At 45.1% G+C, this 219,958-nt stretch overlaps 4 protein-coding genes and 1 pseudogene across 24 annotated transcripts; 4 read left to right on the top strand and 1 right to left on the bottom strand.

Moving 5' to 3' along the window:
* Nucleotides 1-3,582: 3,582 nt before the first annotated feature.
* Nucleotides 3,583-61,858, top strand: ZNF10 (zinc finger protein 10). Of its 17 annotated transcripts, none has more exons than XM_082417713.1 (9): nt 3,583-5,347; nt 5,638-5,690; nt 5,849-6,211; nt 7,273-7,399; nt 7,774-7,869; nt 54,499-54,585; nt 56,100-56,226; nt 56,567-56,734; nt 60,369-61,858. In XM_082417713.1, exons 4-9 carry the CDS (start codon nt 7,379-7,381, stop codon nt 61,829-61,831), a joined length of 1,962 nt encoding a protein of 653 aa, XP_082273839.1. In that variant the 5' UTR covers nt 3,583-5,347; nt 5,638-5,690; nt 5,849-6,211; nt 7,273-7,378; the 3' UTR covers nt 61,832-61,858. The 17 variants fall into 17 exon arrangements, with proteins under 17 accessions (XP_082273839.1, XP_082273840.1, XP_082273841.1 ...); XM_082417714.1 differs by having other exon boundaries at nt 5,854-6,211; XM_082417715.1 differs by having other exon boundaries at nt 5,978-6,211.
* On the bottom strand, nt 23,473-42,914 carry ZNF891 (zinc finger protein 891). The gene is made up of 2 exons (XM_082417721.1): nt 42,733-42,914; nt 23,473-30,908 (listed from the first exon to the last, which is right to left on the bottom strand). Exon 2 carries the CDS (start codon nt 30,791-30,793, stop codon nt 29,150-29,152), a length of 1,644 nt encoding a protein of 547 aa, XP_082273847.1. The 5' UTR covers nt 30,794-30,908; nt 42,733-42,914; the 3' UTR covers nt 23,473-29,149.
* Nucleotides 61,859-61,973: 115 nt separating the features above from the next.
* Nucleotides 61,974-109,645, top strand: ZNF268 (zinc finger protein 268). Of its 4 annotated transcripts, none has more exons than XM_082417685.1 (6): nt 61,974-72,401; nt 72,562-72,643; nt 86,552-86,752; nt 98,559-98,685; nt 98,979-99,065; nt 105,290-109,645. In XM_082417685.1, the coding sequence occupies exons 2-6, from the start codon at nt 72,611-72,613 to the stop codon at nt 107,761-107,763; spliced, it is 2,922 nt and encodes a 973-aa protein (XP_082273811.1). In that variant the 5' UTR covers nt 61,974-72,401; nt 72,562-72,610; the 3' UTR covers nt 107,764-109,645. The 4 variants fall into 4 exon arrangements, with proteins under 4 accessions (XP_082273811.1, XP_082273810.1, XP_082273809.1 ...); XM_082417684.1 differs by having other exon boundaries at nt 61,974-72,397; XM_082417683.1 differs by having other exon boundaries at nt 61,974-72,246.
* Nucleotides 109,646-122,918: 13,273 nt separating this feature from the next.
* Nucleotides 122,919-137,565, top strand: ANHX (anomalous homeobox). The gene is made up of 8 exons (XM_082417043.1): nt 122,919-124,391; nt 126,901-127,028; nt 129,009-129,132; nt 129,966-130,179; nt 130,604-130,721; nt 131,881-132,188; nt 135,361-135,715; nt 137,333-137,565. The coding sequence occupies exons 1-8, from the start codon at nt 124,143-124,145 to the stop codon at nt 137,529-137,531; spliced, it is 1,695 nt and encodes a 564-aa protein (XP_082273169.1). The 5' UTR covers nt 122,919-124,142; the 3' UTR covers nt 137,532-137,565.
* A 10,002-nt stretch (nt 137,566-147,567) lies between these two features.
* Nucleotides 147,568-149,244, top strand: LOC309639633 (annotated as a pseudogene). The gene has a single exon. The product of its transcript is annotated as an uncharacterized misc_RNA (transcript).
* Nucleotides 149,245-219,958: the final 70,714 nt, after the last annotated feature.

Below are 219,958 nucleotides of genomic sequence, written 5' to 3' on the forward strand. Positions count from 1 at the left end.
ACTATAAAATTGTCTTCTGTTACTTGTCTGTAGTTTTATTTTTAACATTTAAGTCTTTTATCTATTTGACTAATTTATGATAAATTGATACAATGCAAGTGTGCATATTTACAAAAAGATACTTACTGAATATATTCAGTTATGCAAAAAATATTTTATGAGCCTATACATACCATGTGCTACCTATCATGTACCACAGTTCTAGGCAATGAGGTAAAGGTCCAAATAATACAGAAAAGGTTTCTGATCTCAGGAGCTTATATTCTAATGAGGGGAGATAGACAATAATCATTAAAAATTTTTTTAAAGAAGAAGATATCTAGTAAAAATAAATACTACGATAAAAACAAAACAGGACAGTATGATGTAGAATAAGTTGAGTGTGAGAGAAGCTGCAATTGGGTGGGTTCTATTTTTTTTTTTTTTTAATTAATTTATTTATTTTTGGCTGTGTTGGGTCTTCGTTTCTGTGCGAGGGCTTCCTCTAGTTGCGGCAAGCGGGGGCCACTCTTCATCGCGGTGCGCGGGCCTCTCACTATCGCGGCCTCTTTTGTTGCGGAGCACGGGCTCCAGACGCGCAGGCTCAGTAGTTGTGGCTCACGGGCCCAGTTGCTCCGCGGCATGTGGGATCTTCCCAGACCAGGGCTCGAACCCGTGTCCGCTGCATTGGCAGGCAGATTCTCAACCACTGCGCCACCAGGGAAGCCCCAATTGGGTGGGTTCTGAAAGGACTTTGTGAGAAGATAATTTGAGTGGAGACCCTACAGAGTGCTGTAGGCAGAGGAAAGAGTAATCGGTGAGAATTTTTAGTATGTTTGTGAAAGAGAAGGAAAAACAGCAAAAAAAATATAGTATAATCACATCTAAATAGGTGTGTGTACTGTTTTTGTACATAAACATACGTTGGGACTTTTAACATTTTTTGTTCCCTGTTTCTCATACCTCTTTTCCATTTTCTTGCTTTTCTGTGGGTTACTTGAACATTTTTTAGAATTCTATTTTTTTTTAATTAATTATTTATTTATTTTTGGCTGAGTTGAGTCTTGGTTGCTGCGTGCGGGCTTTCTCCAGTTGCAGCGGGGGGGGGCACTCCTCATTGCGGTGTGCAGGCTTCTCACTGCGGTGGCCTCTCCCGCTGCGGAGCGTGGGCTCCAGGAGTGTGGGCTTCAGCAGTTGTGGCTCACAGGCTCCCGAGCGCAGGCTCAGCACTTGTGGCACACGGGCCTAGCCGCCCTGCAGCATGTGGGATCCTCCCGGACCAGGGCTTGAACCCGTATCCCCTGCATTGGCAGGCAGACTTCCAACCACTGTGCCACCAGGGAAGCCCAAATTCTATTTTTAATCGTTGAAAGTATTTTTGAGTGTGTCTCTTTATGTATTTTGTGTGTGTGTGTGTGTGTGTGGTTTCACTAGGTATTACAATATATACACCCTACTTAACACAGTCTACGGGTATTGACATTTTACCATTTTGACTGACGTACAGAAACCTTACCTCCATTTAAGTCCGTTTACCCTCCCCATGCATTAATATAACTGTCTTAAGTTCCACATCAGACGGTATTATAATTTTTTGTTTCAACCGTCAAATGTGATTTTGAAAACTCATGAGAAGGACAGTCCATTATGTTTACCCTTATTTCCACTGTTGTTTTTTCTTTTGTTACCAGTTCCTTTATAATTGTAGAACCTCTTTAGCCAGTCTTTTACAGTTAGGTCTTTTGGTGACAAATTCCTAGCTTTCCTTCATCTGAAAGTCTTCATCATCTGGAGGTCTTTATTTTCCCTTCATTTCTGAAGAGTATTTTTGCTAGATAGAGAATTAGGGGTTTACAGTTTTGTTTTTTTTTCAGCACTTGAAAAATGTTGTGCCATCTCTTTCTGGCCACCATGGTTTCAGATGAGAAATCCACCGTCATTCAATTGTCCCCTTATAGGGAATGCATTGTTTCTGTCTTCAGATTGAATAGTCACAACTGAATTTCTAGTGAATTTGCATAGGGAATTAGGCAAGATGATTCTAAAATTTATCCAGAGGCAAACTCATAACACTATCCTAGAAAAATTAAAAAAGAGAAAAAGCGGGTACATGCCCTCCCAGAAAGCTATAGTAATTAAAACCATATGATATGTACAGGAATAGAAGAACAGATCAGTGGGACAAAACAGAGGAAAGAGACGCAGATATAAGGGGATTTAGTATTAGAAGAGTATAGGGTATATTTTAAAATTTGGTATGTGGTTACCCTTTCTAAATGAGAGAAATTCAAAAGTCAGAAGGGAAAAGACTGATAGATTTGACTGCATAAAAATTTCAAAGTACAGCATGTACACACACACACACACACACACAACCCCAAAGGGAAAATACAAGTAATGACTTTTGAGAATATGCTGTATCTGAAACATACATATGAAAGTTATAAAATCCCATCACACTAAGAACTCCTACAAATCAATAATAAAAACACAGGGATCCTAATGGAAAAATAGGCAAAGGACATGAACAGGTATTTCACACAAGATAAATGACCTAGTCAATAAACACAGTTGTTTAGTCTCACAAAAAGTACATTAAAGCAAGATATTTTCACTCACCATGTGACAATATTAAATTTTGATGCTGTCCATTTGTCGTTCAGTGAGCCCTCACTCTGTGGCAAGCAATGTGCTAGTTATGGGCATATCTCATAGTGCTTATAGGCTAGTGAGGAAAATAATTACTAACAAATAATCACAAATACACATAAATAATTACAAATACAATTGCAAATTATTGTAAATGATAAAGAGAATAAGTATAGGATTCAAGGAGAGTTTACAATCAAAGGAACCTTATTTGGAGATCACACTGGGATCAGAGAACACGTCTCTGAGTAAGAGTTGCTTGAGCTGAAATATGAAGGAAAAACTGAAATGTACTAATTATGTTATTGTATGAAGGGATAGATAACCTTTCCAGGGGTAGAGAAAATAAACATGCTCAAAGGTCCTGCGATGTATGGTATATAGGGAAAGAAGGTTAGCACAGTCAGAGAGGAGGGTAATACCATAAGAAGAGCTTGAAAAGACAGGGGTAAGATCATGCAGAGTATTGAGGACCATGTTAAGGACTTTTGCCTTTACTTCAGAGCAATCAAAAGCCATCAAATTATATTAAGCAGAGGAATATATTTGGAATTGCTTTTATAAACATGAGGCTGACTTCTGTATAAAGAAAAGATTTGGAGGAAATTGATGTGAAGTTACAGCAAGATTGCAGGTGAGAAATAATAGTTTGGACAAGATTAGTAGTTAAGATTAAACACGGACACGCCGATCTCAACATGTCCCAAACGAATCCATTTCTTCTATCCTAAATTTGTCTTTTCCTGTGTTTTATCGTCTTAGTGAAATATGATGATTAATCAAAATATCTGGGCAAGTTGTATAAGTGGAAGTTGTAGTCATGAGAGTGGATAACAGTGGTAGAAGCGTTTTTAAAGAATGTACTTCTGGAAGCATTTCACCCAAGCAAGAAACCTAGTTCCTTTCAAAAAAAAAAAAAAAAAGAAACCTAGTTCCTCCATCTATCCAGTTCATTACCAGGTCCTTTACAGTCTTCTTTTAAATTGTTTCCTGAATCAGTCTTCCTTAGCCCCAGCTCCCGGGCCACAGGATACAGAAGCACTGCCTTCAGTGGCCTTCCTGGCTCAAGTCCTTCTTCCTGTTGGTTCACTCTTACCACTCTGCACCACACTGCACATGAGACGTCACAGCCTCTTTAAAACTCTTCATTGTCTTGTCACTTCACAGCATGCACGTTCCTTCACAAGGATGCTTACTTTTTCAGTCTCTTCTCTTTTCAAGCCACCTCTCCTTTGACCTCTTTTCACCAGGCCAGTGAATTTCTTTCTTCCTTTTTTCTCTTCCAGTTTTTATAGTGGACTGTAACCAAGCAGGACCCCATGGGGCCTTCCCAGGACAGACTCTCCCCCAACCTCGTTCTCCACCTGCCTCTTATTTGTAGAGAAACTTTAGCCTCCTAGGTCTTCCCCAAGTTCCAAAGAACAAATTTAATCAGAGAAGTGAGAAAATGAAGAAAGAAAGGAAAATAGTCAAACACGACAAAATAATAATAGTTTAGCCATTAAACAAAGTCAAGGACCTTTAGTTCCTCCTCAAGGGCTGTAGATACTATTCTGAGCCGTGTCCTTTGAGCTGTTTTGCAGCTCTGAAACCCCTACCAGGTGGGAGAAGTAAACTGTAGGCTGCCCGCAAGCACGTAGACCCCAGACCAGCTGGAACCAGAAGGTTGATGATGCCGACTCCCGATTACCTCACCACCAACCAATCAGAAGGTCCACGAGCTGATCACACACCACACAACCCCCCTCCCTCACCCTGTCTTTAAAAACCTTTCCCTGAAAGCCTTCGGGGAGTTCAGGCCTTTTAAGCACTAGTTCCCTGGACTCCTTCTTGGCGCCTGCAATAAACGCTGCGCTTTCCTTCATCACAACCCAGTGTCAGTAGATCGGCTTTACTGCGGGCAGGTGAGTGGACCCAAGTTCTGTTTGATAACACACCATTTTCCTTTGTTGTCTCTAATCTTTTTTTCATAAACTCATAAACTGTTGGCTCCACTTAGAACAATGTTCCCTGATTCAGCGGGCCCACTCTCTCTCCTAACCCTCCCATTTCAATACAAAACTTGCACCCGGCCTCCCATCCCCTGGGCTTGGAGCTCTGTAGGTGCTGATTCCCGAGACCTCCCCACGTGCTCGGGACCGAGCCACCAGCGCAGGGAGAAAGAAGCCCCCAGGAATCGCGGGCTCCCACGGCAGGGCTGCAGGGGGAGCCCGACTGCCTCCTCTGCTCACGCAGACAGGTCGCCAGTCCAGGCTCAGCGTGCGGGCGGTCGCCGTCCAGGCCGCCATGGCTGGACCGCCCCGCGGAGCTCCAGGCTCTGGGAGTAGTGACCCCGCGGGGCTGCGGGTCCTACTACTGCCGTGGTCAGGGCTGGAGGTCCTGAATGGAACGGCTGGGGCCGCAGTCGGTTCTGGGAGTTGTAGTCCGAGCGTGTAAGGCTAGGCCGCAGGCTGAGGCCGCGGTGGACCCTGGGAAGTGTAGTTGTCTGAGACCCCCGTTCTCCCTGTCACGGGCGCGGGGCGTCCTGGGACTTGTAGGGGGGTGAGGCGGGCACTCTGCCCGCGACGCGCCGAGGCCGCGGTGGGTCCTGGGAAGGAGAGCTGTCTGAGGCCCGCGGCCTGGTCGCGGTCGGTCTCTGAGGCTCCGGAAGGCGCAGTTTGCGGGACGCTGGCGCGGGGTCCCCGTCGCAGAGCCGAGAGCCTTGCTTGCGCGGGCCGAGGTAGGGGAAGGGCCCGCCCTGCCCGAGCCTGTCCCCGCCGGGGGCCGGGGGCGGTGGCCCTGCCCCGAGCTCGGGAAGCCTTGGTTGCCCGGCCAGCAGCGCGGAGGAGACGCCCCAGCTGCGGCCCTGTTAAAGGCGGTGGCGCTGGGGGCGCGGGGCGCGCCCAGGCTCGGAGCCCCCGCCGCGGCGGGGAGGGCGCTGTCGCGGGCGTCCCTGACTCTCGTGACGAGGGCGGTGGATGCGGAGCCCGGGCGCCGGCCCGCGCGTCAGCTCGTCGCTCTCCCCGCCAGCTCCGCCTTCCACGCTCGGTTCTCCGCGGGCCCTGCCGTGAGCCATGTCTCAGGTGAGCTGGTGTTTCCTTTCTTCCTCAGCGCGGCTGTGTTTTCCGGACGTGGGACACAGGCTTTTCTCCCCCCGCCGCCTTTCTGGCGCCTAAGAGGACGTGGGAGGGCTGGCGGGGCCGGGCGCGGGGCGGGCGCTGACCGGGCGGCCGGGTCTTAGAGCAGGCTGTCCTGCGCCTCCTTTCCCCGGAATTGGAACGAGGAGGGCTTCACTCTGCCCCTCGCCCCTGCTGCCGTTCATTCGCTGACTCCTGCTTCCGTTGGGCGTCTGCTTCCACGCCTGCATCAGTGGTCTCAGTGCGTGATCCTGGATCAGCTCTGTTGGCATCACCTGGTAACCTGCTGGACTTGGGTATTCGCGAGCCCCACCCCAGCCTTGTGAACCCGAACCTGTGCGTGTGCGGGTTGGCAGTCTGCATGTGAACAGTCCCTCCACGTGATTCTCCTGCATGGCGCTTCCTAGGTCCTGGGGATCAGCGGGGAGCAAAACAAAATCTCCGAACTCACCGAGCTCATTTTTCAGGCAAGACGTAAAGTTTCTCTAGCAAGGAACACTGATTATTGTTGTTTTGGTGGAGGGTAAATGCGTGGCTGACAGTTGTGCTTCACAGAGGTCGGGGATAAGAAGGCCCGCCCTTCCAAATTAGTCCGTCTGGTTTTAGTGTCACTTCTCTGTCCTACTTTCTGTTGTACTTGTCTCCAAAGCCAGAGGCTCTCCAGCTTTTGCTGGAAGTCCAGTTTCCTTCCGTTCTGTAGAGCCCACTGTTTACATTAGGAAACAGCTTCCTTTATTAGTCAATAATCTATAACAGATTATAGGCACTTAAAAATTTTTTTTTAACTAAAATATAACTCTGTCATACTTCTGGGGCTGTTACTAGTTTGGGACTTTTAAAAATCCCTCTTCATGCCTAACAGCTATGTGGGTCACTCAAGTGCTGCAAAACCAGGCTGAAAAGCAGGGGCTTATTACTGCTCCTAACCCTGAGGGAAGAAGCTGCAGGTTCCATCCTGGGAGGCCCTTGTACTGTAGCCTTCATCGTCTTGTTCGGCGACATTGCTAAGTATCACAGCTATTTCTTCAGAAACGGGGTTAGCTGTGGTAAACTTGAGTGTGTGCCCCTTAATCGGGAGCTGCTGCTCTCTGCTACAGCCAGTTGTGCCTACGAAGAAATTCTTGCCAGATCATATTAAAATAGGCTGGTATTAAGGAAAATACACTTTTCCTATTAGACATAAAGGGATTGTCTTCATTATTCATAAAGCATGGTGAGATCTTAAGAATTTTTACAACCAAAGCCAGAAATCCATGTTGTTCACATGTATAGTCCTTTATCGTTCACAAAATTGTAAATTATCTCAGGACAAAGCATGTATTTTTTTTTGTCTTTTCTCCAATTATATAATAAAACAAAACAGCTAGTCTCTTACTTATACTCTTAATAATTACTCAGAATCCTGAAAACTGTCATTGTGCTACTTGTATACAATGTCCACCCTCCACAGTGGGACTCATTTCACTCCTTGATCAGGGCCTTTGGGAGCATGGGTGCTGGTTGTGCAGATGTCTGTGTGTCATTTCAGGGGTCAGTGACATTCAGAGATGTGGCCGTAGACTTCTCCCGGGAGGAGTGGGAATGGCTCCAGCCTGCTCAAAGAGATTTGTACAGACATGTAATGTTGGAGAACTATGGCCACCTGGTCTCACTGGGTAGGTATTTCTTCTCATCTCCCCTCAGTCAGAATTTGACCTTTAGGATGGCTGTTGCGAATCTTGATTACCTGGCTGAACATTCCCAAGGGAGGTAAGTTGTTTTTTTTTTTATAAGCTTTTCTTTTTTTTGGCTGCACTGCATGGCATGGGAACTTCCCTGACCAGGGGATCGAACCTGAGCCCCCTGCAGTGGAAGTGCAGAGTCTTAACCACTGGATAGCCAGGGAAGTCCTTTATTAGTTTTTAAGAGGGGGATTAGAACTTCATCTAATCTTTAGAAATCTTTCATACTTACATCTGGCATTTCTAATAACGGCCCCTCTTTCGTAAGGATTCAGGGACTAATTGTGAATTTATTTCATTTCCGCAAGCAGGTCTTAACATTTCTAAGCCAGATGTGGTTTCCTTACTGGAGCAAGGGAAAGAGCCCTGGCTGGGGAAAGATGCGAGCAGAGGTCTGTTTTCAGGTGAGTGAGTTAGAAGCTGGTGGGGAAGTTTTTAAAAATAACAACCCACCCAGTCAATGAGAAAGCAGTACTTTGTTATATGCTGGATGGAAAGTTTTCCTTTAAAGGTGCCAGAGATACAGGGACTGTGAAGTCTTGCCCACAGCAAGGGGACCACTCACACCCACTTACCTGTCTGCCTTCAGTTCTCATCCTTTCCTCACTTTCTCACAGATAGCTGTGTCCCTTCTTTTCATTATTAGCTCTGTCTGGGCTCTGAATTTTATTTCTCTTTGGTTTCTCTTCCCTTTCTTTTTAAAAATTGACATATATGTTTCCATTGTCTAAGTTAAAAAGTATATATAGTTTTCATTATACTGTTGTTCTAACCCTCTTGAAAGAGTGATTCATTACCCTTTGGTTAATTGATGGGCTTATTCTTTCAGTCATATGTTATTCTAACAATTTTTAAAAAAGGTTTATTTATTTATTTATTTATTTATTTTTGGCTGTGTCGGGTCTTAGTTTCGGCACGTGGGATCTTCGTTGAGGCATGTGAGATCTTTCATTGCAGCGCGTGGGATCTTCATTGTGGTGCGTGGGTTCCAGAGCGCGTGGGCTCCGTAGTTTGCGGCAGGTGGGCTCTAGTTGAGGCGCGTGAGCTCAGTAGCTGTGGCGCGCAGGCTTAGTTGCCCCGCGGCATGTGGGATCTTGGTTCCCTGACCAGGGATCGAACCTCACGTCCCCTGCATTGTAAGGCGGATTCTTTACCACTGGATCACCAGGGAAGTCCCTATTTTAATGATATTTATCGAAGTTTTAATCTTGTTAAGACTTTCTCTTAGGTGGTATGCCTCAGAGAGTAGAAGGCATGGCATAGTGAGATAAATTGGGTCTGTAAATAACTTTGTTAGAGGTCCTCAAGTTGGCAGTTCAACGATGAGAAGAAAGGAATTTCCAGTTGGTGTTATAGACCTGGGTAATGTGAATAGGGATAGTAGTAACAGAAATACGAAAGACAGGAAGAGGGTCAGTTTTAAAGAAAATGTGGTGAATTAGTTTGAGATATGCATGGTGTGAGTAGAGGATGGTATTTCCAAGTGAAGAGGTGCAACAAACTATTGGAATATATCTTAGAAAAAAATTCAAGATAGGGATGTAGATGTGGGAATCTTATATTAAGAAAGAAAAACAGAAGCAATGAGGTTGATTGAGAAGGGCTCTGAAAGCCTTCTTCACCTTAGGTTGAAATAAAATTGCTGGTGAAGCTCTTTAAAAATAAATATGGCCATGCACCGCCCTTGAAGATTCTGACATAGAAGATCTTTGGAGCCTAAATTATATGTGTTTATGACAATTTCCATAAGTTCTATAGTTGATTCTGCAGCAAACCTCTAATGGAAGTATACTGGACTTTAGGGAGTGGTCCTCTTGAGATAACAGGGCGATACTTATGTTTATGGAGAAGCAGCTAATGGAAGGACTAGTGAGGGAACAGAGGATGCCTTGAAAACCAAGCTCTGGCTGTGAGAGCAAGACCTTCAGGAGGAAGGACGTGCGCGGAAAGAGCCCTGTGTGAGCTGAAGTCACGAGGTGGGACAAGTGCCCAGAGACTTCCTCGTGAAAGGATGAGTTGAAGAAAAATGTTCTTTTCTAAATGTTTTGAAAGTAATAAAACCCATAAAACTATGTACAAGGGAAGTGAGGTAAAGGGGAAACATGGAAAAATTGCCTCTAATTCCACTACTTTAATATAGCTCTTAGAATTTTTGTGTGTTTCTTCCAGTACCTTTTTTGAAAAGGGAAATAGCTCACAGACAATGCACAAAACATAAACGTGCAGCTTAAATGATTATAAGACACCCATGTAGCCACCACTGAGGTCAGTAAACACAGCACTGCCGGGTCCCTAAGAGCTCTTTGGGTGCTCGTCCCAGTCACCCCCACCCCCACCCCCACCCCGCCCCCTTAAAGAAGGTAATCTTCTTTAATGGTAGTAACTTCCTTGGTTTTCTTTAGAGCTTTATCAGCTGTTGGTGTCTCTAATCACTAGTTTAGGTTTGTACGCTTGTGAACTTTATATAGAGGGGATCATAATGTATATATTATATTGTAATTTGCTTCTCTCAAAATTATTTTTAATATTTATGCATTTTGCATACTCGTCTAGTAGTCTGTATCCCTTCTGTTATTGATGGCTTCTTGGGTTGTTTGCAGTTTAGGGCTATTGCAAGCAATGTTGCTCTTGTCCTTGGGTCCTGGTACCTCCTGGCACAGGGTTCCTGTGGTTTATATCTAGGACTGGAATTGCTGAGTCAGAGGATAATGTATCTCTTTCACACATTAGATGATGCCAAAATGTTTTCCAAAGTGCTTTTACTGACTTACACTCCCACAGACACAGTAAGTGGGTTCCTCTTGCTCCCCATGTTTACCAGATGCCCTGTACTGCCAGGCATCATACTCTTCACCCATCAGGAGAGTGTGCAGTGGTAGCTTATTCTGGTTTAAACGTGCATTTCTCCAATTACTAATGAGGTTGACCACCTTTTCATATGTTTATTGAGTATTTAGATACCCTCATTTATGAAGTGCTTCTTGAAGGTTTTTGCTCATTTATCTATTGGATTCTCTGTCTTTTTCTTGTTTTGCAGGAGTTGTATATTTTGGATACAAACCATTGTACTTATATTCACTACAAATGTCTCCTCTTACATGTGGCTTACTTTTCCCCTTTAAAACCTCTTTTAATGAACAGAGATTCTTAATTCTAGTATAGTCAGATTTGTCAGTCTTTTCCTTTATGATTAGTATTCCTTTTTTGCGGCTGCGCTGTGCGGCATGCAGTATCTTGGTTCCCTGATCAGGGATCAAACCCTTGCCCGCTCCAGTGGAAGTGCGGAGTCTTAACCACTGGACTGCCAGGGAAGTCCCAGTATTTTTTTTTTTTTTTTTGATGTGTTTAAGAAATCTTTCCCTACCATGAGGTCATGATGACATTTTCCTAGATTTTCTCTTTAAAAAGTCACTTTGCATTCACATTTAGATCCATGGTCCACTTTGGATTTATTTTTGTATGTCATGTGACTTAGTGTGTCAATTTTGGTCTCTTCTGCATGGACATCCAGTTCTCGAGGCACCATTTATTGACATGTCTGTCCTTTCCTTCACTGGTTTGTCATAAGTTAAGTGTCAGTTTTTGCATATGTCTCTGGGTTCTCTATTTTTTGTTTTTCTATTTTTCTATCTTTGCATAAATCTATACAGTCTTAGTTATGGGTTTAATAGTGGATAACATTTTACTGTATTTGCCTCACCTCATCCCTTTTTTTGCTGAATAATGTAATTTACAGATATCTTGATATTTCACTACACAGTACTTCACTATCATGTATAAAGTATAGGGATATTTTCTACATCATTGAAATATTTTCACATCAAAATAATAGTTTCACTTAATTTCATTTTAATGCACTGTCCATGTATAAATACTCCATAAATGTGTTTTATAATTGGATTGTCTTTTCCCTGTGGGATGATGAAATTCCTGTTTCTCTGTATGTCCTAGAGCTTTGACTTGTAACTTTTTTTTTTTTTTTAAATATTAAGACTTTGGGTCTTATTTAAATCCTGTTGAGATGTTAACTTTATTTAAGCAGGCTGTCGATATGCTAAGTTGAAGCCACAGTTCTAACCTGTCTTCTATGCATGTGGTTCCAATGACAGTCCAGATTTCAAAGCCTTCGCAGGTCTCTTATTTGTCCTCATATGCACCTCCTAGTGGTGTTAGGCACTGGGTTCCCCTTAGGCAGCGGGTTCCCCTTTGTTTCAGTTCTCACAGCTTTAGGTGTGCTATTCAGGGTCATATCCATGCATGCACAGCTCAGGGAGGAGCCCAGAATTTCATACACAACTTTATGGGATCACCTTCTTGTGCTCCCTTTTTCACCATCTCCCCTTTCCTTTTTGGCTCCCTGGACCCCCTCTTTCAGGTCTTCTGGATAGAAAGGCAGGCCTGTAGGTTCCCCTCTGCACTTCCTGCAAGTTTGTCTGCCTCTGCAGCCATGCAGCGAGGGGATGGAGAGAAAAAGAAAAAAAGGGGGGTATTACCCCTCTGCTCTTGGGACCATAGATCTTTTTGGTGAGGGAGGAAGGTTACCCTGTCTTAGAGGTTTAATTGCCTGTATGGCCACAGCTGCTGCAACATGCTTTGGGTTTGGGCAGAAGAGAATGGGAAATGAACAAACAATATGATTTCTCTGACCAGTATGGACTCCCCTTTCCCATTCCTAAGACCAGAAATAGAGGCTTCTCATGGAGCTCTTTCTCCTCACACCAGCTGCCCAGTTCTTGCTTTCAGGCTGCATTTGAGTTTAGGCCTGGAGAGACTGGAGCGGGGGAAAAAAACCCAAGAAACTCACCACCAGTTCAGTGTTACTTTGTGTTGTGGCTTCCTTCCGCAAGCAGCTTGCTACTGTTTACTTTTTTTTTAAATAGATTTTTTAAATTTTAAAATTTTATTTATTTATGGCTGCATTGGGTCTTCACTGCTGCGCACAGGCTTTCTCTAGTTGTGGCGAGCGGGGGCTACTCTTCGATGTGGTGCGCGGGCTTCTCATTGCAGTGGCTTTTCTTGTTACAGAGCACGGGCTCTAGGCACGCAGGCTCAGTAGTTGTGGCACATGGGCCCTAGAGCGCGCTGGCTTCAGTAGTTGCAGTGCGCGGGCTCAGTAGTTGTGGCTCATGGGCTTAGTTGCTCCACGGCATGTGGGATCTTCCCGGACCAGGGCTCAAACCCATGTCCCCTGCATTGGCAGGCGGATTCTTAACCACTGCGCCACCAGGGAAGTTCCCCGTTTACTTTTTAGAGTTCTCAGCTAGCTGCTTTATGCATTCTGTTCATGGTTTTCACTTGTATTCAGTGGGAGAGCCAGGTTGGAGTGTACTTACTCCACCTTTACAGGACTGGAGCCATTCATATTTTATAACTGAAACAAAACCCAAAGTTACAGCATGTATAAAGATCATACTAATAAAATGAGAGTATGAGGTTCAGTCTAGATTGAGCAAAAGTATAAAGTGTAAGGAGGAAAATGGTGGGAATTAAGGATGGTTAGGGAAAGCACTGGTCATCATGCAGGTGTTTTATAGGTCATATTAATGAACTTAGAGTTCATCTGTAGGCTAATCAGGAGTCATCCAAAGATTTCAGGCAGGCAGGCGAGCATTTTAGTAAGGTCATTCTAGCTGCAGTTTGGAAAACAGATTTATTGGAAGCGAGACTAGGAAACAGCACAGCCATTTAAGAGTTGTTGCCATAACGTAGGCTAGATGTAATCATCACCTGAACCATGGAGGTGTCCAGGGAATGGAAGAAGGTATACAGACGGTAACAAAGTAAGCAAGTGGACTCAGAAAGACCTGGTGATGACTAGATAAAAGACATTAAAGAAGATTGAGGAATTGTGGTTGACACCACTCTTTTTGCTGGTATTATTATCTCAAAAAAAAAAAAAAAAAGGAAGGATGAGCAAGTTTGAAGGGGAGGGAAAGATTGTATCAATTTGTGACTTACTGAGTTTTGGGTCTCTGGGATAGTCGAGTATATAAATTCAGTAAGCAATTGAGTATCATATTCTGGTGCTTAAGAGAGATATCACAGTGCTTCTCAAAGTTTAGTCCTTTGGATCGTTTTAAAATACATATTCCCAGGCCCCACTCCAGAAATTCTAAGTCATTAGGTTTGGGGTGGAACTCAAGAATTTACATTTTAACAAGCTCCCAGGTGATGCTGATGCTGAGCTAAAGTAGGAGTTAGGAGTTATCTGCACAGCTTCTTAAGATTTTGAAATTTTTTTTGTAAAATCCCTGTACATCTGTTGTTGAATTTATTCTTAAGCAACTTTCTTTAGTTTCTTTTCTAAGAAGTTATATTGCTTTTCTATAGGAATGCTAGTGAATTTGTATATTTATATCTCTCAGTCTTTACTGTAGCAATGAAAATACTCTAAACCTTCCCTGCAAATACTGTAATGATTTTTTTAAATTAATAAACTTTATTTTCTTTCAAGCAGTTTTGGGTTCACAGCAAAATTGAGTGGAAAGTACAGAGAGTTCCTATATATCCCCCTGCCCACCTCCACCCCTGCCCAGTCTTCCCCACTGTCAACATCCCACACCACAGTGGTACATTTTTCACAATTGATGAACCTACCTTGACACATCATTATCACCCAAAGTCCAGAGTTGACCTTAAGTTTCATTCTTAGTGTCATACATTCTATGGGTTTTGACAAATGTGCAATGACATGTATCCATATGTTAGTATGATACAGGATAGTTTTACTGCCCTAAAAATTCTCTGTGCTCTGCCTATTCATCCCCCTCTCCCCACTAACCCCTGGTAACCACTGATCTTTTTACTGTTTCCATAGTTTTTCCTTTTCCAGTATGTCATATAGTTGAATTCATAGGGTATTTACCTTTTTCACATTGGCTTCTTTCACCTCATATTATACATTTGAGGCTCATTCCTTTATATCTTTTCATGGCTTGATAACTCATTTTTTTTTTAGTGCTGAGTAATAGCCCATGCTCTGGATGTACCACAGTTTACTTTTCCATTCTCCTACTGAAGGACATCTTGTTGCTTCTAAGTTTTGGCAGTTATGAAGAAAGCTGCTATAAACTTCCATGTTCAGGTTTTTGTGTGGATGTAAGTTTTAATTCACTTGGGTAAATATCAAGGAATGTGATTGCTGAATTGTATGGTAAGAGGATGTTCAGTTTTATAAGAAACTGACACACTGTTTTCCAAAGTGGCTGCACCATTCTGCGTCCCCACCAGCAATGATGAGAGCTCCTGCTGCTCTACATCCTCACCAGCATGTGTTGTTGTCAGTGAATTGGATTTTGGCCATTTTGATAGGTGTGAAGTGGTGTCTCACTTTAATTTACAGTTCCCTAATGACATGATGTTGAAGGTCTTTTCATATTCTTATTTGGATCTGTATATTTTCTTTGGTGAGGCGTCTGTTCATGTCTTTTGCCTGTTTTTAAATTGAATTGTTCATTTTCTTATTGTTGAGTTTTAAGAGTTCTTTGTATATTTTGGGTAATAACTCTTGTTAGATGTGTCTTTTGCAAATATTTTCTCTCAGTCTTCTCATCCTGTCTTCTCATTCTCTTGACATTGGCTTTTTAAAAAATAATTAATTAATTAATTAATTTTATTTATTTTTGGCTGTGTTGGGTCTTTGTTGCTGCGTGCGGGCTTTCTCTAGTTGTGGCGAGCAGGGGCTACTCTTCGTTGCGGTGTGTGGGCCTCTCGCCGCGGCGGCCTCTCCTGTTGCGGAGCATGGGCTCCAGGCACTCAGGCTTCAGTAGTTGTGGCACACGGGCTTAGTTGCTCCACGGCATGTGGGATCTTCCCTGACCAGGGCTTGAACCCGTGTGCCCTGCATTGGCAGGTGGATTCTCAACTACTGTGCCACCAGGGAAGCCCTTGACATTGGCTTTTGCAGAGCAGAGGTTTTTAATTTTAATCAAGTCCAGCTTATCAATTATTTCTTTCATGGATTGTGCCTTTGGTGTTATACCCAAAAAGTCATCACTCCCTAACATCATCTAGGTTCTCTCCTTTGTTATCTTCTAGGAGTTTTATAGTTTTTTGTTTTACATTTTTGTCTGTGATCCATTTTGAGTTAATTTTTGTTAAGAGTGTGAATCTGTATCTAGATTCACTTTTATGCATGTGGATGTCTAGTTGTTCCAGTACCATTTGTTGAGAAGACTGTATTTGCTCCCTGGTGTTGTCCTTGCTCCTTTGTCAAAGATGAGTTGACTATAATTATGCAGGTCTGTTCTGAGCTCTGTACTCTGTTCCATTGATCTACTTGTCTAGTCTTTCACCAGTGCTGCACTGTCTTGATTACTGTAGTGCTACAGAAGTCTTGAAGTCAAGTGTCAGTCCTCTGACTGTTCTTCTCCTTCAGTGTTGTGTTAGGTATTCTAGGTCATTTTCTGTTTTGTATAAACTTTAGAATCGGTTTGTTGAGATCTGTGAAATAACTTGCTGGGATTTTGATTGGGATTTTGTTGAATCTGTATACCAAGTTGGAAATAATTTTAAACTTCCAGAAAAGTTGTAAGAATAGTGCAAAAATACCCATATGCCCTTTACTCACATTCACCCATGGCTAATATTTTGCCCTGTTTGTTTTGTCATTTGGTATATGATTTTTTTTCCTGAAACATTTGGGAATAAATTGTATACATCATAGTCTTTAACTCCACATATTTCCTAAGAATAAAGATATGTGAGAATATATGTTTTTTAAACCTTTGTATTATTATAAAACTCTGTTCTCCCAAAATGATAAAATCCCTTACTGAAATTTAGCCTGGAGAAAATCCTGTGTTTATCTGTCAAAAGCATCTGATGGAAAGACACTGTTATCCCTAAATTGAGCTTCACATGTCCGTTTAGAAGGTAGAGGTAGAGTGAGGATGCTGGAAGATATTCAGAGAAACCTTTTTATTCATTCATTCAGAATAAGTTACTGTAAGATGTTCCAAAGGCACTAAGTGAACACAATCTCATTTCTTTGTGGGACCTGAGGGACGCTTGTAGTCTATTAGCAGCACTATGAAATTGTCATTTTCAAGTCATTCTGGCAGCAAATAAAGTTTAAATGGAGGTGAGGAAGATTAACCACCTATCCTTTACAATTACTTATCTTTCTGATAGTTCTGTTTTTCCCTCACCTTCAGTCACTTAATTTTAATCTTCTCCTTATTCACCTACAGCTCTCCTCTGTTTGATGTCTTCTGAATTTCTGGATCTACTGCTCAGATTTCAGAGTCATATATGATAACTGTAAAAGCAATGCAATGCTAAGATTTTTGTTTTCAGTGTAATTCTCATTAAAAAATGGAGGAGTGGCTTTTATTTTACTCAACACAGAAAGTAAGAAACATTTGCTTTGTTTTTTCAGCTTCAGAGTCAAATGGTGAGATCAAAGAGCTTTCTCCAAAAAATGTCATATACGAAGATGATTCATCCCAGTATTTGATAATGGAAAGATTTCTAAGCCAAGGCCTTGAGTATTCCAGTTTTAAAGAAGGCTGGAAATGTGAGGGTGATACTGAGATGCTGCAGGGAAATCAGGGATATATCAGGCAAGTGACAGTTTCCCATCAAGAAGCCCTGTCTCAACATATGAATGTTAGTACTGTGGAGAGACCCTATGGATGCCATGAATGTGGAAAAACTTTCAGTCGGCGCTTTTCCCTTGTGTTACATCAGAGAACTCATACTGGAGAGAAACCATATGTATGTAAGGAATGTGGGAAAACCTTTAGCCAGATCTCAAACCTTGTAAAACATCAGATGATACATACGGGAAAGAAACCCCATGAGTGTAAAGACTGTAATAAAACATTCAGTTACCTTTCATTCCTCATTGAACATCAGAGAACACATACTGGGGAGAAACCCTATGAATGTACCGAATGTGGAAAGGCCTTTAGCCGTGCCTCAAACCTCACTCGACATCAGAGAATTCACATAGGAAAGAAACAGTATGTATGTAGGAGATGTGGGAAGGCCTTTAGCAGTGGCTCTGAACTCATTCGCCATCAGATTACACATACTGGAGAGAAACCTTATGAATGTGTTGAGTGTGGGAAGGCATTTCGCCGTTCTTCACACCTTACCCGGCATCAGAGTGTCCATACCTCCAAAACCCCCTATGAATGTAACGAATGCAGTAAAGCCTTCCGTTGCCACTCATTCCTTATTAAACATCAGAGAATTCATGCTGGAGAAAAGCTCTATGAATGTGATGAATGTGGTAAAGTTTTCACATGGCACGCATCCCTTGCACAACATATGAAAATTCATAGTGGAGAAAAGCCCTATGCATGTACTGAATGTGACAAAACCTTTAGTCGGAGCTTTTCCCTCATTCTACATCAGATAACTCATACTGGGGAGAAGCCATATGTATGTAAGGTATGCAATAAATCCTTCAGCTGGAGCTCAAACCTTGCTAAACATCAGAGAACACACTCTCTAGAGAACCCCTATGAATATGAAAATTCATTTAACTACCACTCATTCCTTGCTGAACACCAGGGAATTCACACTGTAGAGAAAACCTAAGAATGTATGGATTAAAAAAAAAAAAAAGCAGCTAATGCCTTACTTTGACTTCAGAGAACTCTTGGAAAGAAGCCTTATGTGAATGTGTTGATTGTGATGAAATGTGGTCTCTGCTCTATTCAGTATTCTGGAGAAAAACCCAAGGAATGTATAGGAAAGCCATTAACACCTGCTCATTCTTTTTGTAATACCAGAAGATGAAATCAAACAATACTGAGAAGACTCTTCACCTGGTAGGATTCCCTTAATCTACATTTGTAAATTCCTGCCAGGAAAGGATACATGTCCAATAAATGTGAGAAAACTTTTAGAGATTAGGTCTCATTCTGCATCTGTCAGCTCAGGACAGGACAGAATGCATGGGTAAGGGTGTACTTTTTCCTGGGCACCAGAAAATTCATAATGAAGGAAAGTCATACAAACAGTGATTTGGGAATGCCTTCATGTACCATGCAATATTTATTAAATTTTTAAATACTCTTCTGAGAAGAAAAAGCAACCCTATAAATGAACTTAACATAGGGTGACTTTCTGCAGTATTTCAAACCTACAGAATTATCCTGGGGAAGAACTACCATTGTAATGAGCGTGGCAAAGTCATAAGAGTTCTGAGAAGTTATACTGGAGAGAATCGGTGTGGGAGGATTTTTTTTACAGGGGGATGTTTGTTTGGGTTTTGTTTTTTGTTGTTTTGTTTTGAAGTAAATTCAGAAAAGCTACGAATAAATCTTTTGATTCATAGTAAATTAATGTAGGTACTGGCTGAATTTTTTTCCTACAGCATGTGTGATTCTGAATATGCAGCTATCACAATATTGACAACAATGAGCATGCTTTTGTAAAAACATAGACATTATTATAGAAACATCTTTAGATATATTATGGTTTTAATTTTGAGACAGAGTTTGGACTTAAGGTTATGCTAACTCATGTTTACCCTTGAATCTGACTAGATGTCTTAGTCTGAAATAAATGTAAATAAGGTACATCACAGGAAAATGTCAAGGTTATTTTCCTCTTTTGTTCCATTTTCAGTAAGAACATTTCTTTTGTAAGCACATATTTGTCCAAATAAATCAGATTGTTTTCGTCTCCATGTACACCTGCCCATCCTTTATTTTCCCATTGTAAAGGTTATCTTTAAAGCGTCTGATTGCCTCCTTTCAAGAACTTCCCTTGCGTTTAGTACATGAAATATGTAATTTAAAACTTGAATGAGTGCCTCATTTAAGCATATTTTTTCATGCATATATAATTGTTCTTTCACAAAGTGAGAGGCTGGCATATTTCTTTTCCATTCAATGTAACAACAAAACACACAGCTGTTGCCTCATATTTACTTTCCTAGAACCATTCAAAGCCTCAAACTGTCACAACTCCACTGTATAAATCCCCTCTTTCCTATAGTGGTGGCCAGTATTATTAATTTCCCTCACACCCTGTGGCAGTCTTTGGTGAACAAGAATGTATTTGTCATCTCAGAGGTGTGTAACATTCAGAGGTGTGGCCATAGACTTCTCCCAGGAAGAATGGGGCTGATCAGACCCTGCCCCCAATTTTTTATATGGGAATGTAATGATGGAGAACTATGGGAATCTGGCCTAAGGAGTTTACCATTCTTCCAAATTCAGAATCTGAATTTAGGTATCTGCCTTCTCCATAGGAAGTATCAGGGGGTGGGCTGTAAGTTGCCTGGCTGAATTTGTACTCCATGTTCTTGAGGGAATGTTTTAAAATAGGCACAAGTAGGAAATGGCATGCATTCTTCTGCTTTGATTCTTCTTGTAATAGCTTCTCTTCCCTAGGGTCTAGGAAAACCATAATATTTTGAATTATCTATTTTCTTCTCGTAAGCAGGACTTTTATTTCTAAAGCAAATGTGACCTCCTTAATGGAGCAAGGGAGAGTGAAGAATGATGGAGAAAAAAGTGGGAAGAGGCCTATGATAAGGTGAGTGAGGGGCACGCAGGAAAGGGAGTGCTTTGCAGGTAGCTCACCACATATGTTGCTTGAATCATTTTTATCAAAAATAAGAAATTTCCCCTAAAATGCATGCAACATCATTCTGAACTATGTAACTCACCCAAAAAGTCCTCTTGTTCATTTGTGGTAAAATATTTCACAAAATAAGAACTATGCTGCTATTTTTAATTTAATTAAAATACAGATAATATATTAAATACATTAAATTAAAATACAGTTAATTCCTAGGCTATACAGTAAAAGATATGTCAAAACACTGTTGCCACTGGAAAAAAGTGAATAGTTTGTGGATGTTTTCATTTATACAGTATGCTTTCTTTGTCATAGCAAGTCAGTGCTGGCAAGGTTCATAGTTGCTTTCAGTCAATTTTAGCACACAAGTCTGTGTTATATCTTTCTGTATTTAACATTTATAAGGTGTGGCACTTTTCAGAGGCAGCAGAAGGCCGAAAGAAAAGCTTCCTGTTTTTCAAGATGAAATTCAGTAGCAATAGCCAGCCAGACACATTAAGGTATAAAAGCAAACAGTGGGAATAAAGTATATGATGTACTTTAAATTACTTGTATAATACATTATTTCAGTTCCAATTTGTTTGACAGAGATAATGGCGATACATAGTGTGACCTTCTCAATACATGTGAAGGGGTAAACATCCAATTTGAACATTTTGACCTAGGAGTTTATAATATAATAAACTTATAAGGAGTTTGTATTACAGACACACAATTGTCTTAGGTTTGCATATTCAAGTTGTGAAAAGTTTGTGTGAAACATAGGAAGGAAACCATTATAGCTCTGAAAGTTATAATATTTTTATTACCCTGTTGTCATGATTATCTAATTATCCATACTAAAACAGAGAAGGGAGAAGGGAAAAAAGATGAGTGTAAGACATAGACATTTAGGACAAACTCAAAAGTTCTAATGTGTGTAGTTAGTCTTTTAAGAAGAGGATGACACAGAAGAAATATTTGAGGAGTTAGTCAAGAACCTTGCAAAGAGATGCAAGATATCAGCCCTCAGATTCAGGAAGCTCAGCAAGTTCCAAGCAGGCTAAAGAGGGACATCACTGCAATTATGCACATTGTAACAAAAGATAAAGGCTGGTTATCAGAAGCTGGTACAGAGTAGGGGAGAGACTACTTTCACAGCAGCAACAGGAAGACTGAAAGTTTCCATCTCAGATGAAACGATGGAAGTCAGAAGATAATGAAACAACACCTTTAAAGTGTTGACAAGGAAAAAAACAACTCGACCAATCTAGATTTCTATACCAAGCTAAAAGTCCTTTAGAGATAAAGCTGAAATAAAGATGTTTCAGATAAACAAAAATGGAGGGAACTTGTGTAGCATTCCTGTGCTAAAAGAAACATTATTTAAGATGAGTTCTTCAGGCAGTATGAACTGGTCCTAGATGGAAACCTGGCAGTGCAGAAGGCAGTAAAGAACACAAGGAGTAAATATAAGTCAAGTATTGGGAAACTAAGGCCCATGGGCTATATCAGGGCCTGAAAGCTAAGAATAGTTTTCACATTTTAAATGGCTGTTAAAAAGATGACTCCACAAGAAATATAAATGAATATTGTCAACACAACAATTATTATAATATCAGCTGGAGTTTAAAATATACATGAAACTAAAGAAGCATGACAGTAACACCTGATAGGAGGGGATGAATGGAGTTGAGTGTAAGAGTCTAGTAGCATCAGTGAAAGTACTCATTTGGTTCTCTCGATCTAGAGGCCGACTAAATAGGTGTATTCTATTTGGGGAAATTCATTAAGCTGTGCACATTTCTCTATGTATTATGCTTCAATAAAAAAAAGGTTTTACAAGTTTCCCGAAAGATTATTACCCTTCAACATTAAAACAAGAAGTTACTATAAATGCAGAAGGATAAGGAGATGGAGCAACAGGTACATTCAGTACTAGTGATGTAAATATTAGTTGTTGCAAGAACAATCAGAATTCTATATTTTCTTAGAAAGCAACAACCGGTGCTTCAGGGGACTTAAAATAAGATACCCACATAGAGTTAAGGCTGGGTCAAGTTTTGTTACTGAGAAATGACCCCAAAGGATTTTCTATTGAATATTATACAATGCATCTCAGGACAGGAAACTTTGTTAAATCCTTCTGAAGAGATGGAAGAAATTTCGAAGCAGAGAGGCAGCAAACCTTGCAGATTGGGTGTGAATGACTTGGAAGAAGAGGCCAAGTTCTCAGTAACACTTTCAAAAAGTCTGCCTTTAAAGGCTGGGAGAGAGAAAAGGTAGTAAAGAAAAGGATAAACAAATTAGTTATCTGATATTTAAAAAAATTTTTTAAGAAATGAATTTTAATTTTTTTTTTTAAGTATTAAGAAATACTGCACCACCAGTACTCTCAATATCACAGAGAACAATATTATGTAGGAAAATGGAAATTGATCAGAAAATAGAAATTTCAGATTCAATGTGAAACTTTGCTGACAGGTAAAAAATATAATTTTATCTGTTTGCTATGCCTTTCTTAAATTACAGGTGAGTTTATGTTGTGACATTTATTAGTCTGTGAATTCCCTGTTCATGTTAAGTAAATATTTTATTTGTTGTCTTAAAAGAACTCTGTATGCTAAGGAAATGACAGTTTTCTGTAATCCAAATTTCATACATGAATTGCTACAGTAGCCTCCTAAACTGGTCTCCGAAGATTTTTCTATACAATAGTGTAATTTTCAAAAAAAGAATAATTTTAATCTCTTATGAAAGATTCTTAAAGAGCTTCTGATGGCTCTTCAAATAAAATATAAACTTGTGCCGGAGCTGGTAAGGTGTTTTCTAAATCCGGCCTACTCTCCAGCCTAGTTTCATATATTCCTCTCTTTACCACCTTGCCTGCCCACGTTCCAGCCACTGGCCTAGGACTTTTTTGTTTTTTTTAAACAAACATGTCAAGATCTCAGTGAGGACTTTTGTTCTTGCTGTTCTACTTATAAAGCTCTGTGTCCCTCCACCTCTCCAATCCTCTGTGGATGACTCCTTCAGATTTCAGCTTGAATGTCACCTTCTCATGGAGGCCTTTCCTGACTGCCTTATCGAACATATGTTCCTCTAATCATAGCACCTTATTTGTTTCCCTCATATTTTGAATTTTGCCTAGAGGTCAATTTAGATGAAGTCTAAAAAGAGCTCAGGGCCTTTAGCAACCTTTTCAAAAAGTGCCTTTAAAAAGCTGTAGATAGAAAAGTTGGCTTAAAAAGTAAAAAAAAATTATCTGATTTTTAAAAATGGCTAGAATCTATATATCTAACAATAGCCTGAGCAAATCTATATAAAACTTTGAAGATATTAAAATCATGCTTTTGAAAATTATTTAAGTAGTTCATGATGGAATTGTTTACTATTTAAAAAAATAGATAACTTAGATCTATTTACTATGTAAACTAGAAAATTTAGCAACAAGTAAAAAAATTACGACTCAGAAATGACCACTCATAACATTTTGGTATATAATCTTCCAGGATATTTCAATGCACACACATACACACACATTTACAATATATATTTTAATAAAAACATGGTTATACTCTGATATTTTATAAATGTATTTAAAAATCACAGTACAGTAAGTCCCCTATGTACAAATGAGTTCCATTCCGAGAGCGCGTTCCTAAGTCCAATTTGTTCGTTAAGTCCAACAAAGTTAGCCTAGGTACCCAACTAACACAATTTTCTATATAGTACTGTACTGTAATACTTTTCACACAAATACATAAAAAACAAACACAAAAAGTAGAAGTTTTTAACATTATAGTACAGTACCTTGAAAAATACAGTAGTACAAGCTACATCACCGCTGCTTTTATGCTTGCTTCCGGACATCCTGGGCTTGAAATAAAGACACTGTTACTGTATTCTATACAGTACTGTACAGTAAAGTACACAAAAGCACAACCACTTGTAGAGGATGCATGCATGTGACAATGTACACTAGACACATGAACTAATGTGACTGGACATGCGAACGTAGGTTCGCATCTTTGAAAGTTCACAACTGGAAGGTTCGTATGTAGGGGACTTACTGTATATTAGATACATCCCCACTTGTCAATAAATACATAATAACATTTTAATGATCACATTATATTCCATTTTATGGTCATACATAATTTTTAAAAACCAATTTATTATTGGGAATTTAGGAATTTTAGTTTTTCACTAGAGTATGAAACTCAGATGACTATTGTTACTTATACATGTTTGAATGAAGGGTTCTTTTATAAAAGCTAAGAAAAAATTGCTAGGTTAAAGGTTTATAATATTCTCGCTTCGGACACATACTGCTTACCTGTCCCCCAGAAAGGTTGTGTGAATTTACGCTTCCATCAGTAGCCTAAAGAACATGGCACCCTCACCAGTACTGGGTCATTTCACTCCTTTTAATGTAATACACACTGTAGCAGCATATGAACAGTGGCCAAACAAGGTATATGAACTTGAGGGTGGTAGAGGCAGGGCAGGGTATATGAATAATTAAACCTCACTTAACAGTCTCAGTTTCTGCGTGCCTGTCAATTATTAGAATATCTTGCTATGCTGAGTGTGACTCCAGCGCTTAGAAAAAAGGAATTTTGATTTTATGCAATTTTTGCCTTATACAATCACTTAAAACCCAATTCTTATTTTAAGTTCAGCCTCCACTGAAATACTAAGTAAACAAAGAAAAGGCACAAAATTTTGGAAAAAACCATAGATCTTTAAATGAGTACCTATTATGGACCAAGTACTAGGAATAAAACAATGAACAATTTAGAGTTCCCACCTTACCAAAGCTTAAAGTTTAGAGGGCAAGACAAATAATTAACCAGGCAATACTGTGAAGGTATGAAAAGCATGTTAAAGCAGATGTAGGATACAATACCTAAAGGATGAACAGGCCAGGTTAAGGTCCAGAGAGAGTGAAGAGATGGAGCAGCAAGGGCTGTGGCCTGAAAAGACAGGTAAGAGTTTAGCATGAAGGATCTTGTAGAACATTTAAGGTAAAAGGAGGGAAGTCCAGTTGAGGATTTAAAAGTGAGATGTAATATAACCAGATTAGTACTTGAGACGAATCACCCTGGGAGCAGTATGGAGAACAGATGAAAGGAAAGCAAAATATATTAACAATATTGCTCATGCAGTGTTGGTTGTTATTATGAAACATCTGGAGGGGAAAATGGATTAAATGTACATTATAGTCCATCCACATAATCAAATACTAAACTATTTCAATGAAATGAATGAAAGAATGAAACAGAACGACATATACTGACATAGATATGATTAAAAAAAGATATGGAATGAAAGTTATGACTCAATTTCTGTACAAAAATCTATATTTGTATGTACATGGAATGTACAGAAAGTGCACTCATCCACAATATTACATTTCTAAGGCAGGAGGATCTGTGAAGGAGGAGGACTTTCTCTTGTGTAGGGCTGATGTTGTTTACATTTTTTCTCATATGCATGTATTACTTTTATAATAAAAAACCACCGAGAGTAATAAATAATAAAAAATAATAGAAGGATACTGAGCTAGCTGCACAGGAAACATACTGGAACAAAGTAAGGTTTGAGTCAGAGAAACCCATAATGAGGCTGCTGCAGTAAAATCCAGGTGAGACGCCGGGTGAGACTGCCTGAGCCCACAGCTGCTGGTGTGCCAAGTCACTGGTGAGTCAAAACTAGTGCATAAATGCCAGCACCCAACCAAGCAGAGCACGCCCCGTTCCTGAATGCCACTCAAGATGATCTTCTCGTGGAAACGCCACACGCATTTGGGATCCTTCTCTAACTGCTGCTTGCTACTGCTGTACCCTGGAGGGCCGCAAACACCTAATGAACAACGGGAATATTTGGTGCCATAGCATGACTGCACGTGCTCCTTTCCAAGCTACGTGTGAATCTTACTAGACTAAGAATCTAGCATCTTAGAACCTCCTGGGATTTAATCCAGGCTCCCTCTAAATTTTGTTTTCACTGGTCACAGCCTAGTCTCAGCCCACCCTCAGCTCTGATCTTATGTTCTCTGTCAGTACTGCCATCGTAACAATGTTCTGTATTCCTCATGCCCCAGCCATAAACCCCATGGAAACTGTTTCCATGGTGCCCTCTGAGATTTCCCTGAGTGACAAACTCCTTTATGTCCTCAACAACTTCCCTAAAAATTCCCTTTATTTCTTTGCACTAACTTAAACTTGGCTACCCCTGGAAAAAACCTACTCGACAATAGTCACATCAAACAAGGGCTGTCTATTCGCATGCACTCCATATCTATAGGTTGGCATGTAGGATCAATGTCCCCCTTGCTTACCAATATTGCCTCTAACCAATTGCAGCCTCTTGTAAAAACAAACAAAAAGCTTCTTTGAGGCTCATACCAGCTAGTTTCGATTTTCCAACTCTCTTCTTTGTTGCTATCTTCTATTCAACTGGACTCTCCTTATTCATTCACTTAGACTTTGCTATTTGCTTTGCTGTCTTCACAGGAGGCCCTACCGGTAACGTGGGGGGACTTTCACATGCATAGAGTCTTCTCCAGTAAAACCTCTGACCAGTCTTTCATCCATCTTACTCTTGGCAGATAATCTTAGCACGAAACCTACAGTCTCATGTCTATATTCTGTTGGCCAAGAACAGGGGGGATGACTAATCTTGGCCATGGAGCCTGCCTGGGATAAAGAGTTTTGTAACTAGACACACTGCTACTCTAAGCAAAACTGAGGTACTATTAGTAAAAGAGAAGGAGGGAACATGTATTAGGTTAGCAACTAGCAGTATCTGCCACACCGGGCCAGAAAGTAGCTCTTAAGAAACCAAACAAGGACTTCCCTAGTGGCTCAGCGGTTAAGAATCCGCCTGCCAATGCAGGGGACACGGGTTTGAGCCCTGGTCCGGGAAGATCCCACATGCCGTGGAGCAACTAAGCCCGTGCACCACAACTACTGAGCCTGCATTCTAGAGCCTGCGAGCCACAACTACTGAAGCCTGCGCACTTACAGCCTGTGCTCTGCAACAAGAGAAGCCACTGCAATGAGAAGCCCTTGCATCGCAACGTAGAGTAGCCCCTGCTCGCCGCAACTAGAGAAAGCCCGCGCGCAGCAACAAAAGACCCAACGCAGCCAAAAATAAATAAATAAATAATTTATATTAAAAAACAAAAGAAACCAAACAATCAGTATTGTATAGCTCAGATACTCTTAGCTCAAGTAACTTAGATATAAGTAAATAAAGAGGTAATTAAAACCAACCCACACAGTCCTCCTTTCCTTCTGAGAGAATGGTGGAAGTATCCCTTCTTGCAGCAAACATCAGTCCTTCTATTTGTGCTCCAGATACCTCCATCCCCTTCTCAGGAACTTTATGGTACTGACTGTCCCTCTTCTTATGCCTGCACATTTAATCTCTCCATACTGGATACATCACGTTAGGATTTAAACATGTTCTAGTTTCTCATTATTTAAAAAATATTTTCCCTTGACCAAATCTTTCTCCAGCTACTTCCCCATCTTTCTCCTACTATTCAAGCTTGTCTGTATTCACTCTTTACTTCCTCGTCCTTTATTATGAAACTCATCCCAACCTACCACCAATCCTCAACATATCATTATCTCCACCTAAGGTCAACAATAACCTTCACGTTGCCATATGTTTGCTTTTGAAGACTTCATCTAATTTGACCTCATAGTAGCATTTAAAACAACCGATTTTACCTTCCTTCTTCAAACACTAGTTTGTCTTGGTTTAGTAAAACTCCATTTTTACTTACTTTAAATATAGGAGGTCTCCATGGTCAGTGGTAGACATTCTCTTTTCACACCATCCATTTTCCCTATACAATCTTACTCACCTCCACAAAACCCAGTACACTCTATCTCCTGATGTTGCCAAAAATTATATCTCTGTCCTAGACACCTCTTCAGGTTCAAAACTACACATCAGCCCGTTCATCTAGATATCTCACAACTCTATAAACTTAACAGGACTAAAACTACGACTATTGCCTCTTTCTTCCATCATAGTTTCCTCCTTCCATGTTTTGTTTCTTAATAAATTAGAGCTAATCTGCTCAGTATCTGTAAAACCAAGTAGCAAAATCTCAAGGGCTTCATTCAGCATTTAAAATTGGTAACTTCCCCTCTACCTGAAGACTCTTTGGTTTTCTCATGCTGAAATGTTGGGATTTCCCTCCTGCTTCTCTGACACCTGCTTTCAATGACCTCAGCTCCATCCTCTCTAGCCTAAGCACAGAAGTTCTATCAATATTCCTCTTCCATTCCTCCCTTTTCCATGTTCTTATCCAAATTTGTACGTCCAACGTAAAATATTTAAGTCTACATACCTTGTGATCTTTTTCTTTTTTAAAACGAGGTTACTGTATTGACTATTTACATACTGTTTTTAAAAAATCAAGAAGCTTATTTTTCTCACATAAAAAGATGCACAGATATAAGCAGTGCAGTGCTGGTACAGTTATTTGAAGATATCTTTGGGAAACCAGGATCTCTTTGACACCATCCTTGTCATCCTCATGGTCACAAGATGGCTCATTCAGCTCTATGAATGCAAAATTCAAAGGGAGAAGACTGGGGAAGGCAGAAAGACTAAGTGCAAAAGGCAAAGAGAAAACACTAGATAGGTCTGTTCCCAGTGATACTGTCTGTTCCCTACAGGGAGGAATGAACTGGATGTTCGATTGGCTACTAACAATACCTGTCACACCAGATCAGAAAGCAACTCTCAAGAAAATAATAGAATAAATTAAGATTCTTACAAATAAATTGTAAAATTGAGTAGCATTTAAAAAAAAAGAAAAAAGAAAATAATAAAGTAATATCATATTGTCCAGATAATGCAATTAACTTAGAAATCAATAAGGTAACTGAAAACGTATTTAAAATAACTCTAAACAGCTATGGATCTGAAAGTCATAAAGTCATAATAAATATTAGACAACACTTAGAGTTAAAACAAAATAAATTATCATACACCAAATGTGTTATATAACTAAAGAGGTGTTTACAGGACTATTTATAGCCTTAAATGCTTATTTTAGAGAACACAGACTGAAATAATGAGCTTGGAATCCACCTTAAGACAATGAAAAAGGCAACTCCACGTTCTTAATAGTTACAAGGTTTCTCTCCCAGTATGAATTCTCTTGTGTATAGTAAGTGAAGAATTCTGACTGAAGGTTTTTCCACATTGAATACAGCCATAGGGTTTCTCTCCAGTGTGAGTTCTCACATGTCTCCTAAGGGAAGAGGAAACACTGAAGGTTTTCCTGCATTCCTTACATTCGTAGGGTTTCTCCCCAGTATGAGTTCTCACATGCATTCTAAGAGATGAGAGACCACTAAAAACCTTCCCACAGTCAGTGCATTCATAAAGGTTCTCTCCAGTGTGTGTTTTCTTGTGAACTTTAAGGTGAGAGCTTGTGTTGAAGGCTTTTCCACAGTCACTGCATTCATAGAGTTTCTCCCCACTGTGTATTCTCTTGTGCACTGTAAGGTAAGAACTTGTGCCAAAGGATTTTCCACAATGATTACACTCATAAGGTTTCTCTCCAGTGTGAGTTCTCATGTGAACCTTAAGAGATGTTTTTTGACTGAAAGCTTTTCCACATTGATTACATTCATAGGGTTTCTCACCAGTGTGAGTTCTTACATGTCTCCTTAGGGTTGAGGAATCATTGAAGACTTTCCTACATTCTTTACATTCATATTGTTTCTCACCCATGTGACTTCTCTTGTGCAAAATAAGATTAGAAATCCTTTTGAAGGCTTTTCCACGCTGATTACATTCATGCTTCTCTTCAGTAGGAGTTTGCTCCTGTTGCTTAAGGGATGAATGATGACAAAAGGTTTTGTTTTTATTACACTCATAGGAATTCTCCCCCATATGATAATTGTTGCATATAGGAAGCATATTATTATGTTTAAAGTGTATGCCATGTTTGGAGCATGTGTACTCTTTTTGTGCTGTTTGAGTTCTTTCAAGATGCCACAGAGCTCTGTCATATTCATGACTTTCACAGACCCTCTCACTTACAGAGTTTTTTTCATAATTGTTTAGGATTGAATTATGCTTCAAACACTCAATATCTAAGTAACACTTATGGCAATGTTTACTGATGGACACTCTCTTTGAAAAAACAAGTTTTGATCTGAGTTTAGAGTCCTCCTCTAATTCATGATAGTCATACAATCTCTCCTGAGATGCTCCCTTCTTTTGAGTAAATGTCACTTGCCTCAAGATCCCCTCTGGGATCTTGTGCTGTTTTCTGATTTTATGGCATTCCCAGTCTGCTCTTAATGTGGGAGACCAATCATCCATTGTGAATCTTATCATTTTCTTGCCACTAGATGATTTTCCCCAAAAAATATTCTGGTTAGAAGTTGATTCTTTGGTTTTCAGTTGAATCTCCCAGTCTGGACAGGTGCCTTGGGGAATTCTAATTCTCCTTTTCACAGTTCTTATGTCTTCTTGACCCGACAGGGAGATCACAGGCTTGCATAATTGATATTCCACTAAGGTGAGATTTACATAGTTTTCCAACATTACATCTCTGTACATACTTCTCTGAGCAGAGTCCAACATCATCCACTCCTCCTGGGTGAACTCCACAGCCACATCCTTAAAGGACACTGGTCCCTGTAACCAGTTTGCTGGGAATCCAGGCACTATCCTTTCCCCCTCAGTATTTCTCACATAGAAACAGGCAGAGTCTTGTGTAGGCAGAGCCCATATCGGGCATAGGTCAATGGCTGCCATCTTGAGAGCCTGAACGTGACATCCGCCTGCACAATAGGGCTGAGAGAGCTGGATACTTCTTTTCTTGTTTTTCTGATCCAATCACGTCAGGGATGCATTTCACTGGGTGTCCTTCCTGTAGCCAAAGAGGCAGGTTCAGGTAAAAGAAGAAAGGTGAAAATAGGGTCCCTTTGGAGGCAAGGTTAAAAAAAAAATTGTAGACCCTCTCTTGTACCTTCCAGCAAGGTCTCACCTGCTTAAAATATTTATTGGGATTTGTACTGACATGCAATATAGTCATCCTTGGCCCTCTACTGTTATCTTGGTTATTTATACTGGCTTCTCCTGTAGACTACTACTCAGCCCTGGGTAGAAAAAGCATGCATTATTTTTAAAAATTAAAGTCAAAGAACCAGTTTAAAAAGGCATAGTTGTTTGAATTTCATGCATACTTTGCTTTTTTAGTTTACTTTTTAGAATAAAAAATTTTTTTCTGCTAATTACAACTGTTTTAGGTAAATTTATTTATTGTATATGTAACTTGGTATTTACCCAAATAACCTCACATATAATTAATAGGACTGATGATTTGCCTGCTACCCTACTTAGGAATTTTATTGGAGTTGTTAAAGGTAAATATGTGACTTTGAAACAAACGTTCATTTGATTACCTCCAATTTAATCTCTATCCTCAAAGTCTGTATTTCCTTATGATGATTCATTCTATCTAAAACTTGAATGGGATCAACAAAGAGGCATGAGCTAAGTTCTAAGCTTTGAGACTGAGGCCTTTACAATTTTAGATGGTATAATACTTTCCTGAATAATTTTCATAATGGCTTTAATATAAATATCAAAACAATTGACACAGTGTGAAACAAAAGAGGAATGCTTGGAGACTTTAAGGACTACAACAAATCATACAATAATGTATTATGCTAATATTTTTACAGATCTCAATTTTTTAAGATTAGTTGATAACCTTCAATATAAGACTTCTATCTCAGTATTATACTTCAATAGAGTTCAGGTTTAATGGACAAAATTAGAGGATTGGCATTCTTTTTTTTTAAATTTCTGGCCTATTTACACATAGCCTTTTTTTTAAAAAGATTTATTGATTGATTGATTGATTGATTGCTATGTTGGGTCTTCGTTTCTGTGCTAGGGCTTTCTCTAGTTGCGGCAAGCGGGGGCCACTCTTCATCGCGGTGCGCAGGCCTCTATCGTGGCCTCTCTTGTTGCAGAGCACAGGCTCCAGACGCGCAGGCTCAGCAGTTGTGGCTCACGGGCCTAATTGCTCCGCGGCATGTGGGATCTTCCCAGACCAGGGCTTGAACCCGTGTCCCCTGCATTAGCAGGCAGATTCTCAACCACTGCGCCACCAGGGAAGCCCCGAGAATTGGCATTTTTATTTACAGAAAGATCTTCAACAGGTACATCTTATGCCCCTAATGCAGAAGTGTATATAAGCCTGCCACTTAGTGTAAATCAGATGGAAATATTTGTCTGATTTGTCCATTGCATGTATTCTGAATACCTAGAACACTCCCCAGCACATGGCAGACACCCAAAAAATGTTTATTGAATAAATTGAATAACTCCACGGCAATTAAGGTTCTGTGGAAGAAGTATTTTTTTCACATCTATACTCTTCTTATAGAAAACAAACCCCCACAAAATCAGAAAGTTAGGCTTCCTCTTCAAAAAAGAACATTAGTTTGCCTTCTGGTTAAAACTGTTAAGCTGAGAATTGTACTCTGGGTTCATTTTTTCATTCCTCATAGTTTTATTTCTTTCCTAGTTACAGAACTAATAAAAAAACTAAACAACTTTACCAAACAACAGGAAAAAGTATCTGAATAAATGGAGAGATTCACTATTTTAATACCATTCAGTATTAAAAGATTTAAATTTTTCTCAAACTAGAATTGCACTAGGATTTTCATTAAATTCATTCCTACATGTTCAATAGGAACTTCTTGAAACATGACAATTTGTTTTATAACTTTTATAGAAAAATTAAGACATGAATAACAAGGCAGTTATTAAAGTAATGCTTTGCTCTACTATATTATTTCAAAATGCATTATAAATCTCTGTTAACTTAAACAGAATGATAATAGGGCAAAAAGAGAAAATAAAACAGAATAACTTCAGGGACTTCCCTGGTGGCGCAGTGGTTAAGACTCCACGCTCCCAATGCAGGGGGCCTGGATTCGATCCCTCGTCAGGGAGCCAGATCCCACATGCATGCCACAACTAAGAGTTCACATGTCACAACTAAAGAGCCCGCATGCCACAACGAAGGAGTCAGAGAGCCACAACTAAGACCCAATGCAAACAAAAAAAAAAACCAGAATAACTTCAGAAACAGATTCATGTGTAGCTAGACATTTAGTGCATGATAAAGGCAGCACTATTAATCAGTGGGGGAAAGGATAAACTAGTCATTAAATGGCATCAGGACAAATGGCTGTTAGGGAAAAGCATAAACCCTACTTCACACATTCACATTCCCAGATGGATGAAAGACATAAATATGTACCTGACAGGAATTCTAGAAGAGGAAGATAGAGAGAATACAAAAAAAAAAAAAAACCAATATTAGAGAAAATGGTTGTTTTTATCCAAAGCTGAAAGATAGAAGTCCTTGATCTGCAAGTGTATACACCACATGCCACACTGAATAAATGTTTTAAATCCACCAGATACACGAGCAAAAGCTGCAGAATACCAGGGATAATGAGTAAATATTTAAAGTTACTGGAAAGAGAAGGCAAATTACCTATAAAGGAATACCAATTATACTGACTACAGACTTCTAAGCGGAAAAGATAGAGGCCAGAAGACCACACAGTAATATATTCAAAGTACTAAAGGAAAACAATATAAACCCAGAATTCAATAGTGTGCTAAAGAGTGAGAACAATAAAAAGACAGACATATTTCAAAGTAACAATAGCATCCTCAAAAGATGCTCATAATAAGAGAAATGCAAACTGAAACACTGAGACATAATCTAAGGCACACTTTAAATTAAAAGAGGTCTAAATTTGCATAAGCCTTATTTGGACCATGATTCAAAGAAATTGTTTTTAAAAAAAGCTTTGTTGAAATAATAGAAAAATTTGAACACTATCTATATATTTGATATTAAGGAATTAATTCTAATTTTGTAGGTGTGATAATGATATCCTGGTTATGATTTTTAAAGAAGTACTTATCATTCAGAAATAAATTCTGAAATATTTACAAATAATGAATCATGTCCTAGATTTACTTCAACATACAGTGACAGGTACAAATGTGGTCATTATACTATTCTGATTTTCTATGTTTTGAAACTTTCATAACATAAATTTTAAAATCACCAGAGAGATATTTCATTTGTAAAACATGATGTTTTAAGATGTTACAGTTTTTTAAATCACAAAATGAGAGGTCTTAGGAAATTTTAGAAAATTTAAAAATTTTTTAATTTATTTTTTTGGTTGCATTGGGTCTCCAGCTGCTGCGTGCAAGCTTTCTCTAGTTGCAGTGAGCGGGGGCTACTCTTCGTTGCAGTGTGCGGGCTTCTCATTGCGGTGGCTTTTCTTGTTGTGGAGCATGGGCTCTAGGTGCGTGGGCTCCAGTCGTTGTGACGCACGGACTCCACGGCACGTGGGATTTTCCCGGACTAGGGATCGAACCCGTGCCCCATGCATTGGCAGGCGGATTCTTAACTACTGTGCCACCAGAGAAGTCCCAGAAATTTAAAATTTTAATAACAAAAACCAAAAAAGGTTGAAGGTTTAAGGATAAAGTTGAAGAACTTTTCCAGAAAGCCGACCTCCCCTCCCAAAAAAAAAAAAGATAAGCAATGAGACAGAAAGGGTAAGAAAATTATATGAACAATTTCAAAGGTTCAACACCAGATTATTCAGAGCTCAAGAAAGAAAAGAGAAAATGGGAAGAAAACAGAATCAAACAAAGAGAAAATTCTTAAAAATAACACTATCCAGGGACTGATCCATCAAATGGGTAATTTCTTAAAAAGACTGGGAGTAAACATATCATCATGAAAAATTTGAATACCAAAGATAAACTGATGAATGTAAAGGTTTCAATGATGATAAACAGGTTACATACAAAAGAACAATGGAATGGGATTTCTCAACAGTAACACTACTCCATTTTCTACCTAGCTTTGCCAGATTTCAAAGTTCTGAGGGAAAATAATTTCTTATCCAGGGAATTATACTAGTCCAAAATACCATGCAAATATGAGGACAAAGTAAAATAATTTCTAGTCATACACAACCTTAATATAGACCCCTTTTCGGGAAGGTAATAAGGTTATCATCCATTAAAAAGGGAAAAAAGAAGTTTCCAGGAAACAAGAGATCCAACACAGAGATGAGATGAGGGAATTGGCGAGGATAAAGGGAAGTCCCAGCCTGCCAGTGTGCTGTAGCCTAGAGAATAACTGATCAGTCTACACTGCAGCATGATGGAGGGCTCCTGGGGATGTGTGTTCAGGAAAAGAGAAAAATGATTAGATTGTGTGACAGGTTTGATCTTGAGGAAAACGGAATTGAGAGACATTTTACATAGGTTTAGGGAAAACAAAGCAAATAAATAAAAAGGCAATTATTCAAAACAGGAAAAGTAAAATTTATACAAGAAAGAAACTTATTATGGCTCAGCAATAAAGAATACTTATATAGTCATCACAATGAAAACACTGAACATGAATTTAGCCAACATTTTTGAGAGGAACTACATTACAATACTTGCAACATAATCACATTGATTTAAGGATGTAGGAAGGAAGGCAGGTATAATAGTCAAGATTCTCATTTAATGCCTAAGGAACTAAAAAATGTCTCAAATTGACAAACTGCTTAAAAATTTTAAACTGTTTGCCACCATAAAATTAATAAACAGAAACATGAATTAAATAGAGTTGGGAGACCAGAAGCGGGAGCTCTCACGTCCTGTGATCATAGCAGAGCCCAACAGGAAGAAGACAGACTCCTCTTCTTTCCTGGTGAGGACTCAGCCAGTGAAAAGCCACAGACTGATTGTTTACTATCACCCTCCCAACTTCCTTTTTCCTCTCTATAAAAGCGCTCTTCTTCCCTTGCTGTGGGGGATTTCTATGGTAGCTGACCTTGAATTGCAATTCTCCGCTGATCCCCAAAAAGCCATTTTTGCTGGAGAAATACATGGCAGTCTATTTATTTCAGGTCAACACTACTGAGAAGAAACACTCCTGTTTTTATTATGAGCCTTTTAATATATGAGACTTTTTAAAATGTATATACACATTTTTCAGAAAGTAAATAAATTACAGAGAAAGTAAAGCAATCAAATCAAGAAGTAGAAAAATAGCAAAAAGGAAAGGAAAATTTAAAAAGAGAGCAAATGTTACTCTAACTGAAAACCAAAAACAAGGAACATAAGACAAAACCAAAACACAGCACAGATTACCAAAACAACCCAAATCTGCTTCTTTGAAAAGATTAATGTAGATGTATATCTTGCAGAGCCAATCAAGAAAAAAGATGGCCCTAATAAATATTAAACTCAAAAAAGAAAAAAATAGCTACAATTAGAGCAGTGATTTTAAAATATCACTAACAAACAGCAATTTAAAGAATCACCAAAAGGGAATTCCCTGGTGGTCCAGTGGTTAAGATTCTCCGCTTCTAATGCAGGGGGCATGGGTTCAATCCCTGGTCGGGGAACTAAGATCCCGCATGCTGCACAGCGAGGCCAAAAAAAGCAAAAACAAAAACAAAACACCAAAAAAAAAAAATCACTAAAAAAGAATAGTATGAACAACTTTGTGTCAACAAACTTGAAAACTTAGATGAGATGAACAATTTTCTAGAAAAACATGTGCCCCAAATTGACTCAATTAAGAACTACAAACTGAAATTAATCACTACCATTTCAAATGGAATCAGAAGTCAAATATCCACCCTGAAAGATTTTGAGCCCAAAACTTTCAAGGGAAAAATTATTTTACCAGGTAGAAGAAAAAAAGTTATGCTTCTCAAATTACTCATGAGACTTGTAAAATCTTGCAAGGATAGTACAAAGAAAGATTAAGGTGCAATCTTAAGTCTGAACACTGAAAAAGTCCTAAGTAAAATATCAGTAAATTGAGTATGGCAGAGTATTAAAGTAATAATACAATGTCACATTCAAGCAAGGTTTAACCAGGAATGCAGGATGGTTAAAAAGCAGAAAAACTATTACTGTTATTATAATGTCATGGTATAATGAACACTCTTGTATCCATCACTCTATTTTGAAGCAGATCTGGGAATGATGTATTAAGGTTTGCCTTAGAGAAATGATATCTCGTTACTGTGATGCAATCCATTAACAGATTAAGGGGTGCAGACCAAGAATGTCGCCTGCCGTATCAGTAAAGGATGTTGTGGCCTTCAAGCCACCAGCCACTGCAGCCACTCCGGACTGTGCACCCTGAGGGGATTCAGGATGGAGAAAAGCAGAATATGGCCCTAGATAGTTAAGATGTGTATCAAAGGAATGATTTCAATGAGCCCAGACTCTTGCATCTTCCCACACATAGAAAAGTGCTAAACTCATTAATCTGAGATGCCTGGTTCTCTTTAATGAACAGTCATCTCTCGATGTTGTGACCACCTGGTCTTTGCTGCAAAAACTCCTGTATATCCTGGCTCCCCCCTTATGGTTTCAGAGCCGTCCCTCAGAGCTATTCAGAAAGTCCACTGAATAAAACATAATTCTCAACTTTCAGGTTGTGCATTTTTTTTTCAGTCGACAGTTTTGGCAAACAATGAAGGGACCCAGAGCTGACTTTGCTCCTTCGCATGAACTCTACAATGAAAGAGCCTTGGTAGAGGCCTCCTGTGTCCGTCTGCCTCCTCAGAGAGTTCAGATGAATTTGGGTGAGTCTCTCCTGGTTCTTGGATCTCCCAACTATTGGTTGATGATCCTGTGTTTTATTTGGTGGTGTATAACAGGTGCTTGGCTCCCCAGGTGACAGATTCTGGGAAAATGAACCCCCTTGCAACAGTTGAAAGACACTGAGCGGTCTGGGCTGAGTGGTTAGGTAGGAGGCTGACCTGGCATTCTTCCTCAAATGGCTATCTTAACAAGAATTTGTCGGGATAAAAGTGAAAATATTACATGAGAGCTTTCAGCACTGAAGAAGGGAATCTCATGGCCAGCAACGGCTTTTTCTCAGGCAACTGAGAAACTTGCAGGACTGGTAAAGGCAAGTCCTCATACCATGCAGACATCCCTATAAGGAAGCCCACTCAATTTAACTTAAAAAAACTTGCTCTGCTTGGGACACAGATAAGAACTGGGCACTCTGATCCAAGCATCCACGATGGTTTTATACTACCAGAGGGAGAACCTAGACACATAAGACGAGCTGAAAAGACTCTAGGGTAAAAACCTAGAGAAGTCAAGCTCACAAGCAGCACACTGGGCCACCATGCAATTTCACTAGTAAATTTTATCTCCAACGAATTCAACTTTAAAATCGGAAATAGATTCTCTCAGATAAACTAGGGGCATCAGAAAGCCAACCTCCGACTAACACCCCAGCCAGATGCATGTACGTATAGAGCTCATACTTGCAAGGATCTACTTAATTGGGAATTAAAGGAAATCTCACCCAGAAAATGACTAAGATGGGGCTCTTTTACTGCATACACAGTTAAGTTAGAGAAAGCTAGCTTGATAAAACATCTTTTCAGAATTCTGATCTCAAAGAAACAAAAGCCCTTCTAGGGGTAACTTGCCTTTCTCTTCCTGTGTCTTTGAAATGTTAATGTTCTATCTGATCTCCTTGGGTATTCTGTGTGTGTGTGTGTGTGTGTGGTTTGAGAACTTGGTCTCTGCCATCCAAAAGGTACACATATTGTGTACATTTGGAGGCAATCGAATAGACTGGGATTCTGAGCAGTCATTTGTCTGACTGTACCAATTCGCAGGGGCTTTTTGCCACCTTAACCTTCATTGTGTCAGCCTGTACAACGAAGGCCTTTACTTTCTTGAACTATTTTTGGGAGTAAACTTTCTGGGTCTTGTTTAGGTGGTATCCTTCACACTGTCTTGTGGGGAATCCTCTTGCATCTTATTGGTTTGAGTCACTATTATGATATATCTCATTAATGGCCAGATGATGGATCCTTCAAATGGGAGAAACTTCTAAATTGGTAAATTTTTAGAGAGCACTCATTATAAACAGCTGTTTTGTTGGTACCTATGGGGGGGGGAAAAACACATTAAACAGTGGAAAATATATATATACAATGGTTAATCTAAGAACTCCTTTAATTTAAAACAAACAAAAAACTGGCTCGGGAAGTCTTATTTGTGGTCTATGCTTCCCCTCAATGGGTCTTACAGATGCTAATAAAAACATTGGAATAATTAATGTTAATTAGGTTGATTAATAGGGAAATTAAAAATAAAACTGAAAGTTTAGAGATTTTTTCCCAACCAGGTGGAAATTTTAAAGTGACTCATCTCCAAAAGATAAAGAAATCTCTAGATGGTTATTAAGAAATGGGATAAATAAAACAGATGTTAATGGGATTAAAACAAAAGGTTTTGGTACAATACTACCTAAGGTTGGATGGGCCAAAGGGACCCATACAAGTCCACCCTATTTACCCCAGTTAAAATATATATGTTTAAAGAGCTCAGCCATCCCTGGTGGTGCAGTGGATAAGAATCTGCCTGACAGTGCAGGAGACATGGGTTCGAACCCTGGTCCAGGAAGATCCCACATGCCGCGGAGCAACTAAGCCCATGTGCCACAACTACTGAGCCTGCACTCTAGAACCCGGAAGCCACAACTACTGAGCCCGTGTGCCACAACTACTGAAGCCCATGTGCCTAGAGCCCATGCTCCGCAACAAGAGAAGCCACCGCAGTGAGAAGCCCGCGCACCGCAATGAAGACTAGCCCCCGCTCACCGCAACTAGAGAAAAGCCCGTGCACAGCAATGAAGACCCAATGCAGCCAAAAACAAATTAATTAATTAAAACAAAACTTGTTTAAAAAAAATAAAGTAAAGGGGTGGAAGAAAATTACACTGAGATAGCTGACCAACAATTACTTGGGGCAACAGTTAGGCCAATTAATCAAGTTAAAAGATCGACAAAAGGGCCTGAGTCCCTTGGTTCAACCCCTCACTGGGGACCCCAGAGCATTTTATACAAAATAGATAAAATGGTTGAGGGATAAATGAAAGGAAAGTTTCTAGGACTCCTTATAAGACCAAAACTTGCTGATAGGGGTCCTTTAATGTTGGTGACCAATGAGTAATGCTTCCCCTGCTTGGTATTGGTATTATAAGACAAGGCATGTAGATGTGCCCCTCAGGAAATATTAATTAAACATACAAAAGGAGGGCTTCCCTGGTGGCACAGTGGTTAAGGGAGCCCTGAAAAAGTAGTTTTGTACATGGTTAGGATTGGATTAGATTAAATTTAATTAGGTAAACAGATTTTGTTATTAAAAGTAGGCTGGTGCGAGACTTGATTTGATTCCTCTCTGTTAAGAGAACAAAGTTTTCTTGGAATAGTGCTTTTGGTAACACATTGCGTGAATTTCTTTGCCTTTAAGTGATCTGTATTTGTTTTTGAAATCTTTTGTCACTTTGGTTAAGTGAATAAGCATTGTTTCACAGTGTCCTATGATCCTATTTGACCAAGTGCTTTGAAACCTTTTTGATATTTTTGACAAACTTCTCAAATATCAAATTCTAACTAAAGTTCTTTGGACCTTCCGCCAACTCTGGGATGCTTCAAAGGAGCCCTGAGACATCTCAGAGAGGAATATTAAACTAATTAGTCTTATTTGGTATGTTAAATTACTTGAGAAGCATTGTCAAGTGTTTGGAGATAAACCTTAGGTTATATTGTATGGGTAAATGTCATTAATATAGATATTCCAAAATTTATATGGAATTCCTAAAAATGTGGTATGTCCTGGTATAATGTTATCAGTCATAATTCTAGTTATTATCTTAAAATGTTGTATGTCACAGAAATATCCAAGTTTCTTGTCAACTGCCTTGGAATCAGATCTTTGACCATGTCATTTTAAGTCTTTTGTCATTTATAGACAATCATTATTTTACACTGATGCTTTTATAAAATGAAGATCTTCAAGAAGATTCATAAAAAGGATTTTTTGACAAATACAAGTATAACTTTTAAATCATACCACTGAAATGGGTAAGAAATTACAAAACTCTAATGGAAAACCTGATGGCTTCATCCAGAATAACAGGAATTAATTACATGGGACTGAATGAACTGATAAATATGATTCATAATTTTATGACATTTTAATGAAATATACTGGCTTTCAATCTTCGTTTTCCAGAAAAAACTTTCCTCTTATGCTATGACCTACAAGTTGATAAAGTATGCCTTTGTAAACAAAGATGAAACATTTATCTTTTTCTTTCTACCTGATCCTTCCAGAATTTGGCTTCTCCAGCTGGCTGCACGGTGGACTTGATGGCCTACTGTGACCAGATTACAACTAGTTATACTAATCATTGTTTTAATTTGCTCTCTCTCGTTTTCAAATTATTTATGCCTTGTGTCTCTCTCCGCTACACTATAACTTTATTAATGTTACCAGCTGTCTTATATTCTGTTTGTTTTCTAAGATTGTTGTCTCTTGAATTACCCAGTGTGTTAGCAGGCCTCCAACAAAATTAATGTCTCAGGAAGTTAACCATATACTTAACTCTACATAGAATAATTGTAATAGTACAACTCTAAATACGGTTAGAAGCAACAAGGGAAAACATCTACTGGATCATATAAACTAGTAAGACAAGCAATCCAGAGAATTTTAGATTCTCAACAGGGCCTAATCCAAAAAACAAACAAAAAACAAACACAAAAAACCCAGCGCATCGAATGGCCTATCAACAGAAACTTTGCCTGATCTAGGAATGAGCCTTCCTAGTGCCATGGGACAAAACTGGTCATGGGGACTTCCCTGGCGGTCCAGTGGTTAAGACTCCGCGCTTCCACTGCATACGGCACGGGTTCAATCCCTGGTTGGGGAACTAAGATCCCGCATGCTGCAGCGCAGCCAAAAAACCCCCCAAAACCAAAAAACTGGTCATGAAATGCCTCCCAAATATTAAACAAATTTATGACCAAGAGGAGGCACTGTGGAAGAATGTCACCTGCCACATCAGCAAACAAAGGATGTTTGCAGCCTTCAAGTCCTCAGCCACTGCAGCCGTCCTGACTACACCCTGAGGGGATTCAGGGTGGAGACAGGCAGGATACTAGGCCCTGGAGAGTTAAGATCCTTATCAAAGGAATGACTTCAATGAGCCCAAGCTCTTGCATCTTCCCACACAGAAAAGTGCTAAGGTCATTAACTTGAGGTGTTTGGTTCTCGTTAATTGACAGAAATCTTCCGAGGTTCTGATTACCTGGCTTCTGTTGCAAGCCTCCTGTATACCCTGCTCCCCCTTTACCTCTGGGGAGCGGTCCCTCAGAGCTCTCGGAGAGGCTGAGCTCGGGCTACGGCCTCAGAAAGTACGCGCAACGTAACGGAATGGTCAACTTCTGGGTTGTGCTTTTTTTTTTTTTTTCAATAGACCGGAGTTAAGACAGATGGAAGAACAGGTCCTGGATAAAGTAAGACGTACAAGCAGGACATCCCTGCTCCTCTCACTCACGGGGTAGAGTCAGATTCCCTACCTGCGCCTGGCCTGCTCACCCCCCGGCGCCCGCTCCGCCCCAGGGAACCCAGGGCCCCAGGAACACAGCCTCCCGCCTCCGCCCGCTAGCCCGGCGCTCCCGGCAGCCCCCGCCCCCCAGCTGGGGAGAACTCCGAGGAGGGCCCACCGCTCGGGTGCACGCGCCCCTCACCCTCCCCCCTCCCGCGTCTCCTCAACGTCCGCGCGCTTGCGCGCTCACCTGTCCTCGGGTTGCCTGCCTCTCGCGTGGGAACGACCGGGCTGCAGTGGGAAGGGAGGCGAGAGCGCGCGGAGCAGGCGGCGGCGCCGTGGGCCCTCAGCTGGAAGGCGAGGAGCGGAGCCGCGCGCTCCCCAGGCCCGCGGAGCCAGGGCCGGGACTCCACTTCCCAGGAGCCCCCGCGCCGCCCCGCGGAGCGATTCTGGGCTTTGCGTCCGGCTGCGCTTCTCGGCGGGTCGTGAGTGGACGTGGAGCGCGTGCGCGTGCGCGAGGGCCCGGGGCGCGGCGTGGGCTGTGGGGGCCGGGCGGGCGCAGGAGGCCGGGCGGGGACCGAGCTGCCGCCGCCCGCCCTGCGGACCCGCGCGGGACGCGGAGGCCCGGATGTGGGCGCGCTCGCCGAGCCGCTACCTTTGTGACGGTGCAGCCCCGCCGGCGACGCTCCCGGTGCTGCGCCTGCAGGTGCCGATCGCAGGTACACGCGAGAGGGCTGGATGTGGTTTCTTCCTAGCGGGAGGCGGCGCCGCCGTTTCCTCGTCTCGTCTCCGAGGCGGACGGTTTTCACCAACAAATGGTTTTTCTTCCCTGTGGTCTCCCGGCCTGTGTGACCCCCGCTGCCACTTGGATTAGCGCGCCTTCGCGTTGGTGGGACGGGACCCTGACGCCCGGACGCGCCGGGCGGTGGTGGGGCGTTTGAACCACATATTCTCAGCGATGCAAAATAAGATTTCGTCTGTTCCTGTTTCTTTTTTTTCTTCCTTCCCAACTGGGGCTAGATGTTTAAAACTTTGCATATGGCCTTTCCAGCATCTGTTAAACGTGATCATGCTCTTTTTTGTTAGAATGGGAAATTTCTTTACAGTAAATGACCTAACGTTCCTAAAAGACATCCAACGTGGTTATACTGGTTTTAAAAAATATATACTTCTGGATTCTATTCGTGGATATTGTAGAAGTTATATGCTGCAAACATTGATGAAGTAGGTCTACTTTTAAGAAGTTTGGTGGCAGAAAGGGCTGGATCGATTTCTATTTCTTGCTCCAGTCTAAAAATATTCATTAAAAAAACTTTTTACTTATTGAGACTTATTTTGGCAGTTATTTTCCTCAGAATTGCCTGTCTTATCACTGTTTAAGATCCAGCAAGTTCGGCATCTCTAGCTCCTGGCTTCCTGATCTTCAGTTGGGTTTTCTTTTTTAATCAAATAGATTAATTGAGGGTGTGTATGTGTTTAACCTAGTTTTACTTTTCAGAGATAGCTCATAATTATTATATTTTTATTTTCCCTTGACAGTTAAACGAATCAAATTTGTACATAAACTAACACCTGGTATGAATGTGAAAGATGAGGTTGACATCAAAATTACATAGATCCCACCCAAAGTATATGGAGAAGGTGAAGAATTTAAGTTCTATCTTTACTTCATATACAGAATATACTGTTAAAAAAAAAAAAAGAAGTAAAAGGGAAGGCAGGTTGTCATCCAAAGTGCTAGCTAAAAAATATTAGTCACCTTAGCGGTGTTGACTAAAGTTAACCTGGGACATAAATAGCACAACCCCTCCCTGCCCCTTTTTAAACTACCTCAACGCTGCAGTAATTTTCTTCGGTGACCTAACTAATCGCCTCTTCTCTTGTTTCATTAAAATTGTCCCTCTCTTACAAAGCCTCCTGGACAGTGGATGGCACACATTCCTGCCCTTCTTGAAAATTGTTCATTTGTTCTTTCATTCCCTCTCTCAACACATATTTCTTGAGCTCTTAGCATGTGCCAGTCACAGGGCCAGTATTTGAGATATATATCATAAGTTAAATTATGAAGTCTGCTTCTCAGTATTTTATATAAACATCTCAAACTTTTGTTTAGGAAAAGATATTAATAGTATTTACATAGATACAAGGTGTACCTTCTGGGAAACAGATGACACAGTATCTTATTAATTAACTACATCCCCAGCATGTACAAGAGATTTAGTTAATATCAATGAGTTTAGTAAAGGGACTGGAAAGAGCATATAAACAGATTGCTTAACTGTCCTCAGTAACAAATTTGCAAATACCTTTGTAAAAGAAAGTCTGTTCACAACAGGAAGAAGATACCTAGTAATTTTAACTAGAAATGTATCTGAATAATAAGAGAAAACTTTAAAATAATCCTAGGAGTCATAAATAAGAATAAAGGATGAGTAGGAATGAGAACAGTTCTGTTCATGGCTTAAATGCACTTGCCAAGAAAATATTACTAGGATTGTTTTTTTAAAGAACCCCATGCAATTTTTTCTTTCTTTTATATCGCAATCTTCTTAAAAATGTTATGAAAGTGACTCATTCCTTTTCCTTTTAATTAGATGAGAAAATGTTTCTGTTAAAGGAAAAATACTCCTAGAAATGATGAGTTCCCTTGGTTTTCATCACATAATTCAAGCACTGAAGGCTTAGTAGCATATAGTTTAAAAAAATTTTAGTTTTTTAAAATTTTTGTTTTAAGGAAAAAGGAGTTTCATTGTGTGATATCTCCGTTTTGCTTACAATAGACTTTCACCTGTACTTTTCCTTATAGCATGACTCAGATCAGCCAGGGTCTTAAATCTTCTGGCTCTGAAGCAAGGTCAGGACTGGTGTGTCACCGGCTGTATATGCATCTCTGGCTTAGAACCAACACCAGGAGCATAATTTTTGCCTCTTTCCACACAATACCTTTCTGCTGTCTTATCCTTACCTTTTCTGGTCAATATTTTATTATGAAAAATTTTGAACATACAGCTAAACTGAAAGAAGTTTACAGTGAATACTTGTAACCTCCCCTCCTAGACTCTACCATTAACATTTTACTATACTAATTTGAACATATATCTGTCTGTCCCTTTCTTCATCAGTCCCTCTTTTTTGGGATGCATTTCAAAGTAAATTGCAGCCATCAGTATGCTTTCCTGAAATACTTCTGAATGCATGTGCATTGTTAACCAGAATTTAATGTTTGTTTCGCTTTTGCTTTTGATGTGAAATTTACATAAAAAGAAATGCACAACCTGAGAGTGTCCATTTGTTGAGTTTTCACAGATGCACAATCTTTGCCTTTTGTATCTTTGAGTATGTCTTTGCTGTCTCTGCTGCTGGGTCCTTTTGCTGATGATCCCTTGTCCTTCACAGATGCCAAATACCAGTGAACTTATTCAGAACCTTAAGAGATGTGTTCTCTTTTATTAAGAATTACATACTCCATATGCCCAAGCGAAACGCTATCCCCGAGAAGGTCTCGCCGGTCCATGGGCGCTGGTCCTCAAGCACTGGGTATTCCAGTCTCCATTGCCTGCCCTGAGGGCAGACATATGTACAAACCACAAGTTATCGCCTAGTGTTTGACAAATGCTGAGTGAACAAATACGAAGCACAAAGCACTGTGCTGGCCTCTTTCCAGGTTTTAGAGTGAGGTTATCCCAGTTCTCAAGTGGTTCTTCATCTTACAGGGAGGTGGACAAATGAGCCAAGTGTTGAAGTGCTAGGAGCGTGGGCAAAAGGCTCCAGGGATTTTCTCTGGGACGATGGGAAGGTTTTTGGAAAAGGTGGCTTGTGAATGAGGCTTAGAGAACATGGGGCAAGTGCAGTAGGATTGAAGGTTGAAAGGTTGTCAGGGCCCAGAATGTGGATGGTTGTGATCAGAGCTGTGCGTGGAACCTCTGTGCCTCAGATCGTAACTTCCATAGCCTTCTTGCTGGTGCTGGAAGCTTCTTTCAGGCCATCTCTGCCCTGGTGGTGGGCAGAATAGCAGCTCTCAAAAGACATCTGCGTCCTAAGTGCCAGAAGCTGTGGCTACATCAGCTTATTGGCAACAGGAACCGTGTAGATGTGATTCAGCTGAGGACCTTGGAACGGGGAGCCTGCCCTGGGTTATGTGGGTAGGACAGGGGGACAGAGGGTGAGGGTCGGAGGACTTGTGACAGCGGAGGCAGCAGGGCACAGAGGGCAGTGACCTTGCTGCTGCGGGCTTCCTGCCTGCAAACCTGGTCCCTCCCTCCCAGCTGTTGAGCCCACCCCTGCCCTGCTTCACGCCCACAGACACTCCCAGGTCCCCATTTGATCCTACCACCTCTTCTAGCTCCGCCCTTTCGTTGCTGTTCTCGCCTCCAAACTTTTCAGCCCTATTGTGGAATTTGTCTGCTGTTCCCGCTTTAGTGAACCCTCATCTAGCCAGTCAGGGCACTAGAATGCCTAATTCATCTGAACTCTGTTAATCCTCCCTCCCTTGAAATTCTCTCTTCTGGGTCCTGATATACATCTCTACAGCTCTTCTATAGATCTGTCTGTAGATCTTCTCATTCTCTGGTGGGTCTTTCTCTGCTTCCTTTTTGGGATTCCTTTTCTCCTCTGTTTTCTTCCTAGATGCTAATTTATCCCACAATTTTTATTCCTTTTAGATCCCCATGATTTTTTTAAATTAATTAATTAATTAATTAATTTTTGGCTGCATTGGGTCTTTGTTGCTGCGTGCGGGCTTTCTCTAGTTGCAGCAAGCGGGGGCTGCTCTTCGTTGTGGTGCGCGGGCTTCTCATTGTGGTGGCTTCTCTTGTTGCGGAGCACAGGCTCTAGGCGCGCGGCCTTCAGTAGTTGTGGCACGCGGGCTTCAGTAGTTGTGGCTCGCAGGCTCTAGAGTACAGGCTCAGTAGTTGTGGTGCATGGGCTTAGTTGCTCCACGGCATGTGAGATCTTCCTGGACCAGGGCTCGAACCCATGTCCCCTGCATTGGCAGGCGGATTCTTAACCACTGCGCCACCAGGGAAGTCCCTATCCCACAATTTTCTGGTCCTACAGTTTATTTTACTCTCCATGGTATCTTTGGTTGATTTTATACACTGCCATGGTGTCATCTGATAATGCCATTACCCAGCTTTACCAGATATTCTGTCTCCTGGTGGGCTTTATAGGAATCATGTCCCAGGGATGTATAATCTCCCTTAGACCCCATCTGTCTCCTTCACCCGCATCAGAGTAGATGAATACATCACCCCCAAATCTGTGACTAAAGATCCACCCCCACTCCCCCTCAAGAAGTTGTCCTGTTTGAGAATATAGCTGTGCAGCTTGAGTAGATCCAGGTAGAACAGAAATGTGGATGGCGGGTGATACAGCTGGATAACCCTCACATCTAAACGTGTCCTTCTCCCTCTTCCTTCTCTGGCTCATGCACCGTGTGCACAGCCAGTCCTACCCCCAGACATTATTGTCCATTCTGTCACCCAGAAACCTGGGGTCACCTTGAACCCTTAACCTGTATTCCCATCCACATCTAATCAATTCCATTGCTGCCCTCCTTTGTGCTCCTGTCTTCTAGATCACAGTTTCCCTCCTGCCTGGTTTTGCAGGTGTTTCATCCCCCTCTAGTCCATCACACAACTACCTCAAAGGCAGACACATCTGTTGTCATTGCCCAGCTGACAGCATGTAGGCAAGAGTCTGTGTTTCTGAGGATGGCACTTTGGGCCTCTGTGACCTCGACCTGGCCTGTTTCTGGCTGCTCCCTGCCCTGCACCACATTCGACGGCCACACGTCGAGCTTCTCCCCCCACGTCACTGTCGAAGGCCCTGCCTTTGTTCATGGTTCCCCACCCTCGCTTATCTGCCTGAACTCAGACGCGCTCTGGACTCAGCCTTAGACCCCCAGCTCGTGCTGGACTCAGCCTTAGACCCCCAGCTCGTGCTCTGGACTCAGCCTTGAGACCCCCAGCTCATGCTGGACTCAGCCTTAGACCCCCAGCTCGTGCTCTGGACTCAGCCTTAGACCCCCAGCTCGTGCTGGACTCAGCCTTGAGACCCCCAGCTCGTGCTGGACTCAGCCTTAGACCCCCAGCTCGTGCTCTGGACTCAGCCTTGAGACCCCCAGCTCGTGCTGGACTCAGCCTTGAGACCCCCAGCTCGTGCTCTGGACTCAGCCTTGAGACCCCCAGCTCGTGCTCTGGACTCAGCCTTGAGACCCCCAGCTCATGCTGGACTCAGCCTTGAGACCCCCAGCTCGTGCTCTGGACTCAGCCTTGAGACCCCCAGCTCGTGCTCTGGACTCAGCCTTGAGACCCCCAGCTCGTGCTGGACTCAGCCTTGAGACCCCCAGCTCGTGCTCTGGACTCAGCCTTGAGACCTCCAGCTCGTGCTCTGGACTCAGCCTTGAGACCCCCAGCTCGTGCTCTGGACTCAGCCTTAGACCCCCAGCTCATGCTGGACTCAGCCTTGAGCCCCCCAGCTCATGCTGGACTCAGCCTTGAGACCCCCAGCTCGTGCTGGACTCAGCCTTGAGACCCCCAGCTCGTGCTCTGGACTCAGCCTTAGACCCCCAGCCCGTGCTGGCTGCCGTCTGTGCTCCATGGGGGTCGGTTTCTTCAGCTCGACTTAGCTGCTGAGGGCAGGGATAAATGCTTCACTCACGTTTTATCCCCTGGGCCTGGGACACAGCCGGGATCATAGTAAAGTGTTCAGGAATGATTTAGAAAAATGACAGAAGATCACAGTAGTTATCAGCTTACCTGCTGTTTCCCTAAATACAAATGAAAACTCATCCCGGTGTCCCTCCCCTGGCAATATCTGTTGTTATGTTAGAGAAGTCAGTTTTGGTCAGTTGCATAAGAAGATCCTTTGTAAATCTGGTGTCTGATGAAAGGATCTGATTACCCCCAAGAAATGGTAGAAACTGAGAATTAAATAGACTCCATGACAGCTTGGATCAGTGGCTCTCAACCATGGTGCACGTCAGAACCACCTGGAGTGCTCCCTCCCCAGAAAATTAAATGAGACTCTCTTGGTGGGGAAGGGTGGCATGGGACCCAAGTATTAATAATTTATTAATATAGGGGGAAAGTCCAGTGTGCAGTCAGGGCTATAAACCGCCACTTTAGATAAAGTTTTAAATAAATTATCTAGAAGTGGGCGTTAAGGGAAATTAGGGTGACATAAGACTATTTGCTTTAAATCATAAAACAGGAGAGTCACTGGAATGAACCTTAGATGTCCATGTAAACTGGAGGCTGTATATAGTTTTTTTTTTTTTCTTTTTAAATAAGAGCCTATTGAAAGTTTATCAGTGACTAGAAATTTCCTGCCTCTTTCCGTGACCTGATCTGTTACCAGGTGTCGTTTGATTAATGGTGTCTTATTATATTGACTTGTAATTGACTTCTTTGTGACTCCACACATTTTTCCAAATTCTGCCCTCTGGAACAACTCATAATAAATATTATCCCTGTGGACTTCCCTGGTGGTGCAGTGGTTAGGAATCTGCCTGCCAATGCAGGGAACATGGGTTCGATCCCTGGTCTGGGAATATCCCACATGCTGCAGAGCAACTAAGCCCATGCACCACAACTACTGAGCCTGAGCTCTAGAGCCCGTGAGCCACAACTACTGAGCCTGCAAGCCACAACTACTGAGCCTGTGCTCTAGAGCCCACGAGCCACAACTACTGAGCCCGCAAGCCACAACTACTGAGCCCGTGTGCAACAACTACTGAAGCCCGTGTGCCTAGAGCCCGTGCTCCACAACAAGAGAAGCCACCGCAATGAGAAGCCTGTGCACCGCAACGAAGAGTAGCCCCTGCTCGCCACAACTAGAGAAAGCCCACACACAGCAACAAAGACCCAACGTACCCAAAAAAATAAAACACAAAATGTTTAAAAATATATATATTATCCCTGTTCCACAGGATCTGTAAATGTGTGAAGACCATTCTCTTGCTTCACCCAAGTAATTTCTTATGCAGGCTGGACGTCCCTGGTTATTTCAGCCTTTACTCATCTGAGCTCAGTGAGGGAGGGGCCTGTCTGAACAGCTGCTGCTCTGGGCTCAGCCCCTGGAATAGTACTTGGCATGTGGTTCGTGAGCCCTTGGTAAACATCTGGAGCAAGAAGGTGTGAACAAGGAACACACGCGTTCATCCCACCTTTCCATCCTGCTGACTGGATTCTGACTCCTGGAAATGAGCCTGTGCTCCTCTGATGATACCCCACAGAGAACACGTGTCCGCTTCTGTGTCTTAACTCCCACAGCTGGTGTGTTCAGCTAAAGTTACTCAAGTTTCTGGGGAAGGGTTAAAAGCAGTAAGGACAGACCTGTGCCTGGCATCAGTGACCTCACCCCAAGCAGACATGACCTTGGGCAGGTAGCTGTGCTCTCTGGCTGTACTTTTGTTCAGTTCATGTTGCTTCCTGTCCTAGGGACTGTGGGAGCACAGAGGCGAAAGAACACTAAACCTTCCTGGAGAAATTAGGGAATGACATAGGAAAGGGTGATGTTTGATCTTGCAGGATGGGTAGGATTTTACCAAGCGGCACGAAAGGGCAGAGCCTTCCTGGCCTAGGACTAGGGCGTGTGAAGAGGTTGGGCAGTTCAGGTGGTGCAGCATGGATGTGGGGGGGTGGGTGGTAGTTTGATGGGACATTTAGGGCTAGTGAGGGAGAAAAGGGCCCGCCACAAAGAACCCTAAATCCTTGCTGAGGACTTGGTCCATTTTCCTGTGAGTACTGGGAGATCAGCAGAGAATTCTAATCAAGAAGCGCAACTTACGTGTTTTACAGAGATGATGCTGATGTGGACACTCATCGGAGTGAGAAAGACCAGAGGCGGGGAAGCCAAGCCTGAGCCAAGGCCGTGGGATCTGGAGGGGTGGGCTAGAGAAACGTCTAGGAGGGGATTTACAGGTTGTAGTAACTGATTGGATGTTAAGAGGACAGAGTCCAGAAAGATACTTGCGTTACTTGTCCCTAGATGTCGTGTATGTTTTTAATTAACAAGCAGATAATCCTTACCGTGTGTCAGGCACTGTTCTCTGTGTTTTACAAATATGGACTCATTTAATTCTCGTAATAACCCTATGGTAGGCACTATTTAGTCCCCACTGTACAGATGAAGAGACCGAGATACTGAAAGGTTAAAAAGCCACCTGTGAGCAGTGGAGTGGGGTCTGAACCCAGGCTGTCTGGCTGCAGAAGCCATGCTGTTAACCACAGTTGGGAATATGCACCTGAGGTTGGGGAAGACATAGGGGCAGAGGACAGAGTGATCTGTTCATTCTAGCCCAACACTGAGACTGTCGTGAGCCAACAATGGGATGGACCATGGGGTAAAACAAGTAGGTGTGCTCCGTGCCCTGGAAGTGCCCAGGGGGCCATTGATACGGCGGAGACTGAGAAAGACGGAGAAGCAACAAAGGGTGACCTACATTTAAGCTAATCATAATTTTTAATTTTTATTAGTATTTTTAATTTTTAAAAATGGATGTATAGTTGATTTACAATGTTGTGTTAATTACTGCTGTACAGGGAATTCCCTGCTGGTCCAGTGGTTAGGACTCTGTGCTTTCATTGCTGAGGATGTGGGTTCAATCCCTGGTCGGGGAACTAAGATCCCGCAAGCCGTGCGATGTGGCTAAAAGAAAAAAAAAAGTTACTCCTGTACAGCAAAGTGATTCAGTTATATGTGTGTGTGTGTGTGTGTGTGTGTGTGTACATTCTCTTTTTTCATATTCTTTTCCTTTATGGTTTATCATAGGCTATTGAGTATAATTCCCTGTGCTATACAGTAGGACCTTGTTGTCTGTCCATTCTATATATAATAGTTTGCATCTGCTAACCCCAAACTCCCAATCCTCCCCTCCCCCTCGGCCACTACAAGTCTGTTTTCTATGTCTGTGGGTCTTTTTCTGTTTCATAGATAAGTTCATTTGTGTCATATTTTAGATTCCATACATAAGTAATATCGTATGGTATTTGTCTTCCTTTTTCTGACTTACTTAGTATGGTAGTCTCTAGTTGCATCTAATCATAATTTTTTAAGTCATTAGAGAAGACTAAGAAGTACCAAGATATATAGAGGAAAACTAGGTGAGGGGCTAGCAAAGTCAATAAAGAGGTTCAAGAACAATTGAGAGGCCAGCAGTGCCTCTATAACAGGTGTCATTGGTGAAAACCAGTTTAACACTGGTGAGGGGTCAGAAACCCTAGTGCTTTTGTTCATGTACAATGAGTATGGGTAGAATTGAAATGGAAATCCTTAAGATCTCCAGAAGACAAAGGGGGCAAACAATGTAAAAGGAAGCAAATACAAAAGAACCATAAACATAAACATATGGAAAATATTCAAACCTAGTATTCAAAGGGTGGAAATTAAAGATACAATCTAAATTTAAAACAAGTTAAAAGTGCAGTGTTTATAGACTTCTACTTCTGTCCAAGATGGAGTAACAGGGAGGGGATTTACCTATCCTCTTGCCCAAACAAACAGCAACAACAACGAAAAGACAAAGTACATGAAACAATCGTTTAAAGACATTCGATATCAGGCCACAAAGGACAGTTATCCCTGAGAGATGGAAAACCAAGCAGGTTAGCCCTCTGACTGCCCTGGTTTATTGCCTTGAGAGGGTTTCCAGGTTACAGCAGAGGAAGGGGAAGCTGAGAGCGACTGAGCAGACCCTGAGTCCAGAATGCAGAGCTGAGGCTGCGAAGGGCAGGGCAGCAGCCTTCACAGAGTGCAGAGGGTGCCCCTGAGTGATCACACAAAGCACACAAGGGGGAGGAAGCTGCAGGGAACAGCATGTGGCGTTCACATGGGGGTTGTGGCCATTAATGCTGGCCAGGCTGGAAAGCTCTTCTGATTCCTGGAGCACTGGGAGTGGAGCTATATGAAGCACTGAAAGGAAAAATACCTGTCTGCTTAGGATTCTATATTTGGCAAAAGTATATTTCAACAACAAGGGCAAGACAACCTCCAGAATGGGAGAAAATATTTGGAAGTTATATTATCTGATAAGGGTTTACTATCCAGAATAGACAAAAAACTACAATTCAACAACTAAAAGACAAATGACCCAATTTAAAAATAGGTAAAGGACTTGAACATACATTTCTCCAAAGAAGATATACAAATGGCCAGTAAGCACACAAAAATAATGCAAATCAAAAGCACAGTGAGATACCACTTCACCCCTACTAAGATGGCTATATAATTTAAAAGATGGCACAACACGTGTTGGCAAGCATGTGGGGAAGTTGGAACCCTTGTACATTACTTGTGTGAAAGTAAAATGGTGCAGCCACTATGGAAAACAGTTTGGTGGGTCCTCAAAAAGCTAAACGTAAAATTACCGGGTGAGCCAGCAATTCCATTCCTAGGTATACCCGTCAGCAGATGAGTGGATAAGCAAAATGTGGTGGGTCCATACAATGGAGTATTATTCAGCCATTAGAGTGAACTACTGATACGGGCTACAACATGCATGAACCTTGAAAGCATGATGCTAAGTGAAATAAGCCTGACATGAAAGGGCAAATATCGTATGATTCCCTTTTCACCTATAAGGGAAAAGAATCTGAAAAAGAATATATATATATATATTATATTTACATATATATATATATATATATATATATATGTAAAACTGAGTCACTTTGCTGTACACCTGGAACTACCACAACATTGTAAATCAGCTATACTTCAGTAATAAAAAGGATTTTTAAAAAATAAGAGGATTTGATGTATTGGAACCATTCAGTTCCAAATGAAATTTAGCATGGAACTGTAGAGATAGCAGGGTGCGGGAGAGGCAGTCTTCGGAGCTCTTTTCTTCCTACTCCTGGGGATTTCGGGCACTATAGGTGTATTTCTGGAACAGTCAGATGTCGTCTGGATGTGTGGATGTATAGGTACAGCAGTTGGTCTGAGGGAATCTAGGCTCGCGATTAATGAGCCCCAGGTCACAGCACCTTTCCTCAAGTTTCTGCCTTTTCCGCAGCTTCACCTGCTCGGGATCTCCTGTTACTCAGGAAGCGTCAGGAACGAGGAGGGCATGGAGGCCGAGTTGCTAACTGCCCGGTCTCACGTAAGTTGGGCTGCCTTCATTCTTCTTTGTTTTCCGGCTGAGAATCCCTTTTTAGTTAAGGGTTCTTAAGGGGTCCGTATCTCAGACACTTCCTCCAATAGACTAGCACTGTTTATTTGCTTTATTTATAGCTGTAGTTTTATTTCCTTTCATATCAAAGAAACACAACTGGAACAGAAACGTGTGAAATATTGAGGACTCTGATGAGATGCTCTTTCGTCCACAGTGAGGAATGACTGGGCACACAGCAAGCTTTCTCCCTTCAAGATGATGACAGAACTGGGATGTTGGTGCCTTTCTGAGGGATTCCCTGGTCCCTGGTGGTCTTGGGTGTGGGTCTGGTGTGTTAATTCCTCCCTGGGGACTGCCTGTGGAGGAGCTTGGGGACAAGTTAGGTAATTATCCAGGAGTAACTGCAACCAAGACAGGAAGAGCCCCGGGGGAGGGTGGGTCTTCTGGGGACAGAGAGATGGGTGGGGGACCCTCCTTCAGACTCACTGAGCTTCGCCCCTAGATGATCCCTCATACTTTACTTCTACGTGTATTCAAAACCCCACCAGAAAGCATAGTCTTTGCTTTTGGCTGTCCTACATATTTTGAAGGATTTAAGAGAAGAAAAGTAGTCTATTGTATTTACCCAGATATTTACTCTTTTTATTGCTCATTCATCATTCCTGAGATTTAAAGTTTCTCTCTTGTATCATTTCCCTTCTGCTTGAAGAATTACCTTTAGCATTCTTTTTAGAGCAGGTCTGCTGGTAACAAATCCTGTTTCTTTAACTTTTTTGAGAATGTATTTTTCATCATTCCTGAAAGATATTTTCACCTGATAATTGAAATTCTAGCATGACAGTTCTTTTCTTTCAGCATTAAAAAATCCCCACTATTCCACTGTCGTTTTACCTTCACAGTCTTTGATGAGAAATGCTCAGTTATTCAAATGGGTTTTTTTCTGTGTGTCATCTATAGATCCTTTTGATGTATCTAATAAAGGCCTTGCTTCTGTATCTATTGTTTTGTTACTATTAAAATATAATCTCTTCTCCATTTTTTAAATGCCTACCGATATTTAGGAAAAATGTTTTGGAAATTTATTTTAGGTCATAAAACATGACTAGGTTGGTCTCTTAAGTGTAAAGTTGCACTTGAGCTCAAGACTGTTTTTCTCTTCTTCTCCTGACTTGTATTAGGTTCTAATTATTTCACAAAAGTGTAGATTAACTGATTCTCCTTGCTTTAGCCATTTACAACATACTTGATTTAAATGAAAGTGTTTCTGACAGTTTCTAAACTGAAAGCATAACATGGAACTGGTTTCTAGACAGTACGTACTTAATACCATTCCTTTTAGGACTTGTCCAGAATTCAACGTAAATACTACTCACTCCTAGAATGAATTCTGTTCTATCCTGTTTCCCTACCCAAGTGCTATCTGCCTAATCTCTCTTTCTGTCAATATTCGGGAAAGGGAGAGCAGAGATATACATCAGGCTCAAATTTGCTTTGTGTTGTAGACACTGGTGACCTTCAAGGACATACTTGTGAACTTCACGAGGGAGGAGTGGAAGCTGCTGGACCCTGCTCAGCAGCTCATGTACAAAGATGTGATGTTGGAGAACTACAGAAATCTGATGTCCTTGGGTGAGATGGACCTCTGTTTGGGGGGTTTGGGTTCCTCATTGATCAAAAGGTATGGAGAGCCTGAAGCATACATTGGAGTGTGAGCTTGGGGCCAGGGACCTAATTTCTTTGGGGCATGGAACAGGGTTTTCGTGCTCCTTCTGCTTTTATGAAAAAAATTGGTTTGTTGAGTTTTAAGAAATGTGTATTTTGCTGCCTCTGTAGCCCTACCTTGTCTACTCTTCAGAGCCTCCCAGGACTATTGAAGGGGCCGGGGGTTGGGGCTGAACTGGGATGCTTCTTTGTGTCCAGCCCAGAGCGCCCAACCCTCGCCCAGTTCTTTATCTTTCACTGGGAACAGGGCATCAGCTTCCCAAGCCAGAGGTGATCCTGCAGTTGGAGAAGGGGGAGGAGCCGTGGCTGGTGGAGAGAGGGATTCACCAAGAGACCCATCCAGGTGAGGACCAGACCGCCCGTTCCGGGCAGGAGTCCCTGGCGAGAGTGGTCACTAGTTCTCCGCATTTCGAAGGTGAGGACTGGGTTTATTTAGCTTCGGTTTCCCCATTGCTAGTCTGCTTTCTACAGTCTTGTCACACTTCCATTTGCATTCATGAAAATTATCTTTCTGTTTCAGTGCTTGGTTCCAGCCCTGTTCATATTGCTTTCCTGATAATTACTACTAACTCAAGCATATGCGTTCTCTTATCTTTCATAGAATTATTCTGTTATCTTTGCCTGTCTTTTCCCTGTCCTGTGTCCCTTCCCACAGCCTTTGATCTGCTGCTCTGTTTAAGCTCTGCCATGGGACCCCATCGCCTGCCCCTGCTCTGAGTTTGTTTTTTGCCGGTTAGCAAATTGCAGCAGAGGCCTCACCAATCCCTGTTGACTTAACCCTCCTTCCTTTCCAGAATTGCTGCTCTCAAAAACACCTGTTTTCTCATTATAATCTAGCTCTTTATTTAATTTTTTTTCATTTTAATCTTAATATCTGTAAAATGCAGACCACTGTGTGCATTCCTAGCATCAGTCCTTTCCCCAGCTTCCCTGTGTAGAGAAGATCATCCTTCTGGGTTAAGAAACGAAGGCAGTGCTTCATCTTCCTCCTGCTCTGTTCTCTCTGAGCAATGCTCTCTCTGACCCCTGTCTCTAAGCTCAGTGCTCTGATGTCTTTCTCCTTAGCCCAGCCATCTGGGGGGTTGCTGTCTGGATCTTGCTGCCGATGGCCGACTCCATGTGCTAGTGACCCACGTGGGCTCCTGGGGACACATGGCCTCCCAGGCCCAGTGCAGTCTAGGCACCTCGTAATCCTCTGGCACTCACGTCCACTCATGTCAGGCATTTCCCTGCACCTCAGGCTGTGAGTGTGATGTGAATGAAGTCGCCAGTGTCTCAATCGTCCTCTGTGTTTCGCCTCCAGTCCTTTTTTGTGAAACCTTTTGGCTTATTAAGTACAGGTTCCTTCTTTTTCTGAGCTTCCACTTTGTTTCTACTTTTAAATGTCATAAATTTTGTTTTTGACTTTTTTTACATTGGGCCTCGTAGGTGACTGTAGCCAGTACCTGTCTCAGGGCAGGTCCCTCAGACACTGGGAAGTACTTGATCAGTCAGCTGCTTTGGGGCCATGGCAGGAAAGACTGTTCTCTGTTTCCTTTCATTTCCCTATTTCTTCCTGTCCTTATTTTTTCCATTCATGTGTTCAGTTTAGCAGGCTTTCCTGGATGTCTGTTGACAAGTATCCAAAAATAACTGACTATAACCAGCAGTTTACATTTTTAATGGGAAATTTGTTGTCAAAAGAAATACTGAAATTCCATGTATGTGCTTAATCGACTGGAATTTAAGGGAATCTACAAGCTATGGGAACTTAATTATCAAAATGAAAAGTATAACGGGTGATGGCCTTAAAAACTCAGATGATGAATTGATTAATGGATGCTGCAGATTTTGAAGATAACACACCTGAGTTATCTTCCACGTTACAGAACACACGGAAGATTTTTAGGACTTTAACGCGTCCGTGTTTTCTGTCGCTTTCTCCAGACTTGTCTTTCCATACCCAGCCCTACCCCTCATCACACATGTTCATTCTAGAATTTTCCAGTTGGCATTAGTAGTTTGAAAAACTTCTCCATGGGATTCTGATGCACTGGGTGGAGGAGAGGGAAAAGGTGGTATACGTCCTGTCAAAACTCATCAAGGTAGAGGTGTGTGTATATGTAATCGAGTATTATTTATCCTTAAAAAGGAAGGAAATACTGCAGTTTGCTACAACGTAGATGAACTTTGAGGACATTATGCTGGGTGAAATAAGCCAGTCTCAGAAGGAGAAATAGTGTATGATTCCACGTATGTAAGGTACTTGAAGTAGCCAAAATTATAAAGACACAAAGTATAATGGTGATTGCTGGGAGCTGGGTTGAGGGGAGATTGGGTCCTTATTGTTTAATAGGTATGGAGTTTCAGTTTTACAAGATGAAAATGGATGGTGGTGATGGCTGTACAACAATGTGAATATACTTAATACTTGAACTGTGCACTTAAAAATGGTTAACATGGTGCATTTTATGTTATATGTATTGTTTTAATCACAATTTTTTAAAAAAGAAATCAGGATGGGGAAGAAACTAGCAACTAACAGAGCTGGGAATGAAAATGAGGACTGGGAAAGGGGTTTGGGTTGTACAAAGGAGGCAGTTAGGAGCCTGGCACAGGGATTGTTTACCAGGGATTGTTTCCTGTGGCAGCCAAAACAGAGTTCCACAAACTGGGTGGCTTAAATCAACACATTTATTGTTTCACAGTTCTAGAGGTCAGAAGTCTCTAGAACTGTGTGGGCAGGCCGTGTGCCCTCTGGGGCTCCAGAGGAGGGTCCTTCCTGCCTCTTCCAGCTCTGGTGCCCCAGGTGCCCCTTGGCTTGTAGACACATCACCTCACCCAGCCTCCATCTTCACATGGCCGCCTCCCCTGTGTGTCTGCCTCTGTATCTTCTCTCCTCTTCTTGTAAGGACACCAGTCAGACTGGATTAGGGCCCTCCTACACCAGTACTACTGCATCTTAACTAATTACATCTGCAATGATCCTATTTCCAAATAAGGTCATAACCTGTGATATTGGGGGTTAAGACTTCAGCATATCTTCTTTGGGGAACACAATTCACCCCATACACCAAGTAAGAGTAGAGTATTGCCCCACTTATGTAGGAAGAGGTGGTATTGGGTAAATAGTGGATTTTTTTCTAGATTTCAGAACCAAACATTTTAGCTGAAAGACATTGAGAAACAAACGCAGGCTTTGAACCAGGGAAAATAATTTGCAGTAATATGCATGCATATAAACAGAAGGGCGAAAAGTCCAGGAGAATGTGAGTTAAGGTTCAGGTTCTGAGTTAGTGTCCTGTGTTAGTCCTGTCAGTTTTAATTAAGTCTTGGTGTCTCAGAACAAAGGAATCAAAGTAGAAGACGGGGATGATGATAACAGTGAGCATATCGGTTATGAGCTCCCACCTTATACGATACTTAGGATAATCTTATAGGTCCTTAGATGACAGAGAAGCAATATGATTTTTGAAAACTTTAGCAACTTGTCTAAATTCACCACTAGTAGTAGCAAAGCGTAGGTTAGAACCTGTATCTGGGTCCCTTCTGTGCAGTCGCCCTGCCAGCCGACCCCATGGCCTTTCTGAGAGGTTTGCTCTGTCAGTCACATGTAATCATTCTGTACTGCTTTGGTGACATAGATAGAAGCCATTTCCTGCCACATGGCTGCTTTCATGGTTTAGGAATGTGAAGAATTCATGTGGGGGAAGGGCCTGGCAGCAAGGAGACATGTCAGGTTCTTGTATCATTAATAGTTGGGTTACATCGTGGCAGTGCAGCGCTTTCTGGGTTTCCTTAATTGCCACCCCAGCACTGAACATCCTGATCCCATGTGTCGTAGCCAGTCCTGTGGCTTCTCTTACCCTCTTTGCTCCTTTTATGTGCATATTATAGCCCGGCCCATTTCCTGTTAATGGGCCTTTCTTCCCTTTCTCACTCTCTGTCAAGCTTACAAAACCATATTTAAAAGCAACTCTGCATGACTTACATACTTTTTTCTACATACATCCTACCATTCTGACCTTAATACTGTTTTTAGTTATGCAAAGTTTTTCCATTTCTTTCAGATTTGGAGACTGCAGTTGAAGTTAAATCATCAACTTCCAGTAAGAGCATTTCTAAAGATAAACACTCCTGTGATGTTAAAATGAAAAGAATGGCAAAGAGTGATCTCTGGTATTTGTCATTGGAAGAAGTCTGGACACGTGAAGGTCAGTTGGACAGGCCCCAGGACAGCCAGGAGAGACATCTGAGGCAAGTGGCATTCACCCAAAAGAAAGCACTTCGTCAGGAGAGAGTCTGTGAAAATGGGAAATATGGGGGAAACTGTCTTCTTCCTTCTCAGCTAGCACTGCGAGAGTATTTCCATAAACATGACTCACATCCTAAAAGTTTAAAACATGATTTGGTTTTCAGTGGTCATCAGGAAAGTTATGCAAGCAACAGTAATGACTCTGGTCAAACCTTCTGTCAAAACATTCACCTTCTTCAATTTGCAAGAACTCAAGCAGGTGATAAATCGTACAGATGCCCTGATAACAACTCTCTTACTCATGGTACATCCCTTGGTATATCAAAGGGTACGCATAGAGAGAAACCCTATGAATGTAAGGAATGTGGAAAATTCTTCAGCTGGCGCTCTAATCTTACCAGGCACCGGCTTATTCATACTGGAGAAAAACCCTATGAATGTAAAGAATGTGGAAAATCTTTCAGCCGGAGTTCTCACCTCATTGGACATCAAAAGACTCATACTGGTGAGGAACCCTATGAATGTAAAGAATGTGGGAAGTCCTTCAGCTGGTTCTCTCACCTTGTTACCCATCAGAGGACTCACACAGGAGACAAACTGTACACATGTAATCAGTGTGGAAAGTCTTTTGTTCACAGCTCCAGGCTTATTCGGCACCAGAGAACTCATACTGGAGAGAAACCATATGAGTGTGCCGAATGTGGGAAGTCTTTCAGACAGAGCACGCATCTCATTCTGCACCAGAGAACCCATGTTAGGGTGCGGCCCTACGAATGCAGTGACTGCGGGAAGTCTTACAGCCAGAGGTCTCACCTTGTTGTCCATCATAGAACTCACACTGGACTGAAACCCTTTGAGTGCAAAGATTGCGGAAAATGCTTCAGTCGAAGCTCTCACCTTTTCTCACATCAGAGAACCCATACTGGGGAGAAACCATATGCATGCCATGACTGTGGAAAATCCTTCAGCCAGAGTTCTGCCCTCATTGTGCACCAGAGAATTCATACTGGAGAGAAACCATATGAATGCTGTCAGTGTGGGAAAGCCTTCATTCGGAAGAATGACCTTATTAAGCACCAGAGGGTTCATGCTGGAGAAGAGACCTATAAATGTAATCAGTGTGGGATCATCTTCAGCCAGAACTCTCCACGTATAGTATATCAAATAGCTCACACCGGAGAGCAGTTCCTAACATGTAATCAGTGTGGGACAGCACTTGTTAATAGCCCTAACCTTATTAGATACCAGACAAATCATATTAGAGAAAATGCATATTAATGTAATAAATATGGAATTCTTCACAAAGAGCAATAACTTTTTTTAGCATTGGAGAACTCCTTCTGGAGAAGAGCTGCTTTCAGTCTTGTTACTACCCTTTCTTGCACTAGAGAATTGGTCCTGGAGGGGGAAAAACACACAAATTTCACCTTAGTATATCAGATTGTCTTCTTTTCCCAAATTCCCGCAAAAGTAGTTGGCCTGGGAGCATTCTTCACCCAGCGTTAAATGCTAAAATCTGAGAAGGAACCATTAAGTAAGTGAGTTATTGATAGATGATCCAGCTTTGTTTCCTTCAAAAAAATAAATGAGAGCGCTACCTTAAAAAGGCAAATAAATGAGAGTTGCTGCTGAGGGGAATAAAAAATGGGTATAGTTATTGTAACAAACAATGGAAAATGATATTGCAGTGAGTTAAGATGCCATTTTTTACTTGATTGTCCCTCTCTCCTGGGACACTTTGTAGTGTTTAGTCTGTTTTATGTGTCTGATATAAACCACATTTTGGCTAGCAGCAGGGAAAATCTTATCATGTGAGGCAGAGAAGGAAGAACACATTTACTACTATTAGTACCCAGTTTAAATATATTTGCATGTGGGTAACAATTGAAAATGTATCTATGGATAAATGAACAGAATTGACTTGTTAGATAAGGGAATTATGAGTGAGTTTTATAGTCTATTAGGTGTCACTGTAATAATTATTTGAAGACGCTTTTAAATATTAAAAAAGGATATCCAGTTTCTCCTATTCTACCATCAAGAAAGCTTGAGAACCTCCTGCTAGCAAACTTTCCCATTAATTCTAAGTTGTTTGGGGTCATAGAGTTGTGCTTCTTGGGACAAGCTGCTAAAGACTCTTGGGAGGTTAAACACAATGATCCTCTGGCTGTTGGGACCTAAAGGAGCATTGGGTACTTGAACACGCCAGGGAGAGGCTCCATTTGAGCGGGAGCAGGTACCCGGGCAATACTTGGAGCAAGTATGCTCCTAAAATAGACACAGCACTGCTGTATCTTTATGAAGAAAACAGTGGTTAAGAGTATACGTCTGAGCTGGGCTCCCCAAGTTGAACTCCCACCTCTGTCCTTCCCTTGCTGGGTGAACTTGGGCATGCTGCCTAGCTGCTCTGTGCCTAACTTACAGATGTCCTCCTCTGCAAATTAGGGATAACATTACTTACCTCATGGGATCGTGGTGAGGAGCAAACAAACACATAAAGAGCTTAGAACATGCCTCATATGTATGAAGTGCTTTATTACATTAGATGTGATTGTTAACATTACATTATTGCCCCACCCTAGTGTCTGTCATTCACTTTAAACTGATCAATTGCCAGTAAGAACTGATGGAGTTCTCACTTCCCTTCCAGTCACACATGTCTTCCCTTTTACCTGCATCAGAACTTACCAACTAAGGAAATCACTGACCCATAGTGGGTATATGGATGCATTCTGAGGATCAGTAAACAGCTTTTAATATTGCATGCAAAAGCATTCTCTTTGTATGGAGGTTTTCCCTTTAAGAGAGAGGAACCTAATCTTCAGATTCTCTGGTAAGTCCATGACCCAAAAAAGATTTAGAAAGAGAATCTGTTTTAATTCTCTGTTTCATTCTGTAAATGGATCTTGTGTGTGTAGGGACTGACCATTATTTGCCACTTTCCAGCAAACAATGTGTATACGTTAGATGCTCACTGATTGTTGAATGATATAAAGATTGTTGAGAATAACAGGACGACGACCTTGCTGTCTCTCCCAGGACTAATCTAGAAATGCTTGTTAGACTCGAGAGACCTGAGAACTGCAGGAGCAAGAGGCCACAGCTCACTCTTCTGGCACAGTTGGGATGAAGGCCTCACGTTTTGAGACCCTCCTGGCGCCTCAGTTATGGCTGAGTAACTCCTCAGTGATTACACACCATTCACGTATGTAACGTACTCCTACCAGAAGTGGTTTTCATTACAAGCAGTGGTTCTCTGTGGGCGTAAAAGAGGAGCCCCGTAGCTGGGCCTCTTAGAATTTCCGATAACCTATGGCTCAGTTTTCCTGAACTGTGTAGTGGAGATACTGCTGGTACCTATGTCCGAGGATAGTTGTGTGGATTAAGTGAGATACTGTGTAAAGTACTTGAAACAGTGCCTGGCACTTAGGAAGTACTGTATGTCTTAGCTATTAATAATAATAATATTACTATTATTAACACCCTAAGGAATGTACGTCTGTGGATGATCACTGAAACAGTACTTATAATACTGCAAAATTTGCAATATTAAAAATGTATAATAGAAAATTTTTTATTTATAGACATTAAGGTTACACAAACAGAAAGCTTGGTAACATGAAAAATGTCCTTGTGGTATACAAAAAAAGCATGATAAATAATTGTCAATACCGAGTAAGCTCAGATATGTATAAATAAATGAATTTCAAAAAACGGAAATGAATCTTGCTCAAAACTCTAAGGAGATTTGTCAAAAGATCAATAGCAATTAACCTGCATATTGGGAGAATTGGTGTTTGCTTTTCTTTTCTTTTCTTTTTTTTTTTTTTTTTTTTTTGTACTTTTCAAAGTCTCTTCAGAGAATATGTATTACTTTTAGGATCAGGAAAACAATCTTTTCAGTGATGGAATATTTTCTCTTCAAAAGTTCTTGTCTACAAATAAGCTACTGGAACTTTAATAAGGGAATTTGGCAAGGTTGCAGGATACAAGATCAATATACAAAAATTGATATGTACAAGCAGTGAACAATTTGTAAATGAAATCAGAAATACAATCTCACAATGATACAAAAATATGAAATACTTAGATATGTTTAATGAATTGAGCAAGATCTGTACAGTGAAAGTATAAAACATTGCTGAAAGAAATTCAAGAACACATAATAGAGAGCATGTAATAAATATTATAAGTGAAGAAATACACCATGGTCAAGGATGGACAAACTCAATATAGTAGGAGAGCAATTCTCCGCAAACTAATCTTTAAGTTCAGGGGCATTTGTGTGGAAACTGACAAGCTAATCAGGAAGTTATATGGAAATGCAAATGACCTAGAATAACTGAAGAAATTTTTTTAAAAGGATAAGGTTGTAGGGCCTACAATACCTAATTTCAAAGTTTACTATAGAACTATACTAATAAAATGCTGGCATGAGGGTGGATATAGATCAATAAAACAGGATAGAGAGTTCAGAAATTGACCTACACATATACTGTCAATTAAATTTTGACATGAGAGCCAAAATAACTCAATGTGGAAAAGACATTCTTTTAAATGAAGGGTGGTGTGACAACTGGATATTTGTATGGAAAAAACCCTCCCCTTATCTCACATCACATCCATAAATAACTCAAAATGCATTGCAAACCTAAATGCAAAAGCTAGAATTTTTCAATATCTGGAAGAAAACATAGGAGAAAATGATTATGATCCTGGGCTAAGCAAAGATAGAACAAAACGCATGAATCATAAAAGAAAAATGATAAATTGGACTTAATAAAAATTTTAAAACTTCTGCTCTTTTGAAAAGAACATGAAAAGGCAATCCATAGACTGGTATATTAACAATATGTATATCTGACAAGGGCTTGTATCCAGAATACAAAGGATGCTCATAACTAACTCATAAATTATACAGTAAGAAGGTGAACAAAAAAATGTGCAAAATGATTTGCCAGATGCTTCACAAAAGAATGTGTATAGATGGCCAGTAAACCCTTGTAAAAATGCTCGACAGCGTCAGTCATAGGGAAATGCAAGTCAAAACCAGGAGGAGATAGGACTTCACATCTAGTAGCATGACTAAGATAAAAAAGATAAGGCTAGTTATTGAAGATTGGAGAGATTGGAACCCTCACACGTTGCTGGTGGGATTACAGAATAGTACAGCCACTTTGGAGAACAGTTTGGCTTGTCTTCAAAAGGCTAAACATACAGTTACCACGTGACCCATCAATTCCATTCCTAGGTAAATAACCAAGAGAAGTGAAAATATGTCCATGCAAAAATGTGTGCCTGAATGTTAAGCACTGTGATCGCCTAAAACCAGAACAAACACAAATACAGTAAACTCAACAGATGTCATGTATAATAATTCACAGCATGTGAGTAGAGAAACACATTGTAATCTAGCCCTGCAAGGCTAAATGGTTAAATCTTAAAAGCATTCTAAGAATTCAGACACAAAGGAGTACATACTATATGACTCCCATGTATAAAATTCTAGAAAGCGTAATAGATAAAGGAGAGAGGTCAGGGGTCACCTGTGGCCCGGGTGGGAGAGCAATTGACTGCAAACAGGACCATAAGGGGACCACTGGGAGTGACCTGTGTCTTGGTTGTGGTAGTGGTTCCATGACTGTCTTCATTTGTTAAATTCATTGAACTGGACACTTTAGCTGGATCCAGGTTGTTGTGTGTAACCTTTAACCGCAATAAAGTTGTTTTTAAAAAATCGGAAAACCAAGGATTTCTGGGAAACAAGAAAACCTGCAGCTCCAAACGAACGCTAATTACGAATGTGTGGTGGTTTTTATTTTTGTAACGCATCTTCATCATAGACAGCTTGATATGAGATAGCCAATCTGTGAAGCCCCTTAATGCGTTTATTTCTCTCTATAGTCCTATGAGGAGCATAATATTATTCCCCTACAGTTAAGGGCACTAGAGTTTGGAAATTTTAAGTAATTTGCCCCAAATCATGTAGCTAGTAAATGGTAGAGCTTCATTTGAAAAACAGCCAACAGGGACTTCCCTGGTGGCACAGTGGTTAAGAATCCACCTGCCAATGCAGGGGACACGGGTTCTAGCCCTGGTCCGGGAAGATCCCACATGCCAGGGAGCAACTAAGCCTGTGCGCCACAACTACTGAGCCTGTGCTCTAGAGCCCGCACTCCACAACTACTGAAGTCCACATTCCTAGAGCCCATGCTCTGCAACAAGAGAAGCCACTGCAATGAGAAGCCCGCACACTGCAACGAAGAGTAGCCCCCACTCACCATAACTAGCGAAAGCCTGCGTGCAGCAACAAAGACCCAATGCAGCCAAAAAACAAAAAAAGAAAGAAAAACAACCAGCAACTGTGGCAGATCTGAAATAAGATAGTCTGACATAGCAGAGGTTTTTATAAAATCAGCTATTCTAATGTAAAACACAAATACGCACGACCATTGTTGTCCTCTCCTGAGACAAATTCACTCAGACCCTGCTCAAACAACGACCTCTAGAGGTCTCCCTCTTTATACTGTCACTGTGTTAGTGACGTGATATCTTAAAATGACACAGCTACTAAGTGGAAACCAGGTCCTAACGGGAAGAAAGTAAACTAATTATGTTAAAGTGTCGTGTGGCACATGAGTTACAGGCACCCTCTCATTTGGTTTTCACACCAGTTCTGTTAATGCGTCTCCTTCCTTCCATCTCGTGAGTTCAGAGTGACTTGTCCCGGTGGCCCAGTAAGAAGTGGAGGCGCCTAGATCACTTGGGTTCCAGCGTCTGCTGGTTTCCTGCCGCTCCTACTGCCTGCACATCTATCTGTCTAAGGGTCCTGGCGCTCTCCTAAGGGTAATGGGAAACCACTGGGGAATCCTAAGAAAGGCCCAGCATCTCAGTCACCAATGCTATAGGCCATGGGGAATCAAAATATTTTCTTTATATTCATCCATGAATTAAGCACATATTGATTAAATCTGTTTTCTTGTTAATGGCAAGAAGTGAAAAAAAATTGACCTAGTTACCTTTGTCCGTAAATAAGTTGCAAGGTGGCCATGTGTCTAGTGTCTCAGCAGCTGTACTGGTTGAAAAGAAAGCAATGGTGTGTATAAACAGCTAGTGGTTGAGGTCGGCAAGACGTTCCAATTATGAGATAAATTTAGGTGACAGATGGAAGGGAACAGAGATTCCAAAGATGTGGGCCTTCAGAGGGCTGGAAAAGCCAACTGCCTTTGGCTCCATATGTTAGGAATTAAGTTTTAGATATTTTTAGTGACAAAGTTCCCTTGTCACACAGCCCTGTGGAAGGAGATTAGATTTAGAGGGTATTGCCTTACAAATTAGTCCTACCTAGACTGCCTGTTATGGATTGAACTGTGTCCTCCCAAAATTCATGTGTTGAAGTCGTAATCCCCAGTATCAGAATGTGACCTTACTTTGAGGAAGTGTCTTTACAGAGGTAGTCAAGTTAAAGTGAGGTCGTTAGGGTGGACCCTGATCCAGTATCACTAGTGTCCTTATTTAGAAAAGGGGGAAATTTGGGCACAGAGATACAGATCGAGGGAAGGTGATGTGAAGAGACACAGGTGGCAGAAGGGTCTACAAGTCCAGGAGTGAGGCCTGCAACAGGTCCTTCCCTCACAGTCCTCAGAAGGAACCGATCCCACCAACACCTTGATTTTGGACTTCTAGGGTCCAGAACTGTGAGACAATAAATTTCTGTGGTTTAAGCCCACACTCTGTGGTGCTTTGTTACAGCAGGCCTAGGAATCTAAGATGCTGCTTTATTTAAACGTGCAGCCACCCCACGGGCACTGCTAATCCCCTTTACCCTGTTCTTTTCATTTTTTCCACAGTGCTTGTAACCTTTCAATCTAGCTACCTACCTACCTGTTTACTATCTGTCTTCCCCACCAGAATGAATGCTTCACTTTAATGAGTGAAGTATGGCTCATAGTGGGCGTTCAGTGAATATTAGTTGAATGAATTGATGAAGAAGCCAACACCCACCCACTGAACCACAAACGTACGGCCAACCAGCACCTGAGCATATACAGTGTTCTTTCAGCAAAGGCGGGAGGAGTGTTGTACAGTGAAGTGGCAGTGCCTGCCCCGTGGAGATACAGCTTGGCACGTATCACCCTTTATTATGAAGGCTTTTACATGGAACTTGGCAAGCAAAGCCTACAATGTACATGCAAGACCAAAGGAGGAAAAATAACCGAGGCCTTTTTGAAGAATGACAATAAAAAAGGGCTTTGACTCACTACTTGTCAAGGCTTGCTGTGATGACATAACAAGACAATGATGGATTCCCATAGTGTGGACCAGGAGGCCAAATCTGGCCTGCTGTCCAAGTTTTACTGGAACACAGCCATGTTCATTTTATGTAATATCTATAGCTGCTTTTGTGCTACAATGGCAGAATTCAGTACTTATGACAGACTATGGCCCAGGAAACCTAAAATATTTACTAACTGATTGTTATGGGCTGAATTATGTCCCCCAAAATTCCTTTGTTGAAGTCCTAATCCCCAGTAACTCAGAATGTCACTGTTTAGGGTCTTTAAAGTTTAAACATTTTAAGTCAAAATGAGAATATTAGGTCAGGCCCTAATCCAATATGACTGCTGGCGTCCTTACAAAGAAGAGGAGATTAGGACACAGACCTGCACAGAGTGATGGCCTGTGAGGACACAGGGAGAAGATGGCCATCTACAAGCCAAGGAGAGAGGCCTCAGCAGAAACCAACTCTGCTGACACATTTATCTCAGACTTTCAGCCTCCAGAACTGTGAGAAAATTAATTCCTGTTGTTTAAGCCACCCTCTGGTACTTTATTATAGCAGCTCTAGAAAACTAATACACCGGCCTTTTACAGAGAAAGTTTGCAGACCCCCATTATAGGCAAATATCAATGGAACAAAATAAAGAGATGAGAAACAGAACAGCAGAATAATGGCTCCTGGAAGACGTCCACATCCCAATCCTGGAACCTATAAATGTATTACCTTGCAGGGCAAAGGGCAACCAAGTTTGCTATCGGCCGACCTTAAAATAGAAAGATTATCCTGGATTGTTGTGTGGGCCTAATGTCATCACACGAGTCCTTAAAGGTGGAAGAGGGAGACAGAAAAGGAGACCAGAGCGACGCAGCACGAGGAGGACTCAGCCCTCTGTTGCTGGTTCTGAAGGTGGAAGACGGGGGCCTGAGCCAAGAAATGCTCGTGGCCTCTAAAATCTGGAAAAGGCAAGGAGAGGGTTTTCCCCAGCAGCCTCCAGAAGGGCATGCAGCCCTGCCAATGCCTTGCTTTAGCCCAGGAAGACCTGTGTCGGACCTTCGACCTTCAGAACTGTAAGATAATAAATGTGTGTGGTTTTAAGCCACCAAGTTTGTGGTGTTTTGTTACAGCAGCACAGAAAACTAACACAACATGAGAACTTAGCAGATAACAGGGATTGGTTAACAAATCAGTGGGCAAAGGATGCTAACTCTACATTTCAACCTAAAACCTGTAGAGCCTTCCTTTCCACGTTTAATATTTAATCTACTTTTTAAAAATAAATTTATTTATTTTTATTTTTGGCTGCATTGGGTCTTTGTTTGTGCACGCGGGCTTTCTCTAGCTGCAGGGAGCTGGGTCTATTCTTTGTTGTGGTGCGCGGGCTTCTCATGCAGTGGCTTCTCTTGTTGCGGAGCACGGGCTCTAGGTGCGCAGGCTTCAGTAGTTGTGGCACACGGGCTCAGTAGTTGTGGTGCACGGGCTTAGTTGCTCCACCGTGTGGGGGATCTTCCTGGACCAGGGCTTGAACTGATGTCCCCTGCATTGGCAGGAGGATTCTTAACCACTGCGCCACCAGGGAAGTCCCATATTTAATCTATTTAGAATTTATTTTAAATATATTGTGAGACAGCAGTTTTTTTTCCTATTCTTGTATAGCTATGTCATTGTTCCTGCACAATTTTTTAAAATTAATTAATTAATTAATTAATTAATTAATTTTTGGCTTGCACAATTTATTGAAAAGTTTGTCTCTTCCACAATATTTTCCTCCAATATTTTATTATGAAAAATTTCAAACATACAGAAAAGTTGAAAGAATTTTACAGCGAGTACTGATATTCCAAACTCAAGATGTTGCCTACTGTGTTGAACTTGCTCTGATGGTGCAAAAGCCATAGGGGTACCACTGTGGGCACTCCCCATGCATCTAGGAAGTGGCACCAAAGACATTTATTAGTCACCATTATGTTCTTCATCATCACATTCACAGTTAAAAAAAGAAGAGAAAAGGACCAATTTCGCTTCTGGATGTCCTTGATGGAGCAGTGAAAACTAATTTTATTAAATCTCAACTCTTGAGTCCGTATCTTTTTAGTATCTATGCAACAAATATTCTGTGCTGCGTCCTGAAGTTCCATAACTGTCTCCAGAAAATGCACTTGTGTGATTGAGTTGGGAGCTGAACTTTGCGTGAAAGTAGGACTGAAAGGTGAGGCAAACGTGGGTGAGGCAGACACATTCTCAACTGCCAACCAAGTGAGCTGTCACACAAGGGGAACAAGTGCCAGCATTGTCTGCCAAAACAAAGCTAGAGTTTTCAAGTGCAAACAATTTTGGAAATCTTGTATCTGCCACTGTGAACTTCACAGATTCCCAGTACTTAAGATCAATGATGATATTGATGAATACGAGCTTTCATGTTGTATAAGGAGAAGTGTCAGTGTTTGGAAGATCTGCATTAGTCAGTGAACCAATATTTTCCAAATGACCAATGCATGTTGTTACAAAATCATGCCTGATAAAACTATGCATTCAAAGTGCAAGACAGACCAATGGGTTTTAATAGAGTAGAAAAAGCTCACCTCTCTGGTTTCAGATCGTACACTGAAACTGACCTATTCCTTGTTCAACTTTTACTACAAAGAATATGCAGTCATCTAAGTATATTAAAATACCCTGTCCTTTTCCAACTATTGACACATACCTATGTGAGGCCAGATTTTTTTATATATTGATACTTCCACATAAGCAACACATGCAACAGAGTGAACGCAGAAGCACATATGAGACTCCAGCTGTTTTATATTAAGCCAGACATTTAAAGGATTCACCCACCCCCATCCCCAAAGGAAGACAATGCCACTCCTAATTTTCCTGGAAAATAAATGTCACTTATACAACGGAACGAATCTTTGCGTTATTAAAGTATAAATTAGGACTTTTACCATTTGGAAAAGCAGGAAACTTAGAACACTTTTAACTGAACTTATACGCCTCCTGCCTTTGCGCTATTCCTGTCAATTATTTTAATCCTCTGTATCACTGAAAGTCTGCGCGCCCGCGCCCAGGGGTGGGGCGGGAAGGGCCTGCGCTTCGCGGCCGCAGCGCCCCGTCCCGGCGGCCCTCGGCTGGAGCCGCCCCGCGCAGGAGGAACGCCCGCAGAGGCTTCCGGGAGTTGTAGTTCGTCCTGCTCTCGGGTCGCCCTGACGCATTTCCTGTGCGTCTCTAGCGGCCGCCGTCGGCTCGGCCCCAGCCGGGAGAGCACTGGTGGGCGGTGTGCGTCCCCTGCTCGTCGTGGGGACCTGAGCTGGAGCGCGCCGACCTTGTCTGCCCGAGGGCCGTCGCCGAAGCACCCGGAGCGGGCGCCGCACAGTCGAGAGCGAGGACCGAGTGGCTCTGGCTGCAGATCCGGGAGGTCGGCTGCGGAGCCGGTCTCCCCCGCATCCCCCGCTGCCGGTTCAGGGCTTGGGGGATCCGCGCGCGCCGAATCCCTCCCGTGTCAGGGCGGCGGACCGTGCAGACTAGTCTGGCCTCCCCCGCGCCTGCCCTGAGCCGATCGCGTGTGTGTAGGTGGGGGCGGAGCTGGGGAACCCCGCCGCTGCGTGAGGGAAGGAGGCCCGGCCGTGGGAAGGGAGGGGCGGGTCCTCGGGGGGGCAGGAGGGTCCCGCGTGGGCGTGGGAGCGGCGGGGAGACCGGTTCCCGGTTCCCTCACGGTTCTCTTCTCCCGCAGCCGTCGGGTCCTGCCACCCCCCGCAGGGCGCACAAAACTGGCCGTGAGGATGGCCACCAGGGTCCGGACGGCTGCCGTCTGGGTGAGTCGGGGGTTTTTCTCTCGTTTCTGAAAAGCGCCCTGAACACCGACGTGTGCTCATCCATCTTTTCCAGGGTCGGAGCTTGCGTGGGGCTTCCAAGCCACTGCACCTCCTTTAGATGACGTTGGGCCGTCCAGAAGTGCTTCTTGTTGTCAGACTGTTACTTTACTCTTTCTTTCAGTCTCTTTTCTGCCAATTCTGTACCTTGAGCCTTGAGTTAAACGAGGGGTCATCATCCATTTTCTAATTTCTTCGACAAATATTTTCTTAGTTTTTTCTTTCCGTGTCTAAGATTTTGGGGCCTCATTTGGGAAGTTATGCATTTGCCCCTTTGGTTATTCAACAGTTTTGTTTATTGTCTTTTGTTTGCTGGACCCTGGGGCAGGTGCTAAAGGTGCGAAGATAGGTCGTTCCTGCTTTGGAAGAGCCATGGTCTGGTGGGAATTGTGGGCAAGAAAATGTATGAGCACAGTGACACGTTAGGGGTCCTCCGAGAGCCGGCCGTGGAAGTGTATGGAGACACACAGCACAGGGCCAGTTTTGGAAGTAAGGACACCCCAAGAAATGCTTCAGGGATTAATAAGGGAGTCTTAAACTGAGATTTGAAAGGTGAATGAGGTGAACAAGGGACTGAAGGTCAGCCTAGGGAAAGGAAGCAACGTGCAAATTTGAGAGGCTTGAAGTGATGTAGTATGTTGGTGACCTTGGAACACTTTACAGTTGCTGAAATGTAGAGTTTATGGTTTTGTAGGTGATGGTGGTGGTGGAGTGTGTATTAAGAAATGAGGCCAGAGCCATAGGCAGAGATTGGATCGTAGAGGCCTTTGAGGATCACATTAAAAACTTGGATTTGGGGACTTCCCTGGTGGTCCAGTGGTTGGGACTCGGTGCTTTCACTGCCATGGCCCCGGGTTCAATCCCTGGTCGGGGAAGTAAAATCCCGCAAGCTGCACGGCATGGCCAAAAAAAAAAAAAAAGAAGAAAAAAAAAAACACTTGGATTTTATCCTCTAGGGAGAAAGACGGTAGGGTCAGAAGCAACTGGACTTGGTAACTAGTTGGGTGCTGGTGGTGAGCAAGCCAGAAGAGGCAGGCATAACTGCTGGAGGTCTGCTCTGTGGACCTGGGTTGGGAGTGGTACCATTCCCTGAGTCAGGGAAGACCATCAGAGTTGTTATGGAGGGCTGGTGGACATTTCCTTTAGATATGGTGGGACCCTGCGGGTGCTGGTGGGCAGGTGGGTAGGCACCTGTCTCGAGAGAAAGGTCTGGACAGGTATCACTGAGTAGGTATAGCCAGATTAGCTCAAGGAGCACATGTTTCCTGGGAAGAGCACTGAGGGCAGTGGTCAGGGGATGGACAAGGGAAGGTGGTGGAGGAGGGGCTGAAGGTTGAGCAGCCCCATAGAAATGAGAGAAATGGAGAGACTTGTGTTTCAGAGTCAAAGAAAAAGAAACCTCAAAAATGGTTGCCATGTGAGATGCCCCAGGGAGGTCAAGTACTGTTATGTCACAGAAGTTCAAATCGGACTTGGTGGTGATGGTAGTGGTGGGTTTCGCTGTGATATTTCCAGAGCAGAGTGTGAGTGTGGGTGTTTGTTGGGCAGGAGAGGAAGGAGTGGGGTAGAGGGAGCAGCGGTTGGTTGCAGAAATGGGAATGAGGCAGGGAGACAGCCATGTGGACTGAATCAGTGTGCCCTGTGGTTGTGGGAAGAGAGTGGTAGCTTGAGGAGAATCCAGTAAGATTCCTTGGTACAAAATCAGTCTAAAAGTCAGTACGTTTCCTGTTTATAAATTGTATCTGTTTAGAAGTTATAATGAGGGAAATTAGCCTATTTGCAATGGCAGTAAAACAGGTGAAAGTACTATAAACCTGAGCAATGCAGAGGACTTGTATAAAGAAAACTTTACAACTTCAGTAATACTAGTTAACATTTCTACAGTGTCTACTCTCCCTAGCCCTGGGTCTCAGCACTTCACAGATACAAACTGATCCTCCCAGCAGCCTCATAGGAAGGTAGGACTCTTAGCCCCATTTAAAGACAAGGAAAGGTGACAAAGAGAGGCAGGCGGTCTGCCAGGATCACTCAGCAGAAGACAGAATTCAAACCCAGGGGCTCACGCTCTCTCCTCTGCGTTCTTTTATTTATTTATTTATAATTTATTTTTGGCTGCGTTGGGTCTTTGTTGCTGCACACGGACTTTCTCTAGTTGTGGTGAGGGGGGGCTACTCTTTGTTGTGGTGCACGGGCTCTAGGCGCGTGGGCTTCAGTAGTTGTGGCACGTGGGCCCAGTAGTTGTGGCTCACGGGCTCTAGAGCTCAGGCTCAGTACTTGCGGCACATGGGCTTAGTTGCTCCGCGGCATGTGGCATCTTCCCGGCCCAGGGCTGGAACCCGTGTCCCCTGCATTGACAGGCAGATTCTTAACCACTGAGTCACCAGGGAAGCCCTCCCTGCTCTGAGTTCTTAACAGGACAGCATACACCCTCTTGGGCGGAAGAGTGAACTGATAGATGCAAATCCCAGGCTTTGGTCTTTGAAGTGTTCATCATGTTTTCAGTCTCCAGGTATTTATTGAGCACCCACTATGTGCCAGGCCCCCTTCCAGGTCCAGGCATGTGGTGGTGAACGAGACTGACAGGATCCATGCTTTGGGGAGTTTGTACTCTGGTGGAGGAAGGCAGATGCCATGTAAATGATGGAGAAACTACTTACAAGTGAACAGGAAACGTCGTTGTCGTGTTGTACATGGAATTAATATTGGTTGATGTGAAAGATTGGGTGTTTGGGGAAGGTCCCATGGAGGAGGTGACGTTTGCAGGTCTGAGTTACCAGAGTAGCCGGCCTTGGGAAGAGCAGGTGCATGAACATGCAGGGTGGGAACAGCCATCGCCAAGGCCCCGAGGTGGGGGAGGGTCCGTGCCTTTGTAGCAGGGAAGGAAGGCCTGTGTGGCCCGGGTTGGCGGGGAGGGGAGGGGAGCAGACAGACACGGAGGGGGCCAGAGGCCCGATCAGGCTGGGAAGCTGCTGTGTTAGGAAAGGGGGTTGGGCTCTTCAGAGACCCTCTGGCTGCTCAGTGGAGAATGGGCGACTGCAGGGGCGCAGACGAGAGGCGGAGGAGGTGTTGCCTGGAGCAGTGGAAACGGAGAGACTAGACAGAATTGGGGGTGTTTGGAAGGTGAGTCCTCTTTTCTGACAGCCAGCTTGTGCTTTTCACCTAGTCCGTGGTCACTGTTTAGATTTTGTGTAAGTAGTCCTGTACTTCTTACCATTCCAGCCCAGCGTGAATGCTCAGCGCTCACGGTGCGTGGGGTTCTGAGCTGCGTCTGCTGTAGGTATTCATCAGTGCCTCTTCTTGGGACCAGGTTACACTGCTGGTTTGTGCAGAGTCAGGATTTGAACCTGGATGGGATGGCCCTACACCTGCTTCCCTAGCCAGTGTACTCTACTGCCTCAGGGTGTAGCCTGAGAATTTCTCAAGAGACAGAGATTCTAGACTCCTGGGCCCTAATAGTAGTTATTGTTTACCCACAATAGGTCACTTATCAGCTGCTCCTTGGACTCAGGAGCAGTTAAGTCCCTTGCCGTGCCCTGGACGCAGTGGGTGTGTGTGGCCCAGTCCCTGGGGAATGATAGGATGTGGATGACCCCACTCAGGGGTGCGCTGAAAGCGGAAAGGATATCATATGCAAGACATTTTAAAACTGTGCAACACAGGAGTCCCTTTCCCGTGGCCGGTGACATCCTCGACCCATATTCTGGGTGTCCCCTCCTGGGTATCCAGAGTGATACCTCGTAATTAGAAGGCTGTAGATGAGTGTGAATTCAGAACAGAGGGAGGTGGTCCTCGGCGGTGACGTAGCACTGAGGCCTGTGAGCCCCTAAGTCTCTGTTTCTTTCCTTGGAGGATGCTGGGCACTTACTGGCAGGTTTTGTTTTTTCAGTTTGGCTACTTTCTGCTGTTGACACTTCCCTCCCTTAAATGTGTCATTACAAATTCACTTCAGGGAGTCTGCATTCCTAGGGGCTTGGAAAGATTTTCCGTGTCCTCCTCTCATGTAGGAGTTGACTTATTTTAAACCAGGGAACCTTGTTTCCCTTTTTCTCCGGCGTTGGGCAGGGCCTCTGCTCCCATGGACCACCGCCAAACACCGTCACCACGGTCACCACCACGACATGCTAATAGCATAGTTTGCAGTGCAGTGAGTTGGGGCTTCAAGACTGACGCGAGGGGGTGTGGGAGAGAGAAGGGAATTCTGCCTGACGGGGCCTTTCAGAGGAAGGTTGGCCAGCGCTCCCGTGCATATCAGGCTGAATGTCTTCAGCTGCGCCCAGACTGACCCTCTTGGCGAATTAAAGGTTAAAATGATAATTCCCAGGTTTTTTTTTATATGTAAATTTTTATTTATTTATTTTTGGCTGCGTTGGGTCTTCGTTGCTGTGCGTGGGCTTTCTCTAGTTGTGGCGAGCGGGGGCTACTCTTTGTTGCGGTGTGCGGGCTTCTCACTGCGGTGGCTTCTCTTGTTGCGGAGCACGGGCTCTAGGCACGCGGGCTTCAGTAGTTGTGGCTCGCGGGCTCAGTAGTTGTGGTGCACGGGCTTAGTTGCTCTGTGGCATGTGGGATACTCCCGGACCAGGGATTGAACCCGTGTCCCCTGCACTGGCAGGCGGATTCTTAACCACGGCACCACCAAGGAAGCCCCGATAATTTCCTGTTAAAATGTGGCAGTGTTCATGAATTACTCTTTCAAAACTAACAATCCTCATGCACCCTTGTTTATATATTCCAGGTACCTGTTAGGCACTGAGGATACACGGGTCAAAGGCAGCCCTGGGAGTTGAGAGAGGGGACAGAGGGCAGGCCAGGTGGCCACGGGATTCGCGCTGGGGCAGAGGGAAGCCCAGGAAGTGACCTTGGCAGCTGCTCTCAAAGGACCTGTGGAATTAGCCGTGCGAAGGCGAGGGAGAAGGAGGCTGCGGGCAGAGGCAGCCCCTGTGCGCTGCCAGCAGTGGGCGGGGAGTGGCCGGCCGCCATCAGGCCTCTGGAGCCGGCTCAGCGCTCAGCTGTCGGGCTAGGTGGCGGCCAGGTAATGCGGCGGCCTGTCACCCGCTTGGCTGTCTTTGAGCAGGCTGCTCACCCCTTCCAGACAAGCTGAAAACTACATTCTCCTTGTGACTCGAGGCTTTGATGATTGTGGAGTCACCTTATGTCCAGGAATCCTTTTTTTGTCTTAAAGTCTGTTTTATATTTTTATAGGTGTAGGAGCCTCCTTTTGGTTAATTGCTTGTCATATATTTTTCTTTAGCTTTTTTTTTTTTTTTCTTCAGCTTTTGACTTTTTTGTATCTTTATCTTTTAGATGTGTCTTTTTTAAAATGCATCATTTTTTAAAATCAGTCTGTCAATCTTTGTACTTAACTTAGACACTGTCCGTTATGATTAACGTAATTACTGTTATATTTGAGTTTAAATCTACCATCTTACTGTGTTTTTTCTATACTGTGTTTGCTGTACCTGATCTGTTTTTTTTTTTTTTTTTTCTCTTGGCTCTTTTTTGACTGATAATTTTTTTTTTTTTTTAATTTTTAAAAAATATTTATTTATTTATTTATGGCTGTGTTGGGTCTTCGTTTCTGTGCGAGGGCTCTCTCCAGTTGCGGCAAGCGGGGACCACTCTTCATTGCGGTGCGCGGGCTTCTCACTATCGCGGTCTCTCTTGTTGCGGAGCACAGGCTCCAGACGCGCAGGCTCAGTAATTGTGGCTCACGGGCCCAGTTGCTCCGTGGCATGTGGGATCTTCCCGGACCAGGGCTCGAACCCGTGCCCCCTGCATTGGCAGGCAGATTCTCAACCACTGCGCCACCAGGGAAGCCCTTGACTGATAATTTTTATTCTTTTTCCTTCTGTAGAGATGTTTGGGCATTATACACATTATTTATGCTGTAAAGTTTTTTTAATTTAAGTTTTTATTTTGACATAATTTTAGATCTTAAAAAAGTTGCAGGAATAATACAAAAGTTCTTCTATACCTTCATCCAGATTCCTCAGTTAGTAATATTTTACTGCACTTGCTTTATCATTTTCTCTCTCACTCTCTGTTCCCAGCTCCTCTCCTCTTTCTCTCTCCTCATACATACACATTTTTTTTTCTTAACTGAAACTAATTTGCAGACATGATGTTCCTTTACCCCTAAATACTGCAGTACATCTCACAAACAAGAACAGTTTTTTACATAACCACTGAATCAGAAAATTGACATCAATACAATGCTGTTATTTCATTTACAGGTCTTATTGCGATTTTGCCAATTGTTTCTTTGTAGAAATTTTGGAAATACTGTCCTTTATGGGGAAAGAGTAACTTGAATCATGTGTTGCGATGGGCTATGCTGGCTCTTTCGTCTAACCTGGAGCAGTTCCTCAGTCTTTTTTGTCATGACGTGTTTCTGGAGTCCAGGGCATCCTGTGGAGTATCCCTCAGTGTGGGGTTGTTTGCTCCTCCTCCTGATGTGTTTCAGAAGTGATGCATTCTTTCCTGCGTCACATCAGGGGCACTCGTGGCTGCTGATGTGAACTTGCCTCACTTGGTGAAGGTGGTGTCTGTGTTCCCTCCCCTGTAGTCACTCTCTCTTCCCTTTGTAAGTCAGTATCTGTTGGGAGATACTGGGATGAAATAAATACCTTTTAGTCCTCAAACTTTCACCCACTCACTTAGCCTGCATGGGTGATTCTTGTGTGCGTTTTTATTATGCTAGTTGACAAATGAGTTTTATCTAATTTCATTATTCTTTCTACGTTCATTAGATACCTGCCTGCTGTCAGAAAGCTGTGCCCCACCCCCCATTTTAAAATTTGCTCTGTTGTTTCCTTTTAGACTCTAGTGCAGCTTATGATAGACCTTCTCAGTCTGTGTGTCACTGCTCTCCTCTCTTGCCCATCTGTCTCTCCATACTACTTTCTAGATAATTTCTTCCGGTTAGTCCTTTCGTTTACTAATTCTTCCTAACCTGCTATTAAAGAGACTTCAGTTGATGTGTTTTTATCATTCCTATAAATTCTTTCTAGTTCTTTTTCAAATGTGCTTGCTAAGTTATTTGTCCAAGTCCTTGCCAAGTCATAAGGCTTGCCTTTCTCTCCTTGAATATAATATTTGATTTATAACCAGTGTCCATCAATTGCACTGTCTGTTGGCTACAAGGTTTTCTTTCTGTTGTTTGTTGATTTTCATTGGTTCTTGTTCATGTTGTCTTGTTTTCTGAAAGCTTTATTTTCTTGTGTGGTGGTCACTGTTCTCGAAAAATTCTTCAAAGGAAAAATTTAAGGCGTAGGATAAAGGTACCTTACTCCAAAATACTCTGAAGTATTTTGAAGCAGGTTCAGTTCTCACGTTATTTCATCCGTACATCACTAGGTATTAAAAGACATACATTTTCTAATATAATTATAATACCACTATTACACCTAACAGAATAATTCCTTGGTATCATGGAATTATTCCATGTTCAGATTTCATTTTCCTTTTTAACGTTGGCAAGTTCAAATCAAAATCCAAACAAGGTACACACTTCTTACTGTTACATACTTTAAGTCTCTTTTAATCCAGAGTAACCCATCCTTCTTTCTTTTTTTTCCCCCATTGACTTTTTAAAGATGCTGGGCCATTTGTCCTTTAGAATGTCCTTCATTTTAGATTTATCTCTGTTTCCTTGTGGTCACATTTAACATGTTTCCTGTCACCAGTATTTCTGGTAAACTGAAATTTATCTTTAGAGACTTTAGATTCATTTATTAATGTTTTTGGCAAGAATACTTGATAGTGCTTTGTCTTGTCACCTCAGGAGGCACGTATGTCTGGTTGACTCGCTCTAGGTGATGCAAAGATCGATTGGCGGGGTCAGGGGTGACGGTGTGGTATTGTTGTTGTGAAGTTTCCCATCAGCCTTTTCTAACGGTTTCATCAATTATGACCTTCCCCTCAGCCAGTTATTTCACAGCATCTACAAAGTGGTGACTTTCTAACTCTATCATTCTTTCCATTTTTGTAGTAGGAATTTTCTGAAAGAATTTACAGAATGCTTCTCTAAAAAAGAACATTTCTTCATCAACAGAACCGTTTGGTTACCCAGAGACACGATTTGTATAGGGATGGCAGATCCATGCTTAACTCTTTCCCTTTAATTGCCAGTTTTCACTAAGGAGATGATGCCCTAGTTACATCCATTGGTGACAGCAGTGAGTTTTTCATTTGATTTTTTTTTCTTTTTGTTAATTTGAGTATGATTAAGAAACTCGTAAATCTTAATACTGTTCACAGTTAGTTTCAATCAGTTGCAGTCAGTATTCTTTTAGAGGGTTTCATTGTCCCAGCCTTAGCCAAAGGGAGCCTTTCAGCTTGGCTCTGAGGCTTTTTGGAAAGACTCTGTTAGTCTTAGCTGGCTTCCTGGCTTCCTCGCTTTTGGGCCCAAGAAGGTATTCTCCGCTCATTTGCGTATTTCCCGTCCCAGATCTGGAATCAACCTTTTCTCCAGGAGCCTGTGTCTTTTCGTAGGGAGTGTGCTCAGGGACCACTGTTGATACTGGAATGTCATTACTTCTGGGCTGTTTCAGTAGGCAGACCTAGGGATCTTTGGAAAGGAAAAAAATTATGATTCATTTTGATATTTCCAATTCAAATTACAGAGTTTAAAAGATTTATTTTTTTGAAATTACTCTTTTTTGGGTGGAAGTAACCCAGTTGTTCACTAAGAGATGAATGGATAAACAAAATGGGGTGTGGGTGTGTATGTGTATATTCAGTCTTAAAAAGAAATGAATTCTGACACATGCCTACAACATGGCTGAACCTTGAGGACATTGTTTTCAGTGAAATAAGCCAGTCACAAAAGGACAAATACTGTAAGATTCTACTTACGTGAGGTTCTGTTACTGAACCAGGTTTGTTCGCCCAACACGCAGCAAGCCAAACGCTGAGGCGCTGCAGTTTGTAGCAGAGAAAGAGTTTGTTCACGAGACAGCCAAGTGAGGAGATGGGAGAACAAATGTCAGATCTGTCTCCTCGCAGGTGAGGGACTTGAGATATTCACGGGATAAAGAAGTAGGGAAGTCTTAGGTGTGGGGAAGTGATTGGAAGTAGGGAAAAGGTGAGGTAATCTGTGTTCTGTGCAGGCGTATCGGGGTACATGCTTCTTTGTGGGATACGTGTTCAAAAATGTAGACACTTAGCATGATCCGAGGGTGGAGGTTTTGGCCCTCTGACATCAGGCGGTCATTCATCAGACGTGTGCAGGCCCGGTTTTTAGGGTCAGCGGTCCCAACCGGTCTTGGCTGCCTTGCACTGGACAAGAGCTGACTCTAGGTTTCTGGAAAACCGCTTAAGTGCCCATTGATATAGTGACCCATACGTCAGAGGTGTTACCTCTAGGGGACAGTTAGTAATTCAGGCAAGCTTAGTCACTGAGGGCGGGTTCAGGTGGGGGGTTTAACAAGCTGCCCCTTGGCTGCTGCTCTGTAAGACGAGCTCGAGAATTTCTGTTAGTCGCCACTGTTTGTTAACCCTGTGGAGCATGGTTTCAGTTCCTAGAGTAGTCAAGAGCATAGAAAGTGTGGTCCACGCTGGTTGTCAGGGAGCCGTGGTAGGAGGAGAATGGGAAGTTACTGCTCAGAGGATACAGAGTTTCAGTTTTGCAAGATGAAGAGTTCTGGAGATGAATGTGACCTGCTGGGAATGGTTACACAGCACTGTGAAGGTACTGAATTCCAATGAACTGTACACTTGAAAATGGTTAAGATGCTAAGTTTATGTTATGTATTTTATGTTTTCACAAGTAAAAATCTTCTAAGAAGATGAGCCGTGACTCTTAGCTCACCCAATACCAGAAGATGACCTCCAGTTGGAGCGTAGACTTCAAGAGCAAAAGCTATAAAATTCCTGGGAGAAATCATAGGGGAAAATATTCATGACCTTCTCTTAGGCTAAAGTTCTTAGAAAGCTCTTTTATAGGTTGTGCTTTTCGAGATAGAAATTGGGCCACGTCAAGATAAAAACTTTTGAACTTCAAAGTTACCATTCAGAAAATGAAAACACAAGTCCCAGACCGGGACTTTAAGTATTTAAAGTCCAGGAGATAGTATTTGCAAATCATGTACCTGATAACAAGGGTATATCCAGAATATATGAAGAATGCTTACAACTCAGTAGGAAGACAGACAACCCAATTTAAAACATGGGCAAAGGATTTGAACAGACACTTCACCAAAGAAGATGTATAGATGGCAAGTAAGCACCGGAAAAGATGTTTAACATCATGAGTCACTAGGGAAATAAGATTAATATCATAATGAAGTCCCACTTTATACCCAATGGCTATAACCAAAAAGGCAGACAGTAAGTGTTGACAAGGATGTAGAGAAATTGGAACCACTGTAGACTGCTGGTGGGAATAAAGTGGTACAGTCGCTTTGTAAAGGTTTTGGCAGTTTCTTTAAAAGGTTAAATATAAACTTACTGTACAGTGCAGCAGTTTTACTTCTAGGAATTTACCCAAGATAAAGGAAGGCATGTTCACACAAAGACTTGTATAGTAGCTCAAAACTAAAAAGAATCTAAATGTGGATTAAGTGGTGAACGTATGGACAAAATGGAACACTATTCAGCAATAAAGGAGCAAACCTCTGGTGTGTGCTGTAACAAGAATAAACCTCCAAAGTATTGTGCTGAGCGGAAGAAGCCAGACGCAGTACCTCGTGTGGTCCCAGTCGTGTGAAATGTCCGGAACAGGCAGATCTGTGCACAGGAGCAGAGCAGTGGTTGTCTGGGCGTCGGGGGTGAGCGTGGGCCTCGGCTCCGGAGGAATGTCTGAGGCAGTAGGAACGCTGTAAACCTGCATGAGCGGACTGTTGCAAAACTTTCAATTTATTAAAAATCATTGAAGTTAAAAAAAATTACTCTTTATATAGAAGCATTATTGAGGTATAATTTATATACCATAAAATTTACCGTTTTAAGGTGTGCCTTCAGTCATTTTTAGTATTCACAGAGTTGCCTAAATATCACCGTATCCAATTTCAGAACATTATCATTACTTCCAGAAGAAACCCTGTCCCCATTCACAAGCCACTCTCCATCCCCTCCTTCCCCTATCCCCTTACAGCCATTTAATCTACTTGGTGTGTTCAAGAATTTCCCTATCCTAGACATTTGTGTAAACAGAATCATGTCAGAGGTGGCCCTGTGTATCTGGCTTCTTTCATTTAGCGTAGTGTTTTCAAGGTAGCTTTGTGTTGGTCTCAGCCTGGCAGGAATGACGCTGTGACGCAGAGCGCCTGGGGCGGGGCTCGCCGGGACCCGTGCTGCTTGTGGCAGCCCCACAGACGCTTCCCTGACTGGAGCCAGCGTCATGGCTGGGCCAGCCCTTGTGGTTCTTACTGTGACTGCAAGGCGCATCTCCTCAGCAACCGTCGGGAACTCTGAAAACTTAAGGTTTATTACTCACAGACCCTGCGGGGTACGTGGCACACGGGGGGCCACACAGCAGAGAGAGGGATTGGACGAGACTGTGGACCTGGGGTTCTGCCTTTACTGGGGTCAAGGGGGGTTGAGGTTCTGCCTTTATTATTGGGGTCAAGGGGGGGTTGCAGGTTCATTATTTATTGGTGAATTTAAAATAAGGCTGAGAATTCAGGCACTGGAAGGGAAGAGCGGGGTCACTCCAGTGAGCAGTTACCTAGGTCACCCAGGGCTTTCTGGGAGGGGAACGTCAGGTGGGGCGGCCTGACTCCTTATCCCGCCGTGTGGCTGGCAGTGCGCTTATCTAAGACGGATGTCTTTGAAGTGGCGCCTCAGAAATCAGAAGCTTTCAGTACGATCAGGCACTTGCATTACAGTCAAAAGAAGCTAATTGTCAGGTACCTATAGTACAAAGGTTCATAATGTAGTAGCATTTTTTGGTGCTTCATTCCTTCTTATGGCTAAATAACGTGCCTTTGTATGTATAGATCACATATGGTTTATCCCTTCATCCGTTGACGGGTATTTGGCTATTAGGAATCAGGCTGTTAGAGCCATTTGTGTGCAAGCGTTTCTGTGATGGAGGCTTTTAATTCTGTTGAGCGGATACCTAGGAATGGGATCGCCGGGTAATACAGTAATTCTGGGTTTAACACTGAGGAACTGCCAAGCTGGGTCCAAAGTGGCTGCTCCATTTTACATTCCCACCAGCTGTGCGTGAGGGTTAAAAACTTTATTCTTGCAACTTTTTGTCATGTGTTAGATATCTTGGTTCTTAAAAAGAGTGATATAACTGTCATGTCCTATAGCATACATAAGACGGTTTTAAAACAACAATTTGTTACCATTAACAAGGGTACTAAATGAGGTTCAGTCTGTCTTTGTAGCCCATTTTATCCAAAGAATACACAGTTAAATACCGCATGTTAAGTCAGTTGGTAAAATGGTTGTCCGTTGTAGTTTTGTTTCCAATTGTATAAATAAATGTATTTGTTGACATTTATTTTCAGTGTTAGGGATTGCCCTCCCTCCTCTTTTAGATCATGTGAAATATTTACATGATTCAAAGTAGAAAGTACGTAGTGTCATTCAGACAAGCCTCCATCCCTCCTGCTCTGTTCCTTCCCTCCCTCCCCTGGAGGGAACCATTTTTACAGTTTCTAGTTCATTCTCTCAGTGATTCTTTTGGAAATATAAGCAAACACACATACATACATATCTGACCTGACTCAATGCTAAGCCTTGTCAGGAAGCCTTATTTCTGCCTCTAGCCCTGTGTTTCCTAGAGTTCAGCATGCCTTGTATCCTAACATGTTTCTCTCAGTTTTACCCCTTGTATTTTGTTGTTATAATAGCTTCTGGAATGAGCATCCTCTGGACCCTTCCCCCTGACTGCCGAGTGCCTTTCTCTCTTCCCTTTTCTCTCCTTCCCCTCTCATTCTCAGAATCTCCTTTCTCTTGTCCCTCTCTTTGCCTGAATCTTTTTTTTCTCACTTGTGCTGATAAATTTGGGCTCCATTTCCAGCAGCTTTCCCTCGCAGTGAAGACCCGTCCTTGTAGAAGGGACGGTTTGCCCATTATTTCTCAGACCTTTGTGTTCCTAGGTGGCCACAGCACTGTTAGGTCACTTAGCGACTTTGGGAACGTCTTTTTTAGTCACCTGCACCTCTGAGCCTGAGAGGCTCAGATTCCCCTCGGGAGGTGCTCTCCTGTCGGGGGTGACTTTGGAGATCGGCAGCATGTGGCCCCCGGTCCCCCGCCCCAGTTCTGCAGTTAGGTCACATCTGCCTGGATCCTAGCTTTGTGAGGAGCCCTGTCACCTGGGTCCATTTGTCTGTCTGTGGACATCTCTGGGCTTCTTCTCTTGCTATTCTGGTAGGCCTCTTTTGTTTTTATTGGGAGATTAAAAGACTACACTGTTCCCCTGATCTCATCCTACTCTCAATGTTTAACAACAAAAATAAGACTCAGTGAGAGAGACGAAGTGAATTGTTCATGGACATCCAGATATTGAGAGAAGAAGCTCTACTGAAACAGACTGTTTCGTCCACAGCCTATTTCTCGTGTACATCGCCTCCAGCAGGGTCGTTCCCTCCTTACCATCTGGCATCATGTTCTTCTTGAGTGTCTGCCCGAAGTTGTTTAAATCTCTGGGTGGTTGCTGCACTTCCAGGGTTCCTGGGGGCCTGTGCAGAGTCTTGGCGGTGGGGGGTGGCTGTGGTCGTGTGCTGGGTTCCCCATTTCCGTTTCCTCTCACTTGTGCCCCCCCCCCCCAGCCGCACTGACCACAGTCTGCAGAGCCCCCAGCCCAGCCTGGGTGAGCGCGTTCACCAGCAAAGGAGACCAAGGTCGGGGCCCAGAGGAAAAGTGCTCGCAAAAGTGAGCTTGCTCTTGGGTCTGCAGGTCCCACCTCTCCAGGAGCGAGACAGCACGCACGATGGCATCAGAAAGCTCCAAGGGGAGGGATCCATCCTGGGTCAAGAGACCCCTGACCAGAGGCCTCTCCCTGGAGGACCCCGGCAGAGGCACAAGAGTCCCGGGACGGAGCAGGTCCTAGAGTGGCTGTTTATTTCCCAGGAGAAGCCGAAAGCGAAGAAGACCTGGGTGAGTTACTGCTTTGTTCATTTCCACTTCTTTTCTTTATTTCTTTTTCATTTTTTTGGAGGGAGAGGGATGGAGGTCCTCAGGTGGGAGGTCGTGTAAGGTCCCTGAGGTCCCTGTTTCCTGGTTTCCCCAGACTCAGTTTTCAGCTCCTTTTCCACGCCCCCCCCCCAAATTTTTTAATGGATATTGTTCTGTTTATATGTGTTTACAAACTGTGTATTGTTTCTGGTGTGAATGCATTTTTAATTTATGTTGGTGGCGTGTACACATGTGTATCCTGCTGTATTGCTTATATTTTTCATTAAGCACCGTCCTCTTGTACGGCCATCAGCAGTGTCTGGGTGTCCACTTGCCTCATGTTCTCTGCCAGCTCTTAATTACTGTTGTTCTTTTTATTTGAGCCATTCTGGTATGGTGGTGTTTCTGTATGGGCTTACTTTGCATTTCCTGCTAGCATGCTTTTTGGACATTTTGTTACCTTTTGTGGGTGTTTTCTGTCTGTTTCTTATTGACTGAAAGGAGTTATTTATTTTCTGGAAGCTTGTTAGAAATGCTGAGTTTCAGGCCGCACCTCAGTCCTGTTATATCAAGACTTCATCTTAACAAGATTCAGTGATTCATGCACATTGAAGTTTAAAGCAAACTTGATACCAAATCCATACTCAGGTTTTACCTGGGGTGCTTCTCTTACCTCCAGTATTTTGTTATGATGGTTTTCAAACGCAGGGCAAAGTCGAAAGGATTTTGCAGTGAACATCTGTATACTCATCACCTTGAATTTACCTTTAACATTTTACTGTACTTGCTTTATCACATGATCCGTCTTTCCATCCCTCTGCATCTCTTACCCCATCTTATTTTTGCTGTATTTCTTAATATATTTTAGACATCAGCATGCTTCCCTCTAAATACTTCTGTATGCACAGCATTAACTGTTGTTCAGTATTTGTTTACAAGCTGGGTTTTTTTTCCTGTCTTGCCTTTTCATTCTGTTAATTAATGCTGCCTTTTGATGAACAGCTATTTCTAATTTTAACTTAATTTAGTTTATAAATTTTTTCTTTTATTACTGGTGTTTTTTGTGTCCAGTCTAAGAACTTTTTTGTTATCCAAAGCTCATGAAGACAGTTTTCATTGTTCACATTTACCTTTCACATGTAGATTCACAATACATCTAGAATTAATATTTATGTTTAGTGTGAGTAGGAGTCAAGCTCTATTTTTTTCATCAAGTTGCCTAATTGCCCCAGTGCCACTGAAGTGATTGACCCTCTACCTATGGCTCTGCGGTGCCACCTTGTCATATATCAGGCGTCCATAAATATAGTTTGGTTTCACAACTCTTTATTCTGTTCCATTGGCCTACTTTTCTATCCTTATGCCAATTTCACGCTATCTTGATTTATAATAAGTCTTGATATCTGGATGCTTCCAGTTTTGGGTGATTATGAATGCTATCAACATTCACATGTGGGTTTTTGTGTGGACATGAGTTTTCAGATCAGTTGGGTAAATACCTAGGAGCATGATTGCTGGATTGTATGGCGATTCTATGTTTAGCTTTTTAAGAGACTGTCTTCCAGAGTGCCTTGCAGTTTTGCATTCCCACTTGCAGTGAATGAGCGTCCCTGTTCCTCATCCTGACCAGTTCTGGGTATTGTCAGGTTGTTAAAAATTTTGCCATTCTAATAGATGTGAGGTGATATTTTACTGTGGTTTTAAGTTGCATTTCCCTAATGGCTAGCTAGTGTTATTGAGTATATTTCTATATGTGTTTTATTCTTTCTGTATCTTTGGTGAAGTATCTGTTTTCTTGTCATTGATTTTTTTTTAATTTAATATTTAAAAAAATTTTTTATTGGAGTATAGTTGATTTACAATGTTGTGTTAGTATCAGGTGTACAGCAAAGTGAATCAGTTATACATATATCTACTCTTTTTAATTTAATTTTTTTTTTAAGATTTTTTTTTGATGTGGACCATTTTTTTTCAAGTCTGTTGAATTTGTTACAATATTGCTTCTGTTTTATGTTTTGGTTTTTTTTTTTTTTTGGCCCTAGGCATGTGGGATCTTAGCTCCCCAACCGGGGATTGAACCCGCACCCCCTGCATTAGAAGGTGAAGTCTTAACCACTGGACCCCCAGGGAAGTCCCTCCATTCTTTTTTAGATTCTTTTCACATATAGGCCACTACAGAGTATTAAGTAGAGTTCCCTGTGCAGTAGGTTCTTATTAGTTATCTATTTTATATATACTAGTGTGTATATGTCAATCCCAATCTCCCAGTTTATCCTTCCTCCCATCCCCTGGTACCATAAGTTTGTTTTCTACATCTGTGACTCTGTCTCTGTTTTGTAGATAAGTTCATTACTACCATTTTTTTAGATTCCACATATAAGCAATATCATATGACATTTGTCTTTCTTGCTTCACTGAGTATGACAATCTCTGGGTCCATCCATGTTGCTGCAAATGGCATTATTTTGTTCTTTTTTATGGCTGAGTAATATTCCATTGTATATATGTACCGCATCATTAAAAAAAAATTTTTTTTATTCTTTAACTTATTTATTTTGTCTTGAGAGGGCAGAAGCCAAACTTACTGAGTTTGATGGGCATGACATTAAGATATTACATACGGCTCTTCAGGATTTGGGGCTACAAAATCATGCTTTCTCATTCTTTTTTTTTTTAATATCTTTATTGAAGTATAATTGCTTTACAATGTTGTGTTAGTTTCTGCTGTATAACAAAGTGAATCAGCTATATGTATACATATATCCCCATATCCCCTCCCTCTTGAGCCTCCCTCCCACCCTCCCTATCCCACCCCTCTAGGTGGTCACAAAGCACCGAGCTGATCTCCCTGTGCTATGTAGCAGCTTCCCACTAGCCATCCATTTTACATTTGGTAGTGTATATATGTCAATGCTACTCTCTCACTTCATCCCAGCTTCCCCTTACCCCCGCTGTGTCCTCAAGTCCGTTCTCTGTCTGCGTCTTTATTCCTGCCCTGCCACTAGGTTCATCGATACCATTTTTTAAGATTCCATATATGTGTGTTAGCATGCGGTATTTGTTTTTCTCTTTCTGACTTACTTAACTCTGTATAACAGTCTCTAGGTCCATCCACCTCACTGCAAATAACTCAATTTGTTCCTTTTTATGGCCAAGTAATATTCCATTGTATATATGTGCCACATCTTCTTTATCCATTCATCTGTCAGTAGACATTTAGGTTGCTTCCATGTCCTGGCTATTGTAAGTAGTGCTGTAGTGAACACTGTGGTACATATGTCTTTTTGAATTATGGTTTTCTCAGGGTATATGCCCAGTAGTGGGATTGCTGGGTCATATGGTAGTTCTGTTTTTAGTTTTTTAAGGAACCTCCATACTGTTCTCCATAGTGGCTGTATCAATTTACATTCCTACCAACAGTGCAGGAGGGTTCCCTTTTCTCCACACCCTCTTGAGCATTTATTGTTTGTAGATTTTTTGATGATGGCCATTCTGACCAGTGTGAGGTGATACGTCATTGTGGTTTTGATTTGCATTTCTCTAATGATTAGTGATGTTGAGTATCTTTTCATGTGTTTGATGGCAATCTGTATGTCTTCTTTGGAGAAATGTCTGTTTAGGTCTTCTGCCCATTTTTGGATTGGGTTGTTTGTTTTTTTGATATTGAGCTGCATGAGCTGCTTGTATATTTTGGAGACTAATCCTTTGTCAGTTGCTTTGTTTGCAGATATTTTCTCCCATTCTGAGGGTTGTCTTTTGGTCTTGTTTATGGTTTCCTTTGCTGTGCAAAAGCTTTTAAGTTTCATTAGGTTCCATTTGTTTATTTTTGTTCTTATTTCCATTACTCTAGGAGGTGGGTCAAAAAGGATCTTGCTGTGATTTATGTCATAGAGGTACCACACCTTCTTTATCCATTCCTCTGTTGATGGACACATAGGTTGCTTCCATGTCCTGGCTATTGTAAATAGTGCTGCAGTGAACATTAGGGTGCGTGTATCTTTTCAAATTGTGGTTTTCTCTGGGTATATGCCTAGGAGTGGGATTGCTGGGTCATATGGTAGTTCTATTTTTAGTTTTTTAAGGAACCTCCATACTGTTCTCCATAGTGGTTGTACCAATTTCCATTCCCACCAACAGTGTAGGAGGGTTCCCTTTTCTCCACATCTTCTCCAGCATTTATTGTTTATAGATTTTTTGATGATGGCCATTCTGTGACTGGTGGGAGGTGATACCTCATTGCAGTTTTGATTTGTATTCTCTAGTAATTAGTGATGTTGAGCATCTTTTCATGTGCTTTTTGGCCATCTGTTGTCATGGATTTTTAAGAATTCTGTGTTATTCTAGATTTAAATCCTTTATAAGAAAAGTGATTTTCAGATATTTTCTCCCAGTCTCTGGTTTGTGTTTTCATTTCCATGACACCAACTTTCACAGAGCAAAATGTTTTAATTTTGATAAAGTTTATTTTCTGAATTTTAATTTTTTAAAATGGGTTGTGCTTTTGGTGTCATATCTAAAATTTCATTGCCCAAACAAAAGTGCACAAATTAAAAATTTTTTTTCTCTGGAATTTGTAAAGTTTTAGCTTTCACATTTAAGTCTGTGATCCATTTTTAGTTAATTTTTGTATAGAGTGTGGGGTATGTGTTGAGGTTCATTTTTTATGTGTATGGATGTGCAAGGGTTCCAGCACCATTTATTGAAAAGGTGATCCTTTCTCCATTGAATTGCTTTTGTGTGTTTATGAAAAAAAGAATTTTTTTTTTCAAGAGACAGTGTTTATGTGGGTCTATTTCTAGGCTCTCTTTTGTGTTCCGTTGATTTTTGTGTCTAATCTTTTACCGGTATCATGCTATCTTGCTTTTATAGGAAGTCTTAAAGTGGGCTAGTGGGAGTGCTGCACCTTTGTTCTTCAGAATTGTTTTGGCTGTTCTAGTTTTTTGCCTTTCCGTATTAATTATAGAAGAGCTTGTGGATAGCTACAAAAAAACTTGTTAGGACTTTGACTGGAATTACAGTGAATCCATGAGTCAAATTAGGGAAAATTTACATCTTAACAATACTGAATTTTCCAATCCATGAACACCCTATATTGTTCCATGTTTTAGATCTTTGATTTTTTAAACCACTGTTTGTATTTTGGAGCATACGTATTTCTGCACACATATTTTCTTTTATCATCTTAACCATTTTAAGTGACAATTCAGTGGTATTAAATACATTCATAACACTGGCAATCATAACCACCATATCTGTCTCCACAATGCTCTTCCTCTTGAAAAACTGAAGCTCTATACCATTAAACAATAACTCCCCCCCCCCATAACCCCTGGCAAGCACCATTCTACTTTCCGTCTCTATGATTTTGACTACGCTAGTTACCTCATATAAGTGGAGTCATACAGTAATTGTCTTTTTGTGACTGGCTTATCTCCCTTGACATAATGTTCACAAGGTTCATCCTTGTTATAGCATACTGCAGAACTTTCTTCCTTTTTAAAGCTGAATAATAATTTGTTGTATGTATATACTTCATTTTGCTTATCCATTCATCCATCCATGGACACTTGGATTGCTTTCACGTTTTAGCTACTGTGAATATTAATGCTGCTGTGAACATGGATGTAGAAATATCTCTTTCAGACCCTGCTTTCACTTCCTTTGGGGATATACCCAGAGATGAAATTGCTGGACCATATGGTAATAATAATTTTTAATTTTTTGAGGAGCCACCAAACTGTTTTTCACAGCAGCTACACCATGTTGTATCCCCACCAGCAGTGTACAAGCATTCCAGTTATTCCACATCCTTGCCAACCCTTGTTATTTTCATGGTTTTTGATAGCCATCCTAATGAGTGTGAGCGGACTCTCATAGGTTTTTTTTAAAAAAATTAATTAATTAATTAATTTGGCTGTGTTGGGTCTTCGCTGCTGCATGGGCTTTCTCTAGTTGTGACGAGCTGGGGCCACTCCTCGTTTCAGTGCATGGGCGTCTCACTGTGGTGGCCTCTCTCGTTGCAGAGCATGGGCTCTAGGCGTGCGGGCTTCAGTAATTGTGGCACACGGGCTCAGTAGTTGTGGTTCCTGGGCTCTAGAGCACAGGCTCAGTAGTTGTGGTGCACAGGCTTAGTTGCTCCGTGGCATGTGGGATCTTCCTGACCCAGGGCTCGAACCTGTGTCCCCTGCATTGGCAGGTGGATTCTTAACCACTGCGCCACCAGGGAAGTCCCTCATTGTAGTTTTGATTTGCATTTTTGTTATGATGAGTGATGTTCAGCATCTTCATGTGCTTATTGGCCATTTGTATATCTTCTTTGGGGAAATGTCTATTCAAATCCTTTGATTACTTTTGAATAGGTTGTTTTTTGTTGTTGAGTTTTAGTTCTTTATATATTCTAGATATTAATCCCTTATAAGATATATGACTTGCAGATATTTCCTCCCATTTTGGGAGTTGCCTTTTTACTATGTTGATGTTGTGTTTTGACACAAAAAATTTTTTAATTTTCATGAAGTCCAATTGGTTGGTTTTTTCTTTTGTTGCTTGTACCTTTTGTGTCATTTTCAAGAAATCATTGCCAAATCTAACATTGTGAAGCTTTTGCCCTATGTTTTCTTCTAAGGGTTTATATAGTTTTAGGTCTTACATTTAGGTCTTTGATCCATTCTGAGTTAATTTTTATATAATGTTAGATGAGGGTCCAACTTCATTTTTTTCATGTGGATATCCAGTTTTCCCAGTAGTATTTGTTGGAAAGACTTTCCCCATAAATGGTCTTGGAACCATTGTCAAAAATCATTTGACCATATATGCAGGGGTTTATTTCTGGACTCTGTTCTATTCCATTGTCACCTTTATGCCAATACCACATTGTTTTGATTAATGTAGCTTTGTAGTAAGTTTTTTAAAAAAATATTTATTTATTTATTTGGCTGCATTGGATCTTAGTTGTGGCATGCAGGATCTTCGTTGTGACATACAGGATCTTTTTGTTGTGGCATGCAGTCTTCTCCAGTTGCGGTGTACAGGCTTCTCTCTAGTTGTGGTGCGTGGGCTCCAGAGTGTGCAGGCTCAGTAGTTGTGGTGTGCTGGCCTTGTTGCCCTGCAGCATGTGGGATCTTAGTTCCCTGACCAGGGATTGAACCCGCATCCCCTGCATTGGAAGGAGTATTCTTAACCACTGCACCGCCAGGGAAGTCCCGTGTAGTAAGTTTTGAAATCAGGAAGTATGAGTCCTCCAGCTTTGTTCTTTTTCAAGATTGTTTTGGCTATTCAGGGTCCCTTGAGCTTCCATATGCATTTTAGGGTGGGTTTTTCTATTTTTGCAAAAAACATCATTGGAATTTTATTAGCAATTGCATTGAATATGTAGATCACTTTGGGTAGTGTTAACATTTTAATATTAAGGAACATAGGGTATGTTTCTATTTATTTATGTGCTCTTTAATTTCTTTCAGCAAGATTTTCAGTTTTCATTCTACAAGTCATTTGTCTCCTAGGTTCAGTTATTACTTTTTGATGATTCTATAAATGGAATCATTTTCATAATTTGTTTTTCAGATTGATCATTGTTAGTGTATAGAAATGCACCTGATTTTGGTGTGTGACTTTGTATCCTGTTATTTGCTGAATTCATTTGTTCTAACTAGGTTTTGTGTGTGTGTGTGTGTGTGTGTGTGTGTGTGTGTGTGTGTGTGTGGAATCTTTAAGATTTTCTATGTAATATAGGAAGATATTGTCCATGAACAGAGATAATTTTACTCCTTTTCTAATTTAGATGCGTTTTATTTCTTTTTCTTGTCCAATGGCTTTGGCAAGAACTTGAAGCACCATGTTGAATAGAAGTGGAGAAAGAAGGCATTCCTTTTTTTAAAAAAAAAATTTATTTATTTATTTGGCTGCATTGGGTCTTAGTTGCAGCACGCGGGATCTTTCATTGTGGCGCGCAGGCTTCTCTCTAGTTGTGGTGCGTGGACTCTAGAGTGCATGGGCTTAGTTGCCTTGTGGCATGCGGGATCTTAGTTCCCTGAACAGGGATTGAACCCATGTCTCCTGCATTGGAAGGCAGATTCTTAACCACTGGACCACCAGGGAAGTCTAGAAAGCAGGCATTCTTGCCTCATTCCTGATCTTAGAAGAAAAGCTTTTAGTCTTTCATCACTGAGTATGATGTTCACTGTGGGTTTTTAAGATGTGGGTTTTATTATGTTGAGGTACTTTGCTTCTATTTCTACTTTGTTGAGTGTTTTTATCATGAAAGAGTGTTGAATTTTGTCACATGCTTCAATTGAGATAATCTGCATTGAGATAATCATTTTTTTAACTTCATTCTGTTAGTGTGATGTATTGCATTGAGCAATTTTCAAATGTTGAACCATCCTTGCATTCCAAGAATAAATCCCATTGGTCATGGTGTATGATCTTTTTAATAAGCTGCTGAATTTGATTTGCTATTATTTTGAAGATTTTTGCATGTATGTTCATGAGGAATATTAGTTTGTAGTTTTCTTACAGTGGCTTTGTCTGGATTTGGTATCAGAGCCTTAGGAAGTGTTCCCTCCTCTTTAGGTTTTTGGAAAAGCTTGAGAAAGATTGATGTTATTACTTCTTTAAATATTTGTTAAAATTCACCAGTGAAGCCTGGGCTTTTCTTCTTTGGGGGGAGATTTTTGATTACAGACCCAATCTCCTTACTAGTTATAGATCTATTCATATTTCCTATTTCTTTGTGATTTGATCTTGATAGAAACACAAATGGAATTCATTCCTTTCAACTAAGTTATCCAATTTGCTGGCATACAGTTGTTTATAGTACTTTCCAATAATCATTTTTATTTTTGTAGAATCAGTACTAATTTCCCCACTTTCATTCTTGATTTTAGTAATTCTAGTCTTCTCTTTTTTTCCCCTCAGTCTAGCTACCTGAAGGTTTATCAAATTTTGTTGATCTTTTCAAAGAACTAAGCTCTGGTTTCACTGATTTTTTTTTCCTATTGTTTTTCTAGTTTCTATTTTATTTGTATTCTAATCTTATTTCCTTCTTTTTGCTACCTTTGTGTTTAATTTGTTCTTTTTCTGTTTCCTTAAGTTTTAAAGTTAGATTATTGATTTGAGATGTTTCTTGTTTTAAATACGTGTTTTTAACTGTAAAATTTCCCCTTAACACTGCTTTTACTGCATCCCAACAACTTTATGCTGTGTTTTGTTTTCATTCATGTCTAAGTATTTACTAATTTCCCTTTTGATTTGTTTGATCCATTGGTTGTTTAAGACCATATTGTTTAATTCCCACAAATTTGTGAATTTTCCTTTTTTTCTGCTGCTTTTAGTGATTTTTAACTTCATCCTGTGTGGTCAGAGAAGATACTTTGTATGATATTTATCTTTTAAATCTATTGAGATTTAATTTGTGGCCTAACATATGGTCTGTCCTGGAAAATGTCTCATGTGTACTTGAGAAGAATGTGTATTTTGTTCTTAGGTAGAATATTCTGTATATGTCTGTTAGAGTTAGTTTATTTAAATTCTGTTTCCTTACTTATTTTCTTTCTGATTGTTCTATCCATTATTGGGAGTGGGATATTGAAGTTTCCAACTATTATTATAAAACTATTTCTCCCTTCAATTATGTCAGTTTTTGTTTCATATATTTTGATGATCTGTTATTAGGTGTAACTGTTTATAATTGTCTATCTTCTAGCTGTACTGAAACTTTAATAATATGTAATTTCCTTCTTTGTCTCTTATAACCTTTTTGATTTGTCTGATGTTAGTATAGCCACCCCTGCTCTACTTCGGTTACTACTTGCATGGAATATCTTTATCCATCTTTTCACTTTTGATCTGTTTGTGTCTTTGGATCTAAAGTGAGTTTCTTATAGACAGCATATTTGAGTCATGTTTCTTAATCCATTTTGCCAAACTGTCTTTTCACTGGAGAGTTTTACTGATATACACTTATAGTAATTACTCATAAGGAGGGATTTATTTCTGTCATTTTGCTATTTTCTATATATCTTATTGCTTTTTGGTCCTTCAGTTCCTGCAGTCACTGTCTTTTGTGATTAGTTGAATTTTTGTAGTGAAATGTCTAAATTCCTTTCTCATTTGCTTTTTGTGTAAGTTTTATAACTATTTTCTTTGTGGTTGTCATGGGATTACATTTAACTTCCTAAAGTTATAGCATTCTGATTTGAATTTATACCAGCTTAACTTCAATAACATACAAACACTATGCTCCTTTACAGCTCTGTCCCACCCCTTTTGATTGCTGACGTCACAGAATTACATCTTTATACATTGTGTGCCCCGAAATGTAAACTAATAATTATTTCAAATGCATTTGTCTCTTATAATTATGTAGAGAATGAAATGTAGAGGCACAAATATACTACCATTATAATTGCCCAGATATTTACCTTTATTCAGATCTTTATTTCTTCAAACAGCTTCAAGATATTGTCTAGTGTTCTTTAATTTCACGTGCATGACTCCCTTGAGCATCTCTTGCCAAGCAGGTCTAGTGGTAGCAAACTACCTTTTGTTCTTCTGGGAATGTCTTCATTTCTACCTCACTTATTTATTTATTTATTTATTTATTTATTTATTTTTGGCTGCATTGGGTCTTCGTTGATACATGTGGGCTTTCTCTAGTTGTGGCGAGTGGGGGCTACTCTTCATTGCAGTGCCCATGCTTCTCATTGCAGTGGCTTCTCTTGTTGCAGGGCATGGGTTCTAGAGCACAGGCTCAGTAGTTGTGGCCCACGGGCTTAGTTGCTCTACGGCATGTGGGATCTTCCCGGGCCAGGGCTCGATCCTGTGCCCCCTGCATTGGCAGGCGGATTCTTAACCACGGCGCCACCAGGGAAGCCCTCTACCTCACTTTTGAAGCACAGTTTTGTCAGATACAGGATTCTTGGCTGGTAGTTTTTTTTTCTTTTAGCTCGTTGAATATATGGGTTTATTGCCTTTTGGTCTCCAAAGGTTCTGGTGAGAAATCTACTTATAATCTTACTGAGGAGCCCTCGTAGGAAACAAGTCATTGCTTTCTTGATGCTTTCAAGGTTCTCTTTGTCTATTGAAAATTTGAGCATGTGTGTTTCTTTGAGTTCATCGTTTTTGGAGTTTGTTCAGATTCTTGGATGTTTATATTCATGGCTTCATCAAATTTGGAATTTCATTTTCAAACTTGGTGTCCATTTTTGAAAATCTTAGCCATTCTAGATGTGTAATGGTGTCTCACTGTTTTAATTTGCAATTCCCTAATGATATATGGTGTTGAGCATCTTTTCATATGCTGATTTACCATCTGTGTATCTTCATGTTCAGATCTGTCGCCCCACAACGTGGCTGCTCCTTACAGCTGTTGCCTTTTTTATTTAACGAAATTTTAACGTCTTCTCTTCAGTGGTAGCTCCTGGTGCATTCAAGCAGCATTGCTTGCTTCCCCCTTTGTGCCCATGTTCTCTGCATGTTCTTTTGTCATAGCATCTTTGACTGCCTGTTACATTTTTATGGGTTTAATCTTTGCTGTTCTCTGCAATGCTGAACACTTCTGTCTTTCATCCATTTTATATTACTTGCACCTAGTTGAATACCTGGCACATGGTGTTCTTATATGTTGCATGAGAGGTTGACTGATTTAATGTATATTGATGGGATATTTTCAGTAAACGTTTGCTTTTCTCCCAAAGTAGAATGTAAATAATGGACACCCTTAGCAGCCTTTTGTTTACTACAAACTCAGTAAAATGATTTGCAATTCAATGGGGATATGCTGTTTCAGGGACCATTGTCATTCATGGATGTGTTTGTGGACTTTACCTGGGAGGAGTGGCAGCTGCTGGACCCAGCTCAGAAGCACCTGTACAGGAGTGTGATGTTGGAGAACTATAGCAACCTGGTGTCCCTGGGTAAGTACCACTTCCCTGAAAGGAGTGTGTGTCATCTCCAGGCTCCCCTTGTTAGTTGCTGAAAGCTGGGGCACTTTTGTAAAATGCTTGGTGATTTCGGGCTTATATTTAGAGGCCAGATTTTCTTATTCCCCCTTTGGCATCAGAATCTGCTGGTTGAATGGTGTTTACTTTGCCAAAGTGCAAAAGGGCAGCTTCATCACGCTGCCTCTAAACCGAGTCTTCCCCATTCTGCTGAATCCCTGGGTCCTAGGCAGTTTTGGGCCAGGTTGTCTGTGATTTTCTATTCACAGGGTATCAACACACCAAACCGAATATCATTTTCCAGTTGGAACAAGAAGAGCTGTGGATGATGCAAATTCCAAGTGAGGGCCATCCGGGTGAGTGGTCAGGACATTTAGATCTTTTCCTTCTTACTCAGAATTGGTGTGAGTTCTGACATGATGTTCCCTTCGTGTTTGTACTTTTGGGTCATTTGTAACCATTGTCTCTTAGTTAATCTCCTCTGTGGCATTCTCAGCTTCCTTCTTACTTTCCCGTGGTGTTAGACTCATTTCATTATGAAATTAAGCAAGCTTTTCCTCTTTACCTCTTTTCATGTGACTTTCACACCCCTTCTACTTTTTTTCTATTTTTAAAAAATTACTTCCATTCATATTCAACAACCACAGTTCCGATTTCCTTCTCCTTGAAACCTATGTGTTAGGAGATTCTACCCTTTCTGCTTCTCCTTCCTAATGGCTTTGTCATCACTGTTCTTTCTGAGTGTATTCCTGCATCATTTGATAATATCAGTTCTCTTGCCTGAAGCCTTTCCCCCACGCCTTACTCAAGTGAACCCCATGGAACCCACTCTCGCACTGCACGACACAGTGCTTATTCTCCTCATGCTTTACTGCCCTCGCATGCTCTTTCCTCTGAGTGCAAAGGGGTCTTTCCTATATTCCCCACTTTCCTCGTATGTTATAAGTTTTAAAAGACTTCCACTCTGAAGATTTAAGCTTTTTCTTTCTGTATTGGTGACTGACAGCCCCATCCCTCTTTAATCTGGCCTTTGGTACTGGGTTTGATTGGTCCACAGGGCATCTTCCCTGCATGGGCCACTCCCTTGTCTCATTTTTCAGAAACTGGAATTGGAATGTCTCTTCTGCTGCCCTGTAGCTGTATGATAACTTCTTCTCACCTTCCTGTTTGTTAGTTCTGCTATGCTCCTGGTTCTTCTTCCTGGCACTGGGGCGTGAGCCTAAATCTCCTTTTTATGCAGTTCTCTTCACTAGTCTTGCTATAATCTGTTAGTATTTTGGTCCTTCAAAAATAACTCTTTTAAGGCCTCCATCTTCTCAATTCCCACCTCCTTCTCATTGGGAATGAGATAATTCCCAATATTATCTTTTTTTTCTTTTTTCTTTTGGATACACCACACGGCTTATGGAATCTTAGTTCCCTGACCAGGGATTGAACCTGGGCCCTTGGCAGTGAAAGCATGGAGTCCTAACCACTGGACCACCAGGGAATTCCATTATTTCATTTCTTGCTTGTTCTACTTATTAGCCAAATTTATATCTTTTACTCTTTTTATACTGTTAGTTCATCCTGATGTTACTGTCAGATATATTTCCCTAAGCAACTATGTATTCCGTCATAAGTGTGGCAGGATAAATCAACAGTTAATCTTTGTATTATTAGGATTGTTTCAGCTGCAATTTTTGATTAATACTAAATCAAACTATTTAGGCAGAAGTGATTTATTACCACACATCACAAAATGTCCTGATGTGGGACTGATTGACTTACTAAATCCCCAAACGTCTATCTCTGCCTTGCCATTCTAACTATGTCAGTATTTCTCAGATTTCCTCCCCTCATGATCATCAGATGGCTCTTACAGTTCCAGCCAACACCTGCAGATATACCAGTGGGCAGTGAAATAAGAAAGACTGTTTCTTCCCACATGGCCCTTTTAATCAGGCATTAAAATCTATTTCAGGAAGCCCCAGCAGACTTACCATGTTGAGCAGGCTAGATTCTTATCACATATCCCTGTGTAAAGAAGACTCTGGTGAGGGAAACGGGGCTATCACTGTTGGCTCAGCTATATCATGCTTCATTCTCGGCAGGGGTATGGAGGTGGGTCCCCATTTTCCTAACTGCAGCACATGGCCTTACAAGTGGAGGTAGGAAATAAAATCAGGTTTCTGCCAGCCACGAAAAGGGCAGCAGAACGGCTTGGTAGGCAGCACTGTTCACCTCCATCTACCTCTTTGGTTAGCCATCATCCAGTCACACCCTTCTTTCCATCCATTCGTCTTCAAAAATATTCTATCACCCCTCTTGTTATTCTTCTAGTATATTAATGCAAGTCTAGGATCTTTGCTTCTAATCAGACGTGGTGGTTCTTCATGGTCTGGTGATCTATAATTAAAGATAAGTTATCCACGTACAACCAGCCAGACAGGTAGAGTGGTAGAGAGAAGTATAGGGTGGGTACAACAGGAATGTCGTTCTGGGAGTGCAGCAGCAGTGGCACCACAGAGAAGCATTGGAACCCGGGTTGGGCAGGCTGTGCTGGGGCTTCCTGCCGTGGCGTGGTGAGCCTGGGTTCTGCTGTCTTAGCATGATTTCCTCTTCCATTGTTTTCTGTGGCTAAACTCAAGATGGGCCACAGCCAGTAATCATGTTTAATACAGTCTTGAATCATGTTTAAATAATCTTTAATCTTGTGAATTCCTGTCTTCTACTCACTGGCTCTGGTATTCTGTCCTTATTTCTTGAATTCTTTGTGCTCTCCCTTGAGATACCAGCAATGATCTAATTTCCCGCAATTATTGTTGTAAAGAAAATGCTCAACAGCAAATACATTAGATTTCCGGGAAATCAAATGAAGGAAGCCAGAGATGTGGGAACCAAGGGAAAATAAGCAGGAGTGTGGTGGCAGCAACAGAAGAATTGGAAGGGTGAAGTACAGAAATTGACAGATTCAGTATCCATGAACTTTCAGAGTCTACAGGGACAACACTGACAGCCAAACATGAGCAAATATGATTTGAGGGCAAAGGTTAATTACTCACTGGCCTGTTGTCTTCTTGATGGAAACACTTCTGACTTTAAGACCATGTATTGGGTTGGCCAAAAGGTTCATTCGGTTTTTTCCGTAAGATGGCTCTAGTAGCACTTAGTTGTCTTTAACTTCATTCGAAACAGTTTTGTTAGATTGTATTGTGAGTTGTCGTATCAGTGTGCACTAAAAAAAAATTATCAAAATTGGTGAATATTTGTGTAGCCATTTTAATATTGAAGATGGAAGAAAGCAACATTTTTGGCCTATTATACTGTATTATTTCAAGGAAGGTAAAAACGCAACTGAAATGCAGAAAAGGATTTGGGCAGTATATGGAGAAAGGGCTGTGACTGATCTAACATGTCAAAAGTGGTTTGCGAAGTTTCATGCTGAAGATTTCTCTCTGGACGATGCTCCACGGTCAGGTAGACCAGTTGAAGTTGATAGCAATCGAATTGAGACATTAATTGAGGACAATTAACATTACATCACAAGGGAGATAGCCGACATATGCAAAATCCAAATCCAAATCAAGCGTTGAAAATCATTTGCACCAGCTTGGTTATGTTAATTGCTTAGATGTTTGGGTTCCATATAAGTTAAGGGAAAAAAACCTTCTTGACCATATTTCCAAATGCGATTCTCTACTTAAACGTAATGAAAACGTTCCGTTTTTAAAACGAATTGTGACGGGCAAATGAAAAGTGGATACTGTACAATAATGTGGAACGGAAGAGATCATGGAGCAAGCGAAATGAACCACTACCAACCACACCAATGGCTGGTCTTCATCCAAAGAAGGTAATGTTGTGTATATGGTGGGATTGGAAGGGAGTCCTCTATTATTAGCTTCTTCTGGAAAACCAAATGGTTACTTCCAACAAGTACTGCTCCCAATTAGACCAACTCTAAGCAGCACTCGAGAATAAACATCCAGAATTAGTCAACGGAAAACACATAATCTTCCATCAGGATAATGCAAGACCACATGTTTTTTTGATGACCAGGCAAAAACCATTACAGCTTGGCTGGGAAGTTCTTATTCATCTGCCATATTCACGAGACAATGCACCTTTGGATTTCCATTTACTTCGGTCTTTACAAAATTCTCTTAATGGAAAAAATTTTAATTCCCTGGAAGATGGTAAAAGGTGCCTGGAACAGTTCTTTGCTCAAAAAGATAAAAAGTTTTGGGAAGATGGAATTATGAAGTTGCCTGAAAAATGGCAGAAGGTAGTGGAACAAAATGGTGAGTATGTTGTTCAGTAAAGTTCTTGGTGAAAATGAAAAATGTATCTTTTATGTTTACTTAAAAACCGAAGGAACTTTTTGGCCTATCCAGTAATAGCCAGTAATACTCCCTCCAGAGCCGCTGTAATAGTCAAACATGCTCATGTTCATTTCTCACTGCATGGGGGTGGGTACTATCCCAGTTGGGAACTGATGTTTGGGAAAATATAATTTGGAGGTTGTGTACAAAATAAATAAGAGGGTTCAGATTTAGGATGTAGGGAAACCTGAAGTGAGGTATTAAGATCCTGTGACGTTGCTGTCTTCAAACCTGACCTGCTTCTGTGTTCTCTTAATACTCTTTTCTGTCCATTGCCTTGGTCAGCATATTACTTTGGGACATCTAGGTCAACTCTACCCATTGTCTCTTCTGTTCAACCTCCAAATATTTGTCATTATGACCGAGGACTTATTCCTGTGTCTAGTTCCCTATCTACTTTGTATTTTTGGAATTTGGTTGGGGGGTGGGAGTTGGGTTGGGTTTATGTTTAAACAGCATTCTGGCCACCCTGCCCCGTCTGTTTTTCATTCCCCTCAGAGAAAAACAATTTCATCTCTTTAGCTCTTTCTTATGGTATTTACCTCCATGTTTTCTAAATAACCAGCTTATTCTCTTGCACCTTGATTTTCTCCTAATTGCTTAGTGTGAAGGATAAAGATTTAATTCTCTTTCATCCTCCTCTCCTCATACTCCCCATGATATACACACTGCCTCTTCCCATACCTCCATCATCCTAATCAAGCTGTTTCATACTTAGATCAGTCTTCAGTTTTTATATCTTTACGACCATGTAATTTCTGTTCACAGGTAAATCATGCAAGTGTACAATGGTTAGTTTTCGTTCATAAATCATTTTTTCTCTTGAGTTGTTTTACTTCCCTGCCCAGTTTTCGGTGTTATCATTAATGTATTTATAATTAATTTAACCCCAGACTCTTCTTCACATGTCTAAATATTCTTTTGGTACATTCAGCTAAATTAGTGATTCTGTCAATTTCACCTTCCTGTTGACATCACTCCCATGTCGTTTGACTTGCTCCAGTGTAACCTGATTTTTCTCAAGACCTGGTTGTACAGTTTTTAACCTGGAATCTCCTTTCAGATTTTCTTTTCTATTTTTTTGTGTCATCTTTTTTCTTGGTTTGTTTGCATAGTAGCTTCCCGTGAAAGGAACACCTTTCATAGTCGCTTCCTGTGAAAGGGTGCATTTGATATAAAATTTGAGACCTGTGCCTCTGAAAATGTTTATACTTTACTCCTGAATGCTCTGTTTTTTCTCTCCTAGTGATGCTAATGAGAAGTCAGATCCATTCTAAATTTTGACCCATTATATGAAACTTTTTTGGTTTCTCTGGAAGCTTTATTAGCTGCTGCTTGTCAGTGTTCTGAAACATCTCGATGATGTTTCTTGTGAGTTTATTTTCATCTATTTGGGTATTCAGTGGAACTTTATTCCCAAGAGGACTGTAAACCAGTCTGCAGTGGTTCTGCTTTCTCCTGAGCTCAGCACAGTGTTTGGCGCATAATAGATATTTAATGATTATTCGTCGAATGAAGCTAATGCTCAGAGATCCTTTCCCACCTCTTTATATATATTTTTTAAAATAAATAAATAAATAATTTTATTTATTTTTGGCGGCATTGCATCTTCGTTGCTGCACGCAGGCTTTCTCTAGTCGTGGCGAGCGGGGGCTACTGTTCCTTATGGTGCGTGGGCTTCTCATTGCAGTAGCTTCTCTTTTTGCGGAGCATGGGCTCTAGGTGCACGGGCTTCAGTAGTTGTGGCACATGGGCTTCAGTAGTTGTGGCTCACAGGCTCTAGAGCGCAGGCTCAGTAGTTGTGGCACATGGGCTTAGTTGCTTTGCAGCATGTGGGATCTTCTTGGACCAGGGCTCGAACCCATGTCCCCTGCATTGTCAGGCGGATTCTTATCCACTGTGCTACCAGGGAAGACCCCACGTCTTCATATTTTGCTCATTTTTCTTTGTGCTTTCTAAAAAGGCATTTTGCAAAATTTTGAAACTCAAGACTACCTTTATTTATTGTCAGTTCCCTTTGCCTATTTTCATGTTTTGATTTGCTTTGTTTTCCCCAGTGCCCAGGAGTTTGGGTACATTTACACTTGAGATTTTCTTTATATTCAGAACTGATATCTGAAACTAAGGAAAACCTCATGATATGGCATTTTTAAGGCAAATTTTATGCTGTACTAGGATCATTTTACTATTTATAACATGAGTATTTTCATTTCTAGACGAAGTCTGGGAAATTGATGGTCGTATGGAATGGCATAAGGAAAATCAAGGCAAGCTAAGAAGTATGTCAAAAGGCTATCAGTGTACTGCATTTGGAAAACTATGTCTTCTTAGTACAGATTATGTTTCTTCAAAACAAAAACTTCATAAATGTGTCACAAATGGAAAGAGTTTGAAATATAATACAGATTTCGGTAATAATTATGCCAGAAAGAATCCTAATGGGTTTCATGCACATAGGGAATCGTCCTTCCATTCTAAACATGAGCAAGCTGTTATTGGGATAAAATACTGTGAAAGTAATGAATCTGGAAAAACTGCCAACAGAAAGTCACAGCTCATATGCCAACAAATACGTATGGGAGGAAAACCCTTTGAATGCAGTTACTGTGGGAGGGCCTTCAGCAGCAAGTCATACCTTGTGGTGCATCAGCGAACTCATGCAAAAGAAAAACCCTACAAATGTAATGGATGTGGGAAAGACTTCAGCAGCAAGTCCTACCTCATTGTTCATCAGAGAACTCACACAGGAGAGAAACTGCATGAATGCAGTGTTTGTCAGAAAACTTTCAGTTTCAATTCACAACTTGTTATACATAAGAGAATTCACACACGGGAGAATCCCTATGAATGCTGTGAATGTGGGAAAGTCTTCAGTAGGAAAGACCAGCTTGTTTCACACCAGAGAATTCATTCAGGACAGAAACCCTATGGGTGTCATGACTGTGGGAAAGCTTTTGGTTTGAAATCACAACTCATTATACATCAAAGAATTCATACAGGGGAGAAACCCTATGAATGCAGTGATTGTCAGAAAGCCTTTAATACAAAGTCTAACCTCATGGTACATCAGAGAACCCACACGGGGGAGAAACCCTATGGTTGTAGTGAATGTGGGAAAGCCTTTACTTTCAAGTCACAGCTCATTGTACATCAGGGAGCACACACTGGGGTAAAACCCTATGGGTGTAATCAGTGTGGAAAAGCGTTCAGTTTGAAGTCACAACTCATTGTACATCAGAGAAGTCACACAGGAGTGAAACCCTATGGATGCATTGAATGTGGGAAAGCTTTTAGGAGCAAGTCCTACCTCATCATACATATGAGGACTCACACAGGAGAGAAACCACATGAATGCAGTGAGTGCGGGAAATCCTTCAGTTTCAATTCACAACTTATTGTACATCAGAGAATTCACACAGGGGAGAATCCCTATGAATGCAGTGAATGTGGGAAAGCCTTCAGTCGGAAATACCAGCTCATTTCACACCAGAGAACTCATGCAGGGGAGAAGCCCTATGAATGCAGTGATTGTGGGAAAACTTTTGGTTTGAAGTCACAGCTCGTGATACATCAGAGAACTCATACAGGAGAGAAACCCTTTGAATGCAGTGAATGTCAGAAAGCCTTTAATACAAAGTCGAATCTTATTGTACATCAGAGAACCCACACAGGAGAGAAACCCTATGGTTGTAGTGACTGTGGGAAATCCTTTACTTTCAAGTCACAGCTTATTGTACATCAGGGAGCACACACTGGGGTGAAACCCTATGGGTGTAATCAGTGTGGAAAAGCCTTCAGTTTGAAGTCACAGCTCATTGTACATCAGAGAAGTCACACAGGATTGAAACCCTATGGATGCATTGAATGTGGGAAAGCTTTTAGGAGCAAGTCCTACCTCATTATACATATGAGGACTCACACAGGAGAGAAACCACATGAATGCAGTGAATGCGGGAAATCCTTCAGTTTCAATTCACAACTTATTGTACATCAGAGAATTCACACAGGGGAGAATCCCTATGAATGCAGTGAATGTGGGAAAGCCTTTAATAGAAAAGATCAGCTCATCTCACATCAGCGAACTCATGCTGGGGAAAAACCTTATGGGTGCAGTGAGTGTGGGAAAGCCTTTAGTAGCAAGTCATACCTCATTATACACATGAGAACTCATTCTGGAGAGAAACCATATGAATGCCACAAATGCGGGAAAGCCTTCATTTGGAAGTCGCTACTCATTGTACACGAGCGCACTCATGCAGGGGAAAACCCTTATAAATGCAGTCAATGTGAGAAGTCCTTCAGTGGAAAATTACGGCTCATTGTACATCAGAGAATGCACACAAGAGAGAAGCCCTATGAATGCAATGAGTGTGAAAAAGCCTTCATTAGGAAGTCTCAGCTCATTGTACATCAGAGGACTCATTCAGGGGAGAAACCCTATGGATGCAGTGAATGTGGAAAAACCTTCTCTCAGAAATCAATTCTTAGTGCACATCAGAGGACTCATACAGGAGAGAAACCCTGTAAGTGCAGTGAATGTGGGAAGGCCTTTTGTTGGAAGTCACAGCTCATTATGCATCAGAGAACTCACGCAGATGAGAACCATGTTGGTGAAGTAAATGTAAGAAACTTTCTCTCAAAAGTCAATTCACAGGAATTCCCAGAATTGTACAAGAGAGAAACTCTGTAAATGGAATCATCTCATTGTACACCATGTATATGTGGCATGTGGAGGGGCATCCACAGAACACTGTTTTTTATACACACAAAAAATATCAGTACTTGTGCACAAGGGACTCTATGAATTCAGTGAACCCTATGAAAGTTCTTAGCAGAAAGTCTTGTAGGTTTGTGCAGGTGAGGAACATTATGAATGAAATGAATGTCAGAAAGTCATTTTTTAATATGCTAACATCCACAAAGAGGAAATTCCATAATGCAAATGAATATAGAATATAGTCCTTTGAAATTCATAATTTATTAAGAATTAGGATTTTAATGAGAGAAAACATAAATGAATGAATTGCAGGTATCATAAGCTCATACCTTGGAGAAACCATGCTATAAGTTAGGGAAATTCTTCATCTAGGAATGACAAACTTCTAGTAAAAAAAAAAAAAGAGAAAAAAAATATTTGAATGAATGAAGATCTATGAATATTTCAGATAGGGTAAAGCCTCAGCAGGAAGGTTTATTTACTATTATTTTGATTCATTTGGAAAAAAATAATTTCCTTTACAAATTAAGGGAAATTATGTTCCAAATGGTCCAAACTTTTAGGAAACGATTGGAGAAAGTATTCAACTATCAATGATAGGCATGTTCATAGTAGAACATAAAGATTTTTTAACCTGTGTAAATAAATGTAATAATCAGGATAACAATAAGGATTACATCATAAGACCTGCAGGGATGTTTAGGTGTTATCTTCCTTTCTATACTATAAAACATGTTTTTTGTAGTTTTGCATATTCTTGTGAATGCCACATTTGATAGATAAATTAGCTAGATAACAATACCATTTTCCAGGGGTTTCTACTCTGCATAGCAACATTCTTATTTAAAAATACAACTTACTAGAACAATATGGCATTAAAAATGCATTTCAATACTTTAAACCTTTTTTATTATTTTGTACCCTTTGTAAATGGTACTGAAAGCTATCTCTTTAGTTATATAATCAATATAGTGCAGGTTTCATGTGATTGTGTATCTGCAATCTGTTCTGCCCTCTCTGGTTAGAACACCTTGATTTCCTTTAAGAGAATTCACAGTGTATGCAGTCATGATGGGATCATCATTCAAGGTGCCCTGCCAGGAGTTGGCTGAGATAGTCCAGAATATAAATTTTTAATGGACTCCTTAGTACAGAAAATCAAACTTAGCTTTTGTTCTCAGGTAGCATCTTACTGTTAGTATTAATTAGTTCCTTCTATATAGATTACCCAGAATAGATTTAGGTGTTGTCCCTTTTTAATCCTAGTTCACTTCTCTGTTAATTTGAACTATCTTGTATCCTCTCAGTACATTTAAGTGATACCTTTAAGTGATGCTGCTGAAGTGTGTATGTATAGCTATAGATTCAGGATGGTGAAAAGTCATTCTACCAGTTGCTTGCTTACAACGTCAGTTTTTTTCACAGCCTCACCAATTACCTTATGTGAATGAGCATTAATCTGAAAATTAGGTTAGGCTATCTTGGAGGAATATGAGGCTTCAAAACTGCAAATATTTCTGAAACACCCACTACTTTGTGCTCTTTACTTCAGTGGGGAATCCCATCTCTTACCCAAAGAAACTGCATCTTCCTTGAAGGACGTAGTCAATGATTTCTGAATCCCAAGTCCTTATGTGTTCAGCTCATTATTATTATCCAATGTCAAGAGACCTGGGGTGAAGAATGATGATTTACAGAAGGGAAGAGAAGGCTTGCATAAGGAAAGAATTTCAGATATCTGCTTCAGTCTATCCCCTAAACCTGGAAAATATCATAAATATGTATTTTGTCATTGATGTTTCAAGGAAGATACATACACAAAATAAAGAATAAACATATATTCTGTTTACCACTATCCAGGGTCAATTAGATTTTAAAGGTGCTGTATTGTGTGACGCAAATCCACATTCAGCCTCTCCCAGTAGAAGCCAGAGATGTCAACATAATGTTGAAGGCATAAATCAAATACTGTGTGAAAGGATAATGCTGGATTGGGTCTGATTTTAAATGAAATGGAAAATTTTCCAGATAAATGAAACAACAAAAATCAATAGATCAGCAACCAGTAAACAAAATAGGAAAGTTAAAATTGAATTTCTGGCTTGAAAATCTACCTAGTTCCTCTAACTCTGCCCCAGCCCCAGAAAAGAAAGACGTTCCAGAGACTTTCAGTAATAGTTGATAATTTTCAGGAAAGTTAAAGGAAAGATAATTCTAACATTTTACAATATTTCACAGGAAGTAGACATTTTGGGGGGAAATGACAAAGTCATTTGTGAACATAGATTTAAAAATCCTAAATGGAATTATAGCAAAAATGCATCTAGTAATGTAGAGTTTTTATTTTTTTAAGTCATGACATTATTAAGTGTAGCAGACTGTTAGTAGTGAACCCAGTATTTCTTCATTACCAACAGTATCACTGTATTTTTCATAATGGTGATGTGCCCGGCTAAAAAGCTGCACTTCTCCATTCTTTTTGTAGCTAAATGTGATCATGCTGCTAATTCTGAGTAATGAAATGGACATAGAAGTTACCGAGAGGGATAATGGGAAGGTTTTTCAAAAGGAAAACAAGTGGGGAAAGCCCCCTAGTGTGCTTTTATCTTTTCTTTTTAATATGCAACACGCTGGATGTCCGGAGACTCAGCAGCCATCTTAGAATCTGAATTCCTCCTGAGGGTGGAAGCTGTCTGCTGGAGTGCAGTAGAGAGATAAGATTGATGTATGGCTCTCTGGTAATGATGGAGCTGCTGTGCCAGCCCTAGACTACCAAGTCTGGGTATATTTTTACACAAAAGAGAGATGGACTGTCTTGTTCACAGCATCTTTTCTTTTTGGGAGGAGAGTTGGTTCTGTTATGTGCACCTGAATCTGATCCTAATTAAAACACATTAGGGTGTTTGGAAGATTTAATATTAGAAAATCTTTTTGTAAAATTAACCACACTACCAGAAAAAAGCCATATGAGTATCTCAGTATGTGTAGATAAATCATTTGATGGACTATAATACCCATAGATGATTTTAAAATGTTATTAGAGATAGAAATTAACTTCTTTAACTTTGCAAGGAGTATGTTCCAAAAACTGACAAATGTCATATTTAATGATAAAACATTAGATGTATACCTTTAAGAAAAAGAATGCGCATCAATTTTATTGAGCAATATAATGGCAGTTCTAGCCAATATGTGAGAACAGAATGTTGTAAGGAATTGGGGTTTGGGGCAGAAACAAAAATCCTATTGTTTGCACATGTGATTGTCTATTTAGAAAAACCAAAATAAACTACAGGCAAATATTTAAACTACAGGCTGTAAGGCAAGGAGTTGTTTTGCACAGCTCTGAGAGCTGGCAGCTTGGCTGTGAGCACAAGCAAATCTCTACAATGTCTCCATGCTCAGATTCCAGGCCCTGCTGAGGGAAACATTCTGATTTGCCCTCAAAATATCTGAAGGCAGTTTTGCACTAACTCAACCAAAAGCTTCAACAAAGCTCAGTCAGCTGAAATACAGATCAGATTGATTCAGCTCCACCTTATCTCCCAGCCTAAGAGCTGACATTAGAAAATATGTACCCTTTTCTGGAAGTAAATATATATTCAAAGAGCAAAGAAAATTATCAGGAATATATAGGTACCTTATATAATGAAAAGCATCATTTTACCAAAAAGACAATCCTAAATGTGCATGTACTTAACAAGAAAGCTTCAAAATCATGCAAAAACAGAGCTGAAATGAGAAATACACTCTACCATTTTAGTTGGACACTTCAACAGTTATTTCTCAGTAACATAACTTGGAGACCAAAAATCAGCAAGGCTATAGAAGCACTGAATAATGCCATCAATAAACTAGACCTGGTAGACATGTCTAGAATATCCAACAGCACAGTATGTATTCTTTTCAATTACCTGTGAAGCATTCATCAATACAGGTCATGTCCTAAGTCATTAATCTTAACATTTTTTAAATAATTGAAACCATTAAAAATTTCTTCCATCTGTAGTGCAGTTTAACAAGAAACCAATTGCAACAAGAACAGAAAAATCTCCAAACACTTGGAAATTAAGCAGCACAATTCTAAGTAATTCATGGCTCCAAGAAATTCCAAGAAAAATATGGGAAATATTTTGAATTATTATATACAACATGTACAAATTAAAATACAACATCGAATTTTTTGAGATGCAGAAAAAGCAGTGTGTAGAGGGAAATTAATGGCACTAAATGCTTACATTAGAAAAGAATAAGGGTCTCACATCAATAATCTAAAGTCCTACCTTAAGGAACTAGGAAAAGAAGAGTAAAGCCCAGTGTAAATAGGAATGAAATAGTAAGGATAAGACCAGAAACCAGTGAAACAAAAACAGTGGAAGGGGTAAGCAACACAAAACGCAAATTTGACAACTTTGATGGACTAAATTCTTGAAAGACACAAACCACCAAAACAATGTGAAATGGGTAACCTGAATAGTGCTACATTTATTAAAGAAATTAAATTCATAGTTAAAATTCTCCCAACAAAGGAAAATCCAGGCTCAGATCATTTCACTGGTGATTTCTATCAAACATTTAAGAAAGAAGTAATAGCCATTCTATATACTAACTCTTCCAGAAAATAGATGACAAATACTTCTTAACCGATTTTATGAAATCAGTGTCACAGTGATTAAAAGAAAAAACTACAAAGTTTTAAAAAACTACAAATGTTCTTCATGAACATAGATGTAAAAAGCCTCAATATTAGTTAATTAAATCCAGTAATATGTAAAAGGGTAATACATGAAGGCAAATTTGAGTTTATCTTGGGTATACAAAGCTGAGGCTGATTCAATATTCAAAATCCAATCACTAATTCATACCTGACCAACTAAAAAATAAAAATCATGTGGTCACATCAACAGGTGTAGTAAAAGCATTTGTTCAAATTCCACAGCACTCATGATAAAAAACCTCAGAAAACTGGGAATAGGAAGTAGCTTCCTCAAACTAATAAAGCACATCTGAAAAATGTCTACAGCAGGGGTCCCCAACCCCCAGGGGGCACCATAGTACTGGTACTGGTCTGCAGCATGTTAGGAACTGGGCCACACAAGAGGTGAGCAGCAGGCGAGTGAGCGTAGCTTCATCTGCTGCTCCCCATCACTCCCCATCAATCACATTACCTCCTGAACCATCCCCCCGCCCCCTGGTCCATGGAAAAATTGTCATCCGTGAAACTGGTCCCTGGTGCCAAAAAGGTTGGGGACTGCTGGTCTACAATTAATGTCATAATGGTGAAAGAGTGAATAGCTTCCCTTAAGATTGAGAACAAGTCAATTATATCCACTCTCACCACTCTTTCAGCATTGTACTGGAAGACTTAGCTGACTGCATAAGGTAAGAAAAAGAAATTAAAAAGATACAGATTGGAAAGGAAGAATGACAACTATTCAGAGATAGCATGACTGCCTTCACTCAAACACCATTTAAAACTTTACACACACACTAAAAAAGCCAACATAACAAGTCAATTTAGCAAGACAGCAAAATGTAAAATCAATATTCAAAAATCAGTTCTATTTTTACATACTTGCAATATACAATGGAAAATTAGGGTTAAAATGCACAGCTATTTATGATAGCACCAAAAACCATGGAATAGTTAAATGTGAGTGACATGAAATGTATGCTGAGAACAACAATGAAGAAGGGAATAATAATGACCTGGACAATGGGAGGAGGTGCCCTGTTAATGGATTGGAAGAGTCAATGTCGTTAAAGTGTCAGTGTTCTCCACACGGATTTTTAGACTCAATCCCATTCCAATAAAATTCCCAGGAAGATTTTCTGTGAAAACTGACAAACTGATTCTAAAATTTATGTGGAATAGCAAAGGAACTAGAATACTCAAAATTTTGAATAGGAAAAACAAAGTTGCAAGACATATACTCTTTGATTTCCAGGCCTGTCATTAAGCTACAGCAGCTATGACTGTGGTATTGTGAAAGGACAGACATATAGATTAGTGAAACAGAAGAGAGTCCTGAATAAAACTACACACTACATAGTGAACTGATTTTTGTCAAAATTACAAAATCAATTCATTGGAAAGAGAATAGTCTTTACAAAGAAAATGGTGCTGAAACACTTGCACATCTGTTTGAGAAAAATATGTGTCTTGGTCTATACTTACACCATATACAAAAATTAATTTTTTGAGGAATATACTAGAGATTGAGCTTCCAGCTAAAGGGCTGATGGTGAGCATTTAATATATTTAATTTTACATCTAAGACTAAAATGAGGGTTGAGCAAAGATGGAAGAATATAAAGATATTTTCTGGTAAAGTAAGAATATGCAGTGAGCATAAGAAGAGGAAAGAGAGCGTTGGGGGAAGTAAGATACTGCCATTGATATTAGGAGGAAAGCAAAGGATACCACTTTAACTGTTAGGCTGATAATAAAAGGTGGAGAAAAGTGGGATTCAGGGCACTATAAGAAGATATAAAAGTAACAACTGGAACAATATGAAGCCTAAATTACAAAAGAAATTATTTGAAAGAACAAAGAACCACACAGAAGAAAAAATAAATATAAATAGGTTGCATTGAAATAATGGAGGGGGCTGGAGAAAAACCATTTATGGCGGGAGAATTCCAACTGATAAATGTAGAAGAAATGATGAAATTAGAAAATTGTCATTAGGCAGCCACTATAGTAAAGATTGTTTCAGGCAGGAATTAATGAATACTGAAACTTGTAAGCAAAAATATTATGAGGAACAAATATTAGTCTCAAAGTATTTTCCTCTCAGATACTTCTTAATTACAAAAATAGTAATGTTAGATTGAGAAATTTCAGAAATTAGGAAATATTTTTACATAAATGATGGTAAAATACAATGGTAAAAAGTGAAGGAAAATGTATAGCTTTAATGTATTAAGAAAAAGGTTGAAAACCAATTATCTAGCCTTCTATTTCAGGAAGCCACAAAAGAAAAGCAAATTAAACTCAGAGAAAGTAGCAGGAAGGCAATAATGAAGAGCAGAAATTGATTAAAGAGGAACCAAATGTACAAAAGAGAAATTGCCACTGAAAGTTGATTCTTTGATTAATAAAATTCACTTCTGATCAAGAAAAAGCAAGACAGGGAAGCAGCCGCATAGCACAGGGAGATCAGCTTGGTGCTTTGTGACCACCTAGAGGGGTGGGATAGGGAGGGTGGGAGGGAGATGAAAGAGGGAGATATGGGGATATATGTATATGTATAGCTGATGCACTTTGATATAAAGCAGAAACTAACACACCATTGTAAAGCAATTTTACTCCAATAAAGATGTTAAAATAAAATACTGGGGAAAAAAAGAAAAAGAAAAAGCAAGAAAGAGGAAAAAAAATACATTGCCAGTATCCAATATGAAATGGGATATCACAACAGATTTTACATGAAAGTAAATAAAGTAAATGTAAAAGAAGGTTATGCAACAGGCAAACACATTTGACAGTTTAGATAGTAAGGACAAATTCCTTAGAAATCACAACTTAAATTGGATATAAGAAGAAATAAAAAACAAATCAGTCCTAAATCTATTGAAGAAATTGAATCCAAAATTAAAAACCTTTCCACAAAGAAAGCTTGAAGTCTAGATGCCTTCCCTAGTGAATTCTTCTGAAATTTAAAGAAGAAATAATTCCAATTCTATAAAATTTTCCAGGGAATAGAAAAAGTGAGAGAATGCTTCCCAATACTTTTTTTGAGACCTGCATAACTTTGGTGCCAAAATTCAACAAACACACTAGAAAAAAATGAAAATGTGGACATTTATTTCTCATGAACAGAGATGCAAAAATCCTAAACAATGAATTAACAGATGGAATCTAGTGATATATAAAAATTATATCATGATCAAGTATGGTTTATTGTATCCATGCAAGGATGGTTTATTGTTAAAAAAACAAACAAACCCAAAAAACGGGATTTCCCTGGTGGTCCAGTGGTTAAGACTCCATGCTTCCAGTGCAGGGGGCACGGGTTTGATCCCTGTTCGGGGAACTAAGATCCCACATGCCGCGTGGTACAGCCAAAATAAACAAACAACCCACACACACTGAGATCCATCACAGTTACAGAATAAGGGAGAAAAACCAACCCGAGACGCAGAAAAAAAGTAAGTGATGAAATTAAACAGGTATTTATAGCAAAAGCTCTTAAATCTAGTAATAGAGAGGAACTTCCTTAATCTGATAAAGCATATTTACAAAAGAAATCTATCACAGACACTTCATGTTGCAAACACATCATTTCATTTCAGGTGAAATACTTAATGCTCTCTCCTTGCATATAAGAATAGAAAAAATTACAACTATTACCTCTTTAATTCAACATTGGAAAGAAAGAAAGAAAACTTAGCCATTCCTATACAATATGTTTATGTACTTAGAAAACCAAAAAAACCCTGAAGATAAACTGTTAGAATTAAGTGAATTTAGCAGAGTGGCTAGGTAGAATGTCAGTATACAAAAGTCAACTGTATTTCTGTATATTATAAAACAATTAGATAATTGAACTAAAAGTACCATGACAATAGTATCAAAAATATTAAATGATTAGAAATAAGTCTAAAGAAAGGTGTGAAAAGCCTCTATACAGGAAACTGCAAACTATTGCTTGAAATTTCATAAACGAGATCTATTTTGTATTTGTGGATTGGGAGACTCAATATTGTTCTCAAATATTTCCCAGGGACTTCCCAGTGCAGTGGTTGAGAATCTGCCTGCCAATGCAGGGGACACGGGTTCGAGCCCTGGTCTGGGGAGATCCCACATGCTGCGGAGCAACTAAGCCCGTGCACCACAACTACTGAGCCTGCGCTCTAGAGCCCGCGAGCCACAACTACTGAGCACGTGTGCCACAACTGCTGAAGCCCACGTGCCTAGAACCCATGCTCCACAAGAGAACCACCACAATGAGAAACCCGCAGAGCACAACGAAGAGTAGCCCACACTCACTGCAACTAGAGAAAGCCCGTGCACAACAACGAAGAACCAAGGCAGCCAAAACTAACTAAATTTATATAAAAAAAAATTTCCCAAATTGATCTATAAATTCAGTGCCATCTCAAAGTCCTAGTAGATGCATTTTTGTCAAAATTAACCAGGTGATTCTGAAATTCCTGTGAAGATGCAAAGCGTGAAGCATAGCAAAGACAAAGAGAAGGAAAACTGAAGGATACACACTGAATATCGACTTATCCCATGATTAAAATAGTATGGTTTTGTGTAAAGTTGGACAAACAGACCAATGGAACAACAGATCAGAGAGCCCAGAAGCAGACCCACACATGTACCATCATCTGATTTAAGACAAAAAGTGCCACTGTAGTGCAATAGTGAAGACTCTTCAATAAATCAGGTAAATTGGATGTCCTATTGAGGGGGGGGGGGAGTTGACACACCCATACCTCGTACCATAAGTTAAAATTATTTCCAGATTAATTGTACACCTGAATGTAAAGGGGAAAAAAACTGACCTTCTAGAAGGTTACATGGGGGAAATTTTGTAGCATTTGAGAAGGCAGATCAAGTGCAAAAACAGGCAAAGCTAACATTTTTTTTTTTTTAACATCTTTATTGAAGTATAATTGCCTTACAATGGTGTGTTAGCTTCTGCTTTATAACAAAGTGAATCAGTTATACATATACAATATGTTCCCATTTCTCTTCCCTCTTGCATCTCCCTCCCTCCCACCCTCCCCATCCCATCCCTCTAGGTGGTCACAAAGCACCGAGCTGATCTCCCTGTGCTATGCGGCTGCTTCCCACTAGTTATCTATTTTACATTTGGTAGTGTATATATGTCCATGACACTCTCTTACCCTGTCACATCTCACCCCACCCCCTCCCCATATCCTCAAGTCCATTCTCTAGTAGGTCTGTGTCTTTATTCCCGTCTTGCCACTAGGTTCTTCATGGCCTTTTTTTTTTTTTCCCCTTAGATTCCGTATATATGTGTTAGCATACTGTATTTGTTTTTCTCTTTCTGACTTACTTCACTCTGTATGACAGACTCTAACTCCATCCACCTCATTACAAATACCTCCATTTCATTTCTTTTTATGGCTGAGTAATATTCCATTGTATATATGTGCCACATCTTCTTTATCCATTCATCTGTCGATGGACATTTAGATTGCTTCCATGTCCTGGCTATTGTAAATAGAGCTGCAATGAACATTTTGGTACATGACTCTTTTTGACCTATGGTTTTCTCAGGGTATATGCCCAGTAGTGGGATTGCTGGGTCGTATGGTAGTTCTATTTGTAGTGCAAAGCTAACATTTGGTGACTTAAGTCCAGGGTGGTCACCGTGGGGGGGTAGTGACTGGAAACCAGCACGAGAGAGCCTTGAAGCGTGCTGGAAATGGTGAGGACACAGTATCTGCACGTATGGAAAAATCAGAGGTAAACCCTGAAGATCTGTGCACTTTATGTAACTTACAAGGATAGAAAATCAAAATCATCAAGAACTTTCACAATGTGCTTTCATTTTCTTGGACTTGAATGTCTGTGCAAGTTTTCACATGTAATATTATGTTAATTTAAAATGCTTTTGGTTAAATATCTATTTAGGCTTTTTTCAACGACAAAAATAGATAGATTGATTTTTTCCAGCTCTGCACAGAGTAGGCAATCAACAGGTCCTGAGAGGATGGATTCCTCAAACGCAGGGACACTCACTCATCTGTGATGTCAGTGTCCAGCCTCGGCCTGGAGTGTAACAAGCACGGTTACTGAGTAACGAGAATGTAGTGCACAGCGAGGCTTCCCTCCTTCTCTCCCACCCTCCGAGTCAGTGTGCTGCTGGGTGACGTGAAAACCAACACTTGGGGGCCAGATGGGAGTGGGCTAACCTCAAACCCACCCCCTACCAGTTCTGTGAGTAGACCAGTGACTTAACCTCTCTGATGGGCATCTTGTCACATGGGAATGATGGCAAAATACCCACCTCACAGAGTCCCGTATGCTCAGGAAATAGACCTTGGGCTCTGAGTCCCTGTCCCCACCCTGCACCTGACCTACCACCAGAGGGAAAGAAGGTTTGTAACAGGTGAAGTGGGCCTTGTTTGGGCACAGCACCACTGCCCAGCCACCTTTGACCCTGAAGCAGAAGGAAAAATCGGTAATACTCATCTCATCTTTAAAAACTTTTTAGGGCTTCCCTGGTGGCACAGTGGTTGAGAATCTGCCTGCTAATGCAGGGGACATGGGTTCGAGCCCTGGTCTGGGAAGATCCCACATGCCGTGGAGCAACTGGGCCCGTGAGCCACAACTGCTGAGCCTGCACGTCTGGAGCCTGTGCCCCGCAACGGGAGGGGCCGCGATAGTGAGAGGCCCCCGCACCGCGATGAAGAGTGGCCCCCGCACCACGATGAAGAGTGGCCCCCGCTTGCCTCAACTAGAGAAAGCTGTCGCACGAAACGAAGACCCAACAAAGCTAAAAATAAATAAATAAATAGAGTAGCTATTAATTAAAAAAAATTTTTTTAAAAAAATATTTTCTCTAGCAAAAAAAAAGAAAAAAAAGAAGCATTCCTAGTGCCTCTGGGTCAGTATGTTGGGAGGGTTTTCCTGTTCCCTACCCACCTGCACCTGCCATCTTCCAAGAAAGGAAGGACAGCTGAGTCACTCTTTCAAGCTCTTGTTTACGTTCCCTCTGTCCTTCTCAGCATTCTACCCAGGACGTCAAACATCCCCTCTCTTTTTCTGTCAGGCATTGGTTTCCCAAGGGTGTTCCCCAGACGGCCTGCTCCCCATAGTTCTGTGAACCCAACGAACGGTCCAAAGGACTGGTCTCCAATGGCTACAAGCACCCCAATATACAGACAGATTAGACAAATCTGACAAATCTGCCAGGGGGTACTTACCCTGGGGCTTCGAGAAGGCTTCATGGGGCAGTGCAGGTGGGCGAGGAACTCCCTCAGGGGGACCTCTGGGAATGAAGGTAATTCCCTGGAGGGAAGAGGGGTTCAGGGTGAAGTAGATGTTCTTAGGAGGCTGTATCTAGATAGGCTTGCAGCTTTCCGTGGATCAGGGATTTTAAAAAATGTGTTCAGCTACTCACTATGGGGGAAAGTACATGAATGGCCAGGACATTTCTGAAAAGGAGAAGTCCTAAGGCGGAAGTTCCCTTACCAGATTTTGAATGTGTTAAAAGTGAACAACACCGGTAAGAAACAAAATGGTAAAGAAGATAGCGCGTGTAGAGTACTGACTCATTTAATGATCTCAAACCAAAGAGAAAAGAGGGCCTGTTATTATTACAAATCATAAACTTTACCAAGAGGAGAGAAGGTACAGGATCAGTACCTTGTCCAAAGTCACACAGCTATTAAGCAATTGAACTGGGAGTCCGCCCCAGGTAGCCTGGGTCCAGAAGAGAATAGAAAATAAGGAAATAGCAGGTAAGTATGCCTTAGGTTGCGTTATGTGGTAATGATTGCATTTCAGACTAGTGAGCATGGAAGAGCGAGGCAGCCTCTATTTACAGTGGGTGTTGGATAATTACCTTTTGGCCTACCTTTTGTTGGAAGATCAGACCTCTTAAAACTGAAGCTTACGAAGAGTTTGCCCTGATTTAGAATACTTGAAATTATTATGTGCTTCAGTTAAGAATGTATGCTTTTGAGTCTGACAGTTAAAGGAGGCCACTTACTGGTTGGAAGTGTTTTAAATGCACTGGGACCTATTTCCTTTTTAGTAACAAGGGAACATAACTCGCTCAGAGGGGGCTTGGGAGGCTCAAATAAGACAATGTTTGTAAACAATAACTTCTCACCTGGCAGCCAAAAAAAGTAACTGATTTTATAACAATGAATTAGAATCATAAAATTTGTTGAATTACATTTAAATTTAATAACGTAGGTACCTGGACATTTTGGTTTCCATTGAGGTTTTAACTTCACTGATGCTTCGCGGGTGGAGCGCAACCAGGAATATCCTCACTGAGCACCAGCCGGTCCTGGAGAAAGGGCCTGTGATCGCGTTCCCACGACAGGAGGGTTTCCTGCAGCAAATCTCCAATTTCCTCTCTGTTCACCCATGTCCGCCTTAGTATATTTGGACGGTGGGGATTGCTTCCCCCAACCCTGCTGTCTATGTTTTTTCTCTCACTTCTTGAAAAGAACCTTAAAACGAGAAAAACAGAAGATTATCTTTTTATAAAAATTAGAAAACATGGATAAGCAAAAGGAGAAAATTTAAAAGCCAAATAAAATAAAACAATAATTTTGTCACCCGGTGGCAACCAGGGTTTAACAATGTGGCATACATCATTTTGTGAATGTACTTTTCAAATGGGCTCGTCTCACTCACACTGCTTTATAACAGCGATTTTTATTGTACAATGTATCACTAGTCGGGTCAGGAAGCATTCTTTCTCCGCGCAACTACTAATTACCCTCCAGGAGCCCATCCTGTTTGTGAAGTGTGATGTGTTTAGCAATAGTCCACCAGGCGCTTGGGTCGTCTCCAGATTTTCAAGTGAACAAACGCTGAAATGTTTCTCTTTCTGCCGAAGTCTTTTGCGTAAGTTTAGGCATGAGCTTTGATGTCAGAGAATTTTTGCCCTGACCACCCTTTAAAAAGCAACTCGAAACCCTCCTGGTCTCCTCTCTTAGAGTGCCTTCCAGCTCGCTGTGTGTGCAACATCTCCCCGAACTAAACTGCACAGGGGAGAGGCCAGACCGTGTCCGAGCCAGGACGGCGGCACTTCAGAGGCTTCCCCTGCATGGCTGACCAGGGTCACCGAGAACTCGGGCCCCCAGGCCCCCACCGTCGTGAAGGCCTCTCCGCTGCGCGCAGCTGCGCCCCAGGGTCACGCGGGGGTGGGATCGCCGGGGGCCTCCGGCTGGGGGTGCGGAGGCACGGGCGGGGCGGGGATGTCTGCCCCCCCGGGCTGCGACCCCAGCCGGGCTTTGTCTCCGCAGAGCTCCAGGGCGGTGGCGTGGGGTTAATCCAGGGTCACAGCTTCCTCCTGCTGCAGGGGCCGGGGGTCGTGGCGCCCTCTCCTCCACCCCAGCCCAGCGCCCCCAGGACCCCGGCTCCGCTCCTTCTGGGACCTGAAGACGCGCAGAAGCAGGCTGGGTGGCGCCTCCGACGCCCCCCCTCGCCCCCCAACCTGTCGGCTCCCGTGCAGCCCCCCGAATGCCACGGACCCCTGAGAACCTCTCGGCTCCCCGAGAACCACCGGAACGCCCCAAACCCACGCGGGCGGACCCGCAGGCCCCCCGGACTTACAGGGCGCAGGGCACGGGCGGGGGTCGTCGGGCGGGGCCCTCGCAGGGATTGGCGGAGGCCTCGATACTCTGTAGCAACCGCGCCTTCCCGCCGCCTCCCCGGACGTGCGGGCGGAGCACGTGCGCGCCGAGCGTGGAAGCGGCCCCGGGCGCCTGGCGCGGGTAGTTGGGGGCGTGCGGATGAAGGTGAGTGAACGATGGGGGCGTCCGGGCGACGGTGACTGAGTCCGGCGTCCGGGGCGGGCCGCCGCGGAGGCCCCTCGGGCCCCGCGGGGAGAAGGGCGCCGGGAGAGGTCCGGCGGCGCAGGGCCACGGCCAGACGGAGGTGTCCGGGCAGGACGCAGGGCAGAGCCGCCTGCCCCCCACCCCCTCTGTGCCCGCCGGGCCGGGTCCCCTCAGTGTTCGGGGTGCCCCCCGAGCCCACTTCCTTCCCGAACTCCAGGACCCTCTCCATGAGCTCGGCCCTTAGCCTCCTTCCCGCCCTTCCTGGAGCCGGGTGGGGCGGGCTGTCGGCGCTGGGGGACACCCGGGTCTCTCGAAGGGTGCGGGGTCGCGGGCCTCCTGCCAGTCGCGACGGGAAGAAACGTGGGGCCCCGAGGCAGGAGCTCGTGACAAGGCGCTGAGGCCCGGAAGCGGCGGCGAGAGCGCGTCCCCTGGCGGGCGCCCTGGAGGCCCTGTCGGGAGGAAAGAGCTGGAAGCAGGCCAGACCCTCCGCCGGGAGCGCGGCACTTCTCCGCAGGTTCCCTCAACCCGTGCGGACAGCGGTTTGGCAGCATCGACTAAAAACGTGTCCTTTACGCTCGCTTCCAGGAGCCTGTTCTACAGAAGTGAGGTAGTTGTGAACACAGGTCTGCACATACTGTTTGAAAAAGCGATCGCCAGCTGCGTCAGCGGCCGCGGCTGGGAAGCTGCCGCTGCACGTTACACGTTACGCTGCGCCTCGCACGGGTGCTTTCCAGGACCCGGCGCAGACCGGGAGTCATGCCTGCGGTGCGGGCCCGATTGAGTATCGCCACAAGCAAACTCTCTCTGCTGTTAAAACTTGGTGTCTGTTTGCATAGTTAGGCGGTAATTTTTTAGAACAATGCAAAGCCTTCGGTCCTGCTTGCCGTGGCTCACCTGTTTGCGTCGGGGTGGGAGGGCGGCAGAGCGGGCTTTTGGGGTGCAACGGGCCACACGGAAGCCAGCCTGGCTGGGCCCCCGCCCTCGGGCCTTTGCAGGTTACCTCAGCTCTCAGCCTGTGCCCTCACCGGGCAGAGCGGGAAGCTTGGTGCCCGCGGCGATGTGAGGGCAGGGAGCCCAAACTCCAGCAGGGCTGGGCCAGAGGCCGGCACGTGTTCATTTCTTTGTCTCGGTGCCTTCTCTTCCTCCCTCCTTTCACTCTTTCTCTCTTTCCTTGTGTTCGTTCCTCCTTTCCTTCTTCCCTTCCCTTTCTAATTTTACTATTTTGTCGGATTAGAGCAACCCTTAAATGTTTGTGGTTTTCAAATATAAGGGGTTTTTTCCCCCAAAATTAAAATAGTTAAAAGCGAATTTTGTTGGTCCCGCCTAGCGGGCCTCTGACTCCCCTTCGAAGGAGCGCCAAGGGCGTCTGCCCAGCCCCTGGCCCGCGGCCCTGCCCACCCACTCCGAGAGGCCTTGCTCTCCGTCTGGCAGATGCTGGGGGGATCTGATGACCCCAGCGCAGGCGCGCCCGCCCCCCATAGAGCCCGGAGAAGGAAGGAGGAAACGCTGTGACAAGCGGTGTGAGAAGTGGGAGAAACAGAGAGGTGGCGCGGCGGGTGAGGGGCACGAGGGCACCAGACAGAGGTTCCAGGCGTGCGGAGTGAGAAGTCTGGCAGCGAGAGCAGCGAGCTGGGCCTTGGTGCACCGCCAGCGTCTACGCTGTTGTGGGGGCTACAAGGAAAGTCTGGCGGGCCCTGTCGCGCCGCCTTCTCTCACTGCTGCCACGATACCTGTGGCGGGAGAGGCCTCGCAGAGTTGCTCTGAGGATTGACGTGCAGTCAGCCGATCAGCGCCGGCGGTGGTCCTGACTGTCGTCTTGTTTGCAGAGGGGTTCAACCTGACTCAGGATGCAGAGTTTCCTGCAGCTGCTGAGGGGAAGCGGAGGTGCTGGCCTGCCCTTGGCCGAGCTGGTGACCCTCGCAGGCAGGCTGTGCCGGGAGGTACAGGACGACCCCGCCCAGGTGCAGCCCTTGGTCACGGCCGTGCTGGAGAGCCAGCTCCGCCTGTACCTCTTGGACAACGCGGACGTGGCCCTGGTGTGCGCCAGAGTGCTGGCCCAGCAGGAGCAGTACCGGGCTGCCTGCCAGCTGCTAGAGGTAGGACTGGGGGGGGGGGCGGGCGGGGAGAGGGGCAGCAGCCCACACCATCCTGAAGACGATGGAAATGCCCAGAAGTCAGCAGGAGCCTGGGGAGAGCTGCTATAAACCGAGCCAGGGCAGTTCAGTCTCACTGTACTAAGTTCTAACTTGCCTGCTAACCTGAGACAAAACTGTCCATCTATCGAATCCCTCTGGTCCTGGACGAGTGGTCCTGGCTTGGAAAGTTGGCACTCCGGTTAGTGAGGCAAGCAATCAAACAGACCCAGGACCGCAGTCCCTTAGCTGCGGGTCTGCATTCGGGAACTCTGAAACCACAAGTATCTTTGTCACTCCTCTGGTGGTACTTTGAACCTCAACTCAACTGGCATCAAACCTGAGCTGCATTGATGGGAAACTATTTACGTCTTTATTTATCCACTTAACATTACTGCAGTACGTTTTGCTACCCAAATCCTGGTGTGTTTGCTTGCAGGATGCTTCCTGCCCTAGATCATACTGGGATAGTGCAAATTATGGAGTATATACCTGTGTTACTTCCTAAAGTGTGAGGAATTCTGAATTCCAAAATACATCTGGCTCAAAAGGTTTTTTTTGTTTTTGTTTTTGTTTTTTTTTTAAAATTTATTTATTTTTGGCTGTGTTGGGTCTTCGTTTCTGTGCGCGGGCTTTCTCTAGTTGCGGTGAGCGGGGGCCACTCTCCATCGCGGTGCGCGGGCCTCTCACTGTTGCGGCCTCTCTTGTTGCGGAGCACAGGCTCCAGACGCGCAGGCTCAGTAGTTGTGGCTCACGGGCCTAGTTGCTCCGCGGCATGTGGGATCTTCCCAGACCAGGGCTCGAACCTGTGTCCCCTGCATTGGCAGGCAGACTCTCAACCACTGTGCCACCAGGGAAGCCCTCAAAAGGTTTTAGTAAGAGATTTGGGGACCTGTGTTTCCCTTTTTCACTCCATATTACAGTCCATGCATAACTCATGCTGAGTTTACCTTCACGATACTAAACTGCCCAGTTCTTTGTTTTTGCTCCCTCTCCCCCAAGCCCTGTGGCACCCTCCTGGCGCTCACGCCCCACCACCGTGTCCTCTCCTGCCCCCTCTATCTATTAGTCTTCACGTAGCAGCCAGAGGCAGTTTTAAAACTGCGGAAGGGACCACGGTACGCGCCGAGGCGCGGCCCCAGAGCCTGCCACGCCGTCCTGGCTCCCGCACAGTGGCTTGCTGCTCTCTTGGAACTCCCGAGATCTTTGTCTTTTGACCTTTGTGTGTGCCGTTCCCTCTGCCAGAGGCTGGACACCACTCTGTGTGGCTGGTGCCTTCCTACCTGTCCGGTTTCTGCTTTAAATGTCACCCTGTCGAGCTAGTGCCTCCTTTATTCCCAAGGACTTAAGGGAGCCCTCACCCCCCCTCTATGGCTCCTTCCTCAGCTCACAGTTAGAAACCTGTCTTTTTCGATCTGTGATCCGCCTCCCCTCCTGCACTGCAGGCCCCAGGAGCAGGGGCGCGTTAGTTCTGCTCATTAAAGGATCCCCAACACCCAGCATGACACCTGGAACGTAAGAGGGCTCAGCCTTCCAAATATGTCAGAATAAATGGCTGAACACACAGAGCTGAAGTAGCTGCCGTGAAGGCAGTCAGTGATGGAATGTGAGCGTGACATCAGTGATGAAAAACTCCCAGGAGAGGGACCGTAACTCAGGATGGTCCAGAAATGTCTCTGAGGAAGCGATGTGTTCTGAGACCTGAGAGAAAGGATGGGGCTGCCACGTCAAGAAAGGGCATTTCCCGCCAAGGGCCACTCCTGCAGCTGGGGAGGCGCCAAGTGGGTTCCCTGTCTGACGGTTGTGCTGCCGTCTCCATCCTGGCAGGAGACTGCAGGCCTCAACCCAGCAAAATGGGCTTTTCCTGATGCTGTTGAGAGAAAGCTAAATGATTCTCAGCACCTCCCTCACCAAGATGGGCCTGAGAACACTGGGGTTAAAGGCAAGAACCACATACTGACCACAGGGGCTGTGTCCAGCGGAGGCCCACACTCAGCGTCCTTGGCCATCTCTAAAGTCTGGTTACATGACCAAGCCGCACTGGGTTGGGGAGCTGTCACTGGCACAGACCGGGACCCCTTCGTCCCCCTCAGCTCAGAATGAACTCACTGAGCCCCAGGGGCCTGCCCTGCTGGTGGGAGAGAAAGGCCTTTCACGCAAGACGGGGATCAAGCCTCGGGCCCCTCAGACCTGACCATGTGGTTCTCAGCGCGGCTCGGCCTCTTGTGTGCTATGGCCACAGCCCGGAGTTGGCCTTCCCCTTGCCTGGCCCTCACCTTGGGGGGGGGGCGAGGGAGAGCTGTGCCCGCCTCCCGTTCGTGGGAGGGCCTGCTGGGGACAGGAGCCCAGCCATGGGGCTCGTGCTCTCGCCGCGGGGCACCAGCCAGCGGATGTTCTTAGCGGTCAGGCTGGGTCAACGGCAGGGCTCTGGGGCAGGCGAGCGTGCCGGGTCTCAGCAGGCTCTTGTCCACAGGGATGCCGGGTGCCGGGTGGCAGCCTGAAGCTAGTGCAGCTCTGGAATGACATCCACTACCGTCTGGTCATGAAGAGGCTCGGCGTGGCCACGCTGACCCCGGTGCAGAAGTTCCGGTGCCGGAAGAGGTATGCACCAGCCTTTATCGGCGCTTATTCCCTGGGGCTCCCAAGGGGTTTGCCCTCCCAGAGCACAGAAGGACTTAGGTGAAGTAGAGGCAGGGAGATGAGAGGAAGCAGTGACAGACAGAGGGCAATAGGCTCAACAGCAGCGGGTGCCCGCCACTGAGCCTCCTCTCCACCGCTCGGCTGGCTGTGGGGACGCTTTCCTACCTGTGCCCGCAGGGCGAGGAGAGGGACCTGTTCCCAGGACCCAGGCCGAAAGTTGTAGCTGCAGCAGGAGCCGCTGCCTGTCAGTGAGGGCCCTGCGGTGAGGGAGGCGGCAGGTGGGCACCCTGACCTCACTCGCTTCCTGCAGGATGGGTGCCCCTCAGCTCGGCTAATCCCCATGGTCAGGCTCTGCAGGCGCCTGGCCCGGATCCCAGCACGGCCCCTCAGGGCTGCAGGACCTTTAAAAGAGAGATAAAGGTGAGGGTCTGCAAGCACCACATGAGATACACTTAGTGCTTAGAAGGCCGTCTGGTACCCGGTGGCTGCTGGATAGATGTTGATGATAATCGCCACCGTGACCATTATCAGCACTAAGCACACGTTACGACTGCTAGTTACCATCATTACCATCATCACCGTTCATGGATGAGGTCACCAAGGCACAGAAAAGGTAGTCACTTGCCTGGTTACACACTAGAGAGATGCAAAGGCAGGATTCCAGCCTAGACATCGAGACTGTAGAGCCTTTGTTCTTGACCTTGGGTGTCCCCCACTGGCCAGGAGGAGCTGCAGGTCTTGCTCTGAGCTCCTGAAAGCCCAAGTGACAGGAGTTTCTGAGCCATGGGCCTGGTTGATGGAAGAAGAGATGGATTCCTTTTGCATCAAACAGAATTTTTCTCATGGTGCCCACCAGATATGTCCTCAAAGCCCAGCAGTTAATCAGTCTTGAGGTCTTCAGGGATGCAGTCAGGTCCCTCCATATAGGCTCTGACAGCCTGCCAGAGGGTGGCTCAGCAAAGTAAATGCCTTGGGGACCAGCATGCAGTGTTTGTGAAGAGGCCCCTGGTTGCTGGGTGTTACTAGAGGTGCTGGGGCCCTGCTGTCCTGGAGCTGCCCGCGGGTGTGGACGATGGACAGTAGACCAGGAAACAAAGCAGATCCCGTAATTCAGAGCAAGGAATGCTAGACGGAACTCGTTCAGTAGAGGGCTGTGACTCACTGGCTCTCTGCTTGTGGTAGGGCTGCAGCACAGGGCTGAGCCTTGGAGAGGCCTGAGCCCAGGGAAGGCGTGCTCTGGGCATAAGGAGGGGCGACACTGGAGTTAACAGCAGATGGTTAGTGCAGGAGCGGAGGTGGGAGGTTCTTGGAGTTTCTGGGAGTGGCCATGGCTGGGGAAAAGGTTGTGTCAGGATTGACTCTAGAGGATTTGCCGATAGGTTGAATGTACTGGAGAAGGTAAAGAGAATAAACCTGGCTGCAGGGCTCTTGGGCTGATTGGCAGGGACGTGCTGGTCTCTCACTGGATGTGCAGGACGGGCTGGGGGACGGTGTGGGGAGTGGGAGATTGAGCTCCACTGGGATGTGTGGGGTGTATTTGCGATGTTCGTGGGGATTTGTTCAATTGGCATTTGGATAGCAAATCTTGTATAGACCGGTGCTGTTTGTTTATATGCCACTTTTTTCTTTTGGAAAAATTCCAATATACACCCAGTAAAGAGGGTAGCATAACCAACCTCAGTACCCTCGTCCCCCGGCTTTAACAGTCATGGCCACTGGTCAGTGAGTGTTACTGGAAACCCTGGTGGAAGTGTGGGGTGTGGGCCCGGGCAACACGAGACCCCTCCCTTGTTCAGGGGACGGACCCAGGGACTGCAGCACACAGTCCTGCAGGGGAGGGGGGTGGCCAGTGAAAGGACAGGAAGTCCAGGGCAGCACGACAGGTGCATTCAGAAGAAGGGGGGGGGGGTCCGTAACCACCTCCTCACTGTCCTCATCTAGGAACCCACCGCCCGCCTCCCTCTGCCCTGACGGCCTCAAGAACCGGAACTTCCCCAGAGAAGTTCGCCAGAAGCTGCAGGACTTTGCTTCGGGCGTGAGCACCAACCCCAGCAAGGCCGAGCGGGTAAGAGCAGATGAGAGGGAGGCCAGGCAACCCTCCCCTTAGCCCATCCTCCCCGGTCCTTAGGGGACTCCCACCCTTAGGTGACATCACCACCCTGAGGGGATTGACCCGCATCCTTAGCCACACCTCTCCGCCTCCCCAGTGGCCTATCTGCCAGGGCGCTGGCGCTCTCCGCCTGCCCTGAACTGCCCTGGGGACGGAGCCCTTTGGCTGGCAGCCGCCTGCACACGTGGCGGGGTTAGTTTCATCACGGGAGTCTTAATACCCCGTCATCCAGTGTGGCTTCAACAGATGCTCACTGAGCGCTCACCGCGGCCGGGACTCCGGCAGGAGGGATGCACGGGTGAGCTCTCGGGAGTAGGTGGAGGGGGCAGCATAACAGCTTTGCCGCTCGTAAAGCTGGCGTGCTCCCTTCTCTCCCGGTCCAATCAGCGGGGCTCTCCCAGTGGTCGCCCCGCCCCTTCTCTCTGGGTCCAATCAGCGGGGCCCTCCCGCAGCTCCGTGCTGTGGCCCTTGGTGGTTCGGATATGTCTCCTGAGGAAGGACAGGTTCCTGATCGCAGGGTCGGTCGTGGCCGACGCGCTCTCGCACCGGGCCGGCGCGCGGGCGGTCAGTGGTTTGGTGGCGCCTCGGGAGGGTCCGGTTTGCAAGCCCTGCCGAGCCCTCCCGGCTGTGCGTGGCCGTCGGCCGGGCGGCGGCTTGAGGAGGAACAAGGCCAGAGGCCACGGCGCCGGCCCGCGTGATGCCCCGGCCGCCCTGTGTCCCGGCCCGCTGGTGTCCCGGCCCCGCGTCTCAGGAGCGGGCTGGGCAAGCGGCGTGTTGTTTCGGGGCAGGAGGACCTGGCCTCGGAGACGCGCTTGACCACGGAGCAGGTCTACAACTGGTTCGCCAATTACCGGCGGCGCCAGAGGGCCCTTGTGCAGCGCGCGGCGCCAGCCCGGGACTCGGCGGAGGACGGCACCGCGAGGGAGGCCGTCCCGCGCCCCCCGCAGCCCACAGGCCAGCCCCACCTTGGCTCTGGGTGCGTGGGCAGGCCTCAGTGGTCGGGTGAGTGGCCCCTCTCCCAAAACCTGTGTCTAGGGCCAGGCCGAGGTAGGGTCACTGGTTACAGGACAGGACCCTCTCCGCCAGCCCCCGTCTGCACGTTCGGGACTTCACCCTGTGGGAAGCGAGATCGCTGAAGCTGAGGGTCAGGCTGGGCTCAGGATGGGCCCAGGTGGGGCTGCAGCGGCGTTTTGCGTTGAGAGGTTACTTTGCGGCCAGGGCCAGGAGTCAGTGGGAAGTGAGCCAAGCACTAGAATTTAGGATGTTCTGGGTTCCTAATTATGGGTGTTGGTTCAGACCAAAGACGGATCAAGGGACAAACAAAGAATACTGAGCAGCCAGCATGGCTGCTCTTAACCGGCTGGGAAGGAGGCTGGGAGTCTGAGCATCACCCAGCTTCCCCTCCTGTCTGATCGGCTTTTCGCAGGACCTGAGGAAAGTGGGTCTGCACAGACCCAGGAGACCACCCAAGGGCCGTGGGAGCCACTGGTCCTGACCCCAGACTTCTCTGGAGACGAGACCATGCCAAAGTCACTGGCTCCCAGGTACTGCCACCCACGTGGGCCACGGGACCGTCCCCTGTTCAATTCCCCATCCTCAGTGGGAGACCAGGCCTGGAGTGGGCGTAGGAATGCCTGCCGGACACTGGGGCCAGCTCAGTGATGGAGGGCAGAGAGAGCTGAGACCCCAGGTACAGGGGAGCCACTGGCAAGGAGCCCACGTCGTGGACCCCAAACTTGTTCCCTGGAGCCTGACTCACAGCCTGACTTAACGTAAATTTTGGAGAACGGGGAAAACAAAGAAAAACATGCAGACCTGTCTCCTAAAGGCAAACCCGCTGTCCTCGTGGTCTGTTTCTCTCTAGCATTTGGTCTGGCTGGTATATCATTAAGTTAGTAACAGCCAACATTTCTTGCTACAGACCAGGCCCTGTCAAACCGCTTTCCCTCACCCTGTTGCCCCTGTGGTGCCGCACAAACTGCTGTGAGGAAAGTGCCGGCAGCAGCAGGACTGAGTCTGAGTGTGGGACCAGGTCCGCGTCTGTGTAAACATCAAGCTGTGCCCGCTTTTTCCATTTACACTTGTGTTTTCAGCGTCTCTCATGACACCACCTGGGCTGGCACCTCACATCCAGGCTGGCACTACCCAGGTGTGTGGCCTTAGGCAGGTTCCCGTGACCTCTCAGTGTCCGCTTTTTCTCGCCTGTGAAATGAGGATAGTGATGGACCCTGCCATGCACGTCATTGCACAGATGACAGGGGTGGGGGGTTGTTAACAAAAGCCCAGGAGCACCATCTGAGACACAGGGAGCATTTGGGGAATATTTTAATTCTTTAAATTATTAGCTGCTGCCTAACATTCCTTTAAGATCCACCTTCATTTTATCATTCAACTATTAGGCTCTTCCTAATCATTTTCAGCTTTCAATATTGTGGAACAATGCTTCATTGAAGGCCCTTGTAAATAAGCTGCTAATGTATCTTAGGTTTCCAGCGGTAGTATTTTTTGTGTCTCTGGAACCCTTGCAGCCCCAGGGAGAACTGTGAAGGCAGCGTGATTGGGGTGGACCCCACAGCCATCTGTGGCTGCGTTGAGTCCGGAGCCCAGATTCCCAAACTGGGCCGGAATCTCCTCCCAGGCCCACCTCCCCCAGCCCGAGGGAGCCTCTGCCCACCAAGGGATGATGTTCGCTGTGCTCCCCAGGTCTCTGCAAGGTGGTGAGATGTACCAGGAGGGGCCTAGCCACGATCCTGCCACTCTTCCTCCCGTCTGCCCTGGCCCTGGCCCTGGCCTCTGCCCTCTGGCTGCTGGCAGCAACACGCTGGACCCCTCTCTGGGTGCCCCCGAGTCGTGGCTGACGTCTCTTGCACTGGCATCCTCCAAGGAAGTTTCCTTCCAGACTAGGCAACTGATCCACAGTCACGGGCTGGACCTCACGATGCGCCCTGCAGATGCTCCTCTGGCTGTGTCCATCGCCGCCCTTGGTGAGCCCAGCGCCACAGGTGGGTCTCGCTAGACAGACCATGTGTTTCTACATCAGATGCTTCAGCTGCTTGTATGTCATTTGATGGGGAAGAATTCTGAGGGGCCAGGACTTTCTGCTTGAATCTCATGTATTTGATTAGACCCCAGACCAGTGCAGTTGGAACAGGCTCTTCCCACCAACAGCCTGGATATTTTTCATTTTATTTTTGTTTTCAAAATAAAATGTGCACGTGACTAAAAAAATAAGATGGTGAGGAAAGAGTTAAAACGAAATAAAATGGCTGCCACCCCTGTACTCCAGTCCCTGTAACTAACCAGCCAACATCTGCTCCAACAGAGGAGGGCTGAGCAGTTCAGACCCCTGGCCCTCTCATCCTAGTTTCTTCCTTAGTTGTAACTGTCGCTATAAATACCTTTAAAGAACACGTATTCAGGTATATATTTTGTGCACCAAACACGATAGCGTCTTGTGACATCCCAGCTTCTAAGGAGGATGTTGGCACTGAACTCAGCCCGTCACCTAAATTCCTTAGTCTTCTGTGGTTACATACAGGTCGTCTTGTAGTTTGTCATTGCCTCCCTTTTTTCTTACATTGTCTGCTTTTATCAACATCCCTAACTTCTTGCAGTGTCTTAAGCATCCCCTCTGAAGACTTGTTGCTGGGGCCTCCTTCTTCCTGCTCCCAGTCTGGGGTGGAGCCGTCATCCCAGGAGCAACTTTAACTGCTTCCCTGGGTTTGCTTCAGTGTTTCCTTAATTGCAAGTCTTGTTCCTTCTTTCTTGACTCTTGTTATGTTAGAGAACATCTTTAATTAACTTTATAAGAAAGGGTGCCTGCAAGGTAAAGTGTCTGAATTCCTTGCATCTTCTGAAATTGTCTTTAATCCGCCCTCAAGTTTGATTAACGATTTGTCAGGGACAGAATTCTGAGTTTAAAATACTTTTTCCCTTAGAAATTTGAAAGCAACACAGCATCCAATCATAGCATCCAATGTTGTCATTTTAAGTTAGATGTCATTCTGATGTTTACGTATTTTTCCTTTATTGGAGCTTTTTATTTTTGAAGTCTTGGTGTTCTGAAATTTCACAGTGATGGTCCCAGGTGTGAGTCTTTTGAATTCACTTTGTTGTTAAGCTTTTCAATTTAAAGAACCAGAGAACAAGGTCTTCTTTAAGCTCTGGGCACTTCTTGTGATTTTCTTTGATAGTTTCCTCCTTCCAGTTCTCTCTTTAGAGCACAAATGTTATTTGGATGTTGGAAATCCTGGACCAATCTCCCAAAATGCTTACCTTTTAAAAAAATTTCTTTTTTATTGTATGTGCTTTTGTCTTAAACTCTGTCTTATGATATTTTGACAGTTATATATTTTAAGAGAACTCCAAGCTCTCTTTTCTTTTTTTTAAAAAATTATTTATTTATTTGGCTGTGCTGCGTCTTAGTTGCGGCACACGGGGTCTCTAGTTGCCGCGTGCAGGCTCTTAGTTGCGGCATGCGGGATCTAGTTCCCTGACCAGGGATCGAACCTGGGCCCCCTGCATTGGGAGCATGGAGTCTTAATCACTGGACCACCAGGGAAGTTCCCCAAGCTCCCTTTTCTTATTTCGGATCTTCCTTTCTTCATAGATCATGTTACTTGTTTTTGTTTTTTTTAATAAATTTAAAAAAAAAATAATTTATTTATTTTTGGCTGTGTTGGGTCTTCGTTGCTGCACAAGGGCTTTCTCTAGTTGTGGCGAGCGGGGGCTACTCTTCGTTGTGGTGTGCGGGCTTCTCATTGAGGTTGTGGAGCATCTGCTCTCGGTGCGCGGCCTTCAGTAGTTGTGGCGCGCGGGCTTCAGTAGTTGTGGCGCGCAGGCTCTAGAGCGCAGGCTCAGTAGTTGTGGCGCACGGGCTTAGTTGCTTCGTGGCATGTGGGATCTTCCCGGACCAGGGCTCGAACCCGTGTCCCCTGAGTTGGCAGGTGGATTCTTAACCACTGCGCCACCAGGGAAGCCCCGATCGTATTACTTTTTATAGATGCAATATCTTATATGTCTCTGAGTATCCTAGTTAGAAGTTTCAGAAAATGTGCTTTTTTGCCTGAAGGGGGGAATGTTGGGGTTGTGGATTCAGGCCCTTCCTTGAACAGGGGAGGAAGAGGTGCCCCAAAGAGGAAGAGCCTGGAGACTCATTTCTCCGAGGCAGCTTTTCCATCTGATCGGATTGGTCTTTGATTTCAGAGACCTTTTCCTGTCCATGTTTACTAACAAGGCTGGAGTTGGGATGGGCAGTGGCCAGCCTCATACTGGGATGAGGGAAGCTGGTCTTCACACCGTGTCCAGCCTATGTGAGGGGTGATGTTCTCTGGGAATTGGAGAGCTCCCTGCTGGTTGCCTGAGCACCTTGCTTTCCCTCCCTCCCTGCAAACCTCTCAGGGTCCTTGGCCCCTGCTTATGCCCCAGCTTCCCTTCAGACACCCCGCACCGTGGGATCAGACCTGTGCCCTGCATCTGCAGAACATGGACATCTCCCACCTGCCAGTTACCCTTCCCATGACACTCCCTTCGTTCTAGGCTTTGGGCTTTTTATTTCTGTTTCTCTTGGAGGAAGAAGATTAAACCCACTGATCTATTCTGTGTAAACTGGAAATGTTCAAATTAGCACTTAACCATATTTCCTGGACCTCAGACTATCTGTAAAGTTCTGCAGGAAAGGGGAAACAGCAGAAGGCAGAGGTAGAGTCATACACCAAGTGGTTAGGAAGGTCTAGGCTCTGGCAGACAGGAGGGAGGACTGTTGTTTGGGGTCTGAGATCAGGGATGCATGCTAGTTTTACCACCTGGATAGACTTAGGGCAGCAATGGACCTTCCTTCTTAGCTCACTTTGCTCCTAAATGTCTGTTGACCCAGAATTGATCACGTCCACAGTGGCTTGCCTTTTAGGGTGAAAGACACCCTGAGGGATTTTCTACAATATTTTAAGTAGAGAGAAAAGGCAAGGTAAGGTAGTAACACCTTGCACTGCAGTGAAATCATGGTGAAACCCAAGGTGAAAGGGGAGGGCAACGGCCACGGGCTGGGCCAGCCTGTGGTGAACGGGGGACACCGCGGGGTCTCTCCTCAGACAGCCGCGGTGGGTGTAGGGCGGACTGGGGTGCTGAGTCTTTGTTTGGCACTGGGGCTGGCGTGAGATCTAGAATGACAAAGAAAAATTTGAGGTCAGCAAAACCTGACATTGTTTTGGTCTTTGGGAGCCTGCAGAGGCCACCGAGATCAGCAGTGGTGGCTGCTCTTTCCTCGGCGCGGGAGCCGAGGCGGGGGCTGGCCAGGCTGGACGCCGCCTCTCCGCGGAGGCCTGTGTTGGGCTGCACGTAGGCTGTGCTCCCTTCCCCCAGCACTGGGTTGTGGGATTTCTTCCCGTGCAGGATTCGCTGACCCTCCCAGCAGCAACGCCCAGAGCACATACCTGGAGGAGGGTCCAGGTACCAGCGGTGGCCGAGTGGAACCACAGGCGAGCGGCTTCCTGGTGCCCCAGCCTCCGCTGCAGGCTCCTGAGTTCACCCTCACCCAGAGGTAAGCTGCACAGCCACAGGGCTCAGGTGACACTGCCTACGGGCCGCGGACAGGGTGCCTGGTGCACAGACTCACCATCTCCAACGGTGCAGAGTGCGTCCTTTCCTCATGGATTTCTGGAAACCTCAGCAGTCCCCCAGGCTACATCTACCAAAAGAAGATGGTAGTGTTTCCCTCAGAGAAGCATTGGAGCAGATGCGGGCATCCGTTCTGTGGATGGTGCTTAGGCCTCCACGCTTCCCCAGAGGTCTCCCTGGGCCCCAGCAGCCTCTTTCAGGCATTTTCTTTTCCCCAAAGACTGTTTTAGTTTCTGGACAGCATCAAGGTCCTGATTGTATATTCCAAATTGGAGTTTTAAAGGGGCTTGGGACGGCCGTGAACGGCCTAGGTGCTGTGGACTGTGGCCAGTGGAGGCCGTGGCAGTGACCAGAGACTTCACAGGAGGCGATGTCGGGCCAGGGGTCCTCTGGTGGAGAGGGAATCTACGATGGGGGCCGCAGGACAGGGTCCCCAGGGTTCGGGGTCTCCCAAGTCTGGGAGCAGAAGGCCAGGTGCCCCGTGAGGGCAGAATTACTGGGGGACATGGGAGAGAAGGGGAGCAGCCTCCCAGGTCACAGGCTCTGCTTGCGGAAAGAGCCAGACGGTGGGAAAATCCAGACCGTGCTGATGGACTCACTTTTCCGTTTATGACCGGGAGCCACACACAGCAGCCACAGGGCCCCTCGTGGCCTGCTGGGCCTCTGCACTGGCTGTGTCACCCTTGGACTCCAGTGCCCCGGCTCATCTTTGTGAGTGTGACTTACAAATCTCCTACAAACCATAGCTGTGCTGCTAGTCACAGGTCACAGGGCTGTTTCCACCCCGGCCGCCTCAGGACCAAGGCCCTGCTTTCTTTAGCTGCGTTTCCTAGAGTCTCGTGGAAGTGAAATCGTACAGCGTGGACTCTCTTTTTGGTGTGGCTTCTTTCCCGCAGCCTGACCGCTGTGAGGCCTGCCCCGCTGCTGTGTGTGTCAGCGTCCCTCCCGCTTCGTTGCCGCGTCCCGGTCCTTGGTGGGGATTGTCATCACCTGTTGGCAGGCATTTGGGAGCTCCTGGTTTGGGGCTGCTGTGCATATCCCCAGACACGTGGCGGCCTGCGTGTTTGCCTTCGTGTCCCTGGGGCGTGTACACCTAGCGGTGGGATGACTGGGTCACAGGGTAGGTGTGGTGTGACTTTGAGGAACTGCGTGGTCATTGTTCCAAGCGGCCGCACCTGTTCCCCCTGCCGCTACCCCTGATTCGGTCCTAAGGACCTCTGGACTCCCTCACACCTCAGGCCTGTTCCTTCTCGTGACCTTCTCTTCCTTCCCATCTCTGCTCACCACCCCCTCCTCTGTGAGCCTGCCCTGATGTGCTCTCTGATTACCTGAGCCACCTGCCCAAGGTGTCACACAGGCCCCTCCAGCATCCTGCACACCTGAGGGCCCTGCAGGAGGAGGCCGTTCCCAAAAGAGAGTCTGGCCCCAGGAAGGGCTCCTGATGGGCAGAAAGTTCTCAGGGTGTGTCGCTCACAGTAAACAGCGTGAGCCTCAAATAGGGCCTGGCAAAGGGCCTGTCCTGACACTGTCCCTTTTCCAGCACCCCGGAGCTGGCCCCGGCCCCGCCTGCCTTCCCTGGCCCCGAGTCGGCCATGGAGCTGGGCCAGCCCATGCCCTCCAGCCAGGTGAGGCCTTCCTACGAGGTACCGTGGGTTTCCCTCCTAACTCCTGGGTCCTCAGCTTGGGACTTTGGAGTGAATAAAACGGGCAGAATTGAACATGGGGCAGGGATGCCTTGAGGCTGGACTTGGTGGAATGAGAACTGGGAGGCAGGTGTCATGGGGAGGTGTTCCTTACGGAGTCCAGAGGGGGTGGGTCCCAGGATCAGGGGTGACCCAGATGGGAAGGCAGAGCCCACAGAGGGTACCTCCGTGTGTGATGCTGTGTTGGCATTCCAGGTGCAGTGGCCCGATGACCAGACCTCCAGCGACGCCTTCTGGGGAGCCAGGATGCTCCTTGAGCTTTCAGGGGGCAGCCTGGGCTGAGCTGCCCCTCGGGAGCCCGGCCAGTGCTCCAGGGGAGCAAGTGTGGACGTCTGGTAACACAAGTTACAGAGCTCTGTCCCTACAGAAGAAGGAGGTCCCCAGAGTTCCCTGGGGGTTCTGCTGAGAAGCACTGAGGGCTGCTGAGCCCCCTGCTATGTTTGAATAGTTTGGTTGGCAACTCCCTATACTGCAAGAAGCATCTGAGAAACATTCATGAAGTCAGCAGTCAGAGGTGGGTCTGTTCTGCTCAGGCAGCAGCAGCTTGCAGTCAAGCTCCTGGGCAGGCTGTGGGCAGGAAGGCCCCTCTCCAGAGAGGAGGGTGTGGCACTGCAACCACCCTCCCGCCTGTGCTGTGACAGGCCGGCCTTCTCCGCCCAGCCCCGTGGTGAGTGCGGTGTGGGCCCGCACGTAGGCACGTGCTCCGCAGGAGAGCGCTGGGTGGGGCGCGGCGCCTTCCCCTCACATTGTGATCCGTTGTGTTTGCCGACCAAGTGTTCTGTTCAATTAAAGTTTAATGTTCTGACACCCCCCTCCCCCATTCACTTAACTGTCCCGGACACCTGCCCCTCCCAGGCCTGGCCCCCATTGCACAGTGCGTGGGCACTACTCCACGCATCAGAACCTGGTGAGGGATATTCGGATCCTTCCCACCGGCTCCGTTTTATAAGCAGCGTCCCGTGGGCATCTCTGCGCTCTGCCCCTCACCTGGTCACTTTGCCCCGGGAACGAGGAATTGCCCCCAAGGTGGAAACGGTGTGCCGAGCGCACAGGCCAGGGGCTGAGCTTTGACACCCAGGACTGTCCCCTCCGGGAATGGGCCCTTGACCCTCACCTCCCCGTCCTGTTGGTCAGCAGAAGTGGTACAGCGGGGAGCAAAGTCAGGTTTGTGCCCTCGGGGCTCACAGGAGAGTGGGGAGAGGCAGAGGACTAAGGGGGCGCTTCCAGGTACTTGCTGGGGGATGGGGTGAAGTGGGGAGCAGCTGAGAGCCTGGGACGCCTGAGTGGACGCCGGGAGCTCCCCAGGAGCGGTGTCTCAGCTGAGACCACCAGTGCTCCCCCCGCAGCCCGTCACATCCCATCTTCCTCGCCAGAACCGCAGGCAGGGCCGAGCACCACGAGTGACAGGCGTGCCACTTGGACGGCCACTCACATTCCAGGTTCCCGGAAACTCGGGCCTTTCAGTTTGAAAACATTTCCTTATTTTGAAACAATTGAAAACTGGCCAAAAGTTGAAAACGGGGTACAAAGATCTTTTTTCCTTTGAGCCATTTGAGAACAAGTTACTGACCTGCTGCCCCATCATATTCCCCTAATACTTTTATGTGTTTCCTTCAGATAAGGAATTCTACACATGCACAGCACCTCCATGGAAATCAGGGAATCAGTCCTGGTGCTTTACCGCCTCCTAATTGCCAGACACCATGAGAGTTCAGGTAGTTGTCCCAGTAATGCCCTGGATGTGAGAGAATCCAAATCCGCCCCATAGCACTGGCTGCCTTTACTCAACAGGGCTTTCAGTGCCCTTCAGCCTGGGACAGTCCCTGGGTTTTCCTGGCCTTCCATGACCTCGACTTGAGGATTGCAAGCCAGTTACTCTGCAGAATGTCCCCCAAAGTGGCCATGTTTGACGTTTCCTTGTGATTTGGGGTTTGCATTTGGAAGGACTATCCCAGAAGTGACGCTTGGTCCTTACTGCGTCTTCAGGGCGGCACGTGGTCTTGCTCACCTCACCCCATCGCTGATGGTGTTCATCTCCATCACCTGGTTAGGGTGTTGCCGACCAAGCTTCTCCACTGTAAAGTTCCTCTTTTTCTCTTTGTGTAAGTATTTTAGGGGGTGGTGCTTTGAAGCTATGTAAATATCCTGTTTCTCATCAAATTTTCTATTAACTAATTCATTAGTTTCCCTAATGTGCTTACCTAATTCTCAGAATTCGTGAACACTGTACTCTCCCTTTTACCCCAGTTCTGGGATCTCAGACGTCACTGACGTTCCCCACACATGCACACAGTGTACAACCCCGTCACCAAGAGTCACTCTTCATGATGTACCCTTCACCCAAATGGTGATTGATGTAAATAACTGAGTTCCACAACGCATTTTACCCACTCTTATCCACACAACCTGTCCCCACATGAAGCACGCTCTTCAAACTCACTCACCCTTATTCAAATTCTGCACAACATGTCAGCACAATTAGTGAATGCGCTTTAGGGTTAGGGGTTAGGGGTTATAACGCCCTGGGCTGCTACAGGGTGTGCCACCCATCGACCTTCCCAGGAAACATGTAGAGCTCTGGGCCTGTCCTGGTCTCCTGTGGCCAGCAGACCCTGGTTGCCCTGGGTGGGGACTGGTCACAGTCAGAGGCGGGACCCTGGTGAGGACCCGTGGTCCTCTCATGAGGACCTCTAGGGCATTTTCCTCCCTCCTACCCTTGGCAGGCACTGGGCTCCATCCTGAAAGTCCCAGAGCCCTGATTCGCCAGCTGCATCAGGTGTGCTTTGGAGAAAATGGACTAAAGTCTCTGGAGCTGACCCTTGACAGACCGGACCTCCTGCGGAGGGCCACCTATGCTGTGTCAAACCTGCGGAAGGAGGCAAGGGGCTCGCCCCTCCTCCACAGAGCACCTGGAGGGAGGGGGCTCTGCCCTCTGGGTCCTGCCAATCAGGCCTCCTGCCCACCACTTCCCTCCCTGCTTCCTGGCTTGACCCCAGGCCCTTCTGAGAAGAGGGTGTTGGCCCACAGTCTGTCCTGCTCGCCCCTCCTGAAAGGGCCAGCCTGAGCCAGTGGACATTGGTGAGATGCAATGACCAGGCAAGAGTGCCTCTTTCTGTGTCTCCCCTACTGAGATGAAGACGCAGATAGCGGCCATTCCAACCTGCTGATGGCTGGGGGAGGGGCCCAGAGGATGGTGAGGGGTGGGGTCTGGCTATTCCTGGGCTTTCCAGGCTCCAGGAAGGGGGGGGTGCTGTGACCAGCACCAGGGAGCCCCCCCCCCCTTGTCCTCATCCTCCCATGGCCCCTGGAGGCTGAGAGCTTTGTCCAGAGCTCCCAGACAGACAGGGCCAGAGTGACCACCCAGCAGTGGCCTTGGTCTGTCTGTGAAGGGCCCTGCCTCTACCCTCACCCACCGTGGTCTGGGGGGAAGGGGACAGAGCAGAGGGTGCCTGTATCTGTTCCTTAGGGCTGCTGTAACAAAGTACCACAAGGGAATCCCTGGCGGTCCAGTGCTTATAGGACTCCACACTCTCACTGCTGAGGGTGCGTGTTCCATCCCTGGTCGGGGAACTAAGATCCCACAAGCCGCGCGGTGCAGCCGTAAAACAAAACAACGAGGTGCCACAAACCAGGTGGCTCAGAACAACAGAAATCTGTCATCTCGTGGTCCTGGAGACTGGAAGTGTGGCATCTAGGTGTTGGCAAGGCCTTGAGGGCACCGGGGGGAGGATCTGATTCAGGGCTCCCTCCAGCTTCTGGCAGCTCTTGTCTTGGGACAGCATAGCTGCAGTCCTCACAAGGCATTTTCCGTGTGTGTGTGTGTGTGTGTGTGTGTGTGTGTGTGTGTGTGTGTGTGTGTGTTGTCTGTCCAAATTCCCCCTTTTTATACCAACACGATCATAGTGGGTTCCGGCCAACCCGAATGATTTCCTCTTGACTTGATCATCTGCAAAGACCCCATATCCATGTCATGTCACATTCACAGGTACTGGGGGTTGGGACTTCCACAGGTGGATTTCTGGGAGCACAATTCAACCTGTAGCAGTGTCCCTGTTTCTGGCAGTGATCTCCACCCCTTGCTGGCCTGAGGCGCCTTGGTCCCTCCCTGGGGCAACCCCATCACGCTTACTGGGGGCCCCAGGCAGGAGACCCTATCCCTCCTGGCTGTAGGACTTGGGTCTGGCGCTGGGCTCCTCCGCCCAGTGAGGGCTGGGGCCAGCCTGTCCTGGGGTTGGAGGTGCTAAAGTATTGAAGGTAGTTAGATGGAGGCCTGGCTCTCTGGGTGCAGAGCCATATCCATGTTGGCGGGGCCAGCGGGGCCCGGACCGTGTCTTCAGTATCCAGAGAGTGGAGCGTGTGGACGGAGTGAGGCGCAGGCACCCTCAGCTCTAACCCAGTACAGAAGCAGTAGCGTGGATCCGCTTCTGGGGCCGACCCCTGGGGAGCCCGGGCCTGTGTGTCTGTAACAGCATCCGCGGGGTTCGTGCGGCTTCTCGTGGAACTGGGCCCCCGCGGGATTACACAGCTGGGAGCCCTTCTGTGTGGCCGGACCGTGTTCATCTGGGTCACGCACTTGGTGCTGGTGGCGCCCGAGTGCCACGCCACTCCAAGGCTGTGTCGTGGGTGAGCCATGCCTGCCCTCACTCGTGGTCCCGACAACACCGCAGTGTCCTTTCCCTGAGCAAGATGCCACCCTCTGGTGGCCTGTGGAGCCCGTGCTGTCCCCAGCTGGGACTCGGGGGACAGCGGCCGGGAGGGCAGAGCGCAGGCGTTGGCCTTGGACGTGGGCACGGAATCTCATCCTCGGGGCTTTGGCCCAGGGTTTCTCTTTATCTTCTCACTAGAATGTCATCAGGGCTCCAGTCGACCCTTGAGCCAGTGGGGCTGGGGCGCTGACCCTCTGCCGTCAGAATGGAGTTTGACTGATGGTCGCCCTCCGTCACCCTGGTTTCGCATTGGTGGATCCAGTCTGCAGCATTTTCTATGGAAAAGAATCCACACGTGAGTAGATCCGAGCGGTTCAAACCCGAGTTGTTCAAGGGTCAACTGTATTTTACGAAAGCATCCCCGCATTAAGGCGCTGTCACTCAGGGCACACAGCGTTCTTCGTACAGAAGTGGGTCATAGTGGTACTTCCGAAGGGCCGCACGTGCACCGGGGACCGGCCCCGCCAGCCACCCGAGGGCCAGCCGCCCCTGCGTTCTTGCTCTCATGAGTGTTCTGATGGCCCTTTCTTGTTACAGTGTTGATGCCGTTGAACAAGTTAATCGACACGTTGAAAAGGAGGTGTGTTAAAACTCACAACATTAAGTTTAAATCCAGTTTTTACACCAAAACGAGAATATATTAAAATTTTTCCTTTCTGGCTTTAATGGAAGTGAGCTCATCAACAACTTTTTCCTTTTGTTGAGAAAGTCACAGTTTAATAGGCAGCATATTTGTAATACTACATAAAATATGTCTGTTTTGTAAACAGTGACATCCTACACTAAATGAAACATGTAAGCATATCAAGCTTTGTTATTAAAATCAGAATTTGTTAAAGGTCACTTAACACTCAGCTGTTAACTGTGAACCCAAATGGTCCGGGGTCTTTTCTAGTGGGAGATTTCTAAGCACCATTCCCAGCTTTTCTATGCTAATTGGTCTGTTTACATTGTCCTTATTTTTGGGTCCATTTTGTTAATGTGTATTTTTACTAGGAATCACCAATTTCTTCTAGGTTTCCAATCTGAAGCAAAAGATTTCTTTTATTTGACTTTAATTTTCCCTCTCTTTCTAGTTTTCTATAGAATTGTCACAATTAATGAGCACTATTGAAACATTATTATTAACTGCAATCCATATTTTATGCTATTCAAGTTCCCTTCCTTCTACCTTTTTCTGTTCCAGGATCCCATCCAGGGCACCACATGACATGTGATCATCATGTCTGTTTAGGCTCTTCTGGGCTTGGACAGGTTCTGAGACCCTCTTTGTTTCGATGACCATGGCAGGGTGGTGGAGGACCGGGCAGGTACTCTGTAGGCTGTCCCGCATTGGGATTTACTTGGTGTTTTTCTCATGGTTAGAGGGGGGTTATGGGTTTTGTGGAAGCAGATCACAGAGGTCAAGGGCTTTCTCATCACTTTATATCAAGGCAGTAGGCTCTCGAGATACTTACCACTGTTACTGTTAACCTTGGTCACCTGGCTGAGGTAGTTTGTCAGGTTCCCACTGCGTTTTGGAACCTTTCCCGACAGCTCCAGCCAATCCTGACCACTCCCCTCTCTGAGTTTCTGTAGCTCTGATCTTCAAGTCACATGTTGCTGGTCTGCTTCCTTCCTGTAGTATCTGTTCTCTAGAAATCCCATGTCTGGGAGTCTCCAGAAAGTTGACAGTTTTCAGGAGGAGAGAATATTCTGCTGTACCCTCCTCTCCCTAGCTCGGTACTGGACTCATGGTAGGAAGGTGATGTATTTATATCAAGCTTCTGATACCGAGTTCCCCTGCTGAGTTTATGATTAACCTTTCTTTACAAAAGTGTATCCCTTTTCTTGTCCCACCCCTGTTCCCCTCAGGATTGAGGAGTATCAGAGAAAAGGGGCGGGGGGGAACCGGTCAGGACCCTGCAGGGCCCTCCTGGGTTCAAAAGACTCTCCATGTCCCCCATTTCTTGTTTGCAGAGAAAGGCTTTAGTCTCCTAGGCCTTTCCTGAGTTCCAAAGAGCGGACACATGCACTTACTAACTAGGGAAGATAGGGAATGCAGAAACGAAGGAAAAGCAGGCCCAGATGGTGTCAGAGGAAACACCAGGGGCCAACCAGGAATTAAAATTCTTAACCCATCACATAGGCTCTAAGTAAATAATAAAATGCCTCAACTGTGGCCTTTGCTCTCTCCTAGAAACAGGTTAAAGGATGACAAGACCATGATTTTCTAGTTTGCTTTTCAGGGACATGAAGATCAATCACAGTCACCAATGACACATCGAGTCACAGGATGGTGCTGGGAAGTCTGCAACTGAGGTCTCATCAGGAAGCTGAAATCACCAAGACCCCCTCTCATTTACCCTTTTTGCCTTTAAAGACCTTGCACCCTGGCCAGCCAGCAAGATGGACCTGAGACAAACCTGCATCCCCCACCTTCTGGACTGGTGCACAGCTCAGGTCCAGCCGCTTGTCAATATTCCAGAGGCAAGTGCTGGCAGGAACAGAAAAATTGCTTTAATAAGAAAGCCAGCAGTCTGGGGAGAAGGCAAACTCATGTCCCAACACCAACTCCAAAGAGTCTGCTTAGCCACGAAAAAGGTGAAGCAATCTCAGTTAATCACTGAGGTAGGGGGTCCAAGTCATCCCACGCCCCACTGTGTGCAGGCTTGTGGACTCCTTGTGACCTCTCTTTAGATGCTATCCTGCTCACACAGTTTGCTCATGAGGTTACTGAAGGCCAAGCTGGGGAAAAGGTCCAATCATCTGTTAATTACTTATTCTTTATATTTCTTTAATCTAAGGAAAGAACCAACAGGTTAGGCAAAGTATTATGTGATCAAAACATTTGGAAGATGTGCTTGGGTTAGTTAAAATATAGCTTTGCTGAAGTGGTAGGACAAACGGGGCCTCCTGCAGAGAGCTCTTTCCTGCCAAAAGCTGCTTACAGATTAATAAAACTCTCTCTGCTCCAAACGCTGATGTTTCCGTTTGTTTGGCCTCATTGTGTGTCAGGCACATGAACTTGGGTTCAACAACACTTCTGGGTCAGTGGCTTTTGACTAGGAGATGGCACGCTTTTCTCATGTCATAATCCGAGGGCATGGAGCGCATCTGTTAGGCCAGAGAGAGCAAGAGGACAGATCGGGCAGTTCCCTTTTTCCCTTTGGCAGATGTCGTGCTTTGCTTTCTTTTAAGCAGAGTCTCTCCCTGACACTTAGCACCTTTACCCCACTTCGCTCACTCTGCCCACAAAGGATCTGCCCGGTGAAATCGTTGATCAATTGTTTGGGGACAGAAGGGCGAGAACCTTCTCTTGGTGCACACGCCCCCACCCCCCCCAACGCTGATAATCCCAGAGCAGCTGTCTTTAAACAAGGGCATGAGGAAGGCCAGCCACAGAGGGCTTTGTTTTGTTGAGTGGAGTTTGTGAGTTGATGTAACCCAGCAATGGGCTCGTGCGCCTGTGGCACAGAAAGCCCAACTCCTGCAGTGGGAGTTTGCAGCAAAGTAAGGGCTTATGGCACCAAGCAAGAGAGTGGGTGACAAGCCTCAGATCCACTCCAACTTGACCGTTTTTAAAGGGGAAGAACAAAGAAGTTGGGGTTAATTATCATCTTGTGACACATTTTTAAATATTTTTTATTTAGCTGCGCTGGATCTTAGTTGCGGCACACGGGATCTTCGTTGTGGCCTGCGGGCTCTAGTTCCCTGACCAGGGATCGAACCTGGGCCCTCTGCACTGGGAGTGTGGAGTCTTAACCGCTGCACCACCAGCGAAGTCCCCTTGTGACATTTCTTAGTCGTAGTTTTGGGGCTCAGGATGTCTCTGGTTTGCCACTCTCTGGAGATCCATGGCTTGGCCATCCGTGAGCTCATCTTGCTCTGGAGAAAAAACACGACTTTGTATGTTGATGATGAGACCTCATCTGACTCGGGGGGGTGAGCGCTCAGTGAGCAAAGGATTAGGTCAGAGGGGACAAGAAAGGGAGTAAAGTTTTGGACAGAGGCTAATCATCAACATGGCAGGGGAGCTCGGTTTTAGGGGGACTTGGTTTCACGGAGAGCTGCTTGTGAGAACAGAGATGAAGGGGGACTGCAGGGGAAGACAGAGGGAGACCCGGGGTTCTGGTAGTGGGAGAAGAACTTTTGCAGATAAGACCTCGGAGAGCTAAGGAGGAGAATTTGAAAGCTTTGCTGATGTTGTGGAGGGAGGAATTTCCCTCTACGCTTCTAGGTTCTTCTGACTGGTCTAAGATTTAAACTGACATGAGACAGATTACAGGAGAAAGTCACACAGAAGTTTAATAAAACGTATGCTTGGGAGCGACCCAAGAAAACTGAGTAACTCTCCAAAATGCTGGAAACCGTCACCTTTTTTTTTTTTTCCAGAAATAATGTATTTATAAACACAGAAATGGTTACAACAAAGATGGCCGTGACGAGTGGGTATGTATATATTTATATATATATATATTTATATATAAATCCTTGTCCAGCAACTGACTGTGGCACCTAAGGAGGTAAGTCCAGTCCTTGCCACTTGCCCCGAACCCTCCCTTCTCTGCAGCGCCCCCAGTTGTGGGGTTTCACAAAGAACCCACAGCTCCTTAGGCTGGGGATGGGGAGACTGAGCACAGGGCCTCAGCTGGCAGAGAAGGGGAGAGGCTCCAAGGAGAACCCTAACCCCCACTTCTAAGCCACCCTCGACCAATCTGGGGATCTCCAGCCCTTGGGGACCACATCTCAGCCCTTGCCCCTTTAACAGTAAAGGAGGTCTGACCGCCCCCATCTCCTTCCAGCATTAGGTAGGAAGTGAATCGAGATCATGAGGGGAAGAAAGCGGCTCCCAGGGACAGGGGCACAGCAAGAATAGAACAGGAGACTGGTTGCATTTAGGGCTCCCTCCTCTCTGACGTCTGGGAGGACTGGCCTCTAGTCCTCCATCAGCCCGAGCTTGGAGGATTACAAGGGTGAGGAGAGAGAAAGTGCCCACGCTGGAAAACTCTCCATGAGGTCACAGCAAACCCCTTCCCTGAGCACCAACCCCCAGTGTTAAAAGCTATGCTTGGGTGGGGAGGCTGCTGGATTTCGCTACCAGCTCAGTACTCCACTGACATTCAGGAGGGCTGACGTTCCTTCTGAGAGTGGCTGAGAATAAGGATGGTATCCTGTGGAGGAGGGCCGTGCCTGAGGCCCAAGGAGATGGAGCCGTGGCCTGTCAAGGAAGAAGAGGACTTTTCCCACCGAGAGGAGCTGCAGAAAGATGGGACCAGAACTTCTTTCCCCTCTATCTGGCGGACCGCAGCACAGGTCTCCACGAGCTGGCCAGGTGCTCCAGCTGCATGGTGCTGCTGGTGACAGTGAGACAGAGGTCCTCGTGATGCTCCGCCGTCTTTAGGGGGTCAGGTCAAAGGAACACTGGGGGGAGGGCTGGGGGGCTGCCCCCGGGGACCGGAAGTGTGGTGGCTGCGGCCGCTGCGAAGCCTGGGGGGCCTGGGCCTCAGGGCAGGGTGAGAACAGATGTGCATCAACAAGGGCGCGGTCGGCTGTTGCCGGAGAAGGGCTGCGCCCTGCCCCACCTCGCTGGCTGTGCTGCCTCTGCGCGCCTGCCCTCGGGCATCAGCGTGGACAGAGTCCAAGTCAGAGCCTCTGACCCCACAGAGCCAGGTGTCCGTTACCCAGAATATCACGGTGGTACCCATGCCATGGACAGGACTGCGGACTGCTGGAGTCTCCTGTTCTCAGAGGTGGAGGAGGGAAGGGGGTCAATCAAGGGGTCCCGGTTTGGTCATCACGTCCCTCTCAGGATCCCTGCGACAAGGGCCTCGTCAGCTCAGGCCTCCCCAGCTTCAGCTCCCATGAGTGTCTCAGCTCTTCCCCCGCTCACAAGCCCTGCGGGTGGTCCCTGACCTCTCTGAGAAGACAGCATTGACCCTCACAGAGGAAGGAGGTGGCGGTGGGGATGGAGGTGGCACCGTGGCCGCTAAGAACCCCTGGGGCCGAGAAAAGAAGCGGATGCTGGAATCAGGGCTCCCTCTGTCCTCTCCCCTAACGATGATGACGACCATCAGAGAGAGCCGGACATGCTCCCTGACCTTCTACTCGAAGGCGGAGATGCGGATGCACTCCAGGTCACACACTTTGAGACCAAGCCCCACAAGTGCCCACGCTGTTGCAGCCCTTCGCCAGCAGCTGCTACCTGACCCAGCACACGCGTATCCACTCAGGGGCCAAGCCCAGAGATGTAACCTCTGTGAGAAGTCTTTCCGGCAGCTCTCTCACTCCAGCCGCACGCCCGCATCCACACCGGGACATGCAGGTGTGCACAGCCAGGCTGTGAGAACACCTCCACACAGCTCGAACCCGCAGTCCCACAGGCCATGGCGCAACAAAGGTAAACCCTGCCAGGGCCACAGCTGTCACCGGGCACGCTGCGACACAACCTCGCTGGAGACGCCCCTGTCCACGCACACCGTGAAGCAAGGTGTACACCTGCGCCGTCTGCAGCCGGGCCTACACGCTGGAACCACACCTGACGCAACACATGATGCGCAAACACATCCCTCCTGATCTCCTGCAGCGGTGGCCCAGGCCCAGGCCCTCACCCTAAATACCATCCTCGGCTAAAGACCAGAGAGCCTGTGGGGGAGGGTGATTCGCGACCTCAAAGGGGAGGAAGGCAATTCACAGGGAGATGGAAAAGCAAAGGCTTTGTAAACAAACCGCTGGGCTGCACTCTGAAGGCCTGCAAGCCCTGGGCCTGCCCAGCCTCAAGACCAAAGAGCAAGCCTGGAGTCAGCGACCACCGCAGAGACCTACGTGGTTTACTGGCTCGGGGATCTCACACGTGCGAAGCAAAGTCCCGGAGCGACGCCCCTCCGTGCGCAGCAGGTGGCGGGTGGGACAGGCACCAAGCTTCCCGCTCTGCCCGGTGAGGGCACAGGCTGAGTGCTGAGGTAACCTGCAAAGGCCCGAGGGCGGGGGCCTGGCCAGGCTGGCTTCCGTGTGGCCCGTTGCACCCCAAAAGCCCGCTCTGCCGCCCTCCCACCCCGACGCAAACAGGTGAGCCACAGCAAACTGGACCGAAGGCTTTGCATTGTTCTAAAAAATTACCGTCTAACTATGCAAAGAGACACCAAGTTTTAACAGCAGAGAGAGTTTGCTTGTGGCGATACTCAATCGGGCCCGCACCGCAGGCATGACTCCCGGTCTGCGCCGGGTCCTGCAAAGCACCCGAGCGAGGCGCGGCGTAACGTGCAGCGGCAGCTTCCCAGCCGTGGCCGCTGACGCAGCTGGCGATCGCTTTTTCAAACAGTATGTGCAGACCTCTGTTCACAACTACCTCACTTCTGTGGAACAGGCTCCTGGAAGCGAGCGTAAAGGACGCGTTTTTAGTCGGTGCTGCCAAACCGCTGTCCGCACGGGTTGAGGGAACCTGCGGAGAAGTGCCGCGCTCCCGGCGGAGGGTCTGGCCTGCTTCCAGCTCTTTCCTCCCGACAGGGCCTCCAGGGCGCCCGCCAGGGGACGCGCTCTCGCCGCCGCTTCCGGGCCTCAGCGCCTTGTCACGAGCTCCTGCCTCGGGGCCCCACGTTTCTTCCCGTCGCGACTGGCAGGAGGCCCGCGACCCCGCACCCTTCGAGAGACCCGGGTGTCCCCCAGCGCCGACAGCCCACCCCACCCGGCTCCAGGAAGGGCGGGAAGGTGGCTAAGGGCCGAGCTCATAGAGAGGGTCCTGGAGTTCGGGAAGGAGTGGGCTCGGGGGGCACCCCGAACACTGAGGGGACGCGGCCCGGCGGGCACAGAGGGGGCGGGGGGCAGGCGGCTCTGCTCTGCGTCCTGCCCGGACACCTCCGTCTGGCCGTGGCCCTGCGCCGCCGGACCTCTCCCGGCGCCCTTCTCCCGGCGGGGCCCGAGAGGCCTCCCCGGCGGCCCGCCCCGGACGCCGGACTCAGTCACCGTCGCCCGGACGCCCCCATCGTTCACTCACCTTCATCCGCACGCCCCAACTACCCGCGCCAGGCGCCCGGGGCTGCTTCCATGCTCGGCGCGCACGTGCTCCGCCCGCACGTCCGGGGAGGCGGCGGGAAGGCGCGGTCGCTACAGTGTATCGAGGCCTCCGCCAATCCCTGCGAGGGCCCCGCCCGACGACCCCCGCCCGTGCCCTGCGCCCCGTAAGTCCGGGGGGCCTGCGGGTTCGCCCGCCTGGGTTTGGGGCGTTCCGGTGGTTCTCGGGGAGCCGAGAGGTTCTCGGGGGTCCGTGGCATTCGGGGGGCTGCACGGGAGCCGACAGGTTGGGGGGCGAGGGGGGGCGTTGAAGGCGCCACCCAGCCTGCTTCTGCGCGTCTTCAGGTCCCAGAAGGAGCGGAGCCGGGGTCCTGGGGGCGCTGGGCTGGGGTGGAGGAGAGGGCGCCACGACCCCCGCCTCTGCAGCAGGAGGAAGCTGTGACCCTGGCTTAACCCCACACCACCGCCCTGGAGCTCTGCGGAGACAAAGCCCGGCTGGGGTCGCAGCCCGGGGGGGCAGACATCCCCGCCCCGCCCGTGCCTCCGCACCCCCAGCCGGAGGCCCCCGGCGATCCCACCCCCGCGTGACCCTGGGGCGCAGCTGCGCGCAGCGGAGAGGCCTTCGCGACGGTGGGGGCCTGGGGGCCCGAGTTCTCGGTGACCCTGGTCAGCCACGCAGGGGAAGCCTCTGAAGTGCCGCCGTCCTGGCTCGGACACGGTCTGGCCTCTCCCCTGTGCAGTTTAGTTTGGGGAGATGTTGCACACACAGCGAGCTGGAAGGCACTCTAAGAGAGGAGACTAGGAGGGTTTCGAGTTGCTTTTTAAAGGGTGGTCAGGGCAAAAATTCTCTGACATCAAAGCTCATGCCTAAACTTACGCAAAAGACTTCGGCAGAAAGAGAAACATTTCAGCGTTTGTTCACTTGAAAATCTGGAGACGACCCAAGCGCCTGGTGGACTATTGCTAAATACATCACACTTCACAAACAGGATGGGCTCCTGGAGGGTAATTAGTAGTTGCGCGGAGAAAGAATGCTTCCTGACCCGACTAGTGATACATTGTACAATAAAAACCGCTGTTACAAAGCAGTGTGAGTGAGACGAGCCCATTTGAAAAGTACAGACAGAAAATGATGTATGCCACATTGTTAAACCCTGGTTGCCACCGGGTGACAAAATTATTGTTTTATTACTTTTATTTGGCTTTTAAATTTTCTCCTTTTGCTTATCCATGTTTTCTAATTTTTATGAAAAGATAATCTGTTTTTCTCATTTTAAGGTGCTTTTCAAGAAGTGAGAGAAAAAACATAGACAGCAGGGTTGGGGGAAGCAATCCCCACCGTCCAAATATACTAAGGCGGACGTGGGTGAACAGAGAGGAAATTGGAGATTTGCTGCAGGAAACCCTCCTGTCGTGGGAACGCGATCACAGGCCCTTTCTCCAGGACCGGCTGGTGCTCAGTGAGGATATTCCTGGTTGCGCTCCACCCGTGAAGCATCAGTGAAGTTAAAACCTCAGTGGAAACCAAAATGTCCAGGTACCTACGTTATTAAATTTAAATGTAATTCAACAAATTTTATGATTCTAATTCATTGTTATAAAATCAGTTACTTTTTTTGGCTGCCAGGTGAGAAGTTATTGTTTACAAACATTGTCTTAGTTGAGCCTCCCAAGCCCCCTCTGAGCGAGTTATGTTCCCTTGTTACTAAAAAGGAAATAGGTCCCAGTGCATTTAAAACACTTCCAACCAGTAAGTGGCCTCCTTTAACTGTCAGACTCAAAAGCATACATTCTTAACTGAAGCACATAATACTTTCAAGTATTCTAAATCAGGGCAAACTCTTCGTAAGCTTCATTTTTAATAGAGGTCTGATCTTGCAACAAAAGGTAGGCCAAAAGGTAATTATCCAACACCCACTGTAAATAGAGGCTGCCTCTCTCTTCCATGCTCACTAGTCTGAAACGCAATCATTACCACATAACGCAACCTAAGGCATACTTACTTGCTATTTCCTTATTTTCTATTCTCTTCTGGACCCAGGCTACCTGGGGCGGACTCCCAGTTCAATTGCTTAATAGCTGTGTGACTTTGGACAAGGTACTGATCCTGTACCTTCTCTCTTCTTGGTAAAATTTATGATTTGTAATAATAACAGGCCCTCTTTCCTCTTTGGTTTGAGATCATTAAATGAGTCAGTACTCTACACGCACTATCTTCTTTACCATTTTGTTTCTTACCGGTGTTGTTCACTTTTAACACATTCAAAATCTGGTAAGGGAACTTCCGCCTTAGGACTTGTCCTTTTCAGAAATGTCCTGGCCATTCATGTACTTTCCCCCATAATGAGTAGCTGAACACATTTTTTAAAATCCCTGATCCACGGAAGGCTGCAAGCCCATCTAGATACAGCCTCCTAAGAACCTCTACTTCACCCTGAACCCCTCTTCCCTCCAGGGAATTACCTTCATTCCCAGAGGTCCCCCTGAGGGAGTTCCTCGCCCACCTGCACTGCCCCATGAAGCCTTCTCGAAGCCCCAGGGTAAGTACCCCCTGGCAGATTTGTCAGATTTGTCTAATCTGTCTGTATATTGGGGTGCTTGTAGCCATTGGAGACCAGTCCTTTGGGCCGTTCGTTGGGTTCACAGAACTACGGGGAGCAGGCCGTCTGGGGAACACCCTTGGGAAACCAATGCCTGACAGAAAAAGAGAGGGGATGTTTGACGTCCTGGGTAGAATGCTGAGAAGGACAGAGGGAACGTAAACAAGAGCTTGAAAGAGTGACTCAGCTGTCCTTCCTTTCTTGGAAGATGGCAGGTGCAGGTGGGGTAGGGAACAGGAAAACCCTCCCAACATACTGACCCAGAGGCACTAGGAATGCTTTTTTTTTTTTTCTTTTTTTTGCTAGCGAATCCATGATGATCAAAATATTTAAAAAAAAAATTTTAAAGATGAGATGAGTATTACCGATTTTTCCTTCTGCTTCAGGGTCAAAGGTGGCTGGGCAGTGGTGCTGTGCCCAAACAAGGCCCACTTCACCTGCTACAAACCTTCTTTCCCTCTGGTGGTAGGTCAGGTGCAGGGTGGGGACAGGGACTCGGAGCCCAAGGTCTATTTACTGAGCATACGGGACTCTGTGAGGTGGGTATTTTGCCATCATTCCCATGTGACAAGATGCCCATCAGAGAGGTTAAGTCATTGGTCTACTCACAGAACTGGTAGGGGGTGGGTTTGAGGTTAGCCCACTCCCATCTGGCCCCCAAGTGTTGGTTTTCACGTCACCCAGCAGCACACTGACTCGGAGGGTGGGAGAGAAGGAGGGAAGCCTCGCTGCGCACTACATTCTCGTTACTCAGTAACCGTGCTTGTTACACTCCAGGCCCAGGCTGGACACTGACATCACAGATGAGTGAGTGTCCCTGCGTTTGAGGAATCCATCCTCTCAGGACCTGTTGATTGCCTGCTCTGTGCAGAGCAGGAAAAAAATCAATCTATTTATCTATTTTTGTCATTGAAAAAAACCTAAATAGATATTTAACCAAAAGCATTTTAAATTAACATAATATTACATGTGAAAACTTGCACAGACATACAAGTCCAAGAAAATGAAAGCACATTGTGAAAGTTCTTGATGATTTTGATTTTCTATCCTTGTAAGTTACATAAAGTGCACAGATCTTCAGGGTTTACCTCTGATTTTTCCATACGTGCAGATACTGTGTCCTCACCATTTCCAGCACGCTTCAAGGCTCTCGTGCTGGTTTCCAGTCACTACCCCCCACGGTGACCACCCTGGACTTAAGTCACCAAATGTTAGCTTTGCCTGTTTTTGCACTTGATCTGCCTTCTCAAATGCTACAAAATTTCCCCCATGTAACCTTCTAGAAGGTCAGTTTTTTCCCCCTTTACATGTAGGTGTACAATTAATCTGGAAATAATTTTAACTTATGGTACGAGGTATGGGTGTGTCAACTCCCCCCCCCCCCCCTTCAATAGGACATCCAATTTACCTGATTTATTGAAGAGTCTTCACTATTGCACTACAGTGGCACTTTTTGTCTTAAATCAGATGATGGTACATGTGTGGGTCTGCTTCTGGGCTCTCTGATCTGTTGTTCCATTGATCTGTTTGTCCAACTTTACACAAAACCATACTATTTTAATCATGGGATAAGTTGATATTCAGTGTGTATCCTTCAATTTTCCTCCTCTTTGTCTTTGGTATGCTTCACCCTTTGCATTTTTACATGAATTTCAGAATCAGCTGGTTAATTTTGACAAAGATGCATCTACTAGGACTCTGAGATGGCACTGAATTTATACAACAACTTGGGAAACGCTTGAGAACAATATTGAGTCTCCCAATTCTCAAATATAAAATAAATCTCATTTATTTAATTTCAAGCAGTATTTTGTAGTTTTCTGTATAGAGGCTTTTCCTTAGCCTTATTTCTGATATTTTTGATGCTATTGTCAATGGTACTTTTCGTTCCATTATCTAATTGTTTTGTAATATATGGAAATACCAATGACTTTTGTATATTGACATTCTATCAATATCTAGCAACTCTGCTAAATTCACATAATTCTTACAGCTTCTGTAGATTCTTTTGGGTTTTCTAGGTACATAAACATATTGTGTAGGAATGACAAGTTTTCTTTCATTCTTTCTAATCTTCACAGTTTTAAAAAAACTTATTGCACTGGTTAGGACCACCAATATTCAGTGTTGAATTAAAGAGGTAATAGTTGGGACTTCCCTAGTGGTCCAGTGGTTAAGATTCCACGCTCCCAATGCAGGGGGCCCAGGTTTGATCCCTGGTCAGGGAACTAGATCCTGCATGCTGCAACTAAGACCTAGTGCAGCCAAATAAATAAATATTTTTAAAAAAGTAACACTATTAATTAAAAATTGTATTTTGCTATCTTGCTAAATTGATTTGTTACAGTGGCTTTAAAAATTCTTTTTATTGGAGCACAGTTGATTTACAGTGTTGTGTTAGTTTCTGCCATACAGCAAAGTGAATCAGTTATACATATATCCACTCTTTTTTAGAGTCTTTTGCCATATAGGCCATTACACAGTATTGAGAAGAGTTCCCTGTGCTATACAGTAGGTCCTTATTAGTTACCTATTTTATATATGTCAACCCCAATCTCCCAACTTTTCCTCCACCCGCCCTCCCCAAGGTGCCTTTTTTTTGGGTGAAATTTTAAAAGGAGTTTCAGTGAAGGCAGTCGTGCTGTCTCTGAATAAAGTTGTCATTCTTCCTTTCCAACCTGTATCCTTTTTTTTTTTTTGGCCACGCCACGTGGCTTGCGGGATCTTAGTTCCCCGACCAGGGACTGAACCCTTGCCCTCAGCAGTGACAGCACAGAGTCCTAACCACTGGACTGCCACGGAATTCCCACCAATCTGTATCTTTTTAATTTCTTTTTCTTGCCTTATGCAGTCAGCTAAATCTTCCAGTACAATGTTGAAAGAGAGTAGTGAGAGTGGATATATTTCACTTGTTCTCAATCTTAGGGGAATCTATTCACTCTTTGACCATTACAACATTAACTGTAGACATTTTTCAGATGTGCTTTATTAGTTTGAGGAAGCTACTTCCTATTCCTAGTTTGCTGAGGTTTTTTATCATGAATGTTATGGAATTTGAACAAATGCTTTTACTATGCCTGTTGATGTGACCGTATGATTTTTATTTTTTAGTTGGTCAGGTATGAATTAGTGATTGGATTTTGAATATCGAATCAGCCTCAGCTTTGTCTTCCCAAGATAAACTCCAATTTGCCTTCATGTATTGCCCTTTTATATATTGCTGGATTAAATTAACTAGTTTTGAGGACTTTTACATCTATGTTCATGAGGAACATTTGTAGTTTTTAAAACACTTTGTAATCCTTTTTGTTTTTTTTTTAAATCAGGGTAATACTGACTTCATGAGTTAAGAATTTGTCATCTATTTTCTGGAAGAGTTTGTATAGAATTGGTATTACTTCTTTCTTAAATATTTGCTAGAAATCATCAGTGAAATTATCTGAGCCTGGGTTTTTCTTTGTTGGGAGATTTTTAACTGAATTTAAGTTCTTTAAGAAATGTAATAGGTTACCCTTTCTTGAGTAAGCTTTGGTAGTTTGTGTCTTTCAAGAATTTAGTCCATCAAAGTTGTCAAATCTGTGTTTTGTGTTGCTTATCCCTTCCACTGTTTTTGTTTCACTGGTTTCTGGTCTTATCCTTACTATTTCATTCCTATTTACATTGGGCTTTACTCTTCTTTTCCTAGTTCCTTAAGGTAGGACTTTAGATTATTGATGTGAGACCCTTATTCTTTTCTAACGTAAGCATTTCGTGCTATTAATTTCTCTCTACACACTGCTTTTTCTGCATCTCAAAATTTTTGATATATGTTGTATTTTAATTTGTACACATCGTATATAATAATAATTCCAAATATTTTCCATATTATGCTTGAAATTTCTTGGACCCATGAATTAATTAGAATTGTGTTGCTTAATTTCCAAGTGTTGGAGACTTTTCTTTTCTTGCTGCAATTGGTTTCTTGTTAAACTGCACTATAGATGGGAGAAATTTTGCATGGTTTCAATTATTTAAAAAATTTTAGGATTAATGACTTAGGACATGATCTGTAATGGTGAATGCTTCACATGTAATTGAAAAGAATGTGTATTCTTCTGTTGGATGTTCTAGACATGTCTACCAGGTCCAGCTTATTGATGGCATTATTCAGGGCTTCTATAGCCTTGCTGATTTTTAGTCTCCAAGTTATGTTACTGGGATATAACTGTTGAAGTGTCCAACTAAAATGGTAGAGTATATTTCTCATTTCAGCTCTGTTTTTGCATGATTTTGAAGCTTTCTTGTTAAGTACATGCACATTTAGAATTGTCTTTTGGGTAAAATGATGGTTTTCATTATATAAGGTACCTATACATTGCTGATAATTTTCTTTGCTCTGAATATATATTTTCTTCCATAAAAGGGCACATATTTTCTAATGTCAGCTATCAGGCAGGGAGATAGGGTGGGGCTGAGTCAATCTGATATGTATTTCAGCTGTCTGAGCTTTGTTGAAGCTTTTGGTTGATTTAGTGCAAAACTGCCTTCAGATATTTTGAGGGCAAATCAGAATGTTTCCCTCGGCAGGGCCTGGAATCTGAGTGTGGAGACGCTGTAGAGATTTGCTTGTGCTCACAGCCAAGCTGCCAGCTCTCAGAGCTGTGCAAAACATCTCCTTGCCTTACAGCCTGTAGTTTATTTTGGTTTTTCTAAATAGACTATCACATCTCCAAACAAAAGGATTTTTGTTTCAGCCCCAATCCCCAATTCCTTACAACTTTTTCTTTTCACACATTGGCTAGAATTGCCATTACATTGCTATAATTAAAATGACGAGAATTCTTTAATTTGATAATTTGATTAAAAAGTGGCAATAACTAAAGCTATTCTGGGTAATCTATGTAGAAGGAACTAATTAATAATGGCAGCAGACTACACAAAGCATATTTTACAGTACAGAGAAAGATAACACCTAAACATCCTAGGTCTTATGATGTAATCCTTATTGTTTTCCTGGTTATTACATTTACTTACACACTTTTAAAAATCTTTATGTTCTATTATGACCATGCATATCATTGACATTTAAACATTTTCTCCATCTTTTCCTAAAAGTTTGGAACATCTTTACAACTTCAAAGTAATTTGTAAAGGAAATTATTTTTTCCAAGTGAACCAAAATTATAGTGAAGTAAACTTTTCTGCTGAGGCTTTATCCCATTTGAAACATTCATAAAATCTTCTTTTCCTTGTATTTTTTTTTTTCTGGCTTGGTTTCTCCAAAGTATGAGCTTCCAATACCTGCAATTCATTCGTTTTATATTTTCTCTCATTAAAATCCTAATTCTTAATAAATTATGAGTTTCAAAGGATTGTATTCTATATTCATTTGCATTATGGGATTCCTCTTTGTGGATGTTAGCATGTTAAAAAATGACTTCTGACATTCATTTCATTCATATTGTTCCTTACCTGCACAAACTTAGAGAAATGGTACGACTTCTTGCTGAGAACTTTCATAGGGTTCACTGAATTGATAGGGTTCCTGTGTACATTTACTGATATTTTTTTGTGTATATAAAAAACAGCATTCTTTGGATGCCCCTCCACATGCCATACATACACGGTGTACCATGAGATTATTCCATTTATAGAGTTTCTCTCTTGTACGAATTTTCTGGGAATTCCTGTGAATTGACTTTTTAAAAAAATTATTTATTTATTTATTTTTGGCTGCATTGGGTCTTCATTGCTATGCGCGGGCTTTCTCTAGTTGCGTCAAGTGGGGGCTGCTCTTCATTGCACGGGCTTCTCATTGCGGTGGCTTCTCATGTTGCAGAACATGGGCTCTAGGTGCGCGGACTTCAGTAGTTGTGACGTGTGGGCTCAATAGTTGTGGCTCGTGGGCTCTAGAGCACAGGCTCAGTAGTTGTGGTGCACGGACTTAGTTGCTCCACGGCATGTGGGATCTTCCTGGACCAGGGCTCAAACCCATGTCCCCTGCATTGGCAAGCGGATTCTTAACCACTGTGCCACCAGGAAAGCCCTGAATTGACTTTTGAGAGAAAGTTTCTTACATTTACTTCACCAATATGTTTCTCATCTGTATGAGTTCTCTGATGCATAATGAGCTGTGACTTCCAACAAAAGGCTTTCCCACATTCGCTGCACTTACAGGGTTTTTCTCCTGTATGAGTCCTCTGATGTGCACTGAGAATTGATTTCTGAGAGGTTTTTCCACATTCACTGCACCCATAGGATTTCTCCCCTAATAAGTTCTCTGATGTACAATGAGCTGAGATTTCCTAATGAAGGCTTTTTCATACTCATTGCATTGAGAGGGCTTCTCTCTTTTGTGCATTCTGATGTATAATGAGCCGTAATTTTTCACTGAAGGATTTCTGACATTGACTGCATTTATAAGGGTTTTCCCCTGCATGAGTTCACTCATGTACAATGAGAAGTGACTTCCAAATGAAGGCTTTTCCGCATTTGTGACATGCGTATGGTTTGTCTCCTGAATGAGTTCTCATGTGTATAATGAGGTATGACTTGCTACTAAAGGCTTTCCCACACTCACTGCACCCATAAGGTTTTTCCCCAGCATGAGTTCGCTGATGTGAGATGAGCTGATCTTGTCTATTAAAGGCTTTCTCACATTCACTGCATTCATAGGGATTCTCTCCTGTGTGGGTTCTCTGGTGTACAATAAGGTTTGACTTTGTATTAAATGCTTTCTGACATCCACTGCATTCAGAGGGTTTCTCTCTTGTATGAGTTCTCTGATGTATCAGGAGCTGTGACTTCAAACCAAAAGTTTTCCCACAGTCATTGCATTCATAGGGCTTCTCCCCTACATGAGTTCTCTGCTGTGAAACGAGCTGGTATTTCCGACTGAAGGCTTTCTCACATTCACTGCATTCATAAGGATTCTCCCCTGTGTGAACTCTCTGATGTATAACAAGTTGTGAATTAAAACTGAAGGCTCTCCGACATTCACTGCATTCATGGAGTTTCTTTCTTGTGTGAGTCCTCTGATGTATAATGAGGTAGGACTTTATCCTATAAGCTTTCCCACATTCATTGCATCCATAAGGTTTCACTCCTTTGTGACTTATCTGATGTACAATGAGCTGTGACTTCAAATTGAACGCTTTTCCACACTGATTACACCCATAGGGTTTTACCCCAGTGTGTGCTCCCTGATGTACAATGAGCTGTGACTTGAAAGTAAAGGCTTTCCCACATTCACTACAACCATAAGGTTTCTCTCCCGTGTGGGTTCTCTGATGTACCATGAGGTTTGAGTTTGTATTAAAGGCTTTTTGACAATCACTGCATTCATAGGGTTTCTCTCCTGTATGAATTCTTTGATGTATAATGAGTTGTGATTTCAAACCAAAAGCTTTCCCACGTTCATGACACCAATAGGGTTTCTGACCTGAATGAGTTCTCTGGTGTGAAACAAGCTGGTCTTTCCTACTGAAGACTTTCCCACATTCACAGCATTCATAGGGATTCTCCCGTGTGTGAATTCTCTGATGTATATAGCAAGTTGTGAATTGAAACTGAAAGTTTTCTGGCAAACACTGCATTCATGTAGTTTCTTTCCTGTGTGAGCTCTTTGATGAACAATGAGGTAGGACTTGCTGCTGAAGTCTTTCCCACATCCATTACATTTGCAGGGTTTTTCTTGTGAATGAGTTTGCTGATGCACCACAGGGTATGACTTGCTGCTGAAGGCCTTCCCATAGTAACTGCATTCAAAGGGTTTTCCTCCCATACGTATTTGTTGGCATATGAGCTGTGACTTTCTGTTCGCAGTTTTTCCAGATTCATTACTTTCACAGTATTTTATTCCAGTAAGAGCTTGCTCATGTTTAGAATGGAAGGATGATTCCCTATGTGCATGAAACCCATTAGGATTCTTTCCAGCATAATTATTACTGAAATCTATATTATATTTCAAACTCTTTCCATTTGTGACATATTTATGAACTTTTTGTCTTTTTATAAAAAGTTTTAAATTTTTGGTTGTGTTTGATCTTCGCTGCTGTGTGTGGACTTTCTCTAGTTGTGGTGCACGGGCTTCTCATTGTTGTGGCTTCTCTTGTTGCGGAGCACGGGCTCTAGGCATGCAGGCTTCAGTAGTTGTGGCACGTGCACTCAGTAGTTGTGGCTTGCAGGCTCTAGAGCGCAGGCTCAGTAGTTGTGGCGCACGGGCTTAGTTGCTCCGTGGCATGTGGGATCTTCCTGGACCAGGGCTCTAGCCTGTGTCCCCTGCATTTGCAGGCAGACTCTTAACCACTGCACCACCAGGGAAGCCCTGAAGTTTTTGTCTTGAAGAAACATAATCTGTACGAAGAAGACATAGTTTTCCAAATGCAGTACACTGATAGCCTTTTGACATACTTCTCAGCTTGCCTTGATTTTCCTGATGCCATTCCATACCACCATCAATTTCCCAGACTTCGTCTAGAAATGAAAATACTCATGCTATAAATAGTAACATGATCCTAGTACAGCATAAAATTGCCTTATAAATGTCATTTCATGAGGTTTTTCTTAGTTTTTGAAGTCAATTATGAATGTAAGTAAAATCTCGAGTGTAAACATACCCAGACTCCTGGGCTCTGGGTAAAACAAAGCAAAACAAAACATGAAAATAGGCAAAGGGAACTGACAATAAATAAAGGTAGTCTTGAGTTTCAAAATTTTGCATAATGTCTTCTTTAGAAAGCACAAGGAAAAATGAGCAAAATATAAAGAAGTGGGAAGAGATCTCTGAGCATAGGCTTCATTCGACAAATAATCGTTAAATACTATTATGTGCCAAACACTGTGCTAAGCTCAGGAGAAAGAGCAGAACCATTGCAGGTTGGTTTACAGTCCTCCTGGGAATAAAGTTCCGCTGAATACTCAAAGAGATGAAAATAAATTCACAAGAAACATCATCGAGATGTTTCAGAACACTGACAAGCAGCAGCTAATAAAGCTTCCAGAGAAACCAAAAAAGTTTCACATAATGGATCAAAATTTAGAATGGATCTGACTTCTCATTAGCATCACTAGAAGAGAAAAACAGAGGATTCAGGAGTAAAGTAGAGGCACAGGTCGCAAAATCTATATCAAATGCACCGTTTCAAAGGAAGCTACTGTGAGAGGTGTTCCAACAAAACAAACCAAGAAAAAAGGTGACACAATGAAAATAGAAAAGAAAATCTAAAAGGAGATTCCAGGTTAAAAACTGTACAATCAGGTCTTGAGAAAAATCAGGTTACAATGGAGCAAGTCAAACGACATGGGAGTGATGTCACCAGGAAGATGAAATTGACAGAATCACTAATTTAGCTGAATGTACCAAAAGAATATTTAGACATATGAAGACGAGTCTGGAGTTAAATTAATTATAAATACATTAATGATAACAGAGAAAACTTTGTAGAAAATAAAACAACTGAAGAGAAAAAATGATTTATGAACAAAACTAACCATTGTACACTTGCACGATTTGCCCATGAAAAGAAATTACATGGTCGTAAAGATATAAAAACTGAAGACTGATCTAAGTATGAAATAGCTTGATTAGGATGATGGAGGTATGGGAAGAGAGTGTGTGTATCGTGGGGAAGAGGAAATCTTTACCCTTCATACTGAATAATTAGAGGAGAAAATCAAGGTGTAAGAGAATAAGTTGTTTATTTAGAACACATGGAGGTAAGTACCATAAGAAAGAGCTAAAAGAGATGAAATTGTTTTTCTCGGGGGGGGGGGGAATGAAAAACAGAAGGGGCAGGGTGCACAGAATGCTGTTTAAACATAGAAAAAACTCCAAAATCCAAAAATACAAAGTAGATAGGGAACTAGACCCAGGACTAAGTCCTCAGTCATAATCACAAATATTTGGAGGTTGAATAGAAGAGAGAATGGGTAGAGTTGACCTAGGTGTCCCAAAGTAATATGCTGACCAAGGCAATGGACAGAAAAGAGTATTAAGAGAACACAGAAGCAGGTCAGGTTTGAAGATTGCAACATCACAGGATCTTAATACCTCATTTCAGGTTTCCCTACATCCTAAATCTGAACCCTCTTATTCATTTTGTACACAACCTCCAAATTATATTTTCCCAAACATCAATTCCCAACTGGGACAGTACCCACCATATGCAGTGAGAAATGAACATGAGCATGTCTGACTATTACAATGGCTTTGGAGGGAGTATTACTGGCTATTACTGGATTGGCCAAAAAGTTCCTTTGGTTTTTAAGTAAACATAGAAGATACGTTTTTCATTTTCACCAAGAACTTTACTGAACAACATAGTCACCATTTTGTTCCACTACCTTCTGCCATTTTTCAGGCAACTTCCTAATTCCATCTTCCCGAAACTTTTTATCTTTTTGAGGAAAGAACTGTTCCAGGTGCCTTTTACAGTCTTCCAGGGAATTGAATTTTTTTCCATTAAGAGAATCTTGTAAAGACCGAAATAAATGGAAATCCAAAGGTGCAATGTCTGGTGAATATGGCAGATGAATCAGAACTTCCCAGCCAAGAGGTAACAGTTTTTGCCTGGTCATCAAAAAAACATGCGGTCTTGCATTATCCTGATGGAAGATTATGTGTTTTCCGTTGACTAATTCTGGATGCTTTTTGTCGAGTGCTGCTTTCAGTTGGTCTAATTGTGAGGAGTACTTGTTGGAAGTGATCATTTGGTTTCCCAGAAGAAGCTCATAATAGAGGACTCCCTTCCAATCCCACCATATACACAACATTACCTTCTTTGGATGAAGACCAGCCTTTGGTGTGGTTGGTAGTGGTTCATTTCGCTTGCTCCACGATCTCTTCTGTTCCACATTATTGTACAGTATCCACTTTTCATTCGCCCGTCACAATTCGTTTTAAAAACGGAACGTTTTCATTACATTTAAGTAGAGAATCGCATTTGGAAATATGGTCAAGAAGGTTTTTTTCCCTTAACTTATATGGAACCCAAACATCTAAGCAATTAACATAATCAAGCTGGTGCAAATGATTTTCAGTCTTTGATTTGGATATTTTGAGTATGTCGGCTATCTCCCTTGTGATATAACGTTAATTTTCTCAATGTCTCAGTTTGATTGCTATCAACTTGAACTGGTCTACCTGACCGTGGAGCATCGTCCAGAAAGAAATTTTCAGCATGAAACTTCGCAAACCATGTTTGACATGTTAGATCAGTCACAGCCCCTTCTTCATATACTGCACAAATCCTTTTCTGCATTTCAGTTGCATTTTTACCTTTCTTGAAATAATACAGTGTAATAGGCCAAAAATGTTGCTTTCTTCCATCTTCAATATTAAAATGGCTACACAAAAATTCACGAATTTTGATAAGTTGTTTTTTAATGCACGCTGATACGACAGCTGTCACAATACAATCTAACAAAACTGTTTGGAATGAAGGGAGGGTTAGGGTTAGGGTGTCCAGCCTACGTCCCATTCAGCTGTGAGTGTAGATGTGGTCCGTCCAGTTGCATCACAGCCCCTGATCGAATTTTGTAAGAATTCCTCTCTCTCTCACTGTCTTTTTTTTTTTTAATTTATTTTTATAATGGGGTGTAGCTGATTTTCAATGCTGTGTTTCTTGGTGCTGTACATCCACTTGAGTCACTTACAGAGAGACATCAATAAATTCTTTTCCAGTTTCTAGTAGTCAGATATATGTTTTTTCTGTGAATAGAGTGTGTTGAGTCCAGTTCCTTGAGCAATGAGTATGTCTTGGCGATTACATTATTGGTGTATGGAACGGTATCTGTGCCAATTTCAGCCTCCTGGTTTATGCATCACCACACCACACTTTTCCCCTTAAGCAGCCATAAGTGTGTTTTGTAAATGTGTGATGGTGTTCTGTTTGTAATTCAGTTCATGTTTGGCGATTTTTAGATTCCCTTTATAAGTGATATCTTATGATAAGTTTCTTTTGCTGTCTAACTTATTTCACTCTCAGTGACCGTACGTAAGTCCCCCCGAGTTCCTGCAACTGGCCTCATTTCATTGATTTCAGGGCTGAGTAATAGTCCGTTGTGCTTAAGTACCAAATTTTCTTTCACCATTTTTTCCTTCCAAGGACTTTTAAGTTGTACCCAAGTCGAGGCTGTTGTAAACATAGCAGCAGTAAACGGGGTGCCTGCGTCCTGTGGATTGTTGGTTTTTCCAAGATATAAGCCCATGAGTGGAAGCGCCGTATGCTTTGTAGCTCTGTTTTTTAGATGTTTTAGGAAACACAGTACACTTTTCCAGAGTGGCCGTTGGCAATTTACATTCCCCCCTTCAGCGTGACAAGGCTCCCTTTTCTCCTCTCCCTGTCCTGCATATCTGGTTTTTACCCTTTGTGAGGATGGTCCTTTTTTCTGATTCGAAGTGATACCTCTTTGTAGTGTTGATTTGCATTGCCCGCTTCTTTGGTTGGCCAAAAAGGGCGTATGCGTTTTTCCTGAATATATTCTGGAAGTTAAATTTGAGATACACCTTTTTTTTAAAAATTGATTAATTAATTAATTTATTTTTGGCTGTGTTGGGGCTTCGTTTCTGTGCGAAGGCTTTCTCTAGTTGTGGCAAGTGGGGGCCACTCTTCATCGCGGTGCACGGGCCTCTCACTATCGCGGCCTCTCTTGTTGCGGAGCACAGGCTCCAGACGCGCAGGCTCAGTAGTTGTGGCTCACGGGCCTAGTTGCTCCGCGGCATGTGGGATCTTCCCAGACCAGGGCTCGAACCCGTGTCCCCTGCATTAGCAGGCAGATTCTCAACCACTGCGCCACCAGGGAAGCCCCTTGAATAGTTTTGTATTTAAAATTTGTCTGTGGGACTTCCCTGGTGACACAGTGGTTAAGAGTCTGCCTGCCAATGCAGGGGACACAGGCTCGAGCCCTGGTCCGGGAAGATCCCACATGCCGCAGAGCAACTAAGCCTGTGCGGCACAACTACTGAAGCCTGCGCGCCTAGAGCCCGTGCTCCCCAACGAGAGAAGCCACCGCAGTGAGAAGCCCGTGCACCGCAACGAAGAGTAGGCCCCGCTCGACGCAACTAGAGAAAGCCTACATGCAGCAATGAAGACCCAATACAGCCAAAAATAAATTATAAAATAAAATAAAATTTGCCTCTGAATAACTTTGAGTGAATTTGGTATAAGTTGTAAAGTTTGCATCTACATTCACTTCATTCCAAATGGTTTCCAATTAATTGTTCCTTAACTAATTTTAGAAAACTTTTGGGATAGAGACTCCATTTTAGTTTGAATTTCCAGTTTAATGGATTTAGCAGTCCTGTCAGTAGGGCGCGCTGCCTCCAGTGACCTGTGAGGGAGGCGCGGCCTGCACTTCCTGCACTGACCACAGGGTGGCGCCGAGTTCGCCTCTCTGACCCACAGCGCATGCTCCTTCCCTGCGAACTCGATTGTGAGGTCAGCTGAGAGCAGTTGAGCCTCCTCAGGCGCGGGGGCGGGGGCGGAGGCCTTCCGGTAGGACGCCCGGCTCAGTGTCTCTGCTGAGAGGAGCTCGGTCTCCGTCTCCTTAGGACTCGCTGGGGTTTCGGCTTCAGGACAAAGTGGGGCTGCGTCCACGCTGACTAGGGAACTAGGTTTCCTGAGGACCCAGGTGATGCCTGAGGAAAAGGTGAAGAGACGGTGAGGAAAAGTGGGGAGAAGCTTCCTGTGGGCGGCTGACAGTTGAGGGGGTCCGTCTTCGTGTGAGCGAGGGAGGGCTTGGCGTGGAAAGCTGGGTTTTTGGTCAGGTTTGTGTGCAGGGTAGCCAGCATGAGTTATGGGGCGTCCAGTTTTCCCAGCACCATTTATGGTGGGGAGTGTCGTGCTCCTTGGTGTGTCCTTGGTCCCTGTGTCATAAATTCACCGACCCCGTCCGTGGGGGTTGAATTCTGGTCTCTCTGTCCTGTTCCTCTGGTCCCTGTGCCCGTTTTGAGCCAGTTCCACACTGTTTTGGTGACTGTAGCTTCTCAGCAGAGTGTGACGTCAGGGAGGGAGATGCCTCCAGCCCGTTCTCTTTTTTCAGGGTTTCTTTGGCTATTTGGGGTCCTTTGTGGTTCCACACAGATACTAGGAGGATTTGCTCTATTTTGGGGGAAAATACCAGGAATTTTGGGAGGGATTGCGTTCACTGTGTTCATTGCTTTGGGTAGCATGGATATTTTAACAATATTAATTGTTCCATTCCATGAGAACAGGATATCTTTCCATTTATTGGTGTGTTTTTCAATGTCTTCATCAATGTCTTAAAGTTTTCAGTGTGCAAGTCTTTCACCTCCTTGGTTGACTTTATTCCCAGGTATTTTGTTCTTTTTGATGCATTTGTAAATAGGGTTGCTTTCTTTCTCTTTCTGATGGTTCATTATTAGTGTTTAGAAATGCAACTGATTTCTGTGTATTGATTTTGCAACTTTACTGAATTTATTAGTTCTAATAGTTTTTTTGTGGAATGAAGTGGAAAATTGGAATTCGAAAATCCCACTGTTTCTACCATATCCAGGTCGTCCACAACACGGAGGACAGCGGCTCCTAATATAACCTTCCCACAGTGCCTCTAAATGACATGTGGACTTTGGGTGAACTGGATCGGGGTAAGGCTTCGCTTCTATGTGGAAGTTTGATGTTTTCTCTGCTTTTCTGGCATGCTATTGACATACATGATGTTTTGAAAAGTAATTGACTTTCTAGTAATTTCAAACATACAACTTTACATACATAAAAACAAGTCTTGTACCTTGATTAAATATACTCCTAAATATTGATGTTGACATTATTAAAAATGGAATTGTTTTCATAAATTCTTTTTCAGATTATTTTTTGCCAGCGTATGCATATAAGATAGATTTTCATGAATTGATATTTTGTTCTATAACTTTGCTTAATTATTTGATTAGCTCAAATAATTTCTTTGCTGATTATATGTAGTTTTGTATATAAGATGATGTGACCTATGTTCTGTGAAGAGACACAGTTTTAATTTTTCCATTCACCCACGGATGCCTTTTATTTCTTTCCTCAAGATTCTGGGTAGAACTTCCAGTACACTATTGAGTAACGGTGATGAAGGCCAGCTTCCTGGCCTTGTTCCTGATTTCAGGAGTAAATCTTTCAGTCTTTAACATTGAGCACGATGTTTGCTGTGGCTTTTTGTACTACTCTTTTCCATATTGAACAAATTTCCTTTTATTCCTGCTTTCTTGAGTGTTTATCATGAAATAACACTGGATTTTCATTGTAGGTTTTTTGCATTAATTGATACGATTATGTGCTTTTACTTCACACCATTTTTGTGGTTTAATACATTGCTTACTTTTAATATGTTGAGCAACCTGAAATTTCTGATGTAGAGATACTTGCTTATGGCATTATCCATTTAAAGTTCTGTTGGTTTCATGTTGCTATTATTTTGTGATAGATTTTTACATTCATATTTATAAGTTATACTGGGGTAGTTTTCTTTTTTTTTTCTTCATTTTTTAAATCTTTTTTTTAAAATAGTGGTTTTATTTCATTCTAATTATTTATTTATTTTGGCCACGTCCCATGGCTTGTGGGATCTTAGTTCTCCAGTCAGGGATCGAAGCCGAGCCCTTGGCAGTGAAAGCACAGAGTCCTAACCGCTGGGCCACCAGAGTATTCCCCAGTTTTCTTTTTCAAGATGTATTTGTATAATCTGATTAGACTTGGCTTGGTGTAAGTGGTTTGGAGGGTTAGCATTAGGGCTGGGGCTGGTGTGAGGGTTGGGGCTGTGTATGGTTTATGGTTGCTGTTATGGTTTAAGTTTTAGGGTTAATGAGTTATTTATGGGTATGGTTAATGAATATATTTTATGGTTTGGTTATGGTTATGGTTTTGCTTATTGGTTAAGGTTTATGGTTTTGGTCTCAGGGTGTTAGGGTTCTGTGTTAGAGTGGGTGTTAGGGTATGGGTGAGAATTGGGGTACAGGTAGGATACGGGTAGAGCATGGGTTAGGGTAAGGTACAGGTTTAGGGTACGGGTTAGGCTAAGGTTAGGTCAGGGCTTAGGGTCAGGATCAGAGTTTAGGGTTAGGATCGATGTCAGGGTTAGTGTCAAGGTTGAGCGAGGCCATTGTTTTCTGCTCCTCCAGTGCTGGGTTCTGATTGATAGATGAATGAAATGTCTGCTCTGGTCACCCACTGTTTCAAATTGAGCTCAGCCTTAGTCAAGGGTTCTTAGGGCCTCAGAGGTCATGCAGGGTTTCCCTCCACCCTCCCTCCTGGGAAGGGTGATGCAGGCCCCACTCTGTCTGGGCAGCCCCAGGTCCAGCATGGCCCTGACATGCAGGATACTAAGTAGACGTGATGTAAGACTCGGTGCATCAGTCTGCCAGCCCCCAGGTGCTGCCTTCTTTTTTTAAAAAAATTAATTAATTAATTTTTGGCTATGTTGGGTCTTCAGTGCTGCACGGAGGCTTTCTCTAGTTGCGGCGAGTGGGGGCTTCTCATTGCAGTGGCTTCTCGTTGCAGAGCACAGGCTCTAAGCGCGTGGGCTTCAGCAGTTGTGGCTCACGGGTTCTAGAGCTCAGGCTCAGTAGTTGTGCCGCACGGGCTTAGTTGCTCCACAGCATGTGGGATCTTCCCGGACCAGGGCTCAAACCCATGTCCCCTGCATTGGCAGGTGGATTCTTAACCACTGCGCCACCAGGGAAGTCTGGTGTTGCATTCTTGAGGGCTGGTGGGGCCCTCCTGGGACTGGATGGATCCTGTGTTCCATCTGCACGGGTGTCCAAGCAGGTCTCAGAGCAGCCCTTGGCCTCTGAGCGTCCAGGCAGGCATCCACGTTCCTCCAGCTCAGGTTAGCCTTGGCCCCTCAAGCCCCCGTGGCCAATTACTGAGCTGATTGTGTCTTTACTCTTTAAAATTAAATCACTCTCTCCAGGTGGGCGAGAAGTTTACTTGTGAACTTAGTTCCCTCTTCTCCATTCTTTGGCCACTGAATAAAGCCTGTGCTCTGTTGGTCTCAGCTTTGGTTTCGTTATTCGCCTGTTTGAACCAGAATGGAAAAAGGAAACGTTCCCTGTCGAGACAGTGATCCTCAGCCAGGCTAGGGCCCGAGTAGGGTTCATATGACTTAATTTGGTAACAATGTGTAAGGGGACGGTGGTCTCCGCCCGTGGGGTGGTGGAGGGCACACCTATAGCCACAACACTGGTTCCGTGGACAGCACGGTCCCCTGTGGGCCTGGACCGTGTGCTCTCGTCCCCCCACGCCCGACACCACCTCACGGTCATGACGTGGTGACACTGGCTGCTGGGCGTCCAATCAGGAGGGACCCAGAGGCAGCTCCTGGTGCCAGACCAGACGTGTCTTTTCACGGGCCGTGGACATACTGGGTCTGAGGACTTTGCTTTGTGTCTAGAGAACAAACTGAGCCTCTAGAAGCTGATCTGTGCTGTGGATTTGAAACTCATGGGCAGGGCAAGAGCTCCCACTGGACACTGGCTCGGAAGCTTCCGCACGGGTGATGACCACACCAGTGCTTCCTGCCTGAGCCCTCCAGGCTTCCCGCCTGCCTCCTGGGGCCCCAGATGCTGGGCTGATAGGGCTCAGCGGCTGCTGGGACTTGAGGTCCAGATGCTCCCAGGTGTGGGGTAAACATGCCACTACCCACTGGAGTCTCCCTTCTCTGAGGTTCAGGAAACAGGAGGACCCACCAAACTGAGCCCATCCCTGGGCTCTGCTGCAAGTCTGCTCAGATTTGCTCTCCTGATCCTGAAGACAGACCTGCGGGAAACAGGGTCTGCGATTCCCATACTGATGGTGTTCTGTGGAATTTCCATGGGACCCCTTTCTACCCTGTTCTGAGCAAATTACTAGTCATTCCATGCTACTGTCACCCGATAAACAGACTGGGAAGTTGAGACTCCAAGAAGCCAAGTAAGCTACGCAGAAGCACAGATGTGGGAGCAGGAAGTGGGGTCTGTGCCCATCGCCCGCCCAGGGTGAACGATTGCTCCCAGTAGGTTCCATGTCCCCCCTCTGAGGGGACTGGCTCACAGGGCCTCCTCTTAGGCGGATTCACTTTGCAAACCTTCCCTTCAGCAAGATTCCTTCCTTTCATGGGATTCATCTCACAATCCTGTTTTTGGGGTCACCCGGGAAGTTTATATCACCCTGAAGCGTGTTCAGCCTCACGTCACCAGAGCAGCTTTCCTGGGTGACACTCACCACCTGCCCGTCCACTCCCAGCTGAGACCCAGAAATGCCCCCTTGGGCCCCAAGCCCCATGGCTCTGCCTGGGTGCCCACTCCCCTCCTGCCTGGTCCGTCCCTCTCACGTCCCCTGAAGGGTCACCAGGAGCTCCCACTCATCCTGTGCAGGCTGTCCGCTCTGTCCTGGGGAGGCCTCCGTGGTGTCAGGTAGAAGAAACGAGGTACTGGTGGGGCCTCCCTCACGCAGCACAGCAGCCAGCAACCGCCTACTGACCTCGTCACTGTGGCTGGACCTAGATGGGGGTTCAGGGGGCCCGCAGTAGCTCCTGGTTCTCATCTCACCCCAGCACCGCCCACAGGGAAGTCGCTGAGCAGCTCTGTGCTGGCTGCATAGAGAGGACGCTCATTCACATGCTCCTCCCAGCCCCCGGGGCTCTCGTGGGCAGACCCCTCCCAGGATACGGAGCTCACCTGGGCAGGCACCCAGCAGCCCCCGGGGCTCTCGTGGGCAGGCCCCTCCCTGGATATGGAGCTCCCCTGGGCAGGCACCCAGCAGCCCCCGGGGCTCTCGTGGTCAGGCCCCTCCCAGGATATGGAGCTCACCTGGGCAGGCACCCAGCAGCCCCCGGGGCTCTCATGGTCAGGCCCCTCCCAGGATACGGAGCTCACCTGGGCAGGCACCCGGCAGCCCCCGGGGCTCTCGTGGTCAGGCCCCTCCCAGGATATGGAGCTCACCTGGGCAGGCACCCAGCAGCCCCCGGGGCTCTCGTGGTCAGGCCCCTCCCAGGATATGGAGCTCACCTGGGCAGGCACCTGGCAGCCCCCGGGGCTCTCGTGGTCAGGACCCTCCCAGGATATGGAGCTCAGCTGGGCAGGCACCCGGCAGCCCCCGGGGCTCTCGTGGGCAGACCCCTCCCAGGATACGGAGCTCACCTGGGCAGGCACACAGCAGCCCCCGGGGCTCTCGTGGTCAGGCCCCTCCCAGGATACGGAGCTCACCTGGGCAGGCACCCGACAGCCCCCGGGGCTCTTGTGGTCAGGTCCCTCCCAGGGTATGGAGCTCACCTGGGCAGGCACCCGGCAGCCCCCGGGGCTCTCGTGGTCAGGCCCCTCCCAGGATATGGAGCTCCCCTGGGCAGGCACCCGGCAGCCCCCGGGGCTCTCGTGGTCAGGCCCCTCCCAGGATATGGAGCTCACCTGGGCAGGCACCCAGCAGCCCCCGGGGCTCTCGTGGTCAGGCCCCTCCCAGGATATGGAGCTCACCTGGGCAGGCACCCGGCAGGGCTGGGCACACAGGAACCGTGCACGTGGCCCTCGCTGCAGAGCACCCCAGCCCGCCTGTCGGTCAGAGCTGACCCTGAGCACCTCAGAGCAGGACCCGAACTAATGAACAGCAGCTTCTGGACAGGTCTGTGACCCTGGGCTTCACTCTGTGCGGCCTCCCTCCGCCTGGTCTTCCGGGGGCTTCCACTGCAGCCGGGGCACCAGGCCTCTGTCTCCACTCACTACCCCTCCTCTTCCTGACTCCCTCTCGTGTGGAGAGGGTCTTCTTGAAGTTGTTTCCTACTCATGAGCCAGTTAAAATGATTAGAAAATCAGCCAGAGTTGTAGCCCCATGTCAATCCTGACCCTCAGGACCCCACACCTGTTCCTTGGGCCTGGCCGGCACAACAAGGCCCGTTTTCTGCAGTTATGAGCCCCTGAGGGGCGAGGATTGGCTGGCCTGGGTAGCCTGACCCGGCCGGCCGGCCCTCCCCAGGTGTGCCTGGGCTGAGGTCAATATAAACACCCCGCCCAGCAGCAAGAGCCCCTGCAGCTGTGCCTGACGCCGTATTCTCTGCCCCGTCAGCAGTCTCGGGGCCGGGCTGGTGGGAGGGAGGGAGGGAGGGAGGGAGGGAGGGAGGGAGGGGCCACGGCCGTGAGGGTGTCCCGGTCTGAGCAGGCCGCTGCTGGAAGTTCTCCCCGGGCAGAGGTGAGGAAGCGAGAAAAGGGCAGTGGGGGCCAGGACAGGAGGGGTAACTCGGGTAGGGAATGGAACGCTTCCAGAAGAGCAGCCGGGGCCAGGACCGTCCTGTGTGATGTGCAGGAGCCCACGTAGCACGTGTGCTGTCGCTGGGGTGGCTGCAAGCCCTTTCCTCCAGCCTGTGAGGTCCTTGCACATATTCAGGCGGCTTTCCTGGGAAGGGTGGGTAAAGTTCAGGAGCAGCTGGCTTGGAGGTCAGGTAACGTTCACAAAGAGACGCCTCCGCACGGTCCAAGCAGCTTTCCAATGAGGATGGTCCTTGTGGGGGGCTGCTGGCAGCATGTGAGAAAACGCCCCGCCTCCGACCAACTTCAGAAATTTTCATCAGTGTAGCCAGTATCTTGATAGGGTTTTCCTCTAACTAGTGGGTTCTTAATTAGCAACATGAATGGTGACATTAAATGTCCTCAGTCAGGATTGAAATACCCCCAACATGTACCGGTGTAAGAACCTCGGGAGGCCGTGTGCAACCCGCTCCTTTAGGGATGGGCTTCCTACTTGACCCCTCAACACTGTGGTGTCCAGCCACTGATTTAGGGTTTCTGGGGGCCCAATGCTGACTCTAAGGCTGAGTGGTGGTCTCAGCATGAGCTGGGGTTTGAGAAAAGTGTGATGAAGTTAAGTCTGACTTTCTGTGACAGCTGGGGAGGGGTTTGTAAAGCACCTTGGCTTTTAGGGCAAAGGTTTGTTACTGGAACCAAGTGTCCCCCCCAAAATGGGCTGAAGCTCAAGATGTCTGTCCCTTTCATGTGAGAGTCCAGGGCAGGTGGGTGGCAGGGCCCAGGCTCTGTCCACCTTGTTTCTCCTCCCTGCTTCCAGGTGAGGGCTCCAACCAGCAGGGTGGGGTGACCAGGTGGGCATTATGCCCTCCATCCTAGGATGCAATCTGGCCAAGGCCCTCACCACCTCCACCTCTCCCCCTTGGTAACACGAGACACTGTGCCCCAGCTGTAAGGGGTGGGAAGGCTGGGAGGTGCAGGGTAGCTGTGAACAGGAAAAAGGGAAATGGGTTCTGATGGGCAGCTGCGCGGCCCTGCTTTGAGGGTCGCCCGGACGCTAGCGCACAGACTCTGGGTCCTGTGAAGCTTTGATGCTTTGTGGTTCTGGAAATCCTATAGGAGATGGTCCACAGCAGGTGAAGCTAATGCCCTCAGTGGAGATGGTGAAGCCAAAGATCTCAGTTCAGACTGAAGGTGCCGATGTACATTACAGGACAAGACCATCTCGTGTGAATGGACTTCAGGCATGTTTAACGTGAATGCAGTCGTGTTAACGCCTAGCATCTTCTATCTTGTGCCTCTCCTCAGGGACCCCCTCCTCAGTTCCTGAGGATCCTGTAACTCCCGTACAGGGGGATGGAGAGTGGGCTCTGTCCAGTCTGAGCCCTGAGTTACCCTGCGTGTGAGTCTGCTCAGGACCGCCGTAACAAATACCACAGACTGGGCCGCTTGAATAACAGACCTATCTCCCAGTCCTGGATGCTGTCTGAGATCAAGGTGTGTGCAGGCTGGCTTCTCCTGAGGCCTCTCTCCTTGGTGCTTAGACAGCCATCTTCTCCCCAGGTCCTCACGTGGTCTCCCCCTGTGCCTGTCTGTGTCCTAATCTCTTCTTGTAGGACATCAATCCTATTGGATTAGGATCCACCCTAGTGACCTCATTTTTACCTTGATCGCCTCTTTAAAAATCCCATCTCCAAATACAGCCACATCCTGGGGTCCTGGGGGTTAGGGATTCAGCATGTGAATTTGGGGGGACGTGACTGAGCCTATCCCATCCTCCTTAGGAACCAAGTGTGCCTCGGTCCTTCCTTCAAGGACACCTCAAGTCACACGAGGTGATGTAATGGCTCAGGGAGAGGCCACTTGTGCAGAGTCTGTGTCCCAGCTGGGGAGCCCTTCTCTGCTCTCTCTGATCAGGCCGTGGCCGTGCCAGTCCCCTCCTGAGGAGAGCGGTTCTGGGGTTTCCTGCCGTGTCGCCTGGCCTGCTGAGGTGCTCATTGTCAGGGAACCCAGGAGCCAGCAGCCTCGTGGGGATGCCGGGGACTCTCAGGGCCTTGGCAGATGTCTCTCCCAGCAGATTCCCTAGCGAAAGTGGGGAAACATTTGGGGGATTACAGGTGGGGGAGAGTCACAGTCTCGTTTTTGCTTCAGAAAGACCACGTTGGGGTGGGATGTGAGGTGCGCCGTGCGGGCAGGGAGTTTTGCCAGGGCCTGATGGAGGAACCAGGCACGAGATCGGGCTTGGGCCAGGGCTGTGGGTGTAGAGGGGAATTAGTGTGGGAACTGGCCACAGACTGTTGTCGAAATCTCGGCTTCCCCGTGCACCGAGGCTGAACAGAAATACGGAGCCAGGGATTTTGGAGGAAGAGAGAGATGGTTTTATTCTTCTGCCAGGCAGAAGGGAAGACACAGCCGGCTAGCGCCTCAAGAACTGGACCCGCCCTCCTTGAGAATCAGGGAAGGTTTTATATGTGGGGCTCTCGCAGTCCGGGGTATAGGATGAGGATCAAAGTAGTGAAGGTCTTGCATTCCTCCTTTTCTTTGCATTATTTCAAAACAGTCATAGTTGGCATCAGGCCGCGCGGTAATTGGGGTCCGGCAGTCTGGTAATTGCGTCCGTTTGCCTCTGGTTTATCGGCCGGTGACCTTGTTTCTGAAATGCAAAGACTATAGGGGGTGATTTGTTATGAGGGGCATATAGAATGTACGTGCTGGACATAATAAGGTTAGGGAGTGAGAAGCGAGGGATGTAACTCACACAGAGTTAGGGGTGATGGGTGCCAGAGGTAAATTACGTAGTGTCAGGGAGTGAGGTTCGCTTTGTGAAGTACACATCTAGTTACTACAAATTAGTGACAAAGTAAAACAAGGAGTGATGAACTCTTTCAGGCCAGGTTATGTTTCTTCTCTAGCCTATTCACCGTTCCCTTTGTTTTCTTTGTTCTCAGGGGAGGGAAAACTTCATTTCTATTTTTGCTGCAGCAAGACTCTGGAGGAGCAGATGACAGTCAGTGGGACACAAGGAGAGTGGGAGCCTGGGAGACCCCAGTGTTACCGAACAAAACTTGGGGCCGCTTGCCCGAGTGCAGTAAAGCCAGTCCACTGACACTGGGTGTGGTGAAGGGAAGTGCAGCTTTAATTGTAGAAGTGCCAATACAAGGAGAACAGGCGGCTTGTGCTCTAAATCCCCGAACCCCCTGAAGGATTTCAGCACAGCAATGTTAAAGGCCAGGTGAAGGAGGGGGGTCGCAGGGTATGTGATCAGCTGGTGCACAATTCTCTGGTTGATGGTGAGGTAACAGGCAGTTAATATTCTAAATTCTTAGGCATAAGTTCCGGGGCTACCTGTTCAAGATCATCAGGTAGTTAATTTCTTCCGTTTGGTGGTGGTTTCAGCATCTGTAAAACAACTCAGGAAGCGTGCCTCAGATACTGTTATCCAGGTACTTCAGAGAAGAGCTACAGCAGAGGATGTGGGGGAGCGGTCTGTCCTGGGAAGGCCCCGTGGGGTCCTGCTCGGTTACACCAGGTGTCTGGGCTCAGCAACCTGGGAAGGTGGGGCTGCTCCTGGGTGTGGGGAGCTGCAGGATCCCGGTCCCCTGAGGGCCCTGTTAGCCCACAAGGTGAGATGGGGGTGCAGTGACTGGACAGAGGCGTCTGGCCTGCGAGAGGGTTCCAGGCTGGAAATGTCACGGGACTCATCGCAGGGAGGGAGAGGAAAGGCCAATGGGGGCAGGTAGGTCACAGCAGACTACGTGCAGGTGACTGCGGTCCTGTTGGAAGCAACTCAGAGCCAGAAAGGAGTGGCCGTCAGGGGCTCAGCTCCATTCTCTTGTTCCTTTGTAAAACCGCTGTGTCAGAGTTTGAGACACTGCCAGGAGACGTCTGGGGCCAGTGCTGCCATGGCTTCATCAGAGGGGCCCAGGGGGAGCACAGAACCACTGCAGGCCCCGCCCATGTCCGCACTGGGAATGAATCCCATCGGGGCTCCTGGGCTCACAGACTTGAGGGAACCTCTGTCCTCAGGACTGGTCCTCCTCCTTCCTCTCACCTGCTGGTCAGAGGCCCAGGAAGCCCCATCCTGGCTCCACCCCCAGGGCCTGGATTCTGGGACAGCTTAGGGGTAAGCAAGACCCTCATTCTCCTTTATCTGCCTGGGGGCGAGAATGTCTTAAACGCTGCAATTGACTGATGATGGAGGGCTGAGTGTTTCCAGCAGGTATGGGTGGAAAGATGGGGCGTGGAGTTCCTATGTCTGCAGGGTCTTCCCAGCGTGAAGATCTGTGTGTTTCCCCGGCCAGTCAACATCCTCCCAGGAAGCCCAGATCCAGGATTACGAGGGCAGAGGCTCTCCCCTTGCTTATCTGTAACTTCCCACTCCCACAGCAAGGAGCCTGGCTCCCACCATCTGCCAGTTATGTATGCATTGCTCCTTTCCAGGTTACACGTGCAGAGGTTTCAGAGTTGTTAGCTACTACACCCTGGAAAGAACTTCGTAAAATGAAGCCCACTGTATATGTACGGTCCAGTTTGCCTTTAGTCTACAGATTCCATTCATTTCCAAAGGTAACTTAGGTCAGCACCTTTTATCCCGTCCCCTACAGTGAGTTGTTTCCATATATTTCTAATACAGTTAGACTCTGTCACATTATGTATTCCTTCCTGCCACACTCCTACATCCTAAATAACTAAATTTGAATAGATTATGATTGACCCCTTGGGCTATACACATCTGAGGGCTTAGACAAATGCATAGTGACAGGTATCCATCCTAGAGTGTCACATGGAACACTTCAAACCCCCCACCGCATGATCTGCTTATCATCTGTGTAGCTTTGCCTTTCCCAGAATGTCACCAATGGGGTCATACTGTGTGCAGCCTCCTCAGCCTGGATGCTTTCACGTAGCAGTATATACTGAGGATTTATCCATGTCTTTCCATAGGCTGATGGTGCATTCCTTTCTGCTGAGTAGTATTCCACTGCACGTGTATGGGCGGAAAAACAATTTCCCCTCTACTTTTCTAGGTTCTTGGTTGAGGCCCCCCTGCCCCTGAAATAAAAGACAGATTACCAGGAGAAAAGCAGAAGTTTAATTACATGTATACCTTCTGAATACAGGGGGGATAGCAAGGAAAACTGAGTCACTCCCTGAAATGACCAAAACCATCCCCTTAAATACCGTCTTCAGCTAAAAACAGAAGAAAGATGCTGGGGAAGGGGGGGGGAAGGCCAGTTTTGGCAGGTTATCCTGCAAAGCACAGTAAACAAGGGTATGAGTGTTTGCACATTTAAGTCAGGACTTCTCCAGTGAAAAGAGTTACTTAAGATTTAATTATCCTTCTATTTTTGGTGCAAAGAGGGACATGCCCTTATAAATGGAGACTTCTTTATTGTAAATGTCCTTCATAAAACGGCAATCTCAGTTTTCTGAGATTTTTTTTTTTTGAATAAATTTATTATTTTATTTTTGGCTGCATTGGGTCTTCGTTGCTGCATGCAGGCTTTTCTCTGGTTGTGGCGAGCAGGGGCTACTCTTCATTGCAGTGCGCAGCCTTCTCATTGTGGTGGCCTTTCTTGTCATGGAGCACAGGCTCTAGGTGTGCAGGCTTCAGTAGTTGTGGCACACGGGCTCAGTAGTTGTGGCTCGCGGGCTCTAGAGCGCAGGCTCAGTAGTTGTGGTGCACGGGCTTAGTTGCTCCGCGGCATGTGGGATCTTCCCGGACCAGGGCTCGAACCCGTGTTCCCTGAATTGGCAGGCGGACTCTTAACCACTGAGCCGCCAGGGAGGACCTTTTTTTTTTTTTTTTTTTTTTTTTTTTTAAAGCAGACCAATAATCCTTTTGCCAGAGAGACATATTTTGGGGTGGCATATTCTACTCGCCTTGACATGGATATACCCCAATTTGCTTACGCATTCATCTTTTGAAGGATATCCTGATTTCTTCAAGTTTTTAGCCATTATGAAAGTGCTGTTGTGCATAATTGCATCCTTGTTTGCATTTGGACATAGATTTTCAAAGCAGTTGCCTAAATGCTGGAAGCATGATTGTTGGATCCCAACGTGAGACTTGTTTAGCTTTGGAAAAAACTGCCAAATTGTCTTACAAAGTGGCTGCACATGCATCCCCCCAGCTATGAGGGAGAGCTCCTTTTGTTCCTCACCCTCTAGCCATTGGTATTGTCATATTTTTGGAGCTTAGCAGTGCTAATAGGTGTGCTGTGATATCTCATGATTTTAATTGGTAATTCCCTAATGGTATACGACGTTGAGCTTGTTTCTGTATGACTTTTACTATCTGTATATCTTTTTTGGTGGGATGTCTGTTCAGATCATGCTGTTCACGTTCACGCTGAGAGGAGCCCTGTCTCCTCAGGACCCGCTGGGTCTTTGGCTTCTGGGACACGCGGGGCTGAGTCCACACTGATGGCCGGGCTTCGGGACAAGCCGGGGTCGAGTCCACACTAACGGAAACCGGGTCTCCTCAGGACCCCCTGGGGCTTCAGCTTTGGGACACTGTGGGGTCCAGTTCATGCTGAGAGGAGCCTGGTCTCCTCAGGACCTGCAGGGAGGTGACGCCGCTGAGGGAGAAGGTGAGGAAAAGTGGGCAGAAGGTTCCTGTACGTGGCCGACCGCTGCGGGTATCTGTCTTCAGAGGAGCCAGGAGAGGAGGGGCTTGATGTGGAAAACTGGGTTTTGGGCCCCTTTTGTGTGTGGTGTAGACAGAGTGCAGTGTTGTTCTTTGGCGTGTGGCGTCCGGTTTTCCCAGCACCGTTTATTGAGGGGACTGTCCTTTTCCTGGTGTATGTTCTTGGCTCCTTTCTTGTGAATTAACTGATCACATACCTGTAGGTTGATTCCTGGGCTCTCTGCTCTGTTCCTCTGGTCTGCGTGCCTGTTTTTGTGCCGATTCCACACTTTTTTGGGACTGTAGCTTCGTAATGTAGTGTGAGGTCAGGGAGGGAGATGCCTCCAGCCCGTTCTCAGTCCTTCCTCAGGGTCGCTTTAGCTCTTCTGGGTCCTTTGTGGTTCCACACACATCTTAAGATTGTTTGTTCTGTTTCTATGGAAAATGTCATTGCACTTTTGGTAGGGATTGCATTGAATCTATACATTAATTTGGCTAGGATGCATATTTTTTTTTAATTAAAAAAAAATTTTGGGCCACACCATGTGGCATGCAGGATGTGGGATCTTAGTTCCCCAACCAGGGATTGAACCTGCGCCCCCTGCAGTGGGAGCGCAGAGTCCCAACCCCTGGACGGCCAGGGAAGTCCCACCTTAGAATGCATATTTTCACACTATTCTTTTTACCCAGGAGCACGGGGTATCTTTCCATTTATTTTTGTCTGTTCAGTTTCCTTTATCAGTGTCTTCCAGTTTTCAGTGTGCAGGTCCTTCACGTCCTTGGTTAAATTTACTCCTGGTTATCTTTTTGGATGCAGTTGTAAGTGGGATGTTTTTTTAGAATTCTTTTTCTGATGGTTCATTATCAGTGTATAGAATCACAAATGATTTTTGTGCATTGATTTTTCTTTTTTTGTATCCTGCAGCTTTACTGAATTCATTCTTTAGTTGTAACAGTTTTTTGGTGGTTGAATGTGGAAAACTAGAATTCAGAAATGCCACTGTTTCAACTACATCCACGTCACCCACAGCACCCAAGACATAGTGGCTCCCAATGTAATCTTCCCACGGTGCCTCTCATAGTATGTGGACCCCTACGAGGGTGATTGGCATCCCCACTGCGGGTGAGCTGGATCTGGGTAGGGCTTGGCCTCTATAACAGAGTTTGATGTCTGTATTTCTGGCGTGGTACAACATGGTTGTTTTTTTTTTTTTTAAACTTTGGGTTTATTTATTTATTTATTTATTTATTTATTTATTTTTGCTGTGTTGGGTCTTCGTTTCTGTGCGAGGGCTTTCTCTAGTTGCGGCAAGTGGGGGCCACTCTTCATCGCGGTGCGCGGGCCTTTCATTACTGCGGCCTCTCTTGTTGCGGAGCAGAGGCTCCAGACGCGCAGGCTCAGTAACTGTGGCTCATGGGCCTAGTTGCTCCGCGGCATGTGGGATCTTCCCAGACCAGGGCTCGAACCCGTGTCCCCTGCATTGGCAGGCAGATTCTCAACCACTGCGCCACCAGGGAAGCCCCAACATGGTTGTTTTGATGAGTACTTTATTTTCTAGTAAATTTCAAGTGTATAAAAAACTTTAAATAGCAGTATCAAGTTTTCCACATTCACAAAATACTCCAGTTTGTTTTACCCTGTGAGAGTGGGAGGGCCACTCTCCCAGAGAACCAGCACATAAACCCAAAATGAGGAATAATTATGGTTTCCACATTATAATCCTATCCACAGACCTGCTTCAACTTTCACCAGTTGCCCCAGCTTTGTGGAAATGTATTTTCCCATTCGAATACAGTTTTCTTTTCCTGGAACCATCACTGGGGCTTTTCCTCCCTTTAAAAACCTTGCTGGATTTAAAATGTACAAGATGATCATGATCTGGGTGGTTTTTCTGTGTGGCTTCTTTCACTTAGGATGTTTTCAGTGTTTATCCACATTGTGACATTGATCATTATTTCATTCATTTTTTCCATCGTGATTAAAAACACATAACATTTACCATTTAAACCACTTTTTTTAAAGCTTTTTTAAAATTTTTATTTTATTTTTTATTTTTGGGCTGTGTCGGGTCTTTGTTGCTGTGTGCAGGCTTTCTCTAGTTGCGGCGAGAGGGGGCTACTCTTCGTTGCCGTGTGCAGGCTTCTCATTGCAGTGGCTTCTCTTGTTGTGGAGGACGGGCTCTAGGCGCATGGGCTTCAGTAGTTGTGGCACGAGGGCTCAGTAGCTGTGGCTCGTGGGCTTAGTTGCTCTGTGGCATGCGGGATCTTCCAGGACCAGCGCTTGAACCCATGTCCCCTGCATTGGCAGGCGGATTCTTAACCACTGTGCCACGGGGGAAGCCCCATTTAAACCATTTTTAAGTATACAGTTCTATGGCATTAACTACATTCACATTGTTGTAAAAATATCCTCACCATCCATCTCCAGAACTTTATTTTCCCCATGTGAAACTGTAGCCATTAAACACTAACTCACCTCAACCCCTGGCAACCTTATTCTACTTTGTCTTTGAATTTGACTTATCTGGATACCTCATACTAGTGGAATCATAGAACGTTTGTCCTTTTTGTGTGTGGCTTGTTTCACTTAGCATAATGACCTCAAGGTTCATCCACATTGTAGCATGTGTGAGAATTACCTTAGTTTTAAAGGTTGAATCATATCCCATTGTGTATATACTACACTGTACTTATCCATTCATCTGTTGAAGGATGTGTTGTGTTGCTTCCACCTTTTGGCTATTGTGAATAATGTTGCTATGAATACGGGGTACAAATATCTGTTCCAGTCCTTGCTTTCTAATATTTTGGGTGTACACCCTGGAATGGAATCAAGGGATCATACATTTTCCATGTTTTTGAGGAGCCACCATAGAGTTTTCCACAGCGACTGTATAATTTTACTTTATTCCTTTATATGACAGAATAATGCAGCTTATGGATCTACCTCATTTTGCTTATCCATTTACCTGCTGATGGACATTTAAATCTTTTCTACCTTGAGCTATTGTGAACAGTGCTGCTATGAATAATTGGTGTACAAGTTTTTGTTTGAACACCTGTTTTCCATTTTTTGGGTATATATCTAGGAGTGGAGTTGTTGAACCACATGGTAATAATATTTTATATTTTTGAGTAAATGCTAAAGTTTTGTACACATAGACTGCACCATTGTACATCTCCACAAGTAACTTTTAAGGGTTCCTATTTCTCTACACTGTTGCCAACATTTGTTATTTTTATTTATATATTTTAAAATTTATTTTTATTCTAGTGTGTGTGAAGGGGCATAACACTGTGGCTTTAATTTGCATTTCCATCATGACTACTGATGTTTGACATCTTTTCATGTCCTTGTTGCCCATTTGTATGTCTTGCCTGGAGAGCAGTCCGTGCAAGCCATTTGTCTGTTTCAAAAATTTTATTGTTTGTCTTTTTGTTGATGAGTTGTAAAAGCCCTGGGTATATCCTAGGTAAAGAGTCTTATCAGATATATAATGTGCCAATATTGTCTTCCATTCTGTGGGCTGTCTTTTTACTTTCTGGAGAGCCTCTTTTGATGCACAAAGGTTTGTAATTTTGAGGAAATCCAATTTATCTATTTTTTTCTTTCATTTCTTAATGCTTTACTGTCAAATCTAAGAAACCATTGCTAAATTCATGGTCAGGAAGATTTAATTCCTTGGTTTATTTGAGAGTTCATACAGTCATCCCTCGGTACCCACTAGGCCAGGCTTTAGGCCTGGGGTTGAGTCAGTGTGAGGGTTCAGGGGTCACGGTTTAGGGTTATGGGTCATTGCTGGAGAGTCATGGTAGAGGGTTGTGGTTAAAGGGTCAGGGTCGGGGATTAGAGTTTAGGGGTCGGGGCGAGGGTCTAGGGGTCTGGGGCTAGGGTTGTTAGAGGGTTAAGGTTAGAGGTTAGGGTTCTTAAGGTAAAGGTTAGAGTTAGGTTTAAGCACAGTTGACCCTCATTGCCTTCCCCTCTCCTTCTCTCTGAAGCCGGCAGAATGGATAGGAGTTGCCCAGGGTCAAACAGGAGTCAGGGAGCTGAGGTCAGTAGCTGTTTTTCTGGCCTCCCTTCCCCGAGTCCTGGGCTCTGAGAGAAGAATGAAATGTCTGTTCTTGTCTCGGACTGTTTCTCACCCAACTCAACCTCTGTCAAGGATTAGGGAGGGTGTCAGAAGTCATGCATGGTTTCCTTCTGCCCTCCCACCTGGGAAGGGTGATGCTGGCCCTACTCTGCCTGGGCAGCCCCAGGTTCCAGCACAGCCCAGACAGCAGGGCACTCAGTGGGCATGTGTGGATTTATACAGGACTGGGTGCAGTGACCTGCCAGCCCCCAGATGCTGCCTTCTTAAGGGCTGGTGGGGCCCTCCGGGCACTGGAGGCATCCTTTGTCCCATCTGAGTGGGCATGAATAGACGATCAAGTCTCAGGCAGGACAGCCCTTGACCTCTGACTATCCAGGTAGGCATCTGTGGTCCTCTAACTCAGTCCAGCCTGGGCATTGTTAGGCCCTCATGTACAGTTACGGAGCTGACCAGGATGCCGGGCAATTCAAGAGCTACCTGGTCAGTGTAGACATTCCTTTGAGAAGTTTCAACTACCAACATGCATGTGGTTGAGAAAAAGGCCTCCTGCTCACAGCCTCATAGGCTGCCAAGAGAAGTAATAATCCTCTAAACATTGGAGTGCGTCCCTGACACAACAACCATACAGCAGACCATGGCCCTGCAATCCTTTGTCCTGTCAGGCGTTAGAAACTTTTGACATTCATATTCATTAAGAATCAAAGATATGGGGGCAACTGGACCTCCCAATGGAAGGTTCACACTGACACTGCATTGTCTTGGAGAGCCATATGCATCCTCGTGGCCTCTGGAAAGCCTGCCAATTATGGGTTCCATGGCTTGGAATAATTCTGGAGCCTCCCATTACATCATTGCACAAGAGTTTCCTTACCACCCTAGCATTTGGTTTCTTCCTCTTAGTAAAGGAGAGAGAAGAAACTGGAAAAGGAGCAGTATTGTTTTTCAGGGATGGGCAATTAATATGGCCATGGAGATGGCATAACTCAAGGGCTCCCACCTCTCAGGGGCAGGAATGAGGTCTGTGTGTCTTCTGAGGGCACATGGGCTGTTCTGGGCCCGCCTCTGAGATGTGAGGACCTGATGCCCAAGGAAAGAGACTTGAGTTTACCACCACCAACGATTCTGACTTGTCAGCAAGTGAAAGAACTTCTTGCAGTCTTGGGAGGACAGTAAGAGCACTGGATGAGTAGCTGCAGCCCCTGACCCTGAGTGAACCCCTTTCTTCCTTTTGTGTCAGATTCTGTGCTGTGCAGTGAGCGGTCATTGACTTAGAATCTGTTGCTTTCTGCCAGCCAGCATCTGTTCTCAGGCCCAAGTGCCTCAGTTTTCCTTTGGGAATTACATCTCACCTGCTTCCAGTCCAAACAGTTGCAGAAGGATGAGCCCATGTTCCCCCCAGCTTGAAGATGGGTTTACAACCCACATCTAGCCAGTCCCATTTTCCATCTTCTGGTGATGGGTCAAGGATGAGAATGCAACCCAAGCCAGATCAAAGGCATTTAAAACCATGACTTTCTTGGAATCCAAGAAAAGGAGAAACTCTTTCTCGGAAAATGGATGGTGAGTGGTTGTCAGCTTAGAATAGCTGTTGGCCCAAGGGCAGTGAGAGAGCCTGTGCCTGTGAATGGGGTCCCCCAAAGGCACTGAGCAGGACAAAGTTTTGGAGAGAAGCAAGGTCACACTGAGACAGTGTGAGCCACTGGACCTGCCAGGTCCAAACCCATTCTTCAACTTGCCACTTGCAAGTATTAATTTATTTCTACCCTTACAATACATACTAATTTATTTTACTTCAGTAAGTGTGTCCAGTCGCTGGGAAAAGAAAAAGTCCTGGTTGATACATCTGAATCAATAATCCCTGATCCTTCCTCAGGTGTCCTCACTGGGTAGGCGTGGCTGGGGGAGATGAAGACACTGGGTGGGGTCAGGTATTAGGGGAGCTGCCAAACAGCTCTGCCCCTGTTCCTTCCCTGTCCCGGGAGAGGGAAACCCTGGAACAGTGATAGGATAACCAGTATGGGGAAGAGGTTCCTCAGTGATTAACTGGTCTTTTTGTATTTTCCTTAATTTAGGGTTCATTTTGGTAATGTGTTTTTACAAAGAAATCCCCCTTTTCCTCTAGATTTCCAGTTTGTTACAGTAGGTTTCTCTTATTTGACTGTTAATCTTTCCTGTCTAATTTTCTACAGAATCATGACAAATAATGAACAAATATTGATACTTTATTATTAAGTGAAGTCCCTATTCACGTTCCCTTTGTTACACCTTTCTTTGTTCCAGGATGTCAAAGGACTTGGGGCCATCATGTCTGTTTAGTCTCTTCTGGGCTTTGACAGTTGCTCAGACTCTCCTTGTTTCCATGACCTTGCCAGTGTAGAGGAGGACTGGTCAGGTATTTTATAGACTGCCGGGCACTGGGATTTGCTTGGTGGTTTTGTCGTGGTTAGACTTGGCTTTGAAAAAGCAGACCACAGAGGTGAAGTGCTTCCTCTTCACTATATATCAAGAGGACAGGCTCTTAAGGAAACTTCTCACTTATATTCTTAACTTTGGTCACCTAGCTGAAGTAGTGTGTGTCAAGTTTTCCCACAGTGAGGTTAATTTTTTCCCCATGTCCATCCTGTGTGTCTTATTTAGGAGGAAGTCATAATGCAGAACCCACACTTGAGGAGAGAGGGGTTAGCTTCACATCCTTGATGGACAGCTGAGTGGCTATATACATTGCTTAGAAGCTTTCTGCATAGGAGATTTCTATTTAACACCGTTCATCAAAAACTATGTAATTTATTTTTACCAGTTTGGACACGTGAATAATTACTGTAAACTTTTGGTTATAATCCAGCACTACATTATTAGACTGCTTACTTAATTCTTGCTCTGGCTGTTGAGAGCTTTTTCCATTTGCTCCTGTTTTCATTTTACATAATTTTCCTTTTGTGGGTTTTTAAAATTTTTGGTACTTCTTTACTTTCTGATATTTTAAGATTATCCTGCTTCATATATTTACTGTCTCAGTCCTAGCATCAGCCCTTTCTTCAAAGAGCCCTTGTTCCTTTTATTAGAGAATGGTATTAAAAACTTACACGTGGGAGCTAAATATGCTCAGCTGACAGTGCATGGAAATATGTGCATGTATCCCAGCCTATGCATATACCCATAATTATAAAGATTTCCATGTGGAACTATGTGTAGGCTAAAGATAGTTTATACTGATATCTCCAAGCGGATCTGTTATGACATGGATATTGTAACCTTCTCCCTTTGTTTGACTGTAACATCCCACTCCAGTGGTAAGAAACCTGGCTTCCACCATTTGTCATTTATTAAATTCAGTGCTTGTTCCATTCGATTACTGATATAGTAGTTTCGGTACTGTTAGCTACTACCCCTCATGGAAAGAACACAGAGTCCACTGTGTATGTATGGCACATTTTGTCTTTGGCCTACAGATTCTGTACATTTCCAAAGTTAACTTAGGTCAGCCCGTTTGTCCCACTACCAACAGTGAGTTTTTTCATACATTTCTGAATCAGTTAGATTCTTTGTTACATTCTGTATTCCAGTCTTTGACACTCCCGTATCCTAAGTAGCTAAGTTTGAATAGATTGTAAATTACTTGTTGGGTTGTAAAAATCTGTGGGTGTAGACAAATGCATAGTGACAGGTATTCACCACTAAAGTATCATATGGACTATTTCAACCACATATTCCATAAACTGTTTACCATTGTCAGTTTTGCCTTTTCTAGAATGTCATATAAATGAGGTCATACAGTGTGTAGCACTTCAGACTGGATTCTTTCACTTAGCAATGTAAGTGTTAGATGCATCTATTTTTTTTTTTTTTTTGCACGGGTTGATGGTCCATTCCTTTATATCTCTGAATACTATTGCATTGCATGTATATGAGAGGAAAAATAGTTTTCCCTCTACATTTCTATGTTCTTTATTGAGATCTCCCTTGTAATGAAAAAGAGACGAACTGGAGAAAACAATCAGAAGTTTAATATATACCATGCGTACCTCCTGTATACTTGAAAGATACCCAGGAAAACTGAGTCACTCCCTGAAATGGCCCAAGCCATTACCTTAAATGCTATCTTCTGCTGAGAACAAAAGAAAGATGTTAGGGAATGGAGGAAGCCATTTAAGGGATGTTATTAGTCAAAGCCCAGTAAACAAGGGTATGGTTGTTACACAGATTTACATCCAGGCCTGTTTCATTGACAAGCTTTTTTTTTTTTTAACATTTATTTATTTGGCTGTGCCGGGTCTCAGTTGCGGCCTGTGAAATCTTTAGTTGCGGCATGCGGGCTCTTAATTGCGGCATGCGGGATCTAGTTCCCTGACCAGGGATTGAACCCTGGTCCCCTGCATTGGGAGCATGGAGTCTTAACCACTGGACCAGCAGGGAAGTCCCAACAAGCTTTTCTTGATATTTAGTCATCATTCAATTCCTCGTCCAGAGAGGGACATACCCTTACAAATGGAGATATCCTTAATAAATGTAAATTTACCTCCTAAAAGGGCATTTTCTACTTGGTTTTGAAAGATTCTCCTGGGTCTGCTGTTTCTTAAATTAATCAGTCCAAAATAATCCTTTTGTCAAATGGGCATATTTTGGGGTGGTGTATTCTTCTCCCCTTGACATGTATGTGCCCTAATTTGCTTATTAATTCATCTACAGAAGGACATCCTGATATCTTTAAGTTTTTAGCTATTATGAATAGAGCTGCTGTGCATTACTTGATGCTAGTTTTGGTTTGAACACAGTTTTTCAAAGCAGTTGTCTAAATACAAGAGGTACACTTCTTGGATCCTAAGGTGAGACTTTTTAGATTTGGAAAACCTGCCAAACTGTCTTCCAAAGTTGGTTGTACGTGCATTCCACCAGCATCTTGAGTATATTCTTGTATGCTTATTTACTGCCTGTTTATCTTCTTGGGCCAGGTGTGTGTTTCAATCTTTACCAAATTTTAGTGGCACTGTTGGCATAATTTGAGTACAAATCTTTTATCAGATATGTGTTTTGGAAATAGTTTCTTGCAGTTTGTGGTTTGTCTTCCGGTTTTCTGAATAAGGTCACCAGACCCAAAGTCATGTAGATTATCTCTTTTTTTTCTAGGACTTTTATAGTTTGGTAATTTAAATTTGTCTATGGGCAATTTTGAGTGAATTTTGGTTTAAGTTGTAAAGTTTGTGTCTACATTCATTTCATTACATATGGTTTGTAATTAATTGCTCCTTAAGCATCTTTTGAGAAGATACAGTGAGATACTTGGCTCCATTTCAGTTTGGATTTCCAAACTTAGTGTATACAGCAGAACTGCCTTCCGGATGAGGCCTCTGGGTTTGTGAGTGCGGCGCTCCCGGCACTTCTCTGACGTCCCACAGGGGGCGCCGAACCCACCTGTCTGACCCTGCGGGCACAGGTGCACCCTGCCCACAGACTTTGCTCCGTGACAAGCAGACAGGAGCTTTGTCTCCTGTCAGGGCTGAGGCTTCTGGACCATGAGGCAGTGTCCACACTGACAGCAGCTGGGTTTTCTCAGGAGCCACTGGTGAGGAGACTCCACAAGAGGAAAAAATGAGCAAGTGTGGAGAATCTTCCTGTGCAGCTGACTGCTGGGTGGGTGGGGCGCATCTTCAGGGGCCTCAGGAGAGAAAGGGTTTAATGTGGAATACTGTGCACTTTAGTTAGTTTTATGTGCCGTGTAGATGGTGACCAGTGTCGTTCTTTGGAGTCTGGTGTCTAGTTTTCCTGGCACTGTTTGTTGATGGCTTTGGGTAGAATAAACATTTTAATAGTAGTAATTTTTCTGATGCATGAGCATGGAATATTGTTTTCTATTGTGTGTTGAGTTTCTTTATCAATGCTTTATAGTTTTCTGAGTATAGGTCTTTCATGTCCTTGGTTAAATTTATTGCTACATAGTTTGTTCTTTTTGATGGAATTGTAAATGGGATTGTTTTCTTAATTTTTCTTGCTGGTGGTTCATTATTAGTGTATAGAAACAAAACTGATTTGTGTATATTGATTCCATATTTTGCAACTTTACTGAATTTACTTTTTAACATATTTTTTGAAGTAATGTGAAAAATTGCAATACTAAAATCTCAGTGTCTACTGCACCACAGGTAATCCACAGGACCCAAGACATGGTAGCTACTAATATACTCTTCCCACGGTGCCTCTTAATACCATGCGGACTCCTACAAGGGAAATAAGTGTCACAACTTTGGTTGAACTTGGTTTGGGTGAGTCTTGGCCTCTATAACAAAATTTGATGTCTGTCTTATCTGATTTTCTGGCATGATACTGACATGGTTGTCTAGAAAAGTAATTTACTTTCCAGTAATTTAAAATGTACAGAAAAGTTGCAATAATGGCAAAAAGTACTTATATTTGCCACTTCACACAAAATGCTCAGTGCGTTTTGCCCAAGAAACCAGCACATAACCCCTAAATGAGGAAATCCTGATGTCCACATTATAATTTAATACTCAGCCCCACTTCAACTTTCACCTGCTGTCCCAACTGTATGAAAATGTCTTTTTCCATCCTGATCCAGTTTTCTTTTTCTGGAACCATTACTGAGTTTCCCCCTCATTTGGACAACCTTGATGGATTTGAAGCAGACAAGATGAGTATGGGATCTAGGTGGCCTTTTCTGTATGGCTTTTTTCACTAAGAATGTTTTTAATGTTCATTTTTGTAACAAATATCAGCGCTACACTTTTTTTTCTTTGTCATTAAAAATGCAAAACATGACTTTAGCATTTAATTCACTTTACGTATACAGGTTTGTGGTATTAACTACCTTCATATAGTTGCACAAACAAGTTAACTAACATGTGTACCTCCTGTGTGCATGGCAGATACCCAGGAAATTGAGTAACACCCTGAAACGGCCCAAGACATCACCTTAAATACCGTCTTTATCTAAAAGGAAAAAAAAGGAAGGCTATAGTTGTTTCTGTCTGCATTCATTTGATTGTATATGGTTTCCAACTGATGTTGTATAACTAGTTGTGGAGAAGTCATGGGATAGGTGGCTTCATTTCAGTTTGAATTTCCAAATTTCGTGGACTCTGCAGGCTTGATACAAGGTATACAAACTTCATATTGGATCAGGACATCCCATGGTGTAACTGATATTCATGGTTTGTTAAACAGTTAAAGTTCTGCGTGATATGAGTTCATCCCGGAGTAATCCAGGTTAGTTTCTGTTATACATTTGTCCCAGGGTGAAAGGACAAGAGAAATAAGGCCTAATTTATAAAAGTGCCTTCAAACTAATTGATATTGAAGTATAGTTGACCTACAATGTGGTGTTAATTTCTACTGTACAGCAAAGTGATTCATATATACATACATACATATATACATATTTTTCATATTCTTTTCCATTATGGTTTATTACAGGGTATTGAATACAGTTCCCTGTGCTGTACAGTAAGACCTTGTTTATCCATCCTATATATAATAATTTGCATCTACTAATCCCAAACTCCCAATCCATCCCCCTCCCCTGTCTTCCCCTTGACAACCACAAGTCTGTTTTCTATATTTGAGAGTCTGTTTTTCTTCTGTAGATAGGTTCATTTGGGTCTCATTTTATAATCCACATATAAGTGATATCATATGGTATTTGTCGTTCTCTGTCTGACTTACTTCACTTTGTATGATAATCTCTAGGTCCATCCATGTAGCTGCAGATGGCATTATTTCATTCTGTTTTATGGCTGAGTAATATTCCATTGTATATATGTATCACATCTTCTATATCCATTCATCTGTTGAGGGACATTCAGGTTGCTTCCATGTCTTGGCTATTGTGAATAGTGCTGCTGTGAATGCTGGGGTGCATGTCTCTTTTCAAATTATAGTTTTGTCTGGATATGTGCCCAGGAGTGGGATTGCTGGTTCATATGGTAATTCTAGTTTTAGTTTTTGAGGAACCTCCATACTGTTTTCCATAGTGGCTGCATCAATTTACATTCCCACCAGTAGTGTAGGAGGGTTCCCTTTTCTCCACACCCCCTCGAGCATTTATTTCTAGACACTTGAATGATGGCCATTCTGACCACTATGAGGTGATAACTCACTGTAGTTTTGATTTGCATTCTCTAATAATTAGCGACGTGGAGCATCTTTTCATGTGCCTATTGGCCATCTGTATGTCTTTGCAGAAATGTCTATTTAGACCTTCTGCCTATTTTTTGATTTTTTTTCTTTTTTGAGTTGTATGAGCTGTTTGTATATTTTAGAATGAGGCCCTTGTTGGTTGCATCATTTGCACGTATTTTCTCCCAAACAGTTAGCACAGGTTCTGGAACGACTGGATACCCACATGCAGAAGAATAAACTTGGACCCTTACCTCCCCTCACCCCGTATACAAAAATCAACACAAAATGGACCAAAGGCCTAGATGCAAGAACCAAAATTATAAAACTCGTAGAAGAAAACATGAGAGTAAATCTTCATGACCTTGGATTTAGTCATGATTTCTTAGATCTGCTACCAAAAGCACAAGCAACAAAAGACAAAATAGATGAATTGGACTTCCTCAAAATGAAAAACAGTTGTGTATAAAAGGAGCAAGGAATAAGATAATCCACCATCCAAAATGGCACAAGATGTTTGCAAACCATGTATCTGATAAAGGACTGTAGCCCACCAGCCAAGCCCCCGGTGGTCCAGTGGAGTGTCTGTGTGGCCCCTCCCGTCCTCGGTGATCAGGGGCTCTCAGGCCCCACAGCACCCGAGGGGTGGACACTGGTCATCTTCTGCACCCTCAAGGAGTGAGCGCTGGATGGTCTTGAGCCCAGATGCACTCCCATTACTGCCCTCAAAGGCTGACGGCTTCAGCATGCCTCCAGAAGGACACAGAGTATTTTCAAGTCTTTAAGAACCAAGAGAACCATCTTCACTTTTCTGAAAAGGGCATCTTATTATTTCACAGCATGACCATTTTCAACCTGGCTCTCAGGGGTGCCCTCCCACCTTCTTTATTTCTCTGAGAGTGGCCATGGTGGTTTGGCTGTCCCCAGTCCCCACACCAGGTGACAAGGCCGGTGGGGCCAGATCCTGGTGGTCCTTAGCTTCATTGGAGACTAACCCAGACGCTCAGCATCCTGCTTCTCCCCATCGCCAACCCTCATCTCCTCCCCTCTCTCTTTTCCTCTTGCTTTTCAGTCTCAGATTTACCTGATGGTCACCACTCACAGTTCCCGCAGAGCCCAGAGATTTCTCCTTGAAGGAAAGGTTCTGGAAAATCAGAGGGATAAATAAAGAATGCAGCTGATTCCTGCCTTGTGCTGACGCCCAAGAGGGTGAGGAGAGTGAGTGTTTTCTCATTAGAATTTTAAATCCTCCAAGTAATAGATCATTTGGGGGGGGCATCCGATATCTTCCTGCTCATTCTAATAACGTCATTCCTGTATTTTAATGTGGTAAATAATTTAAATCATAAATATGCTGAGGGGGAGATCCATTTAAAAAATGTTAGAGGTAACTCCAAGGGATTTACAACAAACAAGGACACAGAACCCTGTGTTCAGATGCTGGCTGAGAGATTCCTACCCTGAGCCGCAGTCCCCTGGAGGGCGGAGTGGCCATGACTCTCCTCCCGCAGGTGAGCCTACACAGGCACATCCCACGTGGGACCACTGCATCACAGAATCTTAGAGTGACCAATGGCAGGCAGCTGGCTAGAGATGCGGACAAGAGAAAACTGCCCAGCAGCCTGGGACAACCCCGGGGTGAGGCCTTAGGAAGGGCCACTGTCAGAGACTCAGAGATAACTTGAAGAGAGTTCAGGCTGTTAGGGACATCGTCAGAGATGTACTTAGGGACATATTCAGGGCCTTAGTTATGGACAGGATCAGAGCATTATTTAGTGACAGCTTAGACTATAAGGGACAGCGTCAGGGCCTAAGTTAGGGACAGTGTCAGTGCTTCAGTTAGAGATAACGTGAGAGCCTTAGTTAGACACAGTTCAGGCTGTTACTTAAGGATATCTTCAGGGCCTTCGAGCCAGCATCATGGCCATAATTAGAACCAGTGTCAGGGCGTTAGTCAGGGCCAAAACTAGGGTGTTAGTTAGGGAAAGAGTCAGGTCATTAGTTACAGACAGTGTCAGGGTTTTAGGTAGGGACAGCGGCAAGTCCTGAGTTAAGAGGAGTGTCGGAGCCTCACTTATCCTGACGTCATCCTGACATCAGGATGTCAGTTAGGGAGAGTCAGGACACTAGAATGTCAGATTCCGAGGTAGAGACAGCATCAGGGCCTTAGTTAGGGACAGCGTCAGAGACTTACCTAGGGACGTATTCAGGGCCTTAGTTATGGACAGGATCAGGGTGATACAGAGGAATACCTAAGGGTATTAGGGACATCTTCAGGGCCTCAATTAGGGATAGCATCAGGGTGTTAGGGAAAGAGTCAGGCCATTATTATAGATAGTGTCAGTGCCTTAGGTAGAGAGAGCATCAGGGCCTTAGTTAAGGACAGCGTCAGAGACATACTTAGGGACATATTCAGGGCCTTAGTTATGAACAGGATCAGGGCGTTATTGAGAGATACATGAGGCTATTAGGGACAGCATCAGGGTGTTAGGGAAAGAGTCGGCCGTTATTATAGACAGTGTCAGTGCCTCAGGTAGAGACGTCCTCACAGCCTTAGTTAGGAAGAGGTCAGGGCCTTGGTGAGGGACAGGGTCAGGCCAACAGTGAGGGAAATCTAAGGCTATTAGGGACATCGTCAAGGCCTTAGATTGGGTCAGCATCAGGGCTGTAGTGTCGACCAGTGTCAGGGCATTAATGAGGGACAAAATTAGGGTGTTAGTTAGGGAAAGAGTCAGGTCATTAGTTACAGACAGTTTCAGGGCCTCAGGTAGAATCGGCATCAAGGCCTTAGTTAGGAAGAGCATCAGGGCCTCCGGTTCAGCATCAGGACATTAGTTAGGGCCAGCAACAGGGCCTTAGTTAGGGACAGTGTTGTCAGGCCCTCAGAGATAACCTGAGGGCCTTAGTAAGAGACAGTTTAGGCCGTTAGTTAGGGACACTTCAGAGACTTTCTTAGGGATATATTCAGGGCCTTAGTAATAGAATCAGGGTGTTATTTTGTCACCGCTTAGGCACTAAGGGGCAGCATCAAAGCCTAAGTTAGGAAGGGTGTCAGCATCTTGGGGATAGTGTTAGGGACTTTGTAAGTTATAGCTTAGGCCATTAGCTAGGGACAGTGTCAGGGGCTTATTAAGGGCAGTGTCAGAGACTAAATGAGGGACATCTTCAGGGGCTTAGTTATGGACAGGATCAGGTCCATACTTGGGACCAGTGTCAGGCCGTTATTTAGGGGCAGTGTCAGGGCCTTCTGTAGAGACAGCGTCAAGGCCCTTAGTTAGGAAGAGGGTCAGGGCCTTAGGACAGGGTCAGAGACGTACTTAGGCACATCTTCAGGACCTTAGTAATGGACAGGATCAGGACCACAGTGAGGGACATCTAAGTCTATTAGGGACATCGTCAGGGCCTTAGATAGGTTCAGCATCAGGGCTGTAGTTAGGACCAGTGTCAGGGTGTTATTTAGGGGCAAAATTAGGATGTTAGTTAAGGAAAAAGTCAGGAAATCAGTTACAGACAGTGTCAGCTTCTCAGGTAGAGACTTCAGGGTCTTAGTGAGAGCATCAACATCTCAGGTAGGAACTGCATCAGGCCATTACTTAAAGACAGTGTCAAGGCCTTAATTAGGGAAAGTGTCAGGGCCTCAGAGAAAACTTGAGGACCTTAGTAAGAGACACTTCAGGCTGTTCATTAGGGACATCATCAGGGCATTAGTTATGGACAGGGTCAGGGTATTAGTGAAAGACAGCTCAGGCAATTAGGCACACCGTCAGGGCCTTGGTTAGGGGCAGCGTCAGGGAGTAGTTGGGGAAAGAGTGAGGCCGTTAGGTAAAGACAGACTCAGGGCCTTAGTTAGAGACAATGTCAAGTTCTTTGTTAGGGACACTGTCATGGCCTCAGTTAAAGATAACTTGAGGGTCTTAGTTAGAGATAGTGTCAGGGACTTAGTTATGGACATCTTTAGGGCCTCAGAGGTAATTTGAGGGCCTTAGTAAGAGACATTTTGGGTCATTAGTGACATTGTCTGGACCTTAGTGCCGTCTTCAGTACATCATTTATGGGCCGCATCAGGGCATTAATGAGGGACAGCTCATGTTATTAGGGACCGTGTCAGGGCCTTAGTTAGGGACTGTGTCAGGGCCTTTGTTAGGGAAAGAATGAGGCCATTAGTTAAAGACAGACTCAGAGCCTTAGATAGAGACAGCCTCAATCCTTAGTGAGGGAGAGTGTCAGGGCCTCAGTTAAAGATAAGTTGAGGGCCTTTGTTAAGGACAGCCTCCAGGCCTCAGTTAGGGCCAGGGTCATGGCCTCGGGACTAATTTCAGGGCCTTAGTTAGGGAGAGCATCAGGGATTTAGTTAGCATAAGAGGCAAGACATTAGCTAGGGACAGGGTTAGGTTAAGGTCTAGGGATAGTGTCAGGAAATGAACTAGGGATAGTGTCAAGACCTTAGTTACTGAGAGTATCAGGGCCTTATTTAGAACCAGTGTCAGGGCTTCAGGTAGGGCCAGCATCAGAGGCTGACTTAGGGAGAGCGACAGGTACTGAGTGAGGCCTAGCGTCAGGGCCTTAGCTGGGGACCCTGTCAGGTCATGACGTAGTAGCAGCATCAGGACCTTGGCTGGATAAGCATTAGGGTATCTTTAGACATGATCAGGGCCTGAGTTAGTCACAGTGTCAAGGCCTCAGTTAGGGATAGTTTGAGGGCCTGAGTTAGGGACAGCGACAGGGCTTTCTTAGGGACGGTGTCAGGACCTTGGTTAGAGATGGGTCAGGATATTAGCTCAGGATAGTGTCAGGGTTTTAGTTATTGCCGGCAGAAGGGCCTATATTAGAGATAGATTCCGGGCCTTAGTTAGGGACAGTGTCAGGGCCTTAGTTAGGACTAGTCAGGGCCTTAGTTATCGAGAGCATTAGGGTTTCAGTTAGGATAAGAAGCAGGACATTAGCTCCAGACACAGTCAGGTTCAAGGCCAGGGAAAGTGTCAGGAAATGAGCTAGGGATAGCGTGAAGGTCTTAGTTATTGAGAGCATCAGGGCCTTAGTTAGGACCAGCGTCAGGGCCTTAGTCAGGACCAGTGTCAGGGCTTCACGTACGGACAGCATCAGAGCCTAACTAAGGTACAGCAACAGGGCCTAAGTGAGGCCTATCTTTAGGGCCTGAGTTAGGGACAGTGTCAGGGTATGACTTAGGAGCAGTATAAGGGCCTCTGTAGGATCAGCATTAGGGTATTCGTTAAAGACATCAGGGCCTCACTTAGGGACAGCATCAGGGCTTACTTTGGGACAGTTTCAGGACCTTGGTAAGACATGGGTCAGGATATTAGCTCAGGATAATGTCAGGACTTTAGATATTGACGGCAGCAGGGCCTTAGTTAGACACAGTGTCAGGGCCTGCGTTAGGACTAGCATCAGAGCCTCTGTTAGGTACCGTGTCAGGGCCTGAGTTAGGAATAGTGTTAGGGCATTAGTTAGGGACAGTTCTGGGCCAGATTTAGGACGAGCATCTAGGCCTTAGTTAGGGACAGTGTCACGGCCTTGGGACTAAATTCAGGGCCTGAGTTAGGCACAGCATAAGGGCTTCAGTTAGCATAAGAAGCAGGACATTTGCTAGGGACAGGGTTAGGGTAAAGTCTAGGGATCGTGTTAGGAAATGACCTAGGGATAGTGTCAAGACCTTAGTCACTGAGAGTATCAGGGCCTTATTTAGGACCAGTGTCAGGGCTTCAGGTAGGGACAGCGTCAGCACCTGACTCTGGGAGAGCGACAGGGCCTGAGTGAGGCCTAGCGTCAGGCCCTTAGCTGGGGACACTGTCAGGGCATGATGTAGGAGCAGCATCAGGGCCTTTGTTGCATCAGCATTAGGGTCTTAGTTACAGACATGATCAGGGCCTGAGTTAGTCACAGTGTCAAGGCCTCAGTTAGGCATAGCTTCAGGGACTGAGTTACGGACAGCCTCAGGTCTTCACTTAGGGACAGCGACAGGGCTTTCTTAGTGACGGTGTCAGGACCTTGGTTAGAAATGGGTCAGGATATTAGCTCAGGATAGTGTCTGGATTTTAGTTATTGCCGGCAGCAGGGCCTATATTAGGGACAGTTTCCGGGCCTTAGTTAGAGACAGTGTCAGGGCCTTAGTTAGGACTAGTCTGGGCCTTAGTTAGGGAGAGCATTAGGGCTTCAGTGAGGATAAGAGGCAGGACATTAGCTCGGGACAGAGTCAGGTTCCAGGCCAGGGACAGTGTCAGGATATGAGCTAGGGATAGCGTGAAGACCTTAGTCATTGAGAGCATCAGGGCCTTAGTTAGGACCAGCGTCAAGGTTTTATGTAGGGACAGCGTCAGAGCCTAACTAAGGTACGGCAACAGGGCCTAAGTGAGGCCTATCTTTAGGGCCTGAGTTAGGGACAGTGTCAGGGCATGACTTAGGAGCAGCATAAGGGCCTCTGTAGGATCAGCCTTAGGGTATTCGTTAAAGACATTCTCAGGGCCTCTGTTAGGGACAGCGTCAGGGCTTACTTTGGGACAGTTTCAGGACCTTGGTAAGACATGGGTCAGGATATTAGCTCAGGATAATGTCAGGACTTTAGATATTGACTGCAGCAGGGCGTTAGAGACAGTGTCAGGGCCTGAGTTAGGATTTGCATCAGAGCCTTTGTTAGGTACGGTGTCAGGGACTGAGTTAGGTGTAGTGTCAGGGCCTTAGTTAGGGACAGTGTCAGGGCCTGAGTTAGGACGAGCCTCCAGGCCTCAGTTAGGGCCAGGGTCACGGCCTCGGGACTAATTTTAGGGCCTTAGTTAGGAACAGCATCAGGGATTTATTTAGCATAAGAAGCTCAACATTAGTTAAAGACAAGGTTAGGTTAAGGTCTAGGGATTGTGTCAGGACATGACCTAGGTACAGTGTCAAGACCTTAGTTACTTAGGGCATCAGGGCCTAATTTAGGACCAGTGTCAGGGCTTCAGGTAGGAACAGCGTCAGAGCCTGACTTAGGGAGAGCGACAGGGCTTGAGTGAGGCCTAGCGTCAGGGCCTTAGCTAGGGATAGTCTCAGGGCATGACTTAGGAGCAGCATAAGGGCCTCGGTAGGATCAGCCTCAGGGGCTTTGTTAAATACATTCTCAGGGCCTCTGTTAGGGACAGCCTCAGGGCCTCACTTAGGGACAGCGTCAGGGTTTACTTAGGGATAGTTTCAGGACCTTGGTAAGAGATGGGTCCGGAAATTAACTCAGGATAGTGTCAGGACATTAGATATTGACGGCAGCAGGGCCTTAGTTAGGGACAGTGTCAAGGCCTTAGTTAGTACTAGCATCTGGGCCTCTGTTAGGTACAGTGTCAGGGCCTGAGTTAGGAATAGTGTTAGGGCCTTAGTTAGGGACAGTATCACGGCCTTGGGACTAAATTCAGGGCCTGAGGTAGTCACAGCATAAGGGCTTTAGTTAGCATAAGAGGCAGGACATTTGCTAGGGACAGGGTTAGGGTGAAATTTAGGGATCGTGTCAGGAAATGACCTAGGGATAGTGTCAAGAGCTTAGTTACAGTATCAGGGCCTTATTTAGGACCAGTGTCAGGGCTTCAGGTAGGGACAGCGTCAGTGCCTGACTCTGGGAGAGCGACAGGGCCTGAGTGAGGCCTAGCGTCAGGCCCTTAGCTGGGGACACTGTCAGGGCATGACTTAGGAGCAGCATCAGGGCCTTTGTTGCATCAGCATTAGGGTCTTAGTTACAGACATGATCAGGGCCTGAGTTAGTCACAGCGTCAAGGCCTCAGTTAGGCATAACTTTAGGGCCTGAGTTAGGCACAGCCTCAGGTCTTCACTTAAAGACAGCGACAGGGCTTTCTTAGGGACGGTGTCAGTACCTTGGTTAGAAATGGGTCAGGATATTAGCTCAGGATAGTGTCCGGATTTTAGTTATTGCCGGCAGCAGGGCCTATATTCGAGATAGATTCCGGGCCTTAGTTAGGGACAGTGTCAGGGCCTTAATTAGGACTAGTCTGGGCCTTAGTTAGGGAGAGCATTACGGCTTCGGTGAGGATAAGGGGCAGGACATTAGCTCGGGACAGAGTCAGGTTCCAGGCCAGTGGTAGTGTCAGGATATGAGCTAGGGATAGCGTGAAGACATTAGTTATTGAGAGCATCAGGGCCTTAGTTAGGACCAGCGTCAGGGCCTTCATCAGGACCAGTGTCAAGGTTTTAGGTAGGGACAGCGTCAGAGCCTAACTAAGGTAAGGCAACAGGGCCTAAGTGAGGCCTATCTTTAGGGCCTGAGTGAGTGACAGTGTCAGGGCATGACCTAGGAGCAGCATAAGGGCCTCTGTAGGATCAGCATTAGGGTCTTCGTTAAAGACATTCTCAGGGCCTCTGTTAGGGACCGCCTCAGGGCCTCACTTAGGGACAGCGTCAGGGCTTACTTTGGGGCAGTTTCAGGACCTTGGTAAGACATGGGTCAGGATATTAGCTCAGGATAATGTCAGAACTTAAATATTGACGGCAGCAGGGCCTTAGTTAGAGACAGTGTCAGGGCCTGAGTTAGGATTTGCATCAGAGCCTTTGTTAGGTACAGTGTCAGGGACTGAGTTAGGAGTAGTGTAAGGGCCTTAGTTAGGCTTGAGACTCCAGGACCTTCCCTGAGTTCCAAAGGGCAGATTCGAATAGTTGCTAATCAGGGAAGGGAGGGGATGCAGAGACAAGGGAGGAAGAGTTAAGAAACAATAGTGCAGCCTTGGGGCAGGATCCTGGTTTTGCCTCAAGGGATACACTTGAGAGTATCTTTGGGCGCTTTACCAACCTAAAACCCCCACAAAATAGAAGATTTTCGTGTTCTTCATTCCAGAGAAGCTCATCAAGAGACCATCTGAGGCCAGATTAAAGTGAGTTAAGGCCCTGTGCACACACTAATCCTTAGGATCAACTGTGTCCTTAAACCATTTCTGTAAAACTCCTCACCAGATCCTCCTGCATTGGGACGCACGGTTTTTGAGGGCACGAGTTTTCTGTGTCCCCCTTTGGCTGCCAAAGCAGTAAAGCTATTCTTTTCTACTTCCTCCAAACCTCTCTCTCTGAGATTCGATTTGGCACTGGTGCACAGAGGTCGAGTTTTCGACATCAAATTTAGTACCCAGTGTGGGACTGACTTGGGGATGGCCCCTGTGGGTCCCCTGACTTGATTGGACACTGAGATTTTCTCCACGCCAGCCTCTTTCGAGAGAGTGTAGGGTTGGAGAATTCCTTTAGAGGCCAGACCACGTGGGACCCTTGCCTGGAAAGGCCAAGCCCTAGTCATCCCAGCAGTTAGAACTCTGGGGCAGGAGTAGATGGTGGAAGAGGGACCACCCTAGCAGCTGCCGAGGCTGTCTTTGCCTTGAGGACATTCCTCTCTTCCTCCTGCCTGGACTGCCCCGAATGTCCTACTCCAAGGGATTATTTTGGGGAACCAGAAAAATAGCATTTGGGATGTTGCAGCACCTCAGCCAGCATGTGGTAACTCCCCTGGCAGGCACTCTGAGGTCCTTTTAGCCCTGTACATTTGGGGGAACCTTGGTTCCCATTTGGGTGACTTTTCATTCCAGGAAATCTCATTTGGAAGGTGCACCACTTGGACAGAGGTCACAGGCTAAGTTGAGACTTGGAAGCTGATTTGAGTCTTGTGCTGTTTGGTTTTTGGTTTCTGTTTGGTTTCTGGTTCCTTTGGTTTGAGGCTTCCATTGGTGGTTAGGATTTTGTTTTGTTCTTAGCCCGCATTTGAGTGTTCTATGGTTCAGACATAAGAAGTGCTTCTTCTTCAGTTCCATCTGATAGCCAATGGGCAAAATCCTGGCAGACTGGTCAACCTATAGTTGTAAACCTAAGACTAAGAAAAGAATGAAATTCTATTGTAATTTTGTCTGGCCAGTGTATGGATACATTCTTGAAAAATGCGGAAAGGTGGTCTTTGAATGGTAGCCTAAATGACTATACTATCCTTCAGCTAGTTATTTTGTCACAGGAAGAGAAAGACAGAAGAAGTTCTGTATGTTCAAGCATTTATGAAGCTACGTAATAAAGAAAGCGAGCAGCTAGGTAACAGGCTGATGGTACAAAGAGAAAAGAAAGTCACTTTGTACTAGAGCTGGTTGTGTCTGAATGTGGAAAAAAATAAGGGGCAACATAAGATGGATACAGAAGTGATGAACATTTGTGAAAAGGGAACACTGAGGAAAGAGTTGTGCATGACCGGGATTTTCTAAGATGGATTTTGTTGGAAGTGGGTTAGGGCAAGCCTGGATTTGGTTTCTCCCTCCAAAGTTTTCTTGGAATGCTGTTTTTGATTGTGGACAGCTTGTGAGTTTCTTTGCCTGTGTCTGTGATCTGTATTTTTGTTTGAAGTCTCTTTACTTTGGTTCAGTGAATGAGTGTTGTTTGGCCAATTCTAACAGTTCTTTTGATCTCCAGCTAACTTGGAGATGCTTTAGAAGGCCCTTGAGCCATCTCAGAGAGAAATGTTTGATTGGTATGTTAAATTACATGGAATTCCTAAAAATCTAGTATGTCCTGGTAAAATTTTATCAGTCATAATTCTAGTTATTTTTAAATGTTGTATGTCACAGCAATAATGGTTTCTTTTGTCATTTACATTGTGATCAAATGTTTAACCATGACCTTTTAAGTCTTTATGTGATTTATAGATAGTTACTGTTGTGCTCTAGCACTTTGCAAAACTGCTCCATCTTCAAGAAGATCTATGTGAAGGGCCTTTTGGCAAGCACAGGTCTCTGATAAATTTCATATCATAATGCCAAACTGGGTAAGAAATGAAAAATCTTAATGGAGAATCGGATGGCTTCATAAAAAGTTAACAAAAGGATTGGTTACTGAGTGGACTGGTGAATATGGTTATAATGTTTTTGTTTTTTTCTTACTGGCTTTGATCTGTGTTTCCCAGACACAGGGAAGTCCTTCACCTGAAGCTACTTAGGACTTGGAGCAATTGGGTAAATGACACCTCTGTACTGAAGTGTGTATTTATGAAAGTTACTGTATTGGCTTCATTTTGCCCTGATGTTTAAGAGGAAAGGAAAATTACCTAGTGAAGTTATCAGAATGTAATTACTCATGATGTATCACTGTTTGCTTTAGGTCTACTGCTAAAAGCACATGTACAATGCTTGTGTGACAATTGGGTATGAATAATAAAATGTATGGCCTATATAAAGCGTTTTCTCATTAACATACCTCTGAGCATGTTCACGATACCTGATCAGTATTCCCCCAATGTGGATTAACTAGGCAAATATAAAGGAGGCCTAGCCCTGAGGGCCATGATCTACACCTGGGCCAAACAGCTGAATCATTCTGGCACTGATGGATTGACATTTTGATCATCAGTGCTTTCTATTGAAAGACTGTAATCAAAAGGGAAAAAAACTCTTCACGTATTGAGGTGTGAGGAAGTCACTCTGGCTTCTACATGGTTTAACTTAAATTTTACTGACCAAAGTGGCCTGTTTTTTGGCCTTTTGGATATGAATTGTACATCTGCTTTGGCATTGAGGAGGGGAATGCATTTGACAGTCAAAAAGTAACTATGGTTCAGACATCCAAGATAAACCTAAGTGACCATTGTAGATGTGATTTAGATGCATTCCTGTATTTTTTTTTTTGTTTTTAAGTTTTTTATTTTGGATGTGGACCATTTTTTAAGTCTATTGAATTTGTTACAATATTGTTTCTGTTTCATGTTTTGGTTTTTAGGCCACGAGGCATGTGGGATCTTAGCTTCCTGCCCAGGGATCAAACCGGCACCCACTGCGTTGGAAGGCGAAGTCTTAACCACTGAACCACCAGGTAAGTCCCCGTGTTCCTGTATTGTTGAAATTGAATTTCTGAGCTATATCAGACTCAGGATGCCACTAGCCATTCTCAAAACAATGTCTGCTGGTAGCTGCAACCGTACGTTTTCAAGGACTCCTCTCTTAACGATTACATTTCAAACAATGACGTTAGATCAGATACTAATAGAAAGATGAGACATGTGTGTAGTGGTCAATAGCTCCTGTTATGGATACATCAATACTACATCAGAAATTAAAACCTACTTAGGTAGAATTAGACAACTGGCTGCGAAGCCTCTCTGAAGTGCCAGTTCCAGACCAGGTTTCAGACTTATTCTCCTGAATTCCTAAGGGAATGAGATCTATTTTTACTATTAAAATTTCAGTTGTTACCCCTCCTATTTTAACTGGATTGGTTGCACCAAAATGGGGGACCAAGGGACTGAGATCTTAATCATACGAGTCTCAGGTACAGGACTTGGAACTCAAATATTTCTAACTTGGTATCCATTCCCCTAGATTTAGGCAGGACTGCGCCCCATTTAAATGAGAAGTAGCCAGAGCGGTCATCACCCTGTTCCTTGAAGGATGTGGGGAAAGATAAAAGTGAAGTGGGGATTAAAACCGAGTCCCCTTAAAACCGAGTTCCTGTGCCAAGTTTATGATTAATGTCTCAATCTGAAATGATTATTCCTTTTCTTGTCAAAAATCTGTTCTCCTCAAGATTGAGGAGTATCCAGAAGAGGAGGAGTGAAACTGAGAGGGACTCTGTGGTCTCCTGGGCACAGAAGCCTTTCTGTGTGCCTCCTAACTTGTTTGTAGGGAATAGACTAGAGACTCCAGGACCTTCCCTGAGTTCCAAAGTGCAAATTCGAACAGTTGCTAATCAGGGAAGTGAGGGGATGCAGAGACAGGGAGGAAGAGTCAAGAAACAATAGTGCAGCCTTGTGGCAGGATCCTGGTTCTGCCTCAAGGGATACACATAACAATATCTTTGAGCTCCTTAAAGAACTAAAACCCCCAACAAGTGGAAGATGTTAGCATTCTTCATTCCAGAGGAGCTCATCAAGAAACTATCTGAGACCAGATTAAAGGAGTGCAGGCCCTGCATACACACTGATCCTTATGAGCAACCACACCCTTGAACCATCGCTCTGAAACACCAAATCCTCCCGCATTGGGACACACAGCTGTTGAGGGCACGAGCCTGCTGTGTCCTCCATTGGCTGGCAGAGTGATAAAACTAATCTTTTCTATTTTTCCAAAACACTGTTCTCAAGATTTGATTCAGAACCGGTGCAGAGAGGCTGATTATTCAGTATCAGTTAGGTCCAGAGTCAGGCAGTTAGTTAGAAACAGTGTCAGGTCTATAGTTATGGAAAGCCTCAGGGAATTAGGGAGGGAGAGACTAAGATATAACAGACAGCATCAGATCCTGAGCTGGGGAGAGTGTCAGGGCATGACGTAGGACCAGCATCAGGACTGTAGCTAGGATCAGCATCACAGTCTTAGTTAAAGTTATTGCCAGGATCTGAGTTAGGCAAAGTGTCAGGGCCTGAGTTAGGCGAAGTGTCAGGGCCTGAGTTAGGGACAATGTCAGGGACTGAGTGAGGCCTAGCATCAGGATCTTAGCTAGGATCAGCATCAGGGCCTTAGTTAAAGACATTATCAGGGCCTGAGTTAGGTACAGAAACAGGGCTTCAAAGGGACAGCCTCAGGGCTACACTTTGGGACGGCATCAGGACTTTAGTCGGGACAGTGTCAGGACCATGGTAAGAGATGGATCAAGATACTAGCTTAGGATAGTGTCAGCACATTGGTTATTGACGGCAGCAAGGCTGACGTTAGGGACAGCTTCAGGGCCTTAGTTAGGGACAACGTCAGAACCTGAGTTAGACCAAACATCAGGGCCTAAGGTAAGACTAGGATCAGGGCCTTTGTTAGGGACAATGTCAGGGCCTAACCCTGGCATGAGGGCCTGAGTTAGGCTGGGCGTCAGGGCCTTAGTTAGGGACAGCCTCAGGGACTCACTTAGGGACAGTGTCAGGGCTTACTTAGGGACAGTGTCAGTACATTGGTAAGAGATAGGTCAGGATATTAGCTCAGGATAGAGTCAGGACTTTAGTTATCGACAGCAGCAGGGCCTTAGTTAGGGACAGTGTCAGGAGCTTAGTTAGGACTAGCATCAGAGCCTTTGCTAGGTACAGTGTGAGGGACTGAGTTAGGACTAGTGTCAGGGCCTTAGTTAGGGACAGTGTGAGGGCCTGAGTTAGGACAAGCATCCAGGCCGTAGTTAGGGACAGTGTCAGGGCCTTGGGACTAATTTCAGGGCCTTAGTTAGGGAGAGCATCAGGACTTTAGTTAACATAAGAGGCAAGACATTAGCTAGGGACAGGGTTAGGTTAAGGTCTAGGAATAGTGTCAGGAAATGAGCTAGGGATAGTGTCAAGACCTTACTTACAGAGAGTATCAGGGCCTTACTTAGGGCTAGTGTCAGGGCTTCAGGTAGGGACAGCATCAGAGCCTGACTTAGGGAGAGCGACGGAGCCTGAGTAAGACCTAGCGTCAGGGCCTTAGCTAGGGACAGTGGCAGGGCATGACTTAGGAAGAGCATCAGGGTCTCAAAGACATTTTGAGGGTCTGAGTTAGGTACAGCGTCTGGGCCTGAGTTAGGGACAGACTCAGGGCTTCACTTAGGGACAGAATCAGGGCTTACATAGGGACAGTGTCAGGACCTTGGTAAGAGATGGGTCAGGATATTAGCTCAGGATAGTGTCAGGCCTTTAGTTATTGCCGGCCGCAGGGTCTATATTAGGGACAGCTTCCGGGCCTTAGTTAGAGACAGTGTCACAGCCTTAGTGAGGACTAGTCAGGGCCTTAGTTAGGCAGAGCAATAGGGCTTCAGTTAGGATGGGAGGCAGGACATTAGCTAGGGACAGGATGAGGTTAAGGTCTAGGGATAGTGTCAGGAAATGACCTAGGGATAGTGTCAAGACCTTACTGACAGTATCAGGGCCTTATTTAGGACCAACGTCAGGGCTTCGGGTAGGGACAATGTCAGAGCCTGACTTAGGGAGAGCGACAGGGCCTGAGTGAGGCCGAGCGTCAGGGACTTAGCTAGGGACAGTGTCGGCATGACTTACGAGTAGCATCAGGGCCTTCGTAGGATCAGCATTAGGTTCTTAGTTAGGATACGAGACAGGACACTAGCTAGGGACAGAGCCAAGTTACGGGCTAGGGATAGTGTGAAGACCTTAGTTATTGAGAGCATCAGGGCCTTATATAGGAACAGCGTCATGGCCTTATTCAGGACCAGTGTCAGGGCTTGATGTAGGGACAGCTTCAGAGACTGACTAAGGTACAGCGACAGGGAATACCTGAGCACTCTCTCAGTTAGCACCTGAGTTAGGGACTGTGTCAGGGCAGGACTTAGGAGGAGCATAACGGCCTCGTTAGGATCAGCATCAGGGTCTTTGTTAAAGACATTATTAGGGCTTCTGTTAGAGACAACCTCAGGGCTTTACTTAGGGAGAGCGTCCGGGCTTATTTAGGGACAATTTCAGGAACTTGGTAAGAGATGGGTCCAGAAATTAGCTCAGGATAGTGTCAGGACTTTAGATATCGACAGCAGCAGGGCCTTAGTTAGGGACAGTGTCAGGAGCTTAGTTAGGACTAGCATCAGAGCCTTTGCTAGGTACAGTGTGAGGGACTGAGTTAGGAGTAGTGTCAGGGCCTTAGTTAGGGACAGTGTCAGGGTCTGAGTTAGGAGTAGTGTCAGGGCATTAGTTAGGGACAGTGTCAGGGCCTTAGTTAGGACTAGTCAGGGCCTTAGTTAGGGAGAGCATTAGGGATTCAGGGAGGATAAGGGGCAGGACATTCGCTCGGGACAGAGTCAGGTTCCAGGCCAGTGGTAGTGTCAGGAAATGAGCTAGGGATTGCGTGAAGACCTTAGTTATTGAGAGCATCAGGGACATAGTTAGAACCAGCGTCAGGGGCTTAATCAGGACCAGTGTCAAGGCTAGATGTAGGGATAGCATCAGAGCCTAACTAAGGTACAGCAACAGGGCCTAAGTGAGGCCTATCTTTAGGGCCTGAGTGAGTGACAGTGTCAGGGCATGACTTAGGAGCAGCATAAAGGCCTCTGTAGGATCAGCATTAGGGTCTTCGGTAAAGACATTATCAGGGTCTCTGTTATGGACAGCCTCAGGGCCTCACTTAGGGACAGTTTCAGGACCTTAGTACGAGATGGGTCAGGATATAAGCTCAGGATAGTGTCAGGACTTTAGATATTGACGGCAGCAGGGCCTTTGTTAGGGACAGTGTCAGGACCTGAGCTAGGTGGAGTGTCACGGCCTTAGTTAGGGACAGTGTCACGGCCTTAGTTAGGGCTAGCATCAGAGCCTTTGTTAGGTATCATGTCAGGGCCTGAGTTAGGAGTAATGTCAAGAACTTAGTTCGGGACAGTGTCAGGGCCTTAGTTACGCCTAGCATCAGAGCTTTCGTTAGGTATCCTGTCAGTGCCTGGGATAAGAGTAGTGTCAGGGCCTTAGTTAGGGCCAGTGTCAGGGCCTGAGTTAGGAGTAATGTCAGGGCCTTAGTTAGGGCCAGTGTCAGGGCCTGAGTTAGGTGTAGTGTCAAGGCCTTAGTTATGACAGTGTCAGGGCCATAGTTAGAACTAGCATCATAGCCTTTGTTATATATTGTATCACGGCCTGAGTTAGGAGTAGTGTCAGAGCCTTAGTAAGGAACAGTGTCAGGGCCTTAGTTAGGACCAGCATCAGAGTCTATGTCAGGAATCGTGTCAGAGCCTCAGTTAGGAGTAGTGTCAGGGCCTTAGTTGGGGACAGTGTCAGGGCCTGAGTTAGAACTAGCATCATAGCCTTTGTTATATATTGTATCATGGCCTGAGTTAGGAGTAGTGTCACAGCCTTAGTAAGGAACAGTGTCAGGGCCTTAGTTAGGACCAGCATCAGAGTCTATGTCAGGAATCGTGTCAGAGCCTCAGTTAGGAGTAGTGTCAGGGCCTTAGTTAGGGACAGTGTCAGTGCCTGAGCTAGGTGGAGTGTCAGGGCCTTAGTTAGGGACAGTGTAAGGCCTTGGGTAGGACTAGCATCAGAGCCTTTGTTAGGGACAGTGTTAGGGTCTTAGTTTGGATTAGTGTCAGGTCCTTCTGTTAGGTACAGTGTCAGGTCCTGAGTTAGGAATAGGGGTAGGGCCATAGTTAGGGACAGTATCAGGCACTGACTTAGGACGAGCATCTAGACTTTAGTTAGAGACAGTATCACGTCCTTGGGACTAAAGTCAGGGCCTGAGTTAGGCACAGCATAAAGGCTTTAGTTAGCATAAGAGGCAGGAGGTTAGCTAGGGACAGGGTCAGGTTAACATATAGGGATAGTGTCAGGGAAAAACCTAGGGATAGTGTCAAGACCTCAGTTACTGAGAGGATCAGGGCCTTCTTTAGAGCCAGTGTCAGGGCTTCAGGTAGAGACAGCGTCAGAGGCTGACTTAGGGAGAGTGACAGGGCCTGAGTGAAGCCTAACGTCAGGGAATTAGCTAGAGACATTTTCAGGGCATGACTTAGGAGCAGCATCAGGGCCTTTGTAGGATCAGCATTAGGGTCTTAGTTAAAGACATGACCAGGACCTGAGTTAGGAGTAGTTTCAGGGCCTTAGTTAAGGACAGTGTCAGGGCCTTAGTAAGGACTAGCATCAGAACCTTTGTTAGCTATTGTGACAGGGACTGAGTTAGGGACAGGTTCGTGGCCTTTGTTAGGACTACGTTTAGGGTTAGAGTTAGAGTTAGGGTTTTAGGGTTAGGGCTAGGGTTAGGGTTAAGGGCTAGGGGTTAGGGTTTAGGGTTTAGGGTTTAAGGTTAAGGGGAGGGTGAGGGTTAGTGTTAGAGGGTTAGGGTTACATTTCCAGAGCACTGGAATAGCATCAAGACCACATTTCTAGACAGTCCAACGAGCCATAGAAGTCTTCGTCATGGCCCTCGTCTGAGGTGACATGACAAAACACTCTGCTTAGAATTCTTCAATGACCGCATACCTGAAGTCACCTTACTCAAGGAGAAAGTCAGGATCCTACCATGTTCTGTCGCTCACGGGAAACCCAATGTGAGCAACTGCCTTCAAGTAAGGCCCTGAATTGCGATGCAGAAGAGGAGGCGTGCAGCAGTTTCCATGAGACCGTAGCCGATGCTCTGCATTATTTTAACGTCAGTACACGTTGAAGGACATCTAGGAACCCCGCGTGGGCACCCTATTCCATGCAAGAACACTGAGTACCCTCAGGCCCCCATGGGCCTGCTAAGCCACATCCAGGCCCGTAGCCCTTCGGAGCCACTCTGTGTATGCCGAGTGTAGGGCAACAGACTGCACTCTTTCTTGGGACAGCTTGATTTCCTCAACACTCCCACAGGTCGACGAACACCTTTCTAGCAGGTCCAATATTCCGTGCAAGTCTGCCTCATTGCCCTAGTCTGAGCTGCACTGAGAATAACCCTCGGCTTCGCATTGCATCTGGGACCCCCTGCCTGAAACCCCCCTGCCTCCAGGAGAATGTCGGTTTGCGTTCCTACTGCAACTAAAGCCCAGTTGCTCGTGTAACACTGCAGGCTTTTGAAGAGCCACGGGCCCGGAGGCTTAGCTGGGGCGTTCCTTGGTTGAGGCAGTTCACTATTTGCAGAACACCCTGCTTCGAGGAGTTGATTGAGGGAAGGATCCACTGGGTAACCTGTGTCTGTTTGGACGTGTTAGAAAGCACAGGGATATATGCTGCATGTGCCCGTGGAAATGGGGGCCTGATGGAACTAGCCTTGCTTTCCCATTTTGAAAGCTCCATTCATGCTGCCTTGAAGCTACTTGAAATTGACTGCTGTTGACAGGCCACTAGCCACTGTAGGCATGGCTCTGGGAAGAAAAGGAGTTTTCTCCAGTTAAGCCGGGTACTTCGATGGCCGGTGTGGAGCTCATCCTGCCACGCTCTAGAGCTAAAGGGAAACTCAACGTGAGTACTGGCCTCGAGGTAAGTCCCTGAGTAGCCGCACAGAAAGGGAGGCATGCAGCTCTTTCCATGAGGTCTTAGTCGCTGTTCTGCTTTGTTTTATTTTATTTTTTATTGTTTCTTTAAGATTTATTTATTGATTCATTGCTTGCTATGTTGGGTCTTCGTTTCTGTGCTAGGGCTCTCTCCAGTTGCGGTAAGTGGGGGCCACTCTTCATCGCGGTGCATGGGCCTCTCACTATCGTGGCCTCTCTTGTAGCGGAGCACAGCCTCCAGAGGCGCAGGCTCAGTAGTTGTGGCTCACGGGCCCAGTTGCTCCGCGGCATGTGGGATCCTCCCAGACCAGGGCTCGAACCCGTGTCCCCTGCATTGGCAGGCAGATTCTCAAGCACTGCGCCACCAGGGAAGCCCCTGTTCTGCTTTATTTTAAAGGAAGTAACCTTTTCAGGACTCGTAGGCCCCTTGGGTGTGCATCATTTTCCCTCCAAGATCAGTGAGTACCTCCAGACCCCTGTGGGCCTGCTGAGCAACCTCGAGGCCCAAAGGTCGGTCCCTCGGAGGCCCTCAGTGTATGCGGAGTGATGGGCAACACACTGCTCGTTCCTTAAGGAGAGCTACATTTCCAGAGCACTGGAACAGCCTCAGGACCACATTTCTAGCCAGTGCGGCGTGCCATGGAAGTGTTCGTCATGGCCCCCGTCTGAGCTGCCGTGAGAAAACACTCTGCTTAGGATTCTTCGACGACCTCGTATCTGAAGTCACTCTGCTTGAGGAGAAAGTCAGCATCCTACCATGCTGTGTCGCTAACGGGGCACTCAGCGTGAGCAGTTGTCTCGAGGTAAGGCCCTGAATTTCCATGCAGAACCGGAGGCGTGCAGCAGTTTCCAGGAGGCCATAGCCGTTGCTCTGCATTGTTTTAACGTCAGTACGCTTTGCAGGACATCTAGGAACCCCGCGTGGGCACCCTATTCCCTGCAAGAACACTGAGTACCCTCAGGCCCCCATGGGCCTGCTAAGCCACATCCAGGCCCGTAGCCCTTCGGAGCCACTCTGTGTATGCCGAGTGTAGGGCAACAGACTGCACTCTTTCTTGGGACAGCTTGATTTCCTCAACACTCCCACAGGTCGACGAACACCTTTCTAGCAGGTCCAATATTCCGTGCAATTCTGACTCATTGCCCTAGTCTGAGCTGCACTTAGAATAACCCTTGGCTTTGCATTCCATCTGGGACTCCCTGCCTGAAGTCACCCTGCCTCCAGGAGAATGTCGGCTTGCGTTCCGACTGCAACTAAAGCCCAGTTCCTCGTGTAACACTGCATGCTTTTGAAGAGCCACGGGCCCGGAGGCTTAGCTGGAGCGATCCTTGGTTGAGACAGTTCGCTATTTGCAGAACACCCTGCTTCGAGGAGTTGATTCAGGGAAGGAACCACTGGGTAACCTGTGTCTCTTTGGACTTGTGAGAAAGCACAGGGATGTATGCTGCGTGTGCCCGTGGAAATGGGGGCCTGATGGAACTTGTCTTGCTTTCCCATTCTGAAAGCTCCATTCATGCTGCCTTGAAGCTACTTGAAATTGACTGCTGTTGACAGGCCACTAGCCACTGTAGGCATGGTTCTGGGAAGAAAATGAGCATTCTCCAGGTAAGCCGGGTGCTTCGATGGCCAGGCTGGAGCTCATCCTGCCACGCTCTAGAGCTAAAGGGAAACTCAACGTGAGTACTGGCTTCGAGGTAAGTCCCTGAGTAGCCGCGCAGAAAGGGAGGCATGCAGCTCTTTCCATGAGGTCTTAGTCGCTGTTCTGCTTTGTTTTATTTTATTTATTTTATTTTTTATTGTTTTTTTAAGATTTATTGATTGATTGATTGCTTGCTATGTTGGGTCTGCGTTTCTGTGCTAGGGCTCTCTCCAGTTGCGGTAAGTGGGGGCCACTCTTCATCGCGGTGCGTAGGCCTCTCACTATCGCGGCCTCTCTTGTCGCGGAGCACAGCGTCCAGAGGCGCAGGCTCAGTAGTTGTGGCTCACGGGCCCAGTTGCTCCGTGGCATGTGGGATCCTCCCAGACCAGGGCTCGAACCCGTGTCCCCTGCATTGGCAGGCAGATTCTCAACCACTGTGCCACCAGGGAAGCCCCTGTTCTGCTTTATTTTAAAGGAAGTACGCTTTTCAGGACTCGTAGGCCCCGCGGGTTTGCATCATTTTCCCTCCAAGATCAGTGAGTACCTCCAGACCCCTGTGGGCCTGCTGAGCAACATCGAAGCCCAAAGGTCGGTCCCTCGGAGGCCCTCAGTGTATGCGGAGTGATGGGCAACACACTGCTCGTTCCTTAAGGAGAGCTACATTTCCAGAGCACTGGAACAGCCTCAGGACCACATTTCTAGCCAGTGCGGCGTGCCATGGAAGTGTTCGTCATGGCCCCCGTGTGAGCTGCCGTGAGAAAACACTCTGCTTAGGATTCTTCGACGACCTCGTATCTGAAGTCACTCTGCTTGAGGAGAAAGTCAGCATCCTACCATGCTGTGTCGCTTATGGGACTCTCAGCGTCAGCAGTTGTCTCGAGGTAAGGCCCTGAATTGCCATGCAGAAGCGGAGGCGTGCAGCAGTTTCCAGGAGGCCATAGCCATTGCTCTGCATTGTTTTAACGTCAGTACGCTTTGCAGGACATCTAGGAACCCCGCGTGGGCACCCTATTCCCTGCAAGAACATTGAGTACCCCCGGGCCCCTATGGGCCTGCTAAGCCACATCCAGGCCCGTAGCCCTTCGGAGCCACTCTGTGTATGCCGAGAGTAGGGCAACAGACTGCCCTCTTTCTTGGGACAGCTTGATTTCCTCAGCAGTTCCACAGATACACGAACACCATTCTAGCATGTCGAACATGCCGTGCAAGTCTGACTCATTGCCCTAGTCTGAGCTGCACTGAGAAAAACCCTCGGCTTCGCATTCCATCTAGGACCTCCTGCCTGAAGTCACCCTGCCTCCAGGAGAAAGTCGGCTTGCGTTCCGACTGCAACGAAAGCCCAGTTGCTCGTGTAACACTGCATGCTTTTGAAGAGCCACGGGCCCGGAGGCCTAGCTGGGGCTTTCCTTGGTTGAGGCCGTTCGCTAGATGCAGAACACCCTGCTTCGAGGAGTTGATTCAGGGAAGGAACCACTGGGCAACCTGTATCTCCTTGGACTTGTTAGAAAGCACAGGGATGTATGCTGCGTGTGCCCGTGGAAATGGGGGCCTGATGGAACTAGCCTTGCTTTCCCATTTTGCAAGCTCCATTCATGCTGCCTTGAAGCTACTTGAAATTGACTGCTGTTGACAGGCCACTAGCCACTGTAGGCATGGCTCTGGGAAGAAAAGGAGTTTTCTCTAGCTAAGCCGGGTGCTTCGATGGCCGGGGTGGAGCTCATCCTGCCACGCTCTAGAGCTAAAGGGAAACTCAACGTGAGAACTGGCCTCGAGGTAAGTCCCTGAGTAAGCGCGCAGAAAGGGCGGCATACAGCTGTTTCCATGAGGTCTTAGTCGCTGTTCTGCTTTATTTTATTTCCTTTTTTTAATTTTTTATTGTTCTTTTAAGATTGATTGATTGATTGATTGATTGCTATGTTGGGTCTTCGTTTTTGTGCTAGGGCTCTCTCCAGTTGCGGTAAGTGGGGGCCACTCTCCATCGCGGTGCGTAGGCTTCTCAGTATCGCGGCCTCCCTTGTTGCGGAGCACAGGCTCCAGAGGCGCAGGCTCAGTAGTTGTGGCTCACGGGCCCAGTTGCTCCGCGGCATGTGGGATCCTCCCAGACCAGGGCTCGAGCCCGTGTACCCTGCATTGGCAGGCAGATTCTCAACCACTGCGCCACCAGGGAAGCCCCTGTTCTGCTTTATTTTAAAGGAAGTACCCTTTACAGGACTCCTAGGCCCCTCGGGTGTGCATTATTTTCCCTCCAAGATCAGTGAGTACCTCCAGACCCCTGTGGGCCTGCTGAGCAACATCGAGGCCCAAAGGTCGGTCCCTGGGAGGCCCTCTGTGTATGCCGAGTGATGGGCAACACACTGCTCGTTCCTTAAGGAGAGCTACATTTCCAGAGCACTGGAACAGCCTCAGGACCACATTTCTAGCCAGTGCGACGTGCCATGGAAGTGTTCGTCATGGCCCCCGTCTGAGCTGCCATGAGAAAACACTGTGCTTAGAATTCTTCGAGGACCTCGTACCTGAAGTCACTCTGCTCGAGGAGAAAGCCAGCATCCTACCATGCTGTGTCGCTAACGGGACACTCAGCGAGAGCACGTGCCTCAAGGTCAGGCCCTGAATTGCCATGCAGAAGCGGAGGCGTGCAGCAGTTTCCATGAGGCCGTAGCCGCTGCTCTGCATTGTTTTAACGTCAGTACGCTTTGCAGGACATCTAGGAGCCTCACGTGGCCACCCTATTCCCTGCAGGAACACTGAGTACCCTCAGGCCCCCGTGGGAATGCCAAGCCACATCCAGACCCGTAGTCCTTCAGAGCCACTCTGTGTATGCCGAGTGTAGGGCAACAGACTGCACTCTTTCTTGGGACAGCTTGATTTCCCCAGCACACCCACAGGTCCACGAACACTGTTCAAGCAGTTCCGACGTGCCATGCAATTCTGACTCATTGCCCTAGTCAGAGCTGCACTGAGAAAAACCCTCGGCTTCGCATTCTATCTAGGACCTCCTGCCTGAACTCACCCTGCCTCCAGGAGAAAGTCGGCTTGCGTTCCAACTGCAACTAAAGCCCAGTTCCTCGGGTAACACTGCAGGCTTTTGAAGAGCCACGGGCCCGGAGGCCTAGCTGGGGCTTTCCTTGGTTGAGGCCGTTCGCTAGATGCAGAACACCCTGCTTCGAGGAGTTGATTCAGGGAAGGAACCACTGGGCAACCTGTGTCTCTTTGGACTTGTTAGAAAGCACAGGGATGTATGCTGCGTGTGCCCGTGGAAATGGGGGCCTGATGGAACTAGCCTTGCTTTCCCATTTTGAAAGCTCCATTCATGCTGCCTTGAAGCTACTTGAAATTGACTGCTGTTGACAGGCCACTAGCCACTGTAGGCATGGCTCTGGGAAGAAAAGGAGTTTTCTCCAGGTAAGCCGGGTGCTTCGATGGCCGGGGTGGAGCTCATCCTGCCACGCTCTAGAGCTAAAGGGAAACTCAACGTGAGAACGGGCCTCGAGGTAAGTTCCTGAGTAAGCGCGCAGAAAGGGCGGCATGCAGCTGTTTCCATGAGGTCTTAGTCGCTGTTCTGCTTTATTTTATTTCCTTTTTTTAATTTTTATTGTTGTTTTAAGATTGATTGATTGATTGATTGATTGCTATGTTGGGTCTTCGTTTTTGTGCTAGGGCTCTCTCCAGTTGCGGTAAGTGGGGGCCACTCTCCATCGCGGTGCGTAGGCCTCTCAGTATCGCGGCCTCCCTTGTTGCGGAGCACAGGCTCCAGAGGCGCAGGCTCAGTAGTTGTGGCTCACGGGCCCAGTTGCTCCGTGGCCTCTGGTATCCTCGAAGACCAGGGCTCTAACCCGTGTCCCCTGCATTGGCAGGCAGATTGTCAACCAGTGCGCCACCAGGGAAGCCCCTGTTCTGCTTTATTGTAAAGGAAGTACCCTTTCCAGGACTCTTAGTCCCCTCGGGTGTGCATCATTTTCCCTCCAGGATCCCTGAGTGCCTCCAGACCCCTGTGGGCCTGCTGAGCAACTTTGAGGCCCAAAGGTCGGTCCCTCGGAGGCCCTATGTGTATGCCGAGTGATGGGCAAGAGCCTGCACGTTCTTTAAGGAGAGCTACATTTCCAGAGCACTGGAACAGCCTCAGGACCACATTTCTAGCCAGTGCGACGTGCCATGGAAGTGTTCGTCATGGCCCCCGTCTGAGCTGCCATGAGAAAACACTGTGCTTAGAATTCTTCGCGGACCTCGTACCTGAAGTCATTCTGCTCGAGGAGAAAGTCAGCATCCTCCCATGCTGTGGCGCTAACGGGACACTCAGCGTGAGCACTTGCCTCGAGGTAAGGCTTTGAATTGCCGTGCAGAAGCGGAGGCGTGCTGCAGTTTTCAGCAGGGCATAGCCCCTGCTCAGCTTTAGTTTATTTATTCATTTGTTTATCTATCTGTCTATCTATTTATTTATTTTTTTATGTAATTTATCATTTTTTTTTTTACTGTGTTGGGTCTTCGTTGCTGCATGTGAGCTTTCTCTAGTTGTAGCGAGCGGGGGCTACTCTTCGTTGCGGTGCTCGGGCTTCTCATTGCGGTGGCTCCTCTTGTTGTGGAGCAGAAGCTCTAGGCACGTGGACTTCAGTAGTTGTGGCATGCGAGCTCAGTCGTTGCGGCTCCCGGACTCTAGAGCGCAGGCTCAGTCGTTGTGGACCACGGGCTTAGTTGCTCCGCAGCATGAGAGATCTTGGTGGACCAAGGCTCGAACCCATGTCCCCTGCATCGGCAGGTGGATTCCCAACCACTGCACCACAAGCGAAGCCCCTGCTCTGCATTATTTTAACGTCAGTCCGCTTTGCAGGACATCTAGGAGCCTCGCGTGGGCACCCAATTCCCTGCAAGAACACTGAGTACCCTCAGGCCCCCATGGGCCTGCTAAGCCACATCCAGGCCCGTAGCCCTTCGGAGCCACTCTGTGTATGCCGAGTGTAGGGCAACAGACTGCAGTCTTTCTTGGGACAGCTTGATTTCCTCAACACTCCCACAGGTCGATGAACACCTTTCTAGGAGGTCCAACATTCCGTGCAAGTCTGCCTCATTGCCCTAGTCTGAGCTGCACTGAGAATAACCCTCGGCTTCGCATTCCATCTGGTATCCCCTGCCTGAAGTCACCCTGCCTCCAGGAGAATGTCGGCCTGCGTTCCGACTGCAACTAAAGCCCAGTTCGTCGTGTAACACTGCAGGCTTTTGAAGAGCCACGGGCCCAGAGGCTTAGCTGGAGCGATCCTTGGTTGAGACAGTTCGCTATTTGCAGAACACCCTGCTTCGAGGAGTTGATTCAGGGAAGGAACCACTGGGTAACCTGTGTCTGTTTGGACTTGTTAGAAAGCACAGGGATGTATGCTGCGTGTGCCCGTCGAAATGGGGGCCTGATGGAACTAGCCTTGCTTTCCCATTTTGAAAGCTGCATTCATGCTGCCTTGAAGCTACTTGAAATTGACTGCTGTTGACAGGCCACTAGCCACTGTAGGTATGGCTCTGGGAAGAAAAGGAGTTTTCTCTAGCTATGCCGGGTGCTTCGATGGCCGGGGTGGAGCTCATCCTGCCACGCTGTAGAGCTAAAGAGAAACTCAACGTGAGTACTGGCCTCGAGGTAAGTCCCTGAGTAGCCGCGCAGAAATGGAGGCATGCAGCCCTTTCCACGAAGTCTTAGTCGCTGTTCTGCTTTATTTTATTTTATTTTTTTCATGTTTTATTGTTTTTTTAAGATTTATGTATTGATTGATTGATTGCTATGTTGGGTCTTCGTTTCTGTGCTAGGGCCCTCTCCAGTTGCGGTAAGTGGGGGCGACTCTTCATCGCGGTGCGTAGGCCTCTCACTATCGCGGCCTCTCTTGTTGTGGAGCACAGGCTCCAGAGGCGCAGGCTCAGTAGTTGTGGCTCACGGGCCCAGTTGCTCCGCGGCATGTGGGATCCTCCCAGACCAGGGCTCGAGCCCGTGTACCCTGCATTGGCAGGCAGATTCTCAACCACTGCGCCACCAGGGAAGCCCCTGTTCTGCTTTATTTTAAAGGAAGTACCCTTTTCAGGACTCCTAGGCCCCTCGGGTGTGCATCATTTTCCCTCCAAGATCAGTGAGTACCTCCAGACCCCTGTTGGCCTGCTGAGCAACATCGAGGCCCAAAGGTCGGTCCCTGGGAGGCCCTCTGTGTATGCCGAGTGATGGGCAACACACTGCTCGTTCCTTAAGGAGAGCTACATTTCCAGAGCACTGGAACAGCCTCAGGACCACATTTCTAGCCAGTGCGACGTGCCATGGAAGTGTTCGTCATGGCCCCCGTCTGAGCTGCCATGAGAAAACACTGTGCTTAGAATTCTTCGAGGACCTCGTACCTGAAGTCACTCTGCTCGAGGAGAAAGCCAGCATCCTACCATGCTGTGTCGCTAACGGGACACTCAGCGAGAGCACGTGCCTAAAGGTAAGGCCCTGAATTGCCATGCAGAAGCGGAGGCGTGCAGCAGTTTCCATGAGGCCGTAGCCGCTGCTCTGCATTGTTTTAACGTCAGTACGCTTTGCAGGACATCTAGGAACCCCGCGTGGGCACCCTATTCCCTGCAAGAACACTGAGTACCCTCAGGCCCCCATGGGCCTGCTAAGCCACATCCAGGCCCGTAGCCCTTCGGAACCACTCTGTGTATGCCGAGTGTAGGGCAACAGACTGCACTCTTTCTTGGGACAGCTTGATTTCCTCAACACTCCCACAGGTCGACGAACACCTTTCTAGCAGGTCCAACATTCCGTGCAAGTCTGCCTCATTACCCTAGTCTGAGCTGCACTGAGAATAACCCTCGGCTTCGCATTCCATCTGGGACCCCCTGCCTGAAGTCACCCTGCCTCCAGGAGAATGTCAGCCTGCGTTCCGACTGCAACTAAAGCCCAGTTCCTCGTGTAACACTGCAGGCTTTTGAAGAGCCACGGGCCCGGAGGCCTAGCTGGGGCGATCCTTGGTTGAGACAGTTCGCTATTTGCAGAACACCCTGCTTCGAGGAGTTGATTCAGGGAAGGAACCACTGGGTAACCTGTGTCTGTTTGGACTTGTTAGAAAGCACAGGGATGTATGCTGCGTGTGCCCGTGGAAATGGGGGCCTGATGGAACTAGCCTTGCTTTCCCATTTTGAAAGCTCCATTCATGCTGCCTTGAAGCTACTTGAAATTGACTGCTGTCGACAGGCCACTAGCCACTGTAGGCATGGCTCTGGGAAGAAAAGGAGTTTTCTCTAGCTAAGCCGGGTGCTTCGATGGCCGGGGTGGAGCTCATCCTGCCACGCTCTAGAGCTAAAGGGAAACTCAGCGTGAGTACTGGCCTCGAGGTAAGTCCCTGAGTAGCCGCGCAGAAATGGAGGCATGCAGCCCTTTCCACGAGGTCTTAGTCGCTGTTCTGCTTTATTGTATTTTAGTTTTTTAATGTTTTATTGTTTTTTTAAGATGTATGTACTGATTGATTGATTGCTATGTTGGGTCTTCGTTTCTGTGCTAGGGCCCTCTCCAGTTGCGGTAAGTGGGGGCGACTCTTCATCGCGGTGCGTAGGCCTCTCACTATCGCGGCCTCTCTTGTTGCGGGGCACAGGGTCCGGAGGCGCAGGCTCAGTGGCTGTGTCTCACGGGCCCAGTTGCTCCGCGGCATGT

This window comes from Balaenoptera physalus (assembly GCF_965194825.1).
Source record: "Balaenoptera physalus genome assembly, chromosome: 12".
Lineage (NCBI taxonomy): Eukaryota > Metazoa > Chordata > Mammalia > Artiodactyla > Balaenopteridae > Balaenoptera > Balaenoptera physalus.

Coding starts and splice junctions, on each gene's coding strand:
- ZNF10 (XM_082417713.1), top strand. CDS start 7,379: ATGGCCACCTGGTCTCACTGG. Junction 7,400..7,773: donor TGGCCACCTGGTCTCACTGG/GTAGGTATTTCT, acceptor CATTTCCGCAAG/CAGGTCTTAACATTTCTAAG. Junction 56,227..56,566: donor CAGAAATCTGATGTCCTTGG/GTGAGATGGACC, acceptor CACTGGGAACAG/GGCATCAGCTTCCCAAGCCA.
- ZNF891 (XM_082417721.1), bottom strand. CDS start 30,793: ATGGCAGCCATTGACCTATGCCCGATATGGGCTCTGCCTACACAAGAC.
- ZNF268 (XM_082417685.1), top strand. CDS start 72,611: ATGGCCACCAGGGTCCGGACGGCTGCCGTCTGG. Junction 72,644..86,551: donor TCCGGACGGCTGCCGTCTGG/GTGAGTCGGGGG, acceptor TTGGGTCTGCAG/GTCCCACCTCTCCAGGAGCG. Junction 98,686..98,978: donor TAGCAACCTGGTGTCCCTGG/GTAAGTACCACT, acceptor TTCTATTCACAG/GGTATCAACACACCAAACCG.
- ANHX (XM_082417043.1), top strand. CDS start 124,143: ATGCAGAGTTTCCTGCAGCTGCTGAGGGGAAGCGGAGGTGCTGGCCTG. Junction 132,189..135,360: donor CAGCGCCACAGGTGGGTCTC/GCTAGACAGACC, acceptor GAAAAATTTGAG/GTCAGCAAAACCTGACATTG. Junction 135,716..137,332: donor GAGTTCACCCTCACCCAGAG/GTAAGCTGCACA, acceptor TCCCTTTTCCAG/CACCCCGGAGCTGGCCCCGG.